This window comes from Saccopteryx bilineata, chromosome 1 (genome assembly GCF_036850765.1).
Source record: "Saccopteryx bilineata isolate mSacBil1 chromosome 1, mSacBil1_pri_phased_curated, whole genome shotgun sequence".
In the NCBI taxonomy this organism is placed as follows: Eukaryota; Metazoa; Chordata; class Mammalia; order Chiroptera; family Emballonuridae; genus Saccopteryx; species Saccopteryx bilineata.
In genome coordinates this window covers 212350746-212624825 of record NC_089490.1, presented here as the reverse complement: position 1 = coordinate 212624825, position 274080 = coordinate 212350746, and the positions used below count along the sequence as shown (strand labels likewise).

The 274080-nt window shown below is 38.5% G+C and overlaps 1 protein-coding gene across 2 annotated transcripts; it reads left to right on the top strand.

Annotated features, from left to right (window-relative positions):
• Nucleotides 1-126833: 126833 nt before the first annotated feature.
• GREM2 (gremlin 2, DAN family BMP antagonist) lies at nucleotides 126834-273848 on the top strand. 2 transcript variants are annotated; one of them, XM_066235174.1, is made up of 3 exons: nucleotides 126834-127022; nucleotides 232361-232564; nucleotides 271019-273848. In XM_066235174.1, the coding sequence occupies exon 3, from the start codon at nucleotides 271020-271022 to the stop codon at nucleotides 271524-271526; it is 507 nt and encodes a 168-aa protein (XP_066091271.1). In that variant the 5' UTR covers nucleotides 126834-127022; nucleotides 232361-232564; nucleotide 271019; the 3' UTR covers nucleotides 271527-273848. The 2 variants fall into 2 exon arrangements, with proteins under 2 accessions (XP_066091271.1, XP_066091261.1); XM_066235164.1 differs by lacking the exon at nucleotides 232361-232564.
• The last annotated feature ends 232 nt before the right edge of the window (nucleotides 273849-274080 follow it).

Below are 274080 nucleotides of genomic sequence, written 5' to 3'. Positions count from 1 at the left end.
CCTCTATCAGAGCATGCCACAGGGGCAGAACCCGGGGTACAAAGTCACCGACCAGGAAGAGAGACAGAAAAGAAAAAGCAAGACGATAACCTCTCAAAATCAAGAATAATCTGCAGACTTTATAACCTATCCCATTTTCTTATATTTGTTCATCTGTGTCTCTTATCTTCATTCTTGATTTTTTTTTCCTATTCCAATTTGGTTGTTTAATTCTCTGTCAGTCTTACTCTCACCTCTCTTTGAACTACACTACCCATAAGTGTTACATCTCCCATTATCTTTTCTTTCCTCTTCCTTTCTCTCTATGAGGGTTGCACTCCAAAACCCCTAACTCTCTCTCTGTTTCCTCCTTTTTCTTTTTTCTTCTTTTAGTGGTTCCCTCTTTTCTCTCTCTCTCTCTCTTCTCCGTCTATATTAGTCTCTTCCTTTCTCCTTTACATCTTCTCTCATTCAAACCTCAATAATGAACAAATTATCTTATCTGGGACTCAAACTTAAGTTTGTGGCATTTTGGGGGGGTTTACTTCACCTTTTTAACTCATTAGCAGTGCTCCCATCCCTGGCTCTCCAATTTATCTAGTTATTGTTCCACTAAATACAATAGTAATTTTTTTATTTTCCACCCCTTTTTCCTGTTTCTCTCTTATTCCTCTCATCATAACTCTTAGCCAACACCTAAAAGCAAATCATTTTATTCTTGACCCAAATTTTTTCCTTATTTGATTTTTGTGGGTCTATACTGCCCCCCTTTTTATATATATATAATTTTATTTTTTTTATTTATTTTATTTTATTTTTCTTTTTTTGTTTTTCCTTTACCCCTTTATTACTTCTCCCCAATTCAGGCCCTCCACTACAGGTATTGTTTGTTCTATTTAGTACAATATAATTCACAGTTCACCACAAGATTTTCTCAAGAAAGAGGGGAGAGAAGAGGAGAGGAAAAAAAGAGGGCAAGGAATAATTCCCTTTTTTCTCAAATTTTTATCTTATTTTATTTTTCTTTATTTAATGATTTTTTTAAAAAAAACCCTCAATTTTTTATTTTTATTTTTTTAACTTTTTATATCTTATTAAATCTCATTAATACTATCAACAAAACCACCCTCAGATGCCATTAAAGAAGAGAAAATCGAATATCATGGATACAAAAGAAAGAGAGATAACACAGAGAGATGAGGAAAAATCTATGGAGAAAAAATTTAAGATATTGGAAACTTGGAGTTAAATGACGGAGAATTTAAAATAGAAATCCTAAAAATACTAAGAGATATACAAGAAAACACAGAAAGGCAATTTAGGGAGCTCAGAAAACAACTTAATGAACACAAAGAGTATATCTCCAAGGAAATTGAAAATATAAAAACAAATCAAACAGAGATGGAAAAACTCAATTCACAAGTTGAAAAATGAGGTAACAAGCTTAGCTGATAGAACAGGCCAGATAGAAGAGAGGATTAGTGAAATAGAAGACAAGCAACTTGAGGTACAACACAGAGAAGAAGAAAGAGACTCAAAAATTTGAAAACAAATGAGATAGCCCTACAGGAATTATCTGACTCCATCAAAAAGAATAAAATAAGAATAATAGGTATATCAGAGGGAGAAGAGAGAGAAAATGAAATGGAGAACATACTCAAACAAATAATAGATGAGAACTTCCCAAGCCTGTGGAAAGAACTAAAACCTCAAATTCTAGAAGCAAACAGAACTCCAAGTTTTCTTAACCCCAACAAACCTACTTCAAGGCACATCATAATGAAATTGGCACAAACCAATGGCAAAGAAAAAATTCTCAAGGCAGCCAGGGAAAAGAAGAATACAACATATAAAGGAAGGCCCATTAGATTATCATCAGATTTCTCAACAGAAACTCTACAAGCTAGAAGAGAGTGGACCCCAATATTTAATGTCTTGAAAAAGAGGAACTTTCAGCCACGAATACTATACCCATCAAAGCTATCCTTCAAATATGAAGGAGAAATAAAAACATTCACAGATACAGAAAAGATGAGGGAATTTATCACCAGAAAACCCCCACTCCAGGAAATACTAAAGGGGGTTCTCCAATCAGATACAAAGAATTAAAAAGAAAGCCACAAGTAAAAGCTCCAAGAAGAACACAATAAAACCAACTTTAAACTGTGACAACAAAAAGAAAGGGGAGAAGAGGATGGAGATTAACAGTAGCAAAGGGCAATGGAGTGCAAAAGTACTCACAAAATAGTGCACTACAATGAACAGGATAGAAACCCTTTTCATTACTTAATGGTAACGACCATTGAAAAAAACACCACAGAAGCACATGATTTAAAAAAGATAGCAACAGAGGAAAGATGTATGGAACACAACCAAATAAAAACAAAAGATAGAAAAACGAAGGAGAAGGATCAAACAAGACACAAAACTAACAGAAAGCAATCTATAAAATGGCAATAAGGAACTCACAAGTGTCAATAATTACACTAAATGTAAACAGATTAAACTCACCAATAAAAAGGCACAGAGTAGCAGAATGGATCAAAAAAGAAAATCCAACTGTATGCTGCCTACAAGAAACTCATTTAAGTAACAAGGATAAAAACAAATTCAAAGTGAAAGGCTAGAAAACAATACTCCAAGCAAATAACATCCAAAAAAAAGCAGGCGTAGCAATACTCATATCTGATAATGCTGACTACAAGACAACAAAAGTACTCAGAGACAAAAATGGCCATTTCATAATGGCTAAGGGGACACTGAATCAAGAAGATATAACAATTCTTAATATATATGCACCAAACCAAGGAGCACCAAAATATATAAGACAGCTACTTATTGACCTTAAAACAAAAACCGACAAAAATACAATCATACTTGGGGACCTCAATACACCGCTGATGGCTCTAGATCGGTCATCCAAACAGAGAATCAACAAAGATATAGTGGCCTTAAACAAAACACTAGAGCACCTGGATATGATAGACATCTACAGGACATTTCATCCCAAAGTGACTGAGTATACATTTTTCTCCAGTGTACATGGATCATTCTCAAGAATTGACCATATGTTGGGCCACAAAAACAACATCAGCAAATTCAGAAAAATCAAAGTTGTTCCAAGTATATTTTCTGATCATAAAGCCTTGAAACTAGAGTTCAACTGCAAAAAAGAGGGAAAAAATCCCACAAAAATGTAAAAACTATACAACATACTTTTAAAGAATGAATGGGTCAAAGAAGAAATAAGTGCAGAGATCAAAAGAGATATATAGACAAATGAAAATGACAATACGACATATCAGAATCTATGGGATGCAGCAAAAGCAGTGATAAGAGGGAAGTTCATATCACTTCAGGCCTATATGAACAAACAAGAGAGAGCCCAAGTGAACCAGTTAACTTCACACCTTAAGGAACTAGAAAAAGAAGAACAAAGACAACCCAAAACCAGCCGAAGAAAGGAGATAATAAAAATCAGAGCAGAAATAAATAAAATAGAGAACAGAAAAACTATAGAAAAAAATTAATAGAACAAGGAGCTGGTTCTTTGAAAAGATCAACAAAATTGACAAACCCTTGGCAAGACTTACCAAAGAAAAGAGAGAAAGAACTCATATAAACAAAATCCAAAATGAAAGAGGAGAAATCACCACGGACATCATAGATATACAAAGAATTATTGTAGAATACTATGAAAAACTCTATGCCACTAAATTCAACAATCTAGAAGAAATGGATAAATTCCTAGAACAATACAACCTTCCCAGACTGAGTCAAGAAGAAGCAGAAAGCCTAAACAGACCTATTAGTAGAGAAGAAATAGAAAAAACCATTAAAAACCTCCCCAAAAATAAAAGTCCAGGCCCAGACGGCTATACCAGTGAATTTTATCAAACCTTCAAAGAAGACTTGGTTCCTATTCTACTCAAAGTCTTCCAAAAAGTTGAAGAAGAAGCACTACTTCTAAACACATTTTATGAGGCAAAAATAACCCTCATACCAAAACCAGGCAAGGATGGCACAAAAAAAGAAAACTACAGACCAATATCTCTAATGAATACAGATGCTAAAATACTAAACAAAATACTAGTAAATCGAATACAACAACATATTAAAAAAAATAATACATCATGATCAAGTGGGATTCATCCCAGAATCTCAAGAATGGTTCAACATACGTAAAACAGTTAACGTAATACACCATATCAACAAAACAAAGAACAAGAACCACATGATATTATCAATAGATGCAGAAAAGGCTTTTGATAAAATACAACACAATTTTAATTTAAGACGCAACAAAATGGGTATACAAGGAAAATATCTCAACATGATAAAGGCCATATATGATAAACCATCAGCTAACATCATACTAAATGGCACAAAACTGAAGGCTTTCCCCCTTAAATCAGGAACAAGACAGGGTTGCCCACTCTCTCCACTCTTATTTAATGTGGTTCTAGAGGTTTTAGCCACAGCAATCAGACAAGACAAAGAAATAAAAGGCATCCATATCAGAAAAGAAGAAGTAAAGGTATCACTTTTTGCAGATGATATGAGCCTATGCATCAAAAACCCCAAAGAATCCACAAAAAGACTACTAGAAACAATAAGCCAAAACAGTAAGGTCACAGGATACAAAATTAACATACAGAAGTCAATAGCCTTTCTATATGCCAACAATGAAACATTTGAGAAGGAACTCAAAAGAATAATCCCCTTCACGATTGCAACAACAACAAAAAAATACCTAGGAATAAACATAACAAAGAATGTAAAGGACTTATACAATGAAAACTATAAACCATTGTTAAGGGAAATTGAAAAAGATATTATGAGATGGAAGAATATACCTTGTTCTTGGTTAGGTAGAATAAATATAATTAAGATGGCCATATTACCCAAAGCAATATACAAAGTTGATGCAATTCCCATCAAAATTCCAATGACATTTTTTAAAGAAATGGAGCAAAAAATAATCAGATTTATATGGAACTCTAAAAAGCCCCGAATAGGCAAAGCAATCCTAAAGAAAAGGAATGAAGCTGGGGGCATTACAATACCTGACTTCAAACTATATTATAGAGCCACGACAATCAAAACAGCATGGTATTGGCAGAAAAATAGACACTCCGACCAATGGAACAGAATAGAAAGCCCAGAAATAAAACCACATATATATAGTCAAATAATTTTTGATAAAGGGGCCAACAACACACAATGGAGAAAAGAAAGCCTCTTCAACAAATGGTGCTGGGAAACCTGGAAAGCTACATACAAAAGAATGAAACTGGACTACAGTTTGTCCCCCTGTACTAAAATTAACTCAAAATGGATCAAAGATCTATACATAAGACCTGAAACAATAAAGTACATAGAAGAAGACATAGGTACTAAACTCATGGACTTGGGCTTTAAAGAGCATTTTATGAATTAGACTCCACAGGCAAGAGAAGTGAAGGCAAAAATTAATGAATGGGACTACATCAGACTAAGAAGTTTTTGCTCAGCAAGAGAAACTGATAACAAAATAAACAGACAGCCAACTAAACAGGAAATGATATTTTCAAACAACAGCTCAGATAAGGGCCTAAGATCCAAAATATACAAAGAACTCATAAAACTCAACAACAAACAAACAAACAATACAATAAAAAAATGGGAAGAGGACATGAACAGACACTTCTCCCAGGAAGAAATACAAATGGCCCAACAGATATATGAAAAGATGCTCATCTTCTTTAGTTATTAGAGAAATGCAAAACAAAACTGCAATGAGATACCACCTCACACCTGTTAGATTAGCTATTATTAACAAGACAGGTAATAGCAAATGTTGGAGAGGTTGTGGAGAAAAAGGAACCCTCATCCACTGTTGGTGGGAATGTAAAGTAGTACAACCATTATGGAAGAAAGTATGGTGGTTCCTCAAAAAACTGCAAATAGAACTACCTTATGACCCAGCAATCCCTCTACTGGTTATATACCCCAAAAACTCAGAAACATTGATTCGTAAAGACACATGCAGCCCCGTGTTTATTGCAGCATTGTTCACAGTGGCCAGAACATGGAAACAACCAAAAAGCCCATCAATAGATGACTGGATAAAGAAGATGTGGCACATATACACTATGGAATACTACTCAGACTTAAGAAATGATGACATCGGATCATTTATAGCAAAATGGTGGGATATTGACAACATTATACGGAGTGAAATAAGTAAATCAGAAAAAACCAGGAACTGCATTATTCCATACGTAGATGGGACATAAAAGTGAGACCAAGAGACATTGATAAGAGTGTGGTGGTTAAGGGGGGAGGGGGGAGAGGGAGAGGGGAGGGGGAGGGGGAGGGGCACAAAGAGAACTAGATAGAAGGTGACAGAGGACAATCTGACTTTGGGTGATGAGTATGCAACATAATTGAACGACAAGATAACCTGGACATGTTATCTTTGAATATATGTATCTTGATTTACTGATGTCACCCCATTAAAAATAAATAAATAAATATAATAAAAATATATATATATTAAGTGAAATGATGCACGAAAAAAGTGAATAACTAAAATCTAAAAAAAATAAACAACATTTTGTTGACAAACATGTAGTAGCACCAAATGAATGGTGAATGAGAACTTTTACTATTACACTTTTTTTCTTTGCAAATTAATTTATAAATTCAACACAATCTCAATTAAAACCTAAATAGAATTGTGGATCTTTTCAATTTAACTTAAAATTTATATGGAAGGTTAATTGTGCAATAATAAATGAGACAAAAAGTGAACAACATAAGGCCACCTAATCTACTACTTACATTGTTCATTTTATGTCCCATTTATTCTTGCATCCCCACTGAGAGGGGTAAAAGTCATTATAACCATTCTGAAAAGCAATTTGGTTTTATCTATTAAATGTGAGAACATACCTACTCAATTTTTCAGCGATTTTATTTTCAGGGCTGTGTGTTAATAAAGTGCATATGGATAAGGAGACAGATACAAAGGTGAGAATCACACATGCTTTATTATATTATAGAAAAGAAATGAAAAAAAGGAAAACAAGGAAAGAAGAGAAAAGCAAAGAAAAAGAAAAGTAACTATGCAATGCAATAGGAGAGTATTGACATGAAATGAAATAACATCAATTACAATTCAGTTGTAAGATTGGACTGTCTCTGTATCTGTCAATAGAGATAGTTCTCAAAAATAATGTTGAATTAAAAAGTGAGTGGTTAAATAATGTGTACAACTACTTTATATTTAAACAAGCAGAATAATATTTTCTCTGTGTGTAAGTGTATATGTGTGCTGTATGTAAAATATATATAGAAACTCTGACAATAGTGATTACATCTGCTTAGAGGTTGAGTCAGCATGGATCACAATAGCACAGTAGAGCTCATGTCCAAGATGGGAGTTTATTTATAAATAAAATTATGGGAAAAAATATCTATTCTTTCTGCATTGTATTTAGACAGGTTTCATCCCTTCTTCATACCAGTCATCAACACCCATCACCTATTTAAAGAACAAGTTTTTAATCTTGTCAGAAAATCAGGATCATTAAATGACCTAATGTACATGAATTGCTATACGTTATAAGTATAAAAAGATTAAACTTCATCATCCTGCTACTCTTAAAATGATAGCAAGATTCAAAGCCCTAATCAAGCAATTTTCAACCTGTGTGATACAAGAATTTTTAAAACATACACTGAGTCTAACTTAAATAGTCAGGGGCACTGACCTCTTTTCCCTTAGGTTGTCAAATTAAAAAATGACAACAGCCAACACAATAATAGCCATCTTGTGTGAATAAATCAAGATGGTACCTAGTTTTTTTTGTCAGATTGGCAAAAAATATGTGTTTTGGTGTGCCACAGAATTTTAGTAATTAGTTTATGTGCCATGAGATGAAAAAGGTTGAAAATCGCTGCCCTACAACATTGCTTTTGTCAACACTGCCTCAAGGAGAGAGACAAGCTGTAGTATCCTAAAGACCAGTCATTTTGTGGCTCAGTTTATTTTTTCTGTCCTCAGAGACATTTACTTCAATTCCAAGCTCATTGACAGCTCTCCCTTTCATAAGTTCTTTTAAGGTTATGGGGGCACATAAAATAACTTTTCTTTCAGCTCTTAGATTTTTCTAGCTGAACTAGTAATTGAATTAATAAAAACAGATTAACAAGAGAAAATGTCCAAAATTTATTATGGATGTGGTCAGGGTTACCATAAGAATATAAAATCTGAAGACACATTAAGCAATTCCTGGTTTAGTCTTTTGGCCAATGGACTAAGACCTGCTCCATCCAATCAGAACTGCTCCCTAACCATCAGTCAGGACCCACAATGCCAAACAATCAAGACTGCAAAATTTGGACCAATCAGAAGTGTATAAATTTGGATACCTCATTTACATAAAATGGGCCTGATTGGGAACCTGAGCAGGAACATTTGCTACCAAATGGGGCCTCCCCTTTGTCTTTGCAGAATGCAGTTTAGGTTGTTACTTGAATCTGTGTCTCTGAGTTGCAGCTCCTTTTGCTCAAATAAATGCTTTTTATTTTTTATTATATTCTAAAATTAATTTTGATTTATGGTGCTAGGGTGAATAGGTTAAGATTTCCTTCCTGAAGGAGTTTCTGCTACCAGAAGTCCATTAGGAAGGTAAGGGGGATTGTCAAAATTTCTTTCTGAGTCTTTTGTTTAATTTTTGTTTTGTTTTGTATTTTTATTTATTTTTAATTGAATTTATTAGGATAACATTGGCTAATGAAATCATATAGGTTTCAGGTGTACAATTTTATAACACACCATCTCTATATTGTATTGTGTGTTCACCATCCCCTGACAAGTCCCTCCATCACCATTTTCTCCCTTATACCCTTGTGGGGAAAATGGCTGCATTAAGCTTGCTCACTGGTTTACCAGCTGCAAGCACTTTGTGCAATTAGTGTGTGAGCATGGGACAGAACTGATGTAAGGATATAAGTGCTTTCCCTGAGGGACCATGAGATCGGAGGCTCTGCTCCTGAGAGGTGCAGTTTGTTTCCTGAACCTTTGCCCTCTTCTGTGAACAGTAGGTTTTCCTTTCTTCTTTTGGCTTGCCTGTCTTTGCAAGCCCCCAATAAATTGGTATGACTCACCACTTTCCAGCTCCGTAGTTCCTTTACCATCTGCTCGAATTCAATGCAAATCTGCCTGGCTACAACAACCAGCCTTACAACCCTCTTCTACCTGCCCCACCCCTCCCTCTGATCACCATGCTGTTTTCTGTGTCTGTGAAAGTATTTTCTCTTAATTCTTTACCTTTTCTACCCAGCTCCACAATGCTTCCCCCTTCTGATGGTTTCTTAATATTAAATATCCCAAAAGGCATATTTTGGGGCTGCAAAACTTAGGTTCCCTTCTATGTTTTGAAATGAATCAAGTACAAGTTGTAAAACCTTATGATTTAAAAAAGAAGTAAAAATTGTGTCTTTAACTGTTGAGTCCAAAGTTTTCTTTTGTGACCACACATGAGGGTATCACAAGTTCAAAACCCAAAAATGAGCCTCTCCAGCACTCTGGCTATTATGGGATTAAAATTACCCAACTTATTCAAAGAAATATTGATAATTGATTTTTTTTCAGCTTAAGAAACTACCACAGAAGTCTTATCACCAGACTCAACTCTCATCTAAAGTTAAGAAAAAAACAGATAAATGCAAGAAATGTATACATGCAAATGGAAAAGAAATGCTTTCCATTAAGAATAATGACTAATTAATTAACCAGGAAAAGCTCCTATAAACTCTCTATATTCAAGACTTTCAGAAGAATGACAAAATGGAGAAATTGGCTGAAGTCCTAGGCTAGTATGTGGACATAACAGTTTTGTTTCCTTTGGCTATATACCTAGAAGTGAAATTGCTTAATCATATGGTAGTCTATTTTCTATTTTGGAAGGGAAACTTTATACTTTTTTCCACAGTGACTATACCAATTTACAATCCCATCCATAGTGCAGAGGGTTTTCCCTTTTATTCACCTCACACTTATTATCTCTTGTCTTTTTGATAACAGCTGTTCTAACAGTGGCAAGGTAACACCTCATTGTGATTGTGATTTGCATTTTCCTAATGATTAGTGATGTTGAATACCTTTTCATGTACCTTTTTGACAAATGTGTCTATTGTTTGGAAAAATGTCTATTCAGGTCCTTTGCCTCTTTTCTAATTGGCTTTTATTTTGTTGTGGTTAATAGAGTTGTATGAGTTCTTCATAAATATTGGAATTAATATCCTATTAGATATATGATTTGAAAATAGTTTTTCTCATTCCATACATTGTCTTTTATTCTTGTTTTTGTTTTTTTGCTGTGCAGAACTTTTTAGTTTGATGTAATTCCATTTGTTTATTTTTTATTTTGTTGCTTCTACTCTAGGTGACATATCTAAATTTATCATTGCCAAGACCCATGTCAGGGCACTTTTTCTCCTATCTTTTTTTCTAAGAGTTTTATAGCTACATGTCTTACATATAAGTCTTTAATTCATATTGAGTTAATTATTGTCAATGATGTAAAATAAGGATCTAGTTTCATTCTTTTACATGTGAATATCCATTTTTTCCAGCAACATTTATTAAAAAGATGATTTTCTCCATTCAGTATTCTTGGCTCCCTTGTCAAGTATTAGTTGAATGTAGACACATGTGTTTATATCTGGGCTCTCAATTCTGTTCCAGTGGTATATGTGTCTGTTATTAAGGATGCTTGCCTTTTCTTGATCTTACCAGAAGGTGTCAGTGCAAGTTTTTCAGACAACGATCAAGTCTCTTATTCCCTCCTCAGATGGTTCTTAAATGGTCTGCTGGCCAAAACACTGAAGGCTGCAGTTGTACAATCCCGCACAGGGAATAACAACCTGGGGCTACAAACACAGTGACAGCTAAAATGGGAGATAGTTGTTGCATGTTACTGTTGACTATAAGATGCATTATAATTTCAGAAAAGTGAAATATGCAAGGAAAAGTATGTCTTAGAGTGCTTGGGTCCATTGCTCGCTATATGTGTCATCTTGGGTAACAGAGCAAAAATGTTTAGAGGCCAGGGTTTGGAGTAAGAAGAGAGCCACACTCCAATTCTGATCCTGTGGTTCATTAGCTGTGAAACTGTAGGCAAGGTATTTAATCTTCTACAGATTCGATTTCCCCATCTGTGAAATGAGGGTAATGGAAATGTCAAGTTATTAAAGATGTCATGGGGAATTAATTCAAGATACCTATAGAAGTTCAGCAAATATTAGGTATAATTGTCTTAATATCTTTAAATCTGATTTTCTTTATTTGTGTTATAGGTAGAATAATAATAACATTTATTTTACTCTATCTTCAGTTATATAATGTATATCAAGTGGGTTAACACTTTTGAAACCACTGCACTAAGCCAATATATAATATTCAAGAAATTACTATGCCTCGAACTTTGTTTTCATTTGCTTTATCTGTTATTACAAAAATTGTCTATGTGACTCAGAAGAAGGAGACAGAAAGAAACAAACTTTCTTATGTGAGATGAGACCTGCTTTGTCCTTTCCAACCAAACAAGAGTTAAGTATCTAAAAGTACCTAAGCAGAACATTATAGTAGAACAATTTCATCCTTAAAAGTACATCCCAATCTCATCCACTTGAATGTTAGAATATAGCCCATTGTAGAATGCTGAAAATGCCTTCTGTGTAAAAATTCAAGCTCTTTACCTGGCTCTTCAGAATCTTTGGAACCAGAATATTTATGGCTCAAATCCTGGTTCCTCCTGTTACTACCTCACTCTCTGTGCCTCACTTTCATTGTCTGGGCAATGGGCATGATAGTTGCTGTGTGGGTAAAAGAATCAAAATGCATAATACAGTAGAGCAGTGCCTAGCACAGACTAAGTACTTTGTAGAAATTATTGTTAATCATGTCAATACGTTAGCTTTCTAATTATCTAGTGAAAAAAGCACCCAGCTTAGTTTTTTGGTAATAGGATTACAGGCACCTAAAGTCTCACAAGAAATACTGTATATGAAGTGTATGCATTCTAAGTGAAATAATTTCCAAAAAAGAAACTGAAATACTGTTAGGAAGAAAAAATAAATGTTTGATTGTGTGTTTGAGTTCTCCAAGAAACAGAAACAATAGGAGAGATAGGTGATAGATAGATGATGATGATAGATAGATAGATGATAGATAGATAGATAGATAGATAGATAGATAGATGATAGATGATATAGATATAGATAGGAGATAGATACACACACACACACACACACATATAGATAGGAGATATATGTTTATATCCAGGAATAAAAAGAGAGAGACTGAGAGACAAACAGAAATATAGATTGATTCATTATAAGGAGTTGCCTTATTCAATTATACCAGCTGGCTTGTCCCAAGATCTTCAGGGTGAATCAATAAGCTGGAGACCCAGAGGAGGTGATGGTTTAGTTCTATTCTGAATGCCAGCAGGCTCAAGATCCAAGAAGAGCCATTGTTTCAGTTCAAGTTCAAATGCAGGAAAAAATCCATTGTCCCAGTTTGAAGGCATTCAGGCAAGAAAGAATTCTCTTTCTTGGGGCAGGGTAAGTCTTTCTTTCTTTTTTTTTTTTTTATGCCTTCAGTTAATTTGATGAGACCATGTTACAGAGTGGTGATATAATTTACTCGGTCTGATAATTTAAATGTTAATCTCTGTAACCTTTAGAGAAACCCCCAGAAGAATGTTTCAACAAATGTGGGCACTCAAGCATTGGTTGAACATGAACCAATCAAGTTGACCCATAAAATTCACCATTACAGATGGCAAATAAATAAATAACAAGAATATTCTGTATGCAGCAATTTAATTATATTTACTTTCGCTAAATATTGCAATTTATTTAAATAACTCAAATTCATAGGTAGCACATTAGGATTGAAAGGTCATCATTTAAGCAAATGGGGATGGGATGGAATTATTGATGGGCAAGTATTTGGTTCTGTTATGAATTTCTTTCTGAACTACAATGTACACAAGTTTCAAGTTTATTTATTAGACAATTAGGGACTAAGAATGTTCATCTAAATGTGAATTATTAGGCATAGGGTAAGGGAAAGGCCCATTCTAAAACAAATTTATAATAATGAAATTAACTAAATTAATTACTATGAAATTTATAAAAATTAATTAAAAGCCACCTGATCAGGTGGTGGTGCAATGGATAGAACATTGGCTTGGGACAATTTCAAACCCCAAGGTCACCGGCTAGAATGTGGGATCATAGACATGACCCTATGGTCACTGGCTTGAGCCCAAAGGTCGCTGGCTTGAGCCCAAGGTCATTGGTTCTGCTGAAGCCCCTGGATCAAAGCATGTATGAGAAGCAATCAATGAACAACTAAAGTGCTGCAACAACAAGTTGATGCTTCTCATCGCTTTCCTTTCCTGTCTGTCTGTCCATGTCTGAACCTCTCTCTCTTTTTCTCTCAAAAAACAAAACAAAAAAACTAATAAAAAGCCAGCACTCTCTGGGACATTGACAATAGTATCTCTGTTATGAACATTGCCAGGATCACCTAAGAAATAATGTGCAGAGAAGCAGAGGTTTGCAACATTGTCAGGCATTCTGCATCAAGGATTGTCTCCTGTAGGGTGTCTCCTTAGCCACCATCATTAAGATGAATTCTGTCATATCACATTAGAGAAGCCTCCCTCTGCTGTTTGCTTTGTAAAACATTGAAGGATAATTGACTTGTATAACTAATGAAATGCTTTATAAGACATAAAACATAATAATATTGCCTTTTAAGGGACATTGAAATGCATGATGTGGGATTCCATAGTGTAATGGATAGCTTTGGATTCTGAAATGCACTCTAAGTTTGGGCATGACTGTCCAATATATACCAGTAAGTTATCTCTTTACTTCATAGCTTATAAACATATGTAGGGAAAGTGAAGTAAGATAAATAATTTCCATCAGATTTATTTGCTTTCTTAGTATATGTGCTTTTAGACCCTAGGAACCTACATAATTTATAAAATATTAAAATGCTGTTGAATTGACACCTCTGAGAAGCCAGTGTGCTAGGAACTTAGGCAAGATACAATAGGCCAAGTATGCGATATGTAGAAATAGATTTTCTAATTTTACATCTAAGACAAGGAAATGTGGTCACTAAAAATTAAAATAAAATATGTATGTAGGACCTATGTATTCTTGCTTTGTCAAGCTGTTTGCTATAGTTTTCAAAATCATAATGTTACTTGAACTCTGAAAAGTGATGTGATCTGGGAGCAATGTATTAGTTCAAATAAAGTCATTTACATAATAAAAATTAAAAAAAAACATACTGTTCTCCCTCTCGTGTGCCTTGGAAAGTTTATTCTTATCCCAGAGATCTCTCTTTTGTTTTTTATTCTCCTTCTTTTACTTTTTATTTTTATTTTATTTCTCTTAGAGAGAGAGAGAGGGAGGGAGGGAGAGAAGAGAGAGAGAGAAAGAGAGAAAGGGAGAAGGAAGAGAGGTGAAACTCATCAATTCATAGTTGTGGCACTTTAGTTGTTCATTGGTTGCTTTCTCATCTGTATCTTGACCAGGGGGCTCCAATCAAGCCAGTGACCCCTTGTTCAAACCAGCAACCTTTGGTCTCAAGCCAGCAACCTGGGGTCGTGTCTATGATCCCAAGCTCAAGCCAGCAACCCCATGCTCAAGCTGGTGAGCCCGCACTCAAACCAGCAATCACAGAGTTTTGAATCTCAGCATCTCAGGTCAATGCTCTATCCACTGCGTCACCACCTGGTCAGTGGTGACAAAGGTACCAATATAAGCTATCCTTGGGGATGCTTATTTAAGCAGCCCTTCATGATTCTAGACTCACTTGCCCATGGCCCAGCTTTAAGGTCCCAGTGCAATTAAATGAAAAAATAATAATTGAGGAGGACCTTTTTAGTCCAAGATGCTCAAAGCACCTAAATATATAAAGCAGACTTTGATGGATATAAAGAGCGAGATCAACAGCAACACTATAATAGTAGAGGATTTTAATACCCCACTAACATCACTAGATAGATCCTCAAGAAATAAAATTAACAAGATGCTCAATATCTAAAAAAATGGAATTTGGTTACTTTTATTTACACTCTCTGAGCCTGGTCTTTTATTACCTTTTGATTTCATTAGGGCATTGCAGCTGTCTTTATCCTTCAATACACTTGGGTCAATGGATGAGCACATATCACAAAATATTCAAAGACAGAAGAATCCATCCTTCAGTTTTTATCTTTGAACAAAACAGTTTACATTGGCATGAAAAAGCCTCACAAACTCAAATAAGATTGACTACATATTAAAACATTCTAAACCAATCCCTGAAAATTTCTTTAAAAAGGAGAAAAAAAATTAATGTGGTTTCTGAGACCTAGGGATGGAAAAAAATGGAGTATATTTTTAAACTATTTAACAAATGTGACATCTAGTGGTCAGTTGGTATTTCTATGGTAGCTAAAGCAGTTAACAGGGCTAAAAGCATTGTGAGGATAGTGAAAGTGTAGCTCTCACTGATGACGTCAGTATGACTGAGTTAAGTTAGGAAAGTCACTCAGATGTTTGTTGTACCGTAAGTGATGTGGACTCAAAGACATAATAAGTTCCAGACAGTCACTTCACAGGAAAAAGGGGGAAAGAGAAAGGAGAATGTGCATGTTTCTTAATAATAATCTCAACAATAACTATTTTACAGAAAATGTATGACAGGTTCTCTACTAATGCTTCAAACATCACTATCTTCTCAACCACCTGGAAAAATAAGTATTCCTAAAGCTGATAAAATGAGAGGCTAAGTGTCTTGCTGAGTTGCCCAAAGTCTTCTAATGGAAGTCAATAGATACAAATTGCTATCCTAAATCCTTCACTTTCTAGTTAGGCTCTAGCATACCATACTAAGCAGAGGGGGAAGGTAAGAGAAATTGCTTCTCTCTGATTATGGCATAATAATGGGGTAATAATAAATAATAATTATATAATTAAATATCAATAATATTGTTAGTTAATATTATTTAAAAATAAATGATAAGTTATTATCCATAAATTGAATAAGATTACTATAAAAACATAAGCATTATTGATTTTATTTGCTATTCAATTGGCATGTGTGTGTGAGTTATTATTTATTTTTTTAACTTGAACATTTATTCCCCAGTTTGATTGAGATATAACTGACATATAACATTGAGTTTTATCTGTACAACATGACATTTTGATATATTGCAAAATGGTTACCACAATAAGTTTAGTTAACATCCATTCTGAATTATATGAGAATCTCTCTTTGATTCTGTTTGTACTTTTCTTCCCTAGGACATTATAATTTCCATCTGGAGACTGTGTTAGAATAAAAACGACAGTCAAAGAAATTCTTTCTCCCTCCATATCCCTATTTATCTGACCAGTAGACAAATTTCAAGACACAGATTATTTGTCAGGTAACGTCTCAGCGACCCTTGTCTCTTGAAGAAACCTCTGGGTGATTTCCTCCAGGCTGCAGGATGGCTAAGTAGAATGTTGCTCTAGGCTTCTTCTCACCTAAGTCTAGCCCGCAGTAGCTCAGTTACCTACTCTACCATTTTAAATTAGTTAACTAACATACAGAATAAAAACAGACTCATAGATATAGAGAACAGCTGTCAGAGGGGAGGGAAATTGAGAGACTGGGTGAAAAAAGGGAAAGGATTAAACACAAAGAAAATAAAATTCATAGGCACAACAACAGTTTGATGGTTACCAGAGGGAATGGGGGCAGGGGGAGGCAGAAGAGGAAAAGGGGGGATAAATGGTGATGGAAGGAGACTTGACTTGGAGTGGTGAACACCCAATACAATATACAGATGATGTGTTATAGAATTCTACACCTGAGACCTATATAATTTTATTAATCAATGTCACCCCAATAAATTCAATTAAAAATAAAATTTTTAAAAAGTAATAAGCATGCAAAAAAAAAAAAAAAAGAAAAGAAAAAGATTCCAAGGCTCAGGACATAAGCACAGCTCAACCTTAAATGCTTTGCAGGCTGAGTTTTGAGTTACTCTAAAGGACCGATGACCCTGTTCAGTTTGTAGCTCATAATTTCTGGAAGAACTGAATCCCCATGATGTCTAAGAATGTTCCAGAGGGTCCTCCCAGATCCCTCGTCTGAGTCAGAAATCCCTAGACTAGATTAGAGTGTGACTTTCAGGGGTGACATGATCCAAAAAGGCACTGATTAGATGACCTAGAACATTTTCTTAAGTGCGATAACAAGGGAGGAGGGATGGTGATGTGCAGGAGGGATGCAGGGGTGGGGGCCAAAATGTCATTAAGCCAAAGCACTCTCACTGCTTACAACAGTTATTGGCTGTCTAATGATGGGCTGCTTGCCCAGGGAAGATACGCCAGGGCAGGAAATGCTCAGGCCTGGGATCAGGACAGGCAGAAACTTTCTCTTTTGTCTCAAGCCAGGTTGTTGCTTCACATGAGAAGCTGTCTGAGCATGGGCCAGCCGCCTGACTTTGGGGATGGTGCCTCTGGGACAGGACTGCAAAGCCTTTTAGCTTTAGGGTTATGTGGTTGAACCTCTGTGTGTAGAAGCCCAGGCCTGTGCTCAGAGAGCCAGGGCAGCTAAGTTGAATACTAAGAGGTTGAGACTTCCTGATCCCCCTGCGTGCTAACTGATCGCCGACTCACGGTTGTGGTCGTGGTCGTGGTCCAAGTCCAGGGATTCAGCTATAATTGAACCTCTGCACCACTGGGCTGACAAATTTTGACGGCATTATAGTTAGGTCTCCTGCAGGGGTCAATGATTGCACTGGGCTGGCAGAGATGGTTCCAATAGCAAGACTGTGAGTCAGCAACAACGGCTACAGTAAAACACTGACACTGCCTGATGAGATGGCTAATCTCTAGGACCGACCCCTTGGACTGAAACCTTTGTAAGATGATCACAGCAAGGTGAGGCTCTTTTGGGGAAGAAAGGCATCCTCACAGCAACAAGGTAGCATACGCAGCGTCATTTTATGCCAAAAGTAGGTGAAGCAGGGTTCCACTTAGAATCCCATTATACACCCATTAAAAATCATGACTGTGTGTGAGCCCCTCATCTCCAAACTTTCTGTGTTCATGTGCTCACGCAGAAGAGGCAGTGGTGGGATTCAACCCATTTGTACCAGTTCTGCAGAACCGATACCTAATTTTTTGTTGAGTTGAGCAAACCAGTTGTTTAAAATGGCACTTATAATGCCTGGGCAGCCGCCTAATGTGGAAATTACAAATTTATATTCCTTACTCTTTTTTAACGTTCATCTGCTCAACACCATATTCTAAGCACCCGTAGTCATGTTCATTCCATCTACAGGTGAAAAAAATTGCAAGTGAGGATGCCAATCAGGAAGCAATATGGAAATAAATAACAGTTTATTGTTATTTTTCAAGTATTGTTTAATATTTTTCATTAATATTTTAAGACTTTTATAACATAATCTAGTTTATGTATCTCTTTTATTGTTCTTATTTAAGTATTAAATGCATGAAATAGCAAACTGCCTTTCAGTATATCTTTTGTATAAGGTGCTTATAAGGGCAGAATATTACCACTGAAAAGAGCTACAAACAAGTAGAGCTGTCAATTCTAATTACCATTTATCTTCCAACTATTGGGGTTGGCAGGAATTCAACTCCAGGGCTCAGGGGCTTTCCCCTAATAATAATTTATAAAGAGAGAGGGTAAAAATATCAAATCTATTTCTCTAGATGTATTTGTCTTCCTTGGCATTTTTAAAAAACGGTTTTCATTCTTCCCAAGCACCAGGGATATACCTTCATTCTTGAAGTATGGACCTCCGACCCTGACCTGCACCCCAAATAAATATTGAAAAAAGATACTTCGAAAAAAGTAAGAGAAAGTGAAAAATTCTTCTGTGGTGTAATCAGTATTTTTCAAAGAACAATGATTTGCACTGGGAGACAGCATCTTTGCAGAGGCTGGTGTGCTGCTCTTCCCATTCCCTAAGCAGCTTTTCCTCTGCTTCCTTATTTCCTGCTTGGTTCTTTGTGGTTCTTTTTATCAATTCCTAGTCCTTTCAATTCCCCATGTTTGCTATCTCGCATTTAAATTCTGTAAAAGTGCCATAGTCTGAATCTTAATTCTGTGTTCTATGTTTTGGTAAGGAAAATAAATATGCAATTGAATACATGCAAACTAGTGAATAAACTTACACTGAATTTAGACTTCACCTTCTAATAAATATGTGATTGAGTACATTTAAATTAGGGAATAAGTTTAGGCTGAACTCAGACTTCACCTTGCCTCTTGTCTTGACTGTATATTTTTTTTATAAATTTTTATTAATGTTAATGGGATGACATTAATAATTCAGGGTACATATATTCAAAGAAAACATGTCTAGGTTATCTTGTCATTAAATTATGTTGCATACCCCTCACACAGAGTCAGATTGTCCTCCGTCACCCTCTATCTAGTTTTCTCTGTGCCCCTCCCCCTCCCCCTAACTCTCTCCCTCCCTCCCTCCTGCGTCCTCCCTACCCTCACCCCTGGTAACCACCGCTCTCTTGTCCATGTCTCTTAGTCTCATTTTTATGTTCCACCAATGTATGGAATCATGTAGTTCTTGTTTTTTTCTGATTTACTTATTTCACTCCGTATAATGTTATCAAGATCCCACCATTTTGCTGTAAATGATCTGATGTCATCATTTCTTATGGCTGAGTAGTATTCCATAGTGTGTATGTGCCACATCTTCTTTATCCAGTCTTCTATTGAAGGGCTTTTTGGTTGTTTCCATGTCTTGGCCACTGTGAACAGTGCTGCAATGAATATGGGGCTGCATGTGTCTTTACGTATCAATGATTCTGAGGTTTTGGGGTATATACCCAGTAGAGGGATTCCTGGGTCATAAGGTAGTTCTATTTGCAGTTTTTTGAGGAACCATCATACTTTCCTCCATAATGGTTGTACTACTTTACATTCCCACCAACAGTGTATGAGGGTTCCTTTTTCTCCACAGCCTCTCCAACATTTGCTATTACCCGTCTTGTTGATAATAGCTAATCTAACAGGGGTGAGGTGGTATCTCATTGTAGTTTTGATTTGCATTTCTCTAATAACTAATGAAGCTGAGCATCTTTTCATATATCTGTTGGCCATTTGTATTTCTTCCTGGGAGAAGTGTCTGTTCATGTCCTCTTCCCATTTTTTTATTGGATTGTTTGTTTGTTTGTTGTTGAGTTGTATGAGTTCTTTGTAAATTTTGGATATTAGGCCCTTATCTGAGCTGTTGTTTGAAAATATCAGTTTCCATTTAGTTGGCTGTCTATTTATTTTGATACCAGTTTCTCTTGCTGAGCAAAAACTTCTTAGTCTGATGTAGTCCCATTCATTAATTTTTGCCTTCACTTCTCTTGCCATTGGAGTCAAGTTCATAAAATGTTCTTTAAAACCCAGGTCCATGAGTTTAGTACCTATGTCTTCTTCTATGTACTTTATTGTTTCAGATCTTATATTTAGGTCTTTGATCCATTTTGAATTAATTTTAGTACACGGGGACAGGCTGTAGTCGAGTTTCATTCTTTTGCATGTGGCTTTCCAGTTTTCCCAACACCATTTGTTGAAGAGGCTTTCTTTTCTCCATTTTGTGTTGTTGGCCCCTTTATCAAAGATTATTTGACCATATATATGTGGTTTAATTTCTGGGCTTTCTATGCTGTTCCATTGGTCTGAGTGTCTATTTTTCTGCCAATACCATGCAGTTTTGATTATTGTGGCCCTATAATATAGTTTAAAGTCAGGTATCCTAATGCCCCCAGCTACATTCTTTTTCCTTAGGATTGCTTTGGCTATTCGGGGTTTTTTATAGTTCCATATAAATCTGATGATTTTTTGTTCCATTTCTTTAAAAAATGGCATAGGAATTTTGATAGGAATTGCATTAAATTTATATATTACTTTGGGTAATATGGCCATTTTAATTATATTTATTCTTCCTATCCAAGAACAAGGAATATTTTTCCATCTCATTGTGTCTTTTTCTATTTCTCTTAGCAATGCCTTGTAGTTTTCTTTATATAGGTCCTTTACGTTCTTTGTTAAGTTTATTCCTAGGTATTTTATTTTTTTTGTTGCAATCGTGAAGGGGATTATTTTTTTGAGTTTGTTTTCTAATATTTCATTGTTGGCATATAGAAAGGCTATGGACTTTTGTATGTTAATTTTGTATCCTGCGACCTTACTGTTTTGGTTTATTATTTCTAGTAATCTTTTTGTGGAGTCCTTTGGGTTTTCGATGTATAGGATCATATTATCAGCAAAAAGTGATACCTTTACTTCTTCTTTTCCGATATGGATGCCTTTTATTTCTTTGTCTTGTCTGATTGCTCTGGCCAGAACTTCTAGCACCACGTTAAATAAGAGTGGAGAGAGTGGGCAACCCTGTCGTGTTCCTGATTTAAGGTGGAAAGTCCTCAGTTTTACACCATTTAATATGATATTGGCTGATGGTTTATCATATATGGCCTTATTCGTGTTGAGATATTTTCCTTCTATACCCATTTTGTTGAGAGTCTTAAACATAAAATTGTGTTGTATTTTATCGAAAGCCTTTTCTGCGCCTATTGATAAGATCATGTGGTTTTTGTTCTTTGTTTTGTTGATATAGTGTATTACGTTAACCGTTTTACGTATGTTGAACCATCCTTGAGATTCTGGGATGAATCCCACTTGATCATGATGTATTATTTTTTTAATATGTTGTTGTATTCGGTTTGCCAGTATTTTGTTTAGTATTTTAGCATCTGTATTCATTAGAGATATTGGTCTGTAGTTTTCTTTTTTTGTGCCATCCTTGCCAGGTTTTGGTATGAGGGTTATGTTGGCCTCATAAAATGTGTTTGGAAGTATTACTTCTTCTTCAATTTTTTGGAAGACTTTGAGTAGAATAGGAACCAAGTCTTCTTTGAATGTTTGATAGAATTCACTAGTATAACCGTCTGGGCCTGGACTTTTATTTTTGGGGAGGTTTTTAATAGTTTTTCTATTTCCTCTCTGCTGATTGGTCTGTTTAGGCTTTCTGCTTCTTCATGACTCAGTTTAGGAAGGTTGTATTGTTCTAGGAATTTATCCATTTCATCTAGATTGTTGTATTTGGTGGCATATAGTTTTTCATAGTATTCTATAATAATTCTTTGTATATCTATGATGTCTGTGGTGATCTCTCCTCTTTCATTTTGGATTTTATTTATTTGAGTCCTGTGTCTTTTTTCTTTGGTGAGTCTTGCCAAGGGTTTGTCGATTTTGTTGATCTTTTCAAAGAACCAGCTCCTTGTTTTATTGATTTTTTCTGTAGTTTTTCTGTTCTCTATTTCGTTTATTTCTGCTCTGATTTTTATTATCTCCTTTCTTCGGCTGGTTTTGGGTTGTCTTTGTTTTTCTTTTTCTAGTTCCTTAAGGTGTGAAGTTAAGTGGTTTACTTCGGCTCTCTCTTGTTTGTTCATATAGGCCTGAAGTGATATGAACTTTCCTCTTATTACTGCTTTTGCTGCACCCCAGAGATTCTGATATATCATATTTTCATTTTCATTTGTCTGTATATATCTTTTGATCTCTGTGCTTATTTCTTCTTTGACCCATTCATTTTTTAGAAGTATGTTGTTTAGTTTCCACAATTTTGTGGGTTTTTCCCCCTCTTTTTTACAGTTGAATTCTAGTTTCAAGACTTTATGATCAGAGAATATGCTTAGTACAATTTCAATTTTTCTAAATTTGCTGATATTGTCTTTGTGGCCCAACATATGGTCAATTCTTGAGAATGTTCCATGTACACTAGAGAAAAATGTATACTCTGTCGCTTTGGGATGAAGTGTCCTGTAGATGTCTATCATATCCAGGTGTTCTAGTATTTCATTTAAGGCCACTATATCTTTATTGATTCTCTGTTTGGATGACCGATCTAGAACCGTAAGCGGTGTATTGAGGTCTCCAAGTATGATTATATTTTTGTCAGTTTTTGTTTTAAGGTCAATAAGTAGCTGTCTTATATATTTTGGTGCTCCTTGGTTTGGTGCATATATATTAAGGATTTTTATGTCTTCTTGATTCAGTGTCCCATTAATCATTATGAAATGGCCACTTTTGTCTCTGAGTACTTTTTCTGTCTTGTAGTCAGCATTATCAGATATGAGTATTGCTACGCCTGCTTTTTTTTGGGGGTGTTGTTTGCTTGGAGTATTGTTTTCCAGCCTTTCACTTTGAATTTGTTTTTATCCTTGTTGCTTAGATGAGTTTCTTGTAGGCAGCATACAGTTGGATTTTCTTTTTTAATCCATTCTGCTACTCTGTGTCTTTTTATTGGTAAGTTTAATCCATTTACATTTAGTGTCATTATTGACACTTGTGGGTTCCCTACTGCCATTTTATAAATTGCTTTCTGTTAGTTTTGTATCTAGTTTGATTCTTCTCTTTTGTTTTTCTATCGTTTGTTTTTGTTTGTTTGTATTCCATACTTCTTTCCTCTGTTGCTACCTTTTTTAAGTCAAGTGTTTTTGTGGTGGTTTTTTTAAGGGTGGTTATCATTAAGTAATGAAAAGGGTACCTACCATATTCATTGTAGTACCCTTTCTTATGAGTATTTCTGCGCTTCATCGTCCTTTGCTACTGTTAATCTTCATCTTTTCTCCCCTTTTTTTTCTTTTGTTTTCACAGTTTAAGTTTGGTTTTATTGTTTTATTAGTGGAGCTGTTACTTGTGGTTTTGTTTTCTTTTGTTCTTTGGATCTGGTTGGAGAACCCCCTTTAGTATTTCCTGGAGTGGGGGCTTTCTGATGATAAATTCTCTCATCTTTTCTGTATTTGTGAATGTTTTTATATCTCCTTCATACTTGAAGGATAGCTTTGATGGGTATAGTATTCGTGGCTGAAAGTTCCTCTCTTTCAGGGCTTTAAATATTGGGGTCCACTCTCTTCTAGCTTGTAGAGTTTCTGCTGAGAAATCTAATGATTATCTAATAGGCCTTCCTTTATATGTTGTATTCTTCTTTTCCCTGGCTGCCTTGAGAATTTTTTCTTTGTCATTGGTTTGTGTCATCTTTATTATGATGTGCCTTGGAGTGGGTTTGTTGGGGTTAAGTAAACTCGGTGTTCTGTTTGCTTCTTGAATTTGAGGCTTTAGTTCTTTCCACAGGCTTGGGAAGTTCTCATCTATTATTTGTTTGAGTATATTCTCCATTCCATTTTCTTTCTCTTCTCCCTCTGATATACCTATTATTCTTATGTTATTCTTTCAATGGAGTCAGACAATTCCTGTAGGGCTTTCTCATTTTTTATTATTTTTGAATCTCTTTCTTCTTCTCTCTGTTGTGCCTCAAGTTGCTTGTCTTCTATTTCACTAACCCTATCTTCTATCTGGGCTGTTCTATTAGCTAAGCTTGTTACCTCGTTTTTCAGCTCGTGAATTGAGTTTTTCATTTCTATTTGATTTGTTTTTATAGTTTCAATTTCTTTGGTAATATATTCTTTGTGATCGTTGAGTTGTTTTCTGATCTCCCTAAATTGCCTTTCTGTGTTTTCTTGTATATCTCTGAGTATTTTTAAGATTTCTATTTTAAATTCTCTGTCATTTGGCTCCAAGGCTTCCAATATGTTAAATCTTTTCTCCATAGATTTTTCCACATCTATTTGTGTTACCTCTCTATCTTTTGTATCCATAATATTCTATTTCCTTTTTCTTATTGGCATCTGAAGGTGGTCTTGTTGATAGTGTTAATTAGAATTAATAAATAATAAAAAGGAAAAAAAAAGGAAAACACTCCACACACAAAAAAAAGTAATAATTTATTATTTCCCCCTTTTTTCTTTCTTCTCTTCCCCTCCTCTCACCTCCTTAGGGAAATATCGTGATGACCTGTGAATTATATTATGCTAAATGGAACAAAAACTGCGTATAATGGAGGGCCTGATTTGGGGTGAAGAGTTCAAGGGGCAAAAAACGGAGTAGGAACCTACTAAATGCAAAAAAAAAAAAAGGAGAAAATCTTAGACAAGCATAAAATAATTTGCTTGTAAGTGATGGTCGACTAAGAGATATAATGAGAGGGATAAGAGGGAAACAGAAAAAAGGAGAGTAAAAATAATAATATTTAAAGAAGAAAAAATAAAAATAAAAATAATAAGTAAAAATCTGTTGTAATAAGTGGAGCGAAGACTAAATACAATGGAGACTTTGGGTTGGGAGGAATGCTAGTGAGTTAAAAAGCAATGTAAAAAGTACCCAAAATGCCACAGAAACAAACAAATAAAGGAAAACCAAGGACAAAAGCAGAAAAAAAAGAACACAAAAAAAACAAAAAAACTTGAGTCCCAAATTAAATAATTTGTTCGTGATTGAGGATTGAATGGGAGGAAAAGTAACAGGAGAAAAGAAGAAACGAATAGAAAGGAAAAAATAAGAAAAAGAGAGAAACGAAGGAAGAAAAAAAGGAAAGGAAAAAAAAAAAAAAAAAACAAAAGGGGAGAGAGTGACAGGTAAGGGTTTTGGAGTGTAACCCTAAAGGAGAGTAAGGATGAAGAAAAGAAATAAAATGTAACACTCATGGGTAGTGTAGTTCAAGAAAAGGGTAGCATAAGATGGGCAGAGAATAAAAGGACCGAGGTGGAGGAAATACAAATAATAATAAAGGCAATAAGAAAGAAGAAAGAAACAACAACAACAAAAAATTAGTGGCACAAGTTATAAAGTCTGTGGATTTTTCTTGATTTTGAGAGGTTAACTTCTTCCTTTTTCTTTTCTCTCCCTCTTCCTGGTCAGTGACTCTGTACCCCAGGTTCTTCCCCTGTGTCACACTTAGTTAGGGATTTGCAGTTGATGGGATTCTATGGCAATATCATATAATTGGCTTTAGTCTCGCTGGTAATCAAGGCTTGTTGGCGTTTGCAGAGTCCAACAATGAGAGAGTTTGCTTTCCTGGAGTCTCTCTCCTAATCTCCCCTTCCTGAATTAGCAGCCTGGTGATCCAGCTATGAGGCTGCCACTGCTTCTGTCTGGGGAGTAAGAGGCTCAAAGAGCTGGGAAATCCCCACTCTATCCTCACTCAGCACAAGGCTCTGGGTAAGGCTCTGGCAGTCAGAGCCTCCAGCGTAATCAGGTGGGGCTGGGAGTCAATTGTTGTCAAGGTGACTGTTCAGCGCCTACCATTCAGTTGGACCACTCAACCCAGGCTTTCCTCACTTTGTAGCCTGTTTTGGCTGGGAAGAAGAGGCACTATTTGCTGCTTACTGTATAGATCTTAATATCTGCCAAGTCCCTCTTGTTAGGTATGTCCCTGAATATGGAGGCTCTGTCAATCAGAAGTTGCCCCCGCCCCTTTAGCAAAAGGCACTGAAAAATATCACGCCTCTTGTCTTGGATCGCTGAACTGGGAGAGATCTTATCAATTAGAGCCCCGTGGGTGCGCAGATTTCGTGGGTTAAGCTAATTTCAGTGATTGGATCCGCAGCTGTGCTCCAGAAAGTATTTCAGGCTGCCTGCGCACCCCTCCCCCAACGCTTGATTGTTAGCTTGAATGGCTGGGTGAGGTGCCCCACCCACGGAGAGAATCTCTCGACTAGGAAAGACAGGCTTGGAGCCCCTCCCGGATCACGGCACGGGGCGCATGCGCGCAGTTTCTCAGTGCACGCCGGTGGCCGGGACTCTCCGGACCGCGGCACGGGGCATGCACGCGGTTTCTCAGGGCACTCCGGGTGCCGCCAGTGCCCAGGCTGCCGCTCCCCGAGTGTGGGCGGGCAGCTGCACGTGTGGGTTGACTCGCCACAGGCGTACTCCCTCCTCGGCAACAGTCCTTTCGCTTTCAGTGTGTGTGTAGAACTCCGGAATGCTCCGAGGATAAATTTTTCTGTTTCTAGTTGATAAATTTGTTGAGATTTTGGGGAGATCTGTCGGACGCGCTGCTCACGGCACCATTTCCGTGACGTCACCGCTTCTTCACTGTATTTTTAGGTGACCTCATCAAGATTCTTGGCTTTAATTTAAAATGTATGTGCCTGTGACACCCAAATGTCCTTACTATATTACTATATCCCCAATCCAAATTCCAATCTCAAACACCCATGTGGACATCAAACATATTCAAAACCCAAATTTTTGGTTCCCACAAGCCAAGGGTTGCACCATGATACCCTGGCTCTTTTGTATATGGCCAAATAAGCCACACACAGGCAAAGGCTATAAACACAGCTAATTAAGCAAGGGTCCCCAAACTTTTTACGCAGGGGCCAGTTCACTGTCCCTAAGACCATTGGAGGGCTGCCACATACAGTGCTCCTCTCACTGACCACCAATGAAAGAGGTGCCCCTTCAGAAGTGCAGCAGGGGCCGGATAAATGGCCTCAGGGGGCCGCATGCAGCCTGCGGGCATAGTTTGGGGACACCTGTAATTAAGTCTTGAATTCCCCCAAAACACGAGGTGATGGGAGGGTTGTAAATTGCACCTACAAAGCCTCCCTTACTGGCCTCCTCATCACCCCTGGAAGGCTATAATGAGAGTTTCTCATTGACTCCCAGGTTCTCATGAGATATGGAGCATTCTGCTCAGTCACCCTGAGAATAGAGCTGCAGACAATAAAAGCTCTTTGCTTCTGCGAAGATCCGGCTTCTCAGCACAGAGCTGTCCCAAGCCCTAATGCCATCATCCAGCTGCTTTTGTTTTGGTCATCATTTTGGTGTGTTACTGATTGGTCTTCTCCGTTCATTTCTCTGCATGGTATCCAGGATGTTTCTTTGCGACTGTAAGCCAGAGCCGCTGGCATCCCATCCCATCACCTAAAAGTCCCTCAGTGATCTGGCTTCCTCCTCTCCAATCTCATCTCCTACTATGGCTCCCCTATCACTGTTCTTTACCTCCTCTGGCCTCCTCCTTGCCCCTCCTCTTCCCTGCTTCCTGCTCTTCCGTTGCATTCCCCCCTTAGGACTGTCACACAGGCTCCCTCTGCCCACAGCACTTACCCTGAGATTTGAGCATGACCAACCTCTCCACTGCATGCTTCTGCTCAAATATCCCCTCACAGGGAATCTCCCACATTTACTGTGCAGCCAGCCTCTGACTGCCATCCACTCCTTGCATTTTCTTTTTCTTTATATACTGGTTTATCTTTCTCCACAGGATCTACATCATCTGGAATAGGATTTATTTATTATTTAATTACTGTTGTCTGATTCTTTCAAGTAGAACGTAAGACTCAGGAGTCCAAATAATTTTTCTGCTCTGGTCTTTACTGTATCTCCAGGACATAAAACAGTGCCTGGCACTCAGGCAGGTGCTCAACTAATATATACCAGTGAATGATTGAGCTACAGACACTGTGAATAAATTCTTTAATGAAACAACAATAAACTCCGTGTTTATAAGAGTTGATACCTCAACTATGTGAAATGGAATCAATCTTGAATGATCTTGACCAAATCGTTTCACCAGGGGGCGATGCTCTGCCCATCTGGACTATTGCTCCCTTGCAACTGAAGGCATTCCAGCACCTGAGGCAGAAGCCATGGAGCCGTCCTCAGTGCACTGGCAAACTTTGCTCCAATGGAGCCTTGGCTGTGGGAGGGGAAGAGAGAGTTAGAGAGAAAAGGGGGGGAGAAAGGTGGAGAAGCAGATGGATACCTCTCCTGTGTGTCCTGCCTGGGAATTGAACCCAGGACTTCCACATGCCAGGCCGATGCTCTACCACTGAGCCACCCGGCCAGGGCCTGCTATGACTTTTATATTGATATTTAACTCAGTTAACATTTGGTAAGTAGATAGTATAGAGCATATCAATTCCTAATGTCAGCAAGTCTCAATCTGAAATAATTCTATTTTTTGCCTGACCTGTAGTGGTACAGTGAATAAGCGTCCACCTGAAATTCTAAGGTCATCTGTTGTGGACCGGTAATGGCAAAAAGCCATTATAGATTCAAGGCTTGGCAGGGGGCTTAAGTTCTACCCCCTCCATCTCCATATTTGGCTTTGATGCTCTGTGTTTGCACCCACTCCCCTTCCTTCCTTGGGTTGCAGGAAGCAATATACATACCCTTCCTCTGACTCTTTGTTTTCAGATGTTTGTAAAATTCACTAATGTATACTGTTTTTGCCTTGGGAGAGTTCCTGTCTTATCCTTTGATGTGCAACTTTGTATCAGGGTCCTTGATATGCATAGGTTCATATAATAAAGCGAACTGAGGCTGTGAGGCACTCAGATGCTGTCAGGCAGTTTGAGGAGTCCTCCCGGTCCCATCGGTTTTGTTCTGACAAAGTGTGTTTCCTTAATTCCGCACCGTTATTTGGAAGCTGCGCTGGTCCGCGGCAAGTGGAGCCCGAACAGACGACTTGAGTACGAGGAAACTAAAACTGAAGGAAGGTGACGGAACTCCCCAAAGTGAAGTGCGCACAGTGAGTAAAGAAAGTTTTTGGGGAAAGTGTAGTTGGGAGTAAAAGAATATGGGACAGATAGGGTCAAAAGTAAGGGACCTTTTTGTAAAAATGTTTCCATATGAAGACAAATCATTGTCTGAAGAGTATCAGGGTAAGCCGGAAACAGAGGGATGTGAATATGAGGATAACTTGAAGTCTGAGGATGACAGGGGGGATGAAAAATCCGTGGCTATGGCTGCCTTAGCCGCGGGGCCTCCGCTGCCCTCAGCTCCTTCCTACATTCAACCCTCTGCTCCTCCGTTCCCTTATCGGGCTGATTCCATAGTCTATAGCTCAAAATCTGGGAAATCTCCTCTCCAACAATCTATAGACCAGGCTCAAAATATAGGGGAAACAATAGATGGCTTTGCCTGTTTTCCTATTGTGGAAAGACAGGATGATACAGGGAGACTAGTGCAAGAACATGAACCTGTACCTTTTAAAACTCTGAAAGAGCTTAAACTTGCTTGTGCTCAGTATGGGCCTACTGCCCCTTTTACACTTGGTTTATTAGATACCATTAGTGCAAAGGCTCTTCCCCCAAATGACTGGAAGGCGATTGCTTGTGCTTGTCTCTCTGGGTGTGATTATTTGTTGTGGAAGTCAAACTTTCATGAAAAGGCTATAGAGCTGGATGAGAAAAATCAGCAAGAGGAGGTTGCTGTTACTGTAGATATGTTAACTGGAGAAGGACAGTATGCCCATATGGCAACTCAATTAGAATATCGACCAGCTATTTATGATATAATTAATCAGCTAGCCACACAGGCATGGAAATGCCTGCCTATTCCAGGGACCAAACCAGAAGAATTTGGTAAAATTAGGCAGGGTGCAGACAAGCGATTTCAAGACTTTGTCTCACGGCTAATTCAAGCAGTTGAAAGAATAGTAGGGGATAAAAATGTGGGAAAGGTTTTAATAAAACAACTAGCCTATGAAAATGCTAATTCTGCTTGTCAGGCTGCACTTCGGCCTCACCGCAAGAAGGGAGATATAGAGGATTATATTAGAATTTGCGCTGAAGTTGGGCCTTCATACATGCAAGGTCTTGCCTTTACCACAGGTAATAAGGCAAGATTTCCAGGACAAAACTTTGATAAAGGACAGAACAAGCGAAGGAAGGAAGGTCAGGGAAGTACTTTTGCCCATGGAAACTGTTTTCAATGCGGGGGGTCGGGGCATTTTGCTAAAAACTGCCCTGCTTTCCCCGGATATTGGTCTCGGCCTCTCCCTCAAGGACAGCCAGCCCTTAAGGCTCCGGACCTCTGCCCACTTTGTAGACATGGGAAACATTGGAAGAATAAGGGGAGGCCTAAATGTACTACCGCAGGGCAGGGAAACGGACAATGGGGCCCTCCCCGGCCCCATCAAACAATAGGGGCAATGTCAGTGTTTCCTCAGCAAATTCAGATTCCAGTAGGCCAAACATTGCCCAACTATCCCAGGCAACAACAGGCAGTACAGGACTGGACCTCAGTCCCACCTCCCAATTCGTATTGACTCCAGAGATGGGACCTCAAGCCATACCCACTGGAATTTTTGGGCCACTTCCCAGTAACACAGTAGGAATCTTATTAGGCAAAAGTAGTTTAACTATGAGGGAATTCTTTGTTCTTCCTGGAGTGATAGACTCTGATTATACAGGGGAAATTAAAGTAATGGCTCACACTTTGAGGAATATAGTCACTATCTCCCCTGATATGAAAATTGCTCAATTAATCCTTTTCCCTCTTTTAAGACAAGGCCAAACCCTGCTAAAGGGACCCCGAGAGAATCAAAGATTTGGCTCCACTGATACTGCCTATTGGATTCAAAAAATAGGCCAGGAACGCCCTGAAATGGAACTAACAATACAAGGGCGTAAATTTAAAGGGCTTTTAGATACTGGGGCTGATGTATCTGTTATTGCAAAGCTACATTGGCCTCCTTCCTGGCCCACTCATGCAGCAGCCACAGAATTACAAGGTATAGGGCAGAGTAAATCCCCTCAAGAAAGTTCTCGTTTTTTACAATGGGAAGATAAAGAAGGTCATTCTGGATTTTTTCAGCCTTATGTGCTCCCTGGATTGCCAGTTAATTTGTGGGGTAGAGATGTTTTGAAAAATATGGGGGCATTGCTAGTCAGTCCTAATAGTTTAGTTAGCACTCAAATGCTTGATCAGGGATTTTTGCCCACTAAGGGTCTAGGGAAAGAACAGCGAGGAATTCTCACCCCCATAGAAGTGGCACCCAATACCAGAAGGCATGGATTAGGATATCAAAATTTTGCATAGGGGCCTTGGTAGCTCCTGCTACCCCAATAATGCACTGTGCAGACCCAATTACTTGGAAATCAGATAATCCTATATGGGTAGACCAATGGCCCCTTTCTCAGGAGAAACTTAGGGCAGCTGCTCAATTGGTACAGGAACAGCTACAGCTTGGGCACATTGAACCATCTAATAGTCCATGGAATACGCCTATATTTGTCATTAAAAAGAAATCAGGAAACTGGAGGCTATTACAAGATTTGAGAGCAATAAATAAGACTATGGAAATTATGGGTCCTCTCCAGCTAGGACTTCCTTCTCCTACTGCCATTCCATGGAACTATCACCTTATAGTTGTTGATTTGAAGGATTGCTTTTTTACTATTCCTTTAAGCCCTCATGATTGCAAGCGTTTTGCATTCAGTGTTCCTTCACTTAATTTTCAGGCTCCCATGGAGTGATACCAGTGAAAGGTTTTGCCTCAAGGTATGGCTAATAGTCCTACCTTGTGCCAAAAATATGTTGATCTGGAGCCATCTCTCCAGTACGAAGGCAACACCCTAAGGCATACATAATTCATTATATGGATGATATTCTTATTGCTCATCCAGATAAAGACACTGTGTTGACCATTTTGCAACAACTAGAATATTCTCTGAAAAAATCAGGACTTTATATAGCTCCTGAAAAGGTACAGCAATCTTTACCTTTTTCTTATTTAGGACAAATTATTGAGGGACAACAAATTCGCCCACAGAAAATAGAAATCAGGACAGATCATTTGCAAACTTTAAACTATTTCCAGAAACTGTTAGGAGACATTAATTGGCTTAGACCTTCCTTGAAATTAACTACTGGAGAACTGAAGCCACTTTTTGATATTCTTAGAGGCTCAGCTGAACCAGCTTCTCCTCGGCTACTTACACCTGCGGGACAACAAGCTTTAAAGCTTGTAGAAAAGGCCTTGCAGCAAGCACAACTAAAACGCATAAATCCTGAGGAATCAATTGCCCTACTAATATGTCCCTCAAGTTACACTCCAACAGGACTATTGTGGCAAGCTTCAGGTCCTATTGAATGGATTCATTTAGCTGTTACTCCTAAGAAAGTTTTATCTCCATATTTTGATCTTGTTGCCTCCTTGATTATCAAGGGGCCTAGGCGACTCTTGCAGCTTATAGGTTTTGAGCCACAGACTATTGTTGTTCCTTTTTCAAAGGATCAACAACAATGGCTCTGGGAAACTTCCACAAAATGGCAAATCGCTTTTGCAAATTTTACAGGCCAAATTGATTCTCACTACCCAGCTGATAAAATAGTTCAATTTTCATTAATTACTACCTTTATATTTCCTAAGACAATTGTTAATGAGCCCATTCCTGAAGCACCTACAATCTTTACTGACGGATCCAGCTCAGGAATAGCAGGCTTAATAATCAATGGACAGCTTTATACTGAAACAGTCACCTTAAAATCAGCCCAAAGAGTAGAATTACATGCCATTATCATGGCTTTTCAGCATTTGCCATACTCCTCTTTTAATTTATATACAGACAGCAGATATTTACTTATGGTTGTTTCCACTATAGAGACTGCTGTCTTAGGGACAACTGCTGATGAGGAACTATTTCAGCAGTTCCTCCTTCTTCAAAGACTTGTACGTCAACATACAGCTCCGTGTTTTATAGGACATATTCGAGCTCACTCCATGCTCCCTGGAGCTTTAGCACAAGGGAATGCCCTTGTTGATCAAGCTACCCAAAAGAAAATTATTGGAGCAACCATGACAGATCAAGCAATTCAGTCTCATACTATCCATCACCAGAACGCTGCAGCCCTGCGTAAACAGTTTCAACTTTCTCGGGAAGCAGCACGGCAGATTGTTAAATCTTGTCCAAGGTGCCCTATATTACAATCTGTCCCTTCGTTTGGAATTAACCCTCGAGGACTCCTACCGGGGCAACTTTGGCAAATGGATGTTACTCATATACCTTCATTTGGCAAACAATCCTTTGTCCACGTTACAGTAGATACTTATTCTGGATTTATAGTAGCCTCTGCCAGAACAGGAGAGGCTGCTAAACATGTTATAGCTCACTGCTTGTATGCATTTTCTATTATTGGACTTCCTAAACTGATTAAAACTGACAATGCTCCTGCATATGTAGGAAAAGCATTTACTACATTTTGTCAGACTTTTGGACTTGACCTAAGGACGGGAATTCCTTACAATCCCCAGGGTCAAGGCATTGTAGAGCGTGCACATCAAACACTTAAAAACCAATTGGAAAAAATTAAAAAAGGGGAATTATACCCTCAAACTCCTGCAAATCTTCTTTGTCATGCTCTTTTCACTTTAAATTTTTAAAATACTGATGTACAGGGTCATTCAGCAGCAGAGAGACTCTGGAACCCTGCAAGGAAAGCCTTTCCTGAAGTGCGATGGAGGGACCCACTCACAGGAATCTGGCAAGGGCCAGACCCTGTTCTCTTATGGGGCCGAGGATATGTGTGTGTTTTTCCTAGGTCTGCTGAAGCTCCTCGGTGGATCCCTGAACGACTGGTGAGACACCATGATCCTAGATGAGAGACTCACTTCACAAGAGCAATTGCATAAGAGTTACTATGCTCTTTTCCCTTTCTCAATTATTATCTAATTTTTTTTAATGTTTTAGATCATTTTATTTTCCTGATCCATTGCTTGAAAGGAGGGCGAAAGGGGGGCCTGATTTGGGTATTGCTGAATAGAAATCTCATACGGCCATCTTGAGATTTTTCGAGAGAGATCTCTGTTTAGTATATATCCTTATTACGTTCCTATTAAGATAGCCCTACTTAAGATCAAGCAGGCCATAGTTCAATCTCTAAAACCCCGGGTTTCACTCTTGATTTGTGTGATTGTATGTGAAGTCTTTGTTTAATGTCTAAGTGTTTTTGTTTATAAGGCCTGAATAAGTCCTTACATGAAAAGTAATGATAATAATAGTTTTGGAAGTGCCGGCTGTAGTATTGAAAACAAAACAGGAATAATTTCATTTCCCTATATAAATATAATTTTGTTTGGAATAAGTAGAGCACGCTCATTTTGGATCCAAAAGACTTGCTGGTTTGGCCAGGCTGCTCCAGGCCACAAGTGAAAGGCTTGAAGCAGCATAGATTTACATAATAAAGGTGTAAAGATTTTTTTGCTGTAGAAAAATAATGAAGATCACAATGGGATTTTTCAGTTTTGATATGTACTCTCTAAAGTGCCTGTTAATTAATGTTAAGGGGGTGTTTTGATAAGTGTGGGAATGTTGTTTGGAGGTGCTTTTACTCTATTTTTGTTAAAAGTTAACAAAGTCAAAAATTTCTTGCAATAGAAGTCAAAATATTGTAAAGTGTGATTCAATTATAAATAATATAAAAAGAAAGGGGGGGGGGGGAGTCATGTCCTGGAGCTCCTGCAGGTCTACCCTGTTACGCTTTTTACTTCAAACAGTTTATCTTGAATGCTGATGTACAAGAGATGCCCAAATTTTTGTCCTGCAAACTACTACCTTTTTTTTTACTTTTATTTGATTCCAGCTAATGACACTGTTTTGTTCTTTTCTGAATAGCTCCAGATATATAGGCAGATAGGGACCCTCAAGCCCCTCAGCGAGATCTTCTGAGCATGGCTTTTAAGGTACCAAGAGGCCGAAAAAGCCCAAAGGAGATCAGGTAAAATACTACCTCTTGGCATACGCCCTCAGAGGCTCCAACGCTCCAACTAGAACTTCATCAGGGCCCTGCTTCAATAGTGGAAAGGATGGTCATTTAAGCCAAAGCCTGCCAGGCTTACATGCCTTTGCTGTGAGGAAGAAGGGACACACTGGAAGGTAGGCTTCCCCCTCACTCCTCTAAGGGAGGGTTCAGTCTCCTCCAGCCCTGCTCCATCCACCTGTGACCTAACCTTGCCCAGAATACTGGGATTTGCCACTGAAGGCTAAAAGGTGCCCAGGGCCGTCAGCCCCATCTACGACACTGTGGACGAGCCTGGGGTATTTCTTCCAAGTAGCTGGTAGACTGGTCTCATTTACACAGGGTCATTTAACTAGGTCTTGCCTGAATATTCAGGTTTTTTATTCTTCCCTCGAAGATCTCTGTTGTGGGTATTGATAGTCCTGTTTTCTGCTGCTTTGATTAATATACAGTCTTTCTTTTATTCCTCCTGCCTCAATGCCCCACTCATAGTTTAGGCTAGGACCTACTCCTAATTCAGAGCTCCTTTTTTCCTTTTTTGCCAATTTACAAAATTACCTCTGCCACCCAGCTTAGTGTATCCCAAGGTTCTCCTCACCACTCCATGGCTGTAAAGCTCCAGTATAGGACCCCTGGGTTCATCTTTCCAGTTTAAAGAAAACGGAAGCTCCGTCTTCATGCGTGCTGCAGATGGCTTTTCCAGTCTACCTGGGTCATTGCCAGCTGGGAAGCAGCGGTCATTGGGACTTTGATGCTAGCTGCAGAGTGTGGAAGTGTGACAGCAATTCCAGTGCCATGTGGACTTCTCCTGAAAGTGGACTTTTCCTGGACTCCTGCTCCTGTGACAGTTTTTGATGGACTGAACTGGGGTTGGGTTGCATTTGCAGAGATTTGGAATGGTGTTGGTGCCAACTTGGACTTGGTGAACACTTTAAGGACATTACTCTTTTATAGATTCTTATTGTATTATTAGCTTAAAGAGTTTGCTTAAAGGCTTTAATTACTGTGATGTATTAGTATACTTGTTTTGGGTATCTGTTAGCATCGGCTATACTAATTTTGTGTTTATTCTGTATTTTCTCCGTCTGCCTCCAAATTAGAAAATCAGATGAGTGCAAATCTCCGCACACAAATTAAAAAGAAAAGGGGGATATGTTGTGGACCGGTAATGGCAAAAAGCCATTATAGATTCAAGGCTTGGCAGGGGGCTTAAGTTCTACCCCCTCCATCTCCATATTTGGCTTTGATGCTCTGTGTTTGCACCCACTCCCCTTCCTTCCTTGGGTTGCAGGAAGCAATATACATACCCTTCCTCTGACTCTTTGTTTTCAGATGTTTGTAAAATTCACTAATGTATACTGTTTTTGCCTTGGGAGAGTTCCTGTCTTATCCTTTGATGTGCAACTTTGTATCAGGGTCCTTGATATGCATAGGTCCATATAATAAAGCGAACTGAGGCTGTGAGGCACTCAGATGCTGCCAGGCAGTTTGAGGAGTCCTCCCGGTCCCATCGGTTTTGTTCTGACAAAGTGTGTTTCCTTAATTCCGCACCGTTATTTGGAAGCTGCGCTGGTCCGCGGCAGTCATCGATTCAAAACCCCAGGCTTGCCCAGTCAAGGCCCATGTAAGAACTAACAACTACAAGTTGATGCTTCCTGCTCCTCACTCATCCTTTCTCTCTCTCCCTCTTCCCCCCTAAAAAAAATCAATACAATAATTCTATTTTTAATTTATTCAACAAACATGCTTGCCCATCAGGTTGAACATGAGCTTTGCCTATAGTAAATGTGGCACATGTTGGGCATTCAGTAAATAGTAATTGATATTATAATTGTTTAGGATCCCAGGAAAATGAATTGTTCTGAAAGGTGAAAGAACACCTTGTGTGACTTTTGAACCAGTCTTCCTGAGCCAAACAGAGAGTTTCTGGTGGAAAAGAAGGCGAAGGCACATCCAGCATAGGGAATGTAACAGCTCAGGATTGGGAGTGGAAGTGTTTTTGCTTTAAGAAAAGTAGAATTTATGGACTACTACATATCTATTTTTAATTCACACAAGAAAAATAAAGGTGAAGGTAAAATTATGGCAATGTATATAGAATCTATTCATATGACAGAGGGTTCTACTGAGAGAAAAATGAAATCTTTTTTAATTCCTTTTTCTTTGGAAATAATGGTTTCAATGACATGAGGGAAACAAACTTGAAGAACTTAAAGCTTCAGGAAATAGGACTTTATTTTTCTGAAAATAAAAATATATTACTGAGGAGCCACTGAGCCATTTCACCTGCAGATGTTGTAAAGTACCAAAAGGCTACAGAATTAATATTAATATTTTAGGAGACTTGGAGAACATTTTATTAATTTGGGTTAAGGTGTGCAGAGAAATTGTGAGAATAGTCTCTGTACTGTGTGATTGGCATAACCAGGATGGCTCTTGCCATTGTATTGTAAATGAAAAGAAAAGGAAAGCATAGATTTTCATTCATTCATGACATTCCACCACACCTGTGGGGAAAGGAGTGAATGCCTAGCCAGGTGCAGGAAGGGAAAAGCCAAAATAAACCTTTTCTTATAACTATGAGCCATTTGCGGGCATTTGTCCCCATGGAAACTACCTCTCTTATGTAAATGCATGTGGTTAATACGTCTGACTCTGGACAGAGAGATGGCGGATGAACACTAGAAAATATAGGAAGGCCTTTTAATATGTAAAGAGATATCTTTCTACCATTGTGTTGACTTGTAAATTTTGTTTTCTCCAAAATAATGTATGGTTTGCAAATTGAACATGGTCCTATCATGTTAAAGGACATATGACTATAACCAATAGTGGTAAGGGGCTCCTAATTGCAATTTTTGCTTCTGAACTTCCCACTTACAAAACTATAAAAACTAAGTAAAACAAAGGGCCAGCGCGCTCTCCATCAGATTTCTGTCGGAGTTCCCGCTGCTTGGCCAAGCTAGACAATAAAGCTTTGATGTGTAAACGAGGGACCTTGCTCCTGTCTTCCATATTTCGGGTCCCTCCGAATTTGGATTAACAGTCACCAGTCACAGGCAAACAGCCTGTTCCTTCCAGTGTAGATTTGCAAAACATGACAGCTAAGCTAACCAAATCTCTAGTGGTTGCTTTGGGAAAAGAAATGAAGGTCACTCTCCAACCTAGCTAACCAGCTGAGCCCTCTTCTGTCTTCTTAATCACCACCCTAAATTCCCATCTACCACCTAGGAGAATGGGGCTTATTAAAAATGTGTCAAATGAGGATGTCACAGGCCTCCAGATGTCCTGAAATTCATTGAGGTACTGTTAGGTGGCCTCGTATATTTCATTGCTTCTCTTAAGAATGCATTCTAACAGTTTTCAATTCTTAACATCAATAACTCTTCTGAAATGTTTATAATTAACTGGGGCTGCAAGTAAATCATTTCTTCATGCTCAGGAGTTGAGAAAATGAAAGCAAGACCTTTGCACAGCCTACCCAAATTCTACACCTCCGGGTACACAGCCCCCACCCCCCAGATGTGCTTATATCCACCTTTCCCTAAATCATCATTGTCATCGAACTCCTTTGAACGAAATGTAACCCACTTTTTAAAAATAAGGCAATTGTTTATTGTAATTTGCACTAAAGGAACATAGAAAAGTCCATTAACGCTTTTTTTTTAATTTCATTGATTTGAGAGAGAGAGAGAACCATCAACTCGTTTCACCCAGCTGTTCCATTTAATTGTGTACTCATTGGTTGCTTCTTATATGTGCCCTGATGGGGATCTAACCTGTGACCTTAGCATGCCAGGAGGATGCTGTATCCACTGACCTACCCGGCCAGAGCAACATTAGCTTTTTTTTTATGTTTACTTAATTAACTATAGAGAGAGGAAGGGAGAGAGCAAGAGACAGGAATATCTGTTTCTGTATGCAACCTCTGCACTTTGGGAGAATGTTCTAACCAACCAAGCTATCTGGCCAGGGCAACATTAGCTTTTTTAAGAAGTCACTCATCCAGAGCCAAGATGAGCACCTGAAGTTGGGACTCCTGAAATAATTTTTTCCAAATACCCTTAGAAGAGTAAAGAGTAAATCTTTCTGCACCCTGAAATACAGTTCAATTCTCACAATTTACTGAAACAAAGCTATTGGATCTGGGCTCAGGGAGACACAATGACTCTTGATTCCAAACAAGCAAGCCAAGGCTATGTGTCTGGGTACTCTTGTGATCCCACATGTGTGTGAATGCAGGTTTCTGTACTGCTAAAAGGGCTCCTAAGTCCTGTTGAGGACCAAACAACTCTTACAAAACAGTATTTTGATGAGTTAACTGTAAATGAATCAGAAACATACGGATTAAATTTCCTTTAATGCACATGGATTTAAAAATTAAAGGAAAAATGTTTGGCAGAGACAATTTTGGCTTTTGCCATCCCCAAAGCTTTGGAAAAAATAGTTGAGGATGTTCAGTGATCCAACTCAGGAAAATGTGGCCCATGGCCCCTCTCCTTTTTTTAAAATCTTTATTTGTTCTTACATATGGTATCAGAAAAGCCCAGGGAGACATTTCTGTTGGAGACAACTCCTGGTTCTAAAGTTTGTGACTAAATCCCTTGTTTATTTGTGAAGTTGCCATGTATTTGCATTCATGATGCATAATTAATTTGGGAATCTTCTGAAGAAACAGTACTCTTCCTTAGCCCTCAGGAGGGAAAGAACAGCATCTGCTTCTGCCTTTGTGCTAGTGACTATCTGTCTCTACATCATAAATATAGTTCCAAAGGATTCTCAATGGGAAATATCTTTTGTTAATATCTTCCAGATGTTAACAGGGACGTTCTTAGTAGGGACGATTTTTCTGACTGTCTCCTCAATCCTGCTGGGTAATTTCACACATGGTCATGGTTAACACAAGCGTGTGACGAATCCCATATGTGGTGGCAATCACAGTGATCACAGATCTAAGGCGATACTCTGGGGGACAAATGAAGGCTGCTGTGAGGTCAGGACAGTTAATGAGGGTCAGAGGGAAAGGTTGGGGAGTCCTGAGGGAGAGCATGAGCAATATTGGGGGGAAAACATGAATTCCCTTATTTTGAGAGAGTTACCCTTCCTGTCTCAGAGAAAACAAGCAAAAGAGAAGGAATTTTTAAAAAACCTTTATAATTTAATAATTATGATGTTGGTACATATCTTATTATATATCCTCTGAAAACAAGATGACTGATTTTCTGTCCCTAAATCACAAAATAGTGCTTGACAGGTTGTTTGATTGAAAACTACAAGACCACAATGTAGAGATATATATAATAGCAAGACCCAAAAGAGACACAGTAAATTTTTTTAAATGTGGTATACACATGTAGAGAATCTCAACAGGACTGCCTAGGTGGTGTGGGATGACAGAAATTGGATTTGGAATCAGGAAACCTTAACACCTATTTGTGAAATATAAGGTACAATTTATTTTTTTCACTTGTAACATGAAGATAATGCCACATATCCCAGAAGTTTGGATGAGGAAATAAAAGAGTTCTATTTCAGATGTTTACTTGGCAAAAGGGGCCAGATTATAACTGCTTTGGAGGCTTTACTAGAGAGAAATGAAGTTGTCATGGGTTTTTTTTTTCTTAAAGAAATATATCATGCTCTTTCATCACATACGTAGTACATGATATCACATAGTCATGTCAAATCAAGCCATACAGAAGTATACAAAATATACCTAAGAGCTTCCCTTTTTCTACTTTTTTAATTCTTCTTTCTTATCCCTCAGGTGAGCAAAACTAGTGGTTTGATATACATCCTTCTATATTTTTCTATATTTATGCAAATATATTAATGTATAGGACCTTTTGAAAATGGAAATAAGGTTATTATATATATAATATTATAACTTGAATTTTTTAATAAGTAGGAGCAAAAGATATTTTAACTTATTCTAACTTTCAAGAATTATACATTACTAAAAAAATAATTGTATATTACTTAGGAACATAGATACAAACATACAAAATTCAATGCTATAATACTGATGAATATAGATGCAAACTTCTGAAATATATACTATAATAAAAGACTAGTACAAATATTTAATAAAATACAGGGATGGTTATAATTGTGATGGTTTATAATATAACATATTTATAATTTACATCTATAGATCAAAGCAGTCAAACCATATGCTCACTTTGATAAAAAAAATTTTTAATTCAGTGAGAGGAGGGGAGGTAGAGACAGACTCTCACATGTTCCCCGAAGGGGATTCACCCAGCAAGCCCACTAGAAGGTGATGCTCTATTCATCTGGGGCATTGCTCTCTTGCTCAGCAACTGAGCTCTTCTTAGCACCTGAGGTAGAGACCATAGAGCCATCCTCACTGCCCAGGCCAACTCGTTCTAATCGAGCCATGGCTGCAGGAGGGGAAAACAGAAAGAGAGAGAGAGAGAAGGGAGAGGGGGAAGGATGGAGAAGCAGATAGTCACTTCTACTGTGTGCCCTGACTGGGTATCAAACCCAGGACATCCATACGCTAGGCTGACACTCTATCACTGAGCCAACAGGCCAGGGCTTATTTGATAAAATTTAAAGTCAATACACAATTTTAAAACATCTCTTCTTAAGTCATAAACAGAAGGAATTTTCTTAATACAATAAAGCATATATTCATCAAATAGTAGGTAACCTCATCAAATATCAAAATCATTTGAACTGATCTAAATATATGAGAAAAAATATAATTTTTGATATTACCATTTTAACATTTTTTGAAAGCACTCTGAAATATAAGATAAAAAAATGAAAACATTCGTATATAAAAGATGAAATGTAACAGAGCATCCAAAAAAATCAGTTGAAAAACTATTATAACAAATGATACTCCAGTAAGCTAACTAATTACAAAAAGACTCAAACCCTCAAGGTTTTCTTTATATCTGCTACAATTTAAAAAAAATAGAATGTATAAAATAAGGTGATACAATTCACAGCAGTACAAAATGTACAAAATACTTTTGAATAAATTTAACAAAAATATGTAAAGTCTTTAGAAATAAAATATAAAACATTACCAAAAGACTAAAAGATTTTATTAAACAAGGAGGCATACTGTGTACTAGATAAGATACATTGATACTGGAAATGTATTGATATTTCCCCAATCAATCTATAAAGTAATACAATTACTATAGAATTCTGATTGACTTTTTAAACTTAATTTTCCCAAAGCTCTAGAAGAATAAATTATTGAATATAATGAAGATAACTTTAAAAAGGAAAAAATGGTATGTGTTAAAAGACATAATAAAGCCAATAATGTATTAAAAGACACAATAAAGCCACAATTGTCAAAAAAAATCAATATTGCATAGCTCAGAAACAAACCCATGGATATTTAATAGTGTGTTAAGTGACATTTCTAGTAAGTAAAAAATTTTATGGACTATTCAACTGTATGTAATTAGTAGTTAACTATCAGAAGGAAAGAAGGAGAAATAAGAGATAGAGAAAAAGAAGGAAGAGAAAAAAAAGAAAGAAGACAGAAAAAGTTTGGCGTTGCTACCCACTACAAAGTAAACTGCAGATGCATTAATGTATTCAACATAAAATTAAAATTAAGGAGCATTTGTGGAACTATAAAAAAATATTTTTAATATTGGTGGCTAGAAAACTTTCTTAATGTGAATCAAGGAATAGATCAATGAATTCAGTTAAATAAAATTTTCAATCTTCCTATATAAAAAAATGAATAAAAAACTACCACAAATAAATATGTGCAGGAAAAATGACAGCTGGTAAACTTTATTTCCATTTCCAGTTGTGAACGGTAGGATTTAGTTTTTGTAAATCTCATTTCAAAAATGCCTTGTGCTCTGTCACACATAGGGATCTCCACAGTGCTCTGTCACACATAGGGATCTCCACAGCCTGTTCTCTCTTCCAATAGGAAATTGTCAGAACCTTTCTGAAAGATGCCTCTGTTTCAATGGATACTATAGGGTTCTGCATAGCTCTTGTCCAAAAATCTCCCTTTCTAAGAATCTTACAGTCACACAAAAAGATTTATTTATAAAAGAACACATGACCACTATGCTGAAAAAATCTAGTACTCAACAATAGGGGATTATGGATTTTCTTTTCATTTGAGCACATGCATAAAATAAACTATGCTGTGATTTATAATGATGTTCTAATAGCAAGGTTTAAACCTGGCCTGCTGCCTGTTTTTGTAAATAAAGTTTTATTGGAATGCAGCCAAGATTTTTCATTTACATATTGTCTGTGGCTATTTTCTCTCAACAGCAGCTGACATAACTACTGTGGCAGAGACTTTGTGGCCCAAAAAGTCAAAATTATTTACTGTGTGCTTTTACAGAAAAAGTTTGCTAACTATGTTATGGTAGAATATTCAGTGACCAGAGAACTGTTTTTAATTTATCATTAAATTTAAAATAGAATATAGGCTTTTGAAGATGGCAGCGGAGTAGGTGGACGCACAGACGCCCAGCTCTCAACACCAAACTGGAATACAAATCAATTTAGGAAAAATCAGCATGAAAAACCAACACTGAACTGCAAGAACAGCTCTCTAAAACCAAGGAGCAAAGAGGAAGCCACAATAATCCTGGTAAGGAGTGCCTGAATCTCCTCTGCTTACAGGAACGGAAGGCGAGGGGGTTAGGCTGAGAGCCCAGAGAGGTTTTCACAGAGGAAAAAGAGCAGAAACTACTGCTCACAGCCACTTACCTGGCAACCAGGGAGCAAGGTGGGTTGAAAAGACCAGCTTATCTCCCAAGTGGAAAGGACAAGGAGAGGGACAGACTGTGAGGGGCTAAGGTATGAAAGAAACGAAATAAAAGAGCTGACTCATTCATGCTGGAGGCGGCCATAGCTGGGGGAGGGACTGAACCTTTCACAAAACAGAGCTGAAGTGCTTCCGGATCAGAGATCTCCGGACATCTATCCAGCTCCAATCAGTGCAAAAAGACACAGCTGAAAACAAGAAGTGGGGAGGAGGGGCAGTAACTCAGGTCTCCATGGAGATCTGAGATACACCTCCCCCTACTGAAGCTGAGAAAAAACCCTGCCCACAATGAGATTAGTTGGTGGAAGAGACCTTCAGCGTCTCAGGTTACACCCACAGCATTCCTGGTTACAGTTTCAAGGAAGCCCCCTGCTGAGGTCAGTTAACAAGACTATCACCTGTTAAGAAAACTAACAAATCAAGACTTCAAAGCTGCTTAAATCCGAAAGTAAATTACAAATAATAGCCCATACCAACCCAAGAAGACCTAGAAATAACACAACTGAAAACTGGAGGCAGACAACACCAAGCCTAGACTCAACCAACTCTACAAATAAAACACCATTATGAGAAGACAAAGGAGTGCAACCCAAATGAAACCACAAGAGACACCTTTGAGAAATGAGCTGAGTGATATGAAAATAATCAAACTTCCAGATGCAGAGTTCAAAATAATGATTGTAAGGATGCTTAGGGATCTTAGAACAACAATGGAGGGGCAGTTTGAAAACCTAAATAAAGAAATAGCAAGTATAAAAAAGGATATTGAAATATTAAAAAAGAATCAGTCAGAGATGACAAATACAATATCAGAAATGAAGACCACAATGGAAGAAATTAAAAACAGGATGGATTCAGCTGAGGATCGAATCAGCGAGTTGGAGGACAACTGGAATGAGGGCATGAAAGCAGAGAAGAAAAGAGAAAAGAAACTCAAAAAGTCAGAGGAAACACTTAGAGAGCTCTGTGACAACATGAAGAGAAATAACATCCGCATCATAGGGGTTCCTGAAGAAGAAGAAAAAGAACAAGAGATAGAGACTTTGTTCAATCATATCATAACTGAAAACTTCCCTAAATTAATGCAAGAGAAACTCCCACAAGTCCAAGAAGCAGAGAGAACTCCATTAAAGAGAAACCCAAAGAAACCTACACCAAGACACATCATAATTAAAATACCAAAGCTAAGCGATAAAGAGAAAATATTAAAAGCTGCAAGAGAAAAAAAAGTTATCACCTACAAAGGAGCCCCCATAAGGATGATATCCGACTTCTCAACAGAAACACTTGAGGCCAGAAGGGAATGGCAAGAAATATTCAAAGTAATGCAGAACAAGAACCTACAACCAAGACTACTTTATCCAGCAAGGCTATTGTTTAAAATCGAAGGAGAAATAAAAAGCTTTCCAGACAAAAAACAACTCAAGGAATTCATTACAACCAAACCAACGCTGCAAGAAATGTTAAGGGGCCTGTTGTAAACAGATCAAAGTTGGAAAAGAATATAGCAAAAAAAGGAATACACCTTTAAAGAAGAAAATGGCAATAAACAACTACATATCAATAATAACCTTAAATGTAAATGGATGAAATGATCCAATCAAAAGACATAGGGTAGCTGCGTGGATAAGAAAACAGGACCCATACATATGTTGTCTACAAGAGACACACCTTAGAACAAAAGACACACATAGATTGAAGGTAAAAGGATGGAAAAAAACATTTCATGCAAACGGAAATGAAAAAAAAGCTGGGATAGCAATACTTATATCAGACAAATTGGACTTTAAAACAAAGGATATAGTAAGAGATAAAGAAGGCCACTACATAATGATAAAAGGAGTAATCCAACAGGAAGATATAACTATTATAAATATCTATGCACCTAATATAGGAGCACCCAAATATATAAAGCAGACTTTGATGGATTGAAAGGATGAGATCAACAGCAATATTATAATAGTAGGGGATTTCAATACCCCACTAACATCACTAGATAGATCCTCAAGAAAGAAAATTAACAAAGAAACAGCAGATTTATTGGAAACACTAGATCAACTCGATTTAATAGATATCTTCAGATCCTTTCACCTTAAAACAGCAGAATATACATTCTTTTCAAGTGCTCATGGTACATTCTCTAAAATAGACCACATATTAAGGCGCAAAAGTGCTCTCAACAAATTTAAGAAGACTGAAATCATATCAAGCACTTTCTCCGATCACAACGGCATGAAACTAGAAATGAATCACAGCAGAAAAGTTCAAAAATTCTCAAACACATGGAAACTAAATAGCAGGGTGTTAAATAATGAATGGATTAAGAATGAGATCAAAGAAGAAATAAAAAAATTCCTAGAAACGAATGACAATGAGCATACAACAACTCAAAATTTATGGGACACAGTGAAAGCAGTGCTGAGAGGGAAGTTCATAGCACTACAGGCAGACTTTCAGAAGCTAGAAAAAGCTCAAATTAACAACTTAACCCTGCATCTAAAAGAATTAGAAAAAGAACAGCAAGTAAAGCCCAAATGTAGTAAAAGGAAGAAAATAATAAAGATCAGAGCAGAAATAAATGACATAGAGGCTAAAGAAACAATACAGAGGATCAATGAAACTAGGAGCTGGTTCTTTGAAAAGGTAAACAAGATTGATGAACCTTTAAGTAGACTCACCAAGAAAAAGAGAGGACTCAAATAAATAAAATTAGAAATGAGAGAGGAGAAATAACAACTGACACAACAGAAATACAAAATATTGTAAGAAAATACTATGAAGAACTGTATGCCAAAAAACTAGACAACCTAGATGAAATGGACAAATTCCTTGAAACATACAATCTTCCAAAAATCAATCTGGAAGAATCAGAAAACCTAAACAGACCGATTACACCAAATGAGATAGAAACAGTTATCAAAAAACTCCCAACAAAGAAAAGTCTGGGGCTTGATGGCTTCACAACGGAATTCTACCAAATATTCAAAGAAGAACTAACTCCTATCCTTCTCAAACTATTTCAAAAAATTCAAGAGGAAGGAACACTTCCAAGCTCCTTTTATGAGGCGAGCATAATTCTGATTCCAAAACCAGGCAAAGACAACACAAAGAAAGAAAATTATAGGCCAATATCTCTGATGAAGAAAGATGCTAAAATCCTCAACAAAATATTAGCAAACCGGATCCAACAATATATGGAAAAAATCATACACCATGATGAAGTGGGATTTATTCTGGGGAGGCAAGGCTGGTACAATATTTGTAAATCAATCAATGTGATTCATCACATAAACAAAAAAAAGGAGAAAAACCATATGATAATTTCAATAGATGCAGAAAAAGCATTTGATAAAATCCAGCACCCATTCATGATCAAAACTCTCAGCAAAGTGGGAATACAGGGAACATACCTCAACATGATAAAAGCCATCTATGAGAAACCCACAGCCAACATCATACTCAATGGGCAAAAATTAAAAGCAATACCCTTAAGATCAGGAACAAGGCAGGGGTGCCCCCTTTCACCACTCTTATTTAACATAGTCCTGGAAGTCCTGGCAACAGCAATCAGACAAGAAGAAGAAATAAAAGGCATTCAAGTTGGAAAAGAAGAAGTAAAAGTATCATTATTTGCAGATGATATGATATTGTATATAGAAAACCCTAAAGTCTCAGTCAAAAAACTACTGGACCTGATAAATAAATTCAGCAAAGTGGCAGGATATAAAATCAATACTCAGAAATCAGAAGCATTTTTATACACCAACAATGAACAGTCAGAAAGAGAAATTAAGGAAACAATCCCCTTCACAATTACAACCAAAAAAATAAAGTACCTAGGAGTAAACTTAACCAAGGAGACTAAAGACTTGTACTTGGAAAATTACAAAGCATTGATAAAAGAAATCAAGGAAGATACAAACAAGTGGAAGCATATACCGTGCTCATGGTTAGGAAGAATAAACATCATTAAAATGTCTATATTACCCAAAGCAATCTATAAATTCAATGCAATACCAATTAAAATACCAATGACATACTTCAAAGATATAGAACACATATTCCAAAAATTTATATGGAACCAAAAGAGAACACAAATAGCCTCAGCAATCTTAAAAAAGAAGAATAAAGTGGGAGGTATCACACTTCCTGATATCAAGTTATACTACAAGGCCATTGTACTCAAAACAGCCTGGTACTGGCATAAGAACAGGCATATAGATCAATGGAACAGAATAGAGAACCCAGAAATAAACCCACAGTTCTATGGACAACTGATATTTGACAAAGGAGGTAAGGAAATACAATGGAGTAAAGACAGCCTCTTTAACAAATGGTGTTGGGAAAATTGGACAGCTACCTGCAAAAAAATGAAACTAGATCACCAGCTTACACCACTCACAAAAATAAACTCAACATAGATAAAAGACTTAAATGTAGGCCGTGAAACCATAAGCATCTTAGAAGAAAACATAGGCAGTAAGCTCTCCGACATCTCTCGGAGCAATATATTTGCTGATTTATCTCCACAGGGAAGTGAAATAAAAGACAGGATAAACAAATGGACTATATCAAACTAAAAAGTTTTGCACAGCTAAAGACAACAAGAACAGAATAAAAAGACAAACTACACAATGGGAGAACATATTGACAATACGTCTGATAAGGGGTTAATAACCAAAATTTATAAAGAACTTGTAAAACTCAACACCAGGAAGACAAACAACCCAATCCAAAAATGGGCAAAAGAGATGAATAGACACTTCTCCAAGGAGGACATACAGATAGCCAATAGGCATATGAAAAATGCTCAACATCACTAATCATTAGAGAAATGCAAATTAAAACCACAATGAGATATCACCTCACACCAGTCAGAATGGCGCTTATCAACAAAACAACATAGAATAAATGCTGGCGAGGATGTGGAGAAAAGGGAACCCTCCTGCACTGCTTGTGGGAATGCACACTGGTGCAGCCACTGTGGAAAACAGTATGGAGATTCCTCAAAAATCTGAAATTCGAACTGCCTTTTGACCCAGCTATCCCACTTTTAGGAATATACCCCAAGGACACCATAGAACGGCTCGAAAAGGAGAAATGCACCCACATGTTTGTGGCAGCATTGTTCACAATAGTGAAGATCTGGAAACAGCCCAAGTGTTCGTCAGAGGACGAGTGGATTAAAAAGCTTTGGTACATATATACTATGGAATACTACTCAGCCATAAGAAATGATGACATCGGATCATTTACAATAACATGGATGGACCTTGACAACATTATACGGAGTGAAATAAGTAAATCAGAAAAAAAAAAACTGAGATGAATCCATACATAGAAGGGACATAAAAATGAGACTCAAGAGACATGAACAAGAATGTGATGGCAACAGGGGCGGGAGGTTGGGGGAGGTGGGAGGGGGTGAAGAAGGAGAGAGGGGTTAGGGGACGGGAGGGGCACAAAGAAAACCGGATAGAAGGTGACAGAAGACAATTTAACTTTGGGGCAGGGATATACAGCACAATCAAATGTCAAAATAATCTAGAGATATTTTCTCTCAACATATGTACCCTGATTTATCAATGTCACTGCATTAAATTTAAAAAAAAAATTTTAAATAGAATATAAAATAAAACAACCTAATTTAAATATGTATTAATATACACATTCTATTTAACTATAATCTTAAATATGTATATATTGCACCAAAAGTCTATCAGCATAAAATGTTATTTCACGATGTTATTTCAAAGTATTATTTCAGTGTCTTTTTCTTTCTTCTCTATTTTTTCCAAGTTTTCTGTCATAAATATGTATTATTTTTGAACCAGTTAAATATATTAGTAAATGTTACTTATTATCGGGAGCATCAGTCCCTGATTAGTAGTACATTAGTAGTACATTCTGCAAGGTACATTTTTATTCAGACTTAGTTGCAACCCAAACTCCAGTTCTCAGAGTTTTTGCAAATCTCGCCCCTAACTCTCTTAGACACAATACACACGTGCATGCGCACACAGACACACTGGGTCCAGGTCCATGTTGTTAGTGAAGAGCATTCATTTGGAGGCGGTTCTCATGGGGCACAGTAATTTCCGGGGGGGGGGGGGGTTCAATTGAATTTTTGCTTCATTCCTCTTCTCCACCTCAAGGAAAAAAATTGTTTTTCTTAGGGTTTGAGGACTCTGTATTCACTTCTGCTTGGGAAATTGTTACATTTTGGGGGGTTAGTTTGGTGACATAAATCAAAAAGCTATTCCTTAGAGTTGATGAGGAAGAAGTAGAAGACTCTATAATATAGTCCATATAGTTGTTATGGTAATGGATAGTTCCACAGATCTTAAGGGCCTTATCTTCCATATTCGATAATTACTTTTGTCTTGGGTCATTAAATGCAAGCCCTCACAAGTAGGTGGTAGAAAAGCTCATTCTATCCTCATTCACCCTCAAGATCTCAAGAAAACTATTTCAGCATTTGTACCTAGCTTCTTTCTTTTACCCAGAAAGGGAGGGGTTAAAGAATCTGCCTCACAACTTTTAAATACTAAGTAAGCAAATGCTGACTTGAGCACCTAAAAATATGCTGCTTTCTCTCCTGAAAACAGAAGTACTCTAAGTTTGGAAATGTATTAATGTTTTATATTTGCATAAAAATCTTACCTCCCATAGCAGTCTCCATTTCTTAAACTCTTTTTTTGAAATGCCAAGTTGAATTTGGCATCTAGTTAATAATATGCAGAGACAGCAAAGAATAATAACAATGCTTGCCTGCTCCCACAGCAGAATGTGAGATTAGGAAAGATTCTAGATTTTTTTTTTCCACCTCAGGAGCACAGAATTTTCCTTAGAATCAAAGAATGAGGGAAATTATAAACATTTCCAATTATTTTTATAGTACTTCCATTTCTACCTGGTTGGAAGGGAGAATTCCAGGGAATATAACATCAATTTAAAGAATCCCATCCAGGAAGTAGTACACTAGATACAGAGTCAGCCTGGGATGCTTTGGACCCAGGTTTAAAACCCTGAGGTCACCGGCTTGAGTGTGTGATCATAGACATAACCCCATGGTTGCTGGCTTGAGCTCAAGGTTGCTGCTGGCTTGAGCAAGGGGTCACTGGCTCTGCTGGAGCCCCCGGGTCAAGGCACATATGAAAAAGCAATCCATGAACAACTAAGGTGCCACAACAAAAAATGATGCTTCTCATCTCTCTCCCTTCCTGTCTATCCCTCTCTCTCTCTCTCTCTCTCTCCTGTGCGCACTAAAAATAAATAAATAATAAATAAATTATAAAGAATCCCAGAACATTGGAGCTGAAAAAACAGTACCATGCACTCTGATTCTATATTTTCAGAAGGGAAAACTTGTCAGTTTTAGTACAGAGGTGATGTCAGCTGTCTAAGATCACCCAGTGAACAGCTAACCTACTGAGCTCTTGAGCACAGGTCTACATACTTTTGTATTTATTGAATTTTCAACTGGCCCTATCCTCTCTGCTACGGTTCACCCATGAGCAGTGTTACTGCCAGAAAAATTGCAGTGTGCCAGGCTGTTTTCTACCCTGGCATCCTTTCTCTCATTTAAATTCACACCACGGCTCTATGAGGTGGTTATTTCTTCTTTCACAGCTGAGGAAACTAAGCCTCAAAGAAGTGATGTAATTTAGATTCAATCTGGAAGCAAGTCCTATTTAATTTCCAAACTAATGAACCCAACTATTCCAGCTGGTTTCAAGAAATCCTATCATGCCTTCTCCCCACCTCACCTGTTAACTATCCATTGGGTTATCTGGAACAAAGATTTTGTTTGTTTTTTAAAGGTGTATATGATCACACACATCATGTTTTGGAAGCAAAACTTATGTCCTATCCTTTTATTCCTTTTTCTACCTATGTGTTTTGGAAGGCATGTGGTGCTATTTCTACCCATACCCAGGGAGTAAGCCTAGTTGATTTACACATGCTGTTCAGGTTCTCAAAACTCCTTTTTTGTGATTGACATCACAAACTATGTGATTGACATCCAGCAATTTAAAAATACTATCTCTAATATGCACATCAACCCTGAAAATTAAAGATGACATCATTTCCCTCTTTTGTTTTCTCTCCCCCAAAATACCTACCTCAGTTACAAGTGCTTAATGGAAGTTCAACATCACGAAAGGCCTTTAATTAAACTGGCACCAGTTTCCCTGGAGGCCACAGAGCGTTTGCACAACTTTCAAACCCCAGAATCCTACCATGAAATCACTGGTTTCAGTGTCTGTAGAAAAGAGAGAAAGTGCAGGCAAAAAAGTGTCCAGATCGTTCTCCAAGCAGCAGGGTGGTGTCTTCCACAGCTCCGCTTGGTTTAGCAGTCTTTGAAATCTCGTCATCCGTCATCTGTCACAGTGGAGCCAGACTCTTCCCCCTCCACGTCTGAAACACGTGGTGTCCCCTCCCGCGCTGCTCTTACACGGAAGCAGCCTTGTTTCTGACAGCCTCCCCTTGGAAATAGATAGACTTGGAGCCTGCCTGCTGTGTTTGGAATTAATGTGACTCCAACCCTAAAATGGGATTCAAAGTCTTGTATAACCAAATTTAGAAAAAGAAGTGAATAGGGTAGTGGGGGAGGAGGCAGAGGCAAGGGGAAAAAACATGTTGAAAGGTAAAAAAGACATAAATAACTCTTGCTTAGAAAGGCTTTGGTGGAGCTCTTTCTTTTTTAACTTTGCAGAGGGTGCCCCACCCCTGTGGGATGAAGCATAGTGCTTCATTCATCTTGTCTTCTGCTCAGGCATTGGGGGGGGGGGGTGTAGGACACAAGGGCTCAGGGCTCTGCCAGCCATGTGGAGTCCCAAGGAAACAATGTGCCCGGAGGACACTCACAGACCTACGTGACTGAAAGAGAATTTTCTTTTTCTCTGGGAAGATGTTTCTCCATTTTTGAGGGGGGGCATATTTTGAGAGGTGATATCATCTCTTGCTGTGTGCTGGCTGCTCTCATTGGTTGTTTTGCTTTAATAAAGAGTTTCCTTATTCCAACTATGTCACCCTCTTTCTACTTCATGTGATGACTGGGGACACATCAGTCCATGATGATTTACTGGATATGATACAGTGTAAAGAAAAATAAACTTAGTCTCATTCAATGAAAACCAAGCAAATGATGCAGGTGAAAGCAGCAAGCATGTGCCTGGAACTTATTTTTCAGGATAGATTACAGCATCCCTTCCTGCTATGTAAACATCAATTGACAGGGCACTGATATCGAAACAAATGATATCACTGTAAACTCTATGAACAGATTGCTCTGCAAAATAACTACTACACTTCAATTATATCTAAGGAAAAAAATATTTTATGGAAAGAAAAAAAAAAGGCTAACATATTCATGCAGCATGAGACTGTGTCTTAGTCCACTTGGCTCTTATGACAGAATATGATGGACTGAGTGGCTTATAAATAATGGAATTAATTTCTAGTTCTAGAGACTGAGAAGTTCAAGACCTTGACACGAGCACATTCAATGTCTGGCGAGGAGCTCCTCCCTGGTTCATAGACACCTATTTTTTTACTGTGTTTTCAGATGATGGAAGAAGCAAAGGAATCTCTTTTACACCACCACTAATTGCACTCATGCCTTAATCATCTCGCAAAGGCCTCACCTCAAAGTACCATCATATTGGGGATTGGGTTTCAATATACAAATTTTTGGGACCCCAAATGTTTATTCTATAGTGTATTTCATGAGAGTAAGTAATCACTTAGAGTTTATTTTGCCTGCAAATTTCCTGGAGAAGATTTAGAGTCAGAAGCTTTTTGGGAGATGGAAAGAAGTAATGAAGCAAGCTTGGGATGGGAGAAGTTTGGTTAATTAGCAGTGTGGACCGAGGTCCATTAGTATGGACCATTAGTTTTGGGACAACCAAGAACATGTAGGATAATGTATCCAAGGTAATGCTGGGCTTCCTACCCAAAGTTAAGTTGATGTTGACGCAGTTTTCTGACATCATCCAGAAATAATCATCATATAACTTATTCAGAGAGGGATTGGAAAATTCAGAGCTTGTAGATTCTCATTCATCAAAATGATCCAAGTTGGCTGTGCACAGATGTTTAGCACAGTCAGTATGTCTTGTTTATGTCATCACCATAGCAACACATCAACTGCAAATATCTGCCTAAGAGTGCCACAGGGGCAGAACCTGGGGTACAGCGCCATCGGCCAAAAAGAAAGAGAAAGAAGAAAAGGGAAGAAGATAATCAATCTCTCAAAACCAGGAAAAATCTACAGTCTTTACAACTTTTTCCACTTTTTTTCTTTTATTTTTTATCTTTTTATTTTCTACCTTGGTCATTTTATCCTCTTTCTGTTTTATTCTTTTCATTTTGAACTGCATTACTCATAGGTATTACATTTTCCATTCTTTTTTTTTTTTCTATGAGGGTTACATTCTAAAAACCTTAACTCTCTCTTTTTTTCCTTTCTTTTCTTTTTTTCTCTCTCTTTTGGTTTCTTCTTTTCTCTTTCACTTTTTCTCTCATTTGATCCTCACAAACAAATTATTTTATTCTGGATTCAAATTTTTTCTTTGTGGCATTTTGTGTACTTTTATACTTCCCTTTTCATATCATTAGCATTTCCCCCAATTCTGGCTCTCCATTCTGGGTAATTTTTGTTCCACTTAATACAATAGAATTTTCATTTTTCACTGTACTTTTTTCTCTTTTTCTTCTTTTCTCTCTCACTATATCTCTCATTTGACTGTCATTTACAAACAAATTATTTTATTTTTGATCCAAATTTTTTTTCTTGTATCATTTTGTGGGTTCTTACATCATTTTTTTGCCTCTTTGTCACTCCCCCACAACTCAGGCCCTATGTTCTATGTAGTTTTTGTTCCACTTTCAACAATAGAATTTTTAGTTTTTCACTGTATTTTCTCAAAGAATTTTATTTTATTTTATTTTTTATCAACTTTTATTAGTGTTATTAGCAATACCACTCTCAAATGCCATTAAGGAAAAAGAAATTGAATATCATGGATACAAAAGACAAAGACGTAGCTCAGATAGATGATAAAAATCTATAGAAAAAAATTTTAATAGCTTGGAAAACTTAGAGTTAAATGACAGAGAATTTAAAATTAAAGTCCTAAAAATACTCAGGGATATACAAGAAAGGCAGTTTAAGAAGCTCAAAAAACAATTCAACAAACGGAAAGAATACATCACCAAGAAAATTGAAACTATGAAAATGAATCAAACAGAGATGAAAAGCTCAATTCATGAACTGAAAAACAAGGTAACAAGCTTAGCTAACAGAACAGGCCAGATAGAGGAGAGAATTAGTGACATAGAAGACATGCAACTAGAAGCACTACAGAAAGAAGAGGAAAGAGGCTCACAAATTTAAAAAATGAGATAGCCCTACAGGAATTGTCTGACTCCATCAAAAAGAGCAACATAAGAATAATGGGTATATCAGAAGGAGAAGAGAGAGAAAATGGAATGGAGAACATATTCAAAAAAATAATAGATGAGAATTTCCCAAGCCTGTAGAAAGGACTAAATCCTCGAATTCAAGAAGCAAACAGAACACCAAGTTATCTTAACCCTAAGAAATCTACTCCAAGGCACCTCATAATGAAATTGACACAAACCAATGACAAAGAAAAAATTCTCAAGGCAGCCATGGAAAGGAAGAATAGAACATATAAAGGAAGGCCCATTAGATTATCATCAGATTTTTCAGCAGAAACTCTATAAGCTAGAAGAGAGTGGACCCCAATATTTAAAGTTCTGAAAGAGAGGAACTTCCAGCCAAGAATACTATACCCATCAAAGCTATCCTTCAAATAGGAAGGAGAAATGAATATACAAAACAAGTATATTCTATTATTTATCAATTATTGCATTATTATCTATAGGAATAACTGTAAACTGACTTTTGCCACACTCTTGTGCCACCCTCTCTCCCTGCTATGTTTCTCCCTTTTGCTTTCTATCCTGTGCTCCTCCATCATGTCCCCTGATTTGAGGACTTCTGTCACATGTGGCAGTCATTGCTGCTGGTTTGAGTTTCTACTTAGATGTGTAGAAAAGCATGGATTGAATGGAAGATGTGAAGGTGCTCAACAACTTGGTATTAAACTATAAAGAATCTTTACATCCAAACATGATGCAGTTCAAAGTAGGTAGTCATTCTCCAACCCCTCAAAGTTTTTGAGAGAATCCCAGAAATGTCTCCTCACACAAAGGGCAAGCTAAGAGGATTCTAAGGGACTGTATTCACTGTAGGATTGAAAGTAAGTCAGGCTTGTTAGTGTTTTCAGTCTCCGACAATGGGAGTTTCTGTTTTCCCAGAGCCTCTCCCCAGATTTCTCCTTCCTGAACCAGCAGCCTGGGGGCCCAGCTGTGAAGTTTCCCCAGCCACTTCCTGGAGAGCAAGAGGCTCTAAGAGTTGCCAAATCCCCACTTTATCCCCACTCAAAGCAGGGTTCTGGGTAAGGCTTTGCCAGCCAGAACCACTAGCATAATCAGGTAGGGCTGGGAGCTGATTGCTTGCTGGTAGGAAGATGCCCCAGTCACTGCCTGAAGAGCAAGAGGTATTAAAAGCTGCCAAGTGCCTCTTTCAGGTTTATTCAAAGCACAGATCTGGGTATGAAAGCTTTGTCAACCTGAGCCACTATCTTAAGTAGGCAGGGGAGTGAGCTGACTTCTGGTCAGGCTCTTTTCTAAGGTTCCCCAGTTATGTCTAGTTAAATTTGCCTCAACACTCCACAGGTATGCTCTCCACAGGTTTCTCCTTTGTTGGGAAGCCTACCGCCCAGCCCACCCAACTTCCACAGGGTTCTCTGAGGTCTGTTCCATGGGACTGTGATTTTTAACCGTAATGGTTGGCAGGAAGTTGTCCCAGCCACTGCCTGTAGAGAAAAAGGTCCTAAGAACTATCAAGTTCCTCCTCTGGGTCCGCTTAAATCACAGCCCTTGGAAAGAATGCTATGTCATTCAGAGCCACCAGTGTAAACCAGCTGGGCAGTGAGCAGACTGTGGGTTAAGCTTCTTTCAACATTCTGCGGGTCTGCTCTCCAGAGGCTGGCAGCAAGTTCCCTCCAGCACTTTTGCAGTTCTCTTCCATGGGAATGTGCTTTGTAGCCTGTATAGCTGGCAGAGGTGCCACGCCCAGACAGGTCCAGCCATGAAAGCTTTGTCAACCTGAGCCACTATCTTAAGTAGGCAGGGTCCAGCTCTTGCACACTTCCTGCACGTTGTTGTCTGGGGAGCAGGATTACAAAGAAACTCTGGCTACAGCCCATGCAGAAGGCCACTGCTGACAGTCTCCCACTCAGCCCCTCTGTCCAGGAACGTGGGTGCCCATGCCTGAAGCGCCAGGTGGAACCACTCGCTCACTGCTCGTGCTCGCCAACCGGGAGACTGGGAGTAAACAAAGCCCAAAATCGCTCTGGTATCAGTATCTGCAAGCAACCCACTCATTTACCTCTGCCATGATTTGCTGCTGGTGTTAGCTCTGCATTGGCTGAGCCACGGGCACACTCTCTCTTTGGCTTGAATATCTCTGCCCTAGCCAGCTTCTTCCTTTTCCAAGCCCTCACTTTCTCTCAGTTCCAAGTGAAAGCAGCCCTTGCTCAGGTCAGTGAGGAAAGCAGAATACTCTGTTCTCCATCTTATTTCCTTCAGAGTGGATTATATATTCAGCCACCTTTTTGCCCTATCGTACCTTTGTTTTATGTATGTGTATTTCAGATGCTCCTGGGATTGTTTTTCTGTCTCTAGTTGTTGAGTTTGTTGAAATTTCAGGGAGAGGTCTCAGGAGCACCCCTCACAGTGCCATTTCTCTGACGTCACCTTGTTTTGCATATTCACAACTGTGAATCTACCTTTGCCCTACCTGTATATTTAGTACTGAAGGGAAAAAAATGAAATCAACAGGGCTTTTAAAACCTAACTAGGCTGACAAACATGTAAACATAAAATGACTAGAAAAAAAAAAGGATTGACATTGAGTAAAATATAAGAGAAAAATATAAGTAAGAATCACAAAAGAAGTAAGAGATAATAATCCACTAGAACCAGTGCTTAGAGAGAGCTCTGGGCCAAAGCAGAGCTGGGCTGAGCCTCATAGACAGCCTAGGTGATTTAGAGAAAAACCTGATCAGTGTGTGGGGGTGGGTGTGTCCTAAACGTGTAGAAGATATGGTATGGAAACTGAATGGGAGGAGCAAAGATGCTCAAGAACACGGGAATAGACTATTGTATGGCCAGTAGTCCTGGCCATCATGGCCATGCACATGCAGGTTCCCACAGAATTCAGGCAGATGGTAAAGAAACAGTGGAGCCAAAAAATGGTGGGCCATATCTTTATTCAAATCTCGCACCTGCCGGTGAGCAAACACACAGGGAAAAAAATACTTCCCTTTTACTCAGGGCTCCCAAAGCCACTGATATATTCTCTGGTTCCACAACTAGGAGAATCTTCTCTGGTTTCTCTTTGAATCAAAGGCCCCACCAGTCTCAGAGGAGTTCACAAAAGCCCTCATCTCTGTTTCCCACCTCCTTCTTCAAACTTTCTGCACAAACTCTGCAAACATGGCTTCTCTCTCTCTGCCTCTCCTCCAGCAAACATTAGAAAGACAATGGCCCTTCCAAAGCAAGAAGGTAATTTGCAGTTTCACAGATCTCATTCCTCACACTGTCCAGTACCATTTTTTAACACTAAAAGTGAGCAAACTCAAAAAAATACAGATTTTACAAACTCATTTGCCCAACAACTATGAAGAATCTTTACATCCAATCATCATGGCACTCAAAGCAAGACATCATTGCTCAGCATTGGATAATCCAATTAAAAATAGAAGTGAAAAGAGGTTGGAAGCAAATCTTCAGAAAGGAAAGAAAAGGCAATAATTTAGGTATGAAATGATAAGATACTGGCCTAGCACAGTTATGTAGTAATATCTGCAGAGACAAGCCTCATTGCTGAAGATAACAGCTCAGACACTGGATTTACTTTACAAAATGGAAATTCTAATAGCATCTAAATATTATTTTTTTAAAATCTGGGATTTGGCTGTGCCCCTATTTTTTACATGCAAAACCTTTGATTGGTTGACTAAGCTTTGGAACTGTTTTTGTTATTTTTGTATTCAGTAATTTATTTAAAAACTGTCAGTAACATTTCTGTGTTATGTTGCTTCTGGTTTAGTGGGAAAGAATGTGTTATTTAAGATTCCACAGTAGGAAGGGTAAAAAGAGAGACAAGAGACTGATGGTTGTTTATTTTAAATTCTGAAGTTTAGAAAACTAAGGCGGGTGCCTTCATGATCAATGTTTTCAGTAAAAGCCTGTCTGGAAAGAAATGGAATGGAAATTTTGTCTTTTGAAAACCATCTCTGCTTTCTGTTCATTTTATTCCGGACGCCATCAAGTGAAGGTTTGCTTGGATGTCTGTTCTCAAGATTAAAAAAACAAAAACAAAACCTTCCAAATGAAGAAACACCTTCTTTCAGACAGCCTCTCCCTTCTGGAAATTGCTTTACTAGTTTAATAAGGGGATTTTCTAATCCTGTGAACATAATTCATTTTAGCTTTGGAGATGAAGAATCTGCTAGTTTGTATATGACAACCAGTGGTCTATGACAGAGGTCAGCCTCTCTCAGTCAACCTTTCACCAAAGACTTGACTCTGAATAAGACTGTTCAATTCACAAAGGGTATAAAGTAGAATTTTTGTGTTATTGGCCAGGCAGAAGAGACGAGAATGTATAGGTATCACACATCTGTTCTTGGAACGTGTTACTATAGATTTCTAAGGGGTGATTTAGCATCTTTAGATTTAAATCCAAAAATGCATGTGTGCTTGATGATTCAGTATTATTAGTAATTATCTCCACCGTTGCAATAATTTTCCAGGGCGTAAGGTCAGGAATTTTTTCAACAAAGTCCTCTCAAGACATTAACACCCAACATTCAGAAGGCAAAGGAAGATCAATAGTTAGGGTATGTTATTCCCTGGTGGGTTGATCTTTTTAATTTTGTCAATTAAGAAGTCTGCTTACTAAGTCCAACTTCCTCCTTCTTTGACCAATCACTCAACTGCTACTCTTTGATGCTGTCTCTACCTTTTTCCTCAATGGCACTTTTGATTCTTGCTTTATGACTTCATAAACCAACTTAAAATTTTTCCTCTCTAATAACCCTAGAATGATCATTTCCTCCGCACTTAAATACTCAGTGTCTACCTTACAGGATGAGTACAAGTTTCTCTGTAGAACAGTTGTTATGAACTTAATTGCTTTCCTCCCAAAATTCAAATGTTGAAGTCATAACCTTTCATGGGACTGTATTTTGACATAGGGTTTTTAGGAGATAATTAAGGTTAAATAAGGCCAAAGGGTAGAGCTCTAATTCTATAGGAATGGAGCTGTTCCATAAGAGGAAGGGATACTAGAGGCCACTCTATCTTTGCATATGCACAAAGAAAGGACCATGTGAAAACAGACAGAGAAGTTTCCTTCTTCAAGATGAGAAGAGTGATGTCATCAGAAACCAGCCTTAATGGCACTTTGATCTTGAACTTCTAGACTCAAGAATTGTAAGAAAATAAATTTCTATATTTTAAGTCATCCAGACAGTTAAATTCTGTATAGCAGCCTGAGCAAACCAATGAAAACAGAGTGTTAGAAGAAGAAATTTCTAGGAAAAATAAGGGGCTCTTGCAAGGACCCAGAATGGAGAAAGGCATATTATGATGTCCTAGTGTGAACAGACTGTGGAATGCTTGAAAGGGATAGGCTGGTTATGAGACTGAAGAGTTAGTTTTAGGGTGACTGGGATTGATCTTATATACTATACTGAGAACTTTATTCTATGGGCACTGAGGGAACTAATAGATAATTTCCACCAGATATTCAAATATTTTCATGACTGAAAATTGCAGCATCTGCCATAAATTATAAGCATTACATACAATTAACTTCCTGGTTTGGGTAACAACAGTGCCTCTGATTAATAATCCCTTTCATTTTCTTGCCATTTGGGTCCAAAGAAACTTTATTGAACAAACTCTGGTTCTCTCTGTTACAACTTGGTCCTGTGCAGCCATGCAAAAGTCCTTTGGCATTTTTCAAGATTTCTAAAAGTCTGGCCTTCTCTTTTTCAGTGTGCTGGTTGGAAGGCAACAAACCAGACCTGACCTCAAACTAAATTTAGAAAGTGATAAACCAACTACAAGGAGCTGATAGGACATTTGCTTAGGTTGGAAGTCAAATAAAATCATACATATGCAGCTTTATAGTCATAACATGTCCAAGTAAACTATCATGAATTCTGTGAGATAAACATTTTCTTTGCCACAAATGTATGAAGTCTGTGATTCCATTAAAGATGAGACACTTTAACCATGTCTCTATGTATAAGACTGACTACCTCATTAGCCTCAAAGAACAGTTAGATAGATTCAGTGATTTAAAAAAAGAAAAGGAAAATTTTCCTTGTGATTTGTACTATTATCAAATTTTTCTATAGATTTATTCATTGATTTACCTACTTATTTACTAAATCACACATTAACTATTTCTTGTTAAGAGCTGATGACTGTCTTCCAGGCTGTTGTGTTAGATGTTGGGGTTTTAGCATTGAAATCTTATATCAAAGACTCTTATAATTGGGCTGGGAAATTATACAGTGAGTAAGTCATTATAAGAATGATGTGTTTTAATTACTAAGGAATTGGGGTGCTAAGGAAGCATAAAACAAGAGGTCCTAACTTAACTGACACAATATCAGAAAAGGCTTCCTGCATGAAGTGGTATTTAAACTTAGACTTGAAAGATGAGTGGAAATTAGGCAAAGAACTATTAAGAGTCTGGAATGAGCATCCTCCTAGGAATCTATCATTAGTCAAAGTGCTTTCTGATATCACACAAGAAACAGTTTCAAAGAATTGCCCTTTGGAGCATCTATCCATTTCTGCATCTTGGCTACAATAAATTCATCTAATGACTTAACTAAGTCTATTGATTAAATATGGCATGGAGAGAGCAAAAGAATAAAAATATGTGACATGCTTGGCTCCATCCCTGCTCTATGTCTATGAAGGGAGGTAAACTTGGGGAAGGCCAATCAGGGAAAGTGGGCCGACATCTCATCTTGGCAGTCCAGGACTTTTGAAATCACTGGCAACAATGTTAAATACATTGATTGTAAACTAATTCAAAGCACCCTAATTACATCCAAATCATTGAACAAGAATTTAAAAACTGGTGAAGCTCTGACCTCAAGGAACAAGAAGTAATCCTAGGGATGCCATGATGAGGGAGAGAGGACATGTCTCCGATGAGACTGGGATTGGCAGGAGAAAGAGCTCAGTCCCCAGAGGATTTTACTTGTAGATGAGCAGTGCTTGCAAATTATATATATATAATCAAATGATATATCTATATCATTATATATATATGATATAGATATAAATAGATATGATAGATATAGAGATAGAGATGGAGATAGAGATAGAGATAGAGATATGATATAGATAGTGCCCTAGCTAGATAGCTTGGTTAGAGCATCATCCCAAAGCACAGGGATTACCAATTCAATTCCCAGTTAGGGCACTTGCCCTCTCACTAAAATCAATATAGACATTTTTAAAACTTAAGAAAAAATACATTGTATAGGAACAGTGTGTACACAAAGACAGTTTTAACCAAAATGAAAAGTGCACTTAGGTATTTGACTCCCAAAAAGAATAGAGGCTACTAAGCTGGGTTGTTTGGTTTTTTTTTATATAATTAACTGAAATGTGGAGGGTGCCATGGTCAGCCATTTGTCTTAACAAAATGGTCATTTGTGCTTTCATTAACAGTGCTCATTTCAAACAGTTATAATAGGACAATTGAACAGAAAGTTTCTTTTGGATATGAACTTGGCAGTAAAAGGTTTGTCAGAAGATCGATTCATCCAATATTTGAGTTGCATATCAAAATACACTTGAAAATGATATTTTCAGTTCATACAAGAATACTTCTTGAGGTAATTTTCTAGAATAAAGGATATGTAATTAATTAGCTTTATTCCCAAATTTAAAAAATAAGGCACATATGTGTCATCTGTTGTGATGGCTAAACTCTCTAATTTTACAATAGAATATTTCAGTTCTATAATTCTAAATATTTTCACATATTAAAATAGGTATAATAAATATTCTGGAGGTAAAAAAATTAATTTACCCATTTTACAAAGCACTTCATTATTTTTAAGAATTTTGTAATGTGCTATTTTGGTCTGCTTCTAGCAGAAGCATATTTTTAATATTTATTTTTATTTTCCAGATTTAAATAAAGATAACTTACTTTAATTTAGCAATGTATATCAATCAAGTGTATATATAGAGAAATTGATAGTTAAAAATGAGATAAATAAAGTAAATGGATTAAAATGTTTAAGGTCAAGTATCAGTGGCAGGCATATGAGTTTTAATTATATAATTATCTGAACATCCTTATTTTAATTTTTCATAATAAAATATCAAAAAGCAAATTACAATCAAGTTAATCAATACGCTATGCTTGGTTTTTAGCTATAGTGTTCAGGTCTCTGCTGATTATGCCTGGTTCAGATATTCTGGAACTAATTTTTTATCCCAAAACTTTGGATGACTAAACTTTGAGAGAATCCATTTCTAGTCAACAGAAATAAAACTTAATGATATTGACTTTTGGTTCCTATGGCTTTATAATTGACTAGATTTTTCAAGAGGAATTGTCTGCCCTAGGATTTATGGGAAAGGAGAAACAATCATTTATTTGGAATTCATCATGTTAGAGCCTGTGTTTTGTGTACATTTCTTTGTTTATTATAAGTAACAAAAGAGTTGGGTAAGGAGCTTACTATTTCATAGATGAGAAATCTGTGACTCAGATAGTTTAAGAAAGTTACCCAAGAACACTGGGTTAAATTGTGGTGCGGTTGGGTTTCAATCTAGGTTTGTGTGACTCGAATTTGTACTCTTGAAAAATGCATTTACATCTTAAGAGCTTTCTTAAATACTCCATGTCACTTGAGAAAGAATCTTAAAGTTAGTAGAATTCTCAGAAATTATCTATTATAACTCCTTTGGTTTCAGAAGAAGAATAATGAGCAATCAAGTTAAGTAATATATTCAGTCATATTGCTTCTCAATAGCAGAGCTAGGAATTCTTTAAATGGCCATTCCATTGTATCATGCTATTTTAATATAAAATGAAAAATAGAGGTGTAAATTAAATTCATCTGATTGTTTTGTTAAGTGCCATCTTGAGTCTAAAATCAGCAAACTGTGTCTACCATGGGATGTCTGGATTTCTTATATCCATTTCAACTGTTGATTTAACTCCTTAAACTGGAGTGCATTCAGCCCCATTTCTGCAAGCCCAATTATCTTTATCCCAACCTTGTTGCTAGCATTATTCCTCCCAGGGATGAATAGAGAATTACAGAAGAAAGAGCAAGAAAATAATGCTTTATTCTATATTATGGTTTTGCTATTTAAACACAGATGAAGTAATGTTATGCAAAATAGTGTCAATAATATATTCCAAGTTTACATGGTAATTATAATTTCCAGTGAGCAAATTTAAATAAAGAAGAAGTTGACAACATTGCTAGATAGGAGAATTCAGGGATACATTTAAAGCAACCTCATGGTGAATATGTTACCAGGACCTTGACTGTATTACAGAGCAATTCTGATATGTGTTGATGGTCAACTCATTAAACTCTAAATCAAAGTTTTTTAAATACTGATCTTCTGCCAAAAAGACCTCATACTAAATGTGATATGTTGGCAGTTTTGAGAAGGGCAGGATAATGGATAAAGAAACTCATCAATAGAGACATGCAGAAAATAAAAGAACTAGTCAAATTTCTTCTTCCCTGTTGCCAAGTGCTAGAGCTCCTGTCAGGTGAACACGATTCCATATGAAGAGTTAGTAAAAGGCATACCTCATAGACCAGGGGTCCCCAAACTAAGGTCCACAGTCTGCATGCGGCCCCCTGAGGCCATTTATCTGGCCCCTGCCGCACTTCTGGAAGGGCACCTCTTTCATTGGTGGTCAGTGAGAGGAGCATAGTTCCCACTGAAATATTGGTCAGTTTGTTGATTTAAATTTACTTGTTCTTTATTTTAAATATTGTATTTGTTCCCATTTTGTTTTTTACTTTAAAATAAGATATGTGCAGTGTGCATAGGAATTTGTTCATAGTTTTTTTTATAGTCCAGCCCTCCAACGGTCTGAGGGACAGTGAACTGGCCCCCTGTGTAAAAAGTTTGGGGACCCCTGTCATAGACAAGTGACATTTCCCTCAGGACCCAGTCACATGTTTGCCCACCACCAAGGCTGGTGAAATGGAAGAGAACATCAAAGAGGATAAAGTAGCCTTCCAGTAGAAGAGAGTCAAGTAATAGCTCTTAGCACCTAAAAGGGATACAGATGGCAATGCATACAGAGCTCCATGCAGGTTTACAGCCACATTAATACCATATTTTTTGCTCCATAAAATACACTCTCCCCCCCAAAAAAGTAGAGGGGGAAATACCCGTGTGTCTTATGGAGCGAATGTTCATTTTTTTTTTTAGCTGCTGAGGGTTTCTCAGACAACTAGAAGAGTATTTGAACATTAAAGTTTCTTCTCATTTGTTAATAACAGTGCTAATGGCTGTTAATACTGCTGTTGAGTTTACATTGTTGAAATATTATTGTGGTATATTTTATTAAATATTTTAACACACTATTTGGTTCAGAATATTTTTTTTCTTATTTTCCTCCTTAAAACCTTAGGTGTGTCTTATGGTCAGGTGTGTCTTATGAAGCAAAATATACGGTATATCATCTGTTTATTCCTTCTTCTGGATTCTCAAATATCTAAAATTTAGGTTGCCTTGTACTGTGTGCACACATTTACATGGCTATTTTGATAGAGAGGACCATGTCTCATTTGAGGTAATGTATTCTGCAAGTTCATTGCTTGAGATCTAAGTCAAGACTAGATTCAAATCCTCCTGTCATTGACTGAATTGCATTATTGGCCAATGCCTGTAACTGATCTTTTCTTGTTTCCCTCATCATATAACTAAGTGATTGTTAATAGGATTAATAAATTAATATATAATTTGACCTGTGGTGTCGCAATGGATAAAGCATCAACCTGGAAAGGCTGAGGTCACCAGTTCGAAAACTTGGGCTTGCTGGTCAAAGCACATATAGGAGTTGATGTTTCCTGCTCCTATACCCCTTCTCTCTCTCTTCTCTCTAAAATGAATAAATAAAGACAAACAATTTAGAAGAGTGCTTGGCACATATATAGTTGTTATTATTAATTTTATGTATTCATAATTGACAATGAATGACATAATAATTTTTTATTATTTTTAATTATATTCAATAAAAACTACAATTTTTAAAGGAATGAGCACATATATTCACACTTCTCAGAAATGTATACTTAAAGGAGAAACCAAAAGAGCTATAATGAAGTGCAAACACACAACTAGCAACATAAAAAATATATTGAATTTTCAGAGTATATGGAGACTTTAGTGCTAATTCTAAATGGATAAATCATTTGTTTATCATGGATAAGACTTTTAACCTTTATAAGTTTTTCTTTTCCTCTCAACAAAATAGAAATATATTATCTTTTCTTACTTAAAGAATCTAAGACTTCAACAGAAAAGATAAAAACAAAATAGTAATATTTTTCAGGTTCCAATCTTGACACATACCTTTGCTTTCTTATATAATTCATGTGTTGGAATGTTTTCTGCCATCTAGTTTGATATAAGAAACTATTAACTCATTTATTCAATGAATTTATTAAAAATCTGCTATGTGCAAGGCAATCAATCCTGGAAAGTCGTTGTGATAAAAGCAGTGTCTCTCTTCCATAAGATTAGAGTCTTTCTTGTATGTGAGGATATATATAAACAGAAAGTTCAAGTGTTATAGATCCACAATAGAAGTCTGTATGGAGTACAACCAAAGCACAAAATAATTAAACTGTATTTTGAAAAATCAGTGGTAAGTTTTACAAAGAATGTAAACACAGTCTGTATCATTCTATTTCTGTCAGTGCCTGTTATAGTGTATGACACCTCAGCTTTATTGAGATTTAATTGACATATAACATTGTGTAAGTTTAAGGTATACATATACACTTATATATTGCAAAATTATTATCATCACTTCCATTGCATTATATAATTACTATTTTTTTTGTAATGAGAACATTAGTGACACTTTATTTTTAAGAGAGAGATACAGACAGACAGAAAGGGAGAAACATGAGAAGCATCAACTCATACTTGCAGCACCCTGGCATTCATTGATTGCTTTCTCATATGTGCCTTGTCTGGGGGGCTCCAGCAGAGCCAGTGGCCCCTTGTTCAAGCCAGCGACCTTGAGCTTCAAGCCAGAAACCTTTGGGCTCAGCCAGCAACCATAGGTGTCATACCTATGATCACCCACTCAAGCCAGCCACTGCAGGGTTTCAAACCTGGGTTCTCTATGTCCCAGGCCGTCACTCTATCCACTGCACCACCACCTAGTCAGGCCATACTTATTGTTTTTAAAACAATAAATGGACAAAAAAAAGAAAAGTAAGTTCAGAGTTGGAAAGAAATCCAACCTATTTACCTATTCCTGTCCAAGCTCAGATACATTCCAACCTCCCATAGTTAGAATGAAGAAAATTGAGTTTTCCCTTTGAATTTCCAATATTAGTATTGAGCAGAAAAAAGAAGAGAAATGGCCTTCATAGGAAATAGGGAGATAATGGAGCAGACTGTGTTCAAGAAACTGGATTTGGAGTAGCTAAGGAGGGCAGTTTCCACATCAAGTACTCATCGAAGAATTCAGATTAAATGTTATCTGTTTTATGTAAAAGTTGTACTGGAAGACACATTAGAGTGGGCCTCTGGAAGGTAATTCACCAAAAGGAAATGAATGAGATCCTTTAAGGAGTCTGATTTAGACAGAAAGTTCAGGAATTAGGCAGGTCGTTGGAAGGGAGGGAGAATAATGTAATTACTTTTCATGAACAAAAGTGTTGATCACCTACAGGTGTGCATCTTTTATTTACTCCTGGAATCTTACTCATCAGTAATTCTTTACCCTATATTTTATTTTATTATTAAAAAAATCTTTTAATGACTGATTTTAGAGAGAAAGGAGGGGGAGAGAGAGAGAGACAGACAGAAACATAGATCTGTTCTTATATGTGCTTGATCAGGGATTGAACCAGCAACCTATGTGCTTTGGGATGATACTCTAACGAACTGATCTATTCAGCCAGAGCTTTATACCTTGCATTTTAATTCAGTGTTTATTGAGAAGTTCAAATGGGAAGACTTTTAATAATGATCAATTAATTCTCTTTTTTTAAAAATATATAAGACACTAAATTTTGTTGGCACTAACCTATATTTATTTGCATATACCCTTCTCTTTCCCTCTATCTTCATCATGTGGAAGAAATAACCACATTTTAGGGTAAATAAAAATCACTATGCTTCATCTGTAATGGATAAAGTGGTCATTTTTGTAAGATGAATCCATAGCTATGTGATTATGGGGACTTCCTGGGTGGTAAGGATGCTCCCTATCCCCCCCCCCCATGGTCTTTTTCATTTCTGTTTCTTGCTGTGAGCCTGGTCGGGGGATTGCTAGCAACAGTGAGTACAGCAGATGGCAGCAAGCAGCTGCTGCACTTTCCAAACGTGGTCAGCAGCTCATTTCCAAGCCTAGAGGAATGGAAGCATTGATTTGTTAGAGACGGTGTTCACTATCTCATATCCTGCCTCCCCATTTCTGCTTTCCTCGGTGATAAAGGAACACATTTCGCACAACAGACTGGAATCAAGGGGACAAACTGACTTGAGCCTGAGTTGACTTAACCAGGCACGGCACTGATGTCCAGGCAGCTCTTCCTTGGCTTCCAAGGGATATTGAGCAATTCCTTGGACCCACATCTCTGAATGCCAATCCCATGCCCAACAATACTTTGAAACGTACTCCATGAGCTTTGCAACCAGCAGCTTTGTAAGGAGTTCAGTGTAGCTGTAGGTAGCAGAAAAAACCCAAGAGCCCACTGCACTCAGCCCAGAAGCCAAGAGATAAACCTGGATTTTCCTAACTCAGCCTTGGCAGACCACATCAGAGCTGTCTCAAGGCTATGAACTGCTCTAAGCTCCTGACTTTCAACTTGCCTTGTTTAGTTCAGCTCAGAAGCCTGGAATTTGCAAAGGTAAACAACTCTTATCCCATGGATAAACTGGAAAATGCAATTTAAAATACAGATGTATAGTCTTCAGACAGGTAAACAAAACTTTCCTGACATTAATGGGACCATTTATCTCTGTTGAAGTCAGTAAACCATAAGCATTGTCAGTGATGTTGGAATTTAGGGACTTGCCTATGTTCGGATCTCAGTTGACCAACAGGAACACAGGGTGCAAGATGAGACAGTTGCTCTTATCTTTTGAGATTTATTATTTATTGAGATTTATTATTAATGTACCTTTTCTTCTTTGTACAAAAATCTAGAAGGTAATTTTTTCACTTTTCATAATTTAATGGAATGCTAGCCTGGTTTATTTTTTATAACCAGAAAACATGTACTTTTCCGATCATTCAGTTTTGTGACCAAATATTGCAAAGCTGGGTTAGTTTAGGTTAAATTTTTCATGCAATCAACTTGGTAAGAAATTAGGATTATTGGTCCAACACCTGAACTTCTTGAGTTCACATTTATTGAAATAACTTCACAGGCAGCATTTGTAACCTGTACATGCTTCTATATGGGTCACTGACTTGGAGTTCAGATTTTTTATGCAATTAGCTTTAACTAACCCTGGCCATCTATTCTTAGAAACAGAGTAACTGTTTTATCAAAAACCAAGCCTATGGATTTACAAATATTGGGTTCAGAGAACAAAGCCTGAATAAAGAAAAACTGCTTTGAAAAACTACTCATGAATATATCAATATATGTTCAAATGAAACAAAGTTAAGGTGTTCAGAGTCACCTTAACTTCAGAAGTGATGGAGAACATTCTCTGAAGCATTCTTTTCTGCCCTGCCTCATTAACATGATGAGCCATTTGGCTAAATCTCTGTATTTCCTCCAAGTAAAGGTGACTGATTAGAGAGGTGAACAGTCTTAATTAAATGATCAACTTACATGTACCTTTAATATATGAATATAATATATTCAATTTTTGCCACTTCAAAATGTGAACCTATAACAAAAAAGAAAAAAAAATCCAAGTAAACAAGAAATGTTCCCTAATAATTTTTCGAACTGTTTTAATGAAAAAAATCTAATTTTCAAACTTTGAATTTTATCCCAATCCATTGGCGTCTAGATCAGCTATTGACAAATCAACTCTCCCAAGGGGGATCTGGTAGGGCAACTTAGGCTGGTATCTTTGAATCAACCATGGACTCTATGAATATTGCCAGGTCATAGGCATTTTGGGCTATGATCTAAGTAAAGTTGGGATAGATGAAGGGAGCTACATCTTCTTTTACTAAATGAAATACAGAAATTTTACTTTCTGACCTCCTAAGTACTTCTAGGGAGCTGGAAACCAAATTCTCTATAGACTGGGGAGTTTCATTGAAGTGAATTATGGAAGCAAAACTCCCCTTAAGATAAGCCTAAAACTATCATTGTGAATGAGAATGGGAAGATAAATGTAGAGAAGAAGTTTCTAGAATCTCTCAGCATAAATGCCCCAGAGAGCATACAATTTATATGAATTCCTGTGAGTGAGGGAAGCTGACAATATTTAAGCTAAAAAAGAAAATATGCTTATTTAAAATATTTAATGTTTCCCAGAAACAGATAAGAGTTAACAATAACAATAAAAATATCAATAAAAACAATGACGGTGGGCAGTCACTGTTCTGCCAACCCTAAGAGAAGAGATGAGAAGCCAGACACGAATTTCTGCTGTTTTGAAAGTCATCCAGACACAGACAAGAATAAAACAGAAAACACGAAATGTAAAACAGCATGATCCCTTTGCTTGGAATAGTTTGGAAAAAAAAAAGAAATGATGGCCTGAAAACTTAAGTAGTTTCTATAAAACCCAAAACTGGGTGTGTTTGAAGAAAGACAGAATTCCAACTGCAGAGGTTCTTAACTTTTTGGGAGTGTGGGATTGCTTTGAGAATCTGAACAAAACTATGCATCCTCCTTACAAGAATAAAAACGTATATATCTATGTCTGACTTTACATTCAGGTCATGAAATTTCACAACAACGTAACTCTCAGGTACATACAGGTTAATAACTCTTGTATAGAGCAGAGTTTTGTTTTGTTTGTAATGAGTTTTGCAAATCCTTGAGTCGCAAGGGTGAGGCAGGGTCATTGGTGAGAGATAGTTGTCAGCTGTTTCCTACAGAAATAATAATGAGGGACCACTTCTTTGTATCTTGCCTCAAAGAGAAACTAGATAAATCAAATAAAAAAGGATAACGGCACTCCAAGATGTAGTGAATTTCCAATGCTCTTCAATGGAACTGGCACTTAAACCGATGGGCATTTTTCTTCTAGCTTTATTTATTTGTTTGTCATTAAGATCTCTAAGAGGCATTACATGACTGTGTCAACCTTTGTCTTTTACCCAAAATAGTCACCTGCCATGTCACAAAACATTGTCTTTCAGACTTTAAAATATTCTTTTCTCAATCACAGTTTGTAGTTTATCTTTATTGTCTAGCTTGGCCAAGCGGCGGCAACTCCGACAGAAATCTGAGGGAGAGCGCGCTGGCCCTTTGTTCTACCTAGTTTTTATAGTATTGTAAGTGGGAAGTACAGAAGCAAAAATTGTAATTAGGAGCCCTTTACCACTATTGGTTATAGTCATATGTTCTTTAACATGATAGGACCATGTTCAATTTGCAAGCCATATATCATTTTGGAGAAAACAAAATTTACAAGCCAACACAATGGTTGAAAGATGTCTCTTTACATATTAAAAGGCATTCCTATATTATTTAGTGTTTATCTGCCATCTCTCTGTAGAAAGATGTCCTTTTACATATTAAAAGGCATTCCTTTATTATCTAGTGTTTATCTGCCATCTCTCTGTCCAGTGTCACACGTGTTAACCACATGCATTTACATAGGAGAGGTAGTTTCTGTGGGACAAATGCCCGCATATGGCTCATTGCTATAAGAAAAGGTTTATTTTAGCTTTTTTCTCCCTGTACCTGGCTAGCCATTCACCCCTTTCCCCACAGGCCTGGTGGAATGTCTGGGGATCCATGTTTTCCTCCCCTTTGCATTTATAATACAATGCCAAGGGCCATCCTGGTTATGCCAATCACACAGTACAGAGACTATTTCTCACAATTTCTCTGCACACCTTAACCCAAATTAATAAAATGTTCTTCAAGCCTCTTAAAATATGAATATTGATTCTGTAGCTTTTGGTACTTTACAACACCTGTGGGTGAGGTGGCGCAGTGGCTCCTCAAGACCAACTCTAATTGCTGTTCTGGCCAATGGGGGCATTTCTCCATCTTTTCTCCTGGTACTAGCTAAACATGATAATAGATTTGAGGTTGTAAAAGTGCAGTCTCTGGTTAAGAGTTATAAATAGCATACGTGCAAGTTGTTTTGTCTGAATCCCAAGTGTCTATATATATAGCATCAGAATGGAGGCTTTTCCTGTTTGTTTGTTTTTTCATTCCAAAGTAAAACAAGAAAATCATTTCAGTTCTGATGTCCTTTGTGTGTTAGAGAGGCCTCCTTGTCCCTGCCTTATTTTGAAATCGCAAAGGTGATCAGCCCTCAGAAAATTTAGGGTCCTTCAGTGATTTGTCAAACTGCAATTAAACTGTAACCTGCTTTTTTTTTTTAAAGGTCAGTGAACTATTCAGGTACCAACCAATAATTGCCCTTAATGCTGTCCCTTGTGTTGTTACTGGCACAGGCTCCAAGCTCATTTCAACACAATAGTCATTACCACTATCTCGGTTGATCTGCATGTGGAGATAGTTCACACAGGTGAGCAAGTTACAATTGCATTCATTGCTGATTTCAGTTATCTCTAGGAATATAGGATCAAATTTTTATGGTCAGATTATAATTAAGAAACAGTTTGTAACAATATTTGTCACTATAAAGGCATGGTGTTAATCATATTATGTAATGATTAAAGGAAAAATTGTTTTTAATTAAGACACTGGCTCTTAATTAGCAATGATGTCTAATTAGTCAATAAAAATCACACCTTTTGAAGTAGCATAAGAGAGAAAATGCCATTGTTTACTTCTAAGAATAGTTTTGCATATTATATAATTATATTATATATATAATTTTATTATAATTATATTACATACATAATCTTAAACAGAATTATATCACAGATATAATTTAGTCCCTGCACTATTCATATTTTGAAGAAAGTTTTTATAGAGATATAACAGACACAAAGTGTACAAATATTAAGTGAAGTGTGCCTCTCAATGAATTTTACAAAGTGAATGTTCTTGTGAAGTCACTACCCAGATAAAAGAACAAAGAATGTTAACAACACACAGATATTTCCCTCGTGTCTGTTCATATTATTCCCTTACCATGAACATTTTTGTGCCCAGATGTGGAATTATTGTGTGATAGCACATACATATATCCGGCCTCAGTAGACACTGTCAAAGCATCTTCCAAAGCGATCATACCAATTTATAATCTCTCTGTTCTCCCCAGCAGGTGTGATATGTTCAATTGCTCCATATACTTGCTTAGTATCAGGACTTCTACTTTAGCCATGCTTGTCAGTTTATAATGCAATTGCATCAATAATAATGTACAGAATGTTTTTTCAAAATAGTTCATGTGGATATCTTCTTCCTCATTTATCCATTAGGTTGTCTTTTTTTCCCCCTCTTATTTCTTTGTGATAGCATATTGTATAGTCTGAATGTAAATCCTTTCTACGTATTAAAAATATCTTCTCCCACACTCTGGCTTGACCTTAAACTTTCTCAATGGTACCTGTTGATGAAGAGAAGTTTTTTTTAATCATAATAAAGTCCAGTTATTAATTTCTTAGTGCTATTGATATCAAGAAATATTTGTCTTGAGAGACAAGATGGCGCTGGAGTAGGCGGACGTACCAACATCTACCTCCCAGAACCAAAGTGGAATACAAACTAATTTTTGGAACTATCATCTGGAAAAACCAACTTTGGACTAAACTAAGAGTACTTTTCAACCAAGAAACACTGAAGAAGCCACACCGAGACTGGTAGGAAAAGCGGAAATGCGGAGAGGGCTGCCCAGCTGCCCGGAGCTAACGGCAGCAGGGAGAGACTCGCGTGGCAGGAAGTGAGTTTAGCAGAGGGGGAAGGGTCCTGAGCCCCAGGAACAAAGCCCCAGCCTGCAGCCCCAGAGCCCAGAAGAGGCATAAGGACAGTATTTAGCTGGAAATAAGTCAGGATACTGTTTGTGAGAAAGAGTCTGATTTCTCAGACCCAGGATCCTTCTTAAAGGAACCACGCAGAACATCTCTCTCAAACTCACCCGGGGCTCCTGGGGATGGAGGGAGAGGGGAGAGGACCAGAGTGACAGGAAGAGAGTATAATCTGGGAGGCACAGGGAGAAACATTTTGGGAGATAGCCACCCTAACCCCTGGGACGAGTCACTCCCCAAAGCTGAAGTGAATATTTCCCCCAGAAACAGCAATACCAGCAAAGGGAAGCAGGACAGCAGCCAAACAAGCTCCCCCGCAGCAGCACTCAGAGCAGAGTTGTATAGAAGGAGGGAGCTTTTGGGTCTATAGCAGTGAGTCTTAGGGTCCGACCTGCAATGCCCCCACCCACGTGGCTGAGGGCTTGCCAGAGGGCCGGCGGCAGCCGGAGACAAAAGCTTGGTTCTGCTGGCAGGGGCAGAAGCCAGCTGGCCACCACTGGGCTCAGGTGTGAGCTCAATCTTGCCTGGCTGGAAGAAGGGGGCGAGCAAAAGCAGTCAAACTCAGCTGCCGGCAGCCTGTAATCCAGCCTGCGGGAGAAGGGCGGGAACCCCGGAAAGGGTGGAGACAAGCCCCAGGGCAAGGGCAGAGGAGCACAGCCTTGCCCCACCCGTGCAACTCAGGCTTGCGGTCTGACTTGGTGGCCAGCTCCTCTCGCGGGGGTGGAGCCAAAGCCCAGAAGAGGCGGAGTTCCGCTATTGAGCTGAGCTTGGGCACGCATTCCTGCCCGGCGGTAGAGCCAAGGCTAGCAGCTGTTCCTCAAGCGGGCTCCTCCTGCAAGGGCGGGGCGAAAGCCCGGAAACAAGCGGAGACCCGCAGCTGAGCAAAGGTGCTCACCAGTGCCCTCAGGACTGAGCATAACATCACACATGGGGGCAGAGCAAAGGCCAAGGCCACCAATGCTTGTACACCCGAGTGCATGATCACAGCCACTCTCGTGAAGAGAAAATATGGAGGCAGAGAAATACAACACAAATAAACCAAGAGAAATCCCCAGAAAAGGACCTAAGTGAATCAGATATAACCAAATTACCAGATGCAGAGTTTAAAATAACGATTGTTAGGATGCTCAAAGATATTAGAACAACCATAGATGACCATTATGAAAACCTAAATTAAGAGATAACAAATATAAAAAAGGACATTGAAATAATAAAAAAGAATCAGTCAAGTGACAAATACAATATCTGAAATAAAGAATACAATGGAAGGAATTAAAAGCAGGATGGATGAAGCAGAGAATTGAATCAGCAAGTTAGAGGACACGATAAATAAAGGCACGGAAGCAGAACAGAAAAAAGAAAAGACACTCAAAAAGTCTGAGGAAACTCTAAGAGAGCTTTGTGACAACATGAAGAGAAATAACATCCGCATCATAGGGGTTCCTGAAGAAGAAGAGAAAGAACAAGGGATAGACACTTTGTTCAAACAAATCATAGCAGAAAACTTCCCCCAATTAAGGCAGGAAAACATTGCACATGTTCAGGAAGCACAGAGAACTCCATTAAGGAGAAACCCAAAGAAACCAACACCAAGACACATCATAATTAAAATACCAAAGCTAAGTGATAAAGAGAAAATATTAAAAGCTGCTAGAGAAAAAAAGACTATCACCTACAAAGGAGCCCCCATAAGGATGTCTTCTGACTTCTCAACAGAAACACTTGAGGCCAGAAGAGAATGGCAGGAAATATTCAAAGTAATGCAGAACAAGAACCTACAACCAAGACTACTTTATCCAGCAAGGCTATCATTTAAAATTGAAGGAGAAATAAAAAGCTTTACAGACAAAAAAAACCCTCAAGGAATTCACTGCAACCAAACCAAGGCAGCAAGAAATGCTAAGGGACCTGTTGTAAACAGATCAAAGGAAAAAAAAAGAATACAAGAAAAGAGAAATACAGTTTTAAAGAAAAAAAAATGGCAATAAACAATTACATATCAGTAATAACCTTAAATGTTAATGGATTAAATGATCCGATCAAGAAACATAGGGTAGCTGCGTGGATAAGAAAACAGGACCCATACATATGCTGTCTACAAAAGACACACCTTAAATCAAAGGATGCACACAGACTGAAGATAAAAGGATGGAAAAAAAAATATTTCACACAAATGGAAATGAAAAAAAAGCTGGGGCAGCAATACTTATATCAGACAAAATGGACTTTAAAACAAAGACCATAGTTAGAGATAAAGAAGGTCACTACATAATGATAAAGAGAGCAATCCAAAAGGAAGATAGAAGATATAACCATTATAAATATCTATGCATCTAATATAGGAGCACTTAAATATATAAAGCAGACTTTGATGGACTTAAAGGGTGAGATCAACACAATACTATAATAGTAGGGGATTTCAATACCCCATTAACATCATTAGATAGATCCTCAAGAAAGAAAATTAACAAAGAAACAGCAGACTTAAAGGACATATTAGATCAACTTGATTTAATAGATATCTTAAGAACCTTTCACCCTAAAACAGCAGCATATACATTCTTTTCAAGTGCTCATGGTACATTCTCTAGAATAGACCACATGTTAGGGCACAAAAGTGGTCTCAACAAATTTAAGAAGATTGAAATCATATCGAGCACTTTCTCTGATCACTATGGCATTAAACTAGAAATCAACCACAATATAAAAATTGAAAAACATTTAAACACTTGGAAATTAAATAGTATGTTATTAAATAATGAATGGGTTAACATTGAGATCAAAGAAGAAATTAAAAAATTTCTAGAAACAAACTATAATGAGCATACATCAACTCAAAATTTATGGGACACAGCAAAAGCAGTCCTGAGACGGAAGTTTATAGCATTACAGGCATACCTCAAGAAGCTAGAAAAAGCTCAAATAAACAACTTAACCCTGCATCTAAAAGAACTAGAAAAAGAACAGTAAGTAAAGCCCAGAGCTAGTAGAAGGAAGGAAATAATAAAGATCAGAGCAGAAATAAATGACATAGAGGCTAAAGAAACAATACAGAGGATCAATGAAACCAGGAGCTGGTTCTTTGAAAAGGTAAACAAGATCGATGAACCTTTAACGAGACTCACCAAGAAAAAAAGAGAGAGGACTCAAATAAATAAAATTGGAAAAGAGAGTGGAGAAATAACAACTGATACAACAGAAATACAAAATATTGTAAGAAAATACTATGAAGAACTGTACGCCAAAAAACTAGACAACCTAGATGAAATGGACAAATTCCTTGAATCATATAATCTTCCAAAAATCAATATGGAAGAATCAGAAAACCAAAACAGACCAATTACAACAAATGAGATTCAAACAGCTATCAAAAAACTCCCAAAAAAGAAAAGTCCTGGGCCTGATGTCTTCACAAGTGAATTCTACCAAATATTCAAAGAAGAACTAACTCCTATCCTTCTCAAGCTATTTCAAAAAATTCAAGAGGAAGGAATACTTCCAAACTCGTTTTATGAGGCGAGCATAATTCTGATTCCAAAACCAGGCAAAGACAACACAAAAAAAGAAAATTATAGGCCAATATCCCTGATGAATATAGATGCTAAAATCCTCAACAAAATATTAGCAAACCGGATCCAACAATCTATGAAAAAAATCATACACCATGATCAAGTGGGATTTATTCCTGGGAAGCAAGGCTGGTACAATGTTTGCAAATCAATCAATGTGATTCATCACATAAAAAAAAAGAAAGGAGAAAAACCACATGATAATTTCAATAGATGCAGAAAAAGCATTTGATAAAATTCAGCACACATTCATGATCAAAACTCTCAGCAAAGTGGGAATACAGGGAACACACCTCAACATGATAAAGGCCATCTATGAGAAGCCCACAGCCAACATCATATCAATGGGCAAAAATTAAAAGCAATCCCCTTAAGATCAGGAACAAGGCAGGGGTGCCCCCTTTCACCACTCTTATTCAACATAGTTCTGGAAGTCCTAGCCACAGCAATCAGACAAGAAAAAGAAATAAAAAGCATCCAAATTGGAAAAGAAGATGTAAAACTATCATTATTTGCAGATGATATGATATCATACATAAAAAACCCTAAAGTCTCAGTCACAAAACTACTAGACCTGATAAATGAATTCAGCAATGTGGCAGGATATAAAATCAATACTCAGAAATCAGAGGCATTTTTATACACTAATAATGAACTGTCAGAAAGAGAAATCAAGGAATCAATCCCCTTAACCATTGCAACCAAAAAAATAAAGTACCTAGGAATAAATCTAACCAAGGAGATTAAAGAGTTGTACTCAGAAAATTATAAAACATTGATAAAAGAAATCAGGGAAGATACAAATAAGTGGAGGCATATACTGTGCTCATGGTTAGGAATAATAAACATCATTAAAATGTCTATATTACCCAAAGTAATTTATAAATTCAATACAATACCGATTAAAATACCAATGACTTACTTCAAAGATATAGAACACATATTCCAAAAATTTATATGGAACCAAAAGAGAACACGAATAGCCTCAGCAATCTTGAAAAGGAAGAATAAAGCAGGAGGGATCACACTTCCGGATATCAAGTTATATTATAAGGCCATTGTACTCAAAACAGCATGGTACTGGCATCAGAACAGGCACATAGATCAATGGAACAGAATAGAGAACCCAGAAATAAACCCACAGCTCTATGGACAACTGATATTTGACAAAGGAGGTAAGGAAATACAATGGAGTAAAGATAGCCTCTTCAACAAATGGTGTTGGGAAAATTGGACAGCTACCTGCAGAAAAATGAAACTAGACCACCAAATTACACCACTCACAAAAATAAACTCAAAATGGATAAAAGACTTAAATGTAAGCCGTGAAACCATAAGAATCTTAGAAGAAAACATAGGTAGTAAGCTCTCTGACATCTCTCGCAGCAATATATTTGCTGATTTGTCTCCACAGGTAAGTGAAATAAAAGGCAGGATAAACAAATGGGACTTTATCAAACTAAAAAGCTTCTGCACAGCTAAAGACAATAAGAACAGAATAAAAAGACAAACTATACAATGGGATAATATATTTAACATTGCGTCTGATTAATAACCAAAATTTATAAAGAACTTGTAAAACTTAATACCAGGAAGACAAACAATCCAATCCAAAAATGGGCAAAAGAAATGAATAGACACTTCTCCAAAGAGCACATACAGATGGCCAATAGGCATATGAAAAAATGTTCAACATCACTAATGATTAGAGAAATGCAAATTAAAACCACAATGAGATATCATCTCACACCAGTCAGAATGGCGCTCATCAATAAAACAACACAGAATAAGTGCTGGTGAGGATGTGGAGAAAAGGGCACCCTCCTGCACTGCTGGTGGGAATGCAGACTGGTGCAGCCACTGTGGAAAACAGTATGGAGATTCCTCAAGAAATTAAAAATCAAACTGCCTTTTGACCCAGCTATCCCACTGTTAGGAATATACCCCAAGAACACCATAGCACTGTTTGAAAAGAAGAAATACACCCCCATGTTGATGGCAGTTCACAATAGCAAAGATCTGGAAACAGCCAAGTTTCCATCAGAGAACGAGTGGATTAAAAAGCTTCAGTATATAGTATATATATACTATGGAATACTACTCAGCCATAAGAAATGATGACATAGGATCTTTTACAATAACGTGGATGGGCCTTGATAACATTATACTGAGCGAAAGAAGTAAATCAGAAAAAACTAAGAACTATATGATTCCACACATAGGTGGGACATAAAGATGAGACTCAAAGACATGGACAACAGGGTTGGGGTTACAGGGTGGGGGGAGAAGAGGGAGGGGGGTTGGGGGAGGGGAGGGGCACAAAGAGCATGGCTTTTCAGCATTTGCCATATTCCCCTTTAATCTATAGACAGACAGCAAATATTTACTTATGGTGTTTCCACTATAAAGACTGCTGTCTTAGGGACAAATGCTGATGAACTATTTCAGCAGTTCCTCCTTCTTCAAAGACTTATATGTCAACATAGAGCTCCATGTTTCATAGGACATACTCAAGTTCACTCCATGCTCCCTGGAGACTTAATACAAAGAATGCCCCTTTTTTTTTTACTCTTTTCTTTTTGTTTGTTTGTTTGTTTTTTGTTGTATTTTTTCTTTTATTTATTTGTTTTTTGTATTTTTCTGAAAATGGAAATGGGGTGGCAGTCAGACAGACTTCCGCATGCGCCTGACCTGGATCCACCTGGCATGCCTACCAGGGGGGAATGCTCTGCCCATCTGGGGTGTTGCTCTGTTGCAACCAGAGCCATTCTAACAACTGAGGCAGAGGCCATGGGGCCATCCTTAGTGCCCGGGGTGGGTTTGCTCCTGTGGAGCCTTGGCTGTGGGAGGGGAGGAGAGAGACGGAGAGGAGGGAGAGGAAGAGGGGTGGAGAAGTAGGTGGGCACTTCTCCTGTGTGCTCTGGCCCAGGAATCCTGCACACCAGGCCAATGCTCTACCACTGAGCCAACCGGCCAGGGCCTAGGAATGCCCTTCTTGATCAAGCTACCCAAAAGAAAATTATATGGAGCAACCATGACAGACTGAGCAAGTCAGTCTCATACTATTCGTCACCAGAACGCTGCAGCCCGGTGTAAACAGTTTCAACTTTCTCGGGAAGCAGCACAGCAGATTGGGAAATCCTGTCCAAGGGGTCCTATATTGCCCCCTCATTTGGAGTTAACCCTCAAGGACCCCTTCCAGGACAACTTTGGCAGATGGATGTTACTCATATACCTTCATTTGGCAAACAGTCATATGTCCACATTACAGTGGCTTCATATTCCGGATCTATAGTAACCTCTGTCAGAACAGGAGAGGCTGCTAAGCATGCTATAGCTCATGGTCTGTATGCATTGTTCTATTATTAGATTTCCTAAACTGGCTTAACTGAAAATGCTCCTGCATATGGAGCAAAAGCATTTACTGTATTTTTTCATGCTTACAATCTTTAAAGTTAAGGTATTATTAAAGTGTACTCAGCAAACATTTTAAGGTCAATTAAAAAAAAGCAGTTTAAAAGGGGATAGTCATATCCTGGAACTCCTACGGGTCTACAATATCATGCTTTTTACTTAAAAAAAATTTTTTTTTTTACATTTCTTTTGAAGGCTGATGAACAGGAGACACCAAATCTTTTTTGCCTGCAAACTACTACCTTCTTTATTAGATCCAGCTAATAACACTGTTTTGTCTTTTTCCAAATAGCTCCAGATATATGGAAAAGATTTATATAGGCAGATGGGGATCCTCAAACCCTTCAGCGAGATCTTCTGAGCATGGCTTTTAAGATACCTAGAGGCAGAAAAAGCCCAATAGAGATCAGGGGAACTACCAGCTTTTAGGATACACCCTTAAAGGCTCCAGTGTCCCAAAGGGGTCTCATAGGATGCCATCTGGGTGCTGCTTCAATAGTGGAAAGGAAGGTCATTGAGCTAAAGCCTGCCAGGCTTACATGCCTCTGCTGTGAGGAAACAGGGACACTGAAAGGTAGGCTTCCCCCTAGCTCCTCTAAGGGAGGGTTCAGTCTCTTCCAGCCCTGCTCCAGCCACCTATGACCTAACCTTGCCCAAAAGGCTGGGTTTGCCACTGAAGGCTGAAGGTGCCCAAGGCCGTTGGCCCCATCTACGACACTGTGGATGAGCCCAGGGTATTTCTTCCAAGAAGCAGGTAAACTGATCTCATGTGCACAAGGGTCACTTAACTATGTTTTGCCTGAATAGTCAGGTTTTTTATTCTTCCCTCGAAGATCTCTGTTGTGGGTGTTGATAGCCCTATATTCTGCTGCTTTGCTTAATATATAGTGTTTCCTTTATCCCTCCTATCTCAATGCCCCACTCATATTTCTGGCTGGGACCTACTCCTAATTTAGAGCTCTCTTTCCTTCTTTTGCCAACTTCTATTATGAATCTACCTTTGCCACCTAGCTTAGTGTATCCCAAGGTTCTCTTTACCATGCCACAGTAGCAGAGCTCCAGGGAAAAGCTACATGGTCTCATCTCTTCAGGCAGAGGAGAACAGAAGCTCCATATCCACGCATGCTGCAAATGGCTTCTCCAGTCTACCTGAATCATTACCAGCTAGAAGCAGCGGTCACTGGGACTTGGACATGAGCTGCAAAGTATAGAATGGTGACAACAATTCCAGTGCCATGTGGACTTTTCCTGGATGTGGACTTTTCCTGGACTCCTGCTCCCTGTGACAGATCCTACAGACTGAACTGTGGTTGGGTTGCATTTTTCAGGGATTTGACATGGTGATGGGGCCAACTTGGACTTGGTGAACATGTTAAGGACACTACTCTTTTATGGATTCTTGCTGTATTGGCCAAGAGTTTGCTTAAAGGCTTTTTATCACTGTAAAAAAAAATAGAAGGCTGGATAAAGAAGATGTGGCACATATACACCATGGTATACTAGTCAGCTAGAAGAAATGATGACATCGGATCACTTACAGCAGATTGGTGGAATCTTAATAACATTATGTGGAGTGAAATAAGTGAATCAGAAAAAAACAAGAACTGCAGGATTCCATACATTGGTGGGACATAAAAGTGAGACTAAGAAACATGGACAGGAGTGTGGTGGTTACGGGGGGTGGGGGGAGGGAAGGAGGGAGGGGGAGAGCAGGAGGGGTACAAAGAAAACTGGATAGAGGGTGACGGAGGATGATCTCTCTTTGGGTGATGGGTATGCAACAGAACTAAATGACAAAATAACCTGAAAATGTTTTCTTTGAATATATGTACCCTGATTTATTGATGTCACCCCATTTAAATAAAAATTTATTTATTAAAAAAAAAAAGAAATATTTGTCTTTTACCAAAGTTTAGGTCTTTGATCTACTTGGCTTTGGCTTTTCTATTGTGTGAGATAGGAATAATATATATATATATATATATATATATATATATATATATATATATGATTTATTCAGCAGCACATATATATTTAAAGATTTTTTTCTTAAAGCATTGCTGTAGTACTTTTTACAAGTTAACTAATTACATATCAGTAGATCTGTTTTGGACTTTCTATGTTAATACACAAATCTCTTTATCTATATTTCTACCAATACTGCACCATTTGAATTTCTATAGCTTTAAAATAATTCTTGCTTTCTGTTGGTATGAGTCTTTCGACTGTGTTTTCTTCCTTCAAATCTGACTTAACTATCCCTGCCCTTTTATTTTACTAAAACTTTAAAGTCAGTTTGTCATTTTCCATACATACACACAAAAAAAATGAAAAAGAGAGAAAAGAAAAAGAAAAAAGACCCCCAAAATCTTGCTTGGATTATATTCAGTCTACAGAACAATTTGGAATCAATTTTTAGTTTTATGATGTGAACATGATTTATCTCTCCATTTGCTTTGGTCTTTTCAAATTTATGTCAGTTACTCATAGAAGACTGATTTATCTTCAATTTTATTCCTAATTGCTAAGTAATACTAAATTTACTGCATGCTTTATTAAATCTTTGAGATGACATTTTTTTTTCTTTATTCTATTAATGAGATAAGTTACATTATTTTCTGGATATTTATAACATTTCACTCCTATGATCAACTCAGCTTGGTCATGATCTATTATCCAATTGACATGTTAGTATAATCACTTTACTTCTACTTTGTTGAGAATAGGTTCATCTCTGTTCATAGGAGAGGTTGGCTTTCACTTTCACTTTTTTTTTTTTTTTTTTTTTTTTTGGTTGTAAGATTATGCTGATCTCTAACAGTGAGTTTGGAAGTATGCCTCCATTTTCCATACTCTGGAGGAGTTTCTGAAGCATTGCCACTATTTCTTCCTTAAATATTAGAAGAATTTACCATGAGAACATTCTGGGCCTGAATTATTTTGTTTGTTTTTGTGTTTGTGTGTGTGTGTATGTAGAACAGTTTATAATTACAGATTCAACGTTTATTAGATAATCAACTATTTAGAATTTTGGTATTTTTTTCTACTTTGGCTTTAATAAATTGTTCTTGTGTAAGGACATTGTCTATCTGACCACAACTTCAAATGTTGTAATAAGTTGCTTATTTATTATGCCTTTTTATTAACCTCATTAATATGTAACCACTTTGTTGTATTTTTTAAACTAATTCTGAATAATATTGACTGTAAACTGAAATTAAAAAAGAAATAAGAAAGAAAGAGTTAGACTCAAGAGTTAGCTCATTACAAACAGCAGAGCCCTAGCCAAATAGCACCCTTGGAAATAAATTATTATTGTTGCTAAGATATTGATCATGTATGCATATTTGGCAATATTTGGGCAAGACCAAAATATAAACTGATATATAGTGACTTCTGTTTAAGTCGTTTATCATTTCTTCCCCTTCACCTCCCTAGAATCAGCTTCTTGCAAACATGCTATCAGATTTGAAAGCGGGATAGTGGGACCAGGGGCATATGCAAGTTTCATAACTCCATAGGCAGTTGAATATCTCTGTCTGGTGAAAAACATTATTTATTTTTTGGCAATATAGCATTTGAAGATACAAATATACAAATTTTAAAATTGAGATAAGATCAACATATAACTGTGTAAGTTTAAGGACTTCAACGTGTTGGCTTGGGACATTTATATATTGCAATATGATTACTAGAGTAGCATTAGCTCACACCTTTATTATTCACATGTTTATCATTTCTCCTCTATGCTGAGGACAGTTGAGATCTAGTCTCTTAGCATCTTTGAAGTTTGTCATGCAGCACTGTTGACTAGAATCACTATGTTGTGCACTGGATCTCCAGAACTTACTTATTTACAGTTGTAAATTTACAGTTGTAAATTTGTTTCTTTAAAGCACATCTCCCCAGTTCCTCAAAATCTTTGCCCCTGGAAACCACCATCATTCTAATCTCTGTTTTACAAGTTTACCATTTTGGGGGTTTTTGTTGTTGTTGTTCCACATATATATTAACACAGATTTTGTTTGTTTGTTTGTTTTTAATCAATGTTTTTCCTCAATGATAAGAAAGATTTTCAATGTATAATATTTTTTTAAAGTTTTAAACAACAGTTAGAAAATAAATTGGACAAGAGAGCAGGACAGTCTTTAGTGGTGTTATTAACTTTTAAATCTAATGAGAACAGTTATTGCTCTAAAATGATATGAAAATTGTTACCCTACATGTGTAAAGATTACTTTAAGTTAACACAAGCCCACAGGTTTGGAAAAATGCAAACCAAAATTTTGGATGTATTCTCATGGCTTAAATTGTATCTGTGAATTGCCTGACTTATCTTAAAATATCTAATTATTTTTAATAAGTGCAAATCATGAAGCCTATGAGGCAATGAAACCTACTGCACCATTGGCATGCATTTGTCTATGTGAAAAAAGGGTCACATTATCACTGGTAGACTGAATGGGAAAGACTGAATGGTACCACAAATATCACAACAATTGCCTTTCAAAGTCTAAATATGCTGATCATGGAATCCCTGAGAAAGATTATTGCTGAAAGTAGCCTCAATATTTTTCAATACAATCTAATGCTTTTTACAAAGCACAGAATTTAAAACCCAAAACAGAGGATCACAGGAATCCTAAAACAGTGGACTTCATGGGGGAAAACATAATCAAACAATAAAACATAGTGTTGTTTCTTTGAAGCACTAAATACATTTAATAAACTATTCATTTGAAAAATAATCATTATAAATAATGAATAGTATTTAGAAAGTGAATTATTAATCATTTATTACTAGAAACTCAGAAAAAATAAATAAACCACTGTGGTCCAAGCATACTGTAATCAGGGGTAAAATGTCAAATATAGAACAAAGTTTTCTTGCCTTTATCTTTAGACTGAAGAGCTGAAACAGATTTGGAGATCACTATTTTTTCTCTTTGCCAATTATTATAAAAAAAATTTTATGTTTTTTGGGGATATAAATATAACACATGTTACTGTAGAAAAATCTAATAAAACAAAAAATAATTTGTAATCTCACCATGTAAGCATCTGGGGGGCTTATATTTGGGTATATAGGAATGTATATAATTTTAAAATGCAATTGAATTTGTGGTGTATGTACAGATTTGTGTCCTGATGCTTACACTTAATATTATATCTTGAACATTTCTTCCAGAAATAGTTATGAAATGATGTGGATTTGTAAAAAAATATATAGTCATTTAGACTTTGTTTCCAAACCTACTTTAATTCTTTTGAATTGGAATATTGTTATGTTTTAACTTCATCATTTTCTAGTATTCTTCCAATATACCTGTAGTGTATGTAAAACTGTATTCTAGTTCCCTCCCATCTAATTCTAAATCACAGAACTTTTAAATCCAACCTTTATAAGTCCTTCCACTGCATGGAGAAGTTTTGAGGTCAGTCTAATATATGTATGTTTCAAGATTAACACTTATTTTCTCTACTTGAATACTTTTAACTATTTTTCTTTAACAATATTATTTTCAGTAATTTGCCTCATTTTTGTCTAGTGTGTATCTCTTACCATTTATTTTTCCCCCTAGAATTGTTGTCAGCATATCAGTCTACATAAATATACAGATTTTTAATCAGATCAGATGTTCTCCAAGGATATGCAAAATCTCAGATTATTTCCCTCTTCTCTGCCTTCCTATTATTTTTATACATTTTATTTTCCTCTGTCTTCTGAACAGGGAAAAAATTTTTCCCTCACATCATTTTTCTTTTCTGGAATCTTATTTGAATATTTATGCCCAATGTGACATAAGTCAGTATCAGATCTTGAATTCCTTGCTTCCTTTCCCTCACCAGCCTACTTTTAAATCTGATCCAGTACTTTTTATTTCAAATCACTCTCCTTATGGTTTTGTGCTTCTGTTATATAAAGCTATGTCTTCTAACCTCTTGCCAAACTGTTCAGCAGTTTTCCAAAAAAGTTTTCTGGATCTGGAGTAAATCATATTCAAAAGTTTGCTGTTTTATAAGGATTCTTCAAGATGTTCCTAGTTCTGCTCGCTTGCCTTGCAGTGTTTTATCACATTTATCCTTCTTTTCTCTTCATCCTAGGATGACAGCAGATCTCATCACTTCAAACTCAGCAGCCTGCCTGGATTATTACTCTTGGCTTATTCTACTCCCGATGAGTCTAGTTGAATCCACTTTTCCTATTTATTGAGTGAAGGTGAGCTGATGTTACAAAGCCCCTTAAACAATTGCAAAAGTCTGGTAGGCTTTCTTTTATCTAGTTCCACTTAGCTGGCTTGAGGCTGGGATTCCTATCTCATATGAGAGTGAACTAAGTTCTTGATGACCATAGTTCTCAGCAAGTACATCTGTTGGTCAGCCTTTGCCTCTGTCCACATTATGTGCCTTCCTGTGAATACTTCCCTTTATGGAAACAGTACACCACTGTCTCTTCCCCTTCCTCTTCTGCCTCTTTATTTCTGGGGTTTGACTCTGACTGGGTGCAGGAAAAGACTTGTAAGAAACAGCACTAGGAGTACAAACCTGCCTTCAAGAGCACAATACAGACAAGTTGTCTAGTACTCTGTTTTGCATAGATAGGTTAACCTGTACTGGGGTATGCAATCAGGGAAAGGTAAAAAGTTTCTCCAACTACAATTTCAGGCAAACTGTCTTGCTCTGTTTGGTGGAATAATACTGACACTTGCATATTTTTAATTAGGCATTTTAATATTAATTGTCTTTAGTTGATTGGTCATGGAGGAGAAATTTTATTCAGATTTCTATATTTTCATATGCTGGTTTTCCTGTCTTCTTTGGTATTGTGGTGAAAGACTCATTAGGAGAGACTGGGCTAGAAAACTGCTAGAAGGATGTCCTCTTAACCTAAGGCCTCTCTTCATGTCTTTAAGTGTGAATGTCTTTCTTCATAGTGCCCTGACATTGCCTAGCTGAGCTCTGAAGCACGAATCTTTGAGTAACTTAATACTGGAGATGATATAGCCTGACCATAGGTGGAACAGTGGATAGAGTGTCCACCTGGAACACTGAGGACCTGGGTTTGAAACCTCGAAGTTGCCAGCTTGAACTCAGGCTTCTCCAGCTTGAGTGGGGGCTCATCAGCTTGAGTGGGGGCTCATCAGCTTGAGTGTGGGGTCACCAGCTTGAGTGTAAGATCATAGACATAACCCCATGGTGTATAGCATGAGCCTAATGGTTGCTGGTTTGAGCAAGGGGTCACTGGCTCAGCTGGAACTTCCCCATCAAGGCATGTGTGAGAAGTAATCAATGAATAACTAAAAAGTCCCGCAACTATGAGTTGATGCGCTTCTTATCTCTCTCCCTACCTGTCTCTGTCTCCCTCTCTATAACTAAAAAAAAAAAAAAAAAAAGTTGGAGATGATATAACCAGCCTCATTATAAAAGATTCAGATGAGCCTCCCACTCAAAAGAAGTCTCTGCACAATCTGGCCATTGAATATCAGATAACACACACTGTTATGTTGTACAGTTTCTTTCCTATTCATTCCTAAATGTGAACCAATAGTGTTTTATGTTGATCTCTCTTAGGCATACATTAAGATGTCTCTAAAATATTTGTTTTGTGTTATCTATAAAGCATCCCACCATGTTAAACAAATCCCATTTACTTGAGTGAGTTGAAACTGATAGAAAATAGTTGTACTATTTATGACAATGTGTTCATATAAAATAGAAATAGAAAACAACTGTTTTGCTGAGTGTGTTAATTTTACTCTTATTAGTAATCATAACAATAGTGAATTAACATCAAAATACTTCAAATAGCATTTAATATCTACCTTGATTCAAATATAAAAGTACAACTAGGTCACCAGTGTTCAGATAAGCATTTGTTAATAAATAAATGAATGAATCTAGAATTAAAGTTTTGGGAGTTTATGAATTTCATGAAATGGCAAGCAAATTTCTATGTGTATATGAGTTTTTCTACCTAAAATTTCCAGGGTTTTCAGCAGATTTTCAAAGGGATTTATGACCAAAAGTAGGTTTAAAACAATCTTTAGGGGCTTTTAAAAAATATTTTGATAGCAAAGTTCTTTTTGTTTTTGTTTTTGAAATGATGAAAGTAATGCTAATGGGTCTGACCTGCGGTGGCGCAGTGGATAAAGCATCGACCTGGAACGCTGAGGTCACTGGTTCAAAACCCTGGGCTTGCCTGGTCAAGGCACATATGGGAATTGATGCTTCCTGTTTCTCCTCCCCTCTTTTCTGTCTCTCTCTTTTCTCTCTAAAATGAATAAAGTCTTTAAAAATGTTTTTTAAAAAAGAAAGTAATGCCGATGAAACAATGATTAAACCATCATTAGTAAGGCTAAGAGGTTCACCTTAGGAAAACCTACCATATTATCACTAATAATCTCTGGGTCCTGAAATATGTCTCTTACTAACTTCCCAGACTTCAGTCACCTTATATGTAAAATGAGGAGTTTGGAATAGATGGATGAATTCTAAGATTTTTCTTAGCTGTGACATTTTAGGACTGGTCATGAAGATTCACATGTAAACTCTTTTTAAATAAACCAACAAGCCACAAAGTTAGAAAATCCTTGCAACAAATATGATTTTATTAACAAAATCTATTAAATATTTAAACAAGAAATTAAACTCTGTGAGTTCTCAGAATCTTATAAAATCAGTTGTTTCTCAATGTCAAGTCTCTTGAAAGTTAGGCACTTGATTTCAGATGAAATTACTTGATAAGTTTATATAGTCTACTGCTTATGTACTTTCCTGTTGTAATACTTGGTATGATGTTCAAAAAGTCTAATGAGCAAAAGCAAACATTGTTGTCACCTATTGAGATGGAATAAACACACTAAGGATTAAAAACTTGGACAAACACAAGGCTTAGATAATCTAAATATGTGGTAAAAAAAATAAGAAAAACAACTCTGTCTCCTCTGCAATATTTATTATAACACAGCAGTGGGACAATTAAAATGGGTTGGGAATGAGTAGTATACAATTACTGTGAAGAGGAAAGAGGGAAGCTGGCTGAGAAATATTGGACAAGTTTAAATACCACAGGGGATTCTTGTTTATTTGTTCTGAGAAGCAGTCCAGGCACTCCACTAGCCAGCACCCTAGGATAAGCCTATAAATATTTACTATCTTATTGGCTCAACCACTGGACAAGTGACTGAAAATTACTCACTTCATTTGACTGGGGCTGGAACCATACAGCTGACATTTTTAGGCCATTCTGAATAATTGATCACATCATGAAAACCTTTTTTTTTTTTTTTTTCCAGTGTGTGGATCAAACCATTGCTCCGTGTGCAACTGATGGGCTCAGAATGGGTTTCATTTCATATGAGAGCAGAGGTGTTGATGACTACATATACATTTAATACTCTAATTATTTGCTTTAAAATGAAGTGATTAGGCTGAAGACTGTTGACAGAGACAAAGTTTGAGAAAAAAAAAAGCCCAAAGGAGATAATAGTTTTCAGACCAAAAAAAAAAAAAGGATAGTATGAAAGTACTGTATAGGAAATAGAGTTATTTGTTGAGCCATATAAATTAGCTAATTTTTATTAGGAAATTATTTATTTATTTATTTGGAAATAATACTTCATGAATGCTTACTGTATGCCAGGCAATATACAGGATGGCCCTTTAAATCCAAGTCCAAGAGAGAGGTAGAAAGACAACTTATTGGAAAGAGACATTTTTTTTTTTTAGGTCAAACTTGTCTATTGTAAAGCCACCATTTAAAATTACTTCAGACATGGCAAGCCAAAGCTCTTCCCGCTACATCATTTCACAAAATATAACCCAATATTCCATCCATTGATTCAATAAGTCAACCTCAAGAAAGAAGATACCCACCAAGGAGGGCTGCTGGTGGTTAACTGTGTTCAAATTTAAAAACAGCCTGGCAGACATTTCTAAATAGGAGCCATTGACGCTGCACACCTTAGGGAGAAGACTGCACAAAGCCACCAGCAACCTGTGCTGAACTTTCTGCCTACATTGTATTCTTGCCACCTGAGCCAACCCCTATAAAGGAGTTCCTGACAGTGAATGTCAACAAATAAGACATTCTCAGAGCTGTGCAGCAATATCATCTTTAGAATTGTCACTGACCAGTCAGAATGACCTCCACTCTAATCAATCAGGACAGTGGTTTTTTTGGACCAATCAAACTGTGAGGAGTCCTCATGTGGCTCTGGGAGCAGTTCTCCCTTTCTGTGGAAGATTGATGACTGTGCCTGGGTGGAGCTGAAACCCTGAGGATGTCTCACTGGACCAGGTGGAAACAGAGTAGGTGGAGCAGATCAAAACAGGAGTGAGGGGAGTGAACCAGAGCAGAGCAGAGAGGAGCAGAGCAGAGCTGTCTAGTTGGAAACAAACCTCTCCCAAGGGCCACCTCATCCAAGGTTCACCTTGCTCAAAGGCTGCCTCACAACCGTGCTCTTTAGTAACTGAACTATAACACTATTGAGCTGTTCCACAGTCATATTATAATCACAATTGGACTGTTTGACCTGAATAAAGTTTTCTTCTTCACCACACTCCAAATTGGGGATTCTTGTTAGCCTTAAATTTGTGTTGAAAACCATTAGTTGACAAACAAAAATAATAAGCACTATAATGTGTACCATTTTTGTGGGAGGTGGTGTTATACAGGAGTAACATTGTTGTCCTAAACTATGAAGTAATATAAACTACACATTCAACTGAGTTCAACATCTTTATCATAATCATCTTGTATTTTTAACACTGTACTAGGCACAGAGAGGTTGTGGTGTTAAGTAAAAGCAAAATTTTTTCTGTAGGCCCGGTGTGTGGAAGTGCCAGGTTCGATTTCTGGTCAGGGCACACAGAAGAAGTGCCCATCTGCTTCTCCACCCTTCCCCCTCTCCTTCCTTTCTATCTCTCTCTTCCTCTTCCACAGACAAGGCTCCATTGAAGCAAAGTTGGCCAGAGCACTGAGGCCTCTGCCTCAGGCGCTAGAATGGCTCCAGCCACAACAGAGCAACGCCCTAGAAGGGCAAAGCATCGCCCCCGGTGGGCATGCTGGGTGGATCCCAGTCGGCCACATGCAGGAGTCTGTCTGACTGCCTCCCTGCATCTAACTTCGGAAAAATACAAAAAAAACCCCAAAAAACCCCAAACCAAAAAAATTTTCTTTTTCTTTTTTTGTTTTGTTTTGAGAGAGGGATAGGGAGAGAGAGAGGAGACAGGAATATTGAGCTTCTCTTGTATATGCCCTGACCGGGGATCAAACTGCAACTTCCATACTCAGGGATGATGCTCCAACCAACCAAGCTATCTGGCCAGGGCTTAAAAACAAGATTTCGGGATTCCAATATGGTAGCATGTATGATCTATGTTATTCATTCACTGAAGAAAACCTGATAACAAAGCTATTCTTCAAAGTTCACAATCCTAGCGTAAGAAGAAAGGTAATTAATAGGCAAAAAATAAATTCAGCTGTTATTACATCTTGGAAAAAGTATTATAGAGTAAAAATGGAGACTAAAGAGGGATCTTCACTTATATAAGCTTTATTAAGGAAGGGTTGTAGGAAGGATATGTTGAGAACTGAGACAGTTCCCACCATGTGAAGAATCAGTAACCATGCATGCCAGTGGACAGGAGGGCATGGAGAAGCCTCACAGCAGGAGAAAGCATGGCAGTCCCAGAGACTGAAGGAAAGCCAGTGTGGCTGGAACACAGTCAGCACAGGGAAGGAGGCTACTTGAAACAAGGCAAAAGGGAAACTGGAGCAATAGAAGGCCTTCGAGAGGCGCAAACCACACAAGAATGTAGAGAACAAAAGAGGAAGCAGGATCTAGGAGTTTTCATGGAAGAGTCCTTATTCAAAGTGAAATTTGAAGAAATGATACATTTTCTATAGGCTCGATGGGGTATGTAAGAAGCTATGAATAAGGCTGCAATGCAAGGGGGGAAATCTTTTAACAATGGTATATAGTCACAGATGATTCAAACATTTGTGCAGATGTGATAGATAATTTTGTAATGTTAAGTTTATGAGAGGTTGTAAATAATGAGAAGATTTGTAAGATCTAGTATTCAAGCAATAGGGAAACCACTTACGTATATAAACAGAGTGGTGTGATCAGAGGCAAGTTTTAAAAGATTAGTCTGGGATAATATGTAAGGCAAGTTGTTGGCAGAGAGTCCCATGAGAAAGCCAACACAATCAAACAGGTGTGAGGTTGTGAATCTAACTGAATTGGTGGCAAGGAAGTTATCAAAGTGAGAATACAGAAACCAGTATATTGTCATTAGTCACCAAGTACTGCATTACTGATTTTAGCTTATTACTCCAACATCTAGGAACAACTGGAGAGAGAAATAATGTGCAGAAGAGATAGATGGTTTTAGGACTATGTACTCAATCATTCTTCTGGTTGCTCTAAAATTCACCCACTTATGGAAGTAGATCAGCCAAAAGATTGTGATTCTGAACTATCTTATCTTGTCCTCCTGTCAAATTTATGACACACCCCACTCTCCTCGGGGGTATCTCATAAAAATTCCTAGCCCTGTGTCCCACATTATTGTGTTGATGTTAAAAGATTATGATTGAAGGCATGATCTACAGTATCACACCAGAGAAAGACAGAGAGACAGAGAGCTGCACACTGGCTTTCAGCCAGGTAAGTTTCTCTTCCTGTGGAGGGAAGCAAGTAAGGAGTATAAATAGAAAAGATCACCCCTTCCTAGAAGAGGAAAGCTCCACTCCTTGTTGGAAATGTGAGACATGGAACTAAGCATCCACCAGGGAGATAGCAACCTATAGACCAGGGATCGGGAAACTTTGTGGCTGAGAAAGCCATGAACGCTGCATATTTTAAAATGTAATTCCATGAGAGCCATACAATGACCAGTGTACTTTATGAATTATCCAATAAAAATTTGGTGTTGTCCCGGAGGACAGCTGTGATTGACTCCAGCCACCCACAACTATGAACATGAGCAGTAGGAAATGAATGGATTGTAATACATGAGAATGTTTTATATTTTAAACGTTACTATTTTTTTTATTAAAGATTTGTCTGTGAGCCAGATGCAGCCATCAAAAGAGCCACATCTGGCTTGCGAGCCATAGGTTCCTGATCCCTGCTATAGACCAACCCCTGGAAAATAAAAGGGAATTAACCTGGCGGGAAGAAGGGAGGCAGTTGGAAGATTGTGGCCATCCTGGTCATCAGAAATATGATGCTGTATTTTATAACTAATTATATTAAATGGTATTTGTTATGGTATATTTTTTTTCCAGATAAACATTGTGAGCAAATGATGAGAAAATATATATTTTAAAGGGTCATGGAAAAAGAAAAAAAAAAGGAAAAAATATTCCATAATTAAAAACAAAACTCATGTCTTGTATATCTTGTTTTGCCTATGTTCTACCTGAAGAAGTGCCTTGGTAGACACTGTGTTTGTAAATTAGCATCTGGTTGAGGAGAACAAGGCACTTAGAAAGCGGTTATTTATATCTCCTGAAAGGAATCATCTATTTTTAAATATTTTTTAATATTATCATTAAGCTATTAATTGGTAGAAAATACTGATTTAAAAAACATAAATAATTTAGGCAAATAAATGAATTCTATTTTCTTTAAAAGAACCAGAGGTTTTTGAGTTCAAGAGGAAACAATTTGACAACAGGATCTGTGATCCCCCCACCAATCTAGATTGTTTGGAAAAATAAAACAATTTGAGACATGCAAATTTCCAGTTGTTCAAAGGTTTTACTTTTACTCACTCTTACCTAATTAAAGACATTTATTATCTTACTACAATATTGGTTGGAGAAGCTTGTTTAAGTGATGAGATTAAAAACCTAAGTATTATTTTAAGAGCAAAATAAAGCTAATGAAGACTTTAGCAACATACAAACCTGTACCTACTCAATAGCTAGTTGCCTCAAGAACCAGACACTTTCAAGTAAGATTTTACTGGAGAAGAATAAAACGAAGGACCTTAATTGGACCACCAATCCCTGGAGTCAAAGCCGATCCCCACTGTGTTTATGAGCCTGGCTTTTGGTGACCCCACTCCTTGCACTCCCCTCCTGATGGCTTGTGTCCCTCGTGGTGCTCTACTTCCCAAAAACTTCACTTCTTGGTTGTGATTGTCTTCTATGCCTACTCCCAGTGTCCCAGCTTCTCTCTCTCACGAGGCTCATTTCGTCAGCACCCTGCTCCCTTAAGTACCTGGAGCATCCTACAGAGCATTCCCTACACAAAAAGAAACAGCCTGATTCTGGTGAAAATATAGTGGGAGGTCATAGTGAAACAAGTGTTTATCTGTTCTGGTTGTGTGTTATAGTCACTACTTTAGAAAATGATCTCTTATCTGTTTAGCATGACTCTAAGGTTACCAAAAGAGACTTAAAAAATACCTATTTTTAATTCTGACCATTTAAATAAATCTTGGAAGTTTGCTAAAAATTTCATCTAGCATTTTCAAGTTAAGTGGTAAGAAGAAAGAAAGAAAGAAAGAAAGAAAGAAAGAAAGAAAGAAAGAAAGAAAGAAAGAGAAAGAAAGAAGAGGAAGAAGGGAGAAAGAAAAAAAGGGAAAGGGAGAAAATAGAGCTATACAGGATGTTATATAGCTCAGAAATCTACAAACTATGGACCATGATCCAAATCTGGACCACTGACTGTTTTTATAAATAAAGTTTTATTGGAAAGTAGACACACACATTTACTTATGTGTTGTCTATGGCTGCTTTTATTCTGTTATTGCCAAGTTGAGTAGTTGCAGTTTAAAAGCCTACTCTCTAGCCTTTTGCTATATAAGTTTGCCACTCTGATATATATAGATCAATATTCAATAATGACTTCGAATAATTTGATGTGTCATCTCTCTTAGAGTTACAATTTGTTTTGTAGAGACAGTTCCTCAGTTCAATAAATTACTCCCAGTGGTAAGAATTCTTAGGAAAGTAACTATATAGTGAGACAGATCTTTGTCTTTGGCAACAGTGACATGGTTCCCTCCCTCTTCCAATGACATCACTCTAAAGGGTCCTCAAATACCCTTCACCTCCATCCACCCTCAGCACCAGAGTTACACTTGGAAAAAGGCACAACATACATCAGGAAATTCTCTCTGTCTACCAGAAAGGAAGGAAAATAAAAGAAAGAAAGAAAACAAATTAAAAGAAAATGTGGGCGGAGGACAGATGACTTATTGGTATCTCCTCCACCCTTCCTGTCTCCTGTCCCTTCTCTGATCACCAGCGAGCAGCCCGAGGTGTGGGACGGGCGGCAACGAAAGTCTGAGTGCCTGCAGATGTGGGTGTGTGCTTCTGAGATCGCGGCTGCCACACTCAAAGGAGGGAGAATGTGTCTCAGGGGACCAAGAGCATCTGTAGGAAATTACAAATTTGAGATCATGTGTATTTATAAGTGAGGAACTCAATGTGTGAGAGTCTTTGACAGAATGAAGGATGGGGATGTGTATGTGCCCTGGACAGGAAGCGTGTGAGAGAGTGAATAGGCCAGGATGGAGACGTGTCACGTGACCAACTATGTGAAAGGACAGAGAAGGGGAATAAGTGAAAGGAATGAGAAAATAGGAAAAATATGAATAAGATTGAGGGCTTTCCAACCAGAGGGAACTACAATAATATATATATATTATATATTTATATGTCATTTTAGTGTAACTACATTGAATATCAATTCAATTCCACTAACGAGAAATACATTCTTAATTCAATATAACTCCTCTGGGCTGTAAAGGACAATAGAGCTGGATGACAAGAGGACTAATTAAATCCTTGTGTTTTAATAAATTTAGGTAATTTAAATGATGTAGACATAAACAGCATATCAAGGACAAATAAAAACCACTTCATGAAGTATGTGGTCTCGACATTCTGTTGAGATTTCATTATTACACTGTATTGTAATTATCAATTTACCACTTAGTTTACTGATTTATATCCCAGCCCATACTGGGACTCCTATGCAATGTTTGGTGTATAGTTATAATTGTTGGCCTGACTTGTGGTGGCGCAGTGGATAAAGCGTCGACCTGGAAATGCTGAGGTCGCTGGTTCAAAACCTTGGGCTTGCCTGGTCAAGGCACATATGGGAGTTGATGCTTCCAGCTCCTCCCCCCTTCTTTCTCTCTGTCTCTCTCTCCTCTCTTTCTTTCTCTCTCTCTCCCTCTCTCTCTCCTCTCTAAAAATGAATAAATAAAATTAAAATAAAAATTAAAAAAAAAAGAAAAAAGAATTAACTAACAAGTAAGTGAAGTAGGTTAGTTCTTGAGTGGCACTTACAGTTCCTGCCTCCAATTATCAAGTGATAAAAAGATAGTTGCTCTTTGCTCCTTTAGACATCAGTACTTCCTCCAATGACAAACACACAGTAGAGAAAGCAAAACTCATTGTTATCATCACCACAGATCAAAAACAATGACATGCACGCAGTCTTAACTGCAATGGTTTTGAAAATCACTCTCAAAATAGCAAAGTATTAGAACTGGTTCAAAATTACTCAGATCACAGGTTATATATAAAAAAAATTCTCTCTTAAGAAATCAACTCGGCCCTGGCCGGTTGGCTCAGCGGTAGAGCATCGGCCTGGCGTGCGGGGAACCCGGGTTCGATTCCCAGCCAGGGCACATAGGAGAAGCGCTCATTTGCTTCCCCACCCCCACTCCTTCCTCTCTGTCTCTCTCTTCCCCTCCCGCAGCCAAGGCTCCATTGGAGCAAAGATGGCCTGGGCACTGGGGATGGCTCCTTGGCCTCTGCCCCAGGCGCTAGAGTGGCTCTGGTCGCGGCAGAGCGAGGCCCGGGAGGGGCAGAGCATCTCCCCCTGGTGGGCAGAGCGTCGCCCCTGGTGGGCGTGCTGGGTGGATCCCTGTCGGGCGCATGCGGGAGTCTGTCTGACTGTCTCTCCCCATTTCCAGCTTCAGAAAAATACAAAAAAAAAAAAAAAGAAAGAAATCAACCCATGTGGGAGAAAAGCCACCTGGAGTGGGGTTTGCTCAGCTGGGACATAATAAAGCTGACTATGTACCAGCATTGTGTTCTGCTGTACTTAGGAGATAACACTTCCACTAAGTCAAACTATTCTCCAAAGGAGAAGAGACGTATACTGCTCAGAGGAAAGTTATAACATAAAGACCCTTCCAGCAACTGGGTTTTGATGTAGACTGGGAACCTGATAACTATCCAGTTACAAAGCTTCAAAATTCCTTAGACAGGGATCACCTGATGTCCACATTTCCTTGGCACAGCCCCAATTCATGCCTGTCATCCTGGTGTAATCATCCTCTTTCACTCTAGAAAGTAAATAATAGAATCAATCTTCTCAGAAATTTTACAGGTAAGAAACTGCTGGCCAGCAGCAAGGAATAGATTTTCCCCAAGTCACACAGCTAATATATTCAGTGGTACTTTAACTGAGAAGAACAGTTTTCATTCCAGATGGTAGCATAACTTTTCTCTGCAGATTTCAGAAGGCTTTCACTTCCCTATCAAAAAACTTAAGGGAAACACTTCATAGAGAGATTATTTAGTTTCCTAAGCCTTGGGCTATAGAAGGATGCCTTCATTCATAAAGGGGATGCATACTTCTGAGAGGAAACCTGATTTGTCTCTGATACTTGCTTTGTCTCAAGTAAAAATTATAATCATGGTCATCCTGAGGGTGGTGAATTTCAGCTTGATGTGCAGGCCTATTCCTGATGTGAGGGAGGAGCAAACTTTCTTCTCCCTTCAAGGTTTTTCTGGCTGGTCTGATATCAAATAGGCATGAGACAGATTAGCAAGAGAAAACCAAACTTTATACATGCATCTGTATGGGAACTTTCCATACACGAGAGAGTCAGAGACCCCCACATGCAAAAGAGGTTCAGAAACAGAAAAGAGGTTGAAGTATCTAAGACATCCTGAATTTAGGATGTGGTAATTTACTAGGGGGCTTCAGAGGGTCATTGCAGGATGATGATAAGAGCAGCATTTAGTAAGGGGAACTGTGCTTTCCCCTATAGATAGAAGTGGATCCCAGTTCCTCTTGGCCTTAAAGCTAAAATGACCTTTATTTTACTTCAAAGTAATCTGCATACCACTGAGGCACATCTTGGAGTGACTCGTTCTGAACATCCACAGTTTCCTCCTCTGAATCTTTCCTGGAAGTTTCACATTCCAGAGATTGGACTGATGGAACATTCTATCATTACACCTGGTGGGGGGAAAACGGCTGTGTTAGGCTTGCTCGGAGGTTTACCAGCTGCAAACACTTTGTGCAATTAGTGCATGAGCACATGACAGCACTATTGTAAGGATATAAATGCTTCCCTTCAGGGGTGATGAGGTCAGATCGTGCCCCCGCTAGTGGAAGGTACCATTTGGTTTCTGATCCCTACTAAAAGCAGGTTGTCTTTTTTCTTTGGTTTTTTTCTTTTCTTTCTTCTTTTGGCTTGCCTTTCTTTGTGAGCCTCCAATAGGTTGAAATGGCTCACCATTTTCTGGCTCCACAGTTCCTTTACTGTCTGCCCGAATTCAGTATGAATCTGCATGGCCATGGCCACTGGCCTTACACTGTCTTATATGAGTTGAGTTTGGTTAAACAACTGTGTCTCATTTTAGGAGGTGACAATGCCAGTGGGCTCGCAAAGTCAAGTCTATGGTGCAAGCAATTGATTATTTACCAGGAGACATCTCTATGGAAATAAAAGAGAAATGGAGGTTAATGACTACAGCAGACTATAATCTCAGTTTCTGAATTCTAAGTGCAGACAGTGAGAAAGATTTCTAGGTGTCTGTCTAGAATTACTTTCAGATGGAGTAGAGGCACACTGTTACGGTCTGATAGAGTCTCCTTGTCTACAGTTTGAATGTCTCTAGTGGTCTTTCTCCAACTGGCATGGAGATTGTACATAGATAAATAGTTATAATTTATTTAAATTCTATATCAAGTTGTCCAACTTGAGCTTGCATAGCCTTGGGAAAGAGCAGCTTTAGTTCTCAATGATTCCAAGTCAAAGGATGGAAAAAGAAAACTGTTGGCTTGGAGGATTGCAGCCAAATATTTAAGAAAACTAGAAATATTCAGGATCCAGTTGAGTTTATAGGTAGGAAAAAAGAACTTAAAAGACAATGAACAGCACTAGAATCTAATATCCATATAGGTATACTTATGGTTTCTATTAAACCATTTTTTCTCTAAAGGAACCCCATTTTTTTTACCAAAGGTAGCTAAATTAATACTAATTTATTAGCAAAATAAGTCTAGTTTTGATGGATACACTTGGCCTGGTAATATGTGTAAATCTAGCAAAAATATGTGGTTTAAAATTTGCCTGGTTGGAATTTTTCATTAAAGAATCATCAGATTGAACTTTATAAGGCCTCTCTAGCCATGCCATACATTTGCCATCAGACTTCATCTGTAATACCTATAGATTTGGGGTCAGTTCCTCCCTTCTTGAGGAAATCAGTATATCCTGAGGTTCTTCCTTTATATCTTCCAGGAAGCAACATTCATTCCTTAGACAGTTGTGAACCATTATGCATGGTATTAGGCTATTGACTTCCAAAGTCAATCTTTTTTTTTTTTTTTTTTTTTTTTTGAGGGAGAGAGAGAGAAACAAACAGAAAAGGAGACAGATGATGAGAAGCATCAATTTTTTGTTGCTGCACTTTAGTTATTCATTGATTGATTTCTCATACCTGCCTTGACTGGAGGGGAGGGCATTGCCAGCCAAGCCAGTGTCTGTTTGCTCAAGCCAGCAACCATGCGGTCATGTCTATGATCCCATGCTCAAGCCAGCAACACTGCAATCAAGCTGGTGAGCCCGCATTCAAGTGGGGAGCCTCAGGGTTTCAAACCTGGGTTTTCTGTGTCCCAACCCTGACACTCTATTTGCTGCACCACCCCTGGTCAGGCCCAAAGTCAATCTTAATTCCTTAAGTATTGAACTGATGCAAACATATTGCTATGAAGATAAAAATCTCATCACGTTTCCATGTCTTGGAGAGATCAGGTAGAGGAAAAATATGAATGTTTTAATTCTTCTTACAAAGGCATAATTTACCAACTTGCTCTAAGTCATAGTTTAAGAGAAAGAAAAATTTCTTTTATCTAGAAGACAAGAGTTGTACACCAGCAATATTTTGAATAAAAAATCATGAAACTGTAGCCCTTCTAAATTCTTACTTAATTTCTTTATATTTAGTTATTTACAAACTAATGAATTCTGATTGATATAGCTTTTATTCTTGACTTTTCCAGTGACTCTTGCTCACTTTGCAAACATTCCTCCTATTTCTTCCCAATAAGAAAGCTCTACCTGGTAAACAATCCTGTGCGTATTCCTGAGCATCCTATAGTCTGCCAGCTCTGTCTGTTTGTTCTTTGTTGCTTTACCTTCTGGGAATGTCCATATTTCCTCTATGCCACCAACCAAATCCCACTCTTACTTCAAGGATGAGTTCAAATTTTATCCCCTCTGGCCCTGGTCAGTTGACTCAGTGGTAGAGTGTCAACCTGGTGTGTTGATGTCCAGAGTTTAATTTTCAGTCAGGGCACAAAGGAGAAGTGACCATCTGATTCTTCACCCCTCTTCTCCTTCTCCCCTGTCTTTTTCTCTCTCTTTTCCCCCTCCCACAGCCTTGGCTCAATTGATTCAAGTGAGTTGGCCCCAGGTGCTGAGGATGGCTTCTAAGCCTCTGCCTCAGGTGCTAAAAATAGCTCAGTTACTGAGCAACAGAGCTATGCCCCAGATGGGCAGAGCATCACTCCACAGGGGGCTATCTGGGTGGATCATGGTTGAGGTGCATAAGAGAGTCTAACTGACTCCCCTGCTCTCACTTAATCTGAAAAAATATTTACCCCCTCCACAACTTTTCCAGCTAACTTGAGCCAGAAATAATCACTCTCTTTTAAATTCTGTCACTTATATAATTTCTGCTTTTACTTGCATTTTAGGTAATTGAACACTTTTTATTTATCCGGAGCCTTGCTGTATCCCTTTGCATTTTTTCAGACTTTTTATCAAAGTTTGGTGCACAGAAGTGCTCCATTAATGTTTGTTGAACAAATAAATACCTGTATAGGCATAAGTGATTGGATTTTCTGGAACCAAATGAACCTTTTTGACATGAGCATATCTATGAAAAATGACCTACTTCTACAAATGAGAAAAAAAGTCAGTGACATTTTTTGAAAATTCAACTACAGCATACCTGTCTACCTCACACACACATATATATATTTGTGCATACACACTTGTACACAGGGACACAAATATACTTCTTTTCTTAAGATAACAAGTACATGTGGATTTAAGAAAACTGGCATTTTCATGGGAAAATGTGGACTATTTTAAATAGAAAATCAGACTTAAATAACTGCCTGACCTGTGGTGGCACAGTGGATAAAGTGTCGACCTGGAGCACTGAGGTTGCTGGTTCAAAATCCTGGGCTTGCCTGGTTAAGGCACATATGGGAGTTGATGCTTCCTGCTCCTCCTCCCTTCTCTCTCTCTCTTCTTTCTAAAATGAATAAATAAAATCTTAAAATGACATATATCTGTATATCTATAGATGATAGCACACAGTTTTAGGCATCTTACCAGATACTTGGAAACAACAAGCCCACAAGCAGTTGAGATAGGGAGACTTTAACTTTGAAGGCAGACATACACACTTGCAGGCTATTTTCTTTACACCACGCACATCCATTCGAGGACTTCTAAAATGTGCTTCCAAAAGTAATTTCTGGAATCCCTTGGGAATCGTTTCAGCTTTCCTGGTATTCAAGTGCATCCACACGGTTCTAACACCTCACACAAAATATGAAGTAACACCATGCTGGCACGTCCACATGGCCATGAGTTTGGGAGCTGTTTTCTTGCTTTAATGGTGGGGATAAAATTTAGGAAACAGACTGTGGGCAGAGAGAAGGCAAAGCACTGGAGAGGGCAGAGGCCACAGCTGGTCAATTAAAAAGAAAAAGTCCATGGGGATGAGACTGGAGACTAGTTGGCCTTTTATCACTTAATGTGATATATCTGGAAGCTATGCCATCCAGTGATCTCTCTTTCCAAATTTACAACGATGCTGACAAAGTGTTGTCCCAGACCTAGTAAAGAAAAACCTTTGGCCTTACCCCGAACCCATTGCATACTTTCCATTTTTTTAAAAAGCAGCCAAACACATCTTCCAACAGGGACATTTCAAAGCAATTGCTGATTCATCAATCCGTGCACTCAGCTCACATTCATTAAGCACCTATTATGTGCCAGACTCACTTGAGCCAGAAATAATCACTCTCTTTTAAACTCTGTCACCTATATAATTTCTGCTTTTACTTGCATTTTAGGTAATTGAACACTTTTTATTTATCTGGAGCCTTGCTGTATCCCTTTGCATTTTTTCAGACTTTTTATCAAAGTTTGGTGCACAGAAGTGCTCCATTAATGTTTGTTGAACAAATAAATACCTTTATAGGCATAAGTGATTGGATTTTCTGACAGATGCTCAGGGAAATTAATAGACATAAGTACACAACTGTTCTCCAAACTTGATCATAGTCTGAAAAGACAGAGACATAAATGAACAGTTAATTTTAAAACAACAAAATAAGAGATTTTGCTTGTAGAATCAGAGGATGTCACCGTGGGGTAAATGGTGTGACCCTCCTTCTGAAAAGCCACTTGGGTTGAGCCTTGTGATAAGGGCATGGTGTGGTCAGAACACATGTTCCATAAGCAGTAGTGAGTCCTTAGGCCAGCACAGGCAGACCTCACACTGCCAGTCTTTCTCTGTGAAACCATAGATCACGTTCTCAAAGCCCCATTGCCAGAGTATTAGCCACAGCTCATCTCCTCCAATTATATCCCTCAGCCATGCAAAGATATGGAGTGAAGAGTGGAGCAAACTGCTTTTCAGTTTAATACAGGAATAGGAGTCTACAGAATGTACACAAAGCCACGGGATTATCTCTATAATCAATGTGATATATTCTCCTTGTATTTTGTACATAGACTCTTATTCCCCAGAATGCTGACTCTCTTTCATTCACAATCCCCTGTTAAAGCTCACTTCTTTAGGAAAAACTCTTCTGTGGTACTAAGAGAGAGAAGCCCTCTCCAAAAAGATGGTTTCCATACCTGGAAAAAGAAGGGAAAGATATAGAACGAAGAAAAATCATCTAGGTTTTGACAAATATCCATGCCTCATTTTGGATATTTTATTTTAGCATTTGTTTGTTTTTTTTAAATGAAAAACTTACTGACATTCTGGTTCCTATTTGTGGCTTCAAAGGAAGGGGCCTTGTCTGAGTATCAATGGATTTATCTGAAAGTCTGCAATAAGACCCATCCCGTCACTTTTACATATAAAAACCATGTTTAGAAATGTATGTGAAGTGATTAGAAAAAAATACATATAAATGTCAGGTGTAGTCATTTTCTCCTGCCACAAACATTGCAGCTAAATACAATGCCTGTAATATCAGCTCTCCAATCTGTAGGTCTAAAGCAGGGGTCCCCAAACTTTTTACACAGGGGGCCAGTTCACTGTCCCTCAGACCGTTGGAGGGCTAGACTATAAAAAAAAAACTATGAAAAAATCCCTATGCACACTGCACATATCTTATTTTAAAGTAAAAAAATAAAACGGGAACAAATACAATATTTAAAATAAAGAACAAGTAAATTTAAATCAACAAACTGACCAGTATTCCAATGGGAACTATGCTCCTCTCACTGACCACCAATGAAAGAGGTGCCTCTTTGGAAGTGTGGCGGGGGCTGGATAAATGGCCTCAGGGGGCCGCATGCGGCCGCAGGCCATAGTTTGGGGACCCCTGGTCTAAAGTTTATGTAGGCTTGTCTGGGTATTATGTGCACAAGGTCAAAATCAAGGTATTGACTGAGCTGGGTACTTAACTGGAGGTGCTAGGAGATAATCCATTGCCAAGTTCATTCAGATTTTGGTAGAATTCAGCTTCTTCCCTTTTTCATGCTAAAATCCCTGTTTCTTTGCTGGCTGTTAGTGAAGGCCAGCCTTAGTTTCTTGAAGCTGCCCACAATTCTTCTTCCGTGTCCTCCTCCATCTTCCACATCAGCCGTGAACATCAAATTCTCACACTTGGAATCTCTCTCTTCTGCCCACGTTTCTGTTCTGCTCCTTCACTATTAGCCAGAGAAAACCTTCTGCTTGTAAAGCCTTATTTGATTAGACCAGGCCCCCTGGAAAACCTCCCTATCTTAAGATCTGCTATGTTCTATAGATCTGTACATAAGAGCATAACCACGGGAGTAGAAGTTTGTCACATTCACAGGTCCCAGAGATTACAGTAAGGAGTCTTGGGGGAAGGGAGCCTTTAAGAATTCTGCCTAACACATTAAGGTAACAGACTCAGAAAAGGAAAAATACAGAATGTCTAATTAAATTTCAATTTTAGAAAAATGACAAATAAATTTTGGTGACATACATGTACAAAAAATGTGTTGTTTATCTGAAATTTCAGTTTATTTGAGCATTCTGTATTTTACCTGGCAAAACTTATAAGCATAAAATGCTATTATCATTCCCTCTTTGCCTCATTATACCAAAACAGCAAGATTTCATAGCTACTACTTATTGAGTACATATTATATACCACTGACTATGCAACTGGTGTTACTTGCATTTTCTTACTTAACCTTCACAACAAGGTTTAAGGGAAAACACTGCTACTACCACATGTTTACAGATAATAAAAATAGGATTAAGAAGGTGAGGTAGGCCCTGGCCGGTTGGCTCAGCGGTAGAGCGTCGGCCTGGCGTGCGGGGGACCCGGGTTCGATTCCCGGCCAGGGCACATAGGAGAAGCGCCCATTTGCTTCTCCACCGCCCATTTGCTTCTCCAACCCCCCACCCCCTCCTTCCTCTCTGTCTCTCTCTTCCCCTCCCGCAGCCAAGGCTCCATTGGAGCAAAGATGGCCCGGGCGCTGGGGATGGCTCCTTGGCCTCTGCCCCAGGCGCTAGAGTGGCTCTGGTCGTGGCAGAGCGATGCCCCGGAGGGGCAGAGCATCGCCCCCTGGTGGGCAGAGCGTCGCCCCTGGTGGGCGTGCCGGGTGGATCCCGGTGGGGCGCATGCGGGAGTCTGTCTGTCTCTCCCCGTTTCCAGCTTCAGAAAAATACAAAAAAAAAAAAAAAAAAAAAGAAGGTGAGGTAACCTACATCAAGTTAGAAACCCAACAATAAACAAAGCGAAGAATCAAATTCAAATCTATTCCCTTAACTTCCAAAGTCTACTGCTTCATAGAAGGTAATGATGAAAAAAATGACATACTGTTTACTTTAATTTCTGATCAGAATAAATCACCTGCTCTGAATGAGTACATTATACCATTCAACTCTTTCACCCCAATCATTAAGAAGTAGGACAGAGAGAGCCCTGGTCGGTTGTCTCAGTGGATACAGTGTTTGCCCCGCATGAGGATGTCCTTGGTTCAATCCATGGTCAGGGCATACATAATAAGTGACCAGCTCCTTCTCTTCCCCTCCCTCTTCCCCTTCTCTCTTTTTTCTCCTCCCACCACCAGTGGCTCCATTGATTCGAGCATCATCCCTGGGCACTGAGGATAGCTCAGTTGGTCCAAACGTCAGCCTCAGGCACTAAAAATAGCGTGGTTGATTTGATCATCAGCCCTAAATTGGGGTTGCCAGATGGATCCTGGTAAGGAAACATGTGGGAGTCTATCTCACTATTTTCCTTTTGTCACTTGAAAAAAAAAATGAAGAAGTAGTAGGGCAGAGATGACTGCAATCAAGACTGGATGAGGGAGAGTCCAGCATACATGGTAGTTGAGGAAATCTGGCATCTCAATCTGCAAGACAGAGACAGTTTCTTATTAAGCCACATTTGGCCACTCTTGCCATCTCTGTCAAACACATGTGTGGCACAAGGGTCTGAAATCAAGGGTTGGGGTTTCAGGCTTTATAAGAAATTGGTGGATATTTGGTGCAGGTATAGAGTAGCAAGCTGTCTTCTTGGGACAGCTCAACCCTTTTGAGTTTTCATTGTTCAATCGCTATTATAAAAACACCTACTTCTTTGCTTTCCTGCCTTAATTGATATGACCATTCTAAGATTTTTTTTTCATTCACTGAACAAATTTTTAAGGTGCACCCACTATATGCCAGGCATTTGAAAAGTAAAAAGTCACTATATAAGGTCATTGCTAAATACTTCAGATTGCAGTGGGAAAGATAGATACACATATATGTGTAATACCTTTTTTTATGTGAATATTTCAGTGCAACATGAAGTAAAATTGACATTACAGTGAGGTAAGCATGCTACAATGGGTCAGACAACAGAGTGGTAACTAACTCAACTTTGATAACAAAAATGGATTAGCAGAGGAAGTGATACTTGCTTAGGCCTTGCTGAATGAGGGAGGATTTAGACAGAGGAAAATTGGAAAGAAGTCATATGTAAGCTAAGAGAAAGGGAAGAAGCCAGGGCAGAAGTATCGTGATAAACTCTTTAGTTGGCTATGATTAAGTTATAGCTGGGTTTGTTAGGTAATTCACGATGTAAAATAAAAGTAATTAGGAGTCAATTGAACAGGCAAAGCCTCAGAGCAAGCTAAATAACATAGACTTTAATTCACTCACTGTTCAGATGCATGGCTGGCTAAGTCTAGGTCCTCGTTTCAGTGGGGCCCTGAACAAACTTGCTTGGAGAGGAGGAGTGCTTCACGGCAGTTGCCAAGGGGTTTCACTGGGCAACATAGAGTCTGCATTGGGGTCTCAGGAGAATTCCTTGATCTTCACCCCAGCTACTTTTATCTGATTTGGCTACTGGTCACATCATAGGGTTATATTATCACACTTCAAGCATAACTCAAACATGGGCTTGATAAGGTTGACAGATGGAGCTGTCAGAACAGGGAGTAAACTCCTTACACCTTGGCAATAGGGCCTTACATAGTGTGCTTCTACATAAAATATAGTTAATCACATTAATTCACACTCACAGTTGAAACATACGGAGTTATCTCAAAAGGCTGTAACTGGTTACACCTAACTCACTCTTAGTTTCCTTTTTACATTTTATATCAATTTTATTTTATGTCTACTATAACAAAAAGCCATGTACATTCCTGGTTATAAGGAGATCAAATGGGGAGAAGTGGCGGACAGAATGTGTGGTCAGTATGTATCAGTAAAGGGAACTGGAAAAATAAATTAGGGTCATATTGAGAAGAATCTTGAATATAATACTACAGAAATTCATTCCTCATCTTATAGGCAATGAGAGGTTCATGTAATATTTAAGCCACAGCCAAGACATTCTTATAGTTGTTTTTTTCTTTTTAAAGCTCCATTAGAAAAGTATTCCAAAGAATAAACTGGATCTATGCTTTTCCACCTGGATTCCACCAATTCTAAATAGGGTCGTGGATCCCAACAATTAAATACACATTTACATTATTTGAGTGACTAAATTCATTTTTTAAAGAAATTGACATACTGATATTGTCTAATAAAATGTAGTAGTAGGCAAACTTGTAATTTTAATTTTCTAGTAGCCACATAAAAAGAAAACAGTTAAAATAATTTTTTTATAAAATGTAATAATGTATTTAACCTAATATATCCAAATTATTATCATTTGAACACATACTATAATAATAAATAATAATATGATTTACATACTTTTTTACTATTATTTAAATATTTGCAATCAGGTGCACATCTTGCACTCACAGCATATCTCGGATTGGACTAGCCACCATTCAAGTGCTCTATGATCACATGTGGCCAGTGGCTGCCACATTGGAGAATGCAGGTCTATACATTTCAGTCAGTTCTCAAAGTGGTCCATGGTCTAACAGAAGATTAAAAACCACTTGTGGACAAAAAAAGGACAACACACTAAACTAGAAAAGCTCAGAGAAGGCCCTCATGGCAAGCTTTACAAACCCAGAGACCAAGTAACCACACAGGGTGGTCTGAAAGTAAATATTCCTAAAGGTCATGGTGAGTAGTCATCTCATAGGCCTATAGCTTCCTTGAAATATACTGCTCACAAAAATTAGGGGATATTTCAAAATGAATATGAAGTGATAAAAAAAAGAAGCATGTGATTTTTTTTATTAAACAAGAACATCAGAAAAGCAAATGACAAGTCAAAGAAAGTTGTTCGATTATGCAAATGAGATGCAAAACCAACTTTTATTTCATTGGTGAAAATGCACTAGACAAAAGGCTGAAAGTACTGGAGTATCTGCACATTCCCTGATCCCCTAATTTTTTGTGAGCAGTGTAGATCAATCTTTAGCTTAGAAAACTGTCTATTGGCTTTGTGCATCTAAGATAACATACCTTTGAAATGTCAGGGTAATCTTTTCCAGACGCCTCAGAGATACAACCACAACACCTGAGCACGAGATCACATTGTTATCTTGCTGCACACATACCATTTCCATGTGCAGTAAATATTCATTGTTAACTATCCTGCACCCACCAATGTAAAAGAAAAATGTGTCTCTCCATTTTTCCCCTTTATACAATCTCTGCTTTGTTTTCTTACACCTCCCTATTCTGCCATCTATTAATTTCATGTAACCCCCTCCCTCCTTAAGTCACCTCCTTTAATTCTAATATATAAAATAAGTTGCAGAACTGCCGTCATATGGAGCATTTTCTCAATCTACTAAAATTGTGCTGCCCAGCAATTGTTGTCAATTTCATTCAAAAAAAATAAGACTTTTTTCTTAGCCTGGACATATTTTTGTCAGTATACTGAAATCGAAGAGAGGAGTGGCAGAAATCATTTCAAAAGTTCAGGAAAAATGCAAAGGGATCTGAGCTAGGGCAAGAAGATTCAAGAACTTCGCAATAGGACACCCCTAGGACATCTAGGGGTGTCGGCCAAGGGAGAGGGACCAGACACAGATGACTTGAGGATTTCCAGTTTGGTTGACTGGGTGTTTGGAGATGCCATTCATATTACTCACCAAATCCAGACCCTATAGCTTTGTCAGACTTACCTTCCAAATATAAAGTGTGATCCAGCCATGCACAACTACACTAGCATCAGCTACCTCATTCTCCTGGTCCCTATCAGAAGGCTACTCCAGGTCCCCTCACTTCTTTGGTTTCTCTCCATCCCACTCTACCTGGGAAAGGTCTTATTGAGCATACCAGAGCCTGTGTCTACACTTTTCCCTCAGTGTACCAGCTTCATGTTAGCAAAATAAGAATAACTCTACTGTGCCTGTTTTCCTAAATCCACTCAGGAGTTATCACAGGTCCCCTCTTCCCCCAGGGGGTTTAGCCCTGGAAGGAAATTAGAATATCTGCTCAAAATCCCTTCTGAGGGCCACCAAACAATTTCTAATTCCATTACTTCCCCAGACTGTCTCTCACTGTCTGAGAATTTTACCCTCCTCTTCCATGGATGAACTTCTTAACATTTGCATGCATATTCCAAAGTGTTGTTTGTGGATAGAATGACTGTCAGTCTCCCCATTTATCTGGGAATGATCCAGGTTTATGCCTCTTGTCCTAGCATAATTAATGGTACCTACTTTCACAATCAAAAGACTCCCGTTTTGTAAAATTGAAGGTCTGTTTTGAAAGTCAAAAGCTCAGTATTGACTAAATTCTTTCTTTCCTCAGTCTGTTCCAACTCTGCCCTAAGGCACACGTGGCTCATGCAGAATGAGTATGCAGGAGAGAACAGACTAGCTACATTTTCAAAATGTTCTCTTACTCTAGACCAGGGGTCCCCAAACTATGGCCCGCGGGCCGCATGCGGTCCCCTGAGGCCATTTATCCAGCCCCCGCCACACTTCCGCAAGGGGCACCTCTTTCATTGGTGGGCAGTGAGAGGAGCATAGTTCCCATTGAAATACTGGTCAGTTTGTTGATTTAAATTTACTTGTTCTTTATTAAATATTGTATTTGTTCCCGTTTTGTTTTTTTACTTTAAAATAAGATATGTGCAGTGTGCATAGGGATTTGTTCATAGTTTTTTTTTATAGTCTGGCCCTCCAACGGTCTGAAGGACAGTGAACTGGCCCCCTGTGTAAAAAGTTTGGGGACCCCTGCTCTAGACAATGGTGCCCTATCATAATTAAGAAATATTTATATTAAACCAATAGCCCACTGTATGTTTAATGGAAAAACATCAGAGCTTCTACTCATTACCATTAAAATCAAGAGGAAATCAACCAAATCTGTTGATTAACATCAATATTACTATGTGATAGGACCAGGATAAGTATTTTGTTAGATATGGGGTTATTAATACAGGAAAATGGGGAGATGACTTTGATAAAATATTATTTATGTATAAAATATATAATCTAACATATAGACAAAAGTCTAATGTAATATTAATAAGAGGTTTAGTATTAGTCATTCACTAACAGTATTATCACTTTACAGTAGGCAATAAAATATATTTCACCTAAATTAAATACCCTTAAATTACTTAAAATGAACATATATTAACAAATTACTCTTACCAAATTAAAATGTTAAAATTTAAATTTCACAATTCAAATAATAAAGAGAAGAAAATATAAGGTAAAATTGACTTTATCTTTGGATGGGAAATAGGCTTCAAATTGTAAAAAAAAATGAAAAAATAACAAAATAATATATTGCTATTGTGACAACATACAGATTTCAAACTTGTATACCATATTTTCTAAAAAGCCTAGGTCAGGAGTCAGGAACCTATGACTCGTGAGCCAGATGTGGCTCTTTTGATGGCTGCATCTGGCTTGCAAACAAATCTTTAATAAAAATAATAATAATGTTAAAAATATAAAACATTCTCATGTATTACAATTCATTCATTTCCTACCACTCATGTTCATGGTTGTGGGCGGCTGGAGCCAATCACAGCTGTCCTCTGGGACAACATCAAATTTTTATTGGTTAATGCGTAAGGTACACGAGTCATTGTGAGGTCAGGAAGTAAACTTCCCTCCTTTTATCAAGTAGTCAGCTAACTAATTGCAGAAACCCTTTTGACGAAGAAGATGGCTAAAAGAAAAAAAAGATGAGGACTATCATACTTTTCAGCAGGAATAGACAGAGGAATTCACCTTTGTGGAGAGAGCAGGTTCTGCAGTGTGTGTAATATGCAATGACAAAATTGCATCGATGAAATGGTCAAATAGAGAGCGGCACTTTGACACATACCATACTATATTTGCATCAAAATATCCAGCGGGGGTCAGCAGGAAGAAAGCATGTCAAGAGCTACTGTGCAGAGTGCAAGCTAGTCAGCAGCAACTCCAGGTTTGGACCCAACAAGGTGACTGGAATTCGGCTAGCTTTGCTGGTGCTTTAGCAATTATGAGAAATGGAAAGCCATTCACAGATGGGGAGTATGCCAAAACATTCATGCTTGATGTTGCCAATGAACTTTTTGATGACTTTTTGGACAAGATAATCAAATGAATAAAAGACATGCCTCTGTCAGCAGAACTGTTCATGATCGTACCATCATGATGGCAAATCAAATTGAGGCAACACAAGTAAAGGACATAAGTACAGCACCATTCTTTTCTCTCACTTTCGATGAGTCAACAGATGTAAGCCATTTATCCCAGTTCAGCGTGATTGCAAGGTATGCTATCGGTGACACACTACGTGAGGAAAGTCTTGCTGTTTTGCCTATAAAAGAGACAACAAGAGGGGAGGATTTATTCAAGTCTTTCACTGAGTTGCTAAAGAAAAAAATCTTTGGATGGATAAACTTATTTCAATGTGTACTGATGGTGCTCCGTGCATGGTGGGGAAAAACAGAAGACTTGCAGCACTTCTTCATGAACATGAAAAGAGACTCATCCTAAGTTTTCATGGCATCCTACATCAGGAGGCGCTTTGTGCTCAGATGTGTGGCAAGCAGCTTGGTGAGGTGATGTCGCTGGTCATTCGGGTGGTCAACTTTATTGTTGCCTGAGCTTTAAATGATTGCCAGTTTAAAACACTGCTGGATGAAGTTGGTAGTAATTATCCTGGTCTGCTTCTGCACAGCAATGTGCATTGGTTGTCAAGAGGGAAGGTGCTCAGCTGTTTCGTGGCTTGTCTGAGAGAAATCCGGACTTTTCTTGAAATGAAAAAGGTCGAGCATCCTGAGTTAGCTAACACTGAGTGGCTCCTGAAGTTCTAATATCTCATGAACATGACTGAACATCTGGACCAGCTCAATGTGAAAATGCAAGGCATTGGAAATATAGTCTTATCCCTTCAACAAGCAGTGTTTGCATTTGAAAACAAGCTGGAACTCTTCATCGCTAACATTGAAACAAGTCATTTACTACACTTTGAAAAACTGGGAGAGTTTAAAGATGCATACACAGCAAGTGACCCTGCTCAACATCTTGATCTCCAGCAGCTAGCGAGCTTCACATCTAATCTCCTGCAGTCATTCAAAGCGCGCTTTGGAGAATTTTGTGAATGCACTCATTTTTTAAATTCATCACCCATCCACACGAGTGTGCAGTGGACAATGCCGACCTGAGTTACATTTCTGGTGTCTTCATCAGAGATTTTGAGCTACAAGCTGCTGACCTGAAGGCCTCAGACATGTGGGTGAATAAGTTCAAGTCACTGAATGGAGATTTGGAAAGACTTGCACAACAGCAAGCAAAGTTGGCGAGCAAACACAAGTGGGGAGAAATGAAAAAACTTCAACCCGCAGACCAGTTGATTGTCAAAACTTGAAACATGCTTCCCGTCACATACCACACACTGCAGCGTGTGAGTATTGCTGTATTAATACTCTATGTATGCATGTGAGCAGTCTTTCTCACACCTAAAGAACATTAAGACCAATCTTCGATCACGTTTAATGAATGGAAGTCTCAACTCCTGCATGAAGCTTAACCTCACCACATATCAACCAGACTACAAAGCCAACAGCAAAATCATGCAGCACCAGAAGTCACATTAATGGTAAAAGTACTTTATTCATCATTGGTTAGCAACAGCATAACAACGCTATTAAAAAGAATTCAGAAACTTATTGTACTTTAAAAGTGTTGGTCTTACATAAAATGCACACATTTACTTGTATTTAGTGTTAAACATATTGTATGGCTCTCACGGAATTACATTTTAAAATATGTGGCATTCATGGCTCTCTCAGCCAAAAAGGTTCCCGACCCCTGGCCTAGGTAAATGTATAAGGAAGCAATCTACTGGGAAAATATTTATGATAAACCAGGCAAAGGATTAATATATAATGTATATAATATATAATTATATAATGAGCTACTGCATAGATTCAGGAAAAATACTAAGATTTTAAAAATGAAAAGAGATCCTGGCAGGTGGCTCAGTGAATAAAGTGTCAGCCTGGCATATGAACATCCCAGGTTCAATTCCTGGTCAGGTCACATTGGAGAAACAACCATCTGCTTCTCTCCCCCTTCATCACCCCTTCTCTCCCTCTTCTCCTCCCTCAGCCAGTGGCTCGAATGGTTTGAGCGTGGCCCTGGGTGCGAGGATAGCTCCTCTGAAGCCATCAGCCTCAGGTGTTAAAAATAACTCAGTAATCAAGCATTGGCTTCAGACACAGTTGCTGGGGTGGATCCTGGTCAGGGCATATGCGGGAGTCTGTCTCTCTATTTCCCCTCCTTTCACCAAAATAATAATAATAATATAATAATAATAATGATAGGAAAACAACATAGAGATTTCACAGAATAGCAAATACAGAGGGCTATAAGAGATTTTGGTGAAAAGGATTTACAATGCAAATGAAAACACCTCACTTGGTGGGTTTGCCAGGGTCCTCCCATTGGTGTGTGTCGGGAGAGCCTCTGAACCCAGGTGGCCTCACCTCTCACCCATGCTCTCCCGTGGCCACCATGCTCTACTGCCTTTCAGATGGTGAGAGTGAATGGCACAAGGTAACTGTAAGCAAATAAATTGGTAACACACATTGATAATGTAAAACACACACACACACACCTAATTGTCCTGCCATTCTCATTAAAAACAGGAAACAACAACAAAGTAACAACAAATTGCAATTCAGACAAATCAGAGCAACTGTTACTTTAATGAATGACGCAGCTAATCATAGAAGAAACTGGCGGTCTTCTTCCTATACAGTATCATGAAATATTAGTGTGTATAAAGAAGTTTTCAAGTTTTCAAGCAATTTGAGGTATATGAATAGTCTTTAACAGTAGTGTTATATACTATAGACATTCCTTGAGTTTGTTACATGTTTCTGAAAACCCATTTGAATGTCAAAAATGTGAAAGCTGACTGGTAGAAAACTAAGTTTTAATGGCAGTTGTTCTCAAATTCTCAAGTCGCTAAGATTCTCCTGAGGAATTTGTTTAAATACCTTCCCAGTCCAGGGAGAGGAATTTACATATTTGAAAGCACCTCAAATTATTTTGAGGCAAACAGTTCACAGGCCATATTAAGAAATAGTTCTGGGGCCCTGGCCTGTTGGCTCAGTGGTAGAGCGTCGGCCTGGCGTGCAGAAGTCCCGGGTTTGATTCCCGGCCAGGGCACACAGGAGAAGCGCCCATCTGCTTCTCCACCCCTCCCCCTCTCCTTCCTCTCTGTCTCTCTCTTCCCCTCCCGCAGCCGAGGCACCATTGGAGCAGGGATGGCCCGGGCGCTGGGGATGGCTCCTTGGCCTCTGCCCCAGGCGCTAGAGTGGCTCTGGTAGCAACAGAGCAATGCCCCGGAGGGGCAGAGCATTGCCCCCTGGTGGGCAGAGCATCGCCCCTGGTGGGCGTGCTGGGTGGATCCCGGTAGGGTGCATGCGGGAGTCTGTCTGACTGTCTCTCCCCATTTCCAGCTTCAGAAAAATACAAAAAAAAAAAAAAAAAAAAAAAAGAAAGAAAGAAATAGTTCTGGCCCTGGCAACTTGGTTTAGTGGTAGAGCATTGCTCTAGCATGTAGAAGTCCTGGGTTCAATTCCCGGTCAGGGCACACAGGAGAAGCGCTCGTGTACTTCTCTCCTCTTTCCCCTCTCCCTTCACTCTCTACTCAGCCAACCAGCCAGGGCCCAATAAATAAATTTTTTAAAAAAGACTGCCTTTTTATCCTTCACTTTTGCCATTTTAATTGCAATATGTCTTAGTGTGGGCATCTTTGGGTTCATTTTGTTGGGAACTTTCTATGCTTCCTGAACCTGAATGTCTGTTTCCTTTCCCATATTTAGAAAGTTTTCAACCATCATTTTCTCCAATATATTGTCTTGTCCCTTTCTCTCATCTTCTTCTAGTATTTTTATCAGGTAATTGTTAGAGCACTTAATATTGTCACAGATCCCTATACTATTCTCACTTAAAATTTTTCTTTTTGTTTTGATGGTGTGATTGCCACTATTGAGTCTTCTGTGTTGTTGATCTATTTTTCTGTCTTAACTATGTGCTGTCAATTCCCTCTAATGTATATATTTTTAATTTTCATTTTCATTACTTATCCTTCATCTCTTTATTATACTTTCTAACTCTATGTTGAAGTGCTCTCTGCATTCTTACATTCTACTCTCAAGTTTCATAAGGACCCTTGTTCTCATTTCTTTGAATTCTTTATCAGACAAATTACTTATCTCTGTTTCATTAGAGTTTTTCTGCAGGGTTTTTGTTGTTGTTTTTTCTTTACTTGGGGTGTATTCTTCTGTCCCCTAATTTTGTTTGACTTTGTATATTTGTTCTTATGAATTATATGAAATAGCTATTTCTTCTAATCTTGAGGAAAAGGGCACTGTGTAGACTGTGTGGCAGATGATTTTCATAGGATGGTTGTAATCAGGGTAAGTGCATGTGTTGCGTGGGCTGCTGCCAGGGCAGAAGGAGCGGGATCCAGGCTGGGCAGCCTGGTGCATGTACAGGTTTGGTAGCTCACTGTTGTTTTGACTGTCTATGCCATTGCAGAGTCAGGGTGGGGATAGTCTGATATGGGTGTGCCTCCTTGCCCTATGAAGGCACACTGCATGGTGAGCAGGCAATGTGCCTTCTGGTTGCTTTAACTCTCTGTTGCCCAGGTCAGGTCTAGGCATGGCTGCCCTGAGTGTGTGTGTTTCAGTGCCTTACTGGTTCCATAGGTTCTCCAGGTATGTCAGCCCTACGTGCTCACATAGAAGTGCCCCACCAGTTCTATGCTCTCTCTGTGTGGAACAGCCCTGCATGTGCTCACAGCAGTGCTTCCCTCCTCCTGCTACCAGTTCCGCTTCTTTTTTTTTTTGACAGAGACAAAGAGAGTCAGAGAGAGGGACAGATAGGGACAGAGAAGTAAGGGAGAGAGATGAGAAGCATCAATTCTTTGTTGTAGCACCTTAGATGTTCATTGATTGCTTTCTATTATGTGTCTTGACCGGAAGGCTACAGCCGACCGAATGACCCTTTGCTCAACCCAGTGACCTGGGGCTCAAGCCATTGACCATAGAGTCATGCCTATGATTCCATGCTTGAGCCAGTGGCTGTGCATTCAAGCTGGTGAGCCTGTGGTTAAGCCGACAACCTTGGGGTTTTAAACCTGGGTTCTCCACATCCCAGTCCAACATTCTATCCACTGTGCCACTGCCTGGTCAGGCCAGTTCCACACTTTCTCCAGACAGGGACAGCCCTGTGTGCAAGGCACTGCGGCACCTTCTAGTTCTGCCCTTTTGCTAAGTGGGGTCACGCTTTGTGTTCACACAGCAGTACCCCACTATCTCTGCACTTCTGCCGACAGGACAACTCTACATGCGGGTCCTACAATACTTTGCTAGTGCTATGTCTTCCTATGCCACCACCTTGGACCTGCCTCTGAATTACTTTCCTAATGGGAAAATGTTTACTGTAGAATAGAAAACATGAATTCTGGAATATGAGGTATTCAAATTCATAGTCTAGATCTTTAATTTGCTGGTCGAGGAACACTTCATTTCTTTACTTGTAAAATGAGAAAAATAATGGCTAAATTTAGTGTTGTGGTTTGGTATAAATGAATTAACCCACTAAAAGTGCATAGGTCTCATCTTAAGAGATGTGACTTCTTTCTCTTAATTTGTCCTAGTTCAAGTGAAGATTCAATGAGGGGTTATTTGGTAAGTAGCCATAGAAGAGAGCAGAGAACCAAATTATTTAGGCTTATAATGTGATTTATATAAATGCCTTGGGGTCATATACTAACCTCAGCTCTATCCTTCATCTTCTCTAAGGGTGCTTGCCAATACACACATACATAAATATTAAATTAAATTGAAGAATATTATTGATAATATGAAACCCAAAAATAGATGCCTTCAAAGCTATTTCCAAAAACAAAGGGTGCTTCTACTGGTTTTGATTTCTTTACCTACACAAGGTCTATTTCCATCGCGTGAGTTAGAGGTCAATGTTATTTTCAATTTAATTAACTTTTTTAACTTTTAATATATTGATATTTGGGTACAGAAGTTTAACTGCTTTTTCTTTTGGTGAGCCACATGCATTTCTTCAATATTCATGAGTTTCTGAATTCATGAGACTAACAGAACATAATCCTATTGTTACCAAATCCCTATAGATCTATGACTCCACAACCCTGGCTGTGAAATAACTCTTGATGGGAATGTCCCCACAAAGGCACCAGCTGGGGAAGAGCCTCTCACCCTGGCTTTGCTAGCAGGACTGTCCTGCAGTCCTTATGGGGCCAAGCTCATTCTGAGGCTGGCCAGCTGTCCCCATGTCACTGATTCCACAGGGAGATATGTCACATTCAAAAGTTTTGTAGGGCAGCCTAAGATTCACATTAGTACAAGACAGAGGTCAAATGTTGTTCTGTACTAACTTTTGTTCTCTTCCAAATATATCAGAAATATTTGCCTTGGGTCCTTTCTGACAGAGGAATGTGGTGGGGGGTGGGGGGAGCAGGAGAACAGAGGCAGCAGTGGGAATTGCTTCCTTTTAATTCTGGCTCTGGACCGGATAGGGGTGACCTGATCTACTTTATAAATAACCTGGGCCAGAATTTAAGAAATAATAACACTACATATTGCCATTCTTAACAGAAATTTGTTAAAAATAAAAACTTCTGATTATTGATAAGCATAACCTGTAAAAACAATCCTTCTGAGTACTTATATTCTGCCTGCTTCTCCAGAAACTATATAGAAATGAAATCAGTAGATACTGTCCAGCAGTCAGGCACTTTGTCTATTACATAGAATGGAGTAGAAGAATTGTATTTCTCCCCTCATTCACTGTTGGTGGGGATGTAAAGTAGTACAACCATTATGGAAGAAAGTATGGTGGTTCCTCAAAAAACTGAAAATAGAACTACCTTATGACCCAGCAATCCCTCTACTGGGTATATACCCCCAAAACTCAGAAACATTGATACATAAAGACACATGCAGCCCCATGTTCATTGCAGCATTGTTCTCAGTGGCCAAGACATGGATACAACCAAAAAGCCCTTAGATAGAAGGCTGCATAAAGAAGATGTGGCATATATACACTATGGAATACAACTCAGCCATAAGAAATGATGACATTGGATCATTTACAACAAAATGGTGGGATCTTGATAACATTATACGGAGTGAAATAAGTAAATCAAAAAAACCCAAGAACTGTATTATTCCATAAGTAGGTGGGACATAAAAAGGGAACTAAGGGACATTGACAAGAGTGTGGTGGTTATGGGGGGGAGGGAGAAGGGAAGAGGAGGGGGAGGGACACAGAGAAAACTAGATAGAAGGTGACGGAGGACAATCTGACTTTGGGTGATGGGTATGCAACATAATTGATCGACAAGATAACCTGGACATGTTTTCTTTGAACATATGTACCTTGATTTATTAATGTCACCCTAGTAAAACTAATAAAAAAAATATGGAAAAAAAAAGAAGAGTTGTATTTCTCACTACCATGGCACAAGCACCCTTTTGATCACTTAAGAAAGTTTATTTGTGCATCTACTTCCAAGAACTCTGCTAGATACTACAGTGGTATCATTCAATAATGCCCTGTTCAGACATTCATAAGAAAGCCTGATCAGGCAGTGGCTCAGTGGATAGAGCATTGGACTGGGATGCAGAGGACCCAGGTTCGAAACCTTGAGGTTGCTGGCTTGAGCATGGGCTCATCTGGTTTGAGCAAGGGCTGACTCATTCTGCTGGAGCCCCTTGGTCAAAGCACATACTGTATAAGAAAGCAATCAATGAACAACTAAGGTGGCACAATGAAGAATTGATGCTTCTCATCTCTCTCCCTTTCTGCCTGTCTGCCCCTATCTGTCCCTCTCGCTAAAAGAAAACACAAAACAACAACAACAACAACAAAAACATTTATAAGAAGAGTTATTGATATCCTTATTTTACAAATGAGAAAATTGAGTCAGAGAAAGGTTTCCACAATACTTTGTCTTAATTGTAAAGCTAATCTATCACCCATCTGGTACCAATGTTGTTTTCCAAGGAGCTTACAATCAAGTGGAAGCCAAAGGGATGATGTCCACCAAGAATAACAACACAAAGAGAGACCTTCTGTAATGTGGACTGTAGAGAGGAGGGAGTGTTTGACACACAGCACAGTAAATAGAAGGTAAAGGAGAATGTGGCATGAGGCTGAAGCTAGAAGGAATGGCATGAGTTCTTAAGGAGGACAAGCACTTCAAAAATTGTTTATTATTTAATATGATAACAACAGTATATTAAATGTCTGATCCCTTGAGCATGGATTCCTTCTTATTTAGTATTTTCTCTGGACCAGGCACTGGGCACTGGGTAATCACTCGAAAGTAAAATCTAATTTAACCCTCCTAGAACTCTACATTGTATTTCTAACCTAGAAAATACACACACACACACACACACACACACACACACACACAAAACCTGAAACCCAGAAGAAAATCAGAACTGCCCAAACAGTAAGTTACTAAGGATTCAAACCCAGTGTTGACATTGAAGCCCATGAACCAAATGACAGGGCAATGGTGCCCATCATCTCAAAGCCTGAGGTTCAGCTTGTAAATTGTCATATTAGGGGAATTGCTCCCTAATATTCCAATTTTCCTCATACATTCTCCTTTTTAAGGAGGAAAAATTCACACAATTTACCTCAAGCATTGGGAGATTTAGGGTAAGAATGTACAGAGAACCAAAAGAAAATAAGTAAAGCCCATGGAAGCTAACTAAGAAAGATTGAACAAGTGGACCTCTCTTGTCTTGCATGAAAACTTCATGCGTAACCATTCTAAGCATTACCATAACTAGGCTATTCTCTGTTTTTTGATCTTCTGACTCTTTAAGCTTATGCCATTGCTATCAACTTCCAATTGTAAGATAGATAAATGATAGATAGATAGATAGATAGATAGATAGATAGATAGTTCTAGTTCAAGATACTCAAAAGAGGAAATCTAATAAATAGCCAACCATCACTATCTCTGCATGGGTGGCAGATTGGTTGTCTTTGAGCCCAGTGTAGTCTGATATCTGTTGCCATGGGGACAGATAAGTATGATGCATCTACATCCATGTATGGAACTAGCTAGGTCTGCCTTTTTAGCAGGTTGGGGAAAGAGCTGTGGGAATGGCAGACACCATAGTGGGACTGACTGCCCTGGCCATTACCTCAGCTATATTTGTCATCATTAAACCTTATTTTAACGATCTCCTATAGTCACTGCTTATCCTATATCATAAACACATTTAGGTCAGAGGTGGTTCTATCTTCCCTTCACTCTAATTCTGCCCTCTTCAACCCTTCCTATCCATATCCCAGAACTAAGAGTACAGTGCAGAGGCCTTGCTGACATTTAATAAGCATGAACTAATGAATCAAAAACCCAAGCCACCTGATCCCTGGGTCTTAAGGGAAATATATGGGGCCTGAGCAGACTTTTCAATCATCCCCTTTCCTATTAATTTCTCCAGCTCCTCTGTGGGTTATGCTCTCTGTTCCACTGGGAGGACACAAACATGACAGATGGCACTCCCATGCCCAAAGACTTTATTCTGCAACATAGTATGGGCTACATTTTTTTTTTGCTATAAAACTTATAACTCACTGTTATACATTTGGGGCAGGGATATAGTGACACAAGAGAGATAATTGCTATTCCTAAACATAAATAGCAGAAATTCATGGATGGTAAGAGTATATAGGCTCATATATATCAGTGAATCATAAATACATATTTCATTTGGAGGTTTTGATGTAAATATACAGCATTAATAAACAAAGCTTCTGGCTTTGTATAAGAAGAAGATTTTTATCTTATAAAAGAATCGATATTTATAGTGGAAACTTTTAACTTCATGTATCAAAATCACTTTAATGATTTAAAATTCAAGCTGCTATGATAATCAAAGGAAAATAATTATAGCTACAACAGAACTAAACAAGTATGTATGACTTTATCAATAAATAAAAGAGTTACTAAGATAAATATGGAAATAACCAGAAATAAAATAGCAGCATTACAATTTCATAAAGCCAACATTAGAAAGAAAATAAAACAAATGGGTATAAAAAATATAAAGACTGTGATGCCTATAATAGTAAAAATGCAATTAGTCTTCAGAATACTAGTTCTGTGGAAATCTTATATCTTTGAATAGTAGAAAAAATTATAACCTTTCAAATTTATCTTGTATATTTTGGAAGGGTTTTTCTCATTACAAATGATACATACTCATCATAGAACATATATGTGTATATAGATATATACATCAAAATAAAGTTAAAAGCCCATATATAATCATCTTTAGTCCAGAAATATACTTAGATTGTAAACAATTTTTACTTAATAAATAAATGAAAATCATTTAATTAAATTCTAAATTCTTTTAGAATATTTTAAAGGTCTATCATAAAATCAAACCCTGGATCATCTAGTCTGACATTTTATCAATTTTTAAATAATCTCTTAGATTTATTTAGAGAATTTAGATATCAGTCTTTTTCTTGACCACTTCAGTGACAGGGACATTGTCAGTTTGCCAGTCACTCTTTTCAATTGCTTGAATGCTTTAATTATGAGAAGACCTTTCCTATCCTAAATTTTGTCCACCTTCTTTACTCACTAAAGAGCACTGGGCTTGGAATTAATTTCAAGTTTTCCCATCCTCTAGCACCATATCACAACTAAATAATACTACTACTTTACTATATAAATGTTATCTATAAAATTAGGCTGATAATATAGACCCTATATTCTTCACATGATTGTTTATAGATTTGAGTAAGAAAATGACAGTACATTTGAAGCACATATGGATGGCAAATATATTTCCTCTTCCATACTTGTTATTTAAAAAATATCATCTTCAGCCCAAGTTCCTTCCCTAAGACAAACTGCCCAATTCTTTCTATCACCTCTTGTAAATACTAATACCCAGAATCATGGTCTTATCAACCCCTCTGGATCCACACCTATTATAAATGTCTCCTGTAAAAAATGCTACACTGAACAAAACAGGGCAATTCTGATTTGGCTGAATGTGTGGAGAATAAAATAAGATTGTTCTGTCATTGGTTTGCAAGGCAGACCATAATAGTGGTCTTGCTATGCAAACATTATTTTTTCTACCACTGTCTAACTGAACTGCAGCATCTAAGAAATGTCTTTGGAAAAAACTTTTGAAAGTGACAAAATTAGCAAAAGGGTAAATGTAGAACAGTGGTAGTCAACCTGGTCCCTACCACCCACTAGTGAGCATTCCAGCTTTCATGGTGGGCGGTAGCAGAGCAACCAAAGTATAAATAAAAAGATAGATTTAACTATAATAAGTTGTTTTATAAAGATTTATTCTGCCAAACTTAGCAAAAATCCAACATAAAGTATTTGGTAAGTAATAATTATTATATGCTTTAACTTCCTGTAACTCTGCTTTATAAATTTTATAAAGTAAAGTTACTTCCTACTTTATAAATCATCATTACTGTGGAACCGGTGGGCAGTTAGAAAATTTTACTACTAACAAGAGATACAAAAGTGGGAGGTAGATATAAAAAGGTTGACTACCCCTGATGTAGAAGAATGAATTCTAAGGATTCATTTTCTCTTAATCACACACCTGATTGGGTATCAGAGGTAACTCCTTAACCTTCCAGTTTAGTTGTTCATTAACTGAAGAAAAGAAGGCTTGTTTTAATTGCTTTAAATGAAGTTTAAGGTTTCTCTGTGACTTTAAGTTCCCCATGATTTTATTTACACATCTCTCCAGTGATCTAAAGAGCTATAATGAGCACCAAAATAACAAGCAGAAAATATATTCACCTGCTTGTTTTCATCAGCCACTTTTTTCCTAGAAAGGCAATTAAGAAAGTACAAATTATTGGCAACTGAACTGGGCATACCATAATCTGTCCTGGAGTACTGTGTAAAATGAATATTTATCACATTGATTAGATAAATTCATAAATTGTTAGCTCCAGAGGCAGGCAGACATCAAAATCTGCTAAATAAACACTTTTTTTTAGTTGAATAGTTTGTATAAAAAGGTAATCTCAAAAAGATAAGAAGGAAAACAGTCATTCAACATCCCAGCTCTGTTTGTTATCTACCTTCATAACCTGAGGTAAGTCACTTCATCATCCTCCAGCTCTGTTTCTTCACCTGGAAAATCTGTGTCTCCTTTCTAAGACTGTTGAGAACTTTAGGAAATGAACTCTGTACATTCAAGGATTTATGACTGTGCTATTTTTTTTAACTACCTACCTAAAGAAAGAATGGTTTGGAGTTGTTAAAATAATCAGGATATGCCATTTGAAGTGGGATTGTGGTTGGCAGAGACCAACAGCCAAATGTGGTTTTGTTTTGTATTTTTTTTGTCAATTTCAGTTCTGAAAATAGGTTTCATTTCAGAATTCCTGGAATGTGCCCAAGTAAGAAAAGCAAGCAGGTAGTCTCTTGGCTATAATAAATTTCAACAACTAATTTTTGCCCTATCATTTTTGCAACAAAATATGTGATGAGCTGGGCTGGCACCACAATAACAAACACCAAATAGCATACAAAAGGGATAATTGGGAATATTTTTCAAGTCAAAAATCAAAATATTGTGATTTCAGAAGTAATAGCTCTTTGTCAAGAATCACTATCATTAAAATTTCCATAGGCACCCGTGAAGATGATTGGGGGTGGGGGAGACTAAAGCAAGGTCTGTTTTATAAAAAACAAAGAAACTTGCCCTTATTCCTAATTTTCCCAGCCAAGTTCATAGGGTAGAAGATTTTTCTTGGGTTCTTTCTTTGCTGAGGGGCCAGACGTTTATCACTAATGACAGTGAGAGATTGAATTTTTTTTTTAATCCAGGAAACTTTATCAGTCTTCTTTGGCTAGCGAATCACACTAGGAAAGTCCCAGTCTTTTAGACTCTCCGTGGGGAAAAGACCAACACATAATGAAAAGAGGGAGCGCACAGGCACGCTGGAGCCTTCTGATGGAACACACGATTCCACGCAGCACCAGAACTGGTCTGGCGTCATTGTTCCATGTTCTCTAGATGCTGGGGTCTGATTTGCATTACAGACCTCTGCATTCAATAAACAAAAATAGGGATAATGTTGACCAAAGCGCTGTTTGGAACAGAAAACAAACTCAGGCAATGAATGCTTTGCACTGAATTCATTCAAGATTTTATGAGTTGAGCTCTCACTTAGGTTAGAAGGCTCAGCTTGCTTTTAATTGCACTGGCCTCAGTTATTCAAAACAATAGGAGGGGAGAGAGGGGAAGAGAGAGAGAGTAGGAAAGAAGGAGAGGGGGAGAGAGAGAATGCCTATGCATCACACACAAGCTTTGTACATTCTTCACATTGCAAACCCACCAACAAAAGAAAGAAGATCTGAGGCGAACGAGTGGTTTTTGCGGATTTAGGGGATGGGGAATTTCTCTACATAAACAAGAAGCTTTGGATTGGAAGTCTGCTAAAAAGAAATGTTACGGCTGACCACAAGGTTGTAAATCCACAGACTGGAAGGAAGAAAAGAGAAACATTGCAAGCGACTGAAGTGTGTGTGGCTGCGAAGCTTGTGGGTTAGATGAGAAACAAGCGCTGAGTGAAACGGAGAGGGGGGTGGGGGTGACTGGTGTGATTTGTTTGGTGTTCAGAGCCAATAGAAATCCCAGACTGTGATAATATCCCTGTGCAGCGCCGGGAGAGGAGTCAGAGCTGAGTCTGCGGCTCCGTCCCCTCTGCAGGCGCTGCCGCCGACCGCCTGGGGCTGCACACTCCCGTGCGGCACGTCTGAGCTTCTGCTGGGGTCCGGCTGGCTGCCGGTGACTATAGAACCCAGAGAAAGAGGGACAGGGAGAGAAGAAGGGACCCGAGGCTTCCATCACGTCATTGCAGGTATGAGCTTGCCACGACCATTCTGACACAGGCACAGTTGCTGATCTTTCCCTTCCCAAGATACATACAAGTAATTGACATTGTTCCATTGCTGGTCAGAATAGAAAGTGCTGAGTGAACGTGTCGCCGGAGTCACCCTAGATATTAAAGCTGTTTGTGTGCGTTTGGGGGCAACAAGGTTTATTCATCTATTGAATTATCTGTGGGTGGAAGGCAAGGACCTTCAAACTTGACTGTGAGCTTTTTTTTTTTTTTTTTTTTTAAACTTCAATACCTGCACGTCATCATGCTAACCATGTACGCATCCTGGTGACCTCCTTTATAGTTATGACCTAGAGCAAGTCAAACACCTTGTGATTGCTGGAAAGCAGCTTTGAACATTTCTCACCTACATACCAGGTGAATACCTTCCTCATAGGAATGGCAACCACAGTAGACTTTGGCATGGTTTTGATCTTTAAAGCATATGGCCAAGGGGGACTAGGCTCCTGAGTGAAATATCACTGTACTATGGTTGAAGGAGAAGAGGATAGAAGGGAGAGAGTTTTTGAGAATGTAATTGTCAGGGACTCTTATGCACCTGGTTTATTTGTACATTGCCTCATGAGTTGCACATGTAGTTGTAGTTCTGCTTCCAGAGGCAGGATGAGTGCCTGGACCTCCCGTATTAACTGCATTGGAAAGTCCTGGATCAGAGCCCTGTCATAAACATACCTGTAAGATAATGTTAATTTTTGGTTTCATTTTTATTTGATCTTAAAATTGGTAGACTTCTGGCCGTTTATTTTCCTTTTATTTTGAGACTTAAGTTTTATTTATCTTTTTAATTAAGTTCCTGAGATTTCTCCATGTTTGATTTTGAATTTGGAAGATGGTTATATAACATTTTCTCCTTTGGATTACTTGTGATTCAATTAACATTGCTTAATGAGTTCAGTCTTTCCCTTGGAAAAGCCATAGGGGACTGAATGATGGCTCAGTTAATAAACTAGTCTTGCTTTGGGCAATCCGCTAGTACTGGTGAATAACAGCTCTGAATTTCTACAAAGAGAGCTGTTTCTGTCATGAAGAATATACACAGATTGAGACTCTAGTTCAACAAAACTAGAGCACTGTAGCAGGTGCAGGAGCAATAGCATATGTGATTTTAGATTTAAAGAGCAATTGTACCGAAACCATTCACTGATAATACACAAACAATCCCACATCCAGTCATGCCTGCTTTGCAGGGCAGTGTTTATCCCAAGCCATGTGCCTCACTAAGAAAGATAAGAAAGTTATAAGAAACATATTTGTTTTACATATCACAGTGGAGAATTTACATTGCCCTGTTTTTAATCAGATTAACATGTTCTTTTGTCATTAAGGGAAATTTGTGCTTAGCTATACCATGCACACTGAAAACTGTCTATATTTTTGCCCGTTCCCAGATTTGAATGATTTAACACATCAAAGAATAGATATGGCAAGGAAATATATTTACAGAGAGCATTTTGAATTTATAGATGAATAGTTTTTTCTTTTTACATCACAAGAATTTGACTGCAAAGACTTTAATCTATTTAAATAAACACACATTAATTGACCCAACTAAATTCTATTTGTAGTGAAAAAGATAGCTTTGTATCATTGTGAACATTTGTCAGTTTTCTGAAGTAAATTGACACCCATTTCCCTCTTACTGTTCAAACTTTAAAGCAGTGTTGGGCATGCTGGTAGCGACTGAGTAAATGAACTAAGACTGAGTATGTAGGTGTTGTATGCACTGAGAGATATGTATTTTAAAGATAAATATAAACAATGTTTTAATTACTCATTCTGTGCTTTCATTCTTCAATGATAGGAAATCAGAAGTTCCTTCCCCGTGGATCCTAGTACAGCCAGCCAGAGCATTAGACACCCTAAAGTTTAAGTTTGGTAAAGTTTGAACAAGGAATATTCCTTTAAATCTCTTTAAAGTAAGCACCTCTTTCTTAGTCCTCTTCTTCTAAAGCAAAGGAGTAGAATTAGGCTCTGAGCCTGGGCACTGGGTTCTTATTGATATGGAAAGGACTGGTGAGCCTGGGTCAAGGACAAGCATTGAGAGACCACAGAGGCACAGGGTCATGGAGATTAGACCAGCCTCGTTTGTTCTTAGGTGTGGTTACAGCCAGCACACCAGGTGGCAGGCATTTTCTCAGTGTCAGGGAAAAGTAACAAATTATTTCACCTGGGGAAATGTGCCAAGTATTAGGTTTGAGATAAGTCACACAAAGAAACAATAAATGAGATATATTGTTTTGAAGGAGAAAGTATGCAATTATCAGTTAGGCCTCTGTGCCATCTACCTCTGTTTGCTGAGCTATTTTTGTTTCTACCAGCATGTTGTTTCTTTTTTTCTATAAATTAGACATGTATAATAATTTATTATTCTACATGTAGAACACGTAGAATTAATTTTGATCACATGTCAGACTAAAATATGGTCCTCGAACCATGAATCTAAATGCAGATGCATCCTCTTGCCATCACTTGTAGTGGGAAGACTCTCTGAATGGCCAGCTCAGCTATAGTGCCCGCCTGGGTGGAGCACACTGCTTTGCAGAGCACAGGCCCAGAGCAAGCGCAAGTAAGAGAATAAATATTGACAGGAGAAATGACAAGGGTATGGAGTGAGATGGCATAAAGATCAGTAGCCTTAAACAGAAATCCAGGAGCCAAAGGAATAAGAGTTGATTTCTTCAAATAAGTTCCATGTATAACCTTTCAGTGAGATTTTTTAATATATTAAACAAACTGTCATACATATGCATGTATCATGAAGGTGTTGTTGAAAAGAAATTCACTGAATGTGTTGTTAACACTCCTGTAACAAACAGCCAGAAGAGGGCAGTATGCAGACTCTGAAAAGTGATGCCTCCTCTTGACTAGAGGGAGGCCTCAATCTCCCTAAAATTATGCACTTTCCTTCGGAAGTAGAGTCCGGGGTTTATTTAAGGCATACACCATTCAGAAAAGTTTGCTTTTATTTTTTACCTCCAGATGTAGTACTTACTGCCTGGCAAAATAAGCAAGTCCGTGTATTTAACAGAGAACTCAATTTCCCATTCTTTCAATTAACTTCGCTTTTTGAAGCTACTCAAGCAATCTTTATCTTGACTCTGTCAGGAATTGGGTGGGGAAAAGAAGGAAGCAGAATTCAGAGAAAAGAAGAAAAGAAAAAAATGGTATTTCTTGAGTTGGTTCTCCAGGGAAAATGCTCATGAGCTGTTTTATCAGTAGATCTAGTCTTCATTGTCAGCATGTCTCAAATATAGGTTCAGAATCTAACACATGTGTGAAAAAATAAGAATTGTTCATTGTAAAGCCAGTTGCCGCAGTCACCATCACAGCTGCCTGGCCCATGCAGGTTCGCATCTGATTTGGACAGAGGGTAATGAAACAACGGAGCCAATAACTGGTTGGCCATTACCTTTTTTTTTTTTTTTCTTTTTGTATTTTTCTGAAGTTGGAAACGGGGAGGCAGTCAGACAGACTCCCGCATGTGCCCGACTGGGATCCACCTGGCACACCCACCAGGAGTGATGCTCTACCCATCTGGGGTGTCGCTCTGTTGCAACCAGAGCCATTCAGGCACATGAGGCAGAGGCTACAGAGCCATCCTCAGCACCTGGGCAAACTTTGCTCCAATGGAGCCTTGGCTGCGGGAGGGGAAGAGAGAGACAGAGAGGAAGGAGAGGGGGAGGGATGGAGAAGCAGATGGGCGCTTCTCCTGTGTGCCCTGCCCGGGAATCGAACCTGGGACTCCTGCATGCTAGGCTGACGCTCTACCACTGAGCCAACCGGCCAGGGCGCCATTACCTTTAATCCTAGCTTGCACCCAGCGGGTAAGTAAAAACACACACTGGCCCTGGCCGGTTGGCTCAGCGGTAAAGCGTCGGCCTAGCGTGCGGAGGACCCGGGTTCAATTCCTGGCCAGGGCACACAGGAGAAGCACCCATTTGCTTCTCCACCCCTCTGCCGCGCCTTCCTCTCTGTCTCTCTCTTCCCCTCCCGCAGCCAAGGCTCCATTGGAGCAAAGATGGCCCGGGTGCTGGGGATGGCTCTGTGGCCTCTGCCTCAGGTGCTAGAGTGGCTCTGGTCGCAACATGGCGACGCCCAGGATGGGCAGAGCATCGCCCCCTGGTGGGCAGAGCGTCGCCCCATGGTGGGCATGCCGGGTGGATCCCGGTTGGGCGCATGCGGGAGTCTGTCTGACTGTCTCTCCCTGTTTCCAGCTTCAGAAAAATGAAAAACAAACAAACAAAAAAAAAAAAACAACAAAAAACACACACACACACTGGGCTCCAAAACCCACTCAATCAGTGCTCACAAAGCTAGTGACTTATCAGAGTTTCCTAGAATCAAAGGTTTCTAGCTCACTAGCCTTATTCACCTCTGTTCCCCATCTCCTTCTCTTTGCACAAACTCTGCACAAACTGGCTTCTCCTTTAGCACTCCACCATCTTGGCTGCTTCTTCTGGCCTTCTCCACGTGGCCTTTCTCTGCTCTCCTCTCTAATGCTAATCTCAGGAACTGAGAGAGAGCAAGCTCCCGGTCTGCCTCACTTGATAATGTAGAAACCAAAACCTTTAATCCAATATACAAACAAGGAAGTTTCTGATACAAAGTTACTTATCTGAGGCATAATGGGATTCCTCATGAGAGTGCACCACCCCACATCAAAAAGGGTGGGAAAGGGTTAGTCCCAAAACCAAGCCCCAGGCTACAAGGATCCTGCCTGTCCACAGCCTGCCCCCAACACATATTAATATAATCATGCCCATCCCAAGCAAGAAGGGCAACCAATACCATCACCTGGGCAATGGGCTTCCACCTGGGCAGTGCCATCTTTAACAAAGTGAGCATAATATATTTTATCTGCCCAACAGTCCACCCCTATGCTCACTTTACTACCCACAATATACCCCACCAGCATCCTTGTGCAAAGAAATTAGGCACATTACACAAATTATAAATACATAACAATTTATACAATTTCAACAATTACAAAGGTACATTTTACCAGTCTCTGAGCACTTTGCCAAAAGAGCAAAATGTCCTCAGCCTTCTTTATAGCCATGGGAAAAGCTTTCCGGGACAGGGGAGTGCTTCCAGCAAAGCCGCTCCCCATCCCCATCAGGGTATTTCACATTGTCCAAAATCCGTAAGTCCATCCAACAAAGGAGCTAGTGCCCACTCCGGTCACAATCCAGGAAATCAGTCCACGCACATGGGGCCTCAGCCACCCCCCTCATCCCTACCGTCCTGGCAGGTCTTACACTGTCCCAAAGAGGAGCACAAGGCAATGGCAGTCAGCATTTCCATCTCTGCTCCAGAGAACATGATGGCATTCACCTCTATGTTTCAAAATCGCAGACTTCCCAGGGGCGTAGGCACTCCTTGCTGCTGGGCTCTCACCTCCTGGAGACTGCAGATTGCAACTCCAGGCCAATTCTCCACAGAGGAACTGAGAACATCAGCTCCTGCTGCTGGGCTTGAGCCCCAGGCCACCGCCTTCTCCTCAGCAGGACTTGCAACTCTAGCTCGAGCCTCAGCCCCGCCTCCTGCCACTGCTGGCTCTCCACAACATCCAGGGCAAGCTGCAACTCACGAATCTGTGATTCCTTCTCCAGCGTCTGCTCCATTTCCAGGCGAATATTGCAAACCTGATCGGCCTCCTCCTCCAGCACTTCCTCTAGCTCCAGGGTCAGCATCTGTTTCTCCCACGTTTGCTCCAGCTCCTTCCATTGCTCAGTTTGCAGGTTCCGGGCAGCCTCTTCCACAGAGCTCTCGGTTTCTTCACGCATGGCTATAAAAGTCAGCCAGCCTACGGCCCCCAAATAAACAGCCATGGGGAACCATTACAGGAGCCAGTCCTCTACTGCACCGCTCAAAGGTGATGGTGGCTCCATTCTCATCTGTATCAAATCCTGCCACAGACTATGCCAAATATAACACTAGTGGCCACGGCCACCATCACAGCCGCCTGGCTCATGAAGGTTCGCATCTGATTCGGACAGATGGTAATGAAACAACGGAGCCAATAACTGGTGGGCCATTACCTTTAATCCTAGCTTGCACCTGGCGGGCAAGTAAAAAAACACACTGGGCTCCAAAACCCACTCAATCAGTGCTCACAAAGCTAGTGACTTATCTGAGTTTTCCTAGAATCAAAGGTTTGTACCTCACCAATCTTATTCACCTCTGTTCTCCATCTCCTTCCTTTTCTCTGCATAAACTCTGCACTAACTGGCTTCTCCTTTAGCACTCCACCATCTTGGCTGCTTCTCCTGGCCTCCTCCACGTGGCCTTTCTCTGCTCTCTCCTCTAATGCTAATCTCAGGAACCAAGAGAGAGCAAGCTCCCGGTCTGCCTCACTTGATAATATAGAAACCAAAACCTTTAATCCAATATACAAACAAGGAAGTTTCTAATACAAAGTCACTTATCTGAGGCATAATGGGATTCCTCATGAGAGTGCACCACCCCACATCAAAAAGGGTGGGAAAGGGTTAGTCCCAAAACCAAGCCCCAGGTTACAAGGATCCTGCCTTCCCACAGCCCGCCTCCAACACACATTAATATAATCATGCCCATCCCAAGCAAGAAGGGCAACCAATACCATCACCTGGGCAACAGACTTCCACATGGTCAGGGCCATCTTTAACAAAATGAACATAATATATTTTATCTGCCCAACATACATCTACCTCTTAGAGTTTCAGAGGTGGTTGAATCTAGTCCATGATAAACCTAGTTCGACTGTATGGCCACTGGCCACCATCATGACCATCCACGTGCAGACCAGCAGACGGTAAAGAAATGGCAGAGTTGGAGAATGGTGAGCCATTCTGTTTATTGGTGTCTCACCAAGATAGGCAAGCCACAAGAAAAGCCAAGGAAAAAGCAGAAAACCTGCTTTTTCCATAGAGGGCAAGGGATCAGGGAGGCCTCTGCAATGCTGATAGCAGGAACCAAGTGAGAGAGTGTAAAGCCAGAAGCCACTGCCAGGGCCACCATCAGAGCAGCCCGGCCCATGCAGGTTCGCATTGGATTCGGACAGTCGGTAAAGAAACAACGGAGCCAAGAACTGATGGGCCTTCATCTTTAGTCCTAGCTTGCACCCGGCAGGCAAGTAAAAAAATACACACTGGGCTCCAAAACCCAATCACATTCAGTGCTCACAAAGCCACTGACTTATCCAAGTTTCCTAGAATCAAAAGTTTCTAGCTCACCAGCCTTATTCTCCTCAGTTCCCCATCTCCTTCCTTATTCCAGTTACAAACTCTCCACAAACTGGCATCTCACTCAGCACTCCGCCATCTTGGCTGCTTTTCCTGGCCTCCTCCACGTGGCCTCCTTCTGCTCTGCTCTCTCCTCTAATCATCCCAGGAACCAAGAGCACAAACTCCCACTCCGTCCTCATTTTATAGTGTAGAAATCCAAACTCTTAATCCAATATACAAAATAGGGAAGTCTCTAATACAAAGTCACTTCTCTGAGGCATGATTAGATTGTACCACCCTACATCAAAAAGGGTAGGAAAGGCTTAATCCCAAAACCAAGCCCCAGGCTACAAGGATTCTGCCTGCCTTTAGCCCACCCCAACACACATTAATATCACCTGGGGGACGGCCTCCCTGTGGGCAGTGTAATCCTTAACAAAGTGAGCATAATACATTTTATCTGCCCAACAGAGAGAGAGAGAGAGAATAAGAGCCCCTGGTCTGCTTCATTTTATAGTGTAGATAATTAAAGCCTTTAAGCCAATATACAAATAAGGAAGTCTCTAATACAAAGCCACTTATCTGAGGCATAAATGGGATTCTTCATAAGAGTGCACCACCTCCCATCATGCAACAGTCAAGGGTGTGGGGAAAAGCTTAGTTTTGAGAAGACTTTAATATTAGAAGGGAGGGAAAGGCTTAGTCTTAAAACTAAGCCGTAGGCTATAATGACTTTGCCAGTTTACAGCCTTTCTCCCACACCCAAAGCGAGCAAACATATACATCATATTTACAAACTTATTTGACCAACATTCTACCCCTTCTGCTCGCTTTACAATCTAAACCACAGGTATCTTCCATGATGTGCGAGGAGAGGGATACATTGCATAAACAGAAACAGTACAAACTACAGCAATAGAATTAACAAGTCAAAAGCTATGGGTGAAATGAGAGAGCTGTCAGCAGCACAAAGAGAGGCAAATATTTTCCTGCTGGCAGAATACAGGCCAGAGTTTTGTCTGCAGACTGCACAATTGCTGGTACCAGAGGCCGCCCTGAGTGGGCATACTAAACCTTATTGGCCAATACACCAGGATCTGCTCATTCTATGTGTAGTAAAATAAGAGAACTCATTATCAGCCATAAAGAAATTACAAAGCTGCTGTCATAGTACTGTCCCCCTGAGCACTCAAGGGATAATACACTTCTACCTTAGGTGGCCAGGTGCTGGTTGCCCAAGGAGTTAACTGGAGGTCCACCTCTAGCCCCTTTCCCCATGGTGCCAACAAGGCCACCCATCTCAGATGGGGGTCTGTATGGTCCAGGGCCAAGTCCATTGAAGCCGTTGGCCTTTAAGGAGGGCTGTTGGGGCAGGCAAGAGCATGTTGCCCTGCGGTTCAAAATCTTATTTGAGTAAAACGTCCTTGGTGAGTATCTGCAACTGAATAGGGGCAGGTGCCCGATGCAGGAGGTATTCCACTGGAGCTGGGCTCCCCCGTCGAGGTCTCTCATTCAAAATTCAGAGTACTGTCCATAAGTGGCTTGTTCATCCAGTAAGGGAGCTGGTCCTTCCCTCCTGTCACATTCCCTGCTTTAAAAGTCCATTATACCATTCAGTGATACCAGCAGCCTGGGGATGGTAGGGACATGTTACTTCCAGTCCACTCCCAGCTCTTGAGCCCATTGCCTCACCATTGAACCAGTGAAGTGGGTACTATTGTCACTTTCAAGGGCCGTTGGTCACCCATATGTAGCACTCAGGTGGTCCAGAGCCTGTATGACTGGCCTCTGGTCAGGGTTATGGGCAGAGTAAGCAGCAAGCGGACCGGTGGCAGTATCTACACAAGTGACTACATACTGGTACCCTTCTGACTTTGGTAAGGGTCCAATGATGTCTATCTGCCATCGTTTCAGTGGAACATGACCCGTCTGGATCTGTCCAGGTGACACCAGTGGTCTCCGAGGGTGCTCCTTGGAACATTCTGCACATTACTCACAGGCTGCAAGTACCTCTGCATAGGACACAGGCAAGTTCCATGCCTTAGCCGTAGCCCACATAGTTTTCTGTCCTGCATGGAGCAGACCCTGGTGAAACCACTGCAGACATCACCTGCAGGTGCAGTCTCCAACTATTCGCACCCTTGCCAAGGTATCTGCCTCATCATTCCCAGGATGGGCTAGAGGGTCATGCCCCATGACATGATATACTGCCACCTGCTTCTGGTGTCCTATTTCCCATAAGTCCTGCCACATGGCCTGACCCCATAGTGGATGGTACATTACCATCCACTGGTTAATGTGCCAAGTAGCAATCCATGATAGACAGCCCAGCTGTCAGTACAGATCACCCAGGTAAAGGTTCATTATGGACAACTAGCCAAACAGCTCTTAATTGGCTATTTTGATCTGTACCCATGTCCATCCAAATAGTCTCAGTGGCCGGATGGAAGGCTATAGCCATCCATTTGGCAGGTTGCCCCCTGCTGGAACCATCAGTATACCAGGCATCCTCGAGGATGGGCAGGCACCCGCCCTTCCTGGTAGGGACTGACTTCAGGTTCTGCCTCCTGAGCCCCAGCTGCATCTGACTCTAAGGTCACATAGACCCAAGACTTCCTGCAGTTCTGCCCTCAACGGGCTGATGCTAAGAGCACAGCGTTGTTGTAGGTAGTCACCCTACTTGGCCAGGGTGGACATTTGGGCCATACGACTATGTGGTTTGTTCGCCCAATCTTTCACCCATCCTGTAATAGGGTATGTTGTCTTGACTGTAACTGGTGTTTTAGTTGTAATACTCTCAGTGGCCAGGAAGTCAGCATACACAGCTGCCAACTTTCTCCACTAATGAGTAATGAACTTCAGCACCTTTCCACAATTGGGATCAAAACCCAATAGGTTGCCATAAGTGCTCTGTTCATTGCCACAAGCCCCATCCAAACCCCTCCAAGGTTACATGAACATCCAGCTCACAGGGTCTGGCAGGATCAAACACATTCAAGGCCTGTGCCACCTTGACAGATCTCTTAGCTACTGCAAATGAACCTTGGGCCTGCTCAGTCCAATCCCAATGAACCCCCTTTTGAATAAGGTTGTACATAGTAACTGAGCCAAATGAGGTATAAATGCTCGCCAATACCCCCAACAAACCTAAGAATTCCTGTAACTGTTTTACTGTAGTGGGTACAGGGTATGCTTGGATCTTAGCTATAACTGCATCAGGGATAGCTTTTGTCTTACCCAACCAGACAACTCCCAAGAATTTAACAGATAATCCAGGTCCTTGTAATTTGTTCTCATTGACTGCCCAGCCACATGCTTTCAAATGGGATAGCAGGGTAGGGGCTGATTACTCCAATTCTGGAAGAGAATCACTAGTTAGCATAGTATCATCAATATAATGGTATAGGCAAACTGCCTCTGGCTGTTTCCATTTAGCCAGGTCAGCAGCCACCAGCCCTTGGCACAAGGTGGGGCTATGCAAATAGCCCTGAGGTAACACTGTAAAGGTCCATTGTCTTCCTTTCCAACTGAATGCAAATTGGTCTTGACTCTGCAGCTATATTAATAGAGAAAAAAGCATTGGCCAAGCCTGCCACAAAGTGGTATGTCCCCAACTCATAGCTTAGCCAATCTATCATGTTAGCTATCGAGGGAACAGCAGCATGCTAAGGGAAAATAACTTTATTAAGTTCTCTGTAATCTACCGTCATTCTCCAGGTTCCATCTGCTTTGCACACAGGCCATACCAGGGAGTGGTAAGGACTATGTGCTGGCCAAATGATCCCCACCTTTTCTAGTTTGAGGATCGTTCCTCTGTGACTTCTTTATAACCACCTGGCAGGTGGTACTGCTTGGTGTTAATCACACACTGAAGAATGGGTAATTGCAAAGGGGAATGTGAAAGCGTGTCCCCACAACACTGCTTTCACAACCCTGATCTGCAGCTGGAACTTCCAGCTGTAGTTTCCAACCACAGTCCTTGCAAGACATCTACCCCCAAAATATGTTCAGGAATAGGAGATACATACACCTTATATGGCTGTTGGTCAAATAAGTTTGTAAATATGATATATATGTTTGCTTACTTATAGTTTGCATTGGGTGTGGGGACAGGCTGTAAGCAGGCAGGGTGGTTATAGCCAAAGGCTTAGTTTTAAGACTAAGCCATTCCCACCCTTTTAATACTAAGATCTTTTCAAAACTAAGCTTTTCCCCACACCCTTGACTGATTGCATGATGTGGGGTGGTGCACTCTCATGAGGAATCCCATTATACCTCAGATAAGTGACTTTGCATCAGAGACTTCCTTGTTTGTATATTGGATTAAAGATTTTGATTTCTACACTATAAAATGGGGAGGAAAGTAGAGAAAGGCCATGTGGAGGAGAGGTGAAGCAGTCAAGATGGCAGAGTGCTGAAAGAGAAGCCAGTTTATGCAGAGAGAAGGAGATGGGATACAGCAGTTGTTGGGCAGGTAAAATATATTATGCTCACTTTGTTAAAGATGACGTTACCCACGTGAGGCCATCGCCCAGGTGATATTAATGTGTGTTGAGAATCCTTGTGGCCTGGGGCTTGGTTTTGGGATTAAGCCTTTCCTACCCTTTTTGATGTAGGGCGGTACAATCCAATCATGCCTCAGAGAAGTGACTTTGTATTAGAGACTTCTCTACTTTGTATATTGGATTAGAGGTTGTGAAGCTACAGTATAAAATGGGGGCAAAACGGGAGTTTGGGCTCGTGGTTCCTGAGATTATCATTAGAAGAGAGAGCAGAGGAGAGCAGAGAAAGGCCACGTGGAGGAGGCTAGGAGAAGCAGCCAAGATGGTGGAGTGCTGAGTGAGATGCCAGTTTTGTGTAGAGTTTGTATCTGGGATAAGGAAGGAGATGGGGAACTGAGGAGAATAAGGCTGGTGAGCTAGAAACCTTTGATTCTAGGAAACTCGGATAAGTCAGTGGCTTTGTGAGCACTGAATGCGACTGGGTTTTGGAGCCCAGTGTGTATTTTTTACTTGCCCGCCGGATGCAACTAGAATTAAAGACTATGGCCCATCAGTTTTTGGCTCCGCTGTTTCTTTACCAACTGTCCGAATCCAATGCGAACCTGCACTGGCCGGGCTGCTGTGACAGTGGCCCTGGCCGTGGCTTCTGGCTTTACAGCAGTGAATAAGGATAGTGAGGTAGAACCTTTCATTCTAGGAAAATGCAGATAAGTCAGTGGGTTTGGGAGCCCTGAATGGAAAGGGAAGTGTTTTCCCACTGTGTGTATTTCTTGCCTGCTGGGTGCAAGCTAGGATTAAATCTAATGGCCCACCAGTCCTTGGCTCTGTTGTTTTATTACCGTCTGTTCGAGTCAAATGCAAACCTGCATGGGCCAGGTGGCTGTGGTGGCCATGGCTACTGGTCTTACAATGGCTTCAGAGGCAGTCTTCCTATCCCCAGTGGAATAGTTATTGGCTTCACTCAAACAGTTTGGCCCTATAACCATCAATGGCCACTGAGGTCCCAGCAAACTGCTTTGGGTTCCCATAGAGGAGGGAACATTCTGCACCTGTATCCACCAAGGCCAACACCCGTTGCACATTGGAAGAGGACCAGTGGATAGCCAGTTTCACGTCTGGCCTCCAGTCCCTGCCCATCTCTGTTAGATGGGTCCCTCAGCTCTTTTTCTATTTGAACTGGTACAATGGGTCTCGGGAGATCTCCTCTCCCTCGGCTGTCTCTATCATATAATCTTGTAACTGAGCTGCCCACGCACCAAACATTTTATTGGTAGCTGCTGGGGCCTTTTGTCTCAGTGGCTGGAACTTCTGTTCTGGTTTAAGCTGCTGCCAAAGCTCCAAAAGAGTTTTATTAGACTGGCCATCGAAATTCCCCTTAACTGCTCTAGCCGCAGTCAAATCTACCTACATCTGTGCTCAGGTAACCTTTACAGGCACATGTTTTTTCCCTTGAGTAAAAAACATGCAACCCATGGCTCCAAAAAGAACAGCCATGGGGAGGCAGAACAGCAACCAGACCTCTACCATGCACCTCAAGGGTAGCAGCTCCATACTGATCTGATCCGAATCCTGCCAACTATGCCAGTTGTATGGCCAGGGGCCGCCATTGTGGCCATTCACATGCAGATTCTCATTGAATTCAAGCAGACAGTAAAGAAGTGGTGGAGTCAGAGGGTGGTGGCCCATTCTGTTTTTTGGTGTCTCACCAAGACAAGCCAGCCACAAGAGAAGACAAGGGGAAAGCAGAAAACCTGCTTTTCCCATAGAGGGCAAGGGATCAGGGAGGCCTCTGCAATGCTGATAGCAGGAACCAAGAGAGAGGGAGAGTAAGAGCCTCTGGTCTGCTTCATTTTATAGTGTAGATCAGGGGTCTCAAACTCAACTCAGCATGTGGGCCGCAGAGCAAGATCACAGCCGTTCGGCGGGCCGCACTAGGTCTACAAAAGGCAACTGTTACGCAACACTTTTCTCACTGCAGTTGAAAACAAAAAAAAATCAGTACAACAAGCACAATCGTACATGCAGTTTACTCAGTGTCACAAAACGACCAGAAACTGTAGTTCGCATCACAACTGCTGTTAACTAAGCTAATATCTAGCTAGGATGCTAGAGAAATGAAAAATACAAGTAGGCCCCTAGGCTTACTTAATTTTATCCAAAATATTTTGAACTTTGTGGATTAGTCTGCGGGCCGCACAAAATTGTTCGGCGGGCCACATGCGGCCCACGGGCCGCGAGTTTGAGACCCCTGGTGTAGATAATTAAAGCCTTCAAGCCAATATACAAATAAGGAAGTCTCTGATACAAAGCCACTTATCTGAGGCATAAATGGGATTTCTCACAAGAGTGCACCATCCCCATCATGCAATAGTCAAGGGTGTGGGGAAAAGCTTAGTTTTGAGAAGACCTTAGTATTAGAAGGGAGGGAAAGGCTTAGTCTTAAAACTAAGCCTTAGGCTATAATGACTTTGCCAGTTTACAGCCTTTCTCCCACACCCAAAGCGAGCAAACATATACATCATATTTATAAACTTATTTGACCAACACCAACCTTTTAAAAACTTATCGCTAATAATGTGTTTTCCTGCACTGTTGTTACCTTCACAGATCAGCCATATTCTAAAGTCATGCTATATAAATGTCTGTGGAAGAAAGAAAGAATCACTCTTGAAGTGGGCTACCTATGACTGGCAGTGATCATGTCTGCGTGATTTATCCTAATTTAGCTATGTTGGTGATTTTTCCATCAGAACACTCTGTCTCTTTGGTTCAAATGCCACGCAACTCTCACTGTTAAACATGAGGGCCCTACAGGAAAGCTCAGAGAGGAACTTTGAAAACAGTGTCTGAGAGGCCCAGAGTAAAAGCATTCTGGATACAAAAGCTAAGATAGGGAAAGACAGATGGGACATTTAGTCTGGAGATAGGCACATTGGGGAGCGGGGAGGTGTGACAGCTGTGTTGAAAAAGACTGATTCTGAGGCCTCTAGGCTCTGGATCCTGGAAGGACCAGGGACAGCTCACCAATGGCTCAGGAGCTCAGGTGCATGAATGAGTCCTAGGACACTGATTGCTATCTCTCTCTGGTGTCACTGTGCTCTGCTAGGTGTAGTGTCCTTGAATCTAAGCAAACGCTATTTTCAAAAACAAAGTAAAGATTTCTTAGTATCTGGGAGAAAAGGGAGGTTGTTTTATGTCCTTCCCATTCTCAGCCAAATTAGCTTCTGCTGCACTCAGTTTACTGTCTGACTCTACACAGTGCCCTGGTGTTGGGAGATTTTGGGTGCCCAGAGAAGATTCATCCCAGGTAACTACGGAACCAGATGCACAAAGCTGGAGTAGGAAGGTATCAGCTAATAAGAGAGGGAGAAATAAATCCTGGAAGCTGAGGCAGGGGGCAGAGAGCTGGTAAGATTTATCACTCAAAGTCTAAGACCAAGAATGTCCACTGCTGTTTATCAGTTCTTCATGCAGCACTTCCCAGCTACTTCACTGAGATAAACTCTAGGCTCCATATCCCGTTTCTAGATTACTTTCCAATAAAGAAATCTCATGGCTGATGGGGAATTCTCTTTGAAGGCCTTAACCGGTTGAGAGTCAAAGCATGATAAGTAAGATCATAATCTTCTGGTGGATACAATAACTCTCACAGGAAAACATACTTGAGGGTAGGTTACACGAGGAAAACACTTCTGAATTATGAATGTGAGGGAATTAGAAACAAAGGCAATGTATGACTTACAGAAAAATTCTCTTGAAGGAGAGTTTTTGGAGGACGTGACACCAAGAATACAAATATTTCCAAACACGACTTTCATGTTGTGTGTAGTAGCAGTACTGAGCTAAAATTATCTTACCCTATAATTTATTTAAACAGTGGGAGAGGAAAAAAAGAATACATTGAGCACGGGAACCCTTTAGTAGCTCATGTGAAATACTAAATTGACTGTCTAGTACAAATATTGCCGGCATTAAAAATATTATTCAATCTGGCCCTCCAGCTGTGACTGTGAAGACTGGGAGGAAGCTAATCTTATCATCTATGGAAACCAGCCTCCTCGCCCTGCTTTATGCAATTATATCACAAACCCTGGACAATGCATTACATTTTCTAATTATAGTAGTTGCATTTGGGGAAAGCTGATAGATGTGTGATGTGACCCTTACAGTTAATAAAAATTAAGCAGCTCTATAATGACATTCCATGCTTTTGCTAGGAATCTAAATTTCATCAAATTTTCAAGCAATCTTTTATTTTCCTTTATTAATCATTTTAAAAATTGAGGCTCATTTAACATTTGTTGAATCCTTAACATGTGCCAAGTTATACTAGGCACATGCATGTGTATTATCTAACTTAATCTTTCCCATAACCCTGGGAGTTTATCTTCAGAAAGTTTTACAATTTTTTGTTTTGTTTTTTTGTTTTCTGTTTTGTTTTGTTTTTGTGAGAGAGACAGAGACAAAGAAAGAGAGGAACAGACAGGAAGGGAGAGAGATGAAAAGTATCAACTCATAGTTACAGCACTTTAGTTGTTCATATTGATTGCTTTCTCATATGTTCCTTGACCAAGGGGTTCAAGCCAACAACCATGGGGTAATATCTATGATCCCACATTCAAAGCACAACCCCATGCTCATGTTCAAAACCTCGGGGTTTTGAACTTGGGTCCTCGGCATCCCAGGTTGGCGCTCTAGCCACTGGTCAGACTAAAAGTTTTACTGTTTAAGAGAATTGGTTATAACCATAACATTTGATAGCAATTGATTCATACAAGCATGCATTCAATAGTTATCTATTGGTCTTCTTTGTATAACAATAGCAGCAGCAACAGAAACAATAATAATATATCATGGTTATTATTACTACTAGTGTGGTTCTTCATATATTTTCACATAGGTAGGTAGTTGCTTCTCATTCCTGTATAAGCTGGTTATCCATGCAAAAATAAAAACAACTGACATTTTTCAATATCACTGACTTGTCACTAAATGACTGAAATGACATGATGAAAATAATCTTGATTGATTATTGCTTGATTTAGGTTCATCTCCATAGGAATATCTCATGTGGTAGAGTATAAACCTATGAAAAATATTCACCCTATAGCCTGCTACTTGACAGAAATGATAGACTGTCAATTTAACCCTGCTGCTAAGGATGTGTGCCTGTTCAGGGTGACATTGCTTAACCTGCAAGACATCAACTCTTCACTATTCTTTATGAAGCATTTGGAGCAACACAGAAATGTGTAGCCTCAGACTTCAAACTAAAATATAACGTGGAAAAAATACTTAATATACCTCACTTCTGCAAACTCAGAGGATGTAAATTTTAGAGGAAGCAGACATTTTTTTTGACCTAGTAGAGGGTTATCCAATTTTTATGAAAACTTATTAACCTAAGAAACTCACAGATCTGGGTTTGCAACAGTTTCCTATTTTTCACACTTGAATGTGTGACCTTAGGAATGCCTACAATCTCTGGAATTCACTCTTTTTCATGAGCAGGAAGAAGTACTTCATCATATTTAATTCCAGCCCTAAACATTGGTTCTACATGCTTCATTCCATTATGAGAGCTGACATTGCTTGAAGGATGGTGATATGTTAAATATTTTATAGGTGTCACCTAATTTTACAAAAATCCTATTATTATTATTAATATCCTCATTTTAGAGATACCAAAGGCTTAGTTACAGAGATTAAGAGCTTTTAAAACATCATGGAGCCAAACAACTTGCAGAACTAGGTTTCAAACCTTTTCTCTACATTTTCATGGTAAAATGTTGTGCCTTCATTCCCTGATTCATAAATACATATTGAGAAGGTATTGTGTTCAAAGCACTGTGCAAGATTATAGGGCAGTGATGGGCACTCTTTTGAGCTTGGTGGGTCAAAATCGCCAAAAAACCGAGCATAACATGGATGGTGTGTCACTTCCAGAAAAAAACCCATAATTTCGCAATATTTATAGTTTAAATAACAAAAAGTATAATTGTAATATATAACTATTTAATAAACCAAAAACTAATTATTTAACTTACCTGCTTAGTGACTTCTTTGTTCATCTGTCAGTCGGTTTCTTTTGTTGGTCTTGATATTATTTAACTAGTGTGGGGTGCTGTGAACTAAGATAAATGAGGGGGAGGGGGAATTCTTTAAATAACCTGCCTATTAGTGACTTTTTGTTGCTGAATTTCATTGGCTAAATCTTCAATTGAAGGTTGGTATTTTGTACACTTCAAGCCCAAGCAAGCGCTACTAACTTAACTTCATCTGTCAATCTGTTTGTTTTGTTGGTTTTGATATTATTTAACGCTGAGAATAAGGTCTCACAAAAGTACATAGAGGGAAAAATTGTGAGTAAAAGCATTGCTATATTTTTCAAGGTGCTAAAAGTATCTGGCAATCGGTTCCAGGCACTCCAAATTTCCTGTTCGTAGTGGCACTCCTCTTGATTCTCCAAGCGGCACCATTCCAGATTCTCAAGCTTTGACCTCAAGTTGACAAACCCCTGAGCCCAGATGCTGTCTTGAAAGTCTGCAAGTTGCATCTTATGTAAATTAAGATGGCTGCCGCTATTTCTAATGGCGGAAACGGTACCCATAGCACAGGCACTCGCCTCTTGCAGCCTCCCTCTCACTTATCTCAGTAATGATGATCAAATAGAAATCCACAACACCCCAGAACAACAGATTGGATGATGGTTGTTGTGGTTATGTGGTGTTGGTAATGGCAATCACAGGGCCCCCAGAGATGCATCCCACACAGCATTCCGCTGCTTCCTGCTCCGCCGGCTGGAAGTGAGGTCAAAGATCCCCTAACAGCCTAACCGGAAGTCCCAGAACTAGACGCCCTGTGCCAGAGTTCTGCTGTTTTGGCCTACAGACCTCCGGCACAGAGTGTCTACACTACAGCAAATGTTTTATCCTCGGCTACTGCACCTGGCCATGCAGGAACCGAGAATGAAACGTCCTTCTTAGCATGCAGCCCCATACTTCTCTGGTATCTGGTCTCATGCAGCCACGTGTCATCAAAAATGGCTATGCGTGTCAGTGCTGACACACATGTCATAGGTTTGCCACCACAGTTATAGGGCATAATCGTGAATAGCTCAAAACTGGTGACCAAAAATAACTTAATAATATTATGGTGTTTGCTGAAAATTATAATACTTATAATTTTTGTTTCATTGACAGAACCATTTGACAATACAAGTCATTATAATAGTGCAGATCCTTTCCTTACATCATTCCAGGTATAGCATTGTTTTTGTCTTCTTTGTATTATTATTATTTTTGTAATACGTTTAAATCTTTCATCAAATTTTAGTTCTCTTTAGGAGAGAGTCCATTCCCCTCCCCCCCACTTTTTAAAACAATTTCCCAGCACAGAATTGGTGCTTAATTAATTGGACCTTGATTGAGATCCAACTACATTCCATTTAGAAGTAGCTAACTTGCCTAACCAGGCAGTGGCACAGTGGATAAAGTGTCAGCCTGGGATGTCCAGGACCCAGATTCGAAACCCCAAGATTGCCAGATGGAGTGTGGGCTTATCCAGCTTGAGCACAGGCTCATCAGCTAGAGCACAGGGTAGCTGGCTTGAGTGTGGTATCATAGACATGACCCCGGGGTCGCTGGCTTGAGCCCAAGATCACTGGTTTGAGCAAGGGGTCAATGGCTCAGCTGGAACCCCCCAGTCAAGGCACATACGAGAAAGCAATCAATGAACAACCGAAGTGCTACAACTATGAGTTGATGCTTTTCATCTTTCTCTCCCTGTTTGTCTCTGTCTCTTGTCTCTTTTTTTGTGTCAGAGACAGAGAGAGTCAGAGAGAGGGACAGATAGGGACAGACAGACATGAAGGGAGAGAGATGAGAAACATCAATTCTTCGTTGCTGCTCCTTAGTTGTTTACTGATTGATTTCTCATATGTGACTTGGTGGGGGGGAGTTCAGCAGACCGAGTGACCCCTTGCTTGAGCCAGCGACCTTGGGCTCAAGCTGGTGAGCTTTTGCTCAAACCAGATGAGCCTGCTCTCAAATTGGCGACCTCGATGTCTTGAACCTGGGTCCTCCACATCCCAGTCCGACGCTCTATCCACTGTGCCACCGCCTGGTCAGGCTCTGTCTCTGTCTCTTTACAAAAAAGGGAGAGAGAGAGAGTGAGAAGGAGAAAAGTAGAGAAGCAGATGGGTGCATCTCTTGTGTGTCCTGATCAAAAATTGAACCCAGGACATCCACATATCAAAAATTGAACCCAGGACATCCACATACCCAGGACATCCACATACCATCCACACTAAGCCAAATGGCCAGGGCCATGACTTCTCTTTTTAAAAAAGTTATTTGACTTTAAAAGACTTGGCCACCCATTTTGACTTAGTTATTTTTTCCCCAAGTGAAAAAAACCTTTATTATTGCAGGATACCAAAGTGTTCCTTCAAGTATATCCTTCACCTCTCTGTGGTTACATGGGCTGATAGAATATGTTGGAATGTTCACTAACTTTCTGGGATCAGTACATTAATTTGGGAGTTAGCAAACCCAAATTCATGCAGAGAAAAGTGATGTGGTTACTGAAGAGTCAGTGTCATTTTTTTGGATTGTAAAACTTAATTTAAGACAAGGAGGAGAGCTCAAGAAGACCCCTGTGCTCTATGTCAGCAGTTTTCAGTTGGTGTACAGCAAGAATTTTAAAAACATGCACCAGCTAACTATTTAGTCAGGGCACTGGCTTCTTTTCTCTTAGATGTCAAATTTAAAAAAATGACAATAGCTAGCACAACAATAGCCATTTGAAGTGAATGAATGGAAATTATACCTTTCTTTTCTTTTCTGTCAGATAGGCAAAAATATAACATTTTTTAGCGTGCCACAGAATGTTAGTAATTAGTTTATGTGTGCCATGAGATGAGAGAGGTTGAAAATTGCAGTTCTATGTGTTTACAAAAGACTGATTTTAAAAAATCTTTACAACAAGAGTTCTTTACCTGGAGAGAGTCTTTGAGAATTCAGGGGAATCTGTCAATTTAGATGAATAAAATATTGCATCTTTAGTTTGACAATTTTGTAACTGAAATGTTACATTCCCTTTAGTTATAAATATAAGCAACAAACCACTGTAGTATTAACAGAATTGTGGCTTTGTCACCAATATAAATTAGAGCTATTTTCATATCACATTATGGTTGATACAGATGTCTCTAAATATTACTTACACAGATCACTACTTCAAAATTATAGTAGTTATTATACCTTCTCCTAGATCTTATTATTAGTATGTTATAAAGACCATGTAAGTCTATATTATACTTTTGTTTTCAAATATATTGCTATAATACATATTTGTGTTTAATATATATACATAGTATATATACTATTTCTGAATTTAGAAGCATCTTTTCTGAGAATGAGATCTTAGGCTATATCAGACTCAAAGTGTCCATGGGGAGCGGAAATGTCAAAAAGAGAAAACCACTCTATAGGGTGGTAAATTTAGCTTATTAGATGATAATCTTTTCATCACCTGAAGTTTCCGTGAATAGAATTGCCCACACTGTGAAGTAGCATGTGCAGGTAGGGGTGGGGTTATGTATACTGGGTGGAACTCAACTAAGGGGCATCATATGTCAGAAACAGAACTGAGCTTTGATGATGTTACCACCAAACAATGAGGCTTTGCATGATCAAGACAGAGAGATAGGAAAAGTTCACCTTTCCTCTCAACTTGAGCATGGGAGGCTTTGAACTACCTCACTTTGTTAAGGAGGGAAGAGTTCCTAGGGGCACACTCATGCTGTGTGTCTTTATGTTTGTAGCTCAGATTGTCTCAAACATCAATAATTACTTGTTGAGTGAATTGAATGATCAAGGGCCAGAGTTGATGGCTAGTGCCTTGAAAAATGAAAGCTTATTTTCTTGGGGTTCCTAATCATAGTTTCCTACTGCATTGTAATTATCTTTTCATTTTTTTAACTTTTTTATATGTATTGATTCTTTTTAATATATATATATATTTATATTTATATTTATTTATTTAGAGAGCAAGAGAGTGAGAGATTAGTTTCTTGTTCCACTTATATATGCATTCATTGGTTGATATGTGCCCTGACCGGGGATTGAACCCTCAACCTTGGCATAACGGCAGTGCTATACCAACTGAGCTACCCAGCCAGGGCAGGCTCATAATAATTTTCATCTTTATGTTTCTTGTACAAGATCCTTAACATTTGGCAAATAAATGAATAGATGCCCCTGTAGAGTCATTATTATTGCAAAACCAATGATTTTATTTTTAAAGTAAATTAAGGAAAAAAATGAGAAAGAATGCTTCTGATTTTACTCCATATTAGTGTCTTAGCAGGATGAGCTCAAGGAGACTATTAATCTTATGTTATACTTTGAAATTCTTGGCCACTGGGTACCCAATAAAAACCTCAGAAAGAATCCTGTTAATGGCAGAATAGTGAAGAGGTTGCTCTTCCCTATTCAACTCAATGGTAGTGTTGACAGCAAATAGCTTTTGGGATTACTGGGACTTTGGTGGGCTCCAGTAATTTCTAGGGAGGTAAGGTACTTTATTTGGGACTTAGCTGAGGATGAGAGAAGTTCTCCTTAATAGAGGATGCCAAGGGTTCCTGCAAATATGTCCTTTATTGTTTTATGGTTTTGACACCTGTACTGGAAGACATTGCTTGTTCTGGAAGGGAGTGTTGGGAGGCAAAAAAGGAAGGATTTATTGTGTACTTCCTACACATTCTAGATATTTCAACATCTAATATTTCATTGAGTTTTTATAATAACCTCTTGAAGTAAGTGCTGTTGTCCACATTTTATCAACAAAGAACTGAAGCTCATTAAGCTTCAGGAAATGTCCTAACCTCACAGAGACATTAAGTCACTAAATAAGCATTAAACCAGAGTTAAACTCCATATAAACTTCACTACCTTTTTACTACCACAAAGTTCTAAAACATTGTCTTTTCCTTTGGTAACTTTGGCTGTATTGCCTCACATTGATACAGGTTTTATATTAGAGACTTACAGAGATAAGAATCCAGGTGAATGAACTGTGTTGGGTGAGTAACCAAACACAGGCAGGGTGTACACTAAGTTTGAAGCATGAACTTCAAAGTCAGATAAACCTGGCTCCATTCCTATCTGTGAAGGACTATTACTTAGCATCAATAATCCTCATCTAAAATTGCATACTACTTTTTTAAAGAATTATGTCATATAATGCTTTAAACCCAGACACAAAAACACAAGTATTGCTATTTTTTTTTACAGATTTTTGTTATTAGTAGATTGGGGAAAAAACAAACAAAACAACAAAGGTCTTCAGAATGAATATCTGTAAATGTTTGGTAAAAGAACAGTTTGTCATTATGTATACTTTTGAATTTGGAGTTGCCATCGAATTTTGTGGACCAAGAAAAAGAAATTAAAGAGTTCGAATTTCAACTCTATTTTTTAAATGGAAATAATAATTATTTGGAAGAAGACCTAAACACTCTTAGGAGAACCATTGATTAATTTGACAGATATTTATGGTGCCAGAGCTAGAAAATGGCATAATATCAACAGATGGATTGTATCTTCAAGGGTCTTATAGCTACCGAAGAAGACAGAAGACAGGCATGTCAACAGTAAGAACACCAGGTAGAAACTTGTAGAACTGGTAAAGTGGACAAATGTGTGCCATTGATGTTAGAAGAGTGAGATGTTACTTCCAATGAAGACTTCTCAGTGCTCCAGTAAGCCTGGGCAAGTCATACATTGTGTCACTTTTCATCATTTCCTTTCTGTTTTCTCCACCCTATGACACTTGTTACATATTTAATGCCTTCTGACTCATAGAATTTAAGATGCTGCAAGCTGGTTGTGGACCTAGAACTAGGACCCAAGTTCTCTAATTCCCTGTCTGTTCCCTGTTCCTCTTTTGATTATACACTGCTCCCTGCTGACCCTCTGCCATTAGACTGAGTCAACAGTACATGAAGTGTTGTAAGGTAGATTGCACAAAGGTCCAAGGTACAGTCTTCAGGCAGTGTGCCAGAGTTAGGGAGAAGTCATTTTGATTTGGGGACAGATAGTAAGAGGATTTTATATAAATGTTGTTGTTTAATTTGAATGATTTTTTCTCCTGCTCTCTTCACTACTAAGTATTTGAACTCCAGAGTCTGAACTCCCTAAGGTTGAGGCCCATTGAAATAGCCCCAAACACTATAGAAAGCTAGCACTACCTTCAGCTCAAGTGATGAATGAATGGAAAATGGAATAAAGTAGGAGGAACAGAAAACTAACCTTTGATGTTCCTTCCCAGGTTCCCAAGTATGGTGCATTTTGTCTTTTTGAAGTAATAACAATGGCTTTCCTGTCCCTCTGTTCAGACCAAGGAGGAATCTACTTTGTGATATATATAGTCAGGTATTGTCCCCATCTCTGACACTAGTGCCTTCACTAGTCCAAGTGTCCCAGGTGCACTGATTTATTTGGTCATGCTTAGAATACCAATAAATGAATCCTCTGGATAGGCAACAGGGAAAGAAGGGAGTTTGTCACAGTCTATCCAGAAGTTTTCTCCTTCCAGAAAGTGGAACACCACTCCCTGGGGGAAAATATCCTGCTATTCTTTTTTTTTATTTTTAAGTGAGAGGCGGGGAGGCAGAGACACAGACTCCTACATGCATTCTGCAGTCTACCTGGCAAACCCCTTACTGGATGATGCTCTGCCCACCTGGGGCCATTGCTCCATGCTTGGCAATGGAGCTATTTCAGCACCTGAAGTGAGGTCATGGAGCCATCCTCAACACCCAGAGCTAACTTGCTTGAACTATTTCAAGCAATGGCTGCAGGAGGGGAAGACAGAGAAAGAAGAGAAAAAGGGGGGGGGGGAGTGGAAAAACAGATGGTCACTTCTCCTGTGTGCCCTGACTGGGAATTGAACCTGGGATTTCCAGATGCTGGGGCGATGCTCTACCAAGCCAACTGGCCAAGGCCAATCTGTTATTCTTTAGCCAAATCATGTTGGCCCAGTACTCCTCTGCTTACACTCACCTTTTATTTCTGGAACTAGACATGCACGCAACCAGACATCCATCTGGGACAGACTCCCCAATAAATAGTGGATACTCCCTTCACATTCTATTGAATGTATAAATGAATGAATGAAGTGCAACAGGCTTATCCGTGGTGCTCCCATACAACAATGAGGATCAGCAACAGATGGACTGTTGTTGTGGAAGAAGAATTGTCCCTTATAGAGTCAAGCAGATGTTCAACTCTGGGAAAGAAAGTATCAGGGAGCAGGACACAGCTCAAGCAAGGGTGTAACCAGGGCAGAAAAGCTATATTCCATGCCTATTTCATTTATGTTTACCATCCTACTCCAGATGAGTTTACATGCCATTGACCTTGAGTAATTGGACTGTGGAAGATAAAACAACTAACTCTTAATAAAAAGTTCTTTTCATTCAAATTTGGAGGAATAATTGTGAACTGTATTTTTGCAGTTGAATGAGACAGCATCACTGATGACTGGTATCTAAACAGGCACCATATGGATTTGTACAAAGGGAAGAAAATGCCTTTGGTTTTCATAAGGGTGATAGCATCCACATATTTCTGTCAAGTGATTTTTCTATAAATGATTACTCTTGGACTAATAGAAATATTTTCTTTTATAGTGATTGTACATTTTCCCAGATTATCAGTGTAGCATGCACAAAGATCATAGGCACAGAGCCTGGCAGAACCTTTAAACTCACCACGCACCAGAACAATTGTTTGGCTACCAGAAAGCCCCTTTAATGACAACAAGAAAGTATACTTTCATAATTGTCAACTGCACTGGAAAATTGATATGCATTCCTAATTCTCACATTAGATATTCCTATTGTTTCTTGGTGGCAGTAAAGTTCAGATTGTCTCTATATGATTAAAACATTGGCCAATTGAGGTTTGGAGCTAGTCAATATTCACTGCTATGATGTTGAACTGATTTCCTATTTCAAATGACAGCCAGAGCTATCAAATAAACCAAAAAATATTTATTAAAGCGGCTTCCGAATATATAGATTGGGGTTTATTACACAGAGTCAATAATCTCATTAAAAGAGAAAATATTTTTTCCATATGCGTAAACCCTCTTAGAAGTTGGCACAGGGTAGGTGCACTGAAAATGTTCTGGGGGTACACACAAAAAAGAATAACTTAGAACATGTGGATATGAAAGTAAGGATCTGTAATTGTTTAAATATAACAATGTCACAGATAACGCTAACAAATTTGCCATCAACTTAGAACTTCAGCTTTGTTTTGTCAGAATTTTTATTTCTATATATTCAACAGACACTTATTGAGTGTTTACAATGTTCCAGGCATTGGAAATATTTTTAAAAGACTAAGATATGGTCCTGTTCTCCAGCAGCTAGTTCTCAGTCTACAAAGAGAAACAAACACTGAACAAATAGTGCAACATTCAACAGCAAGGGGTCCCTCTCTGAGCAAAATCAAGTGGAAACAGGGCAGCAGTGATAATGCAAATTACTAGTTTTGCTTAGGAGGGGTTGTTAGGCACACATTGTACTAGAAGAGATGGTTTGATTGTTGTGCTCAGCAGTGTACAACTTTCATACATCCTCTGCTCAGCAGTTTCATTTTCTTGCTGTCCTTGTGACAGTACAATAAATCAACTGTGCAACTTCCCCCCAGTTCCCTGAAGTCTGAATACACGCATACAGTTTGTGGCATCTAAAACATTCAGCTGGTTCGCCTGCCAGTGGCTCAGGAGTCCCTTCTGGCGTCCTGCCCTCTGAATGCTCTGGCTTCTGAGTTTTGCTGCACACCAGAGACAGTGGTCTCCATTCTTGGCTTTTTCTGAAAGGATCATAACCATAACCATAAAAAAGGATTACTGGAATCCAAGCAAGTCATATTCAGGTGCAGTTCTTTGGAAGAAACATGATCTGAAGAAGGCAATGTGCCTCAGCAGAGTAGTAACACTCTTTGTTTCTGGTTTCATCTCTGCCATTGGCTGGATTTTAGTTCGTGAACAAGAATAGAGGAGCAGGCTTGGAGTTTCCAGCCTTTATTTACTTGTGTGTTGGCTAGAATGTAGGATGGAGAAAGTGAATATCAAAAGGTCAGATGTTTTTTTTCTTCTCCCCCAAGTACGCACCAGGAGATAACCAAATGTTTGTTTTTCTACCAGAGCAGAAGTTTGGGTACATCTGCGTGACTAGAGGCAGCTAAACTGGAATCCTATTTCATAACAGAGGTTTACCTGGCATGTTGTAAAATGTTCTCTACAGCTGAGAGGACATTAAAAATAGATTGTAACTGAGTCACATCAGGTGGGTGCACATTATTGACCTTTGTCAAGCAGGAATAGGAGACAGAAAAGGTTAAGTGGTTTTTCTATAGTTTTGTATTTCCTTAGCTTCCCCCCTGGAAAAATATAATAGATTGCTCCAACACAGACTCAAACTTCCCTACGTAATAACTATTATTGCATAAAATGATTGATTAGATTCAGGATTCTAACTTATGTTTAAACAAAGAGGATGTCCATCTCTCAAATGAAATCAGAATGCCAATGTCACAATAATAATGTGACAAAATAATGTCTATCATTCATTGAACCCATACCATAATAGAACAACCTAATTTTAGCTGTTATCTACAGAGGAATGATGTTTTAAGACCCCGAGTAGATGCCTGGAGCCATAGATACTAAAACCTCTCTAAATACTGTTTCCCCCCACATATATATCTATGATAAAGTTTAACTTATAAATTAAACACAATAAGAGAGTAACAACAACTAATAATAAAATAGAATAATTATAACACTATACTGTAATAAAAGTTAGAGGAATATGATCTCTCTCTCTTTCAAAATATTGTATTGTACTACAACAGTGGAGCATGGATACGGGGGACAATGTGAGATGAGTCCCATCACAGGCAGGACAGAGTGGGATGGCTTGAGATTTTTATCAGACTACTCAGAATGACACACTATTTAAAACTTATGAATTGTTTATTTTAGGAATTTTTCATTTAATATTTTCAGACTGTGGTTGACCACAGATAACTAAAACTGCGTAAAGCAAAGCCACAGATAAGGGGAGGATGACTGCATTTTATTAGCCACGCCTTATTTAAGACTCACTATACTCCAAGTACTAGGATAAGTCTTTTACATGCATGTAAGCCTTAATCACAGTCTTGAGGTGAACATTGCTATCTCTGATCACTAGAAGCCTGGAAGTGAAGTTATTTCCCTTTGAGCAAACATTAGGCTTTCTACTTCTGAAGCTTTAACTCATAATCTTTATGCTTGACTTTGACCAGGGTGCATTACAAAAATAGTCATAATTAATTTTTCAAGCAACTTAGAGTCAGGTCTTATTATTCCCTTCATACAAATGAACATCCAGAGCCACACTGCCAATAGCACAGAGGCAGAATTCAGACCTAACTCGGCCTGACTCCAAAGCCCATGTGTTCCATCCACTCAAAGTGTTGCCTCCAGATGTGTTCAAAGATGCCATGCTCATCCCAAGACTGCCTTCTCAGTGGGTTTTCTGGTGCTTGAAATGCCCTTTGTAGGGAATAACACCTTCTAGTCCATAATTTGGAATGTGAGTTGAAACGAAAACTACTGATGATATTGAAGATTTACTCAAAGAGCCCTGGGTTACCAAGGCTGGTGCACCAGTGCACAGGGGTTGGAGCACAAGAAAAGAGGGTACACAGGGAAGGATATGGGTACAATACTAGGAGAGCCAAAAATTTTAGAAAAGGAGCTTGAAAGTTAATGAAGAAAACATTTACTTTATCATTTTGCTAAGGGCTGGATCATAGTACCACATGGCCTACTAATAGAAGAAGGTGGAGAGGGAGAAGGGAAGGGAGACAGGAGGAAAAAGAAAGAATCTGAACTAGGTTTTTTCTTTACATTTCACTGAGGGATTTCCTGAAAATATTATTTACAAGTTGCTATGAAGTCAAAGAACTCCTATAACTTTAAATTGGTGTTTTTTTTCAGGCTTGCCCTTAAATCTTATTTTGGATTTATTAATAAATTCTCTAATGTTCCACCCACATAGGGTTATTCTACTTATTATTCTAAATGGCAGGAATTTTCTCAGTTTATTTTTTCTATCCTCTTACAAGCATACCAATATTCTTCCTTAGTTTATTCAAGAAAATAAAAGAATAAAGAATGACCCAATTTTTACCCATTTAATTTTTTATCAGTGGTTAGTTGAACATGTTCTGTGAATGAAAGACTTCAACTCCAACTCCATGCAGCAACTTGATGTTATGCTGAATGTGATATTGCCATGACAAATGAGGAATAGAATTTCTGGGAATAAAGCTGATGAGATGCCTGTAAATACTAAGATGATCATAAAATTTATTGTCCAAGCGAGAATGCTTTTCAGGGTGAAAGAGGGTGCTATTAATAATTACACTGGAACAACAGACAGAGGTTTGGCCATTGCAGGGCAGACAGGGGCATGGAAAAAGAGTGGTCTAGTCTCTAAGGTAGAATAAGCTCTTTACAATAACAGTCCTTTGCAAGTCACATATGTCATCTAACTGACCCTGAGAACAATCACATACATTTATTTTCAAATATTGAGAACCTACTGTGTGCCAGGACAAAGCTAGACACTATTAAGGATTCACTGATCACTCTCATGGTCTTGGAGGTAAAAAAAAAAAAAACGTAAATGACTTATTTTAATAATAGCAATAATGCTAACTGACATTTACTGAGAACTTGCCATGTGACTCTCACTTTGCTGATTGAGCTTTAAAATTTTTTTATTGATTGATTTTAGAGAGAGAGAGAACGTTGGTATGTTGTTCTACTTATTTATGCCTTCACTTGTTGCTTCTGTATGTGCCCTGACTGGGGATTGAACCCACAATGTTGGTGTATTGGGATGACGCTCTGATTAACTGAGTTACCCAGCCAGGGCTGCTGCTTGATTTTTGTTTATGATTTCATTTAATCCTCATGTGATCCTATGAATTAGGTAGTATAATTATGCTGGATTTTCCAGTCAGGGTACTGAGATGCAGAGGTGAACACATCAAAGTCCTCTCAACATATAACTGGTGGGAACAGGGATCAAGCCTAACTTTGTTCAGGTTCCAAGCTTGAGCTCACAGCCACCATACTTTGCTGCTTTTCTGTTCAGGACACTAAGGATAGAAATCAGAGCTAAGAGATGGTGGACCACAAAGAAGGCTCTTGGAACGCAGGAAGCACAAGAGGAGAGGAGTCTTCACAAAGGAGGTGATACTTGAGCTCACTCTAGACTTTCATCAGGGAGCAGAAGAGTGGGAACCATTTCAGGCAAAGTGCTTGGCTAGGGGTACATATTTCTCCCTAAAACAGCAGTGTGTAAAGGGCAGCAATGAACCTGTGTCTTTTTTTTTTTCTTTTTTGTTTTAAATCAAACACCCCACAGGAATTTAAAAGGTTATTTATTTATTTATTTTTGTATTTTTCTGAAGCTGGAAATAGGGAGAGACAGTCAGACAGACTCCCGCATGCGCCCGACCGGGATCCACCCGGCACGCCCACCAGGGGGCGAAGCTCTGCCCACCAGGGGGCGATGCTCTGCCCCTCCTGGGCATCGCTCTGTTGTGACCAGAGCCACTCTAGCGCCTGGGGCAGAGGCCAAGGAGCCATCCCCAGCGCCCGGGCCATCTTTGCTCCAATGGAGCCTCTCTGCGGGAGGGGAAGAGAGAGACAGAGAGGAAGGAGAGGGGGAGGGGTGGAGAAGCATATGGGCGCTTCTCCTGTGTGCCCTGGCCGGGAATCAAACCCGGGACTTCTGCACGCCAGGCCGATGCTCTACCACTGAGCCAACTGGCCAGGGCCTATGAACCTGTGTCTTGATAGTGCTTGTCTTTGCCATGAGGGGCAAGAGACGGTCCAACGTCAATAACATTTTGGGGGCACAGAAGTCTGTGACTGTATGCTGAATTGTGCTGTAGGGTCACGGTCACTGTCAAGGCCAGAGTTGCAGAACCTCAGCCCACACTCTGCCCTGAGCTCTTTTTTTCACACGGCAAATTGATCCCAAATAAGAAATGGTGTCTATCACATTTGTGAATTTTTATAAACACTCCATGCAAGCATTAAATGAAGAAATAAATCAAGAACAGAAAGACTTCAGCAAACTCTGTTGGTTGGATGACATCAAATGCTGAAGTTTCACTTAAGTGAATTTTGAAAATTACTAAAAGGTACTGTTTTAACTGGTATTTTTTTTAAATTCAAACTTTTGTTCTGAGGAGAAAAATAATACAGTTTCAAAAAGTAGTATTTCTTTTCCTGCTCTATTAAACAGGGTGTACTACTGGTGCTGAAGCTTTCATTCATAAAATCATTGTCATTCCAGAGAACCTAAGTTATCTCCCTCTAAGCTCTCACTTTTTATTGAATACAAACTTATTTATATTTGTTTAATAAATATCTATAGAACACTTGCCTTGTGTCAACTACTGTTGCAGATGCTTCCCAATTAACTGTCATCCTTATGAGGCGGACATATTTCTCATCTGTATGAGAATACAATGCCTTTTGGTCCCTACAGTGTGGTTGTTCCTCAACCCATACTCTTTTTTTTATTTTTTTATTTTTTTTATTTTATAATTTTATTTTTTTAATGGGGTGACATCAATAAATCAGGATACATATATTCAAAGATAACAAGTCCAGGTTATCTTGTCGTTCAATTATGTTGCATACCCACCACCCAAAGTCAGATTGTCCTCTGTCACCTTCTATCTTGTTTTCTTTGTGCCCCTCCCACCCCCTATCCCTCTCCCATTCCCCCCTCACCCCCGTAACCACCACACTCTTATCAATGTCTCTTAGTTTCACTATTATGTCCCACCTACGTATGGAATAATACAGTTCCTGTTTTTTTCTGATTTACTTATTTCGCTTCGTATCATGTTATCAAGATCCCACCATTTTGCTGTAAATGTTCCGATGTCATCATTTCTTATGGCTGAGTAGTATTCCATAGTGTATATGTGCCACATCTTCTTTATCCAGTCATCTATTGATGGGCTTTTTGGTTGTTTCCATGTCCTGGCCACTGTGAACAATGCTGCAATAAACATGGGGCTGCATGTGTCTTTACGTATCAATGTTTCTGAGTTTTGGGGATATATACCCAGTAGAGGGATTGCTGGGTCATAAGGTAGTTCTATTTTCAGTTTTTTGAGGAACCACCATACTTTCTTCCATAATGGTTGTACTACTTTACATTCCCACCAACAGTGTATGAGGGTTCCTTTTTCTCCACAGCCTCTCCAACATTTGCTATTACCTGACTTGCTAATAATAGCTAATCGAACAGGTGTGAGGTGGTATCTCATTGCTGTTTTGATTTGCATTTCTCTAATAGCTAAAGAAGATGAGCATCTTTTCATATATCTGTTGGCCATTTGTATTTCTTCCTGGGAGAAGTGTCTATTCATATCCTCTTCCCATTTTTTTATTGGATTGTTTGTTTGTTTGTTGTTGAGTTTTATGAGTTCTTTGTATATTTTGGATATTAGGCCCTTATCTGAGCTGTTGTTTGAAAATATCATTTCCCATTTAGTTGGCTTTCTGTTTATTTTGTTATCAGTTTCCCTTGCTGAGCAAAAACTTCTTAGTCTGATGTAGTCCCATTCATTAATTTTTGCCTTCACTTCTCTTGCCATTGGAGTCAAATTCATAAAATGCTCTTTAAAACCCAGGTCCATGAGTTGAGTACCTATGTCTTCTTCTATGTACTTAATTGTTTCAGGTCTTATGTTTAGATCTTTGATCCATTTTGAGTTAATTTTTGTACAGGGGGAGAGACTGTAGTCCAGTTTCATTCTTTTGCATGTGGCTTTCCAGTTTTCCCAGCACCATTTATTGAAGAGGCTTTCTTTTCTCCATTGTGTGTTGTTGGCCCCTTTATCAAAAATTATTTGACTATATATATGTGGTTTTATTTCTGGACTTTCTATTCTGTTCCATTGGTCTGAGTGTCTATTTTTCTGCCAATACCATGCTGTTTTGATTGTCGTGGCCCTATAATAGAGTTTGAAGTCAGGTATTGTTATGCCCCCAGCTTCATTCTTTTTCTTTAGGATTGCTTTGGCTATTCGGGTTTTTTTATAGTTCCATATAAATCTGATCAACCCATACTCTTAACCATTGTGAATTAGCTTTATTAGCGATGGCAAACTAAATAAACAAGTTTGTGCAAATTAAGTATCAAATAAAAGTAAGTACCCAAGCTTGTAGGGAAGATAGTAGATGTGGAGGAGGATCTTCCAGAAAAATGCATGAGATTTTGAGCATGGACTTTGTACACCACCTGTTTTGGTTGTTCAGATATCATTTTGGCTTGGTTTTTGGTTCTTGACTGTGTTTAAAGATGTCAGATAAATCATAATGAATGATGGGAGGAACTACTTAAATGGAACCGGATATACGAACTTTTAACATCCATTCAGAGCCACGGGTGATGATATCCTGCAAAACCCTGGACAATTCCTTTGGGTTATTCTAACTTTGAAGTGAGGAGAATGAATTTTAATATGTTATGAAGTTATATTTAAGGATGAAGTTCAATATGATAAAGCAAAAGTAGAACTTTCCTCAAAATATCCAAAAGACTGTGTTGGGTGTCTCATTGTGTCTACTAGTGCAATAAAAACAGTTCTAAGACAAATAATCTCTTTCCACATGAACCTGGCTTAAAAATGAACTCTATTTTACAGTTCTAATTGCGTTTCACTCTAGAAACTGTGAGATATGTTCATTAGTATTTTATTCGCCTTCTTGGTGAAACAATTTTAGAAGCAATCTCAAATGAAACCTACCTATCTATACCTGGGCTCTTTACTTCAATGTATTTTTGGTGCCAAAACCAAAAAGCCGTATCTCTCAGCTATAGCCTCAGCCTTTATAATTCTTCCACATTTAGCCTGAAGTAGAGACTTCACTCACAGACTTTTATATCCTTGGAACTAGACTGTAAAATTTTATAGCCAATTGTAGACCATGGTCTGAGAAAGCCATTCAAACATGTTAAATATGAACTTCATCATATGGTAGAATTAAGAGTAATTTATTTTCTATCAAAAGCATCATAAACAGCTTCATACCTTGTAGTAAATCAGGAAACCAGATTGCCAGGGAAAGTAGTGGGCCTACTAGTTTGGCTGTTGGAATTGTTTCAAAAACTTCTGGATGACCTCCAAAGGCCCCTTACAATTCAAAAAACTATCTCTCTTTTCAGCAAGTCATGACTTATGACCAGGTCCTGGGCAACTCAGTCGATGGCCATCTGAGAAAAAGCAGTCTATTTCCAGATCATTAGGAAAATTACCAAGTGTAGCACTTAGTGAAATAATGGCCAGAAAATATTGGAGGTGGAGATGTGGAGAAGGAGAAACAAATGTTCAGAGAGGAAATTCCACCTAGAAACAATGTACCAGCCAACAGGAGAGAGTAAGGAATGGCAGAGTTGTAAGATACTCTGCTCACTTGAACCCGTTGTTCCCAAGTTCTCATACAAACATCCATTATCAGATATTGAGTAACTTACTTATGTGTATCTTGGACCAATGTAACATCTTTTCAGTTTTCTAACAACATTAGTTCTACTTCAATCAATTTATTGATTCAATAAGTACTTCTGAGCTTCTAACACATGTTATTCACTCTGGCAAGCTCTGGGTACACCCTGAAGTATGATGATATGATCTGTGCCCTTATCTATAGAGGCAGAGAATGAAAACTAAACAAAGTAATAAATAATTGTGTGTGTCTAGGTAGGAAACAGCATGAGTGTTGCTTAAGATTGAGTGAGCTGGGAAATTCTCTTTGAGAAAATATGAGTTAAGAAGAAGCCAGTTATATGGAGGCTGGAAGTAAGTTAGGAGAGAGCAAGACTAGTATTTTCTAGAAAGTTCTAGAGGAAATTGTGCACTGAGTTTACTATGCAAATGACAGTGGCACAATTTAAGGTATAAAAGCAGGCAATGGCTAGATACTATACTGTGCCATAGTTGTAGTAAAGAACTCTGATGTTATTCTATGTGAATTTTATTCTATTCATTAAAAGAATGGCAGAGTATACCACCATGAAGAGTATCTAATAACAAAAGAAAGTTATTGCCAAATACTCTTAAAATACTGATATAATTATGACACATTTCTGCTCATAGATCTACTGCTCACCAAATAAAATGGAAACTTTGAGGCTTCAAGGGAAGGACCCTTCCTTGTGTAGCTTTAAACACAGCTTTTTCATCTGTGAGCTGGTTACCCCATTCCACTCAACATTCCCTGAACATGTATTGTGTTTTTCTTTGCTCTATTGCTACTATCTCTTTCCCCAACTCCCACCCTGACATCCACCTGTTGAAATCCTACTCATCCTTCCAGATCCAGCTTAAAGGCCACCTGTTGTATCAAGCCTTTCCTTCACCCTCTGCCAGAATTTATCTTTCCTTTCTCTGTCTTCCCAAAGGACTTTCCACCTCTCTTGGAGTGCTTACTACACGCTGCCTTGACGATAACTATTTATGTACGTCATTATTCCCCATGAGTCCAGGCTTCTAATGTTCAGCTAAATGGTGATTAGAAGTTTGTGAGCCTTTATAGCGCATAGTAGAGACAGTCACCCTTAGGTGACAGAGGAAGTGGAAGAGATACTAGACAAGTAATCTAAGGAAAATGAAAGTTGGAAACTGGGATCGAGAATGAAGCATAATTATTAAATAACTATTCTGTTTTTTAAAAATTTATTTATTAATTTTTAGCCAGAGAGAAAGGGAGAGAGAGAGAGAGAGAGAGGAACATCAATCTGTTCCTCTTTGTGCCCTGACCAGGGATCGAACCAGCAACCTCTGCACTTCAGGCCGATGCTCTTAACCAACAGAGCTATCTGGCCAGGGCTAGTGTATTAAATGCTTTGAATAAGCTATATTTTAAGATTTAGGCTTCCTGAAATTAATTCAGACAATATATTCACCCCATGTCAACCTCATGTTTGACATATAAGTGAGTTTTTTTAGAGGTTCAATTGTCAAACATGAAAGTATAGGTCTAGCTGGCTCTTCTAACTACTGACCTTGTACAAAACTGACTTAATCTCAAAGGGTCTATGATTTTTCCATCTAAGTAATGAAGATGGCCTTAGTGCTGTGCTTCTCTGTGAATGCATACAACGTCATAGGGATATAGAGAAGAAGGGGCCTCCCCTTTGATGGGTAGATGATTTCTCACATTACCTCTGCACCAACACAGAAGCCATGCCTTCAGGAGCTCTTTTGTTAAAGTGATCCTAACAAGTGTTTTAGTTTGGATATTCTCAAAAGCAGAAACTGAGGCAAGGATTCAAGTGCAAACAGTGTATTGACAAGTGCAAGGGACAAAGGTGTGACAGAAGTGATGAGGAAGAGAAAGGAGTCAGCAAAAGGTGCATTGTGAGCCAGAAACCACAGTGGGCAAAGGGCTTTTAATCCAGTGGGACAACATGGAAAAGCAATGCAATCACAGACTTCAGAATTATCCCTGAAAGAGACAAACTATGCATACACCCACTCCTGTCAATCATTGGTTAAGAATTTCCAGTGGGAAAACATGAACTCCCAGGCATTCCAGCTCCCTGTGCTTAGTGAAGTCCATGTGGCAGTTGGACAGCAGTCTTCCATCACAAAGGAGGTGCTAGCCCTTGAGAGAGCCAGATTGGGGTGCACAGAAATGGTAAAAAGACTGAGAGAATATGGTGGAGCTCTGACAAATGCTACTCCAACAGCTGTCCCTGTTAGGTCAAAGATTAGAGATTATACTACCTAGGTAGTTTCAAAATAAATATATCTAGTGTAGATAGGGTACTTTTTCACAATAAAAAAAATGAAGCATTTTGTTGTCTAAATGGACTAATAAAGATGCCAGTCATAATAATATATTTCAAACTAATCTGAATTTAGCATCTGTAAATTATATTTATTCAATCAACATAATCTAGGTAATGATGTATTAAAGCTGACTTATTTCTATGGAAAGATGCTTATGAAAGTGAAAACAAGCTATAAAAACAGAAAAAGTATGCATGTAAAAGTATGTATAAAAGTCTATTAGGAATTATTTATAGAAACAGTGTAAATTTTAAGTGTTTATCTTTGGGTAGTAGGTTTGTCCTATCTATTTTAATTTGAGAAGAGATTTTAATTTTCTACCTATCTCTATTTTCTCTAATATGTGTTGCTTAGAAAGACTTAACTTCAGAATAGGAAAAAATAATCAGACCCAAGAGTAGAATCAGTCAAATAATTGGACCAGAGAGTGAAATCAACTTAATCCAGAAATATCTATAATATATGTCATATGTGCTTCCAGAATTCTCCACTTAGTTTTTGATAACTGATGTATATTAAAACCTTTCTTCCCTTTGTTCATTTTCTGATTTTCCAGTTTAATTCACTTTCACAAAGAATAGGATTGGCTAGAACCCTAGTTTGAAATGTGGTCTCTACCAGAGGCATCTTACATGGAGATTGAGTAAAGTACTGAAGTCAACAATTTTGAACTTCATTTTTGAGAAACATCTTATTTACAGTGAGATAAATGTTCTTTCAGTTCTGTTTGAAGGAAACAACAAAAATATGAGGGTGAAAGCTTACTGGCCCCAATTCCACATTCTTAGGGAAATCACTGCTCTGGCTAGATACGTAGGTGGTTAGAGCATCATCCCCAAGTGCAGAGGTTGCCAGTTCGATCCTTGATCAGTGATGTGCAGGAACAGATTGATGATCCTCTCTCTCTCTCTCCTCCCCCCCTCCTTTTCCTCTCTATTTAAAATCAATAAAATAAAATAAAAAATCATGAGCATGTATACTTTGGTTATTTATTGTGTTCTTTTGAGGTAGGGAGCCTGGTTTGTGTATTTTGCCTCAACCTTCTTCCCAAGCCCACCTCCTTCCTTACACACCAATCACCATGCACTGGAGATCATCTCTGCTAATGAGCATAGTCCTGGACCACTGGCTGCACTTGGAGAATTCACTGAACTAAGAAAGGGCTTGATGAAGAGGGAGAACTATTTTTTAAGGTCAGTCATTGAGAAGTCTCTGAAGAGAAGCCCCTGCTTTTTCACAGAGGAGGAGTCAGGATCCGTTTCTGTTAAGCAGTGATCAGGAGAAAGTAATAGACTTCTAGTCCAGAGAGTTTTATGAGTATTAATAGCATTCTACTACTTGGCAGATGATAATCATTAGTGAGCAAGGATCTCTATCCTCCTGAGATGGTTTAGCTTTTTCACCATGTAGGAATCTTTGTCTTAATGTTATGTTGAGGCAGGCAGAAATTTTCCTTAACCCTGTTTATGAAGTGGAACAGTTTCCAGGGTAAGAGAGGGCTTTCCTCCGCTAATTGTGTGTGGGTTTTGTTTTGTTTGTTTCTTTGTTTTTAATGTGGGTTCTAAATTAAATATAGTAAAATTCCTTAAACACTTATTTTTAGGGCTCAAGTGGGAAAAGTTTTCTGAGAATGAGCTTGTTAACTGCCAGGTTTTGTTAATTAAATTTATTGCAGTGACATTGGTTAATAAAATTATAGAGGTTTCAAGTGTACAATTTTGATACATCATCTATTTATTACATTGTGTCAAATATTTTCCCCCTTCCCTTACTATCTCCCTACCCCTGTTCCCTCTGGTAACCACTATACTGTTGTCTGTGTTTACGAGTTTTTGTTTGTTTTTCTCCTGTATTTATTTGTTGCTTTCAGTTTTAAATCCCACATATGTAATTCTTTTTAAAATTGCAGGCTTCCTTCCCACTTAGTACTCTTAGATCAGTGTTCTTCAATCTAAGCACTCGATTGATTCATGGATAGAAGAGTAGGTTACCAAGTATCCATTGCAAAATTTTGAGAGGTTCTCCACCAGCTAGAAACATCAGTTCTTTTTCTTTAATCCCCAAACTGCAGTCTCTGTTAAGTATGTTTTCTCTGGTTGAAAGAAGAGTATTAATCTATCTAATGCCAGCCATGCACCTAAGGTTTTAACCCTTTGCTAACAGCTGAGTTGCAGATCACCATAGTCAAGGGCAAAAATTGAAGTCAGCCCTCTCAGCCTATATGGCATGACCCTGAGAGTGAATACCTCCTTAAATTTGGCACCCAGACAACACATGTGTCTCCTGCACCTTAGTCTTGGCCCTGACATGTAGGTTATGCTTACATAGCATCCAAAGAACTTTTGCCTAGATTGTTTAGTTTGATTCTCACTTCCACCTTATGAAATCAAGCAAGTCTGATGACCTCTCCGCAATGTAGGAAGGAATCTGAATTTCCAGATAAAGGTCTTGTAGGTAATAGATGGATGGAAGCCTAGAGCTTGGTTTTAATGCCATGCTCTCTACTATTATATTATGTTCTTTTTTACAAATGGAATGGAAACAACATAAATGGGAGGAGTTTGAAAGACAGGAGAATGGCAGTCATGAGAAACCGTACAGGAATTATAGCCCCTTCCTGTTCCAGCCTCCTGTAGGAAATGGGATAGTCAAGTCTCTTAAAGATTCACCTGGCTGAGGGAAGCTTCAGAAATGAATATGACACAGAATCAAATGGAGACAAGTAAGATGAAGGAAGAAAGAAGAAGGAAAGACATGAAAGAAGATGGTTTGGAAACTAGAATTGATATAGAGCATATTTGCCCATCAGAGTGAAAATAGGGAAGGCAAGTCAAGCCCTGCTGGATGAATGCAATTCTAGCCTTTGCAAAGGTACTGATTCAATGTACTTGGAGCCAGGCACATGCACAATGCTCCTAGTTGTACGGTTTGATTCAATAGGGAAACTGGCAAATTCTCATTAGCTATTTGTCACATCTTTTTTATTTTTCCTAAATAATGTCTGCATTTTTTTGTGGTTGGATACTTACACTGAACATTTTCCTATTCTCTTTTGTCTCATTTCCTGAATGAGATTAACGAACACCTCCTATTTCAGATAAGCAACATTTTCTTCTATTAAAAATTATTTTCAAAGTGTCCCATTCCAGAAATTGTGCTTTCAAATGCTGATTCAATGTAATTATAGATTACAAGGCAATGTGCAAGTAGATACAGGGAATTGTCCTTTTTAGGGCTCACCCAGGCAAAACAAAATCATAAAATCGCATTAGGGAAGATTGTAATCACCATCAGAATAAGAAGGTGTGCTGTGGGGGAGAAATAAAACACAAGAGGTTTTAATGGAGCAAAGCTAATTTGAACAAAAAATATCAGCACGGGAATCCAGAGATCATTATCTGAGAATTAAATTTTCCTAGATTTTATTTGCCTGTTGGAATTCTAGAGCTGCATATTTTAAAGTATGGATTCCATTTGCTCTTGAATTCCAAAGAACAAATTAAAAAAAGAAAAGAAAATACACACACACACACACACACACACACACACACATATATACCTCCCATACATATATATACATACCTATGTGTGTGCATATATATATATATATATATATATATATATTTGATCTTTGGATCCAAGAGAAAAAATGTATAATAGATTTCTTAATAAAGATTGATTCAAATCAGACAATAAGAATTCAATATTTTTCGTTGTTGTGATGAATTATACCCTTGTTATACATTAAGAATTTGAGAGGAAAAGTGAGAAAGTGTTTTTCTTAATGTCACTCTGGGTCTTCTGACTCCAAATCTATGCTTCTATCTTTAAAATTTTTGTCGAGATAATCAAGAAACTTAAAAAATGAATTAATCATATTCAAGTCAGGGACCCTACTGCCAGGTTGACGTTACAGCCTTCCATTGCTTCTCCACCTACTTTCTAAACTTCCTTACAAATCTCCAAGCTTCTTTACTGACAGATGTGGTGACAGGGAGAATGGGTTTGGGATTATAACTGCCACATAGAACCTGACAGCTCTGCCCTGGACCAGTCACGCCCCCCCCCCACCAAAGTTTAATGGGAAAATCCTAACAATAAATGTCTGAGGGGAAAGGAGAAGACTCTTCTAGTCTAGAAAGTGCCGAATAGCAAATGAACCTCTACCTGAGTGTAAAAAATGTTCCCTTCTAATCCAAGTCTCTCTCATGGGACTGAATAAATTGTTTGTTATAGTCTGGAAAATGTCGCTCCAATTATCAATTGTCTATTATTCCATTAAAATAATTTTACTTCGGTATCTCAACTGAGAAATGTAAGCTAGTGTCTAGCTAGGATTTGAAGGAGCTGAGAAGAGTACATGGGAAGTCTGATATATCAAATTCTCAAATGAGACACACAATCCCTCATCTTGAGTTTGTCTAAAAATGCAGATGCCCAGTCTCCTGCCTAATGCTTCTGATTCATTTGGGTCCCCAGAAGAGTCTTGAAATTTGCATTTTAAATAAACTCACTGGTGATTTTAATAAAAATGATTAATAGATTATCCTGGCTGGATGGCTTGGTTGGTTAGAATGTTGCCTCTAAGCATAGAGGTTACTGATTTGATCCCCGGTCAGGGCACATGCAGGAACATTGATGTTCCTGTCTCTCTGTCTCTTTATCTCTCTCTTCCTCTCTCTCTGAAATCAATGAAGAAAATTAAGAAAATGATTAATAGATCACATTTTGAACAAAAAGAGATATTATGTGCCCCTGTGAGTCTGGCATGCAGACTCTTTGTGTGATCATTCTAACCTTGCTGTTTCCTTCCAAGATCCTTTTATAAATTATCTTATTAATTCTCTTGAAAAGCCATAAAGTTTGCCATGCATTTGGCTGGAGCCTGTAAGATTTTATTGTGCAGCATCTGTTAAAAATTCCAGTTTCATTTATTTTATCATCATTGAAATCAAATTCTCAGAGCCTGGGTGAAGGCTGGTTTGGAAACAAATCAAAACAAAATAATTGAGTGAGAAATGACATCCTAATCAGAAGCATCATACAGAAAGCCTCTATCAGGCTGAACAGTGGAGTAGCAAGTGCTTTTATACCCATGTTTTAGAAGAGCAAACTAAGGAAAGAGAATTTCCTTGCCAAAGGGCAAGGAGTGAAGAAAGCTTAGAAAAGAAGAAACACATCTCTTCTACCCCCAGATGTTCTGACAGAACCTTCAGCTTCCTCTTCTTTGCACTGAATACCACCCATCTACAAAGATTCATGAATTGCTCTCAGGAAATGTTGGCCTTGAATTTTTAAATGTTATTTCTTTAGGAAATAACTTACTTACTTAGTTAAATCACTCTCAAAATATAGATTTGTTCACATACATTTAGTCTGCACCTGATTCATTTTCACTGTGAATTTCTATAATCTGCTGTCTACAGTTCCAAAATATGTTATACAAAGTGTACACATAGGTAACTATAAGTTTATTATTTTAAAATTGCTAATATTATTAACTAGGTAATATAATTTGCAAATTGATCAAACTTGACATGAAGACTAATATCCCAAACTGTAATTTCTCAAAGAAATATATTTCATGATGCTTTGATTTTCAAGTTAGGACCAAAACCATGTTCAAGAAACATTGAAACATTACATAAATAGTAGACCCACCTCTCATCATCACTTGTGTATATTCATATGTAGACTTAGTTTTTTAAATGCAGTGTGCAAATATCAGAAACAAAAACTGAAAAAAGAAATGTTTTCAATACTCGAGGATAGCATGACATATTTGTGTGTGTCATTATTGGAAAAAGTTGTTTAAAGTAAAGAAGAGGAGTCTAAATTAGGAACACGCTAAGATTTCCCTTTTTTTCTTTTTCTTTTTTTTTCTTTTTTTGTATGACACATGGCAGAAGAAACGTGTTTTTAATTTTAGGACCTCTCTTTGTTGAGAGAAGTTGCGACAACTCATTTTCATAGCCGACTCAATTCCGTGTTAGTTTTCAGGAATGGAACTTCTCTTTGTTTTGATATTGACCCTGTCAGGAATGTTTTTAAAGTGTAGTTAAAGAAGAGATCCTGGCTTTGCATAACTTTATGAAGGAAAAGAAAAATCCACTCTAAACCAAAGGCTTATTTTGTTGCCTAATCTACTTAGAGAAAAAGAATACTTAATTCATTTAGAAAATTTGTGTAAATGTTTCAAATATGAATCTCATCGATCTGCTTATTAATCAAGTACTAAAACTGAGCAAGGAGAACCCTGTAGCACTTTACTAAGAAATATACATCAGAAAAAATTCTTATTATGTATTGCTTTCCACAATGTTGTTTTTTTATTAATTTTACTAGGGTAACATCAATAAATCAGGGTACATATGTTCAAAGAAAACATGTTCAGGTTATCCTGACGATCAATTATGTTGCATACTCATCACCCAAAGTCAGATTGTCCTCCATCACCTTCTATCTAGTTTTCTTTGTGCCCCTCCCCCTCCCCCTTACCCTCTCTCCCCTCTAACCACCACACTCTGGTCAATGTCCCTTAGTTCCTTCTTTATGTCCCACCTATGTATGGAATAATGCAGTTCTTGTTTTTTTCTGATTTACTTATTTCACTCCGTATAATGTTATCAAGCCTACCATTTTGTTATAAATAATCCAATGTCGTCATTTCTTATGGCTGAGTAGTATTCCATTGTGTATATGTGCCACATCTTCTTTATCCAGTCTTCTATTGAAGGGCTTTTTGGATGTTTCCATATCCTGGCCACTGTGAACAATGCTGCAATGAACATGGGGCTGCATGTGTCTTTACGTATCAATGTTTCTGAGTTTTGGGGGTATATACCCAGTAAAGGGATTGCTGGGTCATAAGGTAGTTCTATTTTCAGTTTTTTGAGGAACCACCATACTTTCTTCCATAATGGTTGTACTACTTTACATTCCCACCAAGAGTGAATGAGGGTTCATTTTTCTCCACAGCCTCTCCAACATTTGCTATTACCTATCTTGTTGATAATAGCTAATCTAACAGGTGTGAGGTGGTATCTCATTGTAGTTTTGATTTGCATTTCTCTAATAACTAAAGAAGATGAGCATCTTTTCATATATCTGTTCATGTCCTCTTCCCATTATTGGATTGTTTGTTTGTTGTTGAGTTTTATGAGTTCTTTGTATATTTTGGATATTAGGCCCTTATCTGAGCTGTTGTTTGAAAATATCATTTCCCATTTAGTTGGCTGTCTGTTGATTTTGTTGTCAGTTTCTCTTGCTGAGCAAAAACTTCTTAGTCTGATGTAGTCCCATTCATTTATTTTTGCCTTCACTTCCCTTGCCTTTGGAGTCAAATTCATAAAATGCTCTTTAAAACTAAGGTCCATGAGCTTAGAACCTATGTCTTCTTCTATGTACTTTATTGTTTCAGGTCTTATATTTAGGTCTTTGATCCATTTTGAATTAATTTTAGTACAAGGGGACAAACTGTAGTTAAGTTTCATTCTTTTGCATGTAGCTTTCCAGTTTTCCCAGCACCATTTGTTGAAGAGGGTTTCTTTTCTCTATTGTGTGTTGTTGGCCCCTTTATCAAAAATTTTTTGACCACATATATATGGTTTTATTTCTGGACTTTCTATTCTGTTCCATTGGTCTAAGTGTCTGTTTTTCTGCCAGTACCATGCTGTTTTGATTGTCGTGGCTCTATAATATAGTTTGAAGACAGGTATTGTAATGCCCCCAGCTTCATTCTTTTTCTTTAGGATTGCTTTGGCAATTTGGGGTTTTTTATAGTTCCATATAAATCTGATGATTATTTGTTCCATTTCTTTAAAAAATGTAGTTGGAATTTTGATTGGAATTGCATTAAATTTGTATATTGCTTTGGAAAATATGGCCATCTTGACTATATTTATTCCTCCTATCCAAGAACAAGGAATATTCTTCCATCTCATTGTATCTTTTTCGATTTCCCTTAACAATGCTTTGTAGTTTTCATTATATAGGTACTTTACATTCTTTGTTATGTTTATTCCTAAGTATTTTATTTTTTTTTGTTGCAATCGTGAAGGGGATTATTTTTTTGAGTTTGTTCTCAAATGTTTTATTGTTGGCATATAAAAAGGCTATGGACTTTTGTATGTTAATTTTGTATCCTGTGACCTTACTGTATTGCCTTATTTTTTCTAGTAGTCTTTTTGTAGATTCTTTGGGGGTTTTAATGTATAGGATCATGTCCTCTGCAAAAAGTGATACCTTTACTTCTTCTTTTCCAATATGGATGCCTTTTATTTCTTTGTCTTGTCTGATTGCTCTGGCTAGAACCTCTAATACCACATTAAATAAGAGTGGAGAGAGTGGACAACCCTGTCTTGTTCCTGATTTAAGGGGGAAAGCCTTCAGTTTTGTGCCATTTAATATGATGTTAGCTGATGGTTTATCATATATGGCCTTTATCATGTTGAGATATTTTCCTTCTATACCCATTTTGTTGAGAACCTTAAACATAAAATTGTGTTGTATTTTATCAAATGCCTTCTCTGCATCTATTGAAAAGATCATGTGGTTTTTGTTCTTTGTTTTGTTGATATGGTTTATTACGTTAACTGTTTTACGTATGTTGAACCATCCTTGTGATTCTGGGATGAAGCCCACTTGATCATGATGTATTATTTTTTTAATATGTTGTTGTATTCGATTTACTAGTATTTTGTTTAGTATTTTAGCATCTGTATTCATTAGAGATATTGGTCTGTAGTTTTCTTTTTTTGTGCCATCCTTGCCTGGTTTTGGTATGAGGGTTATGTTGGCCTCATAAAATGTGTTTGGAAGTATTGCTTCTTCTTCAATTTTTTGGAAGACTTTGAGTAGAATAGGAACCAAGTCTTCTTTGAATGTTTGATAGAATTCACTAGTATAACTGTCTGGGCCTGGACTTTTATTTTTGGGGAGGTTTTTAATAGTTTTTCCTATTTCTTCCCTACTAATTGGTCTGTTTAGGCTTTCTGCTTCTTCTTGACTCAGTCTAGGAAGGTTGTATTGTTCTAGGAATTTGTCCATTTCTTCTAGATTGTTGAATTTAGTGGCATAAAATTTTTCATAGTATTCTACAATAATTCTTTGTATATTTATGATATCCATGGTTATTTCTCCTGTTTCATTTTGGATTTTGTTTATATGAGTTCTTTATCTTTTTTCCTTGGTAAGTTTTGCCAAGGGTTTGTCAATTTTGTTGATCTTTTCAAAGAACCAGCTCCTTGTTCTATTAATTTTTTCTATAGTTTTTCTGTTCTCTATTTCATTTATTTCTGCTGTGATTTTTATTATCTCTTTTCTTTAGCTGGTTTTGGGTTGTCTTTGTTCTTCTTTTTCCAGTTCCTTAAAGTGTGAGGTTAAGTGGTTCACTTGGGCTCTCTCTTGATTGTTCATAAAGGCCTGAAGTGATACGAACTTCCCTCTTTTCACTGCTTTTGCTGCATCCCATAGATTCTGATATTTGTATTGTCATTTTCATTTGTCTGTATATATCTTTTGATCTCTTCACTTATTTCTTCTTTGACCCATTCATTTTTTAGAAGTATGTTGTTTAGTTTCCACATTTTTGTGGGGGTTTTTTCCTCTTTTTTGCAGTTGAATTCTAGTTTCAAGGCTTTATGATCAGAAAATATGCTTGATACAACTTCGATTTTTCTGAATTTGCTGATGTTATTTTTGTGGCCCAACATATGGTCAATTTTTGAGAATGATCCATGTACACTGGAGAAAAATCTATACTCTGTCACTTTGGGATGAAATGTTCTGTAGTTACCTATCATATCCAGGTGCTCTAGTGTTTTGTTTGAGGCCAATATATCTTTATTGATTCTCTGTTTGGATGACCGATCTAGAGCCGTCAGCGGTGTATTGAGATCTCTTAAGTATGATTGTATTTTTGTCAGTTTTCGCTTTAAGGTCAATAAGTAGCTGTCTTATATATTTTGGTGCTCCTTGGTTTGGTGCATATATATACTAAGAATTGTTATGTCTTCTTGATTCTGTGTCCCCTTAATCATTATGAAATGACCATTTTTGTTTCTGACTACTTTTGCTATCTTGTAGTCGGCATTATCAGATATGAATATTGTAAACCTGCTTTTTTTTTGAATGTTATTTGCTTGGAGTATTGTTTTACAGCCTTTCACTTTGAATTTGTTTTTATCCTTGTTGCTTAGATAAATTTCTTGTAGGCAGCATACAGTTGGATTTTCTTTTTTAATCCATGCTGCGATTCTGTGCCTTTTTATTGGTGAGTTTAATCCGTTTACATTTAGTATAATTATTGACATTTGTGGGTTCCCTATTGCCATTTTATACATTGCTTTCTATCAGTTTTGTATCTTGTTTGATTCTTCTCTTTTGTTTTTCTATCCTTTGTTTTTGTTTGGTTGTATTCCATAGTTCTTTCCTCTGTGGCTATCTTTTTTAAATCATGTGCTTCTGTGGTGGTTTTTTCAAGGGTGGTTACCATTATGTAATGAAAAGGGTTCCCACCCTTTTTATTGTAATGCACTATCTTGTGAGTATTTCTGTACTCCATTGTCCTTTGCTACTGTTAATTTCTGTCCTCCCCCTCCCTTTTTTTTTGTTTGTTTTTGTTGTCACGGTTTAAATTTGGTTTCATTGTTTTCTTTGTGGAGTTTTTGCTTGTGGTTTTGTTTTGTTTTGTTCTTTCTATCTGGTTGGAAAACCCCTTTAAGTAATTCCTGGAGTGAAGGTTTTCTGATGATGAATTCCCTCATCTTTTCTGTATCTGTGAATGTTTTTATTTCTCCTTCATATTTGAAGGATAGCTTTGATGGGTATAGTATTCGTGGCTGAAAGTTCCTCTCTTTCAGGACTTTAAATATTGGGGTCCACTCTCTTCTAGCTTGTTGAGTTTCTGCTGAGAAATCTGATGATAATCTAATGGGCCTTCCTTTATATGTTGTATTCTTCTTTTCCCCGGCTGCCTTGAGAATTTTTTCTTTGTCGTTGGTTTGTGCCAATTTCATTATGATATGCCTTGGAGTAGGTTTGTTGAGGTTAAGAAAACTTGGAGTTCTGTTTGCTTCTTGAATTTGAGGCTTTAGTTCTTTCCACAGGCTTGGAAAGTTCTCATCTATTATTTGTTTGAATATGTTCTCCATTTCATTTTCTCTCTCTTCTCCCTCTGATATACCTATTATTTTTATGTTATTCTTTTTGATGGAGACAGACAATTCCTGTAGGGCTTTCTCATTTTTTAAAAATTTTGAGTCTCTTTCTTCTTCTCTCTGTTGTGCCTCAAGTTGCTTGTCTTCTATTTCACTAATCCTACCTTCTATCTGGCCTGTTCTATTAGCTAAGTTTGTTACCTCATTTTTCAGCTCGTGAATTGAGTTTTTCATCTCTGTTTCATTTGTTTTTATAGTTTCAATTTCCTTGGTAATATATTCTTTGTGTTCATTGAGTTGTTTCCTGAGCTCCTTAAATTGCCTTTCTGTGTTTTCTTTTATACCTCTGAATATTTTTAAGATTTCTACTTTAAAATCTCTGTCATTTAGCTCCAAGATTTCCAATATATTAAATTTTTTCTCCATAGATTTTTCCTCATCTATCTGTGCTACCCCTCTGTCTTTTGTATCCATCATATTCAACTTCCTTTTCCTTAATGGCATCTGAGGGTGGTTTTGTTTATAGTACTAATGAGAATTAAGAAAAAATAAAAAGTTTAAAAAATTAAAAAAAATTATTATTATTTTTTTCACTCCTCTCCTCTCCCCTCCTTCTTGAGAAAATCTTGTAGTGAAATGTGATATAACAAAAACTACCTATAATGGAGGGCCTGGGGTGGAGAGAAGTGATAAAGGTGCAAAAAAAGGGGGGTATGGACCCACAAAATGCAAAAAAGGAAAAAATTGGGGTCAAGAATAAAATTATTTGCTTTTAGGTCAAGGTTAACTAAGAGATATAATGAGAGGAATAAGAGGGAAACAGGAAAAATGGAAAAAAATTTTTAAAATTCCTATTGTATTTAGTGGAGCAAAAACTAGATAAAATGGAGAGCCAGGGTTGGGAGCACTGCTAGTGAGTTTAAAAAGCGAAGTAAAAAACCCCCAAAGCACCACAAAGAAAAATTTGAGTCTCAAATAAAATAATTTGTTCATGATTAAGGATTGACTAAAAGGAAAAGTAAAGGAGAAAAGAAAAAACGAATATATAGAGAGAAAAACAGAAAGAGGAAAACACAAAATGAAGAAAAAAGAACAAAAGGAGAGAGAGAGTTAAGGGTTTTGGAGTGCAACCCTCCTAGAGAGAAAGGAAGAGGAAAGGGAAGATAATGAGACATGTAACACTTATGTGTAGTGTAGTTCAAGGAGATGAGAGAGTAAGACCGGCAGAGAATTAAACGACCAAATTGGAAAAGGAAGAAAATAATCAAGACAAGAAGATAAGAGAAACAAATGAATAAATATAATAAAATGGGGTAGGTTATAAAGTCTGTGGATTATTCTTGATTTTGAGAGGTTATCTTTTTGCTCTTTCTTTTCTCTCCCTCTTCCTGGTCAGTGACTCTGTATCCCGAGTTCTATCCCTGTGGCACGTTTAAGGATTGCTGTTGATAAGTCTGTATGACGATGTCATATATTGGGCTTCAATCTCATTGGCAGTCGAGGCTCATTAGCATTTGCAGGCTCCGCAATGAGAAAGTCCGTTTTCCCGGAGCCTCTCTCCTAGTCTTTCCTTCCTGAATTAGCAGCCTGATTATCCAGCTATGGGGTTGCTGCTGCCTCTGCCTGGAGAGTAAGAGGTCAAAGAGCTGGCAAATCCCCACTCTATTTCCACTGAGCCCAGGGCTCTGGGTAAGGCTCAATCAGTCACGGCCGCTAGCATAATCAGGCGGGGCTGGGAGCCAGTTGTTTTCAAGATTCCTTTCTATGCACCTCTAGGCACGTCCCAAATGCCTCAGCACTCTGGGACCACTTTCCCCAGGCTTTTGGCACTTTGTAACCTGTTTTGGCTTTGCGTTTAGTGTGGAACTGCTGGAGGCCCCAAGGCTAGATTTTTCTGTCTCTGGTTGAAGATTTGTTGAATTTTGGGGGAGATTTATTGGTATCACCCCTTACGGCGCCATTTCTCTGATGTCACTCTACAATATTAAGTTTTAAAAGTAAAAAAATATTGGCCTGACCTGTAGTGGTGCAGTAGATAAAATGTTGACCTGGAATGCTGAAGTCACCAGTTCAAAGCCCTGGGCTTGCCCAGTCAAGGCACATACAGGAAGCAACTTCCACGAGTTGATGCTTCCCACTTTGCTTCCTCTCTTTCCCTTTTTCTCCTCCCCTCTCTTCCTCCTCTTTAAAAATCAAGAAATAGGCCCTTGCTGGTTGGCTCCATGGGAGAGCATTGGCCTGATGTCTCAGGGCACACTGGAGAAGTGGCCAGCTGTTTCACCACCCTCTACCTTTCACTTCTCTCTATCTCTCTTCCCCTCCTGCAGCCATGGTTCAGTTACAGCGAGTTACCCAGGCACTGAGAATGGCTCTGTCGCCTCCACTTCAGGAGCTAAGAAGAGCTCAGTTGCTGAGCAATGGAGCAATACCCCAGATGGGCAGAGCATCGCCCCCTAGTGGGTTTGTTAGATGGATCCTAGTTGGGGCACATGCAGAAGTCTCTATCTCTCTGCTTCCCCTCCTCTCACTGACTTAAAAATAAATAAATAAATAGATATATAGATAGATAGATACTCTTTAAAAAACCATTGTTTTAAAAAATAGAAAGTACTGTAAACTAATGTAAAAGTAACTGGAAGAGCTTAATAACCATAATTAATAAGGCTTATTTTAAACATAGTATAAACTCAAGTCTAATTTAGTTCTAATTGGTATACCTGCAATTTAAAGAAGAAATTTATATAATCTTTGAAATATTCTCCTTTGGGTTCTAATAGTTAGTTGTCTTTACTCTAAACAAAGAGTTAAGTTTAAAAAAATTTTTAAGTCTTCTAAATATTTTAATTACACTTGTATTCTTTGACTCTCCCCCCCCCCCATTTTCACTAAAATACTAACGAGGTCAATCAGGGATGTTTGACAGCTTTTGGAACTATACATTTATTGTATAGTTTCATGGTTTTTTAAAAAATGTTTCATGACAAAATCAAACCAAATCAAACCGAATGAAAGCTATGGTCCTCTAGAGTTTGTGGCTTACCTGAAACCTGAATAGGAAATGTGGGCTGGTGAGGTTGAAAACATCACGTCTTCATTGCCTACCCTAGATAAAACTGGAAGCTCAGTCAAGAAAGGGAAGACAGATCCATTCACAAGAGTAGTAAGAGACTACACTTGGGAGGAAGGAAGAGATGTGGCAAAGTAAGGTGCGAAGAGAACTTAACCAATTCTGTTGTTGCCCAGTAAATCAAGCTGCGTTACCTAGGAATTCCGATTACTTTTTTTTTTATAGATAAATTTTTATTATAATGGGGTGACATCAATAAATCATGGTACATATATTCAAAGAAAACATTTCCAGGTTATTTTGTCATTCAGTTCTGTTGCATAGAGAGATCACCCAAAGAGAGATCGTCCTCCATCACCCTCTATCCAGTTTTCTTTGTACTGCTCCCCCTTCCCCTCTCCCTCCTTCCCTCCCCCCACTCCCCATAACCACCCCACTCCTGTCCATGTCTCTTAGTCTCGCTTTTATGTCCCACCAATGTATGGAATCCTGCAGTTCTTGTTTTTTTCTGATTCACTTATTTCACTCCGCATACTGTTATCAAGATTCCACCATTCTGCTGTAAGTGATCCGATGTCATCATTTCTTCTAGCTGAATAGTATACCATGGTGTATATGTGCCCCATCTTCTTTATCCAGTCTTCTATTTTTTTTGACAGTGATTAAAAGCCTTTAAGCAAACTCTTGGCCAATACAGCAAGAATCCATAAAAGAGTAGTGTCCTTAACATGTTCACCAAGTCCAAGTTGGCCTCATCACTATGCCAAATCACTGAAAAATGCAACCCAACCACAGTTCAGTCTGTTAGGAGCTGTCACAGGGAGCAGGAGTCCAGAAAAGTCCACATCCAGGAAAAGTCCTCATGGCACTGGAATTGTTGTCACCATTCTATACTTTGCAGCTCATGTCCAAGTCCCAATGACTGCTGCTTCTAGCTGGTAATGATTCAGGTAGACTGGAGAAGCCATTTGCAGCATGCGAGGATATGGAGTTTCTGTTCTCCTCTGCCTGGAGAGATGAGACCAGGTTGCTCTTCCCTGGAGCTCTGCGACTGTGGCATGGTAAAGAGAACCTTGGGATACACTAAGCTGGGTGTCAAAGGTAGATTCATAATAAAAGTTGGCAAAAGGGGGAAAGAGAGCTCTAAATTAGGAATAGGTCCCAGCCTGAAATACGAGTGGGGCATTGAGGTAGGAGGGATAAAGGAAACACTATATATTAAACAAAGCAGCAGAAAATAGAACTATCAACACCCACAACAGAGATCTTCGAGGGAAAAATTAAAAACCTGACTATTCAGGCAAAACATAGTTAAGTGGCCCTTGTGCAAATGAGATCAGTTTACCTGCTTCTTGGAAGAAATACCCTAGGCTCATCCACAGTGTCGTAGATGGGGCCGACGGCCCTGGGCACCTTCAGCCTTCAGTGGCAAACCCGGCCTTTTGGGCAAGGTTAGGTCATAGGTGGCTGGAGCAGGGCTGGAAGAGACTGAACCCTCCCTTGGAGGAGTGAGGGGGAAGCCTACCTTCCAGTGGCCCTGTTTCCTCACAGCAGAGGCATGTAAGCCTGGCAGGCTTTAGCTCAATGACCTTCCTTTCCACTAATGAAGCAGGACCCAGATGGCATCCTATGAGACCCCTTTGGAGCGTTGGAGCCTTTAAGGGTGTATCCTAAAAGCTAGTAGTTCCCCTGATCTCTATTGGGCTTTTCTGCCTCTAGGTATCTTAAAAGCCATGCTCAGAAGATCTCACTGAGGGGTTTGAGGATCCCCATCCACCTATATAAATCTTTTCCATATATCTGGAGCTATTTGGAAAAAGACAAAACAGTGTTATTAGCTGGATCTAATAAAGAAGGTAGTAGTTTGCAGGCAAAAAAAATTTGGTGTCTCCTGTTCATCAGCATTCAAAAGAAATGTAATTTTTTTTAAGTAAAAAGCATGATATTGTAGACCCGTAGGAGTTCCAGGATATGACTACCCCCTTTAAAAATTTTTTTTTAAATTGACCTTAAAATGTTTGCTGAGTACACTTTAATAATACCTTAACTTTAAAGATTGTAAGCATGACAAAATACAGTAAATGCTTTTGCTCCATATGCAGGAGCATTTTCAGTTTAGCCAGTTTAGGAAATCCAATAATAGAACAATGCATACAGAAAATGAGCTATAACATGCTTAGCAGCCTCTCCTGTTCTTACAGAGGTTACTATAGATCTGGAATATGTATCTACTGTAATGTGGTCATACGACTGTTTGCCAAATGAAGGTATATGAGTAACATTCATCTGCCAAAGTTGTCCTGGTAGGGGTCCTTGAGGGTTAACTCCAAATGAAGGGGTAGTATAGAACCCCTTGGACAGGATTTCCCAATCTGCTGTGCTGCTTCCCGAGAAAGTTGAAACTGTTTACACCGGGCTGCAGCGTTCTGGTAATGAATAGTATGAGACTGACTTGCTCGGCCTGTCATGGTTGCTCCATATAATTTTCTTTTGGGTAGCTTGATCAAGAAGGGCATTCCTAGGCCCTGGCCAGTTGGCTCAGTGGTAGAGCATTGGCCTGGTGTGCAGGATTCCCGGGTTCGATTCCCAGTCAGAGCACACAGAAAAAGTGGCCATCTACTTCTCCACCCCTCCCCCTCTCCTTCCTCTCTGTCTCTTTCTTCCCCTCCCTCAGCCAAGGCTCCACCAGAGCTAACTCACCCCAGGCACTCAGGATGGCCCCATGGCCTCTGCCTCAGGTGCTAGAATGGCTCTGGTTGCAACAGAGCAACACCCCAGATGGGCAGAGCATTCCCCCCCAGTAGGCATGCCAGACGGATCCCAGTCAGGCGCATGCGGGAGTCTGTCTGACTGTCTCCCCATTTCCATCTTCAGAAAAATACAAAAAATAAATAAAGAAAGAAAAGAAAAAATACAACCAAAAAAAGAGAGAAAAAGAAAAGAAAAGAAGAAGAAGAGAAAAAGGGCATTCCCTTGTGCTAAAGCTCCAGGCAGCATGGAGTGAGCTTGAGTATGTCCTATGAAACATGGAGCTCTATGTTGACATATAAGTCTTTGAAGAAGGAGAAACTGCTGAAATAGTTCATCAGCATTTGTCCCTAAGACAGCAGTCTTTATAGTGGAAACACCATAAGTAAATATTTTCTGTCTGTCTATAGATTAAAGGGGAATATGGCAAATGCTGAAAAGCCATGATCTTTGTGCCCCTCCACTCCCCCAACTCCCTCCCTCTTCTCCCCCCACCCTATAACCCCAACACTGTTGTTCATGTCTCTGAGTCTAATCTTTATGTCCCATGTATGTATGGAATCATATAGTTCTTAGTTTTTTCTGATTTGCTTCTTTTACTCAGTATAATGTTATCAAGGCCCATCCATGTTGTTGTAAAAGATCCTATGTCACCATTTCTTATGGCTGAGTAGTATTCCATAGTATATATATACCAAAGCTTTTTAATCCACTCGTCCTCTGATGGACACTTGGGCTGTTTCCAGATCTTTGCTATTGTGAACAATGCTGCCATAAACATGGGGGTGCATTTCTTCTTTTCAAACAGTGCTATGGTGTTCTTGGGGTATATTCCTAACAGTGGGATAGCTGGGTCAAAAGGCAGTTCGATTTTTAATTTCTTGAGGAATCTCCATACTGTTTTCCACAGTGGCTGCACCAGTCTGCATTCCCACCAGCAGTGCAGGAGGGTTTTCTTTTCTCCACATCTTCACCAGCACTTATTCTGTGTTGTTTTATTGATGAGTGCCATTCTGACTTGTGTGAGGTGATATCTCATTGTGGTTTTAATTTGCATTTCTCTAATCATTAGTGATGTTGAACATTTTTTATATGCCTATTGGCCATCTGTATGTGCTCTTTGGAGAAGTGTCTATTCATTTCTTTTGCCCATTTTTGGATTGGATTGTTTGTCTTCCTGGTATTAAGTTTTACAAGTTCTTTATAAATTTTGGTTATTAATAACACGCAATGTCAAATATATTCTCCCATTGTGTAGTTTGTCTTTTTATTCTGTTCTTATTGTCTTTAGCTGTGCAGAAGCTTTTTAGTTTGATAAAATCCCATTTGTTTATCCTGTCTTTTATTTCACTTGCCTGTGGAGACAAATCAGCAAATATATTGCTGCGAGAGATGTCAGAGAGCTTACTGCCTATGTTTTGTTCTAAGATGCTTATGGTTTCTTATCCATTTTGAGTTTATTTTTGTGAGTGGTGTAAGTTGGTGGTCTAGTTTCATTTTTTTGCAGGTAGCTGTTCAATTTTCCCAACACCATTTGTTGAAGAGGCTGTCTTTACTCCATTGTATGCCTTTACCTCCTTTGTCAAATATCAGTTGTCCATAGAGCTGTGGGTTTATTTCTGGGTTCTCTGTTCTGTTCCATTGATCTATGTGCCTGTTCTTATGCCGGTATCATGCTGTTTTGAGTACAATGGCCTTATAATATAACTTGATATCCGGAAGTGTGATACCTCCCGCTTTATTCTTCCTTTTCAAGATTGCTGAGGCTATTCGTGTTCTCTTTTGGTTCCATATAAATTTTTGGAATATGTGTTCTATATCTTTGAAGTAAGTCATTGGTATTTTAATCGGTATTGCATTGAATTTATAAATTGCTTTGGGTAATATAGACATTTTAATGATGTTTATTCTTCCTAACCATGAGCACGGTATATTCCTCCACTTATTAGTATCTTCCCTGATTTCTTTTATCAATGTTTTATAATTTTCTGAGTACAAGTCTTTAATCTCCTTGGTTAGATTTATTCCTAGGTACTTTATTTTTTGGTTTCAATGGTAAAGGGGATTGTTTCCTTGATTTCTCTTTCTGACAGTTCGTGATTAGAGTATAAAAATGCCTCTAATTTCTGAGTATTGATTTTAAATATATCCTGCCACCTTGCCAAATTCATTTATCAGGTCTAGTAGTTTTTTGACTGAGACTTTAGGGTTTTCTATATACAATATCATATCATCTGCAAATAATGATAGTTTTCCTTTTTCTTTTCCAATTCGGAGGCCTTTTATTTCTTTTTATTGTCTGATTGCTGTGGCTAGGACTTCCAGAACTATGTTGAATAAGAGTGGTGAAAGGGGGCACCCCTGCCTTGTTCCTGATCTTAAGGGAATTACTTTTAATTTTTGCCCATTGACTATGATGTTGGCTGTGGGTTTGTCATAGATGGCCTTCATCATGTTGAGGTATGTTCCCTGTATTCCCACTTTGCTGAGAGTTTTGATCATGAATGGGTGCTGAATTTTATCAAATGTTTTTTCTGCATCTATTGAAATTATCATGTGGTTTTTCTCCTTTCTTTTGTTTATGTGATGAATCACATTGATTGATTTGCGAATATTGTACCAGTCTTGCCTACCAAGAATAAATCCCACTTGATCATGGTGTATGATTTTTTTTCATACATTGCTGGATCCGGTTTGCTAATATTTTGTTGAGGATTTTTGCATCTAAGTTCATCAGGGATATTGGCCTATAATTTTCTTTTTTTTGTGTTATCTTTGCCTGGTTTTGTAATCAGAATTATGCTCGCCTCATAAAAGGAGTTTGGAAGTCTTCCTTCCTCTTGAATTTTTTGAAATAGCTTGAGAAGGATAAGAGTTAGTTCTTCTTTGAATATTTGGTAGAATTCACTTGTGAAGCTATCAGGCCCAGGACTTTTCTTTTTGGGAGTTTTTTGATAGCTGTTTGAATCTCATTTGTTGTAATTGGTCTGTTTCGGTTTTCTGATTCTTCCATATTGATTTTTGGAAGATTATATGATTCAAGGAATTTGTCCATTTCATCTAGGTTGTCTAGTTTTTTGGCATACAGTTCTTCATAGTATTTTCTTACAATATTTTGTATTTCTGTTGTGTCAGTTGTTATTTCTCCACTCTCTTTTCCAATTTTATTTATTTGAGTCCTCTCTCTTTTTTTCTTGGTGAGTCTCGTTAAAGGTTTATCGATCTTGTTTACCTTTTCAAAGAACCAGCTCCTGGTTTCATTGATCCTCTGTATTGTTTCTTTAGCCTCTATATAATTTATTTCTGCTCTGATCTTTATTATTTCCTTCCTTCTACTAGCTCTGGGCTTTACTTGTTGTTCTTTTTCAAGTTCTTTTAGATGTAGGGTTAAGTTGTTTATTTGAGCTTTTTCTAGCTTCTTGAGGTATGCCTGTAATGCTGTAAACTTCCGTCTCAGGACTGCTTTTGCTGTGTCCCATAAATTTTGAGTTGATGTATGCTCATTATCGTTTGTTTCTAGGAATTTTTAATTTCTTCTCAATGTTAACCCATTCGTTATTTAATTACATGCTATTTAGTTTCCAAGTGTTTGAATGTTTTTCAATTTTTATATTGTGGTTGATTTCTAGTTTAATGCCATTATGATCAGAGAAAGTGCTCGATATGATTTCAATCTTCTTAAATTTGTTGAGACCACTTTTGTGCCCTAACATGTGGTCTATTCTAGAGAATGTACCATGAGCACTTGAAAAGAATGTATATTATGCTGTTTTAGGGTGAAAGATTCTGAAGATATCTATTAAATTGAGTTGATCTAATATGTCCTTTAAGTCTGCTGTTTCTTTGTTAATTTTCTTTCTTGAGGATCTATCTAATGATGTTAATGGGGTATTGAAATCCCCAACTATTATAGTATTGCTGTTGATCTCGCCCTTTAAGTCCATCAAAGTCTGCTTTATATATTTAGGTGCTCCTATATTAGGTGCGTAGATATTTATAATGGTTATATTTCCTTTTTGGATTGCTCCCTTTATCATTATGTAGTGACCTTCTTTATGTCTAACTATGGTCTTTGTTTTAAAGTCCATTTTGTCTGATATAAGTATTGCTACCCCAGCTTTTTTTTCATTTCCATTTGTGTGAAATATTTTTTTCCATCCTTTTATCTTCAGTCTGTGTGCATCTTTTTATTTAAGGTGTGTCTCTTGTAGACAGCATATGTATGGGTCCTGTTTTCTTATCCACGCAGCTACTCTATGTCTCTTGATCAGATCATTTAATCCATTAACATTTAAGGTTATTACTGATATGTAATTGTTTATTGCCATTTTTTTTAAAACTATATTCCTCTTTTGCTATATTCTTTTTTTCCTTTGATCTGTTTACAACAGGTCCCTTAGCATTTCTTGCTGCCTTGGTTTGGTTGCATTGAATTCCTTGACTTTTTTTTGCCTGTAAAGCTTTTTATTTCTCCTTCAATTTTAAATGATAGCCTTGCTGGATAAAGTAGTCTAGGTTGTAGGTTCTTGTTCTGCATTACTTTGAATATTTCTTGCCATTCCCTTCTGGCCTCAAGTGTTTCTGTTGAGAAGTCAGAAGTCATCCTTATGGGGGCTCCTTTGTAGGTGATAGTCTTTTTCTCTCTAGCAGCTTTTAATATTTTCTCTTTATCACTTAGCTTTGGTATTTTAATTATGATGTGTCTTGGTGTTGGTTTCTTTGGGTTTCTCCTTAATGGAGTTCTCTGTGCTTCCTGAACATGTGAAATGTTTTCCTGCCTTAATTGGGGGAAGTTTTCCGCTATGATATGTTTGAACAAAGTCTCTATCCCTTGTTCTTTCTCTTCTTCTTCAGGAACCCCTATGATGCGGATGTTATTTCTCTTCATGTTGTCACAGAGCTCTCTTAGAGTTTCCTCAGACTTTTTGAGTCTCTTCTTTTTTTTGCTCTGCTTCCATGCCTTTATTTATCATGTCCTCTAACTCGCTGATTCGATTCTCTGCTTCATCCATCCTGCTTTTAATTCCTTCCATTGTATTCTTTATTTCAGATATTGTATTTGTCATTTCTGACAGATTCTTTTTTATTATTTCAATGTCCTTTTTTATATTTGTTATCTCTTTATTTAGGTTTTCGTAATGGCCATCTATGGTTGTTCTAATATCTTTGAGCATCCTAACAATCGTTATTTTAAACTCTGCATCTGGTAATTTGGTTATATCTGATTCACTTAGGTCCTTTTCTGGGGATTTCTCTTGGTTTATTTATGTTGTATTTCTCTGCCTCCGCATTTTCTCTTCAAGGGTGTGGTTGTGATCACGCGCTCGTGTGCACAAGCGTTGGTGGCCTTGGCCTTTGCTCCATCCCCATGTGTGATGGTATGCTTGGTCCTGAGGGCACTGGCGAGCACCTTTGCTCAGCTGTGGGTCTCCGCATGTTTCCGGGCTTTCGCCCTGCCCTTGCAGGAGGAGCCCACTCAAGGAACAGCTGCTAGCCTTGGCTCTACCGCTGGGCAGGACTGCGTGCCCAAGCTCAGCTCAGTAGCGGAACTCCACCTTTTCTGGGCTTTTGGCTCCACCCCCGCGAAAGGAGCCGGCTCCCAAGTCAGACCGCAAGCCTGGCTTGCAGGGGCGAGGCAAAGCTGTGCTCCTTTGCCCTTGCTCAGGGGCTGGTCTCCACCCTTTCCGGGGTTCCCGCCCTTCTCCCACAGGCTGGATTACAGGCTGCTGGCAGCTGAGCTTGACCGCTTTTGCATGCCCCCTTCTTCCCAGCCAGGCAAGATTGAACTCACACCTGAGCCCAGTGGTGGCCAGCTGGCTTCCGCCCCTGCCAGCAGAACCGCACTTTTGTCTCCCTCTCCTGTCCACCCTCCAGCGCACCCTCACCAGCGTGGGTGGGGGCACTGCAGCTCGGACCCTAAGACTCACTACTGTAGACCGAAAAGCTCCCTCCTTCTATGCGACTCTGCTCTGAGTGCCACAGAGGAGCTTGTTTGGCAGCTCTCCTGCTTCCCTTTGCTGGGTATTGCTGTTTCCGGGGAAAATATTCACTTCAGCTTTGGGGAGTGACTCTTCCCAGGGGTTAGGGTGGCTATCTCTCAAAATGGTTCTCCCTGTGCCTCCTAGTTTACACTCTCTTCCTGTTACTCTGGTCCTCTCTTCTCTCCGCCCCCCATCCCCAAGAGCCCCGGGTGAGTGGTTGTGAGAGAGATGTTCTGCGTGGTCCCTTTAAGAAGGATCCTGGGTCTGGGAAATCAGAGTCTTTCTCACAAACAGTATCCTGACTTATTTCCAGCTAAATACTGTCCTTATGCCTCTTCTGGGTTCTGGGGCTGCAGGCTAGGGCTTTGTTCCTGGGGCTCAGGACCCTTTCCCCTCTGCTAAACTCACTTCCCTCCATGCGAGTCTCTCCCTGCTGCCGTTCGCTCCGGGCAGCTGGGCAGCCTTCTCCGTGTTTCTGCTTTTTCTACCAGTCTTGGTGTGGCTTCTTCAGTGTTCCTTGGTTGAAGAGTCCTCTTAGTTTAGTCTAAAGTTGGTTTTTCCAGATGATAGTTCTTAAAATTAGTTTGTAATCCACTTTGGTTCTGGGAGGTAGATGTTGCTACGTCCGTCTACTCCAGCGCCATCTTGTCTCTCCCTAGGAATTCTGATTTCTAATGAAGCTTTCATGTTGCCTTGTTGAATTTGCTGGCGTACATCATCAGGGTCATAGGTTTTCCTTTAGTGCCTGTATTCTCCAGAGAAGTCATTTCTAAAAGGTGTGTGGTTGTTTGCCATTGGAAAAAAAATGGAAAAAAGTGTTAAACTATTACTTCCATTGGACACTTAGCAATTTAATTCGTCTTCCTACTTTAGGCAGATATATTTTCTTTCTTAGATATTGCCAAAGAAAATGTTTGGTGATTTGGCCCTGGCCGGTGGTTCAGTGGATAGAGTGAGAGCCTAGTGTATGGATGTCCCAGGTTTAATTCCTGGTTAGGACACACAGGAGAAGCCACCATCTGCTTTTTACCCCTTCCTCTCCCTCTTCTCTCCCTTTTTCCCTCCCACAGCCAGTGGCTTGATTGGTTTGAGTGTGGCCCTGGGCATTGAAGACAGCTCAGTTGGAACTTATCAGCTTCAGGCACTAAAAATAGCTCAATACTCAAACATCATCCATAGATGGGGTTGCTGGATGGATCCTGGTCAGGGCACATGTGAGAATTTGCCTATCTCCTCTCCTTTCTCTTAGGAAAGAAACAAACAAACAAAAAAAATGTTCTGTTATTTTACAGAAATATTTTTCTTGCTTCTTTTTTTTTTATCACCCAAGCTCTGATGTTATTATTGATCCCCCTACAGTGCAAACTTAAAAGAAAAATTAACCATTTTTTATGATGGTATTTGGAATGAAGAATGTAATACTGTAAGTGAAACAACATACTAAATGGAAAAAAAAAATAGTTCCCCTTTAGAAAATTCCCAAGAAAAGTTATGGAAAAGTATGTTGCTAATAATTAAATCTCAGGTTCATATTCACTTCTACTATGCAATCTTAGATTTGTTCCCTTGTAGGCTTAGGTTTTGTGGGAGAGAGAGAATAAACATGGAAGGTTCTAAGTATTATATTTTGGATAACAGAAATATTTCTCATCCAGCAGCAGATCTGGAAAAATTAGGTCCACTTTTTCCCATTTTCTGGAAGTCATTGGTGAACAGCTTTAATTAGGTGAGCAGATTTTCAGTTCATCACAATGACCCCCAATATGCTTACCTTTACCTGCCTGATTGTTGGGACCTGTTTGGCTTTGCAACCCTTTTTTCAGAAACCAAAGGAACAAAACTTGTGGCTAACTTTAGCTGTATAAGATTAAAGTGGGAGATTGAACCAACATCCCCCCTGAGACTTCTAGCTAAGGCAAAGGGGCAAATATTGGTATAGTCAAATAAAACAAAGAAGAAAATAGGTCCAAGAACAGATTGTGGAGTTGGGTTATGGTATAATCATCAAAATACAAGTTTAATTTGAACTCGTATATCAACAGATCTTGTATTTTAAAGAACTCCTGTCTCTGTTTGCATCTTGTTGACTATAGGACATACCACAAAGATTGTTTCAAAACCACCCTCCATATTTGCATATTTGTCCTTTTTCCACACACTCACCACCTGCACCTTTCCATCAGTAGTTCTAGGGTCCTACTTCACTAAGCTCTAAGCTACCTGCCATAAATTCCTTTAATATTACTAGTCCCACCTGTACATGTACCTGATATTCTTCTTCTCTTCTGCAAATAAATATTTCCTTTTATTTTACCCAATGACTCCTCCTTTTGTCCTATCTCAAAGAATAAGTACCTCTTCTTCTTCCAAGGGCTACGTCTGTGTCCCAGAACTCTTGATTGCATCACATTAATAAATAAGTGAACTAAAGTAAGAAAGGCACCAGGACTTGGTAGAAGGGATTCTTGTTCTATCATTAGGTTCAACAAGAGTAGGTTCTTTTCTGACAACTTACTTCTTAAATGATAATGTTTTGTATGAGCAGTTTCCTTTATCTGTCTCTTTAGTATTGAATCCTAGCCAACAAAATAAATTATTTTAACATTCCTCCTGTATGTGATCCTTCACTCATTCCTGGATTGCTCCCAAAATTTAGTGTCAGTTCTGAGATCACTAGCATAGGATACACTATCTGTTACCCACAATTCATTCTGTGGAAGTTTCCAGGCTTGAAAGAACCAGAGTTAGTTCTTCCAGACTCCACCATCACTTTAGGAAGCATAAAAGTACAGTCCTCAAAGGAAGGCCTGGTGAGGTCTGGTATAAAATTCAGACTTCCTCACTTACTGACTGAGTGACTTTAGACTTTAAATACCTCTCCTTAGGCATTGAGATTGAACAGAGTCAGGGCTGGGATGAGGACAAGAATGTAACTGGTACAACATTTAAGAGAGTGACAAATAATATTTTAATGAAATATTTTAAATAATCAAGATTATCACAAAAATCTATGATGAACTAAATATTAAAAATCTGAGATAAAGATGGTGTCAACAATGACGCTGTGTGGAGCTATGGATACTAATCTCAACTCCTCCCTAAGAAAACATGCATTGAGTAATAAGATCCTATCCTTTAAAAAATTAAATTGGGGTGACATTGGTTAATAAAATTATATAGGTTTCAAGTGTAAATTCTGTGATACATCATCTGTGTATGGCCTTGTGCGCCCACCACCCAATGTCAAACCTTCCATCGATGGACCTTGAGAATATCACATTAAGTGAAATAAGTCAGACAGAAAAAATCAAGAACCATATGATTTCATTCATATGTGGGATATTAATTGAAAACAACACATGAACAAACAAGACAAATAAAAACTCAGAGAGAGACAATAATGATCCTATCTTTATTTAAAAGTTTTATGTTTTTATTCATCATGAATTTGGTTTTTTTCACATTGATGTGGGGTTTTGTTTGATTTTTTTAAAAATTTTTTTAGCATTTTGCTGGGGTATGATTTATCTTAACTACTGACATTGTTTGCTTTTGTCTCAATTTTGAGTTGAAGAAAGTGCCTCACTGGCTTCACCCCAGTTCAACTTTGCCTTCATATTAGCACTATTTTGATAGATTTGTTTCCAAAGGCCAATGACTCATTCTAATACAAGAATAAAGAGTTGATGGTTCAGGTAAGAGAAACGTAATTTTATTTTACCAAGAATACAAGTCAAGAATTAGTCCAAGTCATGTTATCACAATGAGAATCCTTATTGAGAGTGTTTTCCTGCATCTGCCTCATAGTGTGGTGCCAGTCCAGATGCCAGTCTAGACGTGCAGGTAAAACAAATGCTTCTCTCAGTGACTCTATCCAACTAACCACTTCAGTCAACTGCTTGCTTGATATATGTAGGCTATTCAGTCAACATTTTTGATCTGATGGTTTCCCATACAATCAATCCACTAAGAAAAACAGGGTCTTATCTATAAAGAACAAGAATTATGAGAGATGACTACATCACGACTGGAAGAAAATAGTTTCATTTTTAACTCTCTGTAATCATTCATTCAGTGGTGAAGTCCAGCAGGAGAGAAAATGGCCTAGATACTGCCTGTATTTCTCTGTTGTTGACATGGAGACAATTTGCTGGCTTATGGGGAAGACCTTGCAGTCTTTGAGGTAAATTGAGTTACGAAGAGTATGTCTAATTACCTAGAATGTGGAAAAACAAGGTTTAGGAAAGTCTTTCTATGCCTTATCTGATAAGTGATATTATTGCTCCCGTGCCACAGAGTCACAGTCTCACTTTACAGCAGCTAAAATGAGGGGAACACACCAGTGAGATCAACTCGATTCCCTCATTAGCTACTGCTTAAAATTCTACAGACCCTGCGCAGTGCAAAGGATTTGTCTGAATATAACCAGAATACAAACACATCTATTTTTTAATGTTAAAAAATACTGCTGGGTTTTCTTTGATCCTAATAAATCTATCGAAAGAGTTCAATTGTAATTAAACCTAGAGAAGACAACAAGAGAAAGGGAAGAATAAGCTAATTTCACATTAGTTCAGGGTCAATTACATCTTGGATCAAAAGGTGCTAAAATCCTCAGGAGGCCCTGAGGGTGTAATCAGACTCCCTTCTGAAACAGGCCAATTCTGCGTGGTGATGCTGACGTAGGTGCCTGGTCCTGGCAGTCACAATGTCTAGGGAACTAGAGAATTGATGGCGAACTCAACACTTGCATTTGGCTTCATGATTTCCTCGGTGCTCAAACAAAATCAATAATTCACATTCTTCAGTTTGAAAACTGTAAAGTGATTGGTAGTGCCATTTGAGGGCCTACTCCTGAAAAGATTATCGCAGGGCCAGAATTATTACACATGCCAGATAAAAAAAATGACCTGAATCTTTCTCTATAGATTGAATCAGACATTTTAACATCGGGGGGGAATCTTAGAAATCAGCCAATTCAAAAAGCTCTCATTTTACAGATAATAAAACTTGAGTGCTCAAGTTCACCCGACCTTTTAAAATAGAACCCATAGAACCCATATATATAGACCACGTTCTCCAGTCTTTTTTCTACTACTTAATTCTGTCTACTTACTGGGAATGATCTTTGCTAAGGTGAATATAGTAGGAATATCATGGAATTATTTTCACACAAACTAGAAAAAAATATTTGCACAAATTTTAGATAAAAGAGTATGAATATTTCTGTTACAGACATACTGGTTCTATATAGAAATCATCCTTATTAATTTTAAAGGTTTCTAAATGTTGAAATATTATATGATTCAGATTGGTAATATGTAGTGTTTAACCCAGATATGCCAGTTCTCTCCTGTATACATTGTGTCTTGCCTAAGTCATTCTATAGGGTGTGAAGCACTAGTCTTAGTACATGATGATTAATATAAAAAGAGAACAGGAATCTAATAATATTGTATGCAATACACTAATTCACCGATGTACAAGGGTATGTGTGAACTGCATAAATACAGCCTACCAAACCCAAAACGAATGTATCCATTCCAACTCCACTTCTCCTAGAGATGAAAGTGTAAAAGTACCCATGTGCTTCCCTCTCCCTTGTGTACAGCCTGGTACAAGTAAGAGCATTCAAGGAGTGAGTTGAAATGAAAACGTATTCAGTCTTAATCAATTGCGGCTAATATACCCTACCTTTGCAAATGTTACAATACCCTATGACCATGTGACTATATTGCTAGCCCCTAAAGGCCCTGAAATTAAAATTAATTAGCTTTTTCCTGAGTCCACCTCCGAGGAAGGAAGAGTTGAAACACAGACTAATATGGCTCAAAATGGTCACACCTGTACTTCTAACCAAACAAGTTATCTGAGAAACTTCAACATTAGGTACTTATAGGGGTCTTGACTGTAATATATCCCTAAACACTGAAAGTTTAAAGGCCACTGCCTATGTCTTTTATTTAACCAGGAACATAAAAAAGAAAGAAGGTTTAAGGAAACTGGTGGGTGAGAGATGGGAAGGTATGCTAGACAAGGTCATCTGGATTTGTGGTCCTGCCAGCACAGAGATTTAAAAATCAGGTCTACCTGATCATGACAGCTCTGTCCACTAACTCTCAATCACTGAACTTCTCAGCAGTTGCTATGGAGACTGCCCAAGGTTCACATGGGTTCTCTTGAAAACATTGGTCCTGGGAAACTCAGACAAAAGGTAGTAATCCTATCCCACACTTGGATTAATAGCTAGGCACAGAACATTTTTTTTTTCTGTCCTCAGCTATTCTGTTCTTGTCTAAATCAATTTGTAATGACATTATGCTACAGAATATGTTCATGCAGCAATTTTTGCTAACCTACTTCTTACCCATTAATGTGCAGTAACAGACAGAAGTCCATTCACTGTGCATTTAGCCTAATCACAAATCTCAATATTTTTTAGCACATTGCACTGGGCATGTAAAGAAACAATAAATTAACAACACACACACACTACAAACCATTGAAGTCTTCAAATGCATATAGAGCAAATCCTAAAGGGAAAGCCCTATATCAGATATAAATAACTTCCTCTAGAAATATTAGAAATCCCAGGCCATTTCTCCAGTATCCTGTCTCTTGGTGTCTTTCCCACAGAGAAATATTAAACTAATGGCATGGATTACACCTACAGTGAATGGCGAAACTGAACACCAAGGCCGCCCCTGGAGGATTAGGTTTTGCGTTCTGACACCACCTGTTAGAGTAAGAATCCTGACCCTGGGGCACAGACTAGCTGTGTCTCAGGGGTGGGGCTACTTCCAAAGCGTGCAAGGGGCCCTGTCATTTTTCAATTTCAGTCATTTCATTAGGTTGACAAGGTAAAAGGACGGTAGTCAAAGGGCATCTGATGCCACAACTCTAGATTTGTAGAGCATGGCTCATGTAGTTCACAAAAAGGGGGCTTGGGGACCCTCTGTTTATATTTTCCATTGTTCTGCATTTCTGAGTCAGCAACAAGTAGGCGAGTGCATCACCTCCCATCTAAATAACCAGAATCATCCCAAATACACACCTAATCCAAAAAAGCTTTTATTTCTTTCTACTTTTTGTATAGAATATTTGAATCGACAAAAAGAAATCTAGTGTTGCATTTAATATTCACAGAGTACCTTTTCATATATTTCTTTTGTCTATTTTTCATTCATTTGACATTTTGTTAAAACAAGAAATCACTGTACAAGATAGAGAGGAAAGAACAGAACTTATGGGTTCAGACATACTGTTCCCCATGCAGAAACACAAGTTAAACTTTCTATGTTTTTGGACGAGTTTCTTATTTTTTTAAATATCAGTTATTATTTCTCTAAAGCGGATAATAAAACCAATTTTTTGAAGACTTGTTAGGAAGAATAAGTAACATCCATATATCTGACAAATAATAAATACACAATATATATTTCCATTTCTGTAGCAGTTACTTATTTGGGTTTTTTTAAAGATATTATTTATTGATTTTACGTTGTTGGGGTAGGGGGAGTGAGAATAGTTGCTTCACTTCAGTTGTTCATTGATTTCTTGTCATATGCGCATTGACTGGGCAAGCCCAGGAGTTTGAACCATGACCTCAGCATTCCAGGTTGATTCTCTATCAACTGTGCCACTACAGGCCAGGCCCTATACCAGTTATTTTAACAAACTATAGAAATGATCCCTGAAAGTATAGTCTTAGCAGTTATTTTAAAGTGCAGCATTATTTTATGTGATTTATGAGAAAATACACTTAGTTTTTAGTAAGTTATGTCTCAAAAAAGTCTTCCAGTGAATACTCTCTATCAGGGCTTTAATATGATCGACTCTGAGAACATTTTATTTTATTATCATTAAAAGATGTATTTAATGTGAAGTCATTATTTATGGAACCAAAGGTCTTTTTCTTTTTATAACTGCATTCTCCAATTCCATTCTTGCTTGGGCCTATTATGGTGACAAAATGTAATGGAAATCAATTGGAAAATTGGAATTGTGCAAATTTTACTTGGCTTTGCTTTGTTCAGTTTTACCACATATACAAGTCTTTTCACTTTAATCTTTCAAGTCTTTTAACTCCCTTGAGAGCAATCTTTCTCTCAAATAACAGTCCTTGCTTTCTGCATTCAATTAATCTACAGGGTTTACCAAAAAATCTACAGTGAGCCTATACTATATTAAACAGTATGGGACCTGTATGAAAAGTAAATGATGACAAATTATATAGTAATTATTGGTCCACAAACCACACATAGAATGTGTCTACTTCCTTCTTAGTCGTACCTTGAAAGAGATGATTTCCACACTCCAAGAACTTGATATTGAGGGAGATAAGATTGATACACAGGAATCAGTTAGCAAGCGATTAATGATTAGCTACTTATAAAATGGTAACCCATGTGACCAAAACCTTCCTAAATAGTTGGCCAAGAATGGAATATATAACTAGGGTCAGGTCACCAGGAAATACATGATGGAAATGTATAGAGTTTAGCTGGATATTAAAGGCAAATAAAGCCTGGCCTGTGGTGGCGCAGTGGATAAAAGCATTGACCTGGAATGCTGAGATTGCTGGCTTGAAACCCTGGGCTTGCCTGGTCAAGGCACATATGGGAGTTGATGCTTCCTGTTCCTCCGCCCTTTTTTTTTCTCCCTTTCTCACTTCTCTTTCTCTCTCTCTCTTTCTCTCTCTCTCTCTCTCTCTCTCTCTCTTTCTCTCTCTCTCTCTCTGTCTCCCCACCTTTCTAAAATGAATAAAGACAAATAAAAGAAATAGAGGCTAAGAAAGCATATTAATTACAGGGGCATTGAATAGTCAGCTATTTGAAAAGAGCCTGATGATTGTTTTGGGATCAGAGAGAAGTTTTGGATAAAGATGTTGGTTTTAGCCTGATGGAGAAGGCTTGCTTGCAAAGCTTGGCTTTAGGCTGTTTTGTTCCATAGATCAAAATAGTGCCAGCTTGGGAGCGGAGTAGTAGAAGCGAGTAGTAGAAGCGTGAGGGGTGAATTGGAAGCTGAATTTCAAGAAGAATAGTAAACATAGTGATATATAGAAATCTTAATTTGTTTTCTAGGGGTCCGCCTCTTGTAATGTTCTCCTATTAATTTATCCACTGTTCTTTTACATCAATACTTTATTTAACTATCCTCTTTATTCAACTTAGTTCATGATACTTTTTAAGCACTCACTATGTACTAAACACAGTTCTGGAGAAACAAAGATGAGGAAGAATCAATTGTCACTCTCAAGTAGTTTAGGATTTAGCTCAGAAGGAGTTCTCAAGACAGTTTCTGGCAGTCCAAAAGGTTATAACAATCCTAATCCGCTGTTTGTCCTTTTAACCACATTGACATTGGCACTGACTGCCCGAAGCAGTGGTGGGCGAAGCTCTGGGGCTCAGTTCCAGCTGGAGCAGTGGCTCCAAAGTGTGTTGGGAATTGTATTCTGCTGCACACTCACAGGAAGAAGAAATGTCAGTTTCACATAAAAACATTCTCCATGAGGTGATAAAAATTATTAATTTTATTAAATCTCAATTTTTGAGTAAATTTTAAAAATATTCTCTATGGCACATGAGAAGCGCAAAGAAAGTACTCCTGCTGTGCACTTGAAACACCATCAAGTGCTGTTAACCACCACGTGTATGAAACACATTTATGTAAGAGACAAGATCAACTCGAGTTAGGCCAACATGAGTATTTGGAAGAAAATTTCTCAAAATTGAACAAAATGACCTATTATTTCAAGGAAAGCAACTCACAGAATTTATTGCCAATGAAATAAATTGAGCTTTCAGCCAAATAATAGAATTTCGGAAAATTTTATCAACCACCAGTACCTTGACAGCTTGTCAAAGGTTTTCCCAATGAGATTGGTGGTGGTATAATGGCTGGTTTTTTTTTCATATTATATAATAAATGTGTCAACACTTTGAAGCTCCGAGCAGTTTAGTGTGCCATTGCATGGTATTGATAAAATTATGCATGAGTAAAAGGTTCATTTAAAGTGAACCGTAGACCAATGAGTTTTTTGAATGTTTTAAAATTAAAATTTTATTTTATTTTAAAATTACAGTTGACATATAATATTATATTAGTTCCAGGTATACAACAAATGATGCAACATTTATATACTTACAAAGTGATCACCTCGGTAAGTCTAGTATCCATCCGACACCATACATAGATATTATAGTATTATTGACTATATTTCCTATGCTGTACTTTGCATCCCTGTGACTATTATTATAAGTGGCAACTTGTACTTCTTAATCCCATTCATCTTTTTTTACCCATTCTTGTCCCTCACTCCCATCTGACTACCATTCATTTGTTCTCTGTACCTATGAGTTTGTTTCTGTTTTTTTGTTCATTTATTTTGTTTTTCAGATTCCATATAAAAGTGAAATCGAATGGTATTTGTCTTTCTCTGACTTATTTAATGAAATGTTGTAGCAAATGTTTAAGCATGTTGTAGCAAATCTCAAGTTTTCATTATTTTAATAACTGAGTAATATTCCATACATACCATTTCTTCTTTATCTGTTTGTCTCAGTGGACCTTAGGTTATTGGAAATAATATTGCAATGAACATATATATATATATTTAATTAATATTCTGGATTTCTTCAGGTAAATACCCATAAGTGGAATTTCTGGGTCATCAGGTAGTTCTATTTCTTTTATTCATTTTATTTTTTAAGAGAGGAGAGACAGAGAGAGAGAGAGAGAGAAAGAGAGAGAGAAGGAAAGGAGCAGGAAACATCAACTCCCATATGTGCCGTGACCAGGCAAGCCCAGGGTTTCAAACTGGTGACCTCAACGTTCTAGGTTGATGCTTTATCCACTGCGCCACCACAAGTTAGGCTGGTGATTTTTTTTTTAATCTTTTGAGGAACTGCCCTACTGTTTTCCACAGTGGCTGCACCAGTCTGCATTCCCACCAACAGTGCATGAGGGTTCCTTTTTTTTCTTCACATCCTCACCAACACTTGATTGTTGATTTATTGATGATAACCATTCTGGTATGAGGTGATATTTCATTGTGGTTTTAATTTGCATTTCTCTGATGATTAGTGATGTTGACCATCTTTGCATACATCAATTAGCTGTCTGTATGTCTTCTTTGGAGAGATGTCTATTCAGGTCCTCTTCCCATTTATTCATTCAATGGTTTGTTATTTTGGTATTAAGTTATACGAGTTGCTTATGTATTTTGGATATTAACCCCTTATCAGATACAGAATTGGAAATATCTTCCTTTATTGAGTAGGGTGCTTATTCATTTTGTTGATGGTTTGATTCAGTGTGCAAAAACTTTTTAGTTTGGTGTAGTCCTATTTGTTTATTTTTTCCTTCGTTTCCCTTGCCTGAGGAGACATATCCTAAAAGGTAATGCCAAAAGCAATGTCAAACAGTTGACTACTTATGTTTTCTTCTAAGACTTTTATGGCAGGTCTTACATTTATGTCTTTAATCCATTTGTTTTAATTTTTGTATCTGGCATAAGGGAATGGTCTGGATTCATTTTTCTATGTGTATCTGTCTAGCATTCCCAACACTATTTATTGAAGAGACTGTTTTTACCCCATTGTATGTTCTTTCCTCCTTATTCATAGATTAATTGACCATATAATCAATGAGTTTATTTCTGTGGGTTTAGGTCTGGGCCTTTCTTTTGTTCCATTGATCTTTGTGTTTGTTTTTATGCCAGTACTACGCTGTTTTGATTATTATAGTCTTATACCCGGTAGTTTGATATCCTCATCTTTCTTCTTCTTTCTCAAAACTACTTTGGCTATTCAAAATCTTTTGTATTTTCATATATTTTTTATGATTATTTTTTCTAATTCTGTGAAAAATTCCAATGTTATTTTGATAAGAATTGCATTGAATTTGTTGATTGTTTTAGATGGAGAGTTTAATTATGTTTATTGTTCTAATCAATTATTCCAATATTTTCCCCTTATTTAAATCCTTTTCTATTTTTTTTATTCCATGTCCTATAGCTTCCAAGTACAGGTCTTTTCTCTCTTTGGTTAAATTTACTCCCAGGTATTTTATTCTTTTTGTTGCAATTGTAAATGAGATTGTTTCCTTAGTTTCTCTTTCTGGTAGTTTATTATCGGTATATAATATACAACCAAATCTGAACATTAACTTGCATTTTACTTTACTGAATTTATTTATTAGTTCTAGTAGTTTATTGGTAAAATCTTTAGGGTTCCCTATATATAGTATCATGTCATTTGCAAATAATAGCAGTTTTCTGTTTTCTTTTTTTCTTTTCCCCTTTATTCCTTGGAGTCTAGCAAAAGATTTATCAATTTTAATCTTTCAAAAAATCAAATTAGACAACCTTCTTACACCATACACAAGAATAAACTCAAAATGGATTAAAAACTTGAATGTTAGACTGGAAACCATAGAAATTTCAGAAGAATACAGAAACAGTAAAATCTCAGACATTTTTTGTAGCAATATTTTCTCTGATATATTGCATTGGGCAAGGGAAACAAAAGAAAAAATAAACAAATAGGACTACATCAAACTAAAATGTTTTTGCACAACTAAGAAAACCATCAACAAAATGAAAAGACAACTCATTGTATGGGAGAACATATTTGCTAATACATCTAATAAGGGGTTAATATCCAAAATTTATAAAAAGCTTATACAACTCAACACCAAAAACACACAATCCAATTAAAAAATGGCCAAGGACCTGAGTAGACACTTCACCAGAGCACATAAAGATGGCCAATAGACACATGAAAAGATGTGCAACGTCACTTATGATCAGAAAGATGCTAATTAAAACCGTGATGAGATATCACCTCATACCTGTCAGAATGGCTATCTTCAATTAAAAGTAATATTATAAATGTGATGCATAATAAACAACTGATCTACATGGTGCACTATTATTAATTTATCTTTCTTGCATAGTTTTTAAATTTTTTCCTATATTAGTAATTATCTCTATTTTTATTTACTGCCCTTCAAGTTCAAAAGTTTTCATTAATTGTATACTTTCTATTGATATTTATTTATTAACTGAATTTTTTTTCAAGAGAGATAGAGAAAGAGAAGCATTAATTAGCTGCCCCACTTAGTTATGCATTCATTGGTTGATCCTTCTATGTGCCCTGACCAGGGATTGAACTTGTAACCTTGGTGTATCAATGTGATGCTTTAACCAACTGAGCTCCCTGAGCAGGGCCCCTGTTGATATTTTAATCACATTAGATATGCTCTGATTTTCATCTTCCTGAGGTAGTATCTCTGAGCACTCCTTGACCTGCTCCGGCCTGAGTGACTACTCACCAGGCTAATGACACGGCAGCCATCTTTGGGAACTCTCTCACTAGCACAGCTCAGCACACTGCCTGTGACTCTACACCTCTCTTTCCTAGTTTCTCCCTTATTAAAGTGCAGCACACTTTAATAACTCCCCCAGAAAAAGTACATGAAAGATTAAATTTCCTAGAGTATGCCTGTCTGAAAATAGATGTATTAATAATTTATAAATTGATAAATAAAAATAGATGTATTAATTTGAAAGAGACTTTCAGTTTGAAAATTATTTTGCCCCAGCATTTTGCATGTTTTGCTCCATGGTTTTCTGCTTTCAGAATAGCTGTTGAGAAGGCTAATGTTATTTTTATCCTTGATTTTTTTGCATAAAAACAATTCTTGTTATTTGTTTGTTTATTTTTCCCTTCTGGAAGAATTTGGGATGTTTACTCTGTTCTACTTTTAAAAATTCTTAACAATGGGCTTTAAGGATGTATTCTTCATTTATTATGCTAGATATTGGTGAAGTCTGGTGTACCTAAACATTTTCTTTAATTATTTTGTTGGCAATTTCTTGCGTTCTACTCTTTCTGTAAGTTTTAAATTCAGATATTAGACCTCTTGGGCTGGTCCTTTTCTTTATTTATTTTTATAATTTCTCTATGGTTTTCTATTTTTTGTTATTTTGTAAAGAGTCTCGAACTTTATCTTCCCGTTGCTTCTTTATATATATATATATAAAATATATATATAATATATATATAATATATATATATTGCAATAGTGCTTTTAATTTCCAAGAGCCCTCTGTTATTCTCTGAAGAGTCCTTTCCTAGTAGTTTATTCTTTTCCCCATGGACATAGCATTTCTCTTACCTGAAGATTCTGAGGTGTTTTGTTTTGTTTTCTGATACTTCTTTCTTTCCTCTGAATCATTTTTGGCCCATTGGTTGGTTTATGAGAGACTTTATCTTTAAATAGCAAAGGATTTCCTCCAATGCTGGGCAGTTAGTGGTGGACATTTAAAATCCCAACACTGGAACATGGGTTTGCCTCACAATACCAATAAGCAGACTTGTTGATTTATGGAATGTGCTGCCAAGTGCTCTAATTTAGTTCTTTTTTAGGGGGAAACCCCAAAGCCAGTATCTTTAAGCCTTTTCAAGATCTCCGGTGGGCTAGCAGTTTTTGTGGGAAAGGCTCTCTTATTGGTCCTGGCTGGGGGAGGTCTATCCCAAGCTGTTGCACACTGTTCTGGGTGCTGAACTGGGGAAGATGTCTGGGAATTTCTGTATTCAAACTTACACACGATTGCTCTCTTTACAGCACATGTCTGCACTTTTATGTAGTGTCCTATAATCCAGAGGCCCTCTTCTTTGACCATCTCCAAAGAATGAACATACATACATATAGTATGTATGTGCACACATGTTCAGAACGTAAATACGTATTACTCTGTAGAGCAGGACAATCTGTAGAGATGTAAAGGTGCTGGAAGTCTAATAACTCCTTATATTTACTCTCATTCAACTTCCTTGGTTTTAGTCCCCAATTCACCCCTATTTGCAAAGCTCCTGATATACTCAATTGCTTTTTGACTGCTTCCCTGCTAGCTTGTTGTCTTTAGAGAATTGCCAGCCAAGATTCCAGCAGTCTACAAAATATTATTGCTATTGTCTGTTCTCCTGTTTGGATTTATACCCATATTGGTTAATATTTCTTTTTTAACCTAATACTCTCCTTATTTAAATAAAATATCTTGTCATTTAAGTTGCTTTCTGGGAAGCAGTGTCAGTTTTTGTGCATGTTCAATTTTCTGCCTTTCAATAAAGGCCTGCTTTAATATTATTGCTTATTGTTTGGCAAAATTTCCAGATATTGTTAGAGATTTTATATTCCAGCATCCACAAAGAATAAGAAGAATTTAAAACATTTTATTAAAATTTGATCTGATTTATAACATTAGCGGAAGATTTAGTTAATTTTCAAGCATCAGGCATAAATTAACTGAATATATTATATAAAGCCACATATGGATATTGGAATCTAATGATAGAGTAAAATGGAGTTTGTTAATAAATTATGGTTAAAGTCAATCTCTTATTCTTTGTAACAAGATTTTATTGAATATACACTGTAAGGATAATGCTCTAGTAAAACTCATAAACTGCAAGGAGGTGTCACAAAGCTAATTTTTATCACACCTTAGAAAAACAAATTTGACAGGGAAAAAAAGAGTCAAGGGCTAGTAAATTGAAAGTGACTAAAGTATCCTGGCAATTAAAAGCTATCTCGCCTGTGGGAATTGTGAATTAACTGCAGTTCTTACATTGGTTTTAAATCATGTTGTTTTCTAAGGATAGCAGGGTTGTGTAGTTAAAGAATAAAATACTTTCAGTATCTCCCCAGTACAAGTTTTTAAAACTCTCAAATCATTGCAGCTCCATTTTACACTTATCTCTAGACCCATTGATAAATTTTCTCTAAATATATCATCAGCATCCCAAATATGAGTGATGTCAACATTCCCTGGAGAGCACACTTATTTCTAGTTCATGTACAACTTCCATTGTCAGCCTCAAAGGCACTAGAAGGGCACACCAAACACTGTTAGTTTTATCTGACATGATTCAGTTCTGGTTTCTCTTGGTTCTAAACATTGTTTTATATATATATTTTACAAATACTTCATTTGTTTGCACCACATTATAAAACAACATTTACTCAGTTTCATTGTCAGTAATCATAGATGATTTTAATACTTTTCAGCCTTGTGCTTTGGACCAGGCCTCATGCAAGTGCTTTGCATATATTAACTGTACTGAGTCTTTATAACAACCATTGCTAAGATGGACAACCAAGGCATGAAGAGGTCATGACCTGAACCCAGTCTGGTTCTGCCCCCCAAATTCTGCATTTTTCCTTTCTTTTCTAAGTGAGAGGAGAGGAGATAGAGAAATAGACTCCCATATGTGGCCTAACCAGAATCCACCTAGCAACCCATCTAGGCTTGATTCTCTGCTCATCTTGGGCTGTGCTTACAACCAAACTATTTTTAGTGCCTGAGATGGAGGCTCCATGAAGTCATCCTTAGCACCTGAGCTGCTGTGCTGTAACCAGTTGAGCCATGGCTGCAGGAGGGTGAGAGAGAGACAGACAGACAGAGAAGGAGGGACAGAGGTGGAGAAGCAGATGGTCACTTCTCCTGTGTGCTCTGACCAGGACTCTAACGTGGGATATCCACATGCTGGGTTGATGCTCTACTACTGAGTTAACTGGCCAATGACAAATTCTGCATTCTTTAACATTGCAAAATATGACCTCCTAGTATATGGTAATGATTCCTAAATTATGATTGATTCTTAACATTAACATAACTAATGTGGTGAGGGTGGAAGGAAGACAATAAGATATGCCAATTCAAATTCCAAAATAAAAAATATGCTGTAATTATTGGAAGGAAATATAACTGTTAAGAATATGGGAAATTCATTGTGCAAATTGTGAAACTTTAATCAGTGCTGTTTTTTTTTTATTTGTGACAATGTAAAAAATGCATTTTTATAACAATTTAATGATTGCTGGTACTTTATTTATGGAAATGTGTTTGTCTGTGTCAACCTTTAGTCATGAAAATGATTGCTTACTTGGATAAGTTCCACTGGGGTTGGCAGCTACCACTGTTACAACCAAATAATGTAGACTCTATGAAAAATAAAACTGTATCATACTGCACCTATGTCTCTTAAGATACCATTCTGAAATAAATTTTAGAATTTTGAACTAATCCAACATTTGGTTGTTTACTAGCTTTTCTGCCTAGGGTTTCCAGGCTGAAGTCTGAAAATTCTTAGAATTATACCAAAGAAAATCTCAGAACTAAATTAGTAGGACTCAGAAGCTATTTAATATCTGAAAATTACAGAACAGGATAACTTTTTTTAAAGCTTATTCAATGTTCATCTACAGTCACATTTCTTTTGAAATTAACTAGGGATTTTTAAAATCTGAATTTGAGTTCAGTTACTAAAAGCTTCCTAATTAAAACATATTTTCTAGAACTTAAAAGCCAATATTTCTGATGATCATAAATGCAACAATCCTCACCAAAATATTAGCAAAACAAGTTCAACAGAACATTAAAAGGATTATATACCATAATCAAGTGGGATTTATTCCTGGGATGCACTATGGTTCACCATATAAAACTCAAATGAGTGTGGTAAACCATACTAACCAAATGAAGGATAAAAATCATATGCTTATCTGGATAGATACACAAAAATCATTTTACAAAATAAATCTTTTTATGATTAAAAACTCAATAAATTAAACTCCAAATGAGTTGCAAAAAACATCTGCTTCCTTCTTAAGTGGTATTTGAGGAAAAGGTGATGACTTTGGACACTGGCACAAAAGACCTAGAAAGTGATAGAACAGAGGTCACTGCTTCTTCCAGGGTCAAGAGAACAGAAATGATGCAAAGAAGAGGATATTAATTCACTTAGCATCCAGGCCTGGATTTCATGATTCAAACAACTCCAATTGCTGGTTTTAGTCTTAGCTGAAGATCCATCCATCTATATCTGAAATTTGGTATTTTATATTCACTTTTTTCTTCTCGGTTAGTGTATTCTAAACCAAATTTATATTCTCAATATTTGTGGGGTATATTCTATGGTATTTTTTGAGAGAAATTAAGAAAACCAAAATCTATAAAGATTAGGGGTTTAGATGTTATCTGCTGGGGAATATGAATTCGGCTTTAGGTTATGTATAGACATGCGCACAGGGATTTCTTTCTATTTCTTCATATATGAGTCATTCCAAAAGGTCTCAGAAGTGTTCATTGTGTAAAAAGTGGCATGCCTGAGACTTCACACTGCATTAAACATGAAGAAATAACTGTTTAAACTGTGTGAGCACATTTATGATTGCTAAATGGGAAGTTGTGTCTAATGAAATGTGGAGCTCTGTCAGATCGTGTCAACATCTATATTTTTTGCTGAATTTAGAGATAGTTCTATATCTGACAGGTTGGCACAGAAGGAGTGGGCCCTAGTGAGAACATTAAAAGAAAATCTTACAACTTAAATCCTAGGGGGTGGGGGAAATGGCACTGAAAATTGCGTGTGTCATTTACTCAGTGATCTTGAAAGCTGCAGATATCCCAATTGCAAGAGAATTCATGAGTAACTTAACCTTTCTTGTACACTCAGGCTAGCTTCCAATTTTAAGTATGGTCAAAATAGGAATTACTTTTATTTACACCACCTTCTAAGACCCATTGAGTTTGTCTCAGTTAACACAATGCCTGAAAACGCCAGTTGTCTCACATCTTTCTTTTCAATTTTATTGAGATACAGTTGACATAACATTTTATAAATTTCATGTGCACAACATAATAATTGATGTGTATATTAAAAAATTATTACCATGGCCCTAACTGATTGGCTTAGTGGATAGAGCATCTCCAGTCAGGGCACAAAGAAGAAATGACCGTCTGCTTCTCTTCTCCTCCCTCTCCCCCTTTTTTCTCTCTTCCCTTCTTGCAGCCAGTGTCTGGATTAGTTTGAGCATCAGCCCTGGTCGCTGAGGACAGCTCAGTTGATTTGAGTATCAGCCATAGATGGGGTTGCCGGGTGAGGTACATGCAGGAATCTGTCTCTCTATCTCACTTCCTCTCACTTAAAAAAAAGTTATTACCACAATAAATTTAGTTGACATCTATCATCACTTCACATAGATACATATCTTTCCCTGTGATAAAAACTTCCAAGTTCTAGTCTCTTAGAAACTTTCAAATATACAATACATATTATTAACTATAGTCACTATGTTGTACATTACATCCTCAGAATTTAACTATTTTACAACTGGAAGTTTGTACCTTTGGAACACCTTCACACAATTCCCCCAATTTCTGCAGCTCCAGCAACCACAAATCTTATCTTTGTTTCCACAAATTTGATTTTTTAAAAGACATCATATGTAAGAGAGATCATAAGGTATTTGTCTTTTTCTGTCTAATTTATGTGTTGTCATAATGACAGGATTTGATTCCATAGTCATGTTGGGTCAGTGGTCAGGATACACTTCAAAGCCTTTCTAATTTCCGGTAGACTTCTAGTACTCCTTGGCAACTAAGCATGCAGGATCAGGATGTTATATTACATTCCTAATGCATAACGTCTAACAGAAATACTACTGAATATCTTTAAAGATACTGAATTTTTTTAAAGATTCTGTCTTAGTACTTAAGACAAGAAATATAAGAGAGAGAAGAAATGTTTAAAATGAGCTTTAAAATATTTAAATATGTGGAATGTGGTCATTGAGAATTTTTAATATCCATGGAACACTACACAAATGATATCATCTTACAAATGTATTTTCAAGGTCATTCAATTATAATATCTCATAAGATGCACCCCAACATCAAGGTAGGCTAGAAGAACTTTGTCATTCTGCAGGTAATAGCCAGTGCACTTGACATTTAGCAAGGCTGGGTCTTGCATCATATAGCCCGTAGACAACAGATCCACAAGACCAAGACTGCCTATACCTGTCCTCGTACTAACCATGTTCCACCAAAACCTGCCTTTCAACATAAGGAAATACATTAAAAAATAATAATAATAACACTACCAGCAAAAATACACAAATAAGGCCCTGGCCAGTTGGCTCAGTGGTAGAGCGTCGGCCTGGCGTGTGGGAGTCCCGGGTTCGATTCCCGGCCAGGGCACACAGGAGAAGCACCCATCTGCTTCTCCACCCTTCCCCCTCTCCTTCTTCTCTGTCTCTCTCTTTCCCCTCCCACAGCCAAGGCTCCATTGAAGCAAAGTTGGCCCGGGCACTGAGGATGGCTCTATGGCCTCTGCTTCAGGCACTAGAATGGCTCTGGTTGCAGCAGAGCAATGCCCCGGATGGGCAGAGCATCACCCCCTGGTGGGCATGTCGGGTGGATCCCGGTCGGGCGCATGCGGGAGTCTGTCTGACTGTCTCCCCATTTCCAGCTTCAGAAAAATACAAAAAGGAAAAAAACATTACACAGATGGCAAATAAGCAAATGAAAAGATGCTCTACCTCATCATATGTCATCAGGAAATGCAAATTAAAACAACAATAAGATACCACTACCCACCTGTTATAATAAGCCAAAATCTAAAACAATGACAATCTCAAATGTAGGTGAAGGTGTGAAGTAACAGGAATGCTCATTCATTGCTGGTGGGAATGCAAAATGGGACAGTCACTTTGGAAGACAGTTTGGCAGTTTCTTATCAAACAAAACATACACTCTGCCCACTGGATCCGGCAAGTACACTCCTTGGTATTTGCTGAAAACATTTGAAATTTTATATTGATGCAAAAACCTGCACAAGAATGTTTATAGCAGCTTTATTCATACTTGCCAAAACTCAGAAGCCACCAAGATGTCCTCCAGTAGGTGAATGGATATATAAACTGTGGTACAACCGGACAATGGAATATTATTCAGTGTGAGAAAATATTGAACTATCAAGCCATAAAAAGACATGGAGGAATCTTACATGCATATTATGCAGTGAGAGAAACCAATCTGAAAAGGCTACATACTTTATGGTGTCACCTATATGACATTCTGGAAAAGGCAAAATATGGAAATGATGAAAAAGTTCATTAGTTTCCAGGGATGGAGGGATGATCAGGCAGAGCACAGAGTATTTTTAGGGCAGTGAAAACACTCTATGATATTATAATTATGGATATAGGATACTCTATAATTTGTCCAAAGGTACAACATCAAGAATGAACTCTAAGGTATGCTATAGACTTTGGTTGATTATGTGTCAATGTAGGTTCACCCTTGATTCTATTTTTTTTTTAGTATTTTTATGTATTGGCAGTCTTGGTCTTGTGGATCTGTTGTCTACAGGCTATATGATGCAAGACCCAGCCTTGCTAAACGTCAAATGCACTGGCTATTACCTGCAGAATGACAAAGTTCTTCTAGCCTACCTTGATGTTGGGGTGCATCTTATGAGATATTATAATTGAATGACCTTGAAAATACATTTGTAAGATGATATCATTTGTGCAGTGTTCCATGGATATTAAAAATACTCAATGAGGCCCTGGCCTGTTGGCTCAGTGGTAGAGCGTCGGCCTGGTGTGCAGAAGTCCCGGGTTCGATTCCCGGCCAGGGCACACAGGAGAAGCGCCCATCTGGTTCTCCACCCCTCCCCCTCTCCTTCCTCTCTGTCTCTCTCTTCCCCTCCCGAAGCGAGGCTCCATTGGAGTAGAGATGGCCCGGGCGCTGGGGATGGCTCCATGGCCTCTGCCCCAGGCGCTGGAGTGGCTCTGGTCACGACAGGGCAACGCCCCAGAGGGGCAGAGCATCGCCCCCTGGTGGGCAGAGCGTCGCCCCCTGGTGGGCGTGCTGGGTGGATCCCGGTGGGGCGCATGCGGGAGTCTGTCTGGCTGTCTCTCCCCATTTCCAGCTTCAGAAAAATACAAAAAAAAACCCAAAACTCAATGACCACATTCTACATATTTTTATGTATTGATTTTAGAAGATAGAAAAAGGAGGGAAGGAACAGGAAGCATCAACTCACATAAAGGGGGTCCTCAGACTATGACAGTCTGACATACGACATTCAAGTTTACAATGCTCACTCCTGTAAAAACTTTAACAAATTGAGACATGAGTGGTTCAGCTATGCCATTAGTGTGAGGCACAGGGACTACGTGACCAAACTGGTTTGGTTGCACATGGAGGGAGGATACATAGTAACACGACTCCGAGTGCGGGAGTTGGTCCCCGAGTACACTGACCCAGGCCATTTTGGGCTGTTAAAAGTGCAAATGTTTCATTTGTGTTAGGTTAGGGTGTGTTTTGACTTACTCCCAAATTTGGGTTACGTCACTGTTGGAGAAACGGAACTGTGTCGCAACCCAAGGAACCTCTGTAGTTGCTTCTCCTATGTGCTGGACCTGGCAAGCGCTGAGTTTTAACCGGTAACCTCAGCATTCCATGGTGATGTTTTATCCACTGCACCACCACAGGTCAGGTGGTTCATGCTTGATATTAAAAAAGGAGTGCCATTCAGGTGGGGGATGTTGATAATGCGGGTGGGGGATATGCATGTATGGGAAATTCCTGTACTTTTTTCTCCATTATATTGTAAACTTAAAACTGCTCAAAAAAGATATTTTTAAAATGATGAAGACTACTAATAGCTGGAATTACTTTCAAAAATAACTATTAGAAATTCTTTAGTGGATCACTTTAAATGCAGCTGGTTGCTGAAGGCAGAGAAGTAAATGAGATATCACAATGTTATCTATACCCTAGGATTCTAATGCTATTGCTACAAGAAGAGTCTATGCTCTCTATGGAAAGTCATTCAGTAAATTGCGTGGATTAACAAAAAGTTATGAGAGGCAGCATGGTGCAATGGAAGGCACTGACTAAACCAAAAATTCTGGCTTAATGTTTGCATTATTCACTGAATAAGTTTGTGAGCTTAGATACATCCTTGTCATTTTTGATGTCACATTTTTTCTGATTTGTAAAATTTGTAAGGAAGCATGATATAATCTTTAGAATTCCTCCTGATGTTAAGTAGGTATGATTTTCACCTAGCTGAGGTGGTGCTGTGGGTAAAGCTTCACCCTGGAACACTGAGGTCACTGGTTCAAAACTCCACCTTTACCTGGTTAAGGCACCAGGGCTAGATGGGGCTAGATGTTTCCTGGTCTTCTCTCCTTCCTTCTCTCTTCTCCTTAAAATGAATAAATAAAACCTATTTTTATAAAGAGGAAGGTATGATTTACAAGAGTGATTCTTCCTTCTGTCTCCATTAATTCAACAAACATTCAATATCTCATCTCATGCTAGATTGAGCATTTAAGGAGATAAAAAGAAAGAAAACAAACAGATCTTATTTCTGTGAGGTTTTTTTAATATGTTTTAATCTGTGGGTAACTTTCCAGTGAACCTTTTTCAATTGTTCATTTCAAAAATAATTTTAATAACAATTAGACCCCCAATACTCAAAATGCAGAGTATTCACTGAACTCAGCTTTCAAACAAATCATCCAGAAGTTGTTCAGAAGTTGTTCAGAAGTTGAGGATTTAAGATCCACCATTATTTCATTTCAAAGAACTGATGTTTCCTCTAACTTTGAACACTTATGGAGGAGATCCAAAATTCAAAATCTCTTCCAAAGTCAAAGAAAACTCTGTGCTTAGCTGAGCCCAACCTCTGAAAGCAGAGGGAAGATAACAAAACCAGCCCAATTTCAGAATAAGACAAAATAAATCAAATTAAAGAAAATTTTAGTCCATTATAGAACACTTTTAACAGGTTCTTTATGCCATGAAAGAAATTATGGTCTTGCTAGACTAAACGTATTATATCCAAATATGTGAAGGACATAATTGAAGGAGTATAGGCTGTAAATGCTTGAAAATGTCCATTTATTGCATATGTCAGTGCATTATTTGCTTTTTGTCATTCAAAACATTGCAACATGTAATGAAAGACATTTTGAATTGAGTCAACATATAACAAAAATGTCATTAAAACCTTTTCAGTGTGGGCCTGACCTGTGGTGGTGCAGTGGATAAAGCGTTGACCTGGAAATGCTGAGGTCGCCGGTTTGAAACCCTGGGCTTGCCTGGTCAAGGCACATATGGGAGTTGATGCTTCCAGCTCCTCCCCTCTGTCTTTCTCTCTCTTTGTCTCTCTATCTCCCTCTATCTCTCCTCTCTAAAATGAATAAATAAAAAATAAAAAAAATTTAAAAAAAATTTAAAACAAAAACCAAAAAAAAAAAAAAAACAAACCTTTTCAGTGTGACCAAAATAATCAATCTACAATGTAAGTTTGGAAAAGAAAATGCCATTTAAAGCAAGAAATTAAAGAGTAGACACTGGGTATTGAGTTTCTTCATTTTTAACAGAGAGCAGTCTATTCTAGCTTTTCTGTCTCATGCTATATTCTTTTATTTTTCTTTTTGTATTTTTCCAAAGTTAGAAGTGGAGAGGCAGTTAGACTCCTGCATGTGCCCAACCGGGATCCACCCATATGCCCACCAGGGGGCGATGCTCTGCCCATCTGGGGCATCGCTCTGTTGCAACCAGAGCCATTCTAGTGCCTGAGGCAGAGGCCATGGAGCCATCCTCCGTGCCTGGGGCCAACTTTGCTCCAATGGAGCCTTGGCTGAGGGAGGGGAAGAGAGATATAGAGAGAAAGGAGAGGGGGAAGGGTGGAGAAAGAGATGGGAGCTTCTCCTGTGTGCCCTGGCTGAGAATTGAACCCGGGACTTCCACACTCCGGGCTGACACTCTACCACTGAGCCAACCAGCCAGGGCCTCATTGATTTTCTCATTACTCTCTAAACCCCACCATGACAAAACTCATTATTTGGTTGTTAGTTTTGTTGTTCCCAGTCCCGAGTCACACTTACATTTATGTATTATTCTTTTTTTAAAGTATTTATTTTGAATTTATTTAAAATAGCTATGATAAGTTTTAGGTGTGCGACAAAGTGATTCAACATTTAGTGATCTTTTTTGTGACAGAGACAAAGGGACAGATATGGACAGAGAGACGGGAAGGAAGATGAGAAACATTGATTCTTCATTGCGGCACCTTAGTTCATTGATTGCTTTCTCATATGTGCCTTGACCAGGGGGCTTCATCAGACTGAGTGACCCCTTGCTCAAGCAAGTGACCTTGGGTTTAAGCCAGCGACCTTGGGCTTAAGCCAGCGACATTGGGCTTCAAGCCTGTGACCTTTGGGCCTGAGCCAGTGACCTGGGGTCATGTCTATGATCCCACACTCAAGCTGAATGAGTCCACACTTTAACCAGTGACCTTGGGGTTTCGATCCTAGGTCTTCAGCATCTCAGTCAAATGCTCTATCCATTGTACCACCACCTGGTCAGGCAGAAACTGGTATTTGATCTCTGTTTTTATAAGTCTATTTTCTGTTTTGTTTTGATAGTGCATTTGTTTTGTTTAAAAGACTGCACATATTAAATCAAGTCATGTGGTACTTGTCTTTCTCTGTTTGAATTATTTCAATTAGCGTAATACTCTATGGGTTCATCCATGTTGTAACAAATGGCAAGAGTTTTTATTTTATTGTCTTTTTCATTGATAAGTAATATCACATTGTCTATATATACCACATCTTCTTTATCCATTCATCTATTGGTAGAAACCTAGGTTGCTTCTGTATCTTGTGTATTGTAAGTTATGATGCAGAGAACATAGGGGTGCATGTATCTTTACAGATTAGTGTTTTCATTTTCTTCATTTTCTTCAGATAAATACCCAGAAGTGGAATTGCTGGGTTCTGTGGTTAGTTCTGTTTTTAGTTTTTTGAGTAATCTCTGTACTATTTTCCACAGTGATTTCACCAATTTAAAATCCCACCAACAGTACATGAGGGTTCTCTTTTCTTCACATCCTCTTCAACACTTGTTATTTCTTGCCTTTTTGATAATAGCCATCTAGCTTGGTGTGAAGTGATAGTCTTTTCACTGGAAAGTTTGGTCAATTTACATTTAAAGTAATTATTGATAGGTATATGCTTGTTGCCGTTAAAATTTTTTGGTTGTTTTTGTAGTTCTCTGTTCTTTTTGTCCCTTAATCTTTTCTTTTGGATTGTTGGTTTTTTAAAATATTTTCTTTGGATTTCTTTCTCTTTATTTTTTTGTATATTTTTTGTAGGTTTTTGGTTTGTGGTTACCATGAAGTTTATATCTTTCTAATTATATTTATAGCAGTCTATTTTAAGCTGATAGGCATTTAAGTTCATTTTTACTACCCTGCATGTTCATATATTTGAAATCATATTTTTGTTTCTTTGTGTGTATGTGTGTGTATCCATTATTTATTGTTGTTATACTTAATTTTGCTACTTTTGTCTGTTAACATTCATATTTAAGTAATGGATTCACTGTGTTTATAATGTACTTGCCTTTACATTTGATGTAAGCCTGGGAGATGATAAGCTCTGCATCTGCCTGCACCACTGTTGGACTTGTTGCTACTCAATCTTCTGAGTATTGCTAGAGAAAGGCAAGAAGTTAAGCCGTGAGTTTCTTTACAACATATTCATTTTTAAGCTCGCCTGAGTTGTCATGGTTTTAAAATGTCTTTTAATCATGTTCTATCTTGCCTAGAGAGCCTGTTCTCATGATTCTACTCCTCTGATGGCCTCATTTATTTTGATGCATGGAGCCCTCTACCTTCTTGACTCCTTGCCTCCTTTGCATGACTCAGAGCTGCATCTTTCTCATGGTCTGAAAGCACATATCCATAGCTTCCTGTATCTCTCACTCTTTCATCTTATCTCAGAAAAGGAGCTGTACCTCCTCTTTGATAAGGCTAGTGCCTTTCTTAGTCATCTCAATCCTATGAATCTGTAGGAGCTCTGAAATTTTACATTTTCTGATTCTCTAATATACTGTTTTGTAAGCACTAGGCCACCAGAAATTGCGTGTGGTCCACAAAAGAGTTAACCAATCTGATTATCTTTAAACTTCTACTCTGCAAATCTGCTTAAATCTCCTACTAACACACACACACACACACAATTTTTTGCCCTGTTGTGATTGATCTTTGCTTTAGTTTGGTTGACTAATTAACATGTTATCTTCAGTCTGAGTCCATTCTTTGTACACTTCTTGTTTTTTTTATTAATAGTCTGATTAGACTTTGGTTGCTTCACTGATGGGATCTTTTTTCCCTTCTAGTGGTTACCAGTGACTTCTTAAACACCAAATCTAAAAGTCTTTCTCTCAGGCATTTTTTTTTCCTCCTAGATTAATTTACATCTTCTTTAAAAATACTTTTAAAAAAATTTTAGTTTCTAGGATTCCACTTAAACCTACTACTTCTTGTTTTACTGTTTAAGTTTTCATTTAAATAAGAGGTACTGGCTTCACTTCTTCCCCTCATTCTTTTTTGAAGATTCATTAATTTTTTACAACCTTTCTGCTTATCTTATAGGAATCTTATCCATTTCCCTTGTTTCAAAAGAACACCTTTCTAAAATTTTCACTTTTTTTGACAGGGACAGAGAGAGAGACAGAGAGAGGGACAGATAGGGACAGACAGGAAGGGAGAGAGGTGAGAAGCATCAATTCTTTATTGTGGCCCCTTAGTTGTTCATTGATTGCTTTTTCATATGTGCCTTGATCAGGGGGCTACAGCAGAGTGAATGGCCCCTTGCCCAAACCAGTGACCTTGAGCTCAAACCAGTGCCCTTGGGCTTCAAGCTAGTGACCTTTAGGCTCAAGCCAATGACCATGGGGTCATGTCTATGATCCCACACTCAAGCCAGTGACTCTGTGCTCAAGCTGGTGAGCCTGCGCTCAAAGTAGCAACCTTGGGATTTCAAATCTGGGTCCGCGGCATCCCTGTTTGATGCTCTATCCACTGTGCCACCACCTGGTCAAGCTCAAATTTTCACTCTTGAACTCATTCTTCATTTTTGTCAATAGATACGTCTTACTAAAAGTCCTGTTATTACTTCAAGTGCTCAATATCTTAAACTAGATTGATGTATTTTTGGCCCAAACCAGTTTATTCTTTATATATATATATTATTGGAAACATTATTTTCCCAACAAATGAAACCTAAAGCTTTTGAATCTTGTTTTAAAATAATATAATATAGACAGTATAGGAGCTTTAAGAGAACTACAGGTCACATTCTTTTCAAAAATATGAATAAGAAAGCAAACCAGAGCAATTGAGGAACATATGGAAATTTCAGAAGAAAATCTTAGAAATTTTGTAAGATTAAAAGGTTGTTAGATTCTATTTCTGTGTCTTTTACATAACCTCTTCTTTAAGAAAAAAAAAGTTTATTACAAAATAAATCCTGTTGAGCCTTTCTTTACAATGATTTAACATTCTTTCTTTCCTTCTCTTTCTTCTGTCAGATAAGTTTTTTAAGTTCTCTTAGCTGTTTATTCATTTCTTCAATAACTGGTCGATTGGCATTTACTATGCTGGTGCCTGACTTCTCCTTGGTGTTTTATTCATACAATTAGTAGACGATTACAATTTCTTCTCAAAGATTTTCTTTGTTCCTAGAATTTTTCTTTAAGTACCACATTAGTCTTAGGACACCTCTTGAGAAGAGAGAGAGAGAAAGAGAGAGAGAGAGAGAGAGAGAGAGAGAGAGGAGACAGAAGGGGGGGAGAAGCAAGAAGCATCAACTCCCACATGTGCCTTGACCAGGCAAGCCCAGGGTTTCAAACTGGCGACCTCAGCGTTCCAGTTCGACACTTTTACCCACTGCACCACCGCAGGTCAGGCTCATTTGAGGTTCTTAAAAGTCTGAATGTCCCTCCTCCACCCCCATCCTCGCCTAATGGGCACTTTTCTAACCTTCCTTAACTCTTTAACATCTAAATAACCCTCTCCTATCTACTCCTGGTTTTGTAGTCACACTACGTGCCTTCCAGCTTCCAAAGCATCCCTCACACTTCTTGCCAAAAAGACTTTCCATAATAGCCTCTCTTTAAGTCCCTCTCTCCCGTTTAAGTCCGGGCCATTTTCTATACCCCTCATTAGGTCCTGCCCAACGACCTCAGTCTGAATTTTTGTTGCACTAATCATTTATTCTCTTGCTTCCATCAGTGATTTCCACACAATATACTGCATTGCCAAGTATTTTCACACGTGTATGGGTGCATCCTCTCTTTCTAACTATATTATAAGCGAGACAAGTTTCTTCTTTGTATCCTCAACATCTAAGATGGTACTTAAGAACATTAAGCAGAAAGGCAGGTGTTTAATACTTATGTATTAACCACTTCTTTAAATCAACTCCAAATTTTATTTACTCTTTCAAAAAATACCATGGACAGTGGCAAACTATTGTGGTATGTTCTTAAAAGCTATAAAAATGATAACGTAGTTTTGAAACACAGGTGCAAGTAGTGTTTTCTCTATAGTTCACATCTCCACTGAATTTAGTGAGTCCTGTGCAAAATGCTATGGGAGGTACCATGGGTGAGGTGCGATAACTAAGACAGTATTCCCCTTGAGGAGCTAGTCTTGTAACGATATATAAATGTGTTTCTATGCTCTAGAGCTGGCAAGCGAGTGCTCTTGAGAGACTTAGAGAAACTGACGGTGTCTGCAGAGGGATTAGGGAGAAAATTAACAGTTTTTGATGAATTAGTTCTTTTTTAAACATTCTACATTGAGGTTTAAAACAATAATTAATCAATAAGTATTGCTTAATTAAGTAACTTTGTCCATGGTTGTTTTGTTTGTTTGTTTGTTTCCTTTATGTAGAACAGTCCTGAACACACTGCAATTTATTTTTTTAAGTATATATATATGTTCTGAAATTTTTTCTTTCGTTTTGTTTTTTTGTTTGTTTGTTTGCTTGTTTTTGTTTTAGAATGAGAGAGGGACAGACTGGGACAGACAGACAGGAAGGGAGAGAGATGAGAAACATCAATTCTTCATTGTGGTACCTTAGTTGTTCATTGATTGCTTTCTCACATGTGCCTTGACCAGGAGACTCCAGCCAAGCCAGTGGCCCCTTACTCAAACCAGTGACCTTGGGCTCAAGCCAGCAACCTGGGGGCCATATCAATGATCCCATGCTCAAGCTGGTAACCCTGGGATTTTGAACCAGAGTCCTCTGCCTCCCAAGCTGACGCTCTATCCACTGTACCACTACCTGGTCAGGCATAAGCAGAGTTTATAGCATATTTTTATGTTCATAATCTTTTTATTGCCAAAGTTTTAGATCATTCCAATTCTGACAAACAAGTAAAAAATAATCCAGAGTTTTTCATCACTTTAAGGCAGTGGTTCTCAAAGTGTGCGCCAGGGCGCACTGGTGCACCCTGGAAGATTTCCAGGTGTGCCCTATGGTATTCCAAAGAAATATGTGCCTGTTGGGGACCAAAAAAACAATATGGTTTTTGGAGTTTAGATTTTGGGGGGACAGAGGTGTGGGGAATTGGCTGTAAGCTGACAGTCTGCCCAAACTCCCACCTCACTTGCCTGATTAGGGTGCAAAAGGCTGTTAAGCTGTGGTGCTGGATTGTTTACACTACCCCCCATGTTCCCCGGAAAGACTGGAGGCAAGTTTCTTCTATCCTTTGTTTGGTGTAAAGTTAAGATGATATGTATGGTGGGGGTTTTCTGCACTCAACACAATTAAGAGTAAAATGAGAAGAATTCTTCAATATATTGATGAAGAAATGAAAGTTTACCTTTCAAATATATGCCCAAACACTGAAGAAATCACTAGGACACATCAGGCTCATGTTTCTCATAAACACAAGAATGAAAAAACTTAACACATTTGCGCCGGGGCCTGCTGAATTTACTAAATCTTACTAAGAATGTATCTATATATATAAAAAGATAACTTTTTTGTTGTTTTTTTATTTTTTAACCCTTCTTTTTTATGAATTCCAGAAAGCATAACTCAAAAAATGTAACAAATTTAATTGTCGTGTTTATTTCGTTTAATTACCATAAAAGCACGCTTGGACTTTATATTTTTTTATTTAATATTTGACTTAATTATTATAACATATTTCTCAGGATTTTAGAATGTGTCCTGACTTCAAAAAGTTTGAGAACCACTGCTTTAAGGAATAAAACATGCATCAGCTCCTGAGAAGCAAAATACTGAATCAGTTGTTATACCGGGTACAAAGACAGCTCTGAATTCCACACATCTGGATAGGTGTGACTGAGTGGCCAGTCAATGTATTTAATCTCTGGTTTCTCCACCTTCATACTACTGGTGTCGAGGGCAAGATCATTCTTTGTTGTAGAGGTCTGTCCTATGCATGGTCTGATGTTTCCCATTGTCCCTAGTCTCTACCCTCTAAATTCCAGTAGCACTTCACTCTCTAGTAGTGACAACCAAAAATGACTTCAAATATAGACAAACGTTCCCTGTTGTTGTTGGGGGGAGGAGGGTGAGCCATGGTCAGCTGAAAATCATTTATTACAGTCTCCTCTCCCAGAAATGGGACTTGAGAATTTGGCTGAAGAGAGAATGTCTTACATGAGATGTGCTTCTGAGATTCACGGCCAGGACCTGTGCTCTCGAAGCTTTGGCTTGTTGGCTACCTGAAGCACAGTTCCAGCCCAGAAGGGACCAGCTTTGCCCTGTTGTCTTCAATTCACTGTGGCAATCTCTGTGCTCCTTTGGGGTTCCTCTCCCTAGCCTTACGTTCATACTGTTTAGCAATATCAACGTTCATTTTCATCTCAAGCTTTTAAGAACGGTGAAAAATGGAACCTGCTGTTATTCGAGTGGATCACACCATTTTATCTAAAGAAAGTTTCAAAATAGCTTACGGCCTAGATCTTCAATTTCTCTTAATGTTTATCACAAGCATGAGCCAAAGAGAAGCCAGGACACTCCATGTAAGACCATTTTCTTTCCATCTGAAAAGATAAACTGGGAAGGTGTCATTACACAGAAGCACAAAACAGCAGACATCTCATTCTTGCTGGTAACGAAGAAGATAAACTGACCAGGGTCATTTTTCTCCTTAGTTATGATCTTCTCTTAAGAAGAATCTTTCTTCTTTTGGTGTATATGTTATTTAATATGAAGCATCTTTCTTCTTCTGATGTATATGTTGTTTAATATGTTCGTTGCAATTAATGGTGGTGATTCCGGTCCTGCTAAAACAGAGGCTCTCAGGCCGGTGTTGACCAACATGTGCTCTAAGAAACGGCCCATTCAAGGGCTGATTTTCTGATTCAGTTTTGTTTTCTTGGTCCAATCCTTTCTCTCCTCATCACTTGGCAGAAATTGCAGGATTAACGATACCCCCTCTCTCTGCCACCCTCTCCCCTTTTAGCAAGGGAGCTCCTCAATGCAATAAGTTAGTCTAGACAAAGAAAATTAATGTAATTAGTAAAAAGTTTACAAATGTGCTGTGTAGGAGGCCCTGTCATTACAGACTCTCACCCAGGCTCCTGTGGTTTGGTGTGTGTACAGAATGATAGTTCTGAGTTTCCTCTCGGTACAGAGAAATAAAATAATGCTGGGTTTCATTTAGAGACATAACTGCAGTTTAGTAGGGGGCATAGAACAGGGTGGCTGACAGCTATGCCAAGCTAATGTTATTTATAAGACATGAAATCTCAGCACATAGCAAGGGATCCTGAAGCATCTGAGTTACCGCAGCCTTCATACTCAATAAACACCCAAGACTAGCAATTATAATGCAGACAGAACAAATATTTACATTGTAAGAAAACAAAAGAGGAAGAATCAACAACAGAATGAATCCAAAGCCACAAGATCTCAGATGTCGGCAAACCAAGTGTCCCTGTCAGTGTGAAGCAGGAAGACAAGAATGAGTTTCCAGTATTTGCAATTTAGAGATCTAGATTACTGGAAAATTTACAATAACATTGCAGTTTCATATCCCCTCTGCATTTGTGTTACACAGAGTTTAACATGACCAGTAATTGCGTTTTTCCTCCATTGTCCCTCAAACCTACACTAAGCTCCGCCTCCATCCTTCACCATGTATATACAAGTTTTGTGTTCTGGAGAGTTTGAATATATTAGTGTAAGAAAGTCTTCCAAAGAACTAGAAGTGCTTATGCATATCTTAATTTTTTAAAATTTTTTTCTAAAATTTTTTATTTTTATTAATTTTTAGAGAGGAGAGAGAGAGAGAGAGAGAAGGGGGAGGGAGGAGCAGGAAACATCAACTCCCATATGTGCCTTGAGCAGGCAAGCCCAGGATTTTGAACCAGCGACCTCAGCGTTTCCAGGTCGACGCTTTATCCACTGTGCCACCACAGGTCAGGCAGCTTATGCATATTTTAAAACCATGCATCAATTCATAAACTCACTTTGTGAAGGAGCCTGTGTTTTGAATGATCAGGGAATGAGGTAAAATCTAAAAATAAAAAACAAAGGGTGGCCATGGGTGGGGATCCAGGAAAGGAGAGAGATATTTGGCAACTACTAGAAGTAGTAAGTAAGTTTCTCTTTTTTTGTCTGTCATTTTAAATGATTCACTCAGGCAGGCTCAGGGGATGGCCCTGGAGGAGAGAAAACCTTGGTTGGTCAGGCACATATGAAGACTTGTCACCGACATGAAGACTCCCAAGTCAGCCTTTGTTACTGGATTGAGGCATTTAGTTTTGACCAATTTGGCATGAATGAGGGCATCTTAAGAAATCCAGAGGGAATGGTAAATAAGGATGGAATGACAGGGGCCCGGTCAGTGAGGAAAGCAGCTCTGTGCACATGGTTTGGCTTTCACATGGCAAATGATGCTAACATTCCCCTTCCAAGTGTCTCTAATTCTGAAATTCTATAAGCATGAGATGGTGTCTCAGCCCCTTTTGATCTCCATCAGCTCCTAATGGACGTTTGCCATGCACTTGGCATCAATACTTGGGAAAATGAATTTGCTGCCAATTATCTGATACTGTTATTTTATTTCTAAAATGCAATATCTAAAAATTGTTCATTTGAGAGATGTTTCAAAGCATTTTTAGCTGGTGTGCCAAGTTTCAGATTCCATTTTGGAGAGACACACACACACATAGTATTTCACTCAATTTAATACATTTTTTTTAAAAAAAAGCCAACATGGAGTGCATGTTGTCTACCAAACTCCACTCTATTTTACATGTCCATTTACATTTACAAATGTGGGCATGGGGGGATTGGTGAGTTTATGTTCTTATAAACCTTTCTTGGGTTACTGAAGCTAAGGAAGGTATGTAATCTTAGTTCTGTTTCAACAGCTTGACAACATTAATAGGGGAGTAACCCATCAAGAAACAACTAAGAAGAAGCAGTCTCAAGAGGATGAAATGTCTGAGAGTCAAGACAGAGCCACAGACCTTTGTAATTGGGGTTGGACTCAATCTAAACTCCTAAATTTTTTTAGCTTAGTCATAAGAGCAACTAAATTTAAGGTCTGTGTAGCTAAGAAATTTCACTTTCTAGACAATTCTACTTCAACTTGTGTCTCATTTTCATTGTTGTTGTTTTGTTTTTTGAATTGTTGTTTTGTTTTGTTTCAAACACACAAAATCTGTTAAGGTTTAATGTTTCTTCAGTTTTAATAAAGCAGAACTCAGCTGTTTTACTGGGGTGATGCATTCTGTTCCTCATCTCAGGATTCAATGGCTGAGCAAAGTACTGAAGCAAAACATTTGGAAGTTATGACAGAAATCATGGCCATTCGATGGAATTTAGATTATTGATGTTTTTTCATTTTGATAATAGAGTATATACCCTCACTTTTTATAGAGGTTACTGAGCTATGTTGATTCCTTGGGCATTGGTTCCCTTTCTCTTTCTTACAATGCTGTTTCCTGTGTTTACCTTGCTACTTCCACTCTCAGCCATACATACCTGTGTTCTCTCATAGACAACTTTGGAGGAAGAGAAATGGCCAGCATGCATTCCTTCCTCCTTGAAATTTATCTCCCTCAACTAGAGAATTCTTTTCCCCTTATTTCCCATCTCAGAAATGAGATGTCTAATCTTGTCCAACATCCTTGTTCTCTCCTCCATTTTCACAGTCATCCTATGTTTGCTCTCAATTTTAAATATGTCCAAATAGCTTCCATTTTATTTGTTTATTTATTTACTTAAATTAAGTGAGAGGTGGGGAGGCTGGAAGGCAGAGAAACAGACTCCCACATGCGTGCCAACTGGGATCCACCCAGTAAGGGCTATGCTCTGCCCATCTAGAGCAGCTGCTCTATTGCTTGGCAGTCGAGCTATTTCAGCACCTGGGGTGAGGCCATTAAGCCATTCTCAGTGCACAGGGACAAATTGCTCAAATTATTCAAGCCATAGCTGCAGGAGGGGAGGAGAAAGAGGGAGACAGAGTAAGGGAGAGAGAGAGAGAGAGAGAGAGAGAAGGAGGAGGGATGGAGAAACAGATAGTCGCTTCTCCTGTGTGCCTTGACCGGGATTTAAATCTGGGACTTCCACAAACTGGGCCAATGCTTACCACTGAACCAGCCAGCCAGGGCCACAAATAACTTCAATTTTAAATTTAACATTCAAAAGAGACAACTAAAGAAAGGAAGAAGAAAGGAAGGAGGAAGGAAAGGATAGAAGGAAGGAAGGAGACTGGCTATAATTTCTAAGGCTTGTTCTAGCTTCTTGGAGAAAAACAAAATCTGTATTTGGTGTTTTTTTCCACAGCATAAGCAAAACTGCTTTAACTAAGATATCTATTTTGTTAGGAACCAATTGGTCATTTTAATTTTATCATCTCTAACATGTAGCAGTATACTTTTTTCAACACTCGGATCATTGGTACTTCCCTTTTTCTTAGATTCCAGGTGCCCCTCCTTCTAAACCTCTCAGTCTCCTCTGAAGGAATTGTATCTTCTGTTCATCCCAAATATCAGTTTTCTCCAAGCTTCAGTGTTTGTCTCTCGCAAACGCCACATTACTTGTGGGGGGTCTCATCCCCATGCACACCACTGCAGATGGCTTCCAGATCTAGCCCTAGCTGGCACTTTCTCTTCAATTCCAAAAACATATTTTAAATATGTTATCTCTCTGTCCTTGGAAAAATCACCACATCTCCTATTAGATTGAGAACATTGAATTGCTCAGGTACAAACATCAATTTACCCCTGTTCTTTAGACCAATGTACTGATTTATTCTTCCACCTTTACACATGTTCTCTAGGATCAAAGGCAAACGAACCACAGACCATCCAAGGTCAACACATCCACTTGCACTTGGCTGCATACCCCTTCCTTCCCATTTCATTACAAACCTTGCTCCAGGATTTGTTATATTCCCTTACTCATGTGATTTAAACCTCATGCTTTCTGCTAGTTTTCCCCTTCAGCTTAAAAAATATATGTACTAAGCTTGACCTGAGGTGGTACAGTGGATAAAATGTCAACCTGAAATGCTGAGGTTGTTGGTTCAAAACCCCGGGCTTGCCCAGTCTAAGGCACATATGAGAAGCAACTCTGAGTTGATGCTTCTCACTCTTCTTCCCTTGCCTTTCTCGCTCTCTCCTCTCTAAAGTCAATAAACAATAAAATATATCACCTCCATTAGAACTGCCTTTTTTTTAACCATCTGAATTATGGTCTGATTTTTTGCTTTCCCTTCTTAATTGACTTTCCTGAAAGAACGGTCGAGCACTATGTTACAAATTTCTCCCTTCCTTTTCAATCTTCAGCCTCTTGTAATTTGGCCTCTGTGACAGCTACTGCAGTGAAATTGCTCTGACAAAGATCAGTCATATCCAAACTCTCAGGACTCACTTGAGTCCTTATCTTCCTCCTTTTGACCACAGCGGATACCCTGGGTCACGCCTTACTTCTTGATAGGTTTCTATGGATGCCTTGGCTGAGGTTTACTCTCAATCTTTTTACCCAAATTCTCCTGCACAAATGCTTCTGTTTCACAGTTGTCCTCTAAACATTTATTTCCCAAGGGTGTCCTACTTGTCCTTTTGTTCTTTTTTTCAGTGTTGTGGTTAAACAAACGAACAAACGGAAACCTGGTTTTGAAGACTAAGATAAACCTGACTTTGAACCTCCTCTCTGATGCTTACTTTTCCTAATAATATAACCCAGGATAAATTACATAATCTAGTAGTTCCTGTCTCTGTAAAAGGCAAATGTTCCTATCCAGACTGTTATCTGGGTATTAGTGGAGATAATGTAAGCATTAGTGTAAAGTGTACTTTACTTAATTCCTGGCCAAAGTAAGTGCTTAACAGTAGTATAGTTTTATTAATATTATTGCTGTTGTAATTATTTTTAATTAATTCCTAGAATTGTGGACTTCAAAATCTATCATCTTCAACCTGGTCCTCTCCCCCGGGGTTCAGATCTGTCTCATAGCCACTGAATGTCTCTATTCAGATACACATCAAAGACATAACATACAGAAGCAGACATACAGCTGAGCCTTCATCTGAAGACCAGCTTGTCCTGCTGTGTTCATTCCCTGCATTTCTGGCTTCACCAAGTTTCCCATACCCCAAAATCCTACCTTTCTAAGCACAGTTTCTCCTACCTGGGTAATTGCAATGGATTCCTCACTGTTCTCTTTGATTTTAGTTTTCCCAGTTTCAGTTCATGTTTCAAACTGCTGTTACTTTTTAACTGCAACTCACTTCTCTGAGCTGCTCTCACTTCTCTGAGCAAAAGTCTTCTGTGTCTCCTCATACTCAGTATTCAGTCCAAGCCCTTGATATGTGGCTTTCTCCATAACCTTGTCCCTGCTTTTCCTTTTATATTTCAGTGAAGACTGTTTTATTCTCCCTCTCTGAGATGCCCATGTACCTTGAACTGGGGGCTCCAGCTGAGTCAATGACCACTTGCTCAAGCCAGCAACCTTGGGCTTCAAGACAGTCACCTTTGGGCTCTTGCCAGTGATCATGGGGTCATGTCTATGACCCTGCACTCAAGCTGGCAACTTCGCACTTAAGCCAAATGAGCCCACACTCAAGCCGGTGGCCTTGGAATTTTGAACTTGGCTCCTTAGTATCCCAGGCTGACGTTCATCCACTGCGCCACTGCCTGGTCAGTCAGCTCTCTCTGATTCTTTCTGAGTGTCCTCCCATCTGTACCTTCTTGAAGACCTACCTCAGCTTTGCCCCTGCTTCCCTCATTCACCACCTCATTGTTTAGTTGTTTGAAGCTTCTCACAGAGTTTGGACTAACCTCTGTGTAACAGTTTAGGTGCGTTTTTTACCTAATTCAAGTTATCTGTTTATGAATACATTATCCCAACAAATATATATCACTCAAGAAGAGCACCATGCCTTATGTGGCATAAAGTAGGGATATTGTTTTATCTGAATGAACTTCACAGGCAACTCAAGAATGGCATGTTCCAGACTCAACTGAGCGATTCTTCAAAGGTCTTTCCTTCTTCTGTAGCCTAGATCCCCAAGAATGGAGCCAGTCTCCATCCACCTTATCATCCAAGCCAGAAACTCTTGAGACACAGCTGAAACTGTCTCCTTCTTTATTATCTCCAATATCTGTGTAATCACCAAAATTCTTTCTGTCTGCCTACCTTCCTAATCTCCCCCAAACATTTCTCAAATCCATTTGCTTATCTATATTCTAATAGTTGATTCTTTCTTTGAATTCGAGGAGTCAAATATGGGGCTGCATATTTTGCAACAGATTCTAATCGCTTCTTCCTTCCTATAGACAGGGACACCTGCAGCCTGCTCCAGTCACACCTCCTCACTGGTTCCAAAAGGGCTTCCCTATTTCAAAAATACATCATGTTTACAATTCCAAAGGGACTCCCTCATGTCTTCAGGATAGAGTTCCATACTTTAACATGAGATCCCAAGGTCTTCCCAATTACAGAGTTTTCCAGATCCATCTCCAAGTATTTGCTGTTACCTGTACTTCAGTTCTGGAAAGCTACTATCTGTTCTCATGAAATGCAGTGTCCACTCCAATCTTAAAAAAAACTTGTTCTTTTTGCCTTTCGACAGCCTTTTCAACTAGCTCGTTTTTACTAGTTCTTGAAGTACCAATTCAGGTATTTCTTCTTGTTCTCTGAGGACCTGATTTTTATTTCCCTGATCTCTACTCCCAGGTCCCCTTTCTCAGCATAGCATACAGACATATGTCATATATCTTCTAATATCTGCTATACTGTATTGTAAGTGTCACCATTCTTGCCCAACTCTTCATTAAAACTGAGTTATTTCTGATAGGTTTTATGTAATAGTCAACTCTGTATTATAATATCAGTCATACTATCTACTATAAATAAGCAATTGATTGCTGCTGGTTGAATGAGTGAGTGAATGAATGAATATAAAATTTAAAAGTATGAAGGAATCAGTATACACTTCAAAGAAGAATGCTAAAGGCTGTAGAGTGCATTAGTTCTGAGCATGACTTTGGGGGATAAAGAACCTGGGTTGAATGCTACCTTGGCTATTCACTAGTTATTTATATTTATATAGGTACTTAACTTCTCTAAGCATCTCTTCCTTATCTGTAAACTAGTAAGGATGATGATGATGATGATTACCTGAGATGGTTCTTGTAAGAATCAATTAATATAACATAAGATGGCCATTACCGTATTTGACATAAGATTGGCACTCCTATATGTCACAATATTTTTACTACCTTGTATCTCACAGATTGGTTTAAATTTTACATTTTAATTTATTCATTTTTAATTTAAAATTATTTTGAAAATCAATTAGATAACTTTGGTTAATTTTGGAAGGTTGCCAGTAAGTTCAAGTCTTATAAATGATGTATAGAGATAGAAGAGATGATAAAGATCACTTTTTATATTAGAAAATAGTGGTCTAAATAGAATAAAATCTAGTTTATGTAGCTTGTTAGTGGTTAGATAGTGAAGATCTAGGACTAGAACCAAAGTATCTTTCAAAGCCTCTATTTCCACTACCTTGGGTTCATGAAATTTACATGACTATCAAATTGTAGGAAAACCTGAAGACTCTTGAGTTTGTGTCAAGAAGGAAAATGGCAGCCCTGGCCAGTTGGCTCAGTGGATAGCGTGTTAGCCTGGTGTATGGACATCCCAAGTTTGATTCCCACTCAGGGCACACATAAGAAGCAACCATCTGCTCCTTTCCCTGTCTTTCCCCACCTTCTCTACCACTTCCTCTCCTGCAGCTGGTGGCTCAGTTGGTTTGAGCATTGGCCCGGGTGCTAAAGACAGCTCGGTTGGTCCCAGCATCAGTCTCAGGTGCTAAAAATAGCTCAGTTGATTTGAGCATCAGCCCCAGATGGGGTTGCTGGTTGGATCGCAATCAGAGTGCATGTAGAGTCAGAAGAAGAAGGAGAAGGAGAAGAAGAAGGAGAAAAGGAGGAGGAAGGAAAATGCCAAATGGATGGGGAAGTGGCGTGTCACGTAAGTGCACACTGGCTATACTATTCTGTGCCATCATTTCCTTTGTTTGGGAAGTTTTTCTCTTCCAAAGAAAGGAAAAGCTATGAAGAAAATGATTAAACACTATTACACATAAGTCTGATTAAAATCACAGTGACTGTAAACTCTGAGTCAAGATGAATACCTTTCTTGGGGCTGGCATGCCGCTCTGACCATGTTTAATTCCACCCTGTCTGTCCAGCTCTCACTATGTTGCCTTTTCCCTGCTAACTTATCCTCCAGAAAAATTAGATTTTAAATTTTATCACCAATTTGTTTGAGGTACTCCAGTAGGGTAAGGTAAAGAAAGAAAGAAAATCTTTATAAATAGAGGTGGAGACAGCTGAAAGAAAAATATGAATTTATGCCAGAAGGGTAAAACCATGCTATATGACTGAGAATATCTCTTCTCATGGGAATTCAAAAGGGAGTTTCTAAATGAGTCTTTCGTGGTTGAAGGGGTTTCCTAATTTCATAGTATCTTGGTAATAGGTTCAACTATTCCATTATTTGTACCCAAATTTGATTGAAGACTTAATAGAATGAAATAAAGTCCTTAATAGCACAGGCTCCTAGATATCTGTCATCATTTCAAAGTTTATAGAATTGTTTGGTTTGGCTCTGAAAGTTCTTCAAAACAGCAAAAGTTAGCTCTAGAAAACGCTGTGTTTATCCACTCAGTTCATGTGTTCACTTTGTACTCGTTCGCAGGCAGTTGATTACTAGACAAAATGAATGATTCTCTCAAACCATGAGGCCCAATTTGTGTCGTTTATATTCAGGGAAAACTATAGCAGACAACAGCATTCAACATGGTGTCTTACACATGACTTCTGCAGAAAGAATCACTAGGCTTTCTGAGGGTAGCTGCTCTCCATTAAGCTTATCATGGCATTTATGTGATTTTATTTGGTATTGTTCCACACTGGAGTCCTTAGTGATGATAACTATTATTTAAAACTATATGTAACATTCTCTTTGAATTGTGTTTTTTTGCACTATCATTTCAAGATAGCTTTTTTTCTGGAGGCCACATATGATTATTTTGATCCTTACACTTATAAAGGAGCCATATATAGAGAGGGAGTAAGATAGATAGATAGATAGATAGAGAGAGAGAGAGAGAGAGAGAGAAGGAGGGAGGGGCAGGAAGCATCAACTTTCATACGTGCTTTTACCAGACAAGCCAGAGGTTTCAAACCGGCGACCTCAGAGTTCTAGGTCGAGGCTTTATCCACTGTGCCACCACAGGTCAGGCCAGGAGTCATATATTTTAGAAAGGAATGTTGAGAGCTAGGTGCATAGGAAGTATAGGAAAACAGCTTGCTTTTTTTGTGTGAACCAAAGATTATCAGAGAATTTGGAGTAAGAAAGAGTCCTAGAAATTATCTCGTCCGAAAGGCCCCGAAGTATTCCCCTTGCTTGTAACACCAGTCCAGTGAGATACTTGCTCACAGTTTCCATTATTCCAGAAGTCGGGAAATCCTGCAAACTGTAACTCTCTCTTATATACTCCCATGTCACATTAGTCACGTTTAAGTCTTCCAGAAAAGATGGCTCTCTAGCTATGTTAACCTTGCTTGTTGTCATTTATTTTAACCTTGCTTGTTGTCATTGGTCACAGAACTCTAATATACATAGAACTAGCATTCAGAAATGGATGTTTTAGCAAACATTGAGCTATTCCCTTTGTCTAAGATACTTGGGGCCCAAAAAACTTGTCAGTGGTCAATTGGAATCTAAAGCTAGAACCCTGGAATTGAAAAATGAACCAGTGTTTAGGAATAACCCATGCCTTAAGACTACCTTGTCAAAGTCCTTGGGTAGTGAAAGTCAAGGCTTCCTCTGTGTGCTTTTTTGTTTGTTTGTTTAATATTTTAGAGAAAGGCAGGGAGAAAGAGACAGAGAGACAGGAACATCAAGCTGTTCTTATATGTGCCCTGACCGGGGATCAAACAGGCAACCTCTGTCTTCTGGATGACTCTCCAACCAACTGAGTGACCCAGCCAAGGCTTAAATTTTACTTACTGATTGATTTTTAGAAAGATGAAGAGAGGAAAGGAGGGAGAGGGGAAGAAGAAGAAAAACATTTACTGATTGTTCCACTCAGTTGTGCATTTATTGGTTGCTTCCTGTGTGTGCCCTGACTAGGGATCGAACCCACAAACTTGTCATTTTGGGAGGATGCTCTAACTGAATGAGCTAACCGGCCAGAGCCACGGCTGGTCCTGTGTTGACTTTTAAGTTGTTTTTATCAACTTGGTAGTGTCAATGTCTTAGTGTGGATGTAAATAAACCTGGAAAGACAAACCTAGGAGAGACTAATAGTACAGTGACATCACGTAGGATGTGCATCACCAAAGCACCAACTCTGGAAGCTTAGGGAATTCATTGAACTAATAGAGAACTTATTCCAGGACCATTATTTTAAAATTATGAAGTATATTTGTAGGACTTTCTAATAATCCTGGAATTTAGTGATTAGCAGTTTCAAGCAGATTTGTTTGTCTTTTTCTGTTTTATTTTCTATTTAATATATTCACTTAATAACCATTGTGTACAACAGATATGTCAGGTAAATATCTGTACTATTTTTCTGTAGAGTGCAAGCCCACATGGGTTAGTCAGCTGGAAAGTCATTTCATGATGAGAAGATTCCTTAGCCGGCGCCGTGAGAACAGCAGGGTGGGAGGCCTCTGTTACTTCATTCAATGAGATATCACCTATGTTCATCCTGCTTCTGCTTTTCCATGCCTTGTTGTCATTTTCTATTTTTATATAAATATGCAGTTACCAGCTTAACAAACTTTATAAGAAAAAACATAGGCATAGGCAGTTTTCAAAAAGAGAAGTCTAGCCTGACCAGGCGGTGGCGCAGTGGGTAGAGCGTCGGACTGGGATGAGGAAAGACCCAGGTTTGAGACCCCAAGGTTGCCAGCTTGAGCACGGGCTCATCCGGTTTGAGCAAAAGCTCACCAGCTTGAACCCAAAGTTGCTGGCTTGAGCAAGAGGTTACTCGGTCTGCTGAAGGTCCATGATCAAGGCACATATGAGAAAGCAATCAATGAACAACTAAGGAGTCCCAACGAAAAACTGATGATTGATGCTTCTCATCTCTCTCCATTCCTGTCTGTCTGTCCCTATCTATCTCTCTTTCTGACTCTCTGTCTCTGTTAAAAAAAAAAAAAAAAAAAAGAGAAGTCTAAATATGCTGAGGTCCCTGGTTCAAAACCCTAGGCTGGCCCAGTCAAGACACATACAAGAAGTAACTACTATGAATTGATTCTTCCCATCCTCCACCCCCTGTTCTCTATTTCTTCTCTCTAAAATTAATAAATAAAATCCTTAAAAAAGAAATAAAATGAAAAATTTGAAAAATTAAAAAGAGAAGTCTATCCAGTGTTTGCAATGAATCAATCAAGATAGATTACTGTACCGTCACTGGATCACAACATTGTAAGACCTTGCCCACCTCACCAGAAAGCCCTCAGAAAACAATTTTCCCCAACACCCTCACACACCTACTGAACTATGGCTAAAAGTTTCATGTCATCATCAGAAGTGGTCAGATAAGAAAAGAAACTGAATCCAAACAGTTTGGATCCTGTTTCATCTTAGGACCACTTTGGCTGATGAACACGGGAAGTCATTCAAGTGCTCCCTTCAAGAAAGCCAGGGGCCCTTCCACTGGGATGCAGGTGACAGAGAAGGAAAACACTCCAGGTTGAATGATTCCCCTTGATGTGGCTTTCAGCAATGCCTGTGCTAAATCCAAAGCTCTACTTGGGTCTAAGGTTCTACCAAGGCCCCCACTGATGCTGGGACTGAAAACCTGACACTGAGGACATGTGGAGGAGGCAAGGGACACACACTTTCAACTCACACTGGTCTCAGCAACTCACTGAACGAAGAGGATGATGGCCTTGGTACTAATGACTTAATTATTTAATTAATGAGGTAGTGGTTTTATGGCTTTTAGATTTATCCAGGAAAAAAAAAGTATATGCCATTTCTAAAATAGTTTGTTTTCAATCTGGAAGCCACTTGTGGCCAGTGATGTTTGTGAAATATTAGGGATTGGAGACATTGAGTAAAGAAAGGGGTGAATGGCCAGTGAGAGTGACTGTTATTGAGGGTTTCAAAAGTATTAATTTAGCAAATACTACCAAGTGCCTATTCATTAAATCCACATAGTAAAATCCAATCCGAAATTTCAAATTTTCATATGTAATTTCATTATTTAAAAGGCAATTGGTCCTGGCCAGATAGTTCGGTTGCTTAGAACATTGTCCCAAAGCACTGAAGTTGCCAGTTCAATCCGTGGTCAGGGCACATACAGGAACAGATCTATGTTCCTGTCTCTCTCTCTCTCTCATTCTTCCTCTCCCTCTAGAATTAATTTTAAAAAATTTAAGGGCAGTTGTGTCCTTTGTATCCTTCTGAGTAAAATTTGATATTCACATATTTAAACAGAGTTCAAACTTCTGTGAGCTGTGTTTCCTCAAATATAACCCAGAAATAAGAACCTTACCATACTTCTATAGGTTCCTGTAGGGACCAAATGAGATGATGTTGTGTAAAAGATGTTAGCACTGTACCAGGCACATACCATGAAAATTAGCTGTTATAAGTACTCGGGTAGCTAGTACCTAAATTCTCTGTATGTTCTGAAAATTATTTTGGGGATTTTCTACATTAACTTTTTTCTTTCTATAATTTCATATTGCTCTGGTTGTAAGAAACCAGAAAATGTGTGTGGATGATTTTGGTAATTCTACACATTGAGTGGTGGAATAAGCAAAAACTTAGAATTCAGACACCTTTGGACTTGACTTTCCCTCCTCATCTTAGTGGTTGTGTGATCTTGGACACGTGATTAAAGCTGAGTTTGCTTATCTATGAGGCAGGGATAGCAGTATCACATCTGTGTGATCAGGATGAGCATTTTATTCCAGTCATACATACACTAGATACCAAATAAATGACAATTTGGTGATCTCCATTTCTCCCTCACTTCCTCGACTGCTATACCTTCCTCTCTTCTTTCTCTCCTTCTATACAGATCTCACAAACCCACCAATACATACATTCCAGACACTTTCCATTATCAACAGGAGAAATGGCATTATGAAACATTTTAATTTTCTCCCCTGTTCCCTTTGTCTTAAGCAAGGTATTTTCTTTCAAATCTGAGTATACACTAAGAAGTTGGTCCAGAAGCCAAGACACTTAAACCAATTCTAATCTTCTTTAATGACAAAAAAATTGCCCCAATTATCTCTATGCAATATTATTTTAAAGACTCTCAGTGAGACCTAAAGATGGTTTCAAGTTACAAATAGGGAGTGATATATGAAGATAAACAACTGTGCATCTTGTTAAACGTATCTAGATTAAATTTCGCTTTCTTGAATAAAAATGAATGGCGTTTTAAATCTGGGTTACAGAGACAAATGGAAGAAAATGCCGACAGACTTCGACAAAGATTAATCAACATGATGTGGATACAAATGAGTAACATTGAACGTGTACCCTCTCCGCAAAGCAGACTGCATTCCTGTCTCCTGTTCACCAGGTCCCTTTCTGTTTCCCTTCCTTGACTCTCAGCCGTGTCTCCATCTCACCAGTCCGGGCTTTGAGGACTGCTATTAGTAAGTATTGCTTAGCTAGTGGAACCATCAGCGAATAGGGTTGAAAGGTAATAAGATAACTGACCCCATCGTAGGGGCTCATGTTTCTCTCTAACCCGCGTACTCTGGCCATCTCTTCATCTGCCCAGAAAAGCAGTTCAGAAGTCCAATTTTTAACCTGGCAACATCCACATCCCATTATTTTTTTCCTGTGTGTCAATATTGAGAGACTTTCACTGGAGCTCAGATTTTTTTTTAAAAGCCATGAAAGAAAGAACAATGTGCATCTGTCCATTAGATGCTCTTAAAGGGGCTTCCGTGTCAGCACTAAGATTTGGAATTGCCTCAAAGACAGATAGGGGTCAGAGAGTGCCTGGTAGATCAGTAATAGAATATTTAAGTCAAAGTACTTCTTGGGAGAAAGCCAAGTTAGGGAAGAAGACCTGGGTAATGTGATCCCAGCCATGGCATTGATGATTGCCTGAGCAGCTGCACCCAGAGCCCTTCAGATTGCTTGCCTGGATGGCCAAGAAAGCCAGGGAGAACATGGCTTTAAATGCTTGCTGGATTAGTGATAAAGATGGAGAGCAGATTGAGTTGCTTTGATTTCTGCAGAAACCAACATATTAAACTCATGTGCTGATTATAAGAAGTGCTTTAATTTGGACGAAAGAATCACACCAAACTACCTATCTGTTGTATTTATTGTGATGACACTATTATAAAATATGAGTTTTAATGATTTGCCCAGCACCTAGAATCATGTCAGAGAGGTGTAACGGGCAAAATAATGTGCTCCTCAGGATGACTGCATCCTAATTTCTAGAACTTGTGTCTATGTTTACCTAATGGCAAAAGGGACTTCGCAGTGGTGGTTGAGTTCAGGATCTTGACATGGGAAGATTGTCCCTGATAATTCAGGCAGACCCAGTATAAATATATGAGTCCATAAAGGAGAAGCTCTCTTGGCCATGGCCAGAGGATGATGTGAGTATATAAAGCATTGTCAGAGAGATGCATCTTAGCTAGCTCTCAAGGTGACAAGGTGCGGGCAAGGAGCCCTCAGCCAATGAACATGAGTACCCTCTAGAAACTGGAAACAGCAAGCAAATACATTCTCTCCTAGAGTCTCCAAAAGGGAACACATTACTGTGCACACCTTGGTTTTAGCCTGCTGAGGCCCCTGTCAAACTTCTACAGAACTGTAAGATAATACATTCCTGTTGATTTAAGCTACTCCATTTGTGGTCATTTGCTATGACAGCAATAAAAAATGAGTTCAGGAAGATGACAGTTTTTAGGCAGAGCCTTTGCCCTGGCCCTTCAGTCTAGAAAAGTCCTTCATGGTCCTAGGCTGAGAGCCAGGAAAGCCTTGAGAACTATCCAGGGACTTGCTGCTCTTCTCTCCAGAGAAAAGACAAGTAACCATAGTCCTACCCGCAACACCGTCCCTAACGTCAGCATGAGGGTACTGCCAAGCAATCTTAAGGTGAGAAATCATGACATTTCCTGCCCAATAAATATGGTATTGGAGGTGATATGGGAGCTAGAAGGATATTTGTACAGAACCCAACGCTACAGGGAGAAGAGAGAGTAGGGAAGTGAAGACCACTTAGAGCCCCACCAAGCAGGTTCTTCACGTCTTATTTCACTGAGATTCCCGAGAAAGTGGAGAAGGCTAAGGCTTGGAGCATTCATGTCAATGGCTCACGGTCACAGACTCTTAGTGGCTGTAACTCTAGGTCTGCCTGACCCCCAAACCCATAGACATCCACAACTCTGGGCTGCTCCTGGCAGAGTTGTCAACTCCCATTGCATCAGCACCATTATCATAAGGTCACTTTGGGCTTGTGCTCAAGGGGTTGAGGCCTTGCTGATATGTCTATTTTGATCTTGGAACTATTTCAGAAGTCTTGGTAGGAGAAAAGAGTGCAAAAGGGAGGTCATTCAAAAATAAATATACTTCAACTCAGTACGGCCTTTTTGTGTGTGTCATACTTGGGAAGGACTTTTCCAAACCTAGATTATTAAAAAATACTTTCTCTGTGACTTTTTCTGATACTTTTTCCTTTTATTAAATCTCGGGTCCATGGGGAATTTGTACTGGTGGAACGTGAACCACGGACTCAACTCCATATATTACAGATGGGTTTCCAATTGTCCCAGTGTCATTTATTGTAGAACCTGTACTTCCTCACTTATTCAAAATGCCACCATAATTCTTTCTAAATATCTATATGTACCTGAGTCTTTTTGCTAAACTTCCTGTTCTGTCCCATACACAAATTAAATGACAATGAACTGGATAAAAAATAATAATAATTGCAGCCTTGGCTGGGTAACTCAGTTAGTTAGAGTGTCATCCTGATACACCAAAGTTGCAGGTTCGATCCCCAGTCAGGGCACATACAAGAATCAACCAATGAGTGCATAAATAAGTGGAACAACAAATCGGTGTTTCTCTCCCTCTTTCTCTTCCTTCTTCTCTTTTTAAAAATCAATTTTTTAAAAGTTTTAAAAAGTAACTGAAACACATATTACAAAAGGTATACTACACAGAGCTACTAAAAATCAATTTATATAAAGATGAAAAAAACATTTCATAAAAGGGTATATAAAAATAGATTTAAACAAATGAAAAGTTACTTAACCTCTCTCCTAATGTGGGAATGAAAATTCAAAGAACAGTGAAACACCATTTTTAACCCATGAGATTGACAAAAATCCAAATGTTAGTAACACATTATGCTGGCAAGAATAGTTACTGAGAATATAAATTGGTACAACCTCTAAAGAAGGCTGTTTAGAAATGCCTATTAAAGTTACAAACACACAGAGCGTTTGTCCCAGCAATTTATGTTAAAGGTAAAATGACATATATTGAAATGATGTATGAGTAAGATTTTTTTATTGACACTCTGCATGTAAACTGAAATACAGAAAAAATATCTAAAGGATTATCAATGTGTTGGTTAAATAAATTCTTCACACTACATTTAATGAGTTATGATGCAGCTTCCCAACCTAGTGAAACCTCTCTTTATGTACTGTTATGACATTTTTTTCTAGATTTATTGTTAAATCTCTCCCTAAAGAACATTTGGGAATGTTTGGGGAACATTTTTGGTATCACATTGGGGAGGAGAGAAGGGCCATTACTAGTGTGTGGTAGGTAGAAGCGAGGGATGCTACTAAACATCCTACAGTATACAGGACAACCCCCCACAGTACCTATACAATTATTGACATCTAAAGTGTCAGCAGCACCGAGGTTGAGAAAGTCTGCTCTAGAATGATGACCAGAAACTGACTATTGTGTAATAGTTAAGAGAGCAGCATAGCTACAAAGCTCTTCAGGGATAGGTGTTCTATATTGTAACTGTTGATTTATATTCCTGTCTCTATTAAAACATAAATAGCACTGTTTTCTTTTTTAAAAAGTTATTGTTTAATCTTTTTTACAAATCCTTAAGGGTTGCAAAGAAAATCTTTGATTTTATCTGTTAGTTTTGTTTCTTTCCTTGGGCTCCTGACCTTTTGAAAAGCTCAAGGACATATGTATTGATTGTTTCAATGCACATGGAGTGTTCCCTCTGGAAAGGTGCTCCAGACAGTGGAGTGAAACAAAAGAATGGAATTGCAGTATACTATAGCTGACCAACCTGGCTCTGGTCTTAGTAAACACCAGTAAAATTGTACTCTGTATTACTAGAAGTGACAAACAATATAAGTCAGTGTTTTCTCGGGGGCAAGGATAGACACGCCTATAAAAGGTAATTGATAGTACACAAGTGCCTTTTGATTAGAACTCTTGACAATGGTGCCTTTAGAAATCTAAGGACCTCTAAGAGATATCTCTGAAATCATTTCATAAATCTCCTGTAAATTTTCATTATTAGTAACTTCAGCTCCATGTCACCACTAAATGTTGACAGAAAGGTAGTAAAATTGTATCGACCATTAAAGTTCTGCCCCTACCGCCGCCAATTACCACAGTTCCAAAATGACTTTACCAATGCAGTACATTCAACAGAGCCTTGGATGGAATCCATACTCATTGTGATCAAGGCCAAGACTCTGGCCAGTTTTATTCATGGCATTCCCTGCAGAGGGATTCAAGAGTCTATGCTGTATTTACTCTTTTATTTTAGTTTCAACCCTTTCTCATTCCCACTCCATTTCAAGAAATTCTGTGACATTTCAATTATTGTTTTAGGTTTAAAATGACATTTAGAAACATGCACTACCAAGAAAATATATTATCTATGTGAACATCAATGTATTTTAAATATTGAGAGCCTTATAGGTAGAAAGAGTCAACCTTGTTTTTTTGTTTGTTTGTTTGTTTTACAGAGACAGAGAGAGAGAGAGAGAGTCAGAGAGAGGGATAAATAGGGACAGACAGACAGGAACTGAGAGATGAGAAGCATCAATCATTAGTTTTTTGTTGAGTGTTGCAACACCTTAGTTGTTCATGACTGCTTTCTCATATGTGCCTTGACCGCAGGCCTTCAACAGATCGAGTAACCCCTTGCTTGTACCAGCGACCTTGGCTCAAACCAGATGAGCCCGCTCTCAAGTTGGGGACCTCAGGGTCTCAAACCTGGGTCCTCTGCATCCCAGTTTGACTCTCTATCCACTGTACCACCACCTGGTCAGGCAAGAGTCAATCTTGTTAAACATGATATGAGAGATCTGTATGGAGCACTCCAATATGAAAAAATAATACTCTAACAAATTGGTCCCCAACCGTTTTTGGGCCATGGACCAGTCTAATGTCAGAAAAGATTTTCACGGACCAGCCTTTAGGGTGGGACAGATAAATGTATCACGTGACCGAGACAAGTGTCAAGAGTGAGTCTTAGACGAATGTAACAGAGGGAATCTGGTCATTTTTAAAAAATAAAAGATTGTTCAGACTTAAATATAAATGAAACGGAAATAATATAAGTTACTTATTCTTTCTCTGCAGACGAGTACCAAATGGCCCACGGAATGGTACCAGTCTGCGGCCCAGGGGTTGGGGACCACTGCTCTAACAGATGTCATTAATACATGATATTTCACCATTCATGCTACTTTTGGGACATTTATTGCCTTTTCCTGTTTCTTGTTTAAATATATATAATATTTATCAAGGAATGATGGGCAAGAACATATGAATGTCTTTGCCTGTGGACGTTTATAAGCTTTTTTCATCACTCACAAGACAGAACAGGAAGCTATGAAGCCCTTGTCACATAGAACAAAGGAAATATAAGTGAGTTGGGAACTCAAAGATGGAATTTAATAGAATCAAAAGCGCATTTTGGCCCTGGCCAGTTGGCTCAGTGGTAGAGCATCGGCCTGGCATGCAGGAGTCCCGGGTTTGATTCCCAGCCAGGGCACACAGGAGAAGCGCCCATCTGCTTCTCCACCCCTCCCCCTCTCTTTCCTCTCTGTCTCTCTCTTCCCCTCCCGCAGTCAAGGCTCCATTGGAGCAAAGTTGGCCTGGGTGCTGAGGATGGCTCCTTGGCCTCTGCCTCAGGTGCTAGAATGGCTCTGGTTGCAACAGAGCAACACCCCAGATGGGCAGAGCACCACCCTCTGGTGGGCATGCCTGGTGGATCCCGGTCGGGCGCATGCAGGAGTCTGTCTGACTGCCTCCTCTCTCCATTTCCAACTTCAGAAAAATGCAAAAAAAACCCAAAACACATTTTATACAAAATGCAGTTACATTAAGAGTTTATTTTGGTATCTTACTCTACCTTTTTTGCTTTACAAAAAAATATGAAGAACAGAAAATATAAAGAGAGAAAAGGAAAAAAAGAAAAAATTTAAGATGCTAGAAGAAAATTGTGATAGAAGAATCAGTCCAGAGAGTGACACTAGCAAAGGGCCATTATTACAAGCAAGGAGAGAAAAAATACCCATTACAATGACACTCTCCCAATCCAAGGACGTTCAGTGTATGAGAAACTGGCTTTGTGCACATCACTAGCCTTTGATTTTCCTTCAACTAATATATGAAACATACGTTTGGAAAAATTTAAAGGGTGATTTTTCAACTTCCAAAAATATCTGCTTTTTACTTATATTTTTCTTTTATTTTAAAGTATTTTTATTTAATTTATTAGAGTGACACTAGTTAACATAATTATGCAAGACTCCACTGTAAGATTCCTTCACATAGTTATATGCTTTTAGCCTACTATGTTTAAAGTGAATCAGTTACTAAAATTTGGCTTCCATCAAGACCATTATATCTCTCTCTCTCTCTTTCTTATTTTTTTGTGACTGAGACAGAGACAGACAGAATGAGGGACAGATAGGGACAGACAGGCAGAAAAGGAGGGAAATGAGAAGCATCAATTCTTTGTTGAGGAACCTCAGTTGTTCATTGATTGCTTTCTCATATGTGCCTTGACTAGATGACTACTGCAGAGCAAGTGACCTCTTGCTCAAGCCAGTGACCTTGGGCTTCAAGCCAGTGACCTTTGGGCTCAAGCCAGTGACCATGGAGTCATGTCTATGATCCCACGTTTAAGCCATCAACCCAGCATTCAAGCTGGTGAGCCCCCACTCAAGCCAGTGATCTCAGGGTTTAAAACCTGGGTCCTCTGTATCCCAGTCCAACACACTACCCACTGCGCCACAGCCTGGTCAGGCAAGACTCTGAACTCTTGACGTTGACAATGCACTTTGTTCCTCTTCAAAAACTTAGGAAACTTGAAAAAGCACCAACACACTGTCAACAACCATTTACTGCACTCTGAAAACCCACAAGAAACTGGTCTTCGGGATTAACTAACATTCTCTCAAGAAATAAATTCAGTAAGAAAATAAAACATGCTCTTTCTGAAAGATGATCTGTACTTTGAGAGTTTTCGTCTTCCAAGTCGTGGTGTTCAGAGGTACCAAGGCATGCATGCAGCTTTTTACCCAAAGTCTCTTTTGACCGAAAGCAAAAATTTAGGGGCAGGATCGAAGTGAAATTTCTTGCCACAGAGAAGGATATTTCTTTTTTCCGAGGTGGATATTTTTGAATGAGATATACTGCTCTGATCAAAATATTATTTTCAAATGGAATGATCTTTTCTTATTAATTCATCTAGATGGTAAATCCAGAAATTCTTCGGTTTTAATTGTTCACTCTGCCCTGCAGACATGGGGAGAATTAGTAGTTTAAAAAGTGAGAAATGGGTAGAATACATTTCTCTTCACAGAATTTTTGCCCTCCAAAAGCAAGTACATTTAAGAAGAAAATGATTTTTTTTGCCTTTTACAAATGACTTAATTAGCCCTGTCTCTCCAACTGATGGCAGATTTACTAGATGATAATGTTTTGAAAGTGCAGTTTTTCCTTTTGCACCAGCATCTCTCAGCTTCCTTGTTCTCCCAAGAATATAAATTCTTTTACAAAGCACAATCAAGTCAATTACAGTCTAGATTAATTGAGAATACGTGACATCTTTAGATATATGAAAATCAATTCTTTGGCTTCCATGAAAGGAGTTTAAGAGGCTTGATTTGCAGGAATTATGAAATTGTGTTCTTATTGTGAAAGTGAATAGACATAACATCAATGAGTAACCTGCTGCTTTGTAAGATACTACCTCTGCTCACTTGGCATCTCTGAACTATTTTTTATTAATGCCACATAGGACTTGGGTTTTTGAAAGTTAGGAGGTTACCTAATGAGGACACAGTATATGGTACTAAATGGAAATTTCTATGAAAGGTATCTTCTTTCCTGATGACCCTAAAATATATTTTTAAGGTATCCTCTTAAATGGTGTTCTGATATTAACTATTCAAAAAAAAGAAGTCTAATGAAATCTTCAAGGAAGATAAGTAAGCTTAGGAAATAACAGAATACTAATAAAACCACCACTATCTCTTTAATGCCTCATTTTGATAAAGAGAAAACAGACTGGATTTTCATTATCAAATTCATTGATTATGGAGTTAGTGATAACTGCAGAGTTGACCTGGGAATACTCTGCAGTTTCTAAAGGATTGCTATTAAGATTCAGGGCTAAAGAGAACTCAGTGACCCTAATTCCAAACCAAACTTCTCAGAAGTCCATGGAGTACACTGGGCGTAGGAGGGGGGACTGCATGGGAGGTCTACCATAAAGACTTAGCTCTTTCTTATTAGAAGAAAGATCCATGATTTCAGGGACTGAGATCTAGAAAGCTTTAGGAGCCAGAAGAGTCATCACCTAGTAATTTAGCATCAACTCTGTGGTTTAGTGGTGGTTCTTTTCATGTTTAGGAGGGGGAATTGTTCAAACAATATAGTTGGTTTGAAAGCCATCCAGGACCAATGCAAACACCAAGTGGGCTGCCTGGAAACCACACATTGTTTCCTTCAGACAAGAGATAATGAGGCACTAATGAGTTTTACCCTTTCTTACTCTCTCTGGAACACAGCCTCAGGAAGAAAACCCACAAAACAAAATTGTTAGTCCCAACATTTACAATATTTTGCAATGACCCCTATCCTTTTTTCTTTAAGTGCTAGTACTAGTGTTAAGTATTTGTGTTGTTTAGCTCATAAATTCCAACCTCATATAATCTCAGAGGTGCCCTCCCAGAGAGAGAAAGGAAATGAGTAAATGAGGAAAAATAATATTTAGAGAGTATGGCCAAGAAACTTAAAGCACTTCAGAGATATTATCTAATGTTAATGTATTTTGACCCCATTAAAAGGAGAAAGTAATAAAGATTAATATTTTGAGTTATGGGCAGGGAAAGTGAAGCAAAAAAAGTTGGACTCATGGGTCCCTTTAATTTAAAAAACTGTTATAAATCAGAAGAGTGAAGGAAAAGTTTAAATTCAATTGATTGGACTTGTAAGAGTATAATATTTGTTGATGATTTATAGGATTCACTAGCATCATTTATAGGATTCACTGGAAACGTTTGTTGTTTCATTGAAGAACACTATTGCACGTGACTTACACTGAAATTACTCACAACCCTGTAAACTCACAATGTGCACCCCACCCTATTCTAGCTCCCATCTGCTTCCTACATTCTCATGCTCACCTGTCTCCAAAAATATTTCTGAGTCCTATTATTCTCTCATCACTATTGAATGTGGCTTCCTTTTTAAACATCTCCTTTGAAATGGCTCTTGTAGACAGTGGTTTCCATATTACCGAATCCTTGGGCCCTTTTCCCCTCTTCACCTACTTGATCCCAATAGCATTCCAAAGAACTGATAATGTCTTTCATGAAAACACTTGCATCTCTTGATTTATGTGACACCAGTTCTTCTCCATTTACCTTATTCACCTCTGGCTGTTCATTCTCAATCTTTTTTGCTGAATCCTCCTTCTCCGTATGACTTTTTAAAGCTGGAGAGCCCCAGAGCTGTTTTCCTAGTCTTTGCTCTTGTCTGGAGTCTAAATATGCTCATCTATGCCCCTGACTTTAAACCTCACTTCTTCCCCAAAGTGTATGTTTCACTCTCACCTCACCTGCAGACTGATATTAACCACTTGACTTATGTTTTTCACTCGGATAACTAATAGATATCTCACTTTACATGGGTAAAATCAAATCCTTAATTTCTGCCCCTAACTTGCTCTTGCCTTACTTTTTCTTATTTTGAAAACTTGCTTTACTCCCACATCTACCGGAATATATGTCATGTTGTTTCAATCCCCGAAACATGGCTTAAAGCTTTGTCTTTCCCTTCTTCTCCACTAATGCCATTATTTCTCATTCAGATTATTTCAGTCGCTTCTTAGATTATCTTCCATTTGAATTTTCACCACAATGCCCTTCTTTTTCACGGAGCAGTAAAAATTCTAAGTTTTTAAGACATTGAATTAGAGCAAATCATTTTGCTACTTTAAGCCATGTGCTGGCTTCTCATTGTACAATGAAGTCCAAAAACTTGATCATTATTCGTAAGGCCATACATGATCTGGTCCTTATCAGCTGCATCCCCTTCCCTTGCTACTATTCCTCTAACTCACTGTCAGTCACAGTGAGTTAGAACCTTATCTTTTAAGAACATAACAACTTGTCCCCAGCTCAGCTCATTTCTATGCTAGCTGTTCTCTCGTCCCAGAATTAGAGGATCACTCTTTTCTTGTAATTCAGGGCTTTGGTTATATGCCTTTGACAGATAGACCCTCCTTAACCACTCAATCTAATGAAACCCAAGCCCACTCATTCTCTCCCTCATCATTCTGTTTTAAGTTCTTCATAGAAATTCTTACTATCTGAAAATATCTTAGTTTGATATCACCTACTAGTTTATTATATGTGTACCCTCACTAGAATATACCTTCCTGGCAAAGCAGGACCACATCTGCTGTCTCCTATTCCATGGGGCCTACGACAGTACCTGACATGGAGGAAGTTCACAATAAATATTTGCTGAGGATGGATGACTTTATGTCTAGGTGAAAATGCTGACATAGAGCACTTTAGTGGAGAGCTCAGGGACAGTAATTGGGATTATAAAGTATTAAATTTTTACTAGTATCTTATCAGAGTCTTTGCTTTTTAAATAAAAACTTAAAATGTGTAACAAGTGCTATCAACAAAATGAACAATGAATATATTTTGCATGAAAACTTTTACATTCCCATTTAAAGTTTTCTATCTAAAAATATGTAAACTTTATTATATATAAAATACATAAAGACATTTCTTTATATACAGTGCCTAAAACAAGTAAGTTCTCAGATGTTGTGTTACTCTTTAAATGAATGTGTCAGAGAAGTAATAACTGTATCGCAATTAGCAAAGTAGTTGCATTCAGTTATTAAAAATTCTTGTCATTAAAGCACTGGGCTTATAAATTATGTAACAGAAACTTCATGTACCAAAGGGGGGAAAAGCCCACAGAATTATTTAGAATCTTCAGAAACTTTCCAGGGTTTCTGACTCAGTAAATTGGGGGGTAAAGAAGGGAAAAATTTGCATTTCTAGTAAATTCCCTGGTGATACTGATGTTTCTAGGGAACCACATTTTAAGAAACTCTGATCAAAATCAATCAGCAATGAATTGTGAAAAGAGGAAAAGGACCTTAATAGTAAGAAAATAAGAGGAAATTTCAATTATAACTTCCAGAATTATTCTCCTAGCCTGTTAATAAGTTATTTAGAAAAACCATTTTTAAATATTTTATATTAATATATGTCTATTGTCCCATTTGATATCAAAATGTCTCTTTATTACTAAGCACACATAAATGCTTCATACTGATGCTCTACTCACATATTTCTTTTATTCTTCACTAGCAAATTCTTCTCCTATGTTTATTTGGAGAAGAACCTTCCCTAAATAATGTTTGCCCTTCCCAGTTTCTTACATTGAAATAGTAACTGAGTCATCAAATAATTTTTATTATGTTTAAAAATCATTCCTCAGAGAAAACAAAAATTGCAATTAGAATAGTTTTACAGTGAACTGAGAAGACATAACACTGATCATTTCTTTTCTCTGCTTTGGCTTGACCCTTGTCTCTTCTGCTGGCTCGTTGGCCTGGTCAGGAACTCTGACTTTTGTGAGTTCTGCTCACAAACATTAGGGGATCAGGGAACGTGCAGATACTCCAGTACTTTCAGCCATTTGTATGGTGCATTTTCACCAATGAAATAAAAGTTGGTGTTGCATCTCATTTGCATAATCAAACAACTTTCTTTGATTTGTCATTTGCTTTTCTGATGTTCTTGTTTAATAAAAAAAAATCAAATGCTTTTTTTAAACGCTTCATATTCATTTTGAAATATCCCCTAATTTTTGTGAGCAGTAGTTGTCGTTTCCTCACTTGTTCTAACCACAGCTGCAGCAGGAACTTCACCCATCTTTCCTTGGACCAAAGACTTATGAAACAAAAACTCCAACCTATCAAATATTGAGAGCCCAAAGGCCTCTTAGTGGCAAAATATTACTTCTATATTAATCTATATTAATATTATACTGCACAATTAACATACATGTATACATATCAGTATTACTTCCAAAGTTGAAAATTAGAAACAACATAGATAGAAGAATAATGAAGTACAGTGAACACACATACATGTTAGAAGTTTATATATAGTCATTAAAAATTATTTCTGTTTCTCTTTAATACTTTCTGAATTCTCAAAATTTTCAACAAATAGCAAACAGAATTTGGCTAACCAAAATTAAATGATCATTTTAAAGATAAAAAGATTAAGTTTTGAAAAGGAAAAGCAAAGTAACTTGAGTCACACACAACCAAGGTAGAATGTCTCTTACAGCATCCTTGAAGAATAATCAGAAAATTTGTTTACATATATTTTCCCCTAAAAAGGGCTTACTGCGCTATCAGTTCACACATTTTTCTTTTTGAGAACAATAGTTGATCTTTCTTGATTTAGATTTTTTATCATAAATTGAATTTTGCTTATAAAATAGTTTTATATTAATTTCTCTGCTAGTTTTTTTTGTAATTGCAACAAAATTCACCTAATATAAAAGTCTCCATTTTAAAGGGCACCATTCAATGGCATTTAGTACATTCATAAAGTGTGTGACCACCTGCTCAATCTAGTTCCAAATTATTTTTATTACCCCAAAAAGAAATCTTATATCCATGCAAGAGTTGTTCCCATTCCTCCTTCTACTCCTGCCTTCAATCTGTGCTCTGTCTCTGTGGATTTATGTATTCTAGATATCATTCACTTTTTAAAGAGCTATAGCTGTTCTTAAACATATATTGAGTAAGAATACTTCTCCCTGGCCTACCTGCTCATTGGCTTTCATCTGCTATGAACTAGCCCAGGAGGGGTTCATTGGGACTTCCACAAGACAGGCTTTCCAATATTTGACAGCAACTCTTGGGGACTAGGCTCCCACAACACTGTACCATAATCATTGTGAGTGCCTTTGCCAAGTTTAAGTTTATAGAATTTCTTTTATGGCCCCTTTCATTCTAATAGATACCTGCTGTGGATCCTCTTTAACTTTGTAAGTTCCTGCTCACTGTGTGTTGCCTGAAAGAGACCCAACTCCTCCATGAAGGGGAGGGAGAGAGGGGCAGGCAGGTCATGAGGATCAAACAATCTTGTTCCTGAGCAGGCTCCTGTATCTACATAAATACCCACCTAACCTATGTCTGAGTCACCGTGAGCTGGGTCCCTAGTTCAAATGCTCTCCTCTGGGCCCTGGGCAGGGCTGTCTCCTAACATCGCCCTCCCAGGAGCTGTGGAAGCTGCAGCACATAGGCTTGGGAAGAAAGACATCCTAAGTGAAAACACATGCTACAATTCCTTGCAAATCATCCCTCACATGTCTTTCTGTCACAAATGGCTAAGGAAGTCCTGTACCCTAAACATTAGAAAACTGCTCAAGAAAGAAGAGTCCCTGGCCCTTATTAATGACGATAGAATTAATGGAGATTTCCCTTGGCAGTGGACCAGAGCCCAGATTATTCTATTTTAGACAAATAATTTAGGCTATGTTTTTCAGAACATGAAGTACTTATTACAAATGTCCTTTCTCAGGTTCCTGCCCATATCTTGAAATCTGTATGGAGTTCCGGATCTTCATTTTTAACAATTTTCTAGATGTTTCTGTGTTTATATTGAAGTTTGAGGACCACTTATTAAAGAACAAGAGTCCTGTATTGAATTTTGTTTTGAATACAAATAATAGATATTGTTAATAGAACTTGCTCTATGGAAAATGTGCCATGCTTGTGTTTGGAAACAATATATTAGAAAATATTTGATAAGCTTGACTTAAGGTATAACTGATTCTGTTTGATGTTAACAAGAAACATTCCCTAAAAATAACTTCAAAAGTTAGGTAGAAGTCCTTTTTATTTACATTATTTATAATTAGGCTGATCCGAGGAAAGCGCTAAACAGAGAGTTATAAAAAGCAGAATGAACACAGAACATATCATGAGCACATGTGTGCTCAGTAAATATTTGCTGCATGAATGGTATGCTTAAATAAAAGGCAAAGGAATGATTTCTAACCTCCCAGCTTTTCCCTTCTCGAATATCGGTTGTATTCTGGCTATATGAATACTAGAACGTACAACATCTGTGATGTCTCTAAAATATTATATATTCATTAATTTATTCAATAAACATTTATTAGTCATCTACTGTGTGCCAGGACCTGAGAAAAGTTGTCAGAGATATGGTGGTGATCAAAACAGACTTGGTCTCTACTTGGATGAAGTTTTCTATTGTAGAGGACTAGTTAGTTAGGAATTCTGGCAGATGAACTATTTGAAAATGAAGGGAAATCTCAGGAAAACTATAGGGAACTTCAAACCCAGGCATCCGCTTCACACTTGCTTCGTGTTTAGCCTTTCAGGGTGATATTGCTTGGATTACTGATGTTGTGGTTCAGAAAGTAATTTTTATCCCTTCTGGTTATTCCATTTACCTGGCTCAGAATGAGTCTACGTATTTGGAAAGCTTGATGTATTTATGGTTTATCAGAAAAATTCAAAAGCACAATAAACATTCATCACACATTATCCTCATTTCTTTCCTGCTGCTGTCTTGGTCACACCCCCAGCACATCTTTTCAAGTCCTGCAGCCAAAGTTGTCTCCATCGATCTAGTAAACACTATTTATTCTTTCTCTCACCTGACTTGCTATAGTCTTGGCTATTCCTGCCCTTCCTCAGCCACATGTGTAGATTTTCTTTCCTCACTGTCTTGAAAAGCTTGTATCCTCACAGTTTTAGCCTCTGCCCAAACTGCCCTTAACCTTACCCCCGAGTAATTTTATTTCCCCATATATTGGAAATCACTTCAGATCCACCCTCTGAGGCACATCTTCTACCAAACATTTTTTTTCTTGTGACATAGACTCCCCTGCTCCTGACAGCTCTTCTTCAAATATTCCCCATCAGAGTAAATACAGCACAGCCCCAGTCTCTGCAGTCATGAGACTTCCCCCTACTTCGTCATCTTCACACCCATGCAGTCACTGCAACACGTTAAAGCTCAAATATCGAAAATGTTTCCTTCTAAACTATTGCCCCTTAGTTCAGGCCTACGTCCTTTCTTTCATAGGTTACTCAAAGAACCAATGGACTACTCTCCTTCTTCCAGGATTAATGCCACTTTTTGTTTGTTTATCTCATTCCTGGCAGGAAGTCACTGTCTTACTCACCATTATATCCCAAGGCCCAGCAAAGTGCATGGAATGGGTAGGATGAATGCATCAATCAGCTCATGCTTACATTCGTTATTAGTGAAAGTGTTGTTTTTTATTATAGGCTCATAAATGGAGACTGTTTTTGGTATTGGTATGCATTTTTCATAATGGCTTCAACACTTTTTTTTTCACTTTTTCCATTACTCCACATCCATTGGTATGTTCTGAGTCTGCTGGTTGTCTCTGGTTCTGTTTGTTTTCTTTGGTCAAGAGCCTTAAATTTGCCCTCTAATTTGTCTGAATTCAGCATCAGTTGTCAATAGTAACTAACTTGAAAAAGGCAGCATGGGTAAGACTTAACACCAACTGAACCATACGTCTTGTTTCAATTAAATTACTTAATATGGGACTTTCCAGATCTCTACAAACATATTAGCCAGCAGAGTGTTTTGAAAAACTATCGAGAAAGAAACATTGCAGAATTTGAGAGGCATGACTATGTGAATTGGAAAGAAACAAAGCCTGGGCTTTCTTTTTTTTTTTTTTTTTTTTTTTTTTTATTTTATAATTTTATTTTTTTAATGGGGTGACATCAATAAATCAGGATACATATATTCAAAGATAACAAGTCCAGGTTATCTTGTCTTTCAATTATGTTGCATACCCACCACCCAAAGTCAGATTGTCCTCTGTCACCTTCTATCTTGTTTTCTTTGTGCCCCTCCCACCCCCTATCCCTCTCCCATTCCCCCCTCCCCCCCGTAACCACCACACTCTTATCAATGTCTCTTAGTTTCACTATTATGTCCCACCTACGTATGGAATAATACAGTTCCTGTTTTTTTCTGATTTACTTATTTCGCTTCGTATCATGTTATCAAGATCCCACCATTTTGCTGTAAATGTTCCGATGTCATCATTTCTTATGGCTGAGTAGTATTCCATAGTGTATATGTGCCACATCTTCTTTATCCAGTCATCTATTGATGGGCTTTTTGGTTGTTTCCATGTCCTGGCCACTGTGAACAATGCTGCAATAAACATGGGGCTGCATGTGTCTTTACGTATCAATGTTTCTGAGTTTTGGGGATATATACCCAGTAGAGGGATTGCTGGGTCATAAGGTAGTTCTATTTTCAGTTTTTTGAGGAACCACCATACTTTCTTCCATAATGGTTGTACTACTTTACATTCCCACCAACAGTGTATGAGGGTTCCTTTTTCTCCACAGCCTCTCCAACATTTGCTATTACCTGACTTGCTAATAATAGCTAATCGAACAGGTGTGAGGTGGTATCTCATTGCTGTTTTGATTTGCATTTCTCTAATAGCTAAAGAAGATGAGCATCTTTTCATATATCTGTTGGCCATTTGTATTTCTTCCTGGGAGAAGTGTCTATTCATATCCTCTTCCCATTTTTTTATTGGATTGTTTGTTTGTTTGTTGTTGAGTTTTATGAGTTCTTTGTATATTTTGGATATTAGGCCCTTATCTGAGCTGTTGTTTGAAAATATCATTTCCCATTTAGTTGGCTTTCTGTTTATTTTGTTATCAGTTTCCCTTGCTGAGCAAAAACTTCTTAGTCTGATGTAGTCCCATTCATTAATTTTTGCCTTCACTTCTCTTGCCATTGGAGTCAAATTCATAAAATGCTCTTTAAAACCCAGGTCCATGAGTTGAGTACCTATGTCTTCTTCTATGTACTTAATTGTTTCAGGTCTTATGTTTAGATCTTTGATCCATTTTGAGTTAATTTTTGTACAGGGGGAGAGACTGTAGTCCAGTTTCATTCTTTTGCATGTGGCTTTCCAGTTTTCCCAGCACCATTTATTGAAGAGGCTTTCTTTTCTCCATTGTGTGTTGTTGGCCCCTTTATCAAAAATTATTTGACTATATATATGTGGTTTTATTTCTGGACTTTCTATTCTGTTCCATTGGTCTGAGTGTCTATTTTTCTGCCAATACCATGCTGTTTTGATTGTCGTGGCCCTATAATAGAGTTTGAAGTCAGGTATTGTTATGCCCCCAGCTTCATTCTTTTTCTTTAGGATTGCTTTGGCTATTCGGGGTTTTTTATAGTTCCATATAAATCTGATGATTTTTTGCTCTATTTCTTTAAAAAATGTCATTGGAATTTTGATGGGAATTGCATTAAATTTGTATATTGCTTTGGGTAATATAGCCATCTTGATTATATTTATTCTTCCTAGCCAAGAACAAGGTATATTCTTCCATCTCATTATATCTTTTTCGATTTCCCTTAACAATGGTTTATAGTTTTCATTATATAAGTCCTTTACATTCTTTGTTATGTTTATTCCTAAGTATTTTATTTTTTTTGTTGCAATCGTGAAGGGGATTATTCTTTTGAGTTCCTTCTCAGTTGTTTCATTGTTGGCATATAGAAAGGCTATTGACTTCTGTATGTTAATTTTGTATCCTGCGACCTTACTGTATTGGCTTATTGTTTCTAGTAGTCTTTTTGTGGATTCTTTGGGGTTTTCGATGTATAGGATCATATCATCTGCAAAAAGTGATACCTTTACTTCTTCTTTTCCGATATGGATGCCTTTTATTTCTTTGTCTTGTCTGATTGCTCTGGCTAGAACCTCTAGTACCACATTAAATAAGAGTGGAGAGAGTGGACAACCCTGTCTTGTTCCTGATTTAAGGGGGAAAGCCTTCAGTTTAGTGCCATTTAATATGATGTTAGCTGATGGTTTATCATATATGGCCTTTATCATGTTGAGATATTTTCCTTCTATACCCATTTTGTTGAGAGTCTTAAACATAAAATTGTGTTGTATTTTATCAAAAGCCTTTTCTGCGTCTATTGATAAGATCATGTGGTTTTTGTTCTTTGTTTTGTTGATATGGTGTATTACATTAACCGTTTTACGTATGTTGAACCATCCTTGAGATTCTGGGATGAATCCCACTTGATCATGATGTATTATTTTTTTAATATGTTGTTGTATTCGATTTGCTAGTATTTTGTTTAGTATTTTAGCATCTGTATTCATTAGAGATATTGGTCTGTAGTTTTCTTTTTTTGTGCCATCCTTGCCTGGTTTTGGTATGAGGGTTATGTTGGCCTCATAAAATGTGTTTGGAAGTATTGCTTCTTCTTCAATTTTTTGGAAGACTTTGAGTAGAATAGGAACCAAGTCTTCTTTGAATGTTTGATAAAATTCGCTGGTATAGCCGTCAGGGCCTGGACTTTTATTTTTGGGGAGGTTTTTAATGGTTTTTTCTATTTCTTCTCTACTGATAGGTCTGTTTAGGCTTTCTGCTTCTTCTTGACTCAGTCTAGGAAGGTTGTATTGTTCTAGGAATTTATCCATTTCTTCTAGGTTGTTGAATTTAGTGGCATAAAGTTTTTCATAGTATTCTACAATAATTCTTTGTATATCTACGGTGTCCGTGGTGATTTCTCCTCTTTCATTTTGTATTTTGTTTATATGAGTTCTTTCTCTTTTTTCCTTGGTAAGTCTTGCCAAGGGTTTGTCAATTTTGTTGATCTTTTCAAAGAACCAGCTCCTTGTTCTATTAATTTTTTCTATAGTTTTTCTGTTCTCTAATTCATTTATTTCTGCTCTGATTTTTATTATCTCCTTTCTTCGGCTGGTTTTGGGTTGTCTTTGTTCTTCTTTTTCTAGTTCCTTAAGGTGGGAAGTTAAGTGGTTCACTTGGGCTCTCTCTTGTTTGTTCATATATGGTTGAAGTGATATGAACTTCCCTCTTATCACTGCTTTTGCTGCATCCCATAGATTCTGATATGTTGTATTGTCATTTTCATTAGTCTGTATATATCTTTTGATCTCTGCACTTATTTCTTCTTTGACCCATTCATTTTTTAAAAGTATGTTGTTTAGTTTCCACATTTTTGTGGGATTTTTTTCCTCTTTTTTGCAGTTGAATTCTAGTTTCAAGGCTTTATGATCAGAAAATATGCTTGGTACAACTTCAATTTTTCTGAATTTGCTGATGTTGTTTTTGTGGCCCAACATATGGTCAATTCTTGAGAATGATCCATGTACACTGGAGAAAAATGTATACTCAGTCACTTTGGGATGAAATGTCCTGTAGATGTCTATCATATCCAGGTGCTCTAGTGTTTTGTTTAAGGCCACTATGTCTTTGTTGATTCTCTGTTTGGATGACCGATCTAGAGCCGTCAGCGGTGTATTGAGGTCTCCAAGTATGATTGTATTTTTGTCAGTTTTTGTTTTAAGATCAATAAGTAGCTGTCTTATATATTTTGGTGCTCCTTGGTTTGGTGCATATATATTAAGAATTGTTATGTCTTCTTGATTCAGTGTCCCCTTAGCCATTTTGAAATGGCCATTTTTGTCTCTAAGTACTTTTCCTGTCTTGTAGTCAGCATTATCCGATATGAGTATTGTTACACCTGCTTTTTTTTGGATGTTATTTGCTTGGAATATTGTTTTCCAGCCTTTCACTTTGAATTTGTTTTTATCCTTGTTACTTAGATGAGTTTCCTGTAGGCAGCATACAGTTGGATTTTCTTTTTTAATCCATTCTGCTACTCTGTGCCTTTTTATTGGTGAGTTTAATCCATTTACATTTAGTGTAATTATTGATACTTGTGAGTTCCCTATTGCCATTTTATATCTTGCTTTCTGTTAGTTTTGTGTCTTGTTTGATCCTTCTCTTTCGTTTTTCTATCTTTTGTTTTTATTTGGTTGTATTCCATACATCTTTCCTCTGTTGCTATCTTTTTTATCTCATGTGCTTCTGTGGTGGTTTTTTCAATGGTGGTTGCCTTTGAGTAATGAAAAGGGTCCCTACCCTGTTCATTGTAGCGAACTATTTTGTGAGTACTTTTGCACTCCATCGTTCTTTGCTACTGTTAATCTCCGTCTTCTCCCCCTCTTTCTTTTTGTTGTTGTCACAGTTTAAATTTGGTTTTATTGTATTCTTCTTGGAGCTTTTACTTGTGGTTCTGGTTTTTTTTTGTTCTTTGTATCTGATTGGAGAACCCCCTTTAGTAATTCCTGGAGTGGGGGTTTTCTGATGATAAATTCCCTCATCTTTTCTGTATCTGTGAATGTTTTTATTTCTCCTTAGTATTTGAAGGATAGCTTTGATGGGTATAGTATTCGTGGCTGAAAGTTCCTCTCTTTCAGGACTTTAAATATTGGGGTCCACTCTCTTCTAGCTTGTAGAGTTTCTGCTGAGAAATCTGATGATAATCTAATGGGCCTTCCTTTATATGTTGTATTCTTCTTTTCCCTGGCTGCCTTGAGAATTTTTTCTTTGCAGTTGGTTTGTGTCAATTTCATTATGATATGCCTTGGAGTAGGTTTGTTGGGGTTAAGAAAACTTGGAGTTCTGTTTGCTTCTTGAACTTGAGGCTTTAGTTCTTTCCACAGGCTTGGGAAGTTCTCATCAATTATTTGTTTAAGTATGTTCTCCATTCCATTTTCTCTCTCTTCTCCCTCTGATATACCTATTATTCTTATGTTATTCTTTTTGATGGAGTCAGATAATTCTTGTAGGGCTATCTCATTTTTTTTAATTTTTGAGTCTCTTTCTTCTTCTCTCTGTTGTGCCTCAAGTTGCTTGTCTTCTATTTCACTAATCCTCTCTTCTATCTGACCTGTTCTATTAGCTAAGCTTGTTACTTTGTTTTTCAGCTCGTGAATTGAGTTTTTCATCTCTGTTTGATTTGTTTTTATAGTTTCAATTTCCTTGGACATATATTCTTTGTGTTCATGGAGTTGTTTTCTGATCTCCCTATATTGCCTTTCTGTGTTTTCTTGTATATCTCGGAGGATTTTTAGGATTTCTATCTTGAATTCTCTGTCATTTAGCTCCAAGGTTTCCAATATATTAAATTTTTTCTCCATAGATTTTTCCTCATCTAGCTGTGTTACCTCTCTTTCTTTTGTATCCATGATATTCGATTTTCTCTTCCTTAATGGCATCTGAGGGTGGTTTTGTTGATAGTATTAATGAGATTTAATAAAGAATAAAAAGTTAAAAAAAATAAAAAAATAACAAATCGAAGAGTTGTTTTCTTTAAAAAAAATTAATAATGAAATAAAGAAAAATAAAATAAAATAAAAATTTTTTAAAAAAGGAAATTATTCCCCCCCCTCTTTTTTTCCTCTCCTCACCTCTCCCCTCTTTCTTGAGAAAATCTTGTGGTGGACTGTGAGTTATAACAAACAATGCCTGTGATGGAGGGCCTGAATTGGGGAAAAGTAATAAAGGGGCAAAAAAGAGAGAAAGAAAAAAAAAAAAAAAAAAGGAAAAAAAAAAAAAAAGAAAAAAGAAAAAAAAGAGCATATGGACCCACAAAAAGCAAATAAGGAAAAAATTTGGGTCAAGAATAAAATGATTTGCTTTTAGGTGTTGGTTTTCTAAGAGTTATGATGAGAGGAATAAGAGGAAAATGGAAAAATGGGGGGACAAATTAAAAAATTACTATTGTATTTAGTGGAACAAGAACTAGATAATATGGAGAGCCAGGGATGGGAGCACTGCTAGTGAGTTAAAAAGGTGAAGTAAAAACCCCCCAAAATGCCACAAACATAGGTTTGAGTCCCAGATAAGATAATTTGTTTGTTATTGAGGTTTGAATGAGAGGAGATGTAAAGGAGAAAGGAAGAAACTAATATAGAGGGAGAAAAGAAAGAGAGAGAGAGAAAAAAAGAGGGAACCACTAAAAGAAGAAAAAAGAAAGGAGAGAGAGAGAGAGAGTTAAGGGTTTTGGAGTGCAACCCTCATAGAGAGAAAGGAAGAGAAGAGAAATGATAATGGGAGATGTAACACTTATGGGTAGTGTAGTTCAAGGAGAGGAGAGAGTAAGACCGGTAGAGAGTTAATCGGCCAGATTGGAGGAGGAAAAAAAAGTCTCAAGAATGAAGATAAGAGAAACAAACGAACAAATATAATAAAATGGGATAGGTTATAAAGTCTGCAGATTATTCTTGATTTTGAGAGGTTATCTTCTTGCTTTTTCTTTTCTCTCCCTCTTCCTGGTCGGTGACTCTGTACCCCGGGTTCTGCCCCTTTGGCACGCTCAGGTAGAGGTTTGCAGTTGATAAGTCTCTATGGCAATGTCATGTATTGTGCTTTATTCTCGTTGGGAGTCGAGACTCATTAGCATTTATAGGCTCCGACAGTGAGAGAGTCCGTGTTCCTGGAGCCTTTCTCCTAGTCTTTCCTTCCTCAATTAGTAGCCTGATAGTCCAGGTATGGGGTTGCTGCTGCCTCTGCCTGGATAATAAGAGGCTCAAATTGCTGGCAACTCCTCACTCTATTTCCACTCAGCACAGGGCTCTGGGTAAGGCTCAGTCAGTCAGAGCTGCTAGCATAATCAGGCGAGCTTTCCGCCCACTCGAAGACCTCTGGCTCTGCCACTCTATCCGGTAACACAAGCAGGCGCCCACTTCCGGGGCGCTTGGAGGAAACTCTCACTCACTGTCTGCAACCAGGATATCCGGCCAGCAGTCTCACGCTCTGAGTGAAACCCCCAACCGCAGGGAAGAGTTGCAGCGTTGGAATTGAGTCTCGCTCCGTCCCCGTGTGCGGCTTTTGCAAGGCGCTGGGGCGGCCCGAGATTCCGCTTTGGCCCACACAAAGGCCCCTGACTCTGCCCCTCTCTGCGATAACACGGGCGCGCTCTGCCGAGGCACTTGGAGGAATCGCTCACTCCTTATCTGCGCGCGCAAACCAGGATATGAGGCCGGCCGCGGTTCCCTCTGAGTGAAACAGCCTCCAGCACGGAAAATCTCCACCGTTGGGATTAGTTCTCACTCCCTCCCGTGCGTGGCTTTCCCAGGGCGCTGGGGCTGCCCAGAGACTCTGCCCTCAGCCCACAGAAAGGCCTCTGACCCTGCCTCTCCGTGGGGCAACACGGGCACCCACTTCCGCGGCTTAGGAAGAAATCTCTCTTCCACTAACTGCGCACCGACCAGGAGACCGGGTAAAATGGCCGCTCCGCTTGTCTTTCTTTGTTTGGGTTTGGCGCGAGTGTTAGCTTGTATTGCCCGGGTTGCCACAGGATCAGATTTTCCTCAGCTTGGATCTCTGAGCCACAGCCTGGTTCGGCCGTTTTTGCTGCGGCAGCCTGGATCTATTCACCCCCTTTGCCCGCCTCAGTTTCTATATTCACAGTTACCAGAGAAAGCCGCCCTGTTTAGGTTAGTGAGGAAGGCGGAGCATTTCTTACTCCCTATTTCCTTCGGGGTTTGGTTATATATTTAGCCAATTTTTCACTCAATCATACCTTTGGGTGTATTGCGAAGAATCTGGAAGCTCCAAGTATAGGTTTTTCTGTTTCTGGTTGAAGATCTTGTTGAGTTTTGGGGGAGATTTATCGGTATCGCTTCCTACTCCGCCATTACTCTGACGTCATCTTCTGGGCTCTTTCTTTATAATGTTTACTCATGGTCATAAAATTTTTATGTATAAAAGAATTCAAGGATGAGTTATTTTAGTTTTGCCCATGTGTAGTCTCTAAACACTTTTAGTTCTAAACCTATATAACTTCTCACAAACTTTTTAATTGACATCTAAAATTTTCCATGGATATCATTTAAAGAATATTACAAAGTTGATGTTTTTTTTTTTTAATTTTTTTTATTGTATTTATTTTTAATGGGGTGACATCAGTAAATCAAGATACATATATTCAAAGATAATATGTCCAGGTTATCTTAAAGTTCAATTATGTTGCATACCCATCACCCAAAGTCAGATTGTCCTGTCACCCTCTATCTAGTTCTCTTTGTGCCCCTCCCCCTCCCCCTTCCCTCTCCCTCTCCCCCCTCCCCCCGTAACCACCACACTCTTATCAATGTTTCTTGGTCTCACTTTTATGTCCCATCTACGTATGGAAAAATGCAGTTCCTGGTTTTTTCTGATTTACTTATTTCACTCCGTATAATGTTGTCAAGATCCCACCATTTTGCTATAAATGATCCGATGTTATCATTTCTTATGGCTTAGTAGTATTCCATAGTGTATATGTGCCACATCTTCTTTATCCAGTCATCTATTGATGGGCTTTTTGGTTGTTTCCATGTCCTGGCCACTGTGAACAATGCTGCAATGAACATGGGGCTGCATGTGTCTTTACAAGTCAATGTTTCTGAGTTTTGGGGGTATATACCCAGTAGAGGGATTGCTGGGTCATAAGGTAGTTCTATTTTCAGTTTTTTGAGGAACCACCATACTTTCTTCCATAATGGTTGTACTACTTTACATTCCCACCAACAGTGTATGAGGGTTCCTTTTTCTCCACAACCTCTCCAACATTTGCTATTACCTGTCTTGTTAATAATAGCTAGTCTAACAGGTGTGAGGTGGTATCTCATTGCAGTTTTGATTTGCATTTCTCTAATACAAAGTTGATGTTTTAAAATAAAATGGTTTTACTATGGAATACTACTCAGCCATAATAAATGATGACATCGGATCATTTACAGCAAAATGGTGGGATCTTGATAACATTATACGAAGTGAAATAAGTAAATCAGAAAAAACCAGGAACTGCATTATTCCATAGGTAGGTGGGACTTAAAAGTGAAACTAAGAGACATTGATAAGAGTGTGGTGGTTGGGGGGGGAGGGGGGAGAGGGAGAGGAAAAGGGGGAGGGGGAGGGGCACAAAGAAAACTAGATAGAAGGTGACAGAGGACAATCTGACTTTGGGTGATGGGTATGTAACATAAGTGAATGACAAGATAACCTGGAGTTGTTATCTTTGAATATATGTATCCTGATTTATTGATGTTGCCCCATTAAAAATAAAATTATTAAAAGAAATAAAAATAAATAAAAAAATAAAATGGTTTCAATATTCTTTTTAACATTGCCAGACGAATTGAAATACCATAGTAGCTAAAATTTTAGGCCCACTGTTACACATTTAAAGAAATACATGTAGAAATAATTCTCTAAATAAAAATGTAGACTGTTTTACCTTCAGTTCATATTTCACTATAATTCTTCCCTTAGAATTTTTCCTAATATAATAGGTTTTATGTTTGAAAGTGCTTACCCATTAGAGTAAATAATAGTTATTTGATCAAAATACTATAAATATGTTACAAATTTAATAAACAATTATTAAATACTAATGGGTACATTTCAATGATTTACCTCGCTTAAAGAGATGCCCCATTATATGGAAATTTTAAGTGGTTGTTTATGTTTTTATAAATGAGTAAATATGGTTTATACATATATTTACATATATAATATATATAATATAAAGGCATATAGGTGTTAAATATATACTAAAGAAATATGCTTTTGTTATCTAGCACCTTAACCACTGCAGCAGTTCTTCTTGGTAAATTGTCTTCAAACTGGTCTTGTTGATTACAAAAAAGCTTTTCAAGGATTTAGACTTCAAGGATAGTTTTAAAGAAACCAACCTTCAAATCCTCAGCCCCCATTTGTTTTTTCTCTTCTATAATATCGGCCTAAGAGGGTGCCTGCAATGGGACTAGCAGGTCTTCCTTTCCTGACACTTTCAGTATTCCCTTCTTCCTCTTGAGAAAGGGATGCTCCCATCCAACCTGTTCTTACGGTGATGTACTACCTAGGGAACCAAACAAAAAGATGATTCTAAATATTGGTGTTCTCTCTGAAAAGTAAATGGCTAATTGAAAAATCATTTTTGAGGTAGATGGCTTCCAATAATTTGCATTAAATCAAAGTTATAGAATGACCTAATTAAACTGCCAGCTGATGTATCACCAAAATATTTTTTTATGATCATCACTGTGTGATTTTTCACAAGTCTGAATTTTTTTTAAATTGACACATTTGTTGCTATTAAAAAAAAGAGATTTCATAGACATAGGTGTTTATTACATAACTCATTCTAAGAGATTAACACTAAATTGCAATTCATTAAGGACATTTAGCAAAAGGTGGGCATAACATGATGGAGATAGTGTCATTTGGTGATCCACTACAAGGTCAGCAGACTTTCTCCAATAGCCAGATTTTTAAAAAGACACATTTTTATTACATTCTGTTTTTGTAAACATATTTCTTTAGTGTATGAATAATTCAGTATCTTTTTGTGCTCCATACTGCTAAGACTTGACTTTTCATCTCATGCTTATACCCTCATAGTGGTTGTCATAGCCTTAGTCATTAACCGTTTGCAGAACCACAACCAAAAACCAGAACAGTAATTTCTCCTGGCATGTCTCTTTCCCAGAAAGCTGTTCCTCACATCTTAGTGGTCACAGTGTATCCCTGCCCACACCTAAATCAGTCACTTGTAAGGAGAGTGGAATCACTAATTGTCTTGGGTCAATCAACTTTCTACTCCATGATATATAGAAGGGACTATAAAAAAAATTGGATTCTGATACCGAAACAAAATTATATTTCTTTTTTTAAAGTTTTAAATTTTTTTCATTGAATTTATTAGGGGTGACATTGGTTAAACAGAAGTAAAAGAAAAAAGTATATAGGTACCAGGTATACAATCTATAATACATCATCTCTATGTGGTAAATTTACACAGTGAAATACTACTTCATCATAAAAAAAGAAGAAATATATTTTTTGGGTTTCTTTTTTAAGTGAGAGGTGGGGAGGCAGAGAGACAGACTCTTGCTTGTACCTTGACCAGAAAGCCCCCTACTGGGTAATGTTTTGTCTTTCTGGGGCTGTGGCTTCATTGCTCAGCAACCAAGTTATTTTAGTGCTTAAGAGGCCATGGTGCCTTCCTTCCTCAGTGCCCGGGGCCATCTTGCTCAAGTGAGCCATGGCTGTGAGAAGGGGAGAAAAGAGAGAGAGAGAGAAAGAGAGAGAAAAGGGGAAGGTGGAGGGGTGGAGAAGCAGATGGTTGCTTCTCCTGTGTGTCTTGACCTGGAATCAAACTGAGGTTTCCATACACTGGGCCAGAACTCTATCACTGAGCAACCAGCCAGGACCAGGAATATGCTTCTTTAGCAAGTGGTAATGAGGACATTGGTTCTACGTAGTAAAATAACAAGGTCTGCCCTAGCTCAGCTCTCTGGTTTGGACAAAAGGATAAATGTTGTGCTGTTCATTGGGATAGAAACTGTCAGAAGAGGAGGTGAATGAGAAAACAGGATGAGATTTGGAACATATAGAATTTGGAGTGCCTACTAGACACACAGGGAATGTTTAGTAGGCAGGAAGGTAGAGGTTTCTGGGAGTCATGAGCAGAGAGCTGGTGGTTCTAGTCATATGCACGAAGGAAATTCTTAGTCGGAATGTGCGGAATGAAAAAACAACATTATGGAAAAAGGCTTGGGGAACACCAATCTTTCAGAGAATGCCAGAAAAAGAACAATCAGGGAAATAAATTGAAAGAGCGAAGAGAAAAAAAGAAAAAAAATACTTTTGTCCTGAATTCCAGAAGAGGTAAGAAGTGGGGTCCACAGCTTTGTCAAGCTTCACTACTGATCTGTCTCCAATCCTACACAGCATCAGACAAGAAATACGGAGAGGTTTGCAGTAAGAGCGAGCAGGAGAGGTCCATACAGTGCGTGGGCAGAATATTTTTTATTTTGCTTGAAGCCTTTTAGTCAAGCCACTTTAATTTTTATATATACATCAATGGAAAATCTATACCTTGCTCTCGGGGGAAGTAGAAGCCTGCTGTTTTAGAACAGCTCTCCCTTGAACATACAGGGCTGCCCAGGGCGGAAGTGGGGAGTGAGGGGAATAAGAGTGTGGCTACTGCAGCATGATGGGTCCCTTGAACAAAAGCCTAAAATCTTCATTTGAAAACAAAAGAAAAGATTCTGCCTAGTGACTGAAGACATCATGGCTATAAACCCTTTGAGGACCTTTCATCACTTCTTCCTTCCTTTCAAATAAAACTCGTGGTCCTTTTTGCCAACACTTCTTAGACTATGCCTTAATCTCATAGCTATGTTCTTTTCAGCAGCAACATGGAATGAGGGTGCTGAGTGCCATTAACACCCTTTAAAGAGGGGAACCCAGAGGAGCCAGGAAGTGAGTCACATAAGGTCACGAGAGGGGCAGCTCTGGGCTCAGAAACCATGTTCTCACTCCTATTCTCAAGAGGACCTGCTCTAGAGAAAAGCAACCATGTGCCTATAATCTTACAGATTTCAAAGAGCTTTCCCATCCCCATTCTTATTGAATGTAATGCTTGGCTGCCATCTTGCCTCAAAGTTACATTTCCCAGACTGAGTGAATCCCAATTTCTTTCAAGATTAAGAACTTCAATGACCAGTTTCCAAATGATACACTTCCTCTCCAGAAGTCAAAGTAAATAGTGAGAGAATCATTTCTCCTTTGGTTGAAAACTTTTTTAAAAAATGGAAAAGAAACTTATGGAACAAAATGATAATCAGTGTTCTACTCAGGCAAAGTTCCTTGGGAAAGTAAATGAATCGCTTTGCATTTCAAATGTGGAATGCCTTAATTATTCTGCTTTGAAGTTGCAAGCTACTCTCCTATTCTTCTCACGACAGTTTAAAGGATTGATAACTAGTACTTCTTATTTTTCTTTTCCTAATATTTGAATTTCTCTCTTCAGCTTAGAATAAGTCATAATCATTCCTTTTCAGCATACAACTACAGTATTTAAGCTTGGTGATCAACTCTCTTGTAATTGGAAAGATAAAAAAATACATTTAACATTTTTCAGATAGGCAAAAAACAATGCATTTTGTGACACCAGGTGTTAGCAATTATGTGCAGCAGCAGGACTCACATATCATTCAGGAGAGATAATACTGGTACAAGCACTTGGAAAATAACTTGGTAAAATGTAGCCAAGTTCAAGTTGTACATGTCCTATGATTTAGCATTCTACTTTTTGGTGTCTCCTCTAGAAAAACTCTAACAGATGGGTACAACCATAAAAATGTTCAGTGCAGCACCATTGGCAATTGTGAAAATGTAGAAGCAACTAACAGTCCCTCAGTAAGGTGAATGCATAAACTGTGCTTTAATATTCAGTGGTGGAGATGAATGAACTCCTTCTAAAAATGTCTACATGTGTAAAATCTCAAACACCTATTTCTGAATTAAAAATCTGCAAAAGAAGAATGTGCTGCTGTTTATCTCAAGCTCAAATATGCACACACAAAGGTACCCTCACACTAAATATAAGCCATCACAGTGGAAAAGCATCAGCAGGAATGACATTGACCAACTTTAGGATACTGGTCATCCCAGCGAGGGTAAGAGAATTATGGAAGGGTGAAAACTTAGCTTTACCTGTAGTGTTTTATTTCTTTCAAAACAGAAGGAGATTGAACAATGAAGACAGGAAACGAAATGCTAATATTGTTTTCATCTTGGTGGTAGGCACATAGGGTCTGTTCTATGTTCCACCTCATGCTGTTTAAATGTTTTATTGTTAGAGATTTAAAATTCAAACCTACTTTTTCCAGCAAAAGAGCCCAAAGCTAAAGGGATTGGTTTGGAAAAATGACTGGATTGGATAGGAAAAGTTCGGAGCAGGATTTGGCAAAATTGTTCTGTAAAAGGGCAGATAGTAAATATTTTTGACTTGGTCTGCAATGTGGTCTCTGTCCCCACTGCTCACTGTATACCCTAGTGGCACAAAAGCAGCCATAGACAAAATGGAAATGAATGGGTGTTGCTGTGTTCAATACAACTTTATCTACAAAAACAGTCCTGGGCTTGGCTTTACCCTGTAGGTCATAATTTGCCATAGATCACAGTTGCTAAAGTTGTGACTTCACCAGACAAGCGATCTTAGGCTAAGAGGATGATCCAGGAGCCAAGGAATATTCACATCTAGATGGAGAGCTAACCTGTTACCCTCCCAGCCTAAGAATCCTAGTCATGAATGAAATACCTCTGGTTGTTGTGGTTCTAGTAATAAAACTCTTAACAATAATCTCTGAAATCTGACACTGTTGAGAGTTTTGTTTGGAGTTTTTAAAAATTATTATTTGATTTTGATTCTGTCGTCACTTGGGCTGTGGGAACAAGTTTACCCCAGCTTTGTCTGCTGATAATCAGCCTCGGTGCTTCCCTTTAACCTTTCAGGAATGCCCTCAAAACCTTAGGTCACAGAACACTTTCGAGCCCCATCCCAGTCACAACTCATGCACAATGCAGTATTGCCTTGACCTGACATCTAAAACTCAACAAGTTCACTCTGAGAGTGAGTTCATCAGCTTGATAGACCCTCAGCCTTTGCTCACCTTTTGGCCAGGATGGTTCAGCACTGACTCATCCTTTCCTAGAAATTCACTCCTGTTGTAGGATCCCTTAACACTTCTAAGAAGAAATAGAAGCGGGCAGTTATTCTATAGTTACTTAAATACTAGACTTCTGTGACTTGTGCAGCCTTATTCTGGTACCTCCAAGGGCCAGGCCCAAGTGCGTTCAGTTAAGGGGAAAGTGCTTCCACTATTTGTCTCTGTACACGACCCACTTTGACAAACCCAGTCTGCTTAGCCTACTAGCATTTATCATCCTGGCAAGGCTTGCAAATTCACAACATTGTTAGGCCATAAAGATGGTTAATAAAACCAACAGGGTTTATTTACAAGTTTCTTCTGATACAACCCAAACACAGATACGAGGGTAAAATGAAGGATCTATTTGCTGTCATTCCTGGCAGCAGTGGCAACATTCTTGAGAGGTTAATTGTCTGCCAACCATTTCTCTGATTAGCAATGTGACTCAGCATGGCAGGGCTCCAAGCAGGTCTTGGCAGGCCACTGACATGTGTGTGTGTGGATGGCTGGTGAATTAAAGAAAGAAGCATGGATATTCTCTTCCCAGCTAAAACCTTACACCAGCAAGGGCTCCATAGCATTAGTGCCTTTGAAGTCAAGAGAACACTGAGAGGTCAGGTTCTTGGCAATCTTACTATTTTGTGTGAAGGAGAAAAGAAGCAAGATGTAGGGGAGAAAAGATAGGAGAGCCTCCTTGGCCCCACACTCATCTAACTTCCATCAGCTTCTTTCCAGGTCTTGAAAATGGACAGTTTGCTTTTCTTCTTTGGTTCTTATGAGGGTGATTGCCAGATATTGTGAAATTGCCTTAAAGAGTTCAGAAAATGCACGTTGTTAATCATCACATCCAATACTGTCCACTCTAAAGGTTTTTGCTCTAGATAGATCTGAACCTATTTGAGCTCTGTTCTTCCTGACAACACCTAGGATTTGGTGAATGAAAGCATGCATTTTTGAACCTATCAACGATGCATGGGAAGCTGTGTCTGGAACTAGGAGTTGAGGAACAGGCTGACTCTGTAAATCTTTCCTGGCGGGGACTTGCAAATTTTTGGTTATGTTTATACAGAATGTTAATTTTGGAAATTACTAAAATGGAACCAACATACTTTCTTTTTAAGAGACTATTGAGATCACAAATCATTCTGCAAAGCTATGTAATAAGCTATGTAAGCTGAGTGGGTCTAATGCCCAAGGTTTGCCATGAGCCTGCTGGAAGCATGGCCGTTTTTACATGACAATTATTGTGTGGAACTAAGGAGACAGGAGAACAGCACTTTAAAACCTCGGCCTTAAAATTTCAATAATTGTGTTGGACAAAATGTTTCTAAAAGAGAAAAACTTCCCCTTTCCTCTCTTCTGCTCTCAATTGCTTGACTTTCTTTGCGCTGTTTCCTCCATTCACTTGAGTCCTGCACTTTTGACAAATCAATACTTGGAAGAACCCTATTTGGGCTTTAAGAGACACTTCCTAGGCATCTCCTACTTCCTCCAGAAAGAACTGATGCTCTTTCTCTGCACCCACCCTGTCCCCTGGAGTCCCTGGTGTCCACAAAAATCACCTGAAACGTTGCTTTAAAATATAGATCTCAGACTCTGCCCCAATTTACAGATTTAGAATGTTTTAGGGTGGCACTCAGGAATCTACATTCTAAAACATCCCAGATGATGAGATGTTATTGGTCCCACCATCACCACCAGCAGAGCCTATGCAGTTGTTCCTGTGTACCTGTCACATTGTTACTCGCATGGCATCCTCTAGCTTAAGGGTCAGGAAACTATGGCTTGCAAGCCAGATGTGGTTCTTTTGATGGCTGCATCTGGCTCAGAGGCAAATCTTTAATAAAAAAAATAACGTTAAAAATATAAAACATTCTCATGTATTACAATCCATTCATTTCCTACTGCTCATGTTCATGGTTGTAGGTGGCTGGAGCCAATCACAGCTGTCCTCCAGGGCCACATCAAATTTTTATTAGATAATGTCTAATGTACACAGGTCGTGGTATGACTCTCATGGAATTACGTTTTAAAATATGTGGCGTTTATTTAATGATTAATTTTTTTTTAAAAAACGTGCAATTTTTTATTTTTATTTTTATTTTTTTATCCTTTTATTCCTTATAAAATCTCATTAATACTATCAAGAAAACCACCCTCAGATGCCATTAAAGAAGAGAAAATCGAATATCATGGATACAAAAGAAAGAGAGGTAACACAGAGAGATGAGGAAAAATCTATGGAGAAAAAATTTAAGATATTGGAAACCTTGGAGTTAAACGACAGAGAATTTAAAATAGAAATTCTAAAAATACTCAGAGATATACAAGAAAACACAGAAAGGCAATTTAGGGAGCTCAGAAAACAACTAGATGAACACAAAGAGTATATCTCCAAGGAAATTGAAACTATAAAAACAAATCAAACAGAGATGAAAAACTCAATTCATGAGCTGAAAAATGAGGTAACAAGCTTAGCTAATAGAACAGGCCAGATAGAAGAGAGGATCAGCGAAATAGAAGACAAGCAACTTGAGGCTCAACAAAGAGAAGAAGAAAGAGATTCAAAAATTAAAAAAAATGAAATAGCCCTACAGGAATTATCTGACTCCATCAAAAAGAATAACATAAGAATAATAGCTATATCAGAGGGAGAAGAGAGAGAAAATGGAATGGAGAACATACTCAAACAAATAATAGATGAGAACTTCCCAAGCCTGTGGAAAGAACTAAAACCTCAAATTCTAGAAGCAAACAGAACTCCAAGTTTTCTTAACCCCAACAAACCTACTTCAAGGCACATCATAATAAAATTGGCACAAACCAACTGCAAAGAAAAAATTCTCAAGGCAGCCAGGGAAAAGAAGAATACAACATATAAAGAAAGGCCCATTAGATTATCATCAGATTTCTCAACAGAAACTCTACAAGCTAGAAGAGAGTGGACCCCAATATTTAAAGTCCTGAAAGAGAGGAACTTTCAGCCACGAATACTATACCCATCAAAGCTAACCTTCAAATATGAAGGAGAAATAAAAACATTCACAGATACAGAAAAGATGAGAGAATTTATCACCAGAAAACCCCCACTCCAGGAAATACTAAAGGGGGTTCTCCAATCAGATACAAAGAATAAAAAAAACAACAACAACAAAGCCACAAGTAAAAGCTCCAAGAAGAACATAACAAAACCAACATTAAACTGTGACAACAATAAGAAAGGGGGGGAGCGGATGAAAATTAACAGTAGCAAAGGGCGATGGAGGGCAAAAGTACTCACAAAATAGTTCGCTACAATGAACAGGGTAGGGACCCTTTTTATTACTTAATGGTAACCACCATTGAAAAAACCACCACAGAAGCACATGATTTAAAAAAGATAGCAACAGAGGAAAGATGTATGGAACACACCAAATAAAAACAAAAGATAGAAAAACGAAAGAGAAGAATCAAACAAGGCACAAAACTAACAGAAAGCAATCTATAAAATGGCAATGAGGAACTCACAAGTGTCAATAATTACACTAAATGTAAACGGATTAAACTCACCAATAAAAAGGCACAGAGTAGCCGAATGGATCAAAAAAGAAAATCCAACTGTATGCTGCCTACAAGAAACTCATCTAAGTAACAAGGATAAAAACAAATTCAAAGTGAAAGGCTGGAAAACAATACTCCAAGCAAATAACATCCACAAAAAAGCAGGCGTAGCAATACTCATATCTGATGATGCTGACTACAAGACAGCAAAAGTACTCAGAGACAAAAATGGCCATTTCATAATGGCTAAGGAGACACTGAATCAAGAAGACATAACAATTCTTAATATATATGCACCAAACCAAGGAGCACCAAAATATATAAGACAGCTACTTATTGACCTTAAAACAAAAACTTAAAAAAATACAATCATACTTGGAGACCTCAATACACCGCTGACGGCTCTAGATCGGTCATCCAAACAGAGAATCAACAAAGACATAGTGGCCTTAAACAAAACACTAGAGCACCTGGATATGATAGACATCTACAGGACATTTCATCCCAAAGTGACTGAGTATACATTTTTCTCCAGTGTACATGGATCATTCTCAAGAATTGACCATATGCTGGGCCACAAAAACAACATCAGCAAATTCAGAAAAATTGAAGTTGTACCAAGCATATTTTCTGATCATAAAGCCTTGAAACTAGAATTCAACAGCAAAAAAGAGGGAAAAAATCCCACAAAAATGTGGAAACTAAACAACATACTTTTAAAGAATGAATGGGTCAAAGAAGAAATAAGTGCAGAGATCAAAAGATATATACAGACAAATGAAAATGATAATACGACATATCAGAATCTATGGGATGCAGCAAAAGCAGTGATAAGAACAAAGACAACCCAAAACCAGCCGAAGAAAGGAGATAATAAAAATCAGAGCAGAAATAAATAAAATAGAGAACAGAAAAACTATAGAAAAAATTAATAGAACAAGGAGCTGGTTCTTTGAAAAAATCAACAAAATTGACAAACCCTTGGCAAGACTTACCAAGGAAAAAAGAGAAAGAACTCATATAAACAAAATCCAAAATGAAATAGGAGAAATCACCATGGACATCGTAGATATACAAAGAATTATTGTAGAATACTATGAAAAACTTTATGCCACTAAATTCAACAACCTAGAAGAAATGGATAAATTCCTAGAACAATACAACCTTCCTAGACTGAGTCAAGAAGAAGCAGAAAGCCTAAACAGACCTATTAGTAGAGAAGAAATAGAAAAAAACATTAAAAACCTCCCCAAAAATAACAGTCCAGGCCCAGACGGCTATACCAGCGAATTTTATCAAACCTTCAAAGAAGACTTGGTTCCTATTCTACAGAAAGTCTTCCAAAAAATTGAAGAAGAAGCAATACTTCCAAACACATTTTATGAGGCAAACATAACCCTTATACCAAAACCAGGCAAGGATGGCACAAAAAATATGTGGCGTTTATGGCTCTCTCAGCCAAAAAGGTTCCCGACCTCTGCTCTAGCTTCTTCTCCTTTTTTTTTTTTTTTTTTTTTTTTTTTTTTGGTGACAGAGAGAGGGACAGATAGGGGCTGACAGACAGGAAGGGAGAGAGATGAGAAGCATCAATTCTTTGTTGCGGCATCTTGGTTGTTCATTGATTGTTTCTCATATATGCCTTGACCGAGAGGGCTATAGCAGACTGAGTGACCCCTTGCTCAAGGCAGTGACCTTGGGCTCAAACTGCTGGTGAGCCTTGCTCAAACCAGATGAGCCTTGCTCAACCTGGGGACCTTGAGGTTTCAAACCTGGGTCCTCCGCATCCCAGTCCAATGCTCTATCCACTGCGCTACCACCTGGTCAGGCTCCTTTAACTTCTTAATTGCAAGCTTATTGAAGGCAATGAAACACATGGTATTCATATTTCATTCAATTCATGTTTACTGGATTCCTAATACATATTGGGGACTGTTCTAATTTCAGGGGCTACCGCAATGAATAAAACAGGTAGTCATCTCTGCAAATTCAGACAATTCAAAAAGAAAAAAAGATCATAAATACAAAAGAATATGTATCAGGGAAGGAGACAGTGAAAACCAGTGCCGTGGTGAAGTTACCCACTAAGGCCTCTCTAGGAGGTGCTAATTGAGCAAAGACATGAAGACTATGCGGGAAGGCCACATGTGGGTGGGTGGGGGGGGCACATAAAATACTGGAAGGAAGGCAACATAAAGCCCTGGATCAGAAGAATGCTAAACACAATCTAGAACAAAAAGGTAGTCTGTGTGAGCAAGGAGGAGTAGGTGAGTAAGAAGGCCCCTGAAGATAGGGATGGGAGGGCAGATCCTTTAAGGGCTCATCTGACCTTGGAAGAACTTAGTCTCTGAGGAAGGTACTGAAATTCATAAGGCTTATCACGGTGCTTGCTCTAGATTAAATACTCAACAAAGACTTGATGAAGGAATCATCTGCTGGTGACATTCAAAAGTCTCTTGTATCTTAGACTAAGAACAGTGACATGGAGAAATATTTTAGCTTAGATGTTTTTATGCTGCACATTACATCCCCTGAACTTATTTATCTGATAACTGGAAATTTGTACTTTTATTTATTTATTTTTTTGTATTTTTCTGAAGCTGGAAATGGGGAGGCAGTCAGACAGACTCCTGCATGCGCCCGACTGGGTTCCATCCGGCATGCCCACTAGGGGGCGATGCTCTGCCCATCTGGGGCATTGCTCTGTTGCAAACAGGGCCATTCTAGCACCTGAGGCAGAGGCCACAGAGCCATCCTCAGTGCCCGGGCAAACTTTGCTCCAATGGAGCCTTGGCTGCGGGAAGGGAAGAGAGAGACAGAGAGGAAGGAGAGGGGGAGGGGTGGAGCAGCAGATGGGTGCTTCTCCTGTGTGCACTGGCCGGGAATCGAACCTAGGACTCCTGCACACCAGGCCGATGCTCTACCACTGAGCCAACTGGCCAGGGCCGGAAATTTGTACTTTTAAACCCATATGTATCTATCAAGCTGTCTGTTTAGTTTAGATATTTTAAGACAAAAAAATTTAACAAAGAAGCAAATATACTCACCAGAGCCAAGATGCATGGACTCAAACATGCTTGTTCTGTGAATATAGAAGGCAATGCAGCTTCTCAATGCCTTGGTTATCCATAAAATAAAGGAAATACTACCTATTTCATAGAACACTGATAATTATGTTTATACATGAAAGGAAACGGCAAGAGTACCAATACATATAAACTGTCAGTATTTGCATGAATATATTTAAGACCTCTCTAAGAATGTAAAAATTTTATAAATGTAATTTTGAATTTTAGTAATTATATATGCTTATGACTGTGAAATAGAATACTTAATATATATTATATAACTATATTATGTTTTATATATGTAATATTCACATGCCATTCTAGGATATGTTTGTTAAAGAGTCTCATGCCGTCCTAGGAGTGATCAAATACACAGAGAAGGAATGATTAAATGTGAATATGATGGTAATGAGGATGACAAGGATGAAGATGAGAGATTCAGTTGTAAAATGAGATAATGTCCCTCTACTGAGGGGCATTGCTGTCCCTTGAGAGTATTAATGACAATATAGCCATGAAAACTGCAAATTAAACTTTGAAGAAGTCCATCTGTCAGTCAGATTGTTTTGCTTCTTACAAAACATGGTTTAGTTTCTCTCTAGTTCCCACCATCAAGTATTTGCTAGACTAGTGTCATAGTCCCCTAAAACACAGATCAAAGAGTAATCTATTCATGTGGGTCACCAATGATTGCATACATCTAAGTCAGTTCACATGCAGCTGTGGACATTTCCTAATTTACAACTGGAAAGTGTTTTTTACTACATGAATCTAAATAATGACTCATTTGCATTACTTTAACATCTTTTTGCAGATGTTAACTGTTATTAGTTGTTAACTAATAACACAGGCACAGTGTGCAAATTTTAATTTCCCTAATCTACATCTATTTCTAATTTTTATACTCATTTTTAGAAACTTGTGAACCATCCTCACCTTTCCTTTGCCTTTCATGAATTCTCCTGGTCATGGCCATGTCGAGTAATTAATTTTGATGGCTCTGGAGGCTGATGCCTGGCCTCAAATCTTGGGCCATTACTTAGTGACTGTGCAACCTTGGGCAAATTCCTCATTTTTTGTGGGTCTCAGTTTTCTTCACCATAAAATAGAGATAATAAATAATGTCACTCTCAACTTAAGGTTGCTTTGAGGACCAAATGAGACACACATGCAAAGCACTTAGGACAATATATACTGAAATGCAGTGAGTTTTGGGTATTAACTGTCATTGGTATTTGGGCAGACTGGCTTGAGCTAATTTTGATGGCCTTTGCTCTGTAGTGCTCCTGTAGTTGTTCAACCAGTGTATGTTTTCTGTGTCATTATTTTGTCCACATCCTCGCCTTCAGGATAGGATTTAGGATCTCTTCATTGCTCTCTGTAAGTGGACTATATCCATTTCTCACCTCCAGCTTCTCTGGGTATCCATCTGCCAGCTTCACCTTACCTGCCTAATAAAACCATAAAATCATTAAAAGGAAAACAATGCTGCTCACCATCATCCATCTCAACCAACCCCTCTGACTCTTTTTCTCACTGCAGGATGTTCTGGAAGTTTTCCTTGTCTTTGCTCCTGGTAGCCGTGCTGGTGAAAGCGGTGGATGCCAGGAAGAACCGGCCAGCAGGAGCCATCCCCTCGCCTTACAAGGACAGCAGCAGCAACAACTCCGAGAGATGGCAGCAGCAAATCAAAGAGGTGCTGGCCTCCAGCCAGGAGGCCCTGGTGGTCACCGAGCGCAAGTACCTTAAGAGTGACTGGTGCAAGACGCAGCCGCTGCGGCAGACGGTCAGCGAGGAGGGCTGCCGCAGCCGCACGGTCCTCAACCGCTTCTGCTATGGCCAGTGCAACTCCTTCTACATCCCGCGCCACGTGAAGAAGGAGGAGGAGTCCTTCCAGTCCTGCGCCTTCTGCAAGCCCCAGCGTGTCACCTCGGTCCTCGTGGAGCTCGAATGCCCTGGGCTGGACCCTCCCTTCCGACTCAAAAAAATCCAGAAGGTGAAACAGTGCAGATGTATGTCCGTGAACTTAAGCGACTCGGACAAGCAGTGAGAGCCCCTGGCAGGACGCAGCCCGGTACCGCGCACCTGTCTGCAGGGTCGCGCTGCCGCGGACTCTGTCCCTGTCCTCCGAACTCACTCACTCTGCCTGGTGATCCCCCTCAGCAGCAAGCACATTTCTTGGGGTTGATGATGTCCTTCTCAGAAGCGCAGGCCGCAAGTGGAGCTTTGCTGAAGTGTTTGTTCTTAACGGATCCTGGGCCTCATGTGCACCTACCTCCCAAGCCAGGTCGTGCATCAGGCCCGAAGGGAGGTGATGAAAATCTACCACCCAGCAGTCAGGGAGTCACTGATGTTTCCACCATGTGGAAAGGGGAGTATTTCCCTGGCCTCGCTGTACACTCCATCTCGCCTTCTGCCCATGCCCCCTGCCCATGGGAAGGATGCGTCAATCTTCCGAGCAGCCCCTCTAACCTCTGCTGCTGGTCCCTGTCCCTCTGGGAGGGAGCTTCACTGTCATGATTCCAAGGCTGTCCTCTTGCTGCTGGATTGTGGATTTGCAGAAGGGCGCTGAAGAAGCTGCCTGTGGACGGGGAGTTTCTCTTGCCCTAATACCAAGAAGAGGACTGGAGTCACCAGGATAGCAAAATGGGCTTCCCTGGGGACCTTGCTTACAGCAAGTTACGCTCTCCCCTCCCCCAGCCACTGCCATCTTCCTCACTTCCCCCACCTCTATACAGACTAAAGATGAACTCTGGTGTGCATGCTATTATCGCTGCAATTAGAATATTATTACACACAAAGGTCTCCATATTAATAATGCTGGTTTTATAAATAACCTATATTGTAAAGAGCTGTTAAAAAGTATTATAGACCTATCCTTGTCTTTTTTGACTGGTTTTGACTCTGGCTTTGTAGCAGCATTCTGGGTAAGGGCCAGAGCAGAAGCTGACCTGCCCAAGAGGTCTGACACCCAGAAATAAGGTCCAGCAGCAGTCTGCGGACATGTACCTGTTCTTAGATTAGGAAGGGAGATGATGGGAGGAGTTGTGATGTCACATTGAACAGTATCTCACTGAAGGCAGGGAGACGTGGCAGCACAATGTAGGAACTGGGTTAGGATGGATGGGTGTAGAGAGGGGGACACGTTGGGAAGTTGTAACTTGAAACTCAAAAGCCCCTAAACTACTTAATATGCATATGTGGAGGGAGAAGCTATATTATTTTACTGCCATGGCACTAAGCAAAAAATATTTTCTGTTAAAAGAAATATTTAAAAATATAAGGAGTCAGTTACTTTGTGGTATAGGAGGAAATAAAGGATGCACTATATCAAGTGGAAATCTAGTTAAACTGCCCTACAGAAAGCAACTAGCAAAAAGATGGGCAACATTAGGTCAGCTTTCATTTTTATAATGAATTGTTGAGGTTTTCATGTTGTGGTCTCTTGATATAAAGAAGTTGACATAATTTTATTTCCTGCAAAATTATTCTTACTTTGCTAAATTGCCCCACTGAAACAGTCCCTGTGAGTAATGCTTGTAGAATCTGATAAATGTGAATGAGATTCCAATCTGATTGGTAGGAATGAACACACTTGGAAAAGTTTTCACTGGTAATTCCCAAGTACCTGGTCCTAAGGAATGCTTGATTTTGAGGTATGTGAGAAACCTTCCACAACTTCTCTGGGAACTGAGCTTCCTAACGTTAGACTATAATGCAAGATCTAGCAACATCCATCTAGAGAGCAAGGATTCAGACAGGGTGTGGTGTGTGGGGGGATCCATTTCTAACCCCTGCTCTGCAGGCTACATTTCTGTCACCACTGTAACATCTTGATACCTGAGCCAAATGTGCAGTTTTAAAGGTCTTAGGTTTGAAAATGGGCATAGACAGCCCTAAGTGAGGGAACTTGCATTTAGTGGGAAACCTCAGGTCTGACTCAGGCAGAGCACGCAGCAGAAAAGCTGTGAGGGAAGGGGTCCACATGACAGTAATGGAGACAAATGGATAATGCAAGAGGAGGAGGGGAGCACAGGGCAGTTTCCAACTAGACTGCAAAGCCAACCCCAGTCATTCTATTAACACAAAACCCAAGCAGATAGGGGAAGACTGAAGCTATGAACTCACAGCATACAAACACAAGCTCACTTCTTGAACCCAGTTGTGGGTAGAGCAATGGAAGCAATATATGCTGCAGTGGGAAGCTCCATCCCGGGCTTCTTGTATGTACAGTTTACCTTCTAATGGCTCAAATTGTATTTAATTTCTTTTTTGTTTATAAGTGAAGAAAAGCTATAAGTATAATGTAATTATTTTATAGGTGTACTATTAAATTATAGAACAAATAAAGATACTCTAGGGTTATATTTGATCCCAGTGTGATGTGCCATGAAAGTGAGATTCTGAATTTGACTCAGTGGGCAGAGCAGGAGCACTGTACATTATGAATTCATTTGTCCCACCTTGATGAGTTGAACCCCTACATCACGTGATCGTCTTTGGGGCCTGGCATCTTCAAAGAGAATCAAAGCCAGGTATCCAAAACAGCAGATGTGATGGGAATGGCTTTTATCCCTGGTTTTGGGGAGTGTCTAAGACTCTTT

Excerpts from the sequence above, each read along its gene's own strand:
- GREM2 (XM_066235164.1), top strand. The coding sequence starts at position 271,020 with ATGTTCTGGAAGTTTTCCTTGTCTTTGCTCCTGGTAGCCGTGCTGGTG.